General features: G+C 44.8%; 4 protein-coding genes and 1 long non-coding RNA gene across 10 annotated transcripts; 2 read left to right on the top strand and 3 right to left on the bottom strand.

Moving 5' to 3' along the window:
• Positions 1 to 1,100: 1,100 nt before the first annotated feature.
• On the bottom strand, positions 1,101 to 7,551 carry LOC140715066 (uncharacterized). The gene is made up of 3 exons (XR_012096051.1): positions 7,378 to 7,551; positions 1,405 to 1,470; positions 1,101 to 1,163 (listed from the first exon to the last, which is right to left on the bottom strand). It is a non-coding gene; the product is annotated as an uncharacterized lncRNA (long non-coding RNA).
• Positions 7,552 to 54,144: 46,593 nt separating this feature from the next.
• On the top strand, positions 54,145 to 60,208 carry sfr1 (SWI5-dependent homologous recombination repair protein 1). Of its 3 annotated transcripts, none has more exons than XM_073027084.1 (4): positions 54,145 to 54,264; positions 57,069 to 57,187; positions 58,162 to 58,605; positions 59,899 to 60,208. In XM_073027084.1, the coding sequence occupies exons 2-4, from the start codon at positions 57,086 to 57,088 to the stop codon at positions 60,085 to 60,087; spliced, it is 735 nt and encodes a 244-aa protein (XP_072883185.1). In that variant the 5' UTR covers positions 54,145 to 54,264; positions 57,069 to 57,085; the 3' UTR covers positions 60,088 to 60,208. The 3 variants fall into 3 exon arrangements, with proteins under 3 accessions (XP_072883185.1, XP_072883187.1, XP_072883186.1); XM_073027086.1 differs by lacking the exon at positions 54,145 to 54,264 and adding an exon at positions 54,265 to 54,284; XM_073027085.1 differs by lacking the exon at positions 54,145 to 54,264 and adding an exon at positions 54,323 to 54,632.
• A 4,253-nt stretch (positions 60,209 to 64,461) lies between these two features.
• cfap43 (cilia and flagella associated protein 43) lies at positions 64,462 to 184,504 on the bottom strand. Of its 2 annotated transcripts, XM_073027081.1 has the most exons (38): positions 184,054 to 184,504; positions 180,056 to 180,309; positions 176,560 to 176,656; positions 173,207 to 173,374; positions 161,224 to 161,374; positions 151,054 to 151,216; positions 149,314 to 149,426; positions 147,186 to 147,317; positions 145,876 to 145,992; positions 138,754 to 138,834; positions 137,962 to 138,110; positions 136,160 to 136,263; positions 134,228 to 134,380; positions 133,438 to 133,604; positions 132,265 to 132,417; positions 128,305 to 128,435; positions 122,525 to 122,654; positions 115,455 to 115,598; positions 112,999 to 113,076; positions 108,549 to 108,674; positions 107,785 to 107,889; positions 106,959 to 107,075; positions 105,049 to 105,252; positions 102,877 to 103,083; positions 101,203 to 101,292; positions 97,842 to 97,922; positions 94,745 to 94,870; positions 93,707 to 93,826; positions 92,912 to 93,019; positions 92,054 to 92,140; positions 91,585 to 91,673; positions 90,672 to 90,870; positions 84,510 to 84,622; positions 80,015 to 80,174; positions 77,966 to 78,130; positions 77,614 to 77,694; positions 67,247 to 67,400; positions 64,462 to 64,767 (listed from the first exon to the last, which is right to left on the bottom strand). In XM_073027081.1, exons 1-38 carry the CDS (start codon positions 184,080 to 184,082, stop codon positions 64,589 to 64,591), a joined length of 5,025 nt encoding a protein of 1,674 aa, XP_072883182.1. In that variant the 5' UTR covers positions 184,083 to 184,504; the 3' UTR covers positions 64,462 to 64,588. The 2 variants fall into 2 exon arrangements, with proteins under 2 accessions (XP_072883182.1, XP_072883183.1); XM_073027082.1 differs by lacking the exon at positions 132,265 to 132,417.
• A 7,973-nt stretch (positions 184,505 to 192,477) lies between these two features.
• LOC140715215 (glutathione S-transferase omega-1-like) lies at positions 192,478 to 205,806 on the top strand. Its single transcript, XM_073027080.1, has 6 exons — positions 192,478 to 192,709; positions 195,622 to 195,730; positions 197,241 to 197,463; positions 197,579 to 197,680; positions 203,171 to 203,277; positions 205,304 to 205,806. Exons 1-6 carry the CDS (start codon positions 192,559 to 192,561, stop codon positions 205,455 to 205,457), a joined length of 846 nt encoding a protein of 281 aa, XP_072883181.1. The 5' UTR covers positions 192,478 to 192,558; the 3' UTR covers positions 205,458 to 205,806.
• Positions 205,807 to 209,881: 4,075 nt separating this feature from the next.
• Positions 209,882 to 223,081, bottom strand: LOC140715214 (inositol 1,4,5-trisphosphate receptor-interacting protein). Of its 3 annotated transcripts, XM_073027077.1 has the most exons (3): positions 222,531 to 222,599; positions 215,569 to 215,845; positions 209,882 to 212,209 (listed from the first exon to the last, which is right to left on the bottom strand). In XM_073027077.1, the coding sequence occupies exons 2-3, from the start codon at positions 215,587 to 215,589 to the stop codon at positions 210,626 to 210,628; spliced, it is 1,605 nt and encodes a 534-aa protein (XP_072883178.1). In that variant the 5' UTR covers positions 215,590 to 215,845; positions 222,531 to 222,599; the 3' UTR covers positions 209,882 to 210,625. The 3 variants fall into 3 exon arrangements, with proteins under 3 accessions (XP_072883178.1, XP_072883179.1, XP_072883180.1); XM_073027078.1 differs by lacking the exon at positions 215,569 to 215,845 and having other exon boundaries at positions 222,531 to 223,081; XM_073027079.1 differs by lacking the exons at positions 215,569 to 215,845; positions 222,531 to 222,599 and adding an exon at positions 221,402 to 221,725.
• Positions 223,082 to 255,072: the final 31,991 nt, after the last annotated feature.

The following is a 255,072-nucleotide window of genomic DNA, read 5'->3' as shown; positions in this document are numbered from 1 at the left end:
GGGCTGTGGGTTGAGAGAGACAGGAGCCGAGCTCGGTCAGTGGGTCCCGGGGAGGGGACCACCGAAGTGTACAGTTAACAACGGTTAGAGGTCTGGATTGTCCGGGTGAACACTGTTGTTGGCTTGTCACGTTGGCAGAGTTAGTACCCGACAGGGACCATGATCTGAGAAATGCAGTGACCAGAGACTGCACGTGCTGGAAGCTGGAACAACAAATAATCTACCGGACAAACTCAATGGGTCAATCTGTGGGGGAAGGAACTGTTGACATTTCAGGCTGAAAGCTTGCATGAGGACTGAGAGCGGAGAGGGGAGATGGGTGGTGTAGAGAAGAGGGGAGTGTGAGAAAGGTCTGGTGGATTGAAGAGGGGCGTTAAAGGGGAGCAGGGGTGGAGATGGCCAGTGTAGAATGGGGAAGGGGAGTGTGAGAAAGGTCTGGTGGATTGAAGAGGGGCATTAAGTGCCTGTAGGGAAAGGGAGCAGGGGTGGAGATGGCCAGTGTAGAGTGGGGAAGGGGAGTGTGAGAAAGGTCTGGTGGGTTGAAAAGGAGGTTTAGGGTCTGGTGGGGGGGGGTGTGGAGAAGGAAGCTAGAGGCAGGATTAAATGACGGATGGAGACAGACAGAGAGGGTAGGTAAAAGAGAAACATTAAACAGATGGAGCAGCTGATGGAGGGGTGGATGAAGATGAGAGACAGCTGCTGGAGTGTGATGAGCAGGGACATCAGGGTGAAATACTCCGGTCTAAGAAATAACCAGGTACCACCTAACAAACATGACAACCAGGTTACTCAACAAAACGCCAGTCCTGAAGCAGCTCCCAGGCTGGTCATCCATGTCCCTCCAGGGGATAGAATTCCAGATATACTGACTGAAGAAACTTCTCCTCAATTCAGTCTTGAAGTGGACCACCCCAGTTCCCAGATTAGCCCCCCGCTCCATGGGAGTACATCCCCCTGAAGAACTGCAAGAGCATTGTGAATTCAATGTGATTCTCGGCCCTCACCATCTCCAGGGAACATGCCTTGGACATCCTTTCCATTGCCTCCTCTCAGCACACCTTTCCCCTCACTGACCCACCTTCCTGGCCAGCATCACTCACCATTGTCCGAGAAGCCCCCTCGATCTGCCTTCCTGCTCCTGATGTGCTCGCTTTCAAAGATTCCTGTGGACAGATAGAGGAAGGGTGGAGTTAAGCAGATAAAACAGCCTGGTGTCCATCCCCTGTGTCCAGATCCCGCGTCTCCACCTATGACCAATCTCTGTGCCCTCTGAGCCAGCCACAACGAGTGCTGCGGTTTACGACCACACCCAGGGCCGTTACGTGACATAGCTCATTACTCCTTTAGTTTGCTCCCTCCCACGAGGTTCCCTCCACACCGCCAGGAACACACTGGACAACCTACCAGAGTCTAAGTGGTCACCGTGGGTCAGTTTGTGGTAACTTCCAATAACCTCCATCTCATTATCAGCTGCGGAGAGAGGGAGAGAGAGGTCCATTATACACGGAGGTATTACCATGTCACCCAGAGCTGGGAGACGCACTGAGGGTGTTACTGAGGACACTAGTGATCGGAAGTGATGGAGGGGGTAAGGCTGAAGGGAGGGTCCAGGTTTTAACTGAGGGGCGTGGAGAGGGTGAACAGCAGGGAAAGGGTTATCCCGACTATCAACCAGAGACAGGCAGGAGACGAGCAAGTGTTTCCTTCCTCAGAGAGCTGGGGTCTGAAACTCGCTGCCTGATTGAGCGGGACGGGCCACATTTACACTGGCCCAGGACATAGCTCTGAGAGTGGCCAAGTCCATCAGGGTTCACTTTTAGCTGCAATTATGAGGGTAATATCTCAATACCCTGTCCCATTGATGGACAGTTAAACATATGAGGGATGATTGATAAGTTTGTGGCCTAAGGTAGAAGGAGTCAATTTTAGAAAACCTAGTGCACTTATTTTTCAACATAGTCCCCTCCTACATTTACACACTTGGTCCAGCGGTCGTGGAGCATACGGATCTTGGACCTCCAGAAAGTGTCCACAGCAGGGGTGATTGATAAATTTGTGGCCTAAGGTAGGAAGGAGATGAGTTATACAGCTCTCGTTACATGCACGTGCAGGTCAACTCTTTGAGTGATTATGCAGAAAGTTTGAAGTTAACTCATCGGGGTGATTGATAAGTTTGTGGCCTAGGGTAGAAGGAGATGAGTTATTAACTTCAAACTTCCTGCATAATCACTCAAAGAGTTGAACTGCACGTGCATGTAACGAGAGCTGTATAACTCATCTCCTTCTACCTCAGGCCAGGAAAATCAATCACCCTGCTGTGGACACTCTCTGGAGGTCCAAGATCTGTATGCTCCACGACCGCTGGACTAAGTGTGTAAATGTAGGAGGGGACTATGTTGAAAAATAAATGTGCCAGGTTTTCTAAAATGACTCCTTCTAGCTTAGGCCATGATCTTCTCAATCACCCCTCGTATATGCACTCAGAACTCTCGGGAGTTCCCCACTTCTCTCACAGCACAACGTTCCCTCAGTAACGCCCCTCCTACTGTGCAGCACTCCCTCAGTACTTCCCTTCAAACAGTTCAGTGCCTTCTCAGTACCATCTCCCTTCCCCAGCTGTGTGACAGCCCTCAGTATTATGGTGGATTGACCTCGTCTGCCACTGGGTTTGAACCTATGGTTATTCAACCTCGAGGGGAATGAGGCCAATGTGAGTTCTCAGCTGATGTGTGGAACTCACCAGTTAGGTGCCTGGGGGAACATGTGGAGGGTTGGACTCCTCACAGACCCATCACCGGAATCAAACAAGACCCCCTCCTGGGAATTTTTCAGGGTGCTGGATCCCAGCGCTCACTGCGTGCACCCGATACTCCCAGTGGGATCATCAGTTGATCCCAGCAGGACGTCAAGACCCTGGGCACGTTGATTGTCCTGAAGAGGTTTAACCCTGGTCCCTGACTGCTATCCTACTACTGTGATTGCTTGGAAAGCTTTAGTCTAAGCTTTTTACACAAAGTCTTGTAATCTGAGCCCCTCCCAGATTTTGTAAACAGATCAGAGAGTTAGAAAGCTCCTGGGCTCGACCTCCATCAGAACAATTTGGTGGTTAAACCAAGGTTCAATCGACTCACATTGCAGACAGATGAATCAGCCTTGGCACAGGCTCTGGGGAGTTAACGCTGACTGAAGTGGGGAGGAGATGTTTCAGCAGGACCTGTCGGCACCTGAGAGGGAGCGAGGGAAGGGCTGGGTGAGTGAGCAGGGAAGAGGGAGGGAGCTGATGAGAGGGATGGGGTGAAGGAGGGAGGTGTTGGGGGAAGCAGGGATTGAGGGAGGAGTAAGGAGAGTGGGGGTGTTTATGGATTAGAGAAGGGATTGTGGTGGGGTGGGGTGAATCTCAGATTGAAACCTATCAGATACTGAAAGGCCTGGATGGTTGAACAGAGAGAAGATGTTTCCATCACTGGCAAGAGTCCAGGATTCAAAACCAGAGACTCAGAATAAAGAGAACTGAGGAGAAGAGGAGTTACTTTATTCAGCAGATGGTGAATCTATGAAATGTTACCATCATTGAGTGTTACAGGAAGGTGGGAGAATGGGATTGAAATGAAATCAGCCACAATTATATGGTGGAGCAGATTCCATGGCAGACTGGCCTAATTTGATCCTTTATCTTATGGTCTTACAGAATGGGGAGTTGAGTGAACGTAGTGGAGAGCGAGAGTGAAAGACAGAGGGAGAGGTACGGAGACATTTATATCTGGTTCTCTGTCTCCTGTGCATAACTCTCAGTCTCTTTATCTTCACTCCTACACACATTCTCTCACTTTCTCTCCACTCTTACTCTCTTCCCAGTAACATTCTCTCCAGTCTTTTGCACTCTCCCGCACTGGGTTTTCTCTCCTACTCTCAGTTCCTCTCTCCCCTCTCACTTTCTCTTTACTCCCTCTCGTTCTTTCCTCACACACTTCCTCTCCACTCCGTTCTGTTCTAGAGTACAAGTCTTACTCCTGTTATGCAGAGTTCTGGAATAGAGCGTCCAGAATCCATGCCTCAGCAAGAGTGTACAGCATGGGAGGAATGCAGCAAAGGGTCACTAGAAAGAATCCATGAGACATAGGTGCAGAATTAGGCCATTCGGCCCATCTATTCTGCTCCACCATTCCATCATGACAGATTTATTATCCCTCTCAAACCCATTCTCCTGCCTTCTCATCTAACCTTTGACACCCTTACTAATCAAGAACCTATTAACATCCACTTTAAATATACCCAATGAGTTGGCCTCTACAGCAGTTCATGGCAATGAATTCTGCAGTTTCACCACCCTCGGCTAAAGAAATTCCTCCTCATCTTTGTTCTAAAGAGATGTCCCTCTATTTTGAGGCTGTGTTCTCTGGTCCTACACTCTCCCACGAATGGAAACATCCTTTCCACACCCACTCTATCTATGCCTTTCAATATTCAATAGGCTTCAATGAGATTACCCACCTCCCCCATTCTTCAAAATTCCATTCAAAAAGTCCAGGCCCAGAGCCATCAAACGCTCCTCAAACACACTCCTTCCCGGAATCATTCTAGCGAATTTCCTCTGGACCTTCTCCAATGCCAGCACATCTTTTCTTAGAAAAGGGGTCCAAAACCGTTCAAGTGTGGTTTTACTAATACCCCAGAATGGGAAGTTTTCTTAGCAGTAGGAGCAGGCCATTCAGCCCTTCTTGCCTATTCCACATATGGTTGATCTTCAGTACTAACCCTTTATCATCTAAGAATGCAGAGATCCTTGTTTTGAATAGAGTCGGCGGTTCACCACTCTCTGATTGAGGAATTTCTTCTCAGATTAAAAGGTTAACAACATTATGAGCCTAAGGGCCAGTACTGCGCTTTACTGTTCTATGTCCTATCTCCATTCTGAATGGTCAGTCACTTTGAGATGACAGACCCCCGGCCAGGAACGGTATCAACTGCACATTCCCTTTAACACGCTCTCCTCTCCCCTTAAACCTGTGTCCTCTGGTTTTCAATACCCCTATCACAGGGACTGAGGCACTGGAGACTGGCAGGGTGATTGGCAAGAGGCTGTCTCCCTGGGCTGGGTTACAAGAGGCACAGGCTCCAGACAAGGAGTCCAACACTTGGATTAAAGATTCAGAAGCTGGTTATTCAGCCCGACCAGTCTGTGCTGGCACTTGTGCTCTACCTCAGTGTTTCCTCGCCTGGACGCCTCTGCCCCTCCGTGCTCTTGCTGCTCCTGGGGAGTGGAGTTTCTCTTCAATCCCCTGTTCAGCACCTTACAAACCTCCGTCACCATTCAGCCATTGCCCTTGTGCACACCCTTTCCTGAACACCAGCACCTTGATGTTCCCGGTCAATCATCTCTGTACCCTCTCTGGAGCTGGCCAGACCTCTACACAGGGTGGTCTTCCCAGTGTGGTCCAGCCAAGGTTGATAGGGGTCCAGCTTCTCCACTTCTCTATCCCAGTGCCTACAGCCTTGCTAACCTATCTGGCCATTTTGAGTTTGTTCTGGTTGCCCCATTACAGGAAGGATATGGAGGCTTTGAAGAAGTTTGTTAGGGTGCTGCCTGGATTAGAGGGTAGGAGCTATGAGGAGAAGCTGGACAAACTGAGGCCAATGTCTGTGGAGTGTCTACGGCTGATAAAAGTATGTAGAATTATGAGAGGCATAGTTAGGGTAACCTCAGTCAGAATCTGTTACCCAGAGCAGAGATATCAAATACCAGAGGACATGCATTAAAGGTGAGAACGGGTAAGTTTAAGGGAGATGTGTGGAGCAAAGTTTTTCAAGAGTACAGTAGTGGGTGCCTGGAGCAGGTTGCCAGGGAAGTGGTGGAGGTAGATACGTATGGCAGAGGCTGTCAGGGACATGCAAGTGCAGGAAATGGAGGGTGTATAGGTCATGCAGAGGAAGAAGAGATTTAGTTAAATTCGGCATTGTGTCTGGTGGAGACATGGTTGGCTGAAGGGATTGTTCCATGCTCCTGATTCCTTACTTTCCCACAAAGTTGTACTGTCTGTGTGAAGCTTCATTACCCCCACTCCCCCGACTCAGGGCTGACGAGGGTTTGGTGTAACCTCATTAGACTTCAGGGTCTGTCGGTGTCATCCCACAGTGTGAGCGAATGCTCGGTATAATCTCAGAGTGCAGGGGCATTGGATGAAATCCCTTCAGTGGAGAGACACTCAGTGTAAACTCCTCGGAGTTCTGTGGCGCTCGGTATAAACTTTGCAAAGCTGATGGACACTATGAGTGGAGCTCACGGGTGAGGGGGAAGGGAGGCTTGGAGTAATCTCAAAGCAGAGTGTCCCACAGAGTGGGTGGGGAGGTTGTTGGTTTCACTGAGGACCGCTCCACAATAATTTACTGTACCCTGTAGCCCCCCTCTGTACTAATGAGCCGTCTAACCTCACCCACTCTACCCCCTGTCCAGAAACTTCGAAACTGGTCTGGAGAAGTTTCTTGGGGAGGGTAGTATGTGGAGACTTAGAAGCATCTCAAAAACCCATTAATAGTGGTGATAGGATGTGATGGAGTTAGGTGAGGGCACAGGTTTAGGGTGAGGGTTGGGGGGTATTTAAGTTGATCTTAGAGGTAATCTTCACACACTAGAAGTGATGGGTGTGTGGAAGGGGATGTTGGAGGAAGTGGTTGAGGCAGGTATAATGAGACATGGTCAGCTCACTCCTTTCCCATCATACTCCCCCATCCAACCCATTCACCACCCCCATCACAACCCCCCCCAAACTTCCCAACACAGACCATGATCTACAAAAGACACTGCCAGTGGAGGAACTCAACAGGTCAGGCAGCATCTATGGAGACGCGTCGGAAAGGTCGGCTGTCCATCTCCCTCCAAGGATGCTGCCTGACCCGCTGAGTTCCCTCTGCAGACCGTGCGTTGCTCCGGGTTCCAGCGTCTGCTGTCTCCCGTCTCTCGGGTTCCATTGGATGGTTACACTCTGCCGCGCGTTAACTGGGGCGTTCCCTGGCGGATAAACACTCCGATTGGCAACATGCCTGCTGGGGCGAGTGGGGTACGTGATGGAGTGTGTGGAATGGGATGGGGTAGAATTGGTTGGGAAGAGGCTGCTTGAGGTGGGCAGGGTGGAATGGATGGAACGAGATGATGGGTGAGGGGGAATGGGATGGTTATTGTGGGATGGGGAACGGGTTCGCACCTTAGGACGGGGAAGATAGGAAGGGTTGGATATTGTAGAGTCCCAGGGTTGAACAGACTGGGTGGGATCTCGGGTGGATATTTGGGATAGGGTGGGACCCTAGGGTGGATGGATTGGAAGACGGTGGGGACCTGGGTGGGAGAACGGTCCTTCTCCCGACCCCGGCCGCAGCTCCTACCTGGCGCCGTTCCGCCTCGATTCGGGTGTGCTGTTGACTGCCGCTCGCTTCCTTACTGGAGCCGGGAGAAAGTGTGCAAAGTGTACACCACTGTGTCGGAATGTTTCTCCTTCTCTCTCTCTCTCCCTCTGCCTCTCCGCAGTCTCACTCCCAGTCTTGGGAGGGAGGCTCCTTTGTGGAAGCGAAGTGCCGACTCGAAGGGAGTGTCACAGACCGCACCCATACCTACAAAGTTCGCCTCGGGGCCAGGATTTCACCCACTCCATTTCCAGCGCCCTGGAACCGCTCCATAACGGACCGCGGCCGCCCGACTGCCAGGATCTAGCAAACAAATTACCCCTGCTTGCTGCATATGTCCCTCAACAGCTGGCCCGACTACGGCGCTCCCTCAATACTGCCCCCCCGCCCATGCGGCGCTCCCTCAATACTGCCCCTTCGCCCATGCGGCGCTCCCTCAATACTGCCCCCCGCCCATGCGGCGCTCCCTCAATACTGCCCCTCCGCCCATGCGGCGCTCCCTCAATACTGCCCCCCGCCCATGCGGCGCTCCCTCAATACTGCCCCCCGCCCATGCGGCGCTTCCTCAGCTATTTTCCACGGCAGTGGCTCTCCTTCGGTTTCATAGAACGTTACAGCTCAGAAACAGGCCATTCGGCTCATCTAGTCCGTGCCGAAATATTACTCTGTCTAGCCCATTGACCTGCATCTAGACCACATCCCTCCAGGCCCCTTCACCCATGTACCTATCCAAATCTCTCTTAAAACCTTGAAATCAAAGCCGCATCCGTCATTTCCTCTGGCAGCTCCTTCCACACGCTCACCACCCTCTGAGTGAAGAAATACCCCCTCACGTTCCCCTTAAACATTTCACCTTTCACCCTTAACCCATGACCTTTAGCTCTAGTCTCACCCAACCTCAGCTTGCTATACCCCTGATAATTTTGAATACCTCTATCAAATCTCCCTTCACTCTCTTGCGCTCCTGGGAATAAAGTTCTAACATAGCTGCTCCCTATATCCGAAGTCTTCAAGTCCAGGAAACATCCTTGTAGAATTTCTCTGCATTCCTTCAATCTTATTGACACCTTTCCTGCAGATAGGTGACCAGAACTGCACATGATACTCAAAATTAAGTCTCACTAACACTTTGGGCATTTTCAATATAACATCCCAACTCTTGTACTGAATACTCTGGTCAAAAGCTATATTTACGACCCTATCCACCTGTGATGCCACTTTCAAGGAATTATGGACCTGTATTCCCAGATCCCTTTGCTCTACTGAACTCCTCGTCCTACCACTCATCATATAAGTCATACACTGGTTTGTTCTCTCAAAGTACAACACCTCGTACTTGTCTGTATTAGAATCTACCTGTCACTTTCAGCTCTTTTCCCCAGCTGGTCCTAATCCTGTTGCAAGCTTTGATGACCTTCCCCGCTGTCCACTACCACTATGCCCCTAATCTTAGTGTCACCCACACTGGATGGTCTTTTGGCACAGTGTTTCTTTATTACTATCCCTCTGACAGTGTGTTTCTCCTTCAATGTTGACCACAGTAGTGCTCGCTCAGTACCAAACTACCAACAGAGCAGTTCTCCTTCACTGCTGTCCCTCCAACAAGGTAGCACTCTCTCAGCATGAGAGATCTCATCAGTGGTGGATGTGTTGTTCTCACTGAGTGGGTCTGCAGAATGGGATCGTGTTCTAGGGGACCCACCTACAAAGATCTGAAGCTGACTCCCCTCCCTGAGCTGGACCACTCATGCCCATTTCACTTTGTCCTTACCACCCACCCTACTCACCCCTTCCCTCCTGCCCACAGGCAACTGTTTTCACTCTTTTGGCTGAACTCTGGGATCTCCCTCTGGCTGTGAGCTCCCTCAAGGGAATCGTGGGAATGAGCAGAAACGGGTACAGATGGTGAGGAAGGTACGTGGGTCCATCTAGGTGACAGAGACCCCCACAAACAACTCTGATCCACTGAACACATGCTGTCTCTCCACTGACCCCATTGGGTGTTGCTCCCATTGAGGAAAGTCCTTGGGCTCCAGTTCCCAGTGACCCTCAACTTCTGACTCAGGCTGGTCAATCTATCTACTGTATATCCACACTATTCCCAAAACTGACCACAGGCTTCAGTATGTCCACACTGGCCATGAACCCCAAATATATCCACACTGGCCATTGAGTCCAGTATATCCACACTGTCCATGGACTCCAATATGTCCACACTGGCCATGAACCCCAAATATATCCACACTGGCCATGGACTCCAATATGTCCACACTGGCCATGAACCCCAAATATATCCACACTGGCCATGGACTCCAATATGTCCACACTGGCAATGAACCCCAAATATATCCACACTGGCCATGAACCCCAAATATCCACACTGGCCATGGACTCCAATATATCTACACTGGCCATGAAGCCTAGTATGTCCACTCTGGCCATGGACCCCAAATATATCCACACTGGCCATTGAGTCCAGTATATCTACACTGGCCATGGACCCTAGTATGTCCACTCTGGCCATGGAGTCCAGTATATCTACACTGGCCATGGAGTCCAATATGTCCGTGCCTACAAGCTGGGATTCCACTACACTTTTCACTCCGTGTCTGTAAGTCAGGAATGTGATGGGACACTCCACCAACCCTCCAGCTTGACATTGCCCAGGACAAAACAGCTATTTGTTAGACCACACACACACCTTCTACACCACAACACCCCACCACTGGTTCACAGTGTACTTCATCTGAAAATGTATGTCAGTAATTCACCTACATTACTCAATAGATTCTCCTAAGATGCACCACAAGAAGGACAAGTCTACAGGCAACAACCAGCCACAGGTTCCACTCCCCGATACAGTACACTCTGACTTGGAAACACATAATCTCTGTACCTCCCTCTGCAAATGGATCCTCGACTTCCTAACAGGAAGGTCACAACCTGTGTGGATTGAAAATAACATCGCCATCTCACTGACCATCAACACTGGCACAACAGGGATGTGTGCTCAGCCCACTGCTCTACTCTGTCTACACCCACAATTGTGTGGCTAGGCACAGCTCAAATGCCATCTGTAATCTTGCTGATGATACAACCATTGTTGGCAGAATTTTAGATGGTGATGAAAGGGCACACAGGAGTGAGATATACCAATTAGTTGAGTGGTGTCACAGCAACAACCTTGCATTCAATGTCAGCAAGACCAAAGAGCTGATTGTGAACTTCAGGAAGGGTAAGATGAGGGAACACAAACCAATCCTCATCAAGGGATCAGAAGTGAAGAGAGTGAGCAATTTCAAGTTCCTGGGTATTAATATCTCTGAGGATCTAACCTGGACGCAACATGAGCTATAAAGAAGGCAGGACAGCAGCTATATTTCATTCAGAGTTGAGGAGAATTGGTTTGTCAATTAAAACACTCAAAAACTTCTACAAAAGTATTGTGGACAGCATTTTGACTGGCTGCATCACTGTCTATCATGGGGGCTGCTACGGCACAAGATCAAAGTAAGATATTAATCAGCTCCATTATGGGTTCTGGCCTCCATAGTATCCAAGACATCTCTAAGGAGTGGTGCCTTAGGAAGGCTGTGTCCATGATTAAGGACTCCCACCACCCAGGACATGCCCTCTTTTCATTGTTATCATTGGGAAGGACGTACAGAAGGCTGAAGGCACACACTCAGCTATTCAGGAACAGCTTCTTCCCCTCTGCCATCTGATTCCTAAATAGACATTGAACCCATGAACACTACCTCACCACTTTGTTTTACTACTTATTTTAACTTAACTATTTAATAGACAGATATATGCTTGCTGTAATTCAGCTTCTTTATATTTATTTATTGAGTATTTCATTGTACTGCTACTGTGAAGTTAACAAATTTCAAGACGTATGCCAGTGATATTAAACCTGATTCTGATTATTCTCTCATTGTCATTTTGCCATAGACTGTGGAGTTCCCTCTCCATCAGTTTAGTGAGATTAACAGACATACTGATTGCATCAGCTTCTGTGTGGACACTGTAATACCATCAAGGACTGGTTGCTGCTTCCTTAACAACAAACCATGGGTCACCAGTGATTAAAGGCTCTTCCCAACCACAAAGAGAGCCTTTAGATCAGGAGACAGGGAGGAATTGAAACATGTTCAGAAGGACCTAAAGGAGAAGATCAAGGTGGCTAAAGAGGAATACAGGAGAGAGCTGGAAAACAAGCTTGGGCAGAGTAGCACACGAGAGGTGTGGAGAGGCATGAAGAACATCACTGGCTTCAATCAGCCTTGGAATGCAGCCGTGAATGGGTTAATGAGTTAAACCAGTTCTTCAATAGGTTTGACAATTGGCCCTCTTGTTCACACACCCCTCAGCATAACAGTCAGGTGCTGAGGCACCTAATTATTCCTCAGCACCAATGCCTCCTCTCCTCCTTCCTCCCCCCCTCCAGTTCAACACATAGATGAACGCAGGCTACCACTGTCTACATCCTCTTCTTGCCCTGCATCTACTATCCACACCTCCACATACCAACTGCTATTGTCCTAATCTTCACCTCCCCCGGCCACCACCTTTCACCAACTCCCCAGTCATCATGGACTCACCCTCACTACTGAGCAGGTGAGAAAGGCTCTGGGGAAACTCAGACATGGTGAAGCATTGGGACCAGACGATGTGAACCCCAGGGTCCTGAAGGAATGTTCTGAGCAGCTGTGTAGAGTTCTCCAGCGCATTTTCAATCTGAGTCTCAGCCTGGAGAGGGTCCCGACCGCGTGGGAAACATCACGTGTGGTCCCAATACCCCAAGAAGGACCATTCAAAAGTCTTGAATGATTACTGTCCAGTGGCCCTAACCTCACACATCATGAAGGTCCTGGCTCATCTCCAATCCCTGGACAGAGGAGCCCTCGATCCCCTGCAGTTTGCCTACCAGGAGCACACAGAGCCTACTTCCATTTGGATAAACAGTGCAGCACTATGAGGATTGTGTTTTTTGATTTCTCAAGTACCTACAATACCATAGAGCCCTCATTGCTGGAAGAAAAGCTCCGTTCAGTGCAGGTTGGTACTTCCATTGTACCCTGGATAATGGACTACCTGACTGGCAGACCACAGTTTGTGCAGCTTCAGAGCTGTGTGTTATGGCTATCAGCAGCACTGGGGCCCCATGGGGTATTGTATTGGCTCCCTGTTTACCCTGTATACCTTGGACTTTAGTTACAACAGTGAGTCACATCATTTGCAGTAGTCTCTGATAACTCAGCAATAGTTGACTGTATAAAGGGAGGACAGGAGGATGAATACAGGTTGTCTTGGTGGAGGACTTTGTGAATCATCTGCAGCTCAGTGTTAGTATAACTAAGGAGATGGTGATGGACTTTAGGAAGACTAAGCCTACACTGCTCCCTGTTACTGTTGATGGTGAGGAAGTGGATGTGGTGACAAGTACCTTGGGGGGGTGGGGGGGCACCTGGACGACAGACTTGAGTGGAGCACCAACACAGAGGTGGTGTACAAGAAGGGCCAGAGTTGCTTCTACTTCCCAAGGAGACTGAGGTCCTTTGGAGTATGCAGGCCTCTCCCTCACATGTTTCACCAGTCTGTTGTTACCAGTACAATCTTCTATGCCGTGGTGTGCTGGGGCAATGGCATCAACACAGGTGAAGCCAAACAGGCTCAATAAACGGATTAGAAAGGCTGGCTCTGTTACAGGAGTCAAACTAGACAAGCTGGGGACTGTGGTAGAACAAAGGACCCTATGGAAAACCCTGGCAATTCAGGACAATGTTTCTCACCCTCTACATGCCACCTTGGCTGAACAGAGGAGCACTTTCAATAATAGACTAAGACAACTGTTCTGCTTCAAACATTGCAATATGAGGTCATTGTTACCCTTGGCCATTAGGCTCTATAATGAGTCAACCTATAGCTGGGGAAGTGTTGACTTCCCCTCCTGTTAGACTGTTTGTGGTAACTTACTTTTCATTCTTTCTACTTCCCTTCTAATATTTATATCTGTGCACTTGTAATGCTACTGTGACACTGTAATTTCTTCTGGGATCAATATCTTTCTATCTGTTTAAGTGCACCTCCACCCTCCTACTGCAGAAGTTGAAGAAGGAGTCTCACCAGCATTTTCCTGAGGGGCAGGTAGGGATGGGCAATAGATACCGGCTTTGCTGGCATCGCCCCCATTTGTGAGGGAGGGAGAAGGGCCATGGGAAGTGTTGTTAGGGATGGAAGATGCAGGATCAGGAGGAGGACCTGTCCCTTTGGAGAACATGGCTGATCTTGGCCTCAGCACCACCTTACCTCAACAGCCTTGTCATTTCACTGTCTGCCTTGAATGAATCCCTCGCCTGTGCTCACTGGGGTCACCTCTTCCAACTTCCTGATAATAATCAGATAGAATGGAAGCTGCGGCATTGGGTTTGACAAGAGAGCATGCAGAGGGCTCAAACCCATCCTCTGAGTAACAATTCTGGGTGTAATCTCAGCCTGATTGACAGGGTCTGTGGAGCCTGGCTGAATTCAGACAAGAGCGAGCAAAACCAAACACATATTTCCAGCCGGAGTCTGCTGGGGAGAGCTAACAGAGGGTCTTGGATTAATCCATGACAAAGGGGGACTAGTGCCGAGAAACGTCATTCAGCAATACTCCACAAGTGCACATGTTGTTACATCTTCACCACAGCAAATGGTCCAAGGTTTGGCATGGTCCGTCAGTGGAGTTGCTGGGTTAAGAAAGGCAGGGTCCTGCTCGTGATGTTTAAGAGCAGGAGAGATGGGTGGAGAGGTTGTGAGAGGGATTCCCAGAGGCCAGACGCAGCAGCAAAAGGCAGGGCCAGTGGGTGATGTTCTGTTACTTGTTCACTTTTCAGGACTTGGGCATCACCAACAAGACTAGAATCTGTTAAGTCAGAATCAGACATTCATACAACTGAGAAACAGGGCCTTCAGCCCAACTCCTCCATGTCAACCAAGGTGCCCACCCAAGCTAATCTCGTCTGTCAGAGTTTGGTCCACATCCCTCTGGTCCATTCCAATCCCGTACCTGTCCAGGTGTCTGTTAAAGGCTGTTAATGTGCCTGTCTCAACCACTTCCTTTGGCAGCTCTTTCCACATACCCACCACTCTCCGTCTGAAGAAATTCAGGTCTCATTTAAATCTCTCCTACTGCCCCCCCCCCCCCATTGTCTTAAACCTGTGCCCTTAACTCAAAGATTCAAAGTACATTTATTACCAAATTATCTATGCAGTATACTCTGAGATTTCTCTTCCCCACAGCCACAAAACAAAGAAAACCATTCAAATAAAAACATCAAACCCCAAACCTCTCTCACACAAAAAAAATCAGATCACACAAATGCAACAAAAAAGAAAAAAGAATGAAAAACACAGAATATAAAACACAAAACCAAAAGTCCAGGCATGTTCAGTTCATTAACTGCAGGCTGCCCTGATCAAAACCTCCCAAAAGAGCAACAGGAAAAGGGAGAGACCAGAAACCAGAGCCACGTCATAACGTGAACTGCAAAGTTCAATCCACAAACTGTGTCGATTAAATCCTGCTTAAGACCCAGAATCCGGCACCATCTCTGATAGCATCAAGGGGTAAAGAGACCATTGAATGCAGGGACCTTCCTCCGGCAGCACTGAGCAAGAGGCTAGTAGGTGGCACCACCCTCTCACCTCCTGCACTTGCCTTGATGATTTAAACCCTCCCCAGCAAGGAATGATGGTGGGCTCACACTCTGTCTCCAGGCTTCTTGGCCTTGAGGCCACACGCTTCACTTGAAGCCTCCTGGAGCCCTCTTGGAGACAGCAGAGCGCCAGATCACTCAATCGGCCCAAGAGCACACTGCCGAAACGTAGATCACCGGCTCCAACAGTAGCAGAACCACATTTGAAAGGAAAAGAAGACTTAAAAGTAGAGAAAGGAGTAGTTTTGTGAACTGCCTGGAGGATGTCACTCTGGTCGCGTTGTTTGCTGGTGTCAGATTCCCTTTCCCTTGGAAGAATATTCAGAGCATTCAACATACCTAAGCCCCGCATGATTTTATACAACTACATAGGGTCAGCTCTCAGCCACCCACACTTCAGGGAATAAAGACCTAACCTACCCTAAATCAGGCCCTCAAGTCCCAGGAATGTTCTCATAAGTCCTTGCACTCTTTCCAGCTTAGTGACGTCTTTCCTGCCCAAAACTGAACACAATACTCCAGGTGTGGCCTCATCAAAATCTTGTACAACTGCTCTAACATCCCAAATCCTGTACTAAATTGTCCATTCTGGCTGTCTTTTGAACTGATGGCAGGTTGGGCCTTTTGGAGTCAAGCACGTTGGGGTTGTGGAGTCACGTGCATTCTGGCCCAGGTTATACCTGCAGATTTCCTCTCCTGAAGGACTATATGGAACCAGATAGAATTTTAACCACCATCCTGGGGGATTTTTGGCTATCATTGTAAATTTTATTTTGAAATACAGCACGTAACAGGCCCTGCAAACTGTGCCTGCCAGCAGCCCACTGATTTAAGCCTACTTTAATCACAAGACAAAGGAGCAGAAGTAGGCCATTCGGCCCATCAAGTCTGCTCCGCCACTCCACCATGAGTTAAACTATTCTCCCATCTAGTTCCAATTTCTGGCTTTTTCCCTATATCCCTTGATACCCTGATTAATGAGAGACCTATCAATCTCCTCCTTAAACACCCTCAATGATCAGGCCTCCACAGCTGTATGTGGCAATGAATTCCATAAATTCACGACCCTCTGGCTAAAAAAATTTCTCCTCATCTCTGTTTTAAATGGATAGCCTCTAATTCTAAGACTGTGGCCTCTTGTCCTGGACTCACCCACCAAGTGAAACAGCCTTTCCACATCTACTCTGTTCAACCCTTTCAACATACAAAATGTTTCTGAGATACCCTCTCATTCTTCTATACTCTAATGAATTACAGTCCAAGAGCCGACAAACGCTCCTCATATGTTAGCCCCTGCATTCCAGGAATCATCCTCGTAAATCTTCTCTAAACTCTCTCCAACATCAGTACATCCCTTCTAAGATAGGGGGCCCAAAACTGCACACAGTATTTCAAATGGGGTCTCACCAGTGCCCCATAGAGCCTCATCAATACCTCCTTACTCTTATACACTATTCCTCTTGAAATGAATGCCAACATAGCATTCGTTTTCCTTACTGCCGATCCAACCTGGTGGTTAACCTTTAGAGTATCCTGCACGAGGAACCCCAAGTCCCTTTGCACTTCCGATTTTTAAATTTTCTCCCCATCTAAATAATAATCTGCCCAATTATTTCTTCTTCCAAAATGTACAACCGTACATTTCTCAACATTGTATCTCATCTGCCATTTCTTTGCCCACTCTCCTAAACTGACCAAGTTTCTCTGCAACCTTTCCGTTTCTTCAACACTTCCTGCTCCTCCACCTACCTTGGTGTCATCCACAAACTTAGCCACAAAACCATTTAATCCATAATCTAAATCATCGATATACAGTGTAAAAAGAAGCGGCCCCAACACCGACCCCTGCGGAACACCACTAGTAACCGGCAACCAACCAGAATAGGATCCCTGTATTCCCGCCCTTTGCTTTTTGCCTAACAGCCAATGCTCCACCTATTCCAATATCTTTCCTGTAATTCCATGGGCCCTCATCTTATTAAGCAACCTCTTATGCGGCACCTTATCGAAGGCCTTTTGAAAATCCAAATAAGCAACATCCACAGTCTCTCCCTTGTCAATTTTATTTGAGATTACCTTAAAAAATTCCAATAAGTTGGTGAGGCAGGATCTTCCCTTCATGAAACCATGCTGGCTTGGGCCTATCTTGTCATGCACCTCGAGGTATTTCATAACCTTGTCCTTGAGGATCGACTCCAAGAACTTTCCAACTACCGATGTCAGACTAATAGGTCTGTAATTTTCTTTTTGCTGCCTCCCCCCTTTCTTAAACAACGGAACTACATTTGCAACCTTCCAGTCCTCCAGAACCATGCCAGAGTCTATTGATTCCTGGAAGATCATTTCCAATGCCTCCACAATCTCCAAAGCTACCTCCTTAAGAACCCATGGGTACACCTCATCCGGTCTGGGAGACTTATCTATCCTTAGTCCATCTAGCTTTGATTAGGGAGCTTAAGGTAAAGGTACCTTAAGAAAGCAGTGATCAAAATATGACAGAATTCATCCTGCTGTTTCAGAGGGAGAACATAAAGTCATATGTATCAGTATTACAGTGGAGTAAAGTGAACTACAGAGGTATGAGAGAGAAGCTGTCCAAAGTTAATTGGAATGGGATACTAGCAGGGATGATGCCAAAAATGTGATGGCTCTAGTTTCTGGGGAAAAATTGGAAGATGCAGAGATACACCCCAAAGAGGAAGAAGAGTTCCAAAAGGAGGATGAGGCAACAGTGGCTTACAAGGGAAGTTAAAGGTAGCATAAAAGGAAAAGAGAGGGCATATAATATAGCAAAAGAAATTGTGGAAAGTTAGAGGATTGAGAAGCTTTTAAAAGCCAACAGAAGGTAACTAAAAAGCCTTAAGGAGAGAAAAGATGAAATATGAAGATAAGCTAGCCAATAATATAAAAAAGGATACCAAAAGTATTTTTCAGATCGATGAAGAGAGCTAAGTGAGACTGCATATTGGACCGCTGGAAAATTACACTGGAGAGGTAGTAATGCGGGACAAAGAAATGGCAGATGAATTTAATAAGTATTTTGTGTAAGTCTTGTTGTGGAAAGACCAGTTCTATGCCAGAAATTCAATAGCATCACGATGCAGAAGTGACTGTAATTGCTATTGCTAAGGAGAAGGTGCTTGAGAACCTGAAAGGTCTGAAGGTAGATAAGTCACCTGGATCAGAAGACCTTTGACAAGGTGACGCACATGAGGCTGCTTAACAAGCCACGAGTCCATGGTATTACAGGAAAGATTCTAGCATGGATAAAGCAGTGGTTGATTGGCAGGAGGCAAAAAGTGGGAATAAAGGGAGCCTTTTCTGACTGGTTGCCAGTGACTAGTGGTGTTCCGCAGGGGTCTGTGTTGGGACTGAGTATTTTTATGTTAAATGTCAATGATTTGGATGATAGAATTGATGGCTTTGTTGCAAAGTTTGCAGACGACATGAAGATAGGTGGACGGGAAGGTAGTTTTGAGGAAGTAGAGAGGCTACAGAAGGACTTAGACAGATTAGGAGAATGGGAAAAGAAGTGGCAGATGGAATACAGTGTCAGGAAGTGTATGGCCATGCACTTTGGCAGAAAAATGAAAGGGTTAACTATTTTCTGAATGTAGAGAAAATACAAAAAGCTGAGACGCAAAGGGACTTGGGAGTCCATGTGTAGGATTCCCTAAAGGTTAATCTGCAGGTTGAATCTGTGGTGAGTAATGTTAGCACTCATTTCAAGAGTACTAGAGTATAAAAGCAAGGATGTAATTTTGAGACTTTATAAAGCTCTGGTGAGGTCTCACTTGGAGTATTGCTTCTTTTTGAGTATTGTGAGCAGAATTGGGCCCCTTATCTTAGAAAGGATGTGCTGAAACTGGAGAGGGTTCAAAGAAGGTTCACAAAAATGTTTCCAGGATATGAAGAGCATTTGATGGCTCTGGGCCTGTATTCACTGGAATTCAGAAGAATGAGGGGTGAACACAATGAAACCTATCGAATGATGGAAGGCTTTGACAGAGTGGATGTAGAGAGGATGATTCCTATGGTGGGAAAGTCTAAGACCAGAGGACACAGCCTCAGATTAGAGGGGTGTCCTTTTAGAATGGAGATGAGAAGGATTTTCTTTGGTCAGAAAGTGGTGAATCTGTGGAATTCTTTGCCACAGGCAGCTGTGGAGGCCAAGTCTTTATGTATATTTAAGGTAGAGATCGATAGATTCTTGATTGGTCAGAGCATGAAGAGATACGGGGAAAAGGAAGGAGATTGGGGCTGAGAGAAAAATTGGATCAGCCATGATGAAATGGCAGAGCAGACTTGATGAGCCAAATGACCTTATTCTGCTCCTATATCTGATGGTCTTATGGAATACCATACACCACCTGAGCCCTGTGGGACTGTGCAGCGAGCTGTAGAGTGCTGGGCTCCAAGGTTTCTAGAACAACTGTTTTTATTAATTGTTGTCTTCACTAGAGTCATTAACCCCTTGTGCTTTCTGTTTAATCTTGGCAAATTTATTTTGACTGGCATGGGTTTTCAGTGTACTAGGATTATTTAAAGCGGACTCCTGATTAGCACTTATCGTGGGGTCCTTGTTTTGAGCATGATTTGTTTTGTGGTGTCACTTGGCTGAGCCGTCGATGTTCTATTGGAATTCCTATGTATAAGCTCTTGTTCCCGTCTCTACATAGGAGTCTAACATTCCTCCACATCTCCCAGGGTTCTTTAACAGGTAGCTAAAGAGATTGGGGAGGCACAGTACTGTACTTGTTAATGTGGAGTGAAAAGCGAGTTTTACATCTGGCAAGAGGAAACTACTTTGGAAATGGTGAGGGTGGAGTGCGACGAGAGGTGTGTGGGACAGGTGGCACAAAAGGAGAGTCGGGTGGGGGAGGCACGGGTGCAGGCACACCCAGCCCTGAGACACCAGGCAAAGTCATTTGATTCAAAACAATTAGTTTATAGTTGCAACTGTGTAATACAAAGGAATAAATAAATAAATAATAATAATAAAAAAAATAAGCAATAAATATCAAGAACATGAGATGAACAATTCTTGAAAGTGAGTCCGTAGGCTGTGGGGACAGCTCAGTGCTGGGGTGAGTGAAGTTATCCCCTTTGGTTCAAGAGCCAGATGATTGAGAGGTAATAACTGTTCCTAAACATGGTGATGTGAGTCCTGTGGTTCCTGTATCTTTTTCCTGAAGGCAGCAGTGGGAAGATAGCATGAGATGGGTGGTGATGGACGCTGCTTTCCTGCGACAACACTCTGTGTAGATGTGCTCAATGGTGGGGAGTGCTTTACTCATTATGGACTGGGTCACATCCACTACTTTTTGTATGATTTTCCATTCAAGTGCTTTAGAGTTTCCATACCAGGCTGCAATGCAGCCAGGCAATACGCTTTTCACCACACATCTATAGAAGTTTGTCACAAACTTCTAAGGAAATAGAGACTCTTCTGTGATTTCTTCATGATTGCACTTGCGTGTTGGGCCAGGACAAGTCCTCTGAAATGATGACACTGAGGAATTTAAAGTTGCTTACTCTCTTCACATCCGATCCCCCAATGAGGACTGGCTTATGGACCTCCAGTTTCCTCCTCCTGAAGTAAATAACAGCTCTTTGCTCTTGCTGACATCGAGTTAGAGGTTTTTGTTGTGGCACCACTCAGCTGGATTTTCAATCTCCCTCCTATAGGCTGATTTGTCACCACATTTGATTTTGCCAGTGGCAGTGGTATCATCAGCAAACTTAAATACGGCATTAGAGCTGTACTTAGCCTCACAGTCATAAGTGTAAAGTGAGTAGAGCAAAAAACACAGCCTTGTGGTGCACCTATGCTGGTGGAATTGTGAAAGAGATGTTATTGCCAATCCGAACTGACTGGGATCTACAAGTGGGGAAATTGAGGGTTCAATTGCACAAGGAGGTATTGAGGACAAGGTCTTGAAGCTTATTAATAAGCTTTGAGGGGGTGATGGTATTGAATGCCGAGTTGCAGTTAATAAAAAGCAAACTGACGTGTGCATTGTTGCTGCCCAGATGTTGCATGAAGAGCCAATTAAATGGCATTTGCTGTGGGCCTTTTGTGCTGGTAGGCAAATTGGAGCAGATCCAAGTTGATTCTCGGGCAGAAGTTAATATGTTTCATCACCAACCTCTCCAAACACTTCATCACTGTGGATGTAAGTGCTACTGGACAATAGTCATTGAGACATTCTTCTTAGGCACTGACATAATTGAAGTGTGCTTGAAGCAGGTGGGTTCCTCGGACTGTCAAAGCTAAAGGTTAAAGATATCAGTGAACACTCCAGCCAGTTGATCAGCACAGGTCTTTAGTACTTGGCCAAATATCCCATTTGGGCTGGATGATTTCTGTGGGTTCACCCTCCTGAATGACACTCTCCTGTCAGTCTCAGAGACTAAAATCACAGGGTCTTTGGGGCTGTGGGAGTTTGTGATGGTTTCTCCATGTTTTGATGGTCAAAGTGAGCATTGAAGGCATTGAGCTCAGCGGGAAGTGAAGCCCTGTAGTCACCTATGTCCCTTGATTTCACTTTGTAAGCGATGATAGCATTCAAGATGTGCCACAGCTGTCAAGCATCCTTGATTGATTTGTTTGTGAGATGGCTTTCCAGAGATCATACCTAGACTGCCTGTAACTCTCTTGGTTGCTAGACTTGAATGTCTCTGATCTGGCCCTCAGCAGATTGCAGAAAAGACCATAAGATATAGGAGCAGAATTAGGCCATTTTGCCCATCAAGGCTGTTCCCTCTTGGCACCAGTTTCCTGCCTTCTCCCTGTACCATTTATGCCCTGACTAATCAAGAATCTATCAACCTCTGCCTTAAATATACCCAATGACTTGGCTTCTACAGCTGCCTGAGGCAATAAATTCCACAGTCTCACCACTCTTTGGCTAAAGAAATTCTTACTCATATCCATTCTAAATGTATGTCCATCTATTCTGAAGTGGTGCCCCAGTCCTAGACTCCCCACCATAGGAAACATCCTCTCCACATGCACTCTATCAAGGCTTTTCAACATTTCATAGATTTCAATGAGATTCCACCCCTCATTCTTCTGAATTCCAGTGAGTAAAGGCCCAGAGGCAACAATCATATGGTAACCCTTTCATTCCCATAATCATTCTCTAGAACCTCCTTTGAACTCTCTCCAATGTCAGCACATCTTTTCTTAGATAAGGGGTCTAAAATTGCTTACAATACACCAAGTGAAGCCTCACCAGTCTCTTATAAAATCTTACCATTTCATCCTTGCTTTTATACTCTAGTGCTCTTGAAATGAATATTAACACTGCCTTTGTCTTCCTCACCACTGATTCAACCTGTAAGTTAACCTTTAGGACCCAAGTCACTGTGCACATTGAACTTTTGAATTTTCTCTCTGTTTAGAAAATAGTCTGTGCTTTTAGTTCTTCTACCAAACTGTATGACCATACACTTCCTGACACAGTATTCCATCTGCCACTTCTTTGCCTATTCTCCCAACTGTCTAAGTCCTTCTGCAGACTACCTGTTTCCTCAACACTACCTGCCCCTCCACCTACCTTGATATCATCCACAAACTTGGCTACAAAGCCATCAATTCTATCATCCAAATTTTTGAAATATAACGTATAAAGAATTGGTTCCCACACAGATCCCTATGGAACACCGCTAGTTACTGGCAGCCAACCAGAAAAGGCTCCCTTTGTTCCCACTCTTTGCCATTCAGCCAGTCCTCTATCCATGCTAGCATCTTTCCTGTAATATGATGGGCTCTTAACTTGTTCAGCAGCCTCATGTTTGGCACCTTGTCAAAGGCCTTCAGAAAATCCAAGTACACAACATCCACAGATTCTCCTTTGTCTATCCTTCTTGTTATTTCTTCAAAGAATTCCAATAGATTTGTCAGTCAAGATCTTCCCTTAAGTAAACCATGCTTATTTTGGCCTATTTAATCATGTGCCTCCAATTACCCCAAAGCCACATGCATAACAATATACTCCAACATCTGCCCAATTACCGAGATCAGACGAACTGGCTTATAATTTTCTTTCTTCTACCTCTTTCCCTTCATGAAGAGTGGAGAGACATTTGCAATTATCCTAGTCCTCTGGAAACCTGCCAGAATCTGTGATTCTTGAAGGATCACTACTAATGCTTCCATAACTTCTTCATCTAAATCATTCAGACCCATGGCTGTTGACCATCTGGTCCAGGTGATTTATCAACCTTCAGAACTTTAAGTTTCCTAAGCTCCTTTTCCCTAGTAATGGCAACTTCACTTTCTCTGCCCCCTGACACTCTCGAACTTCTGGCATTCTGCAGGTGTCTTCCACAGTGAATACTGATGCAAAATACTTATTCAGTTTATCTGCTATTTCCTTGTCTCCCATTACTACCCCCTCCAGCACAATTTTCCAGGAGTCTGTTATCTACTCTCACCTCTCTTTTACTCTTTATATATCTGAAGAAGCTTTTGATATCCTCTTTAGTGCTATTGGCTAGCTCAGCTTCATATTCCATCTTCTCCACTTTTATGCCTTTTTAAATTGCCTTCTGTTGGTTTTTAAATTTCCCAATTGTCTAATTTCCCATCAATTTTTGCTATATTATATACTCTCTCTTTGGATTTTACGTTGGTTTTGACTTCCCTTGTCAGCCATAGTTGATTCATCTTGCCTTTAGAATACTTTTCTGGGGAAAATGAAAAAAAAAGATAGCAGAAAATACAAGTCATAGAATTAGGAATCCAAGAACAAAAATGTTAAAAAATAAGCTAAGTGAAATTCAAGAAGCTTTTGAAGTGTTTTAGAAAACTCTGTATTCCAAAGTTCCAGGGGGAAGCATAACCCAAATTGACACCTTCCTGAATTCTCTAGAGTTACCCACTTTAAGCGAAGAACAAAATAGAACGATGACTGCTAACACAACTGAAGTTGAACTAAAAGCTGCAATTAGTAGGCTTAAATTAAGCAAGTCACCAGGATCAGATGGGTATACGGCAGAGTGGTACAAAGAATTTAAAAATGAGTTAATTCCTGTATTACTCCCCACATTGAACTGGGCTCTAAAAAAGGCACAAATGCCACCCAGGTGAAAGGAAGCGATAACCTCAGCTATACCGAAAGAAGGCAAGGATAAATTGAAATGTTGGTCATTTAGACCAATATCCGTTCTTAATGTAGATTATAGATTATTTACCTACATTATGGCCAAATGATTAAAAGAGTTTCTACCCAGACTGATACATAACAATCAGACAGGTTTTATACAACAACATCAAATACAAGACAATATACGAAGGACACTTCACATTATGGATCATATACAAAAAAAATCGAAGCAATAGTGATAAGTGTGGACACTGAAAAGGCATTTGATTTGGTTAATTGGAATTTTCTTTACAAAGTTTTACATAGATTTGGTTTCCATGACACAACTATTAAAACTATACAGGCACAATATGACAACCCTACTGCTAGGATTAAAATCAATGGATATTTATCAAATAGTCTTACCCTAGAAAGGGGCACGAGACAGGGTTATGCATGGTCACCGCTACTCTTCGCATTATATCAGGAACCATTAGCTCAATACATCAGACAAAATGAAGATATCAGCGGGATTACTATTAAAGGGACTGAGTGTAAATTGGCTTGTTACGTGGATGACATTTTGATCTATCTAGGGCAATCAACATATTCTTTATCTAAATTGATGCAATCCTTTGAACAATATGGTCAATTATCAGGATACAAGATCAACATAGATAAAACCCAATAACTTTCATATAACTATAGCCCACCAAGAGAAATTGAAAGTAGATATCTCTGGGTATGGCAAACAAAGTTTTTCAAATATTTGGGCATCATTATGCCAAAAGATTTGGCAAAATTATCAGAATGTAATTATCAGCCTGTATTTAAAAAAATTAGGAAGATATAACAAGATGAAACCTAATTCCTTTTTTTAGACTCAGTTCAAGGACTGAATCTATTAAAATGAATATACTGCCCAGATTATTATATCTCTTTCTGACCCTACCAATAGAGACTAATCAAAATCAATTCAATGAATGGAACAAAATGTTATCAAGATATATTTGGCAAGGCAAAAGGCCTTGAGTTCATCTCAAAACCTGGCAATTAGCCAAGGAAAAGGGGGGATGGGGCCTCTTAGAGATTATTATTTTGCAGCACAGTTGAGAGCTGTGATATGTTGGTGTAACCCATCATATGATGCTCAATGGAAAACCATTGAGGAGCGGGTACTTCCCATCCCCATACAAGCAATTTTGGCTGATAACAACCTACAAAGGTACATAAATACTATTAATCACCCATAATCACCATTATCATATTTTCTAGGAATGCCCCATTATCAAAGACTATTGGAGTGGGATACACAATGTCCTACAAGACATCTTTAAATGTGAAATACCCTTAGAAAGTAAGACCATGTATTTTGGGTGTATACCTCAAGAATGGCTGAAAAGAGATAAATATTTAATGAATATACTGTTGGTGGCTGATAAAAAGTCTCTTTACTAGGAAATGGTTATCACAGGAGAGCCCAACCTTAAATGCATGGATGAAAATTACAATGGACATTTACAAAATGGAGAAGATAACAGCATCTGTTAATCATAAGTTGGAACAATTTGATTCATATTGGGAAAAATGGTTTAACTACATAACACCTCATAGGCCTGATTTTATTCTCACAAATCAATGAATATGTTATAAAAAAAAGATCACTCCCTACTTGTACATAGTTTTCTCCTTTCGCTTGTTCTTTCTTTCCTCTTTTCTATAAGTGTATACCTCAGATAAATATTAAGTGGAGATTTGTGGCATATATGACTATATGATATATATATATATATACACACACACAATATCTGAAATACATCTCATGGAAATGTTTGTCTGATGATGAACTTCAATAAAAAATAAATTACAAAAAAAAATGAATACTTCTCTGGGATGTATCTATCCTGTGACTTTTGAATTGCTCCCAGAAATTCCAACCATTGCTGCTCTGCCTTCATCCCTGCTAATGTCTTCTTTTAAACAACTTTGGCCAGCTCATCTCTCAGGCCTCTGTAATTCCCTTACTCCACTGTTATATTGATACATCTGACTTTAGCTTCTCCCTCTCAAATTGAAATGAATTCTATCATATTGAGATCATTGCTTCCTAACGGTTCCTTTACCTTAAGCTCTCTAATCAATTCCAGTTCATTTCAGAACACCCAATTCAGAATAGTTGATCCCCTTAGCAGACTCAACCATGAGCTGCTCTAAAAAGCCATCTGGTAGGCATCTACAAATTACTCCTCTAGGGATCCAACACCAACCTGATTTTCCCAATCTACCTGCATAGTGAAATCCCATATTACTATCATAACATTGCCCTTTTGACGTACCTTTTTTATCTGGCACTTTTTGCAAGCCTGTATATAACTCCCATCAGGGTTCTTTTACCCTTGCAGTTACTTAGCTCTACCCACCAGGATTCTACATCTTCTATCCTATAAACCAAATCCCAAGGATATAGTTTATTTTTACTAACAGAGCCACCCTAGCCTCTCTGCCTACCTGTCTGTACTTTTGACATAATGTGTATACTTGGATGTTAGGCACCTAACCATAATTTTCTTTCAGCCATGATTCAGTGATGTCCACAACAACAATACATGCTAATCTGTAACTGTGCTATAAGTTCATCTACCGTATTCCATATGCTGTGTTCATTCAAATATATCACCTTCAGTCCTGTATTCATCATCCTTTTCGATTTTGTCCCATTTACATTGCAACTCATTCTGCTTACTGCAATTTTGCTCTATCGTCAGCCTTTCCTTGCTAGCAATCTCACTACACACTGCCTCTGTTAGTAAATCATTTGCTCCATCCAGTTCCTATTCCCCTGCCAAATTAGTTTAATTTCTTCTGAACAGTTCTTGCAGACCTGCCCGCAAGGATGTTGGATCCCCCTCGGGTTCAGATGTAACCATCTCTTTTATTCAGGTTGGACCTTCCCCAGTGATCCAGAAATCTGAGCCCCTGCCCCCTGTACTGGTTCCTTAGTCATGAATTTATCTGCTAAATGCTCCTGGACGTACCTTCACTGGCACGTGGCAGAGGCAGCAATTCAGAGATTATAGCTTTCCACCTCGCTCCCCAGAATCTCTCATGGTTCATCCAGGGTTTCTGAATGAATTTGTCAGGATACACTTGTCTCGTTTTCTGAAGTCCGTGACAACCCTGGTGTGTTCATTCAGAAACACAGATGAATCTTTGCCCAGCCTACCAACTCAAAGCAATCCTGTAGCCACTCCTCTGCCTTCTAATCTCTGGAGCCTCCACCTAAATGCACGTAGGAGAAGGACAGCCAGGTGATCTGATTTCCTGAAGTGCGGTCTGGGCATTCCTCATCTTAGTATAGCAGTGGATTAGTGTGTTGGGAGGTAGGTTGTGGGGTAAAGAGTCCATCTTATCATACTAGGGAAGTATTTATTGTAATAGTCTTAAAACAGTTGGGTAGACGCTATCCTTGAACCTGGTGATCTGTGCTTTCTGGCTTTTGTAACCTCTGCCTGATTGGCGAGAGAACGTCCGGGGTGGGTGGGGTGTTTGATGATGCAATTGCTTTACTGAGGCAGCAGGAAGTATAGACAGAGTCCATGGAGGGGAGGCTGGTTCCTGTGATGTGCTGTGTCCACAGGCTGGATTCTCTGGACTCGGACTTGAACCCACAGTGCTGTGACTGAGGTTGTGCGCTGTGGGACTGACTCAGGATTCTGACCAGAGGATATAATTACCCGTTCCCTCTTCACTTAACACTTCACTTCAATCATTCTTTTACAAAATCCAAAACAACCAGAGTAAATCTGCGTAACCTTTTAATCTTTGCTGCAGGTTCCACTACAGGATCAATATCTCCTTCAGGGTGAGGTGTAGGAAACTGGATGCTGCCCCCTTCCCACACCGAGGTGAGTCCAGGTTTCTCCGAAACCTGAGACGCTCACCCCAATGTCCTACCAATCAGAAAACACCCACAAGTCCTTAAATTCTACCTCTCACATGTCTGTCTGCACACCGAGTCCACTGACTGTGCAACACTGCCCCTCCAACACAGCAGCACCCTGTTAGAATCAGAATCAGATTTATTATCACTGACGTGTGTTGCGAAGTTTGTTTTATGACAGCAGTACAGAGCAATACATAAAGTATTTTATAAATTACAAAAGGAATACTGTATATTAAAAATAAATAAATAAGTATTGCAATTAGAGAGCAAAATAGTGAGGTGGTGTTCATGGGTCATGGATTATTCAAAAATCTGATGGCAGAGGGGAAGAAACTGTTCCTATATCATTGAATGTGTCTTCAGGCTCCTGTACCTCCTCCCTGATGGAAGTAATGAGACAATGGCATGTTCTGGGTAGTGATGGTCCTTAACGATGGATTCTGATTTCTTGAGGCATCACCTTTTGGAGATGTCCTCGGGGAACATAGAACATAGAAATTTACAGCATATTACAGGCCCTTCGGCCCACAATGTTGTGCTGACCACGTAACCTACTCTAGAGTCTGCCTAGAATTTCCCTAGCGCATTGCCCTCTATTTGTCTAAGCTCCATGTACCTATCTAAGAGGCCCTTAAAAGACCCTATTGTACCCGCAGTGGTGAGGATAGTGCCCATGAAGGAGATGACTGACTTTACAACCCTCTGCAGGTTTCTTCTGATCCTCCACACCAGATGATGTAGCAACCAGTCAGAATGCTCTCCACACCAGATGATGTAGCAACCAGTCAGAATGCTCTCCACAGTACATCTGTAGAGATCAGCCGGATTCTTTGGTGACATAGCTGATCTCCTCCTAATGATATATAGCCTCTGGCATGTCTTTTTCGTCTTTACACTAATATGTTGGGCGTAGGATAGATTTTCAGAGATGTTGACACCCAGGAACTTGAAACTGCTCACCCTTACCACTGCTGATCCCTTGATGAGAGCAGTTATGCATGCTCCTGACACATCTTTCCTGAAGTCCCCAAATCAACTATTGGTCTTAATGGCGTTGAGTGCGAGGTTGTTGTTGCAACACTACTCAACCAGCCAACTTATCTTGTGCCTCCTCATCACCAGCTGAAATTTTACCCACAACAGTGGCATCATCATTGAATTTATAGCTGGCATTTGAGCTGTGCCTAACTGCACACTCACGAGCATAAACGTGCAACCTTGAGGTGCGCCAGCGGAGATTGTTAGCAAGGAGATGTTATTTTGGATCCACACTGTTCCTGTCAGTACTGCCCCTCCACTAATGAAACACCTGTCTGGTACAATTGTGTTTTTGGTCAGTGTACTGTGGTCAGACTCTCAAGGTTGTACAGCAGAGTAACAGGCCATTCGGCCCACCAAATCCATACTGAGCCTTTTGCCATCTGCACTAATCCCATTTGCCCACAAAAAGCCAATATCTTTCTCCACTGACCACCATTGCCCCATGTGTTTTGAGCCTGTGTGCACCATGGCTGGAAACGTCAGAGTGAAGTTTCCAGAATTAATCAGGCTTTCCCAATTTACTCTAGAAGTGCATTATTGTCACATCTGCAGTTGTCAGGGCTGCTCCGCACAGTTCGGGCTTAGATCCTGGCACTGGGCTCCGGGTGTGTCCCACCGCTTTCTATCAGGTGAATCACCATCCTGATTCACCGCCCCACAAGCTGCTCAGTAGACAGGGGTAAACATGTCAGGAGAGAACACTCATCTTCCGCAGCTGTTCCCTCAGTTGTTACCACACACATAAACAATGCGGACAAAAATGTAGATGGGCTGATCAGTAGTTTTGCAGATGACACAACGTTGGTGGAGTTGTAGATAGCGAGGAAGGTCATCGGTTAGATGCAGAGCAGTTGGGTGAACGGACAAATGGCAGCTGGCGTTTAATCTGGACAAGTGTGAGGTGTTGCACTTTGGGAGGTCAAAAATGCAGAAGCCACGGTATACGGTAAATGGCAGGACCCTTAGGAGCATTGATGTACAGAGGGACCTTGGAGAGGAAATCCATAGCTTCCTGAGAGTGGCAACAAGCCAAGGAGAAGCAGTGCATTGTGGGGTAGCAGTGACATGACTTAGCTTGCGGCGTGTGGCCTGGACATGATTCAGTTGCGTGAGTTTAGAACCAACCATCTCATCTGCTAGAGAATTTATTGGGTGGTATGGTAGCATAGCAGTTAGAATAATGATATTACAGAGCCAGCAACCCAGGTTCAATTCTGCCACTCTCTGTGAGGGGGCTGTATGTCTCCCTGTGACTGAGCAGGTTTCCTCTGGGTGCTCTGGTTTCCTCCCACTTTCCAAAACTGTATGGGTTAGTTAACAGGGGTGTCAAACTCATTTTAGGTCACGGGCCGGATTGAGCAAAATGCAGCTTCATGCGGGCCGGATCAGTCGGACGCGTGCGAACGCAGCTTTCGTTGCCTCCGTTTTTTCAGCCTGCTCTCATGTGTCTCAGTCTCTGCTATAACTACAAAGTGTTTCACTTTACAAATTCTGTTTCTTATGAAGAAGACTGCCGAATAAACACTAAAAACCCTGAAAACCTGGTACCTGAAAAAACTCAGCATTAGCCATATCATATGCCATAGGTGCTTCGATTACTGGGGCCAGCTTTAATAGTAATTAGATATTATCTCGCGGGCCAAAGATAATTCCACCGCGGGCCAGATTTGGCCCGTGGGCCTTGAGTTTGACATATATGGGTTAGTAGGTTAATTGGCCACAGTGGTGTAATTGGGCAGTGTGGGCTCATTGGGCTGGAAGGGCCTGTTACTGTGCTGCCTCTCCAAGTAAATAAAAATTAAAGTAGTAAACAGGGTGGAAATGCAGGTGTACAGCATTGCTGTCTTCGTTAGTCAGGCCACTGAGAACTGGAATTGGTTTATTATTGTCACAGCCACCAAGGGACAGTGAAAAGCTTGTCTTGGCTCACTGATCATCCTGATCAAATCATTACACTGTGCATTGAGGTAGCACAATGCAAAATACAATGTACAGCTACAGTGGAAGTGCAAAGCGGGGAGAGGATAATATTCAAGATCTTAACAAGGTAGATTGTGAGCTCAAGAGTCCATCTAATTGTATTAGGGAACCATAGGAGTCTTATAACAATTGGATAGCATCATGGTGTGCACTTACAGACGGCTGAACCCAGGCACGGGGCATCGACAAACTCCCATGTTGAGATAGAAACAAGAGTTTATTCATTGGAACTTCAATGGCTTGACCGAGTGACACTGCAAGACGAATCAACCTCAAAACACACAACATACAAGGACCCCACCGTAAGAGCTAATTGAGAGTCCGCTTTAAAAATCACAGAAAGTGGAAAATCTGTGCCAGTCACAATTAACCTGACACAATTAAACAGAAAGTACAAGGGCTTAATGACTCCAGTAAAGACAACGATTAGTAAATGCAGATGCTTGAGAAGCCTAGAAGTCCACTGCTCTATGGAACGCTGCAAAGGCCCGCAGTGTCGATGACAGGGTAGAAGCTGTTTTTGAGCCTGGTGGTACATGCTTTCAGGCTTTTGTATCTTCTGTCTGCTGGGAGAAGGGAGAAGAGAGAATCTCCGGGGTGATTATGCTGGCTGCTTTGTTGAGGCAGCGAGTGGACAGAGGCCCTGGAGGGAAGGCTGGCTTTGTGATGAGCTGAGCTGTGTATAGAAGTTGAGAAATCGTGTTACAATTGGTTAGGTCAGATTGGGAGTATTGTGTGTGGTTCTGGTCACCACACTTTAGGAAGGATGTGGAGGCTTTGGAGAGAGTGCTGAGAAGGCTCACCAGGCTGTTGCCTAGAATATATTACCCACAAGGAGACTTTGGACAAACTTGGACTGTTTTCTCCGGACCGCTGGATGCTGAGGGGCGATCAGACAGAAATATATAAAATTATGAGAGGCATTGTTAGAGTAGTGAATCAGCGAAGTGACGTATTTGTGGAATTCATTGCCAAAGGTGGCTGTGGAGACCAAGTCTTTGGGTAAGTTTAAAGCAGAGGTTAATAGATTCCTGATTAGTCAGAGCGTCAAAGGTTATGGGGAGCAGGGAGGAGAATGAGGTTGAAAGGGATAATAAATTAGTCATGATAGATTAGCGGAGCAGATTCAATGGGCTGAACAGTTTAATTTTGCCCCCATGCCTTATGATTTTATGGTAGATTTCCAAGGGTAGACATGTTGGGGTGATGTGGAGGTGAGGGTTGACATTGTTTGGGTGAGATGTAGCCCGGGGGCTCCACTTGCTCCCTTGGGAAGAGGTAGACAGATCTCTATAGATGAGGGATCTACAAAAGATATACAAGTGCCAATAAGCACCTTCCATTATGGTCACAACCAAATGGAGACCACCTGGTAAATTTAAACCATTGCAACAAGCCGCCTCCTCCAGGATTACAGATCAGTGAGTGATAGTGTTGGGAACCTGGTCACTAAGTCGAGGTGATGCCAATCCCTTGATCAGCTGGGACACCTGCAGTGGGTTGGCCTGAGAGGAGTAACTCTGACTGAATGCAGACAGTCTCAGCCCACATATATCCTGGAGAGGAGCGCTACCTCTAGCAGACTCCAGTCAGCCCACCAAGACTGTCCTTTCCTTCTGTAAGTACACACTCTCTCTCTCTCTCTCTCTCTCTCTCGCTGACATCTCTCTCAGTTCCTTGTTCAGGAAGCTCCTCGGACGGAATTTGCTTTCTGCACCCTGCCTGGCCTCACAATTCATGTCTCAACAACTCTTTGTCCAAATCTAATTCTCCAAGCCTCTCCCTTCCTCTTTCTGAACATAACAACTCGATCCTACCTAGCTGCTGACTCATCCGGTTACAGACGTTTGTAAATCTATTTATCTTCTGAAAGTCTCAAATTTTAAATTTCTCTGTTCTAATAAAAAGCTCCCAGATTCTGTAGTCAACAAAAGACCTGATTTCTGGCAACAACCCTGTAAACTTTTCCCCTCCCTATAGTGTGGATCTGGAAACCAAACATGACATTTTAATTATTTTTACAGGTTTGGTATTTACTTTATCTCAGTGACCAGGTACAGCTATCAGGAACGTTTATGCTTTATTCAGAACCCTCCTGTATATTTAAAGATTTTACTTCTGGCTTTGGGCTCATGGCCCTGGTAGTAAGGAAGACAAATGCAATGGTAGAATTCATTTCAAAAAGACAAGAATATACAAAAAAAAGATGTAACATTGAAGCTTTATAGGGTATTGGTCAGAGTGCATTTGGAGTATTATGAACTGTTTTGGGCTCCATACCTAAGAAAAGATGTGCTGGCATTGGAGAGGGTCCAGAGGAAGTTCATGAGAATGATTCCGGGAATGAACGGGTTAACATATGAGAAGCACTTGATAGCTTTGGGCCTGTACTTGTTAGAGTTTACAAGAATGAAGAGGGAGCTCATTGACTCCAATCAAACAGTGAAGGGCCGAGATCAAGTCGACGTGGGGAAAATGTGCTCTATTGTCGGGGAGTCTAGGGCCTCAGAATAGAAAGATGTAGTCAATGTTCCCTCTAATTTTCAGTAGTCAGTGTGCGCAAAAAAATCTTATGTTGTGCAAATTTTTTTCCTGTGACAAACGTATGTGCGCACTGAATGCACACATGGCACAGTTTATGTAGGTTTTCAAAATATTTGACAAAAAACTGCACAGAATAACAACAAAGTCACTCAGTTATTTTTTCTCTCTCATGTCTTTGGCATTTACCCATTCTTTGTAAACTCTACGTAGACTATTAGAACTTCCATCCAATTGATAGCTTTTGATTCTCATTAACGTATCCAAACGACATTCACCTAAATGGTTTCTCAGCTTGTTTTTGAGTCACACAGACACAAAATGCTGGTGGAACACAGCAGGCCAGGCAGCATCTATAGGGAGAAGCACTGTCGACGTTTCGGGCCGAGACCCTTCGTCAGGACTAACTGAAAAGAAAGATAGTAAGAGATTTGAAAGAAGGAGGGGGAGGGGGAAATGCGAAATGATAGGAGAAGACCGGAGGGGGTGGGGTGAAACTGAGAGCCGGAAAGGTGATTGGCGAAAGGGATACAGAGCTGGAGAAGGGCAAGGATCATGGGACGGGAGGACTAGGGAGAAAGAAAGGGGGAGGGGAGCACCAGAGGGAGATGGAGAATGGGCAGAGTGATGGGCAGAGAGAGAGAGAGAGAAAAAAGAGGAGGGGGAGAAAACTAAATATATCAGGGATGGTGTAAGAAGGGGAGGAGGGGCATTAACGGAAGTTAGAGATGTCAATGTTCGTGCCATCAGGTTGGAGGCTACCCAGCCGGTATATAAGGTGTTGATCCTCCATCCTGAGTGTGGCTTCATCTTGACAGTAGAGGAGGTCATGGATAGACATATCAGAATGGGAATGGGACGTGGAATTAAAATGTGTGGCCACTGGGAGATCCTGCTTTCTCTGGCGGACTGAGTGTAGGTGTTCAGCGAAACAGTCTCCCAGTCTGCGTCGGGTCTCACCAATATATAAAAGGCCGCACCGGGAGCACTGGACACAGTATACCACACCAGCCGACTCACAGGTGAAGTGTCGCCTCACCCTGAAGGACTGTCTGGGAGGAAGTGTAAGGGCAGGTGTAGCACTTGTTCCACTTACAAGGGTAAGTGCCAGGAGGGAGATCGGTGGGAAGGGATGGGGGGAACGAATGGACAAGGCAGTCGTGTAGGGAGTGATCCCCGCGGAAAGCAGAAAGTGGGGGGGAGGGAAAGATGTGCTTGGTAGTGGGATCCCGTTGGAAGTGGAGGTACCTTGTCTCAGCTTCACCCCACCCCCTCTGGTCTTCTCCTATCATTCCCCACTTTCAAATCTCTTACTATCTTCCTTTTCAGTTAGTCCTGACGAAGGGTCTCAGCCCAAAACTTCAACAGTGCTTCTCCCTATAGATGCTGCCTGACCTGCTGTGTTCCACCAGAATTTTGTGTGTGTTGCTTGAATTTCCAGCATCTGCAGATTTCTGCAGTGTTTGTTTTTGAGTTGATTCATTAGGCTAACACCTCGCTCACAGTCTGCACTAGACACAAGAAAGGTTCCCCCAATGCCCATCAAATGTGCAAGGTCGCAAAACTGTTCATTTTGAAGTACAAATGCCTCCATTTGAGCAAAGTTTGAAATCAGTTTGGATTTAATTTTTTCTTGCACGGAAAATTTGAAATCATTAAATTAACTATTACAGTATTTTCAGCTAGAAAACATGATATTTTAGACATAAGGCATTAACTTGTTATCGCCAAATGTGAAGTTTACGATATGAGCACTGTCCGCCAAAGATGGCTACCGCCGTGATGCAGCTGTACAAACTGGAACAGGAAAGGTGAGGTGACGTAATTTAGTGACGTGCATTGTGGTATTGAAAAACCGACTAACTAGTTAACAGAAACATTTAGCTAAAAGATTATTTTCAATAAGTATAATTATTAATTACTAAATTATTTTAGGTAACTAACCTTTTCTGTGCACATTAATTTCCTTTGTGCGCTGGTTAAGAAACATATGTGCACGCACAGCTTAGCGGGAACATAGGATGTAGTGTAGAACAGAGGTGAGGAGGAATTGCTTTAGGCAGAGGGGGTGATTCTGCGGAATTCATTGCCACAGATGGCTGTGGAGACCAAGTCACTGAGTATATTTAAAGTGGAGCTTCATAGGTTCTTGCTTAGTTAGGATGTCAAAGGTTATAGAGAGAAGGCAGTAGAATAGGGTTGAAGAGGGAAAATAAATCTGGCATGATGGAATGGTGAAGAAGACTTGATGGGCCAAATGGCCTAATTCTCCTCCCGTGTTTTAATGCTCTAAAGTTTTACAGTGTGACTGTACACTATCATGACCTGACATTGCATGGCCTGTCGGATCTGTGGTCAAACCTGCCTCCTGTCTGCGAACGTCTCCACAGGATTTAGAGAACTTTTCAACAGGAGATCCACAGGGTGCTGGTGAGACTACAGGAGAACCAAGTTCAGGTCTACCATCATGGGCATACACACCCGGGTATAAGAGCCTTGAGAATTAGTTACTTGCAGTAGCAGCGCGCTACATCACAAACGTGACAAACATCAGTTAACATTATAGAGTTGACGTGGATAAGCTTTTTCCATTGAGAGTAGGGGAGATTCAAACAAGAGGACATGAGTTGAGAGTTAGGGGGCAAAAGTTTAAGGATAACATGAGGGTGAATTTTTTTACTCAGAGAGTGGTAGCTGTGTGGAACGAACTTCCAGTAGAAGTGGTAGAGGCAGGTTCAGTATTGTCATTTAAAGTAAAATTGGATAGGTATATGGACAGGAAAGGAATGGAGGGTTATGGGCTGAGTGCAGGTCGGTGGGACTAGGTGAGAGTAAGCGTTCGGCAAGGACTAGAAGGGCCGAGACAGCCTGTGTCAGTGCTGTAATTGTTACATGGTTACATGGTTAACATAAAGTTAAATTAACCAAAATTACACATAACTTACACAACAAAAGTAAATGATACTAGTGTACATTGAGAAAAAGGAAAAGAAATGTAATCCTGAGGCAGATTTGCAGTTTTCTGGTTGGTCCAAGAACCTGGTGGCATGACATTTGGTTTCCAGCTCCTGCCTGTGGGGAGGGGAGGGGAGGGGAGTCGGGGAATGAGAGGGTGATGGAGGAGTTAAAAGGGTGTTGCCAGAAATCAGATCTTTTGTTGACTATAGAATCTGGAGCCCTTTAATAGGACAAAGAAGTTTAAAATTAAATCTGAGAGAGGCTTTCAGAAGAAATAATAGGTTAAAAAAACACCTGTAAGAAGAAGCTGTTGTTGTAGGTCTTCAGGCTCCTGTCTGATGGCAGCATTGAGAAGAGGGTATGACCCGGGTGGTGGGGGTCCCTGATGACAGATGTCACTTGCAATTCTGGACTCCTTCAATGAATGGTATTTGTATTGCAGGCAATGCAGAGAAGAGGCACCCGTTCTAATTCCCGGTGCGACTGGTTGGGCCAGTGCTCCCTGCAGATCAGGAGGATGAGGGGCGATCTTGTTGACATTCAGACAGGACTGACAGGGAAACTATTCAAAGTGTTACAGAGCTGTGCATGGCGCGGTAGCGTAGCCATTAGCATGGGGCGGCATGAGAGCGGAGTGGTTAGCACGGCACTTTACAGTACAAGCGATCCGAGGTTCAATCCCTGCTGTTGTCTGCAAGGAGTTTGTATCTTCTCCCCGTGACCTCCTGGGTTTCCTCCAGGTGCTCTGGTTTCCTCCCACATTCCAAAGATGTATGGGATAGAGTTAGTAAGTTGTGGGCATGCTATGTTGGCGCTGGAAGCATGGTGACGCTTGTAGTCTGGCCCCAGCACATCCTTGGACTGTGTTAATCGTTGATGCAATCGATGCATTTCACTGCTTGTCTGACGCGTTGGTGCACATGTGACAAATAAAACTAATCTCTAATAGAAGTAGGTAATCTCAGCACACAGAAACAGGCCTTTCAGCCCACCACATGCATGTTGACCCCGTTATGCCCATTCACACTATTTGCTACAAGCCACCACATTGGTGGCTGGACCCAGTAACCCCATTTGACCGTATCCTTCAGTGCCTTGCTTACTTGTAGTCCAAATACTTCTTAAACATTCCCCAGCAGCATTGTCCAGATACCTCTATGTAAAAATGTACCCCTCAGATCCCCTCCCACCTTAGACCCCTGGCTTCTTGCTTTTGACAGGAAGAAGATTCTGTCTGTTAAGGGGTAACCAGAACAAGGAGCCACTGTTTCAGGTTAACAGGTCAGCCATTTAACATGGAGATGAGGAGGAATTTCTTACAGGGTTGCGAACTTCTGAAATTCTCTCCATGGTAGGCTGAGGAAGGAGAGAGGAGAGATTCAAAGGTGCTTTGGTCTACAGTCTGTGGAAGTGGAGCTGAAGGCAAGACCTGCTCTCACTGAAGGAGGAGCAGGCTCTCAGGATCCTGCCTGTTCTTGTATTCAACACCTGGCGAGGTAAAGGAAATGTTTAAGCTGCATATTTCTGCCTCAACCTATCAAACAGTGTTTGTGTTGCGGGGGCGGGGGGGGGGGTGGAGGAGAGGCTTTCATTATCTGAGGACTATGCATTGCTACTGGCATGCCTCTGGATACACAATGAATCAGGTCTTCCCGCAGCGCTAGGTGAAACAATAGCTGCTTTCTCTCTCATCTACGTGAGAATGTCAGCAGACTGGTAACTACAGACAGGTAACACACACTGTTCTGACAAAGGAGATGTACCAGGTCGCAGAGCAATAGTTCAAGTTTATCGCCATGGGCACACACACCCAGAGAGAGTAAGTGGCATGAAAACTAGCTTTCAGCAGCAACAGCACAGTACGTTACCAATATAAATTTACATTAACGTAAATTAACTTAATGACAACATAAAATAAAGAGAACAACACCAGTGCTGTTGGGAGAGAGAAAAAAGAAATGTAACCCGAGAAAATAACAATGTCCTAGAAGTCCGAAACCCTTATACCAGCAAATTTCTTGAGAAAGAGCAACAGGTTACGCGGTCACTTAGACGAGGGGATCAGAGTAAAGAATGCAAGGGATTCTTCCGCCAGTCAGTGAGGATGAGATTAACAGGCGATGAAGAAGGGCAAAGTTGTGACAGAGAGAGGCGTAACATGCAAAGGGGAAGCATTTCTATAGCAGCCATGAATATCCAGGGCACTGCCAGGGATGAAGCAGTTTGAAATATTGCATAAATCTAAGAGTGGTAATGGTGGGAGGCTGGGAACCCACAGGCAAACAGCACAGGGTAAAACAAGATTCATCAGAGCTTTCAAAGGGCATAGAGATTGCTGGCATTATGGTTAGTGAGAAAAGTTGCCTAAGCTTACAGTAGGACATTGGCCAGGTGATAGATTGATCCCAACGTGCAAGGTATGTATTTTGGCAAGTCAAAAAGGCGTAGGACATGTTCAGTCGCTAAGGAATGTTAGTGACACAGGAACATTGGGGTTCAAGTCCATCATTCCTCTGAAACTGGCACACAGATGGATAGGGATGTGAAGAAGGCATGTGGCATGCTTGCCTTCATAAGTCAGGGTATAGAATATAAAACTTGGAAAGTTATGTTGCAACTTTACAAACATATTGCTTAGATTGCACTGTGTGCAATTTTGGTTGCTGACTTTAAGAAGGATATGATTATCCTGGGGAGACTAACATCCCCAGAATGTTGTCTGGAGAAGAGGACATCAGTAATGAGAAGAGAATGAATAATCTGGGTTTGCTTTTCCAGAGCGAAGAAGGCTGAAGACTGACCTGATAGACTATGAGAGGCATAGATAGGGTGCACAGAATTTTTTTTTCTCATGGTAGGAGTATGAAAAAGTGAGAGGAAAGAGGCTTAAAGGGGATTTGAGGGATATTTTTTGGTTTAGAACTAGAACTTGTTGGTAGAGGAGGAGGTGGGATTAGATACACTCAGTGACCACTTTATTAGGTACACCTGCTCATTAATGTAACTATCTAATCAGCCAATCATGTGGTCACAACTCAATGTATAAAAGCATGCAAACATGGTCAAGAGCTTCAGTTGTTGTTCAGACAAATATTGGAATGGGGAAAAGATGTGATCTAAGTGACTTTGACCATGGAATGATTTTTGGTGCCAGATGGGGTGGTTTGAGTATCTCAGAAACTGCTGGCCTCCTCGATTTTCACACACACCGTCTCCAGAGTTTACAGAGAATAGTGCAAAAAACAAAAAAACATCTAGTGAGCAGCAGTTCTGTGGGTGAAGCTGCCTTGTTAATGAGAGAGGTCAGAGGAGAATGGCCAGACAGGATCAAGCTGACAGGAAGGTGACAGTAACTCAGATAACCACGCGTTTCAACAGTGGAGTGCAGAAGAGCATCTTTAAACGCATAACACTTCAAACCTTGTTCTTTCGAGATAGAGCAGGGATGTTTATTTCGAGATAGAGCAGGGAACAGACCCTTCTGGCCCAATGAGCCGCACTGCCCAACAAAACACTGACTTAACGCCACCCTAATCACAGGACAATTTACAGTGACTAATTAACCTACTAATCGGTACATCCTGGGACTGTGGGAGTAAACCAGAGCACCTAGAGGAAACCCACATGCTCACAGGAAGGATGTAGAAACTTCTTAGGAGGATGTTAGAATTGAACTCCAAACTTCAGAATGGTCAAAGTCTAATAGCATGCTAACTACTTTGCTACTGTGGCACCCTAATGTTTGGAAGACGTTTAGACAGATACTTCAATAGGATACAATCCCCATGTGAGCAAAGGAAGTTAGTGCAGATGGGCAGGAAGGCTGGTGTAAATGTGTTATGATGAAGTCTCCACTTCAGTGCTGCACCAGCCTAAGACCATTTTAATTAAGGAACATTTAAATGTGGTCAATTTTAGGGATCTGGAGTAATCAAAAGCTGTCTCATTGATGGTTATTAAGTTTTTGAGATGGGGAAGGGAGTTGGGGGGGGGTTCAGATTTAAGTATTGGGATGGGGGATGTGGAGGAGTAAGAGGTCAGGCTGGAGTCCAGGCCACCACTCCACGTTCAAGGTCCAGTGACGTTGATTGATCATGAGGGGCATCTGTAGTCCAGGCCTCCGCTCCGCTTTCGAAGGCCAGCGACGTGGATGAAGGATATCCACGAATGTTGGTGAGTCCCGAGATCAGTAAGCAGGAGGCAGGAGGGCAGTGAGTTGGCAAGCTGGCTGCTTGGGCCAGGAGTTTGGTGTCCCGTCATCGGATAGTCTGGGGGTTGGTACCGAAAATGGAGCAAGCAGCTGAAAGCAGGAGACCACCCTGTGGAACTTCTGCACAAGGGGATTGTGTGTGGGACTGGTTTAGGTAGGGCAGTGACCAGCAGGGAGAGTGGGAGGAGATTACTATCTGGATGATTATCAGTGACTGAAAGAGTCCCACAGGCAGAGGAGCCGGGGCCTTGGCTATTGACCATCTGCGTTCTTGAGCTGTGTGAAGAATTCACGGTTGCTGACTCAGAGATGGGTGGGTTAACAGGCTGAACGAGCACACAAAGAGCTTTGCCCAGGGACATGAAATAGATTGTGTGAGCTGCAGCAAGGGCAGTTGTAGCCCTTGAGCAAAATTAGAGAACAGGCAAAAACGCAAGTTGGGACATTCACTCAAAACATTCATGGTAAAGCCAGCTGACGGCAGGTAAGTGCAAGTCTGAGTGGATGGGAGAGGAATGAAACAGCCGCGCCCTCCTGAACAAAGCCCGTGACCAATGAAGGGCGGGGGTGCCCTCACAGACAGCATCAGCAGATGGATAGAACAACAGTAGCATTCCACAATCCCACCCCAGGCCCGAGAAGGAAGCTGAGCAGGGGCAGTGGTGGGTAGCAATGGATATCATAGTGTGCATGCCAGGAGCAATCTGGTCTGGTAGATTATTAAAAATAAACCATATATACGTTTCCCTTTTGGGCACATAAATCTAACATGGAATGTACATAAAAATTCAGAGCAGGAGTATTTACTTGGCACATTTAACTAGTCAATCGCTCTGTAAGAACCATCTGTCTTGGCTGTAATCTGCCTATTCGACATATCAGTAAATAGCTTTTGATCTGTTTCCAAAGGTCTTATATCTATCCTTCAAAGAAGGAGAACAGTCCTGTACACAGTACTCTGGCAGAGCCCTGTATTCCTGAACCATCACCTCCATCTCTGTTTTCATTCCTTTCCACAGATGCTGCCTGACCTGCTGCTTTCCCCCAGTATTTTCTGTGTATTGCTTTGGATCCATTTCCCCGCACAATAAATAATAACAGGAACAGAATCAGGTTTATCGTCACTGACTTATGTCATGAAAGTTGTTGTTTTGCGGCTGCAGTACAGTGCAAGGCATAAAATATACCGTCAGTTACAACAAAAAGACTAATAGTGCAAATAATCAAATGGGTCGTTCAGAAATCAAATGTCAGAGGGGAAGAAGCTGTTCCTTAAGCACTGAGTGTGGGACCTCAGGCCCCTATACCTTCTTCCCGATGGTGGCAATGAGGAGAAGCTATGTCCTGGGTGCCGAGGATGATAGATGATGGATGACGCCTGTCTGAGGTGCCACCGTTTGAAAATGTCCTTGGAGGTGCAAAGGCTAGTTCCCATGATGGAGCTGGCTGAGCCCTTGAATGAAGCACTAGACTCCCAGATCGCTCAGTATCCCTGAGCTCATCTGTCTCATATCATTTACATAAAATGCTCCTCTCCTTTCTCTGGAGAACTTCACACATTATCCAGATCTGAATTATTTTGTAATTTACAGTAATTTATAGTCCTTACACTGTAGTGTTACTGCAATTTCACATCACATGTGAATGATAAATCTGATTCTGATCTATATCCCCTCTTATGTCCTCTTCAGAATCTTTCCTATCATTGCGTCATCAGCAATTGCCACAGATTGCTGCAGGTGCAGTTTTACAGGTGAAACTCAGGCTCCACCTGCACATCCAGGTGGGATGTCTCCGGGTCATTATTTCACAAAGACCCACAAGGACTACCCCTCACCCAGCATCTAAAATCAGATCATCTGGACAGTTCATGGAAATTTGCAGTGCTTTTGATATTAGAACATAGAACATTACAGGCCCTTTGTTGTGCTGGCCATTTAACCTACTCTAAGATCAATCTAACCCTTTGCTCTCTAATAGCCCTTCATTTTTCCATCATCCATGTGCCTAGCTACGAGTTTCGTAAGTGCCCTTAATGTATCTGCCTCTATCACTAGCTCTGGTGGGCATTTCATCCAACCACCACTGTCTGTGTGAAAGAAAACCCTATAATTTCCACCATTCATTCAGCCATTTCTACCCCGGGAAAACTTTCTGGCTGTCCACTCTATCGGTTCCTCTTCTCATCTTGAACACCTCTATCAAGGTACCTCTCTTCCTCCACTCCAAAGAGAAAAATCCCTAAGCCTGCTCACCTATCATCATAAGATCTGCTCTCTAATCTAAGGAGCATTCTGATAAATTTACTCTAAAACTTCCACATACTTCCTCTAATGAGGCAATCAGAACTGAACATGATATTCCTGTTGTGGTCTAAGCAGATGTTTATAGAGCTACAATGTTACCTTGCAGCTCTTGAACTCAATCCACTGCCCCCCCTCCACCCTCTGACTAATGAAGGGCAATATGCCATACAACTTTTTAACAAAGCTATCAACTTGCGTGACAACTTTGAGGGATCTATGGACGTGTGCCCCAAAATCCCTCTGTTCCTCCACATTGCGAAGAATCCTGCTATGAGCCCTGTTTTCTACCTTCAAATTCGACCTTCCAAAATGAATCACTTCTCATTTTCCTGGGTTGATATTGTAACACGTGACTTCACGTCAGATATATTTCTCGGTTGACAGCTTTTTTTGGATGCCCTGGGGATACATAAATCTATTAGGGTGTAGTGCCTAGAAATTCTCACAGTTCTTAATATGTAACTTGGCACTGGCACAGATCGAGGACTCGAGGACTAGTTGACTGACAGAAAGACAGGAATATCAGAATCAGATCTATTTATTGCTGCAGCAGTCCCTGATTTATCCTAGCCTAATCATGGGCCAATTTACAATAACCAATTAGTCTACCAAGCAGTACGTCTTTGGACTGTTGTGCTAACCACTACACTACCATGCCACCCACTGGCATATGACATGAGATTTGTGGTTTTGTGGCAGCAGTTCAGTGTAGTGCGTGAAATTGCTGCAAGGTACAGAAAATAAATAAATCGTGCCTAAGACAGATAATGGTGGCGCGTGGCCAAGCGGTTAAGGCATTGGACTAACGATCTGAAGGTCGTGAGTTCAAGCCCCAGCTTGTTGTGTCCTTGAGCAAGGCACTTAACCACACACTTAACCAGTCCACCCAGCTGAAAATGGGTACCGGCAAAATGCTGGGGGTTAACCTCCAGCGTCCTATCTGGGGGAATGTCTCGGACTCTCAGCCGCTTCACGCCATGGAAACCAGCATAAGCACCAGCCTGATGAGCCTGTAAGGCTCGGGACAGACTTTAACTTAACTAAGACAGATAATGAGGTAATTGTTGGGATGGGATGTTGGTGCCACAGAGATCAATACTGGGGAATGAGCTGTTCATATACCAGTGATAGGTAAAGGGACCAAGTATAATATATCCCATCTTGTTTTGGCACAAACTTTTGTTGTGTCTTCCCTTGCACATTGGCTGTTTGTCAGTCTTTGTGTGCAGTTTTTCATTGATTTCTTTGTTCTACTGTCAATGCCTGCAAGAAAATGAATCTCAAGGTAGTATATAGTGACAAGTACAGTATGTGTTTTGAATTTACTTTGAACTTTGAAACATTGGTGTCAATATTGGAATAGGTTTATTACTGTCACGTGTCCTGAGATACAGAGAAAAGCTGGTCTTGCGTCCTATTCATACAGATCAGATCATTACTCAGTGCGTTGAGGTAGAACAACAGAGTGCAGAATGAAGTGTGACAGCTACAGAGAAGGTGCAGTGCAGGTAACCAGTAAGGTGCAAGGTCATAACACAGTAGATTGTGAAGAAGAGAGTCCACCTTATGTCATCTCAGGTTCAGATTTAGATTTATTTATCACATGTGCATCAAAACATACAGTGAAATGTGTCACTTGCATTATCAACAGACACACCCAAGGATGTGCTGGGGGCAGCCCACAAGTGTTGCCACACATTCCAGTGCCACCATGGTATGTACACAACACTCAGCAGGACAAAACAGAACATGCCAAACCACAAGGGAGCCTCCGAGCAGGAAGGTTTGCTGGTGCTGCACAGGAGTGGACTAAGCCAGAGCTGCAGGGGGCTGGGAAACAGCGTGCCAGAACAGATAGTGGAGTGGTCGTGGAGAAAAATGTTGTTAAGCCTACATACAAAGTCAGGAATCAAAAGGTCGAATATGGTGGGACTAATGTTCTGAGCTGCATACATTGCAAGGAGTATTGTAGGGAAGGTGGAGGAGCTTAGGGCATGGTTCAGCATATGCAATTATGATATCATAACCATTAATGAGACTTCGTCGCAGGAGGGGCAGAACCAGCAGCTCAATGTTCTAGAGTATTTTTAATGTGATAGGGCAGGGGGGTGTAAAGGGGAAAGGTGGCATTACTAGTCGGGGAAAATGTCACAGCAGTGCTCGATCAGGGCAGAATGGAAAGCTCGTCCAGTGAGGCTTAGTGGGTAGAACTGAGGAATAAGGAAGCTATGACCACATTAATAGGATTATATTATAGACCACCCAACAGTCTGTGGGATTTGGAGGGGCAAATCTGTAGAGATCACAGACTGTTGCAAGAAACATGATAGTAGGTGATTTTAATTTTCCACATTTTGACTGGGACTCCCATACTGTAAAAGGAGCAGATGGAATATAGAGTTTGCCAAATGTGTTCAGGAAAGTTTCCTTAATCAGTACATAGATATCCCAACTAAAGAGAGTGCAACACTATATCTCCTATTAGGGAATGAGACAGGGCAGATGACAGAAATTTGTGTAGGGGAACATTTTGAACCTAGTGATTATAATGCTATTAGTTTCAAGGTAATTATGGAAGAGGACAGATCTGTCCTCAGGTTGAGATTCTAAGTTGGAGAAAGGCCAATGTTGATGGTATCAGAAATGATCTGGCAAGTGTGGACTGGACCAGGCCGTTTTCTGGCAAAGGGTACTTGGTAAGTGGCAGGCCCTCAAATGGGAAAATTTGAGAGTAAAAAGCTTGTACGTGCCTGTCAGAATAAAAGGTAAGATTAACAGATTTAGGGAACCTGAGTTTTCAAGAGATCTCAAGACCCTAGTTAAGAAAAAGGAGGTTCATATCAGGTGTAGGCAGGCAAGAACAATTGAGGTACTTGAGGAGTGAAAGAAATGCAAAAGAACACTTAAGAAGGAAATCAGGAGGGTTAAAAGAAGAAGCGAGGTTACTCTAACAGATAAGATGAAGGAGAATCTTAAGGGCTTCTATAGGTATATTAAGACCAAATGGTTAGCAAGGGATAAAATTGGTCCTCTGGAAGATCTAAGAGGTAATCTATGCGTGGAGCTGAAAGAAATGACATACTTACTTACTGTCCATTACGGTGCTGGTGTTTAGGGTAGCAATGAAGGATCTTCATCTCTGGTGGTGTTCAGGGCTTCCTTCACCATGTCAGTAGATTCTTCTCGGTTTTCACTACTGTCAGTCATGCAAGTCCCAGGTGGAGACTCAGGAATACCATCGTGCTCAGATGTAGGATTTTTCATTGCTATTTCCGTAACAATTTTGTTTTACCAGTCAGAGATGTTAGCCCTGAGCTGAACCCCTGAACCTGGAGGACCAGTGGACCATTCTGAGTTTGGCCCCTATCCTTGGGCTCCTATCAAGAGCCAAAGCCTTAAGCCCTGGCTCTAGCCAACATAGCTCTCTGGGTCTTTGAAGCACTGAATCCTCCAAACCATGACAATGCTGTGGTCCTCTTGGAGGGTAAGAGATGAGAGAGATCTTAAATGGAATTTTTGCAAATGTATTTACTCAGGAGATGGACACAGAATCTGTCAAAGTGAGGCAATGCAGCACCATGGTTATGGATCCTTACAGAGAACAAGATATTTGCTGTCTTGAGGCCAATAAGGTGGATAAATCCTCAGGTCCTGATAATCTGTTCCCTTGGACCCTGGAGAGGCTAGAGCGGAAATTGGAGGGCCATAGCAAAGAAATTTAAAATGTCCTTAGGTACTGTTGAGGGGCTGGAGGATAGCTAATGTTGTTCTGTTATTTAAGAAAGGCTCGAAAAATAAACCAGGAAATTGTAGGCCAGTGACCCTATAAAAGATAGGATATAAAGTATTTGGATAGACAGGGACTGATTAGGGCTAGTCAACATGGTTTTGTGTGCAATAAGCCATGTCTAACCAATCTTTTTGAGGAAGTTACCAGGAAGGTTAATGAAGGCAAGGTAGTGGATATTGTCACTTAGCAAGGCATTTGACAAGGTCTCGCATGGGAGGTTGGTCAAACAGGTTCAGTTGTTTGGCATTCAAGATGAGGGAGTAAATTGGTTGGCATTGCAGAACAGGCCAGGTAGTGGTTGTAGATGGTTGCTTCTCAGACTGGGAGCCTGAGCCTAGTGGTATGCCACAGGGTTGGGGCTAGGTCCATTGTTGTTTGTCATATATGTCAATGATCTGGATGATAATGTGGTCAACTGGATCAGCATATTTGTGGATGACACCAAGATAGGGGGTGTAGTGGACTTACGAGGAAGACTATCAAAGCTTGCAGTGGGATCTGGACCGGCTGGAAAAATGGGCTGAAAAATGGCAGATGGATTTTAAAGCAGACAATATGAGGAGGACCAACCAGGGCAGGTTATACACGGTGAACGGTATGGCATTGAGGAGTGCAGTTGAACAGAGGGATCTGAGCTTACAGATCTGTAATTCCTTGAAAGTGGAGTCACAGGTACATAGGGTCATAAAGAAAGCTTTTAGTGTACTTGCCTTCATAAATCAATGCATGGAGTACAGGAATTGGGATGTTACGTTGCAATTGTCTAAGATGCTGGAGAAGCCTAATTTGGAGTATTGTGTCTAGTTTTGGTCACCTACCTACAGGAAAGATATAAATAAGATTGAAAGAGTGCTGAGAAAATTTATAAGGATGTTGCTGGGACCTGAGTGACAGGGAAAGGTTGAAGAGATTAGGACTTTTTTCCCTAGAACATAGAAGATTAAGGGAAGATTTGATAGAGGTATACTAAATTATGAAGCGTATATCCAAGCAGGCTTTTCCACTGAGAAAGAGAGACTACAACTAGAGGTCATGGGTTAAGGTTGAAAGACAAAATGTTTAAAAGGAATCTGAGGGGGAACGTCTTCACAGAGGGTGGTGCGAACATGGAACGAGCTACCAGTGCAAGTGGGGTTGATTTCAACAGTTAAGAGAAAGTTGGACAGGTACATGGATGGGAGGAATATGGAGGGTTATGGTCTGGGTGTAGGTTAACGGGACTAGGCAGATTAATGGCTCAGCATACACTAGATTTGCCCAAGGACCTGTTTCTCTGTGTTGTAGAGTTCTATAACTCTAGAGCAAAACTACAACAGTGAAACAAGCCCTGTTGCTCCCTCCCACCTTCTCACCCACTCATGCACAGTCCTCTAACCCCAGTATAAGCTGTTTTATTCAGCTTCCAGTGGACTCATGGATTCACAGACACTGGGTCCCGTCTTCACCAGTGGACTCAGAGGGCTCTGGCCATTGTGCTTCAACTTCTGGACTTCTGATCGACCTTCAGACTTCAATCCAGGCTTTATAGTCTGAATTATATTTAGGATACAGACAGACTTCAGGGAGTAGTCAGGCTAAGTGAATAGGCATAGAATTGGCAGATTGAAGATAATATGGAAAAAATATGAAGTTATCCAATACGGTGGAAAAGGTAGGAAAGGTAAATACTAATTGAAAGGTGTTGGTATTCAGAGAGATCAAAACATCCTTGTACAGGAGTCACTGAAGGTTAACATGCAGGCACAAGTGAATAGGGAGACAAATGCTATGTTAGCTTTTGTTGTAGGAGGATTGGAGTGTGGAGCAATGGCATCTTACCCCATTCAACACAGCTCCGGGAAGAGTATGTGTGGTAAGATGAAATCTTAACCGCACAATGTAGCTCACTATGACCTTTACACACTATTGTCTGCCTGCATTGAACTTTTCTTTGTAACCGCACCACTTTATTCTGTTCTCTGTTATTGTTTTCCCTTATTCTGCCTCATTACACTGATGAAATGAAATGATCTGTATGGATGGCATGCGAAACAAAGTTTTTCACTATTCCTCAATTTACCAATATAAAGAGAAAGAGAGAGAGAAAATGAGGAGAAAGAGGTAGACAATTAACAGAATGGGTAGGAGGGAGGGAGAGGAAGAAATGCAGAGACAGACAGTGACCAGAGGTGATGGTGAAGGGGAAGGGTGGTGGGAGAGAATGAGAGAAGCAGAGTGTAATAGAGAGACAGACAGACAGAGGGAGAAAGTGAAAGAAATGGAGACAGAGAGCGAGAGATGCAGGACACGAGGAGCTTGTGTCTGTGTCACTGTGAGGGTAAATGGAGAGAAGGTGAGGTTGTCAGGGGCAAGACCAGTTCCAGTGAACAGAGAGCTCTGCTTGGCTCAAACCCACTTCTCGTCTTGTGGATAAATCGGAGTAATTTGCAGCAAGTGGCAACAGGCTAAGACACACACACAAACATTTTCATAACTCCTCGGGCACAGCATTGAGCTTAAAGAGCAAGTGTAAGCAATCCTCATTGCCTTCAGCAATACATCAGTGTCAGCTCCCCAGGTTCTGCATATTGTGCCCAATTCAAGGTGAGGCTGCTGGCAACAGCTCTACCTCGGCAGAGCAAAGTTCACTTACACAGCACTTCTTCACTAAACCTTGGTAGCGGAAAGTTCAACATCACACGCAGGAGCAGCAGGTCACCATTCAGGTCAGCAAAGGAGGCCATTCATCCCATCAATCCTACACTGCCAAAACAGGGAAAAGCATTGAGAACAGAGAGTGTGTACTGGTCCCTGGTCTCAGCTCATTAGAAAGGACTCTGTACCGGTCTGAGGTCCAACTGTCCCCAGAATCCTTTGGGCAGGATCCACTAGTGTTTAAGTCCTCCAGTCCAAGATGCCTGCACTGAATATGATGGAAAATTAAACTAAATTCCTTCTGCCTGTGCATGGTCAATGTCCATAAGATAAAGATTAGCTTTATTTGTCATATGTACATTGAAATATCAAAACATACAGTGAACATAGAACAGTACAGCACAGGAACAGGCCATTCATCCCAGAATGTTGCGCTGAGCCAGCTAAAAAATTAATCAAGAAATCCCCAAACATTAATCCATCCTACCTGCACAATGTCCATATCCCTCCATCTTCCTCCCATTCAATTGCCTATCTAAACGTCTCTTCAATATATTTGCTTCTACCACCCTTACCAGGGAGTACAACACAGGTATTCACCACTCTGAGTAAAAAACTTACCCCTCACAGCCCCTTTGAACCTGCCCCTTCTCACCTTCAATGCATGCCCTCTGGTATTAGTCATTTCAACCTTGGGAAACAGATACTCTATCTGTGCCTCTCAGAATCTTGTAAACCTCCATCAGCTCTCCCCTCAGCCTCTGCTGCTTCAGAGAAAACAACCCAAGTTTATCCAGACAGCTAAATTATTATTGTGTATATTATTATTCCGTACTTTATTATTGGTTAAGTCTGCACACTGCTAAGTTTGCTTTTAAATGTTGCTGCTGTAACAAAAGGATTTCCCACTCGGGATCAATAAAGTACTTATTATTATTATGATAGCACATGCTGTCTGGACCAGGCAACATCCTGGTAGACCTCTTCAGCACCCTCTTCAAAACCTCAACATCCTTCCTATCATGGGGTGACCAGAAATGTATACAATACTCCAGAGGTGGCCTAACCAGGGTTTTATAAAGTTGCAACCTAACCTCTAGACTTTTTGAACTCAATGCCTCAACTAATAAAAGCAAGCATAAGCCTTCTGAACCCCCATTTGATCTGTGAAAAACTTGTCCCTCACATCTCACATTCTGGTCACCGAATTATAGGAAAGATATCAATAAATTAGAGAGAGTGCAGAGACGATTTACTAGGATGTTACCTGGGTTTCAGCACTTAAGTTACAGAGAAAGGTTGAACAAGTTAGGTCTCTATTCATTGGAGCGTAGAAGGTTGAGGGGGGATTTGATCAAGGTATTTAAAATTTTGAGAGGGATAGATAGAGTTGACGTGAATAGGCTGTTTCCATTGAGAGTAGGGGAGATTCAAACGAGAGGACATGATTTGAGAGTTAGGGGGCAAAAGTTTAAGGGAAACACGAGGGGGTATTTCTTTACTCAGAGAGTGATAGCTGTGTGGAATGAGCTTCCTGTAGAAGTAGTAGAGGCCAGTTCAGTTGTGTCATTTAAGGTAAAATTGGATAGGTATATGGACAGGAAAGGAGTGGAGGGTTATGGGCTGAGTGCGGGTAGGTGGGACTAGGTGAGATTAAGAGTTCGGCACGGACTAGGAGGGCCGGAATGGCCTGTTTCCGTGCTGTGATTGTTATATGGTTATATGGTTATATCTCCTTTGGATTTTCTCCTGTTCACCACAAAAGAAGCCACTGAGACTATAAGCTGTAAGGATTCCTTGAGAGCGAGCCTGTAGGTCGTACAATCGGTTCAGAGTTGTGGTCACTGCTCCACTTGCTTCATACTTATGACGGCGAGGCTAAGTATGCTTTCAATACCGTATTTAAGGTTGCTGATGACAGTGCTGTTGTTGGCTGAATCAAAGGTGGTGATGAATCAGTATATAGGAGGGAGATTGAAAACCTGGTTGAAAGGTGCCACAACAGCAACCTGTCACTCAACTTCAGTAAAACTAAAGATTTGATTATTGACTACTGGAGAAGAAACTGAAAGTCCATGAGCCAGTCCTCTTCAGGGGATCAAAGGTGGAGCAGGTCAGTAATTTTAAATTACTTGGCGTTATCATATCAGAATTTCTGTCCTGGGACCATCACGTAAGTGCCATTATAGAGAAGGCATGGCAACACCTCCTTCTTAAAGTTTTGCCTAGTTCTGGCATGTCATTTAAAATTTTGACAAACCATTTATAGATGCATATTGGAGAGTATCCTGTCAGGCTGCATCATTGTCTGGTATGGAAACAGTAAAGCCCCAAAGTGGAAAACCTACAAAAAGTGATGGACAAGGCCCAGTCCATTGCAGGAAAAGCCCCCCCCCCCCCCCCACCATTGAACACATCCATAAGGAGTGCTGTCACAAGAAAGCAGCATCTATCATCAAGGATTTCCAACATGCAGGCCATCCTCTCTCCTCAATGCTGTTATCATGAAGGAGGTACAGGAGCCTCAGCTTCCACACCACCAAGTTCAGTAACAATTATTACCTCTCAAATCATCAAGCTTCTGAACCAGAGTGGATAACTTAACTTACCTCAACTCTGAAATGATTCCACAATGTGTAGGCTCACTATCAAGGACTCTACAACTCATATTGTCAGTATTATTAATTAATTTATTTAGTTATTATCAGCTTTTGTTTTGTTTTGCAGATTGTCTTCTGCATTTTGGTTGCTTGCCCGTCTTTGCTTGTTAGTATCACCTGCATGTCATGAAATTTGTTAATTTAGCAGCAGCAGTTCAACGCAATGCTTGATAAACACAGAAAAGACAAATAAATGAATTGCAGTAAGTATATATATTTATATTAAAATAGTTAAATTAAAAATAGTGCAAAAACAGAAATTTTAAAAAAGTGAGGTAGTGTTCATGGGTTCAATATCCATTAAGAAATCAAATGGCAGAAGAGAAGAAGCTGTTTCTGAATTGCTGAGTGTGTGCCTTCAGGTTTCTGTACCTCCTTCCTGATGGTAACTATGGGAAGAGGGCATGTCCTAGGTGGTGGGGGTTCTTAATAATGAACACCACCTTTTGGAGGTACTGCTCCTTGAAGATGTCTTGGATACTACGGAAACTAGCACCCATAATGGAGCTGACTAATTTTACAACTTTTCTGTAGCTTCTTTTGATCCCCTCCCCACCCCCAATACCTGACGGGGTGATGTAGCCAGTCAGAATGCTATCACGGTACATATGTAGATGTTTTCAAGTGTTTTAGATGACAAACCAAATCTCCTTAAATTCTTAATGAAATATAGCCGCTGTCTTGCCTTCTCTATAGTTAAGTTGGGACCAGGTTAGATTCTCAGATATTGACACAGAGGAACTTGAAATTGTTCACTCTCTCTACCACTGATCCCTCTATGAGGATTGGTTCGTGCACCCTTGTCTTACACTTTCTGAAGTCCACAATCAGCTCTTTGGTCTTACTGACGTTGACAGCAAGATCGTTGCTGCGACACCACTCAACTAGCTTTTGTACGCCCTCTCGTCTCCATCTGAAATTCTGTCAACAATGGTTATATTATCAACAAATTTATAGATGGCATTTGAGTTATGTCTAGCCATACAATCATGGTACAGAGAGTGTAGAGCAGCGGGCTAAGCACACATTCCTGAAGTGTCCCGGTGTTGATGCCAGTGAGGAGGAGATGTAATTACCAATTCGCACAGATTGAGGTCTTCTAGTTAGGAAGCTGTGGATCTATTTGCAGAGGGAGGTACAGAGGCCTAGGTTTTGTAGCTTTTCGATCAGGACTGTAGGTTCAGAGTGTTAAACACTGAGCTATAGTCAATGAACTACACTGGTGTTTGTATTGCCCAGGTGATCTAAGGCCACATGAAGAGCCATTGGTCTGCTGCAGACCTGTTGTGTTGATGGGCAAATTGCAGTGCATGCAGTTTCTCCCTGAGACAGGCTTTGATTATAGCCATGGTCAACCTCTCAAAGTATTTCATCACCGTAGATGTGAGTGCTACTGGATAATAGTCGTCAAGGCAGCTCACACTGCTCTTCTTGGGCACTGGTATAATTGTTGCCGTTTTGAAACAGGAGGGAACTTCAGATCATAGTAGTGTCTTGTGTGTGGCTTTTCATTTACTCCATTTTATTTCTTTGTTTTATTGTGAACACCTGCGAAAAAAAATCTCAGGCTAGTCTTTGATAGTAAGTTTAATTTGAAGTTTGAACTGTGCTGCTACCATCAGACAGGAGAGCCACAACTGTTGTATTCAGCCAATATCGTCGGCGAGTAGAGGACGATGAATCGTGAATCGCTGAGGGGCAGCACAGAGGGAGCTCTGCCCCGCAGGCCGGCGGTACTGAGGTGCAACGCACTCCCACAGCTGTAAAACTGGGCACGAACACCCTCTTCGCACTCCCTGTTCCGCTTCGTACGCCATATTATCCTACAAACAGTAGTGAACCGCAGATCTCTCGTGTCGTTAGTTAACGACTGATCCGTGTGAAGTCCGAAGCCGGCGGCCGGCACTGTGGAACTGACACGCCCAGAGAAACCAAGACTACAAATCCCAGAGAGCTCAGCGAGGGACTGGCGCAGGCGCAGTCGCTGGTGTCGCTGAGCGGGAGACGGAGGGTACGAATGCAGGAGCCGTGGTAACGGGTGTCCGCTTCCCCCTCGCGGTGGCTCCTCAGGGTGGGGGTCCGGTCCTGGCCGTTCGCCCATTCCTCCCTCTCTCTTTCAAGGCCATTCCACTCCCTTCCCTCACTTACTGGTCGTCGGCGACCACCGGCCCTATCCCCGGAGCTCCCATATACCACTTGGGGCTCCTGCTGAAACTCTGCTCCTCCGAGGACTCCGGCCCCGTCACCCCGGGGTTCTCGCAGTGCTCTCCGGGCTCTGTCCGCCTTCCCCTCCGGTCTTGAGACTCTTTGAAATCGGTACGGTTAGGCTTTGAGACCGTCCTCGGAGTTCCCTCCCCGGCAGAGAGAGTGCATGCTGCGGTATGAAGCAAAAACTAAACTCTTGGGGCACCTCGGGGCCGAACAGCCTCGAGGGGAGGGGAATGGGGACATTACGGAGGAGTGAAATGGGTGGTTGAGGGAGGGGCTGTCAAGTGATAGATGGAGATGGGTGTTGGAGGGAGACAGGTGGGGGGGGGGGTCTGATGGGTAGTTGGAGACGGGTGGGGGTACAGACGGAAAGATGGAGCCGGGTGTGGGGGCGACGGGCAGATGGAGATAGGTGGGGGGGGGGGCTGATCTGGCCATGGATGCATCTCCACCTACCTGTCTTTTCCCCAATACTCTAAATTCTCCTTCTATGCAAAAATCTATCCAACCTTGTCTTAAATATATTTACTGAGGTAGTCACCACTGCCTCATTGGGCAGAGATAAACACTGATTCACCACTCTGGGAAAAGCAGTTCCTCCTCATTTCCATCCTGAATCTACTCCCCTGAATCTTGAGGCTATGTCCCCTAGTTCTAGTCTCACCCACCAGAGGAAACAACTTTCCTGCCTCCATCTTATCTGTTTCATATTTTTTTTCTATAAGATCTCTCATTCTTCTGAATTCCAGCATTACAGTCCCAGGTGACTTAATCTCTCCTCATAGTCTAACCCTCTCATCTTCAGAATCATTCTGGTGAACCTCCTCTGCACTGCCTCCAAAGCCAGTATATCCTTCCTCAGGTAAGGAAACCAGAACTGATACTCCAGGTGCAGCATAACCTCCTTACTCTTAAGTTCAGTTCCTCGAGCAGTGAAGGCCAACATTCCATTTGCTTTCTTGATAGCCTGCTGCACCTGCAAACCAACCTTTTTGTGATTCATGCACAAGCATTCCCAAGTCCCTCTGCACAGCAGCATGCTGCAATTTTTTTTACCACTTAATGTACTCTTTCATTTTTCCTTCCAAAGTGGATGACCTCACATTTACCAATGTATTCCATCTGCCAGACCCTTGCCCACTCACAACCTATGTATATCCCTCTGTAGACTCTTTGTATCTTCTACATAATTTGCTTTTACACTCAATTTAGTATCATCAGCAAACTTAGATACACTGCACTCGGTCCCCTCTCCCAGATCATTAATGTATATCGTGAACAGTTGTGAGCCCAGCACCGACCCCTGCGACACACCACTCACCACTGATTGCCAACCTGAGTAATGCTCATGTATCCCAACTCTCTGCTTTCTATTAGTTAGCCAATCCTCTATCCATGCTAATACATCACCCCCAACTCTATGTAAACTTATGTATGTCTTTTATGTGGCACCTTATTGAACACCTTCTGGAAATCCAACTAAGTAACGTCCATCTGTTCCCTTCTATCCACTGTGCTCATTATATCCTCAAAGAACTCCAGTAAGTTTGTCAAACAGGACCTGCCTTTGTTGAATCCATGTTGCATCTGCCTGATGGATCCATTTCTTTCCAGATGCCTCGCTATTTCTTCTTTAACGATAGCTTCAAGCATTTTCCAAACTACAGATGTTAATCTAACTGGCCTATAGCTTCCCGCCTTTTGCCTACATCCTTTTTTGAACAGTGGCGTGACATTTGCCATCTTCCAATCTACTGGGACCTGCCCTGAGTCCAGAGAATTTTAGTAAATCATCACCAAAGCCTACTATAACTTGTGCCATTTCTTTCAATGCCCTGGGATGCATTCCATCAGGACCAAAGACTTCTCTATCTTCAGGCCTACAAGTTTGCTCAGTACTACCTCTTTAGTGATAGCTATTACGTTGAAGTCCTCACCTCCCATCTCATCCATAACATCTCTCTGGCATGTTAGGTGCATCCTCTGCTGTGAAGACGGACACAAAATAGTCATTCAATGCCTTGGTCATTCATCTATAGTACCCTTTTTATTGCATTCAGACAAAAGATGTGCAGGTACACTGAAAACATTGGTGGAATTCATCATTGATGTCAGGTTTACTGAGAGGTAGATACTGAGTTATGGAATGTGGATTACACTTTTTTTGTGGTTTTTACTGTCAGAGCACAGTATTGTACAGAGGGGCCAGTTGGGTAAAAGACATTTGATTTGTGGTTATCAGGTCTGAGGTCCTCGCAGTACAGACTGTAAATCTGATGAACTGAGTGAATCAGTTGTAATTTGGAAGTAGCTTTTCAGAGTAGCTAATTCTGCACTCTGAAACCTACTATCTGATGTTGGATCTGAAGTGAAGATATGTGAATTATTTGGTTTACTATTAGTTTAGTCCTATTACTGCAAAGCAGGTGAATTTTCTGAGCCCTCCTCTAAGGTAAGGGAGGAGTATGTGCTCTGTGCTTACATACTGGGTAGTACCTGACCTAGCAGAGGTCAGTGTTTCAGCCTCCATCATAACAACCCCATCACTGTATGGATTGTACTCTATTGTGGAGGACTGCTATGTGAACCTGTGTTGTTATATTGTAGAGAAACAGAGTGCAAGAATGGAGAATGTAACATTTGGTTCCCCGTGTGAGTCCTTGTCTGCGGACCAATTGAGCACAAGTGTTCAAACTCCAGTTCATTCCAACACAGTGGTGAAAACGGTGAGTGTCAAACACTGAAATCTCTGCAAATAAGCAGCTCCCTTCTGCAGTTCTGACACTACTCCTTGCACAAGGAATGAATGTACACAGTTCTGACACACTACTCCTTGCACAAGTTTCTGCCCAGTGCTCTTCTCACTCTTGGGTGGAGCCAGCATTGTGAGATAGTATCCATTTTCCTGCTCCTGTATATTGATCCTTGCATTAACATTCCTGAAAAGGGAAAATTTGAATAGGAATTTGCAAACCCCACTGTTGTAAAATCTTGTGGATTTCATGAACTTGATGTCCCATAGCACTTTTCAGCCAGTTTAGGTGGTTTGAAATTTGGACACCATTGGAAACGGTAGCCTATTTGCATAGTGAAGTCCCGCAAAAGCAGCATGACGATAACCAAATGATCCATGGATAATCTGATGAGCAAACTGCAGGTCTGAAACAAAACTGGAAGATGTTGGACGCACTAAACACAGCACAAGTGAAAAGAGAAACATTGTGTTTCAGGTCTAAGACCCTTCACCAGATGAACGGTCAACTGTGTTTCTCTCTCCACTGGTGCAGTCTGTTGGGCACATCGTGTTGGACACAAGACCTTGCTCTAAAATGATTCTATTGGATCGTTTATGATAGGGTCAGCATCTCATCTGAAGTATGGCATCTCTATGCTTCTATGACAGCGCGGCCCTCTTTTGGAACTGTCTGCCAGAACTGTTGCTCTGAATGTACTTATGTAATAGCACTTCCCCCAACAGCATCCTCAAACAGTACAGAATTCCCTCAGTGCTGCAGTGGAGTGGAGTTTACATTCAGGTTTCAGTAGTGGGACTGTAACCTCACTTGGAGCTGAGAGACCACTAATGCATAACTGATTTTATGAAGGATGGGGACCAGTCTGAAAGTAATTAATAGCAGAGGTGCAATGTAAAATTAATTACAAACACAATACTGTTAATTTTAATGTCTCCCTCTGTTAGCCAATGAGTACTAGTCTCCGGGAGCGGCTGAAGAAAACACGGCGTTCCTTTAATTCTCCCTTCATTGTGCCAAAGCGATTAAAAGTTGACTGTGATGGCGAGGGTAAGGACAGTTCAGAGACTGGTATGGACCTGGGTATCAGACAGATTGGTGAAACTTCTGCTGCTGGGAGTGTTGTGTGCATGAAGACAGAAAGCCCTTGCAAAAAGGCACTGGATGGATGGCATAAAGTGGATGCAGAAGGGAAAGGGTTGCATTCTGGACCCTCCCGAACAACCTTGCGAAATGCCTGGACTCCAGCCAAGTCACCAAGACGTTATCCCGGGACTGTGAGCGTCGAACATCAGGCACTACTTGAGGAAAGGAATCGACTGCAAGGGGAAGTGCAAAGGAAAGAAGAGATTCTTCGCAGGTTGAAAATGGTTCAGGTGTATAGGGCAAAGGTAGGTAATCGACCCAGAAGATTGATTACTGTTGACTTTTACCATGCTCTTCCTCTCCCCTCCCCTCCCCCACCTGTTGGAAACCCACCAGTTCTATTAATGTTTTGTTAGACTGAGCTTTATTAAAATCAGGGCACAATTTCATGTGGCCCCACCCCAACTACACCAAATGTTACTGGAATGGTCCCCTGATTATAGCAAAGCAAAGACATGCCAAGCTGCAGCATGAGAGCATTGGCAAATTTAAAAATAAAGACAGAGCCACATTAAGTCCTAAACATGATCAAAACTTTGGCCAATGTCTTAGAGATTATGTTTTAATAAGTGTCAAAGAAGGAGATCTACAGAGGGAATTCCAAAGCACTGGAGGCAAAGCTGCCAGTGATGAGTTGATTAATTCTGGGATGAAGAAGGCTGTTAATGGGAACATTATACAGATCTCAAAAGATTGGGATATATTTGGGCAGGATGAGAGCTTTAACCGGGCCATTGTGGGTGAGTACAGGGTTTACTGATGAGTCAGATTTGTTGTGAGTTAGATCACTTGGAGTACCTCAGGTTTACAGAGTCAAGAAGGGAAAGCAACTAGGAGTAAATTTGGGTTGTAAAGATGGGCATAAATGAAGGCATAATAAGGGATTTGAAATTTAGCCTAGGATCCAATATGATGCCGAGGTTTTGACAATCTGGTACAACATCAGATACCTACTGTGAGAGGTTGGAGTATGTGGTTTGTAACATGAACGGAAGGCAGTAGTCATTCCGATGTTTTGGAGTAAATTACTGCTCATTCATTCCCGGATGTCATATTTGCTATGGAAATGTAGAGCTTTAAAACTGAAACTGTTTGTGGATGATGCAAAGAGTAAGCAGGAGGAGGTAAAGAATGGATCCTGGGGAGTCCAGAGGTGTGGAATGGATTAAAAAGATGACAAGTGATTTTCTGGTCACCACTAAGGATGGAAGGCATTAGGTGGGGTCCTGTGGAGAGTCATGTGTGACCGGCTGCGTCTTTGGGTTGAGGAAGATGAAGTGATTGTTGACGGTAACATTGGATGTAATTTGACCAACACTAAATACTATCCATTGTACCTGAATATCCTTCATTGTAGACTTGAACAATGGTGTTTCTTTCATCAATCTCACTAGATTGCTTTTACATTTTCTGGCTTCAATGTATATTCAGATGTGTACTTTGTGGATAATTATCAATTACTGATATTTTGCACCTTAGGCAGGAACATCGTACTTTTCTCATAAATATACCAACATTGTGATTCTTGTTTCTTGAAGAATAATTTGACAGAACTGGGGTCGCTGATAGAGAAATGGAGGAAGAGCAGCCAAAATTTGCTTTACGAACTTCAAATGGCCCTTGCTACTGATAGCAAGCCCACTCTCACTCAACTCATAGACAGCTTGGCTGTGGAAGATAGACTGCTGCATTACAACAGGATTGAGGAGGACTTCATAGATACATGAGGATCAGCAGCCTTGTCACGACAACACCCAGAGCTGCGATGTAAGCCTTTAGTGACCCTGTGAACTCAACAGTTTTTTGCCACTACAAGACATGCCTTATTATAAAGCCTGCTCCACTGGGTTCTAAGTTTGTCCTGTTTTTATTTTCTAAAGTAAATTGTGCTTTCTGTTTTGAGAAAAATGCAGTGCTGTGTGTCGTGGACTCTTTTCTAGCCATTATTGATACATTGTCCAGATGAAACCTTACTTACGGTAGATTGGCACTTGCCCTGTCCTGCGGTGGTCCAAGATCACTTGAACAGGTATTTATATGGTGCAGTGTTTCTCAGCAATGACCCGTGGAGATCTTACAGCAGAGAATAACAATGCAACATTATACATTTCATAGGCGACTTTAATGGCTGAGGAGTAGACAGGGCACCCATGCAGAGGCAAAGAATGGGAAGTCAGCATGATGATTAAGGCTTCTCTCAAGGGGGTGGAATTGGGGAAGATCACTGGATATAATGTAAATCCATGAGCTCAGTGAGACCATAACCTTCTGCAGGAATTTTTGTTACAGGTCACTGTTAAACTCAATAAAATATGACCAAGTGCGATCCACCTAACAGCTTACTGCTGGTCATGAAATGGAACCTCCACTTTTATTGAAAACCTTTATTAGGATGAATAATGGGAATTAACTTTGAAACAAAAGCCTTAATTTACGGTAAATAAAAGGCACTCTGAAGGTGTAATGCAGGAGTTGGCTCTGATGGATTGGGAAACATTAAAGGGTTGATGATGTATTGGCAGTGGTTAGCTTTTAAAGACAGCATGCATGGAGTTCTTCATTCTTGTGAATGCAAAAATAAAATGAGGTGGCTTACAAAAGAAATTATGGATAAAATTAGATCAAGGAGAGAAAATATAAAACGACAAGTCAAAGTAGGTAGCTTGACATGGGAGAGTTTGAAAGGATAAAGGCATTGACAGGTAGGGGTAAAATCAAGTGAGCTTGTAGGGCATATAAGAACTGATGGTAAATACTTGTATAATTATGCAAAAGGAAAAAATTGATGAAAGAAATGTTGGTTCTTCACAGTCAGACATGGGGCAAATTATAACAAGGAACAGAAATGGCAGAGCAATTACCATAGATTTTAGTTCTGTCTGCACAGAGAGGAGGAGGTGGAAAAGCTTTAGGCCTGGTGCCAGGCAAATAACCTCTTCCTTAACATCAACAAGATAAAGGAAATGGTTATCAGTTTCAGGAGAACTTACACCCTGCTTTAACTGCGGCACAGCAGAGGAAACTGCAAGCAGTTTCAAACTCCTGGGAATGCACATCTCACACAACCTCTCATGGTCCCAGAATACATCCTACACAGTCAGGAAGGCTCACCAATGCCTCTATTTTCTGAGGAGGCAGAAGATAGCTGGACTGCGCACATCCAAACGCGTTATTCTATAGATGTGCAGTAGAGAGCATCCTAACAAATTGCATTGCTGTTTGAAATGGAAACTGCACTGCGACAGACAGGAGGGCTCTACAGCGGTAGTCAAAACTGCCCAATGCATCATCTGCACCAGCCTACCTGTTATCCAGGACACGTATACAGAAATGCGTCAGTAACATCATGAAGAATCTCACTCACCCTATTCATGGGCTATTTGTCCCACTCCCATCTGGTGGAGGCTACGTAGATCCACGACAGGTCCACCAGACTCAAAAACGGTTACTTTCCCCAAGCAGTAAGGCTGATTAACACCTCCACCCACTAACTCACCCCTCCATGCCCCCATACCACTACTTTATTAATTCCTGTCAGTCACCTTATGTACAAATACTCCTGTGCCTACTATTACTTAGAGGACATAAAATCAATCTATGTATATAAGTTATGTATTTTCATTATGTTTTACTTGTGCTGCATTGGATTGGGAGGAACAATTATTTCATTCTGCTGTACACTTATGCACTACAAATGACATTAAACAATCTTGAATCAAGAGGACACGAATATCATAGAACAGGACAGACTTCAGCCCATGATATTGTGCTAACCTTTTAACCTGCACTAAGATCAATCTAACCTGTCCCTCCTACATAGCCCTCCATTTTTCTATTATCCATGTACCCATTGAAGAAATTCTTAAATGTATTTAATGTACCTGCATCTACCCCCATTCCTGGCAGGGCATCCCCCACACCCACTATTCTTCATGTAAAAACTTACCTTAGACTTCCCACCAATCAACTAAAAAGTCTGCTCCTTTCTGCTGGTCATTTTAGCCTGGGGGGGGGGGGGGGGGGGAGAACAAATGTCTACCTGACCTCTGTCATCAAGTATCCTACCAGAAACATTGGGGAACACAAGATGTAGTAACGCAGAGACTGAATGAAATAGATATTTAGTAGGGAAATGGAGTTGGAAAAATTAATGGAATTGAGAGCTAATAAATCCCCAAACACTGATAATCCACCTCCTAGAATACTCAGAGGTGGCCACAAGATTTATTGCTGATGCTTTACCAAAATTCTGTAGCCTCTGGAACAGTTGCAGTGGACTGGAGGATAATTAATGTGATCCCTACTACGTTTTTTGAGAAAAAGAAAAAACGGTGTTAACAGCCAGTTGGCTCGACATTGGTGGTGGAGAAAATTGCTGGAGTTGTAATATCAAACATGTGGATAGCAAGACAGGTTCAAACTAAATCAACGTGGATAATTGAAAAGCAAATCACACCTGACCAATCAATTAGAAACTGATGGTAAAGATGCCATTAGCACTGCAGATGCGAGAGAACTGGATAGAAGTTAGCATGCAAAATTAAAACACATACAGTATTAGTGGTAAAGTACTGACACAGATGGAATAAATGTTGACAGACAGCAAAGACCAGGAAAATGGGTATCTTTTTCCAAGTTCCAGGCATTTGCCATAAGGAGTAGTACTTTGGTCCCAGCTATTCACAAAATACATTAGTGATTTAGATGAGAAAATCAAATGTAATTATTTCCAGGTTTGTAATGCTGCAAAGCTGGATGGGTGTGAGCGGAGAGGAGAATGCAAAGAGGCTCCGGAATGATCGGGAGACTGAGGGACCAGGCATAATGTATGAACGTGCAATATAATGTGGATGAATGTGAAAATATCCACCTGTCTGGTAGAGATGTTATCTGAATGATGATAGATTGGTATTGAGTATTTTATGGTATTGCGAAGGAAGGAAGTGCCTGCCAGGTGAAGATGGTTACCAGACTAATTTCAGGGATAGCAGAACTGACATATAAAGAGAAATTGGATCAATTAGGGTCATATTCATTAGACTTTGGAAAAATGTTATCAGGACTGGATAGATTTGATGTAAAATTCCTGATGGTGGAGGTAGTCCAGAACCAGGGGTCAGTCTAAGCCTGAGGGGTATACTATGTAGGACTAGGATGAGAGTGGTGAACTAGTGAAATTCTCCGTCATGGAACACAGTTGAAACCAAATCATGGAATGTATTTGAGAAGGTGAATAGGACTTCAAGTGCTATAGGGACCAAGAGATGTGGGGGAGAGCTGAGTCAAGGGATTGAATTGGGATGATCAGTCATAATCACAGTGACACAGCAACCTCAAAGAGATGGTCTACTTTTATTCCAACAAGAATGAGCTTTTAGTTAGTCACAGAAGGATGAATTGCTTTGGAGTTTTATTTCTCAAAGGAATATATGTACATTTGTTGAGAATTTTAAAATATTTCTTTAAATGCTTGCTATTATTTATTTTGTGACAGATCTTTTACTCTTAATTCCTCAATCAACCTTGGACAATTCTCCCTCATATCCAGGTGTTAAGTTCCAGATTAGATTTCTAAATGGATCTTGAACACTATCTCACTTCTTTATTTCCTATTTTTGAACTATTTGTTTAGTTTAACTATTTTATATGTATTTACTTTAATTCAATTTTATTTTTCTTTCTATTATCATGTATTGCACTGTGCTGCTGCTGCAAAGATAACAAATTTCACGACGTATGCCAGTGATATTAAACCTGATACAGTTTCTGATTGTGTTCCTCTCAAGCTGAATACACATCATGATTAAACATGTAGTTCGTGTTTTAACACTGCCCTGCCTCATGCCAAGCTGGCAGTGTTTTCACCACAGGAGCTGTATACAGCTGCTTAGAACAGTAACATGGATGCTGGTAATCTGAAGTAAAAACACAAAATGCTGGAAACATCAATGCCTGAGAGAGAGAAACCAGGCTTTAACATTTCTTCTCCCTAATACATAAACAACTGCCTGAGCTAATAGAAATGTTTACTATGGGTGTGTTAACTCAAAATTCCTCAGATGACACAACAGGTGGAGTGCATCATACACAACTGTACAAACTGAGAAAAACAAACATCTTTATTTTTTTATCAAAACAATTTTAAATAGAACAACTGTCTGAATTATCTAGAGGTGTATTAATTTTCTGATAAAGCCAAACATTATTTTGCAGATCAGAAGCAGAAGTTTAATTGTAGATTTGTTCTTGTTTCTCTGTCAGCACTGGGAAGGTTCTCATGCGTTGTTTCTCTAGCTCGTTCCTCAGGACAGTAATGTCTTCAGCTTGGGCCCTGGTCAGTTCTATCAGCCTCCTGTGCTGCATCAGTTCCGTGAAACGACCAAGGGCATCTTCAGGTTTGACCATAGCTAACAGAGAGGGAAGAATCAATCACTATTTGCATGTGCCCTGTGGATAAATGTGTTTACTGCTTGGGTAACACAACTCTGTCTCTGTCTGATCATATGTAGATGCCTACCAAAATCAGGGACAGGCCAGGAGAAGCCTGTGACCTTCAGTGCCAAGTTTGACTCCAGGACAGGACTGATAATTGCTGATACCTTAATTGCAATCTTCCAAATTTCCCTTAATTTGGGATCCTTTTCCTTAGATCAGAAGGTTAACACTGGGTAGTTACAAACCAGCCAGCCATGTCATTAGGAAATATCGGAATCTATAATTAGTCATGGTGACAAAATATTTGAATGTTTTCAGTCATGAGTCATGCTTATTAAATCTTATTTCACATCTCAGATGGCAACATTTGTAAATATTTCTTGTATGGAAATGCAGAAGGTGTTTATGTTCCTCCGAAGGGATTATTAGGTAAAGTTGAAGTGTACAGCAGATTACTAGCCTGTTTTGGAATTTGGTTAAATATTAGGAAATACAGGCTGTAAGTACCAATCTGCCAGCTGAGTTTTACTGTCCCTTGGGGATTTGAACTGAGGCTACAACTATTTACCATTCTAGAGCAAAGTAAACAAATTTACCAATGTTGTTAAAATGTACAGAGACAGAATGAACATAAAAATTTTTGTGATTGTAATGGAGGCAAAATTATCAATGTTCATTGCAAGATCATCTCAAGTCACAGCAGGGTTCTGTTCCTTAGAACTGTTTATTACCCTAACAGTCCATGGGTCAAAAATATGAATGTGAGCCGTGTTGCCAAATGGCAGATCCCTGCAGCAAAACAGCAAATCCATCCTGCTGGTCTCCCAAACACTCCTCCATACATACAGGAATATCTAATAATCAGAATCTAGAACTAAGAGGCTGTTCATAGGTTAAGGAGTTATTTCTCTACAACAGTTAACATGAGAAACTTCATCACTGCAAAAATCTTTGGACCTGTCTGTCCTGGAGAGCTGAGAATTGAATATATGTTACACTAAGGGTGTAAAAGGATATGGAAATTGGGTGAGAAAGTAGATGACGTAGAGGTTCAGCCGTTAAGTTAAGGAAGAACACAGCAAGTTGAAGGCACCAAATATTCAACTCCAAGCGATACCCCGTGGGGGGCAGGGGATTGTGTTTCAAGAAAATGAGCTGAAATGCAGTTTTTCATAATATGAATTTGCATCATCTGCTCCAGTCAAGGAATGTAAGTTGGAAAAAATGTGCATTTATTTAATTTTTCTCCCCCAAAAATCCATGAGGGTGAACTTTACTGTGTTTCTTGAATGTTTGGGAAGTGATTTGTTAAACTTAATTTCCATAACCCAAATGGCTGTAAATGTAATCGTTTGTTGGCACTCTATTTCTCTTGTCCTATTTTGATCAAATGTTCAGTTTCCTTAGAACTAAAGTCTGAGAGCAATGGAGTAATGAAAAAAACCAACATTAGTATAAAGGCAAAAACTCCTGACACAAGGATTTGGAAGTTTTTCTTTGAAGTCAGCTCAAATGGCCATTGTTTTACCACTGACCACCAACTGTGGTAAGTGGATTTTAATAAGGCAACACAGGTAAGATTGTCCACTTTGAATTGAAGAAGAATAGCTAAGTGCATTTTCTTTTATTCCCCCCCTCCTCAGTCTCAGCAACTGTCCAATTACAGCCTACAGCACAGTAACAGCCCCTGGTATATGCCGACCAACTCACCCCCCACTGTATGAAACTTCCTACTGTTTTATTTCTGCCCTGTCTACACTTCTCTGTCACTACTTTTCTGCCTCTTTTTGATTATTGTGGTGAATATTGGTTATTTTAGCTGCGCATGTGATGTTCTATTTCTGGATAATGTGGTAAGATGTTTTCCCTTTCTACTCTAGCCATGTCAGGTCCACTCTCTCCTCACATGTACAAAGCTGGAGTTTAGGAGAATGAGGGGGGATCCCATTGAAACATATCAAATACTGAAAAGCCTAGGTAGAATCAATGTAGAGAGGATGTTTCCTATAATGGGTGAGACTAGGACGAGAGGGCACAGCCCCAGAAGATGGGCATCCATTTAGAACAGACATGAGGAGGAATTTCTTTCATCAGAGAATGGTGAATCACTGGAATTCATTGCCACAGATGGCAGTGGAGACCAAGCCATTGAGTATATTTAAAGCATAAGTTGATAAATTCTTGACTAGTCAGGGCATCAAAGGTTATAAGGAGAATGCGGTTGAGAGGATGATAAATCAGCCATGATAGGGATAGTGAAAAGGACTCAATGGGCTGAATAGCCTAATTCTGTTCCCACGTCTTATGGTATAAGTTTCTGTTTAGAGTATTTCTGTGATCTCTCTGAGGCCAAGTGTGCGTTCTGCCTGTGCAGGATCAGTGGATGTTTGTGCAGGCCTACGGTGATTCAGAAGGGGTGGATCTGCTGCAGCAACACCTGTTTCTACTCACTGGTCATTTCCTGGACATGTTGCCTCTCGCTGACAGAAATTTGCTGTTCTTTCAACAGCTGATCCATCACCTTCATATCCTGCTTTAGCTGTGAAATTTGCTTCTTCAGTTTTCTGATGTCATCTTCTTTCTGGAGAATAACTTTGCCATGAAACTGCAGAAAATAACATAGACAAACTCTGATAATCCCTAAGGAAACGAGGTATCCAGTTGAGTGTGTTTATTTCTTTGGAAATAACTTCAGAGCCACACAGCATGAAATGGATTGTGCCAACCATCAAGTGTCCTATATCATTAACATCATTTTTATTCTCCCCTCCTTCACATCAGATTCTACTACTCACTTACATACTCGGGACAATTTAGAGCAACTAGTTAACCAGCCAACCCAACATTCTAAGGATGTGGGATGAGACCAGAAACCCTGGTAAAACCCTTTGGTCACAGGGAGAACTTACAAACACCATGCATAGGTTACTGGAACACAAAACAAAACAGCATAGGGACTAGCCCTTTGGCCCACAATGTTTGTGCCAAACACAATGCCAAATTGAATTGAGGAGAGACTGGATAGGCTGTTTTTTTAAAATTCCCCTGGCGTATAGGAGACTGAGGGTAACCTTGAGGTATAATGTCATGAGGCGCATAGATAAGATGAATGATTACAGTCATTTGGTACAGTCATACAGTTTGGTAGAATAATCCAAAACTAGAGGGTTTAGATTTAAAATGAGAATGGAAAGATAAAAAAGAGACCTAAGAAACAACATTTTCATAGAGAGGATAGTGGGTTTATGGAATGAGCTGCTAAATTGGTAGAGGTGGGTACAACTACAATATTTAAAAGACATTTTGACTGGTATATGGATAGGAAGGGCTTAAAAGGGATATGGGGCAAATGCAGATAAATGGGACTGGCTCAGGTAGATAAATTGGTTGTATGACACTATTTATCAACTGCTTTTGGCAAGTTCCAAAAGATACTGGTATTGAAAATACCAGTATCTGAGTATTGAAAATATTTAGCTTTAGGTTTCTATTAGTATCATGCTGCTTTGAGGTAAACTTTTGATTTACTTTGGACAAATATGGAATTGTTTCAACTAGAGTCTTTGAAAGAACCAAACTGAATTGCAATGTTCTCTGGGAGTTTCTCTCAAAATTTGCCATTGAACCCTGTTCAAGAGTGGCATGAGGCAGAACTGAGTGTCGTTGCTATTACTAAGGCAAAAGTGCTTGAAATATCTGGAAGTAGATAAGTCATCTGCACCAGATGGAATACACCCAGGGTTCTGAATGAGGTAGCCAAAGAGATCCTGGAGGCATTAGTAATGTTCTTTCAAGAATCATTAGATTCTGGAATGGTCCCAGAGGACTGGAAAATTGCAAATGTCACCCCACTCTTTAAGGGAGGAAGGCAGAAAAAAAATTATAGGCCAATATAAACTCCAATATATTACCTTAGTGGTTGGTAATATATTGGAGTCCATGATTAAGAATGAGGTTTTGGGATACTAGGAGGCACATGGTAAAAAAGGCCAAAGTCAGCATGGTTTCTTTAAGGGACAAATTCCAGATGCATGTTGCCTTCCAGGTGCCAGGGTCTGGGACATCTCAGATCACTTCCTCAGCATTCTTAAGTGGGAGGATGAGCAGCCAGAGGTTGTGGTCCAGGGGGGTACCAATGACATAGGAAGAGTGATGAGGTTCTGCAAAGTGAGTTCAGCAAGTCAGGTGCTAACTTAAAGGACAGGATCTCCAGGATTGTGATCTCAGGACTGCTACCCGTGCCAAATGCTAGTGAAACCAGAAATAAGAAGATCATCCATACAGTTTAACATGTGGTTATGGAGTTGGTGTAGGAGGAAGGACATCAGAGTTTTGGATCATTGGGCTCTCTTCCAGGTAAGGTAGTACCTGTACAGAAGCGACAGTTTGCACCTGAAGTGAAGGAAGAATAATATCCTAGCAGGAAGGTTTGCTAGTGTTGCATGGGTGGGGGGGGGGGGGGTAGACTTAAATTAGAATTGCAAGGGAATGGGAATGAAAGTGCCAGAACAGATAGTGGAAAGGTTGTGGAGATGTTGTCAAGGCAAAAACAAAGTCACGAATAAGAAGGTTAATCATGATGCAACTATTGTTCTGAGCAGCATATATTTCAATGCAAGAAATATTGTAGGAAAGGCAGATGAGCTTAGGACATGGAAATATGATATTGTTGCCATTAGTGAGACTTGGTTGCAAGAGGGGCAAGATTGGCAGCTCAATATTCCGGGGTTCCATTGTTTTAGACGAAACAGAGTGGGAGGGATTAAAGGGGGAGGGGTGATGTTACTCGTCAGGTAAAATGTCACGGCAGTGCTCAGTCAGGACAGACTGGAGAACTTGCCTAATGAGGATTTGGGTGGATCTGAGGAAGAAAAAAGGTATGACCACATTAATAGGGTCATATTATGGACCCCCCAACAGTCAAAGGGATTTCTGAAGAGAAATCACAAGTTGTTGCAAGAAACATAAGATTGTTAGAAACATAGAAAACCTACAGCACAATACAGGCCTTTTGGCCCACAAAGCTGTGCTGAACATGTCCTTACCTTAGAACTACCTAGGGTTACCCATAGCCCTCTATTTTTCTAAGCTCCATGTATCCATCCAGGAGTCTCTTAAAAGACCCTATCACTTCCACCTCCACCACTGCCGCCAGCAGCCCATTCCATGCACTCACCAATCTCTGAGTAAAAAAACTTACCCCTGACATCTCCTCTGTACCTGCTTCCTAGCACCTTAAAACTATGCCCCCTCGTGCTAGCTATTTCGCCCTGGGCAAAAACCTCTGACTATCCATATGATCAATGCCTCTCATTATCTTGTACACCTCTGTCAGGTCACCGCTCATCCTCCGTTGCTCCAAGTTCACTCAGCTTATTCTCATAAGGCATGCTCCCCAATTCAGGCAACATCCTTATAAATCTCCTCTGCACCCTTTCTATGGTTTCCACGTCCTTCCTGTAGTGAGGCAACCAGAACTGAGCACAGTACTCCAAGTGGGGTCTGATCAGGGTCCTATATAGCTGCAACATTACCTCTTGGCTCTTAATCCCATGATTGATGTATGCCTTCTTCACCACAGAGTCAACCTGCGTAGAAGCTTTGAGTGTCTTATGGACTCACATCCCAAGGTCCCTCTGATTCTCCACACTGCCAAGAGTCTTGCCATTAATGCTGTGCCGAACATGTCCTTATCTTAGAACTACATATTATATTCATCATATTTCACCTAACGAAATGAACCACCTCACACTTATCCGGGTTGAACTCCATCTGCCACTTCTCAGCCCAGTTTTGCAACCTATCAATGTCCTACTGTAACCTCTGATAGCCGTACACACTATTCACAACACCCCCAACCTGTGTGTCATTAGTGAATTTACAAACCCATTCCTCTACTTCCTCATTCAGGTCATTTATAAAAATCACAAAGAGTAGAGGTCCCAAAACAGATCCCTGAAGCACACCATTGGTCACCGGCCTCCATGCAGAATATGACCCATCTACAACCACACTTTGCCTTCTGTGGGCAAGTCAGTTCTGGGTCCACATATCAATGTCCCCTTGGATCCCATGCCTCCTTACTTTCTCAATAAGCCTTGCATGGGGTACCTTATCAAATGCCTTGCTGAATCCATATACACTACATCTACGGCTCTACCTTTATCAGTGTGTTTAGTCACATCCTCAAGACATTCAATCAGACTCGTAAGGCACGACCTGCCTTTGACAAAGCCATGTTGACTATTCCTAATCATATTGTGCCTCTCCAAATGTTCATAAATCCTGGTTCTCAGGATCTTCTCCATCAATTTACCAACCACTGAAGTAAGACTCACTGGTCTGTAATTTCCTGAGCTATCCCTATTCCATTTTTCGAATAAGGAAACAACATCTGCAACCCTCCAGTCCTCTGGAACCTTTCCTGTTCCCTTTGATGATGTAAAGATCATCGCCAGAGGCTCAGCAATCTCCTCCCTCACTTCCCACAGTAGCCTGGGGTACATCCCGTCCGGTCCAGGTGACTTATCCAACTTGATGCTTTCCAAAAGCTCCAGCACCTTCTCTTCCTTAATATCTACATGCTTTTCAGTCTGCTGCAAGCCATCCCTACAATTGCCAAGACCCTTTTCCGTAGTGAATACTGAAGCAAAGTATTCATCAAGTACCTCTGCCATCTCCTCCAGTTCCAAACACACTTTTCCACTGACACACTTGATTGGTTCTATTCTCTCACGTCTTATCCTCTTGTTCTTCACATACTTGTAGAATGCCTTGGGGTTTTCCTTAATCCTGTCCCCCAAGGCCTTCTCATGGCTCCTTCTGGCCCTCCTAATTTAATTCTTAAACTCCTTCCTGCTAGCCTTATAATCTTCTAGATCTCTATCATTACCTAGTTTTTTGAACCTTTCGTAAGCTCTTCTTTTCTTCTTGAATAGATTTACAACAGTCTTTGTATACCACAGTTCCAGTACCATACCATCCTTTCCCTGTTTCATTGGAACATATCCACGCAAATATCCCCTAAACATTTGCCACATTTCTTCCATACGTTTCTCTGAGAACATCTGTTTCCAATTTATGCTTCCAAGTTCCTGCCTGACAGCTTCATATTTTCCCTTACTCCAATTAAGCATGTCCCTAACTTGTCTGTTCCTATCTCTCTCCAATGCTATGGCAAAGAAGATAGAATTGTGATTACTATCTCCAAAATGCTCTCCCACTGAGAGACCTGACACCTGACCAGGCTCATTTCCCCATACCAGAACAAGTACAGCCTCTTCTCTTGTAGGCATATCTACACATTGTGTCAGGAAACCTTCCTGAACACACCTAACAAACTCCATCCCATCTAAACCCCTCACTCTAGTGAGATGTCAATCAATATTTGGGAAATTAAAATTTCCCACCACAATAACCCTGTTATTATTACTCCTTTCCAGAATCTGTCCCTGTTACTATTGGGTGGTCTATAAAAAACACCCAAAGTTATTGACCTCTTCCTATTCCTAACTTCCACCCACAGAGACTCTGTAGACAACCCCTCCATGACTTCCTCCTTTTCTGCAGCTGTGACACTATCTCTGATCAACAGTGCCATGCCCCCACCTCTTTTGCCTCCCTCCCTGTCCTTTCTGAAGCATCTAAAGCCTGGCACTTGAAGTAGCCATTCCTGCCTCTGTACCATCCAAGTCTCTGTAATGGCCACAACATCATAGTTCCAAGTGCTGATCCAAGATCTAAGCTCATCCGATTTGTTCATAATACTCCTCGCATTAAAATAGACACATCTCAAACCATCAGTGTGAGTGCGTCCCTTCTCTATCACCTGCCTATCCTCTCTTTCACACTGTCTCCAAGCTTTCTCTATTTGTGAGCCAAACTCCCTTTCCTCCGTCACTTCAGTTTAGATCCCACCCCAGAGCAATTCTACAAAGTAGTTTAAACTCTACCCAATAGCCTTCACAAACCTCCCCACCAGGATATTGGTCCCCCTCAGATTCAAATGCAACCTGTTCTTTTTGTACAGGTCACACCTGCCCCAGAAGAGGTCCCAATGATCCAGAAATCTGAATCACTGCCCCCTGCTCCAATCCCTCAGCCACGCATTTATCCTCCACCTCATTCTATTCTTATACTCACTGTCACATGGCACAGGCAGTAATCCCGAGATTACTACCTTTGCGGTCCTGCTTCTCAACTTCCTTGCTAACTCCCTGTAGTCTGCTTTCAGGACCTCCTCCTTTTTCCTACCTATGTCATTGGTACCAATATGTGCCACGACCTCTGGCTGTTCTCAGTTCAGTTCAGTTCAGTTTCAGTTTATTGTCATTTAGAAACCACAAATGCAATGCAGTTAAAAAATGAGACAACGTTCTTCAACTTCAAGATATCTTCCCACTTCAAGATATCATGGACATGATCAGAAACATCCCAGACCCTGGCACCTGGGAGGCAAACTACCATCTGCGTATCTTTCCTACGTCCACAGAATCGCCTGTCTGACCTCCTAAAAAGAGTCACCTATCACTGCTGCCATCCTCTTCCTTTCCCTACCCTTCTGGGCTAGACACCAGACTCTGTGCCAGAGGTGCGGCCACTGTTGCTTCCCCCAGGTAGGCCGTCTCCCCCAACAGTACTCAAACAGGAGTACTTATTGTTAAGGGGGGCAGCCACTGGGGTACTCGCTAGCATCTGCTTCTTGCCCTTTCCTCTCTTGACTGTTACCCACTTATCTGTCTCCCCAGGCCCCAGAGTGACTACCTGCCTATAGCTCCTCTCTATCACCTCCTCACTCTCCCTGACCAGACAAAGTTGATTTTAACTTTCCACATATGGATTGGGATCCCATACTGTAAAAGGCCTAGATAGGACAGGGTTTGTCAAATGTATTCAGGGAAATTTCCTTAATCAGTGTGCAGAAATCCCAACGATAGAGTGTGCAATACTTGATCTGCAATTAGTGATTGAGGCAGGGTAGGTGAAAGAAGTTTGTGTAAGGAGACATTTTGTATCTAGTGATGCTAATCCTACTAGTTTCAAAGTAAAATATGGAAAAATATATGTCTGGTCCACAGTTTGAGATTCTAAATTGGAGAAAAGCCAATTTTGATGGTGTCAGAAATTATTTGGCAAGTGTGGATTGGGACAGCCTGTTTTCTGGCAAAAGAGTACTTCATAAGTGGGAAGCCTACAAAAGTGAAATTTTTGTGAGTACAGAGCTTTTATATGCCTGTGAGAATAAAAGGGAAAGATAACAGATTTGGGGAACCTTAGTTTTCAAGAGATACTGAGGACCTAGTTAAGAAAAAAAAGATGCATAGCATATATAGGTAGGTAGGAACAAATGAGGTACTTACAGAGTATAAGAAATGCAAGAGAACTCTTAAGAAATAAAGCAGGAGGGCTAAAGGAAGACATGAGGTTGCCCAGCAGACAAGGTGAGGGAGAATCCTGAGGGATCTACACATATGTAAAGAACAAAAAGATTGCAGGAACAAAATTGGTCCTCTGTAAGATCAGAATGGTAATTATACATTGAGCTAACAGAGATGGGGGAGATCTTAATTTTTTTTTGCTTCTGTATTTACTCAATCAGACAGCATAGAAGTGAGGCAAAGCAGCAACAAGGTCAGATTACAGAGGAACTCAGCAGGGCAGGCAGCATCTATGGAAAAGAGTACAGTCAACATTTTGGGCTGAGACCCTTCGGCAGGAGTCAAGTTATTGGAAGTTATTCTAAGGGATTGGATATATGAGTATTTGGAAAGAGATAGGCTGATTAGGGATAGTCAGATAAGGATGGCTTTGTGCATGGTAGGTCGTGTCTAACCAATTGTATAGAGTTTTTCGAGGAAGGTACCAGGAAAGATGATGAAGACAAAGCAGTGAATGTCATCTACATGGACTTCAGCAAGGCATTTGTTTCATTTTCATTTTTTGAATCTTTTTATTGGTACATAATCTTCTACAGCTATAAAATGATACAAAACTTCAACAAATTAATATATATACAATTAATAAAGCTGAAGAAAATAAAAACTGATCGTAATATATAAAAATGAAAAAAAAATTATATGTAAGGAAAAGAAGAAAAAAAACCCCGTCTAACTGAGATAAAAAACCCACTGACTACAAAAAAAGGGGGGGGGGGAGAAAACCGATTAGGAATCAACCCCCGGAACAATACGTCTTACCATCATCTATATATATAAAGAAAAAGAATCATCAACCGCCAATTCATGTTTATATAGAATAAGATTGGAAGGAAACCATATAAAATAATTCAAATTAAATGATAATGTTTAGCAAAAGACCCCCATCTTCTCTCAAAATCGAATTGGGGATCAAAAGTTCTACTTCTAATTTTTTCCAAACTGAGACATAACATTACCTGAGAAAACTATTCAATTAATGTAGGGACAGAGGTATCTTTCCATTTTAATAAAATAGCCCTTCTTGCCAATAATGTAATAAATGCAATTACATGTTGATCTGAAGATGAAATACCCTGAATATGATGCGGAACTATTCCAAATAGAACAGTCAATCTGTTAGGTTGTAAATTAATTTTCAGAGCTTCAGAAATTGTAGAAAATAAAGATTTCCAAAATGATTTTAATGAAGAATATGACCAGGACTTATGTGACAAACTAGCTGCTTCAGTTTTACACCTATCGCAGTAGTTGTCTATACTAGGAAATATTTTAGATAGTCTCTCCTTTGTTAAATAATAATGGTGAACAATTTTAAACTGAATTAAACAGTGATTGGCACATATAGAAGAAGAATTTACATTTTTTAAAACTCACAATCAATCTTCATTAACAAAGGTCATATTAAGTTCTCTCTCCCAATCTTGTTTAATTTTTAGTGAGAGGTTCTCTGCATTTGACAAGATTTCATATAGGAGGTTGGTCAAGAAGGTTTAGTTGCTTGGCATTCAAGATGAGGCAGTAAACTGGATCAAACATTGGCTTTGTGGAAGAAGCCATAGAGTGGTAATAGATGGCTGCCTCTCTGACAGGAGGTTTGTGACTAGTGCAGTGCTGCAAGTATCGGTGCTGGGTCCCTTGTCGTTTGTCACTTACAAATGTTTGTATATCAATGATCTTGATTATAATGTGGTTAACTGGATCAGCAAACTGGACGCCAAATTGAAGGTGTGGTGGGCAGCAAGAACAACTGTCAGAGCTCACAGGGTGATCTAGACCAGCTGGAGACATGGACTGAAGATTAGCAGATGGAATTTGATGCATTCAAGTCCAAGGTGTTACACTTTGGTAGAACCAACCAGGGTAAGTCTTTCACAATGAGCTGTAGGACACTGAGGAGTGTGGTAGAGCAAAGGGATCTAGGGATACAGTTCCATAATTCATTGAAAGTGGTGGCAGAAGTAGATAGGTTTGTAGAGAAAATTTTGGCACATTGGCCTTTATAAAGTATTGAGTACAGAAGATGAGAAGTTACGTTGAAGTTGTATGAGATGTTGGTGAGGGCTAATTTGGGGTATTGTGCACAGTTTTGGTCACCTAGCTACAGGAAAGATGTAAATAAATTTGAAGTAGTACAAAGAAAATTTACAAAGATGTTGCAGGGACTGGATGACCTGAGATATTAGGAAAGATTGAATAGGTTAGGATTTTATTCCTTGGAATGTAGAAGATTGAGAGAAAATTTGATAGAGGTATACAAAATTATGAGTGGTATAGATACAATAAATGCAAACAGGCTTTTTCCACTGAGATTGGGTGGAACTAGAACCAGAGGTCATGGATTAAGGATGAAAGGTGAAAAGTTTAAGGGGAACATGAGGGGAAATTTCTTTATGCAGAGGACTGTGACAGAAGGCAGAGAATGGTGTTGAGAGGGATAAATAAGATATGATGGAATCGCTGAGTAGACCCGATGGTCTGAATGGCCTAATTCTTTTCCGATTTCTTATGGTCTGTTAGTTTATTTTAATGACCCTAGTTTTTGTCTCTCCCTCCTAGAGGTGAAATTTTTTCTAATTTGAGATTTGGGCATTTCTGGCAAGCCTAATTGCCCTGACTAGTTTACTGGGGCATTTTGGAATTGACCACATTGATGGGCCTGAAGATGGATAGACCAGACTAGGCAAGGATAGCAGATCTCTTCCGCTGTAAAACATTAGTGAATCTGATTGGTTTTCACACCAATCCACTAGTTTTGGGGCTCCTTATCATGAGTTAATAGTTTCTACTGAATTAACTTTCCATAGTTCTTTGCTGAGATCTGATCTCTGGATCAATAGTCCACATACTGGGTTTACTGGTAATGTAACATATCTGCCAGCCCACCATCATCCCTGCATCCGTGTCAGCATCTCTTAAATCTCAGGGTACTCTTTCTGGAATAGGCTCACCCTGTCCATCTGTACTTTGATGTGTCACTTTGATCAGCTTCTGTGAAAAGAGCTGAGGAGCTTTGCTTTTGAAGTTGTACAGCACACAATGGGCCCCTGGGATTGACCATTTGCCAATCCACACTAATCCCATTTTACCACATAAGGACTGTATCCTATGCCTTGCCTTTTTAAGTGTCTGTTTAAATGCCTCTTAAGCACAGTGATTGTATCTGATTTCACCAGCTCCTCTGGCAAAGTGTTTTAGATATAAACCATTGTTTTTTTTAGCCCCTCAGATCCCTTGTGTGATTGACGTTGTTCAGCAACTCCCCAATGCAGGAAGTTTTAGTATCGTTCCCTCTCCCTCACACCCCATTCTGAAAATTGCCTTGGGTGATCTCTACCTGAGAGGCTGTCAGCAGATTTAATATAAAGGTACCATTTCATTTACCTTCTCCTGTCCTTTCGCTGATCGTTCCATTATCATTAGGTGTTGATTTACTTGAGTCTCATAATTATCCTCTCTCAGGTACTAGGAGACAGTAAGGTAGATGATGTTAGATAGATGAGCCATTTGTTGAACATTCACATAACCCACAGTAGACATAACATCAGTGACTCAACAATGTTGAAAGCCGAATACATTTGTCCTAGAGCCTGGTACCTCAGATTTCAACATCAGATCTAAGCATTCTAGTCCCAGTTAGCTGAGTTTTCCAATATCCACATCTTCACATCCCATGTTCCCCATCAGATGAAGGACCCACTTCCCAAGGTCTTCTCAATACTGAATCACACATTACCATTTGTGCCTGTTTGGTGATCCTGAACTTGAGGATGTTGCGGATCTTGTTGTGCAAATCATCCACCTGCATCAGCATTTTCTTGTACTCCCACTCCAGCTGGGCAATTCCTTTCTTGAAGTCCTTGCATTCCACCATAATCACCACTTTCTTTTCTCCTAGCAGCTGGACACCAACAAACATCGGTCACAATTGAATTCCAAGCACATAGCCCATTTGCTCATCTCTCCCCCTACCCTCTTTGCTGGGTAGAGATTGTGTTTCTGGCTTCCTGTTCCTCTGTTTGAATTGGTCCGCACCTAACTATTGTCACCTTATGTCACTTTGGTTCTTTTGCCAAGCCAGTGTCTGTAATAATTAACACCTCTGTCAATGGGAACAATTTCCCTTCATTTACTGAAAACAACTGCAGGTGCTAGGAATATGAAATATAAACTGAAAATGTTGGAAACACTTGTCTGGTCAGGCAGCATCTGTGCAGAGGGAAACATGGTTAACATTTCGGACCAATGACCTACAGTTAGATGCTACCTGACCTGTTCTGTATTTTGAAAAATTTTGTGTCTTCATATGTGATTATACTTACCCAATGGAATCCCCTAGTAATCTCCTGTGTTCTGCAGAGGACAGCCCTAGATTCTACAGTTTATGTACATAACCAAGGTCCAGCATCCTTACATTTAGTTCATCTGTTCTTTACTCTTTTCCAGGATCGAGCACAAAACTGCAATCATGGCCAAAACAACGTTTATAATGATTCATCATAACATCCTTCCATGGACATTGATCTTGGTGATGAACCTATTATTTATCAAGTTTTCACTCATTGACCCTATTACTTCAAAAAAGAAATCTTATCAAGTTAGCTGCATACAATGTAGGTTTAGTAAATTTAAGCCGGTATTCTTTAATTAATCTCACTTGTCAAAGTGGCTGTTAATTTATACTTGATTATTATTTCTATTGCCAAAGTTAATCAGGTGGGACTGTAGTTGCCAGGGTTATCCCTGAATACTTACTCAAGGTGCATCATTTGCAATTCTCCAGCCCTGGCACCACCTACAGACATCTGCAAGATTAAAGCCAATGTCTCTGCAGATTTCACTTTTCCTTCCTCGGCAGGCTAGGATGCATCTTTCCACAGTGAACCTTTCATTTGTGGTGTTGGAAATCTAAACACCGGAAACAAGTGAAAGCATCCAACAATGCTGCCAGACCTGCTCAGCGTTTCCTCTTTATATTTCCTGCACATGGTTTTATTTAGTATTTTTGGAACGCTTGATCTTTACTTGATCAAAGAATTAAAAAGATTTGGTAGAAGAAAAAGAAACTTTCCTTGGGTGAGGAAGTCCAGAGCAAAGGGGACACTTCCTGGAAACTGTCCAGCTGTTGAGACATGGCATCCTGACACAAAGGGCACTGGAAAAAGTGGGGCAGCTAAAAATCAAATAAATTGCAGACACTGGAAATCTATAATAAAGCCAGATAATGTTGGAGCTACTCAGCAGACTGACTACTGAGTATAAACAGGGACCTCTTGGGGCTGAGGATCAATCCAATAATTTCAAATCATAACTGATTTATGGAAAGATTATAAGAACGGAACTGGGTTGGGGTCAGTGAGTGAAGCTTGGAAAAGATCAGCTTGATCTGAAAGAGACTCCAGAAACTGCAGGTGCTGGAACCTGGAGCAACAAACAGTCTGCTGGAGAAACTCAATGGTCAAGCAGCATCTGTGGAGGGGGAAAAGAATTGGTGATGTTTTGGGAATAATTTGACAGGTGGAACAAGGAGAGGGAGCTCTAACGGAAGCCTCAAAAGCATCTCCAGTTGATCAGTCAGGGATAGGGATGCTGTTCATGGCTCTACTAATGGACAACCAGCAGGAGGCAGTGGAGAGCAGCTTTACAACCTCACCCTGCCACCCTGCTCCCTGACTGCATTGGCTACTCAGATAGTATGCATTCTAGGGTTCTGTTTAAATCTTCTCTCTTCTATCTTCTGTCTCTCTAACAGGGTGGACACCCTGCTGTGGGTCTGTGGGCTTACCTGAATAGTGTTGTTCAGGTCCTCCACAACGCTCTTGTTCAGGAGGAGGGAGCTCGAGTAGTCCAAGATGAAGTCATCACCTAGCACCTCCACCTGTCCTTGCTTCAATACCAGTTGTATCATCAGATTCAGCTGGAACTGTGACTTGATCTGACGCAGACTGCTTAGAGAGAGGTGTGGACAGGAGAGAGACAGAGGTTTAACTGGTAACTAAGACCTCAATTCTTACCAACAGTTTCTACCCTATTAATATCCCTCAATACCTTAAGAAGCTTAATTTCCACCCCAACCTAAATTCCAGGAACACAAAGCCAGTTTCTGCACTGTTTGATTATCTGAGATTCTGGGCTATACAGTGGTGTGGTGCAGTGGCCTCTCTTCGATCCTGCAGCCCAAATTGGATCCAGATCTGGCATGACTTTATATTTCTCCATGTGACTGTGTTACTTTCCCCTGGGTGCTCTGGTTTTCTTCCAAATTCCAAAGAAGTGATGAAGGGTTATTTGACTGTTAAGTTAATGGCAAAAAGAATCAAAAGGGAATTGACCAGAATATATCAGAGGGAATAATTAGCAGGGAGGAAAAAGAAGAGGGGGAATGGGACTGATGGGTTGCTCTCCAGTTCAAAAGTTTGAAGTAACTTTATTATCAAAGTACATATTTGTCACTATATGCAATCCTGAGATTCATTTTCTTTTAGGAATTCACAGCAAGTATATGAAACACATTAGAATTAACGAAAGACTGCACCCAATGGGATGGATAAACAACCAAATTGCAAAAGACAACCATGCAAATACAAAAGAAAAAGTATAAATAAATAAATAAATAAATAAGCGATAAATATTGAGAACCACAAGATGAAGAGTGCTTCAAAGTGAGTCGATAGGCGTGGAAACTGTTCAGGGATGGAGGGAGTGAAGTTGTCTCCTCTGGTTCTGGAGCCTGATGGTTGAGGGGTAATAACTGTTTCTGAATGTGGTGATGTGGGTCATGTAACTCCTTCCTGATGGCAACAGTGAGAAGAGAGCATGGCCTGGATGGTTGGAGTCCTTGAGGATGGATGCTGCTTTCCTGTGACAGCACTCCATGTAGGTGCGCTCAGTGGTGGGGAGGGCTTTACCTATGATGAACTCGGCTGTATCCACTGCTTTTTGTAGGCCTGTCTTTTCAAGGCCATTGATGTTTCCATGCCAGGCCATGACACAACTAGTCAATATATTCTCCACCACAGATCTACAGAAGTTTGTCAAAGTTTTAGATGACATGCTGAATCTTTGCAAACTTCAAAGAAAGTAGAGGTACCACCATGCTTTTTTTGAAATTGCATTTACAAGCTGGACCAAGGACAGATCCTCTGAAATACTAATACTGAAGGATTTAAGGTTGCTGACCCTCTCCACCGCTAATGAGGATTGGCTCATGGACTTCTGGTTTCCTCCTCCTGAAGTCAATACTTAGCTTCCTGCTCTTGCAATGTTGTCATCAACAAACTGAAATATGGCATTGTGGCTATGCTTAGACTCACAGTCATGAGTATAAAGTGAGTAGAGCAGAGGCTAAGCACACAGCCTTATGGTCCATCTGTGCTGATGGTGATTGTGGAGGAAATATTGCTGCCAATCCGAACTGACTGGAATCTGCAAGTGAGGAAGTATTGAGGCCAAGGTATTGAAGCTTATTGATTAGTTTTGAGGGGATGATAGTATTGAATGTTGTGCTGTAGTCAATGAACAGCATCCTGATGTATGTACAGATATTCCATAGTTAAGTGAAGAGTCAATGAAATGGCATTTGTTATGGCAGGCAAATTGGAGTGGATCCAAGTCACTTCTCAGGCAGGAATTGATATGTTTCATCACCAACTTAAAGCTCTTCATCACAGCGGATTAAGTGCTACTGGATGACAGACATCGAGGCAGGTTACCACCCGTATAATTCAAGCCTACTTGAAGCAGGTGGGTACCTCAAACTGCCTAAGCGAGAGAGAACAGTTATCAGTGAACACTCCAGCCAATTGATCAACACAGGTCTTTAGTACTCGGCCAAGTATCCACCTGGGGCAAATGCTTTCTGCAGGCTTACCCTCCTGAAGATGCTCGCACTTCAGCCTCAGAGACTGAACTCACAGGTTCATCAGGGGCTATGAAAGTTCACGTAGGTGCCTCCTTTTCTTGACGGTCAAAGCAAGCATAAAAGGCATTATGTTCATCTGGGAACGAAACCTTGTTGCTATTTATGTCGCTGGGTTTCACTCTGTAGGAAGTGATAGCACACAAGCCCTGCCACTGCTGTTGAGCATTCTTTTGTGATTCAGGTTTGGTCCAGAATTCCTGCTTTGCATGTGAGGTGGCTTTCCAGAGATCATATTTGGATCTCTTGTACTTTACTTGGTCATAAAGTATCTATCTATCTATCTATCTATCAGATCTGAAAACCACTGATCTGGCCCTCAGCAGATTGTGGATCTCATGGTTCATCCAGGGCTTCTGGTTTGGAAGACCCTAAACAATTTTGTGGGGACATACTCATCTATGACTGTTTTTATGAAGTCCATGACAACCATGGAGTACTTGTTCAGAACCTCTGAGGAGCTCTTGAACATCTACCAACTCAAAGCAATCCCCATACTTGCTCCTCCACCTTCCACAACCACCTCTTCATTGTCCTCACTAGCAGAGCCTTGCCTCTTTAGCCTCTGCCTGTATGCAGGTAGGAGGAAGACAGCCAAGTAATCAGATTTCCTGCAATGCAGACTAGGAATGGAAGGGTAGGCATTCCTTAAGGTAGTATAGCAGTGGTTGAGTGTGTCGGGACCCTGGTGCTGTAGGTGATATATTGATGATAATTGGGCAGAGGTTTCTGCAAACAAGCCTCATTGAAGTCTGATTTGAAAGGCATCGGAGTAAGCTGTGTTTTGTTTGCTGACAGTTATCACTCAATACCTTGAGTGCCTCCTTAACGCCTGCCTTTTGCTGTATTTAAACTGAGGTCAGGATCATGGAGGAGAACTTTCTTGGTAAGTATAAATGTCAGCACTTAATCATTAGATGTTTCAGATGGGGGAAACGAGTGTGATAAGACTGTTTCATCTAAGCACCACAGACAGTTTATCATGAAACACAGAACCCCACCTTTTGCCTTCTCTGAATCAGCTGTCCAGTCCAATCTGTGCATCGAGAAGCCCTGAGGTCTGTTCACCGAACCCAGTTTGTATTCAGTCAACCATGTCTCCATGGAACACAGAATGCAACAATCTCTCATTTCCCTCCAATACAGCAGTCCTCAATTTTGTTCTCCAATGACTGCAATTTTGCTACCGAGATATTGGATAGAGGAAGTTTCAGACCCTGCTGTTTTAGTCAGGTTTGGAGTCCTCCATTCTTTCTTCTCTTATTGCCATAGTGATGTACTTTTGTCTACTTAAACATGTCATACTTGCATTTTTGAGAGTTAGATCTGCTGAGTCAGTCAGAAGATTGTGAAATTGCTAGTTTGTTAAGATGGTTCAAAAGTATGTTACTAAAAGGGAAATTACAGTCTAAGTTCTGTATGCTGTCCGCAAAGCATCACTGTTTTTCACCAGTGCCATCTTGCTCACCAGGCCTGACTGGCCTCCTGAGTTACAAGTAGAGTTGTTAATGAAATCGAGGAAGGTATTTGCCCAAAGGAGTACTGCCTGTATCTTGAACTATGCCATAAATCTCATTCCCTTGCACTTTCACTGATGAACAGAGGGAGCCAGAGTTTTAAGGCCATACTCTTTGAAAGTGGAAACACAGAGTAGTGAATAAGGCATACGTATAGAGTTCACTGAAGTTGGATGGTGGTGTAGTGGCATCAGCACCAGGCTTTGAGGCAAATAGTCCCAAGTTTGAATCCAGCCGGCTCCTTGCATGCTATCCATCCGTGCTACGTTGAGTTGCAGCTTAAAAAAAACACTTGGAGCACTGTATGCAGGTCTGACCACCACTCTACGGAAAAGATGTGATGGCTTTGAAAAGGGTGCAGAGGAGATTCACCAGTAAGCTCTCTCGATTAGAAGGCTTTTAGTTATGGGGAGAGATTGGATAGGTTGGGTCTGTTTTTCCAGTGCGTAGGAGGCGAAGGTGGAGGAATATAAAATGAGAGGCATGGATAGTGTAAATTGTCAGAATATCTTTTCCTCTGTGGTGGGGGTATCAAGAATAAGAGGGTTGGGTTTGATCTGAGGGGTAAGTGTTTACACAAAGAGAGTAGTTACTACCTGGAACCTGCTGACAGAAGAGATGATGAAATCAGATACAATTGATATGCTTGGCACTGATAGACACCGAATTGGCAAGGCATACGGTCCTAATGCAGGCATATGGGACTGGTGTGGATGTGGTGGGCTGAAGGGCCTGTTCTGTGCTGTATAACTATGGATAAGTTCTGATCATTGCCCTGCCCCCTTCCCACCACAGGCAGTGTTCACGATCACACCTCCCCTAGAACGGAGTGCAGTGACACTGACTTCTTGATGTCTTGTGTATAACTGCCGATCATCTGGTTGCAGTGCTCATCATCATCAATCCTCCTCTGCAAGAAGCTCTGCATCTCGGCCAGGGTCACCGCCTTCAGCTTCACCTGGGCAGGAAGCAGAGAGAACACCCATCAGCAGATAGACCAGCTTGACACAGAATATGAGGTAACCTGGCCTTGTGAAAGGGCAGCTCCTAATGCAGTGGCTTCAGTCTGGTCAGATCATGGAGTGCTGCCCGTCAGGGAGTGGTATCAGCAGGAGGGCAGGGTTACAGACAAGATTCCAAACCATCAATATCACGGAATAGCAGCCAAGGCCAACCCCACTGAGAATCTGATATACCTGGTGTGTGTCCTCCTTCTATTTACACTGACCTCATGGTCCTTAAGATCATTATCCAGGAAGAATTCAATCAACTATCAAGAATACAGACAGTTCCAGCTCATAAGTTATAGAATCATGGAGAAGTACAGCACAGAAACAGGCCCTTTGGCCCATCTAGTCCATGCCAAAACCATTTAGACTGCCTACTCCCACTGACAGGCACCAAGACCATAGCCCTCCATATCCCTATCCATGAACCTATCCAAACTTCTCTTAAATGTTGAAATCAAGCTCACATGCACCACTTGTGCTGGCAGCTCATTTCACACTCTCACAGCCCTCTGAGTGAAGAAGTTTCCCCTCATGTTTCCCCTAGACTTCTCACCTTTCACCCTTAAGCCATGAACTCTGGTTGTAGTCCCACCCAAACTCAGTGGAAAAAGCCTGCTTGCTTTTACCCTATAATATTGTATTATGAGGGGTAATATCTGTACCCCTCATAATATTATATCAAATCTCCTCTCAATCTTCTATGTTCTGAAGAATACAGTCCTAAACTATTCAGTCTTTCTTTATAACGCAGACCTGGCAACATCCTTGTAAATTTTCTCTGTACTCTTTCAACCTCGTTTACATCTTTCCTGGAGGAAGATGACCAAAACAGCACACTAGCAAACTCCAAATTAGGCCTTGCCAATATCTTGTACAACTTCAACATAACATTACATCTCCTCTAATCAATGCATATATTTATGAAAGCCAATGTGCCAAAAGCTTTTTTTACATCCCTATCTACCTGTGTTGCCACTTTCAATGAATTATAGACCTGTATTCCCAGATCCCTTCTCTTCCACACTTCTCAGTGCCCTTGTCAGGTCCTACCGAAGAGCAAAACCTTGCACTTGTCTGCATTAAATTCTATCTGCCATTTTTCAGCCGATACAGATCTCTCAGCAAGCCATGATAGTCTTCCTCCTGTCCGCTATACTCCCAATCTTGGTGTCACCAGCACGCTTGCTGATCCAGTTAACCACATTATTATCCAGATCATGATATAGATGACAAACAACAAAGGACCCAGCACTGATCCCATTGACACACCACTAGTCACAGGCCTCCAGGCAACCCTCTACTACCACTCTCTAGCTTCTCCCACGCAGCTAATATCCAATCTAATTTATTACCTTATCCTGAATGCCGAGCGACTGAACCTTCTTGACCGACCTCCCATGTGGACTTTGTCAAATGTCTTACTAAAGTCCATTTAAACAACATTCACTGCCTTGCCTTCATCCACTTTCCTGGCAACTTCCTCGAAAAACTCTATAACATTGGATTGACATGACCGACCGTGCACGAAGCCATGATGACTATCCTTAATCAGTCCATGTCTATCCAAATACTTATATCTCTAGTCCCTTAGAATACTTTGCAATAACTACCAACAACTGATGTCAGACTCACTGGCCTATAATTTCACGGTTTATGTCTTGAGCCTTTTTTAAACAGCAGAACAACATTGCTATCCTCCAATACTCTGGTACCTTTCCTGTCGCTAAGGATGATTTAAATATATCTGCTAGGGCCCCAGCAATTTCTGCACTTGCATCCCATAGGGTTCAAGGAAACACCTTGTCAGGCCCTGGGGATTTATCCACCCTGATTTGCTTCAGGGTAGTAAACACCTCCTCCTCTGTAATCTGTACAGGGTTCATGAAGTTGATGCCACTTTGCCTCGCTTTTATAGACTCTGCGTCTGTCTCCAGAGTAATACAGATGCAAAGAATTCATTTAAAATCTCTTCCATCTGTTTTGGCTCCACACATGGATTACCATTCCTGTGGAGGACCAGTATTGTCCCTTGCAACCCTTTTTCTCTTAACATATCTGCAGAATGCCTTAGAATTCTCCTTTACCTTGTCTGCTAGAGCAACTTCATGCCTTCTTTTAGCCCTCCTGATTTCTCTCTTAAGTGTTCTCTGTCATTTCTTATACATCGTAAGTACCTTATTTGTTTCTACTTACCTATACCAGCTATGCACCTCTTTGCTCTTAACCAGAGTCTCAATATTTCTTGAAAACCAAGCTTTCCTACACTTCAAACATGAGGAAATCTGCAGATGCTGGAAATTCAAACAACAACACATACAAAATGCTGGTAGAACACAGCAGGCTAGGCAGCATCTATAGGGAGAAGTGATGTCGACGTTTCGGGCCGAGACCCTTTCCTACACTTGTTATCTTTACTTTTTATTCTGACAGGCACATACAAACTTTGCACTCTCAAGATTCGCTTTTGAAGGTCTCCCATTTACCAAGTACACTTTTACCAGAAAACAGCCTGTCCCAACCTACACTTGCCAGATCATTTCTGATACCATCAAATTGGCCTTTCTCCAATTTAGAATCTCAACCTGTGGGCCCATCTCTTTGCATATTTACTCTGAAACTAACGGCACTGTGGTCACTGGATGCAAAGTGTTCCCCTACACAAACTTCTGTCACCTGCCCTGTCTCATTCTCTAATAGAAAAAGTATTGGATGGTCTCTCATTGGGACTTCTATGTACTGATGAAGGGAACTTTCCTGAACACATTTAACAAACTATTCCAACAAGTCCTTTTACAGTATGGGATTCCCAGTCAATATGTAGAAAGTTAAAATCACCTACTGTTATAAGCTTCAGGATACAAGGAGAGGGGAAGTGGGATTGATGGGATCGTTCTAAGGATCAGCAAAGATCTGATAGGCCTCCTGTGTCACAGTAAGGAAGGGAAATTTTTGACATCACCTTCAATTACCAAGTATGATATTATTTTTCTTCCTCCTTGTCCAGACATTCCTTCCTGTTGAGCCTATTAAGTCTTTCAGAAGTAATTACATCACCCTGTAATTTTTCACATTTAAAGTTTATGGAGCCTGATCTCATAACTGAGTCCCTTTGATGTGAATGTACAGGGTGCATCTGCAACAACACACTAAAGGTTTTCTGTAATGCAATTCTGGTTACAAACGAACCCATTAAAATGCTAGTGATATCCACTGTCCTCCTGGCTCGATGAGGAAGGCTGGGGGCAAGGGACGTTACCTGTCTGCGATGTGGACGGTGTGATGCTTTCACTCAGCTGTGAACTCCATGAGCTGCTGGCCTATACTAGTGCTGTTCCTGAGAGCAGATATCTGGCACAAGGGAGTTCCAGCCCCAGAAAAATCAGGTAAATCACTTGGGTAACAAATTAGAAAAACAAAGTATTGTTTTGAAAATTGAGGGACAACTGTGTTGCTGTTCAGAGAGAGTAAATCACTGAATGTTTACATGTAGGAACAGTAATTAGAAAGACAAATAGAACATTGGTCTTTATTGCAAGAGGAGTAGAGAAGTTCTGCTCCAGTTACACTCCAATAATCTGCTGTCCATCAGCACATGGTTCATTAGCTAATGTCTGCCATACTGTACTTCCTGCCACTGCCTGTAAGAAGTTTGCATGTTCTCCCTGTGGCAGCATGGGTTTACTTCGGGTGCTCTGGTTTCTTTCCACAATCCAAAGACGTACCTGTTGGTAGCTTAATTTGTCATTGTAAATTGACCCATAATTAGGCTAGGATTAAATTGGGGAAATGCTGAGTGGTGTGCTTCGAAGGAGTGTTTTGTAAAGTTGCAACATTACCTCCTACACTTGTATTTTATGCCCTCAAATAAGGAGGTAAGCATACCATATGCCTTCTTCATGAACCTAGCTAACCATAGAACAGTCAGACTCAGTCCTGATGAAGGATCTCGGCCCAAAACGTTGACTATTTATTCATTTCCATAGATGCTGCCTGATCCACTGAATTCCACCAGAATTTTGTGTGTGTTGCCATCTAAATTAATGTCTTCTGTCTACACAATGTTCATATTCTTCCATTTTCCTCATATTCATGCACCCATCTAAACATCTCATAAAAGTCTTTAAAGTATCTGGCTGTACCACCACCTGGCTGTGCATTCCAAGCGCCTACCACTCTCTGTGTAGAAGAGTTTCCCTCACACCTCCTTTGAAATTACCCCCTCTCACCTTAAATGCATGCCCTCTGGTATTAAGACACTTGACATTGTTGCTTTCATTTAACTAAGGTTCCTTGGTTCATCAATATTCCTTGGGGTGCTACCATTTACTGTTTATGTCCTACCCTTATTTTACCTCCAAATATGCGTTACATCTCACTTGCTGGGATTAAATCCTAATGCTGATACTCTGTCCAACTTTCCATCTAGTCTGTACCGGGCTGTGACTTCAGACAACCTTCCTTGTTATCCACTATACCACCAACTTCCATATGATCCACAAATATGGTAATTATATTCCCTGCATTCAATCCAAGTTGTTAATCTATATCACAGAAAGGGTTCCAGTACAAATCACTGTAGTGTACCATTGATCATTGACTTCCCATCAGAAGAGAATCATTTCACCATAAGCCTCTGCCTGCTAACACCAAACCAAGTTTGGATCTCACGTTACTTTACTCTCTGGACCAGCCAACCATGCAGGACCTTGTTGAGGGCATTGTGTACAGATCTGGTCTTCCTCCCTTGTTGCTACAGAGGGAATTCAGTAAGAATTAGAAGTCCCTGTTGTGGTAGTAGAGGCAGATACATTAGGGACTTTGAAGAGATGCTTTGATAGCACATGATGTGAAGAAAATGGAAGGATATGGACATTGTGTAGTCAGAAATTACACACACAAAATGCTGGTGGAACACAGCAGGCCAGGCAGCATCTATAAGGAGAAGCACTGTCAACGTTTTGGGCCGAGACCCTTTGTCAGGACTAACTGAAAGGAAAGATAGTAAGAGATTTGAAAGTAGTGGGGGGAGGGGGAAATGCAAAATGATAGGAGAAGACCGGAGGGGGTGGGATGAAGCTAAGAGCTGGAAAGGTGATTGGCGAAAGTGATACAGAGCTGGAGAAGGGAAAGGATCATGGGACGGGAGGCTTAGGGAGAAAGAAGGGGGGAGGGGGGAGCACCAGAGGGAGATGGAGAACAGGCAGTGATGGGCAGAGAGAGAGAAAAAAACAAACAACTAAATATTGTAAGGGATGGGGTAAGAAGGGGAGGAGGGGCATTAACAGAAGTTAGAGAAGTCAATGTCATACCATCAGGTTGGAGGCTACCCAGCCAATATAGGAGGTGTTCCTCCAACCTGAGTGTGGTTTCATCTTGACAGTTGAGGAGGCCATGGATAGACATATCACAATGGGAATGGGATGTGGAATTAAAATGTGTGGCTCTCGGCCCGAAACGTCGACAGTGCTTCTCCTTATAGATGCTGTCTGGCCTGCTGTGTTCCACCAGCATTTTGTATGTGTTGTTTGAATTTCCAGCATCTGCAGATTTGCTCGTGTAGTCAGAAATGTTTAGTTTAGTTGGCTATTTGATTATTAATTTGTTAATCTATATCATAATGTTATGCTGAATCAGTCCAAGTTCAGCACAACATTGTGAGTGAAAGGGCCTGTTCCTGTGCTGAACTGTTAGATTCAAAAGGGTTTACTCCTAGGATTGGGTTTGTTGTACATGACAGGTTATACAGAATGGCATTGTTTTCTAGTGTTCAGAAGAACAGGATGTGATTTTACAAAATGGATCTACTAAATGACAGGGTGGGTACAGTTAGCTTGCATCTGAAGCTGAGCTGTGTAGAACCAGGGCTCATGGTCTCGGAGTGAGGTGGTGTATCTTTGCAATGTTCTAGTCAGAGGTGGTGAGGTTCAGTCACTGAGACCCGGTTCCGCTTGCGGAGGGACATGAAGATGGTGCTAGGGGCAGTGGCCCACTTCTCACCTGCTGTTCGCTCTCCACCTTCATCCGTCTGACATCACAGAATCGCTTCCATACCAACGGGTCCAGGTGTTCAGGCTTGAAGCGAGCTGAATCCAAATCATCCATGGCAGCCAGCAGATGGGCATACCCTTCACTGGAAGACTCAGACTGGTCACCAAAAGGGTTGGCTGTCGCCACCTGGGTTCTCTTCATCTGCACCCTGCCCAGAACAGGTAAAACACACAATGGGTCCTCAGCCAACATATGCAAACAGGCGGCCCTATCCAGAGCCCAGTCTGACACACAGAATGGACTTGTACGTGTGGAGCCCATGACCACATCCATCTATCTATCTTTATCTCTCTCTCTTTCTCACACACACTCTCCCTCCCCCCCTCTCTCTCTCTCTCTCTCTCTCACACACACACACACACACACACACACACACACACACACACACACACACACACACACACACACACACACACACACACACACACACACACACCTCCCCCCCCCAGATGCCCCTTGCCCCATCTTCTCTCACACACACTCATATGCAAGGATGTTTGGGACCCACAAATGGGACATTGGACCCAGCAGCCTGCAGTGTGTTTGTGTGGGGTGTGTGAACACTTTGGAAGCACGGGCCCCATGGCTCATAAACTAGATGCACCAATGATTTCAATTCATGGGACACGTGTGTCAGTAAGGGAGGGTTGGGGAAGTTCCACTGTGACAGGCTTTACTGGAAATGGTATGGAAAGCATTCTCATCAGTTTTGCAGTGTGTCAATGTGGGGGTACAGTGTGACAGCATGGTGCTGTTTCAGTGATGTGGCAGACGTGCAGGCTGGTGTTTCCATGTACAGCAGTGGTTCAGAGATGTGGTAGCTGTGCATGCTGATGCCTTCCATGTGCTGGCATGCACTCACTTGGGTCTGCGCTTGTACAGTTTGTAGAGCTGGTCGACCATTGTAGCATTGACATCAAAAAACTCCTTCCTGAATCCACGATCCAGGAGCTGAACAAAAGCAGAAGGAGTACACTGTGTTAGAAGCTGAAGGAAGAGAGAGAGGGGATGGGATTGGAAGGCAGGGTTGAGACAGTTCAGCGTGCACAAGACCTACATTCTTGTAATCTGCACTGTGCCCTGGTGGGAGCCACTGTCCCTGGAGCTGGTGTTTCACTCAATGTGGGCTCACTTACTGAGGCAAGATTGGGACAGGGTTTGGCCCCACTCAATGCAGCTGGTCCTCAGTATTCCAGAACCAGAAGCTGGGCACCTTTCCATTCTAGTGCCATGTACCCATTCCCCAATCCTGGTCCCAGTTCTGCATTCTCATTCCCTGGTCCCAATACTGTGTACCCACTGACCATTTACTGCATATCCAAGCCACTTACCCTGTCCTCAGCCACCAGATCATCATAGGCCTCTCGGAATGTCTCCACCATCATTCTGGTCTCCTGCACAAGCCTTGACTTCACTCCCTGCCATTGAGAGAAGGGAACTGGTTTATTGGTGGGAAAAGGATTTGGCAATCCTCAATAATCCAGTCCCTCACACATTACTTGGTTATTGGGTGGAAACTGTCCCAGTGAGAGGTGACCTAGGCCACATGGGATGTCTATTGATGCTTTTCAGGGCCCAGGGAGAACCTCCAGGAGATAATGAACACATTTAGGAGAGTCACAAATCAGTTTAGAAAAAAGGAATTGGGTCTTGAGCATGTGACTGAAATGGGCTGGGAGTGGGATGAGTCAGATTAAATATGACCATCTACAGGGTTAGGCTGTTAGATATCACTATTTCACATTTAGAAATCTAACCCACAGGGAGGTCATCTGTTGCTCCAGTTAGGCCAATACCATATGTGAGGGGAATGAACACAACATGAGTGATAGGAAATGAGTGGTCAGGTTGAGTGATAGAGGACACGAAGGAGAGTGATGACTGGGCTTGTAACTGACTTGGTACACAGATGTTAGAAAACTGGAGGGCTATAGGAAGGAACTGCTAGATTGATCTTCAAATAGGTTATAAAATCAGCACATCATCATGGGCTGAAGAGCTTGTATTGTAATATGCTGTAATGTTCTATTTTTTAGGTAATGGCGGGGACAGGGCGTACACTGTAAGGGTGGGCAATGGAGAGTGATGTGTATTATGTTGGCCGGGCATGGAGTGAGCACGGTTGAGCACTGGAACACTGCTCTTGTGTCATTGGGACCTGTACTTATCTGAGTCTATTCCTGTCATACCATAGAGTCCTTCTGTTCCACCAGCAGGTACTGTAGTTGAGCATTGCGGTTCTGTATCTCCTCCTCGATTTGCAGCGAGAAGACCAGATTGCAGATCTTCAGCTCCTCCTGTAAGTGAAGTACCAGTTACTCACCAGCACACGCAACCCCTCCACACCTGTAAGGCCTGTCAGGCAGCCTGTCATCTCTGCTATACAGCTGCAACTCAGGAATCGGCCCCACAGGTACGTCCAGCTCTCTGAGGCCCATTCCACTCTATGTAGCTCTTGATCTCTCTATAAGAGCTGACCAGGAGAAACTGCTCCCTTTACACCACACCATCAGGGCAGGGTAGAACTCAATGGGTCAGGTAGAAAGCCCCATCCATTTTAAGACTTGACAGGGTAGATATGGAGCTGATGCACCCCCTTGATGGGGTTTGGAACCAAGAATCAGAATATCCAATCAAAGGTTTGGCCCTTCGGGACTGAATGAGGAATTTCTGCAGCCGGAGGGTGGTAAATCTGTGGAATTAGTATGCTCAGTGGTTGAGTACGTTCAAAAACGATATTGGCCAATTTTCAGATTTGTGGAATTGAGTGAAGATGATGCTAAAGTTGACGAACATCTGTGATCTCACTGAAAGGTGGAACAGCCACAATGCCATAGTTACTGTCTTTTATGTACATGTTTGTCAATTTGCCTTCACCTGGTACATGGTGGCCTGTCTGGGTGTGACACTGCTTGGCAGAAGTGCCTTGGATACAGAGCTGGGGAATCAGGTTGCCGAGAAGTGAAAGGATGAGAGGAAATTACCTGGTAGATGATCATTTCTGTTCTCACTTTCTTTTCAAACAGTTTATTAATAAGGTCATCAAAGGCATTTGTCGTTTCTGTGATGGAAGCCTGCAATTTCCTTAGTTCAGATTCCAGGGTCTGGAAAGTAACCAAGAAAATCAGCTCAGCCTCACAACACCAACATATATGGGTGTGCGCATGCGCGCACACACACGCACACATGTATGTTTCATATGTTATCCAGCCATACACTATTACATAAAAATATACACCTGTTTCCCAAACGCATGTGAAAACACACACGCGTGCACGTGCACACACACCCACCTCTGCAGTCATTTGTTCAGATCTAGATCCTAGTCTAATTGGAGTTCATGCATCTTCCCAAGGTGCTGAGTCCATCCCCTGAAATATCAGGGTAATGGCAGCTGGTCCAAGAGGCCGGATTTCAGTACAATTCCATAGCATTTGGAACAGCTGCCTCCATTCTCTTGGCCCCTTCATGGACCATGTCCTGTCCACCCAGAGCTACTCTACACTGGCTTCCTTTGCAATACCTCGACTTTAAACTCCCATCTATGCAGCATCAGAACTGACCTTTCATCACCAGCTTTTCATCTCCTGGGATAGAGTGATAGGGTCAGAGAATCCCTCATTCTGCTGCGCTCTAGGGATTAAAACCTAACCTAACCTATTTACCCTTACATGTAACTCAGGAGCTCAAGTCCTGGTATCATCCTTGTACATGTTCTCTGCACTCTTCCAATCTTATTGATATTTTTCCTGTGGGTAGTTGACTAGAACTGCACACAATTCTCCAAATTAAGCCTCTCCAATGTCTTATACAACTTCAACAACATAACATCCCATTCCCAATAGATATCTGACTAGGGCATTGTTTTGCCATTGAAGTTGAAAGGTGTTGTTAATGTAGCGCAGGGCGACATTCTGTGGTGAATTGGCTGTTTAAAGTACAGTTCTACCCTAACTGTTCTCCATGGCAGTGGAGTGGGCAGTCTTCTCTTTTGGACTCCCTCCCACCTGTACTTTGGTTACCTTCCTGTACTTGTCTTTCTCCTCTCTCAGAGCCCGCTCCTTGATGTTGTATTCTTTGGCCTGTTTGATTTGTTCTTCATTCCATTCATATTCTGGCAAGTTCACGAAGTATGGGACAGGAATTTCCTAAAAAATAAAAAGCATAAAAGATTACAAGCAACCAGCACCATGTCTTACTGGATCACAGTCTCCTGTTCCTCCTCCACAAGGTTTATTTTAATTTCCCTGCACTGCAGAGGTATCATATACATATTTGAAGACAGTGGTATTTCATAATAAGTGCTGGGAAATTTCTACAATGGTACTGTGGAAAGCATTCTGTCAGGTTACACCACCATCTGATATGGATGCTCCAATGCACAGGATCAGAAAATGCTTCAGAGGGTTGCATACTCAGCCAGCTCTGCCAACGGCTCTAACCTCCCCACCATCGAAAAGAATCTTCAATAGGTGATGTCTCAAAAATGTGACATCCATCATTAAAAACCCTCAGCACCCAGTATGTGCCATTGTCCTATTACTACCATCAGTGAGAAGGTTCAGGAGTCTGAAGACACACACCCAATATTTTACGAACAGCTTCTTCCCCTTCACTCAGAGATCTAAATGTACATTAAACCCATGAACACTAACTCATTATTTTTGACCAGAAGGTATAGGAGCAGAATTAGGCCATTTGGTTCATTGATTCTGCTCCAGCCTTTCACCATGGCTGATTAATTTCTCTCTCAGACCCAATCGCCTACCTTTTTCCCCATATCCCTTCATGCCCTGATTATCAAGAATCTATCAACCTCTGCCTTAAATATACCCAATGACTATCTCCCTGAACAGTTTCCTCAAAGTTCACAACTCTCTGCAGCTTATTTTGATCCGATGCAGTAGACCCACCATACCAGACAGTAATAAAGTCAGTTATAATGCTCTACATGGTACACCTGTAGAATTTTTTTGAATATTTCCTAATGAAATACAGTCGCTGTCGTGCCTTCTTTGTAGTTGCATCGAAACTTGAAGTTGCCCTCTCTTTCCACTCCTGCCCACACTATGAGGACTGGTGTGTGTTCCCCACCTTACCCTTTCTGAAGTCCACAATGAATTCTTTGGTCTTACTGATGCCGAGTGCAAAGTTGTTGCTGCAACACCACTCAACCAGCTGATATCTTGTTCCTATATGCCCTCTTGTCACCATCTGAAATTCTGCCAACAATAGTTGTATCAGGAGCAAATTTGGGGATGGCATATGAGCTGTTCCTAGCCACACAGTCATGGATGTGGAGAGAGTAGAGCAGTGGGCTAAGCACACATCCCTGAGGTGGGCCAGTGTTAATTGTCAGCAAGGTGGAGATGTTATTTCTGATCCACACAGATTGTGATCTTTCGGTAAGGAAATTGAGTATCCAGTGGCAGAGGGACATACAGAGGCCCAGGTTTTGGAGCTTTTTGTTCAGAACTGCAGGAATAATTGAATTAAACGCTGAGCTGTAGTTAATAAACAGCAACCTGACAGAGTTATTAGTATTGTCCAGATGATCTAAGGCTGCTTGAAGAGCCAATGAGATTGCATCTGCCGTGGACTTATTGTGGTGTTAGGCAAAGTGCAGTGGATCCAGGTCCTTGCTGAGTTATAACCAACCTCGCAAAGCACTTCATCACCGTAGAGGTGAGTGCTACTGGATGATAGTGATTAAAGCATGTCACTCTGCTCTTCTTGAGCACTGTATGATTGTTGCCCTTTTGAAGCAGGAAGGTACTTATAACTAGAAATGAGAGATTGAAAAAGTCTTTGAACACTCCTGTTAGTTGGTTGCCACAGGTTTTCAGAGCCTACACTACAGAGACATTATGCACAGTTACGACTTCCTGCCTCCCACACTACGGAGACATCACATACAGACCCGGTCTCCCTCCCTCCCACACTACAGAGATATCAGGTACAGACCCGGTCTCCCTCCCTCCCCACACTACAGAAATATCAGGTACAGACCCGGTCTCCCTCCCTCCCCACACTACAGAGATATCAGGTACAGACCTGGTCTCCCTCCCTCCCTCCCCACACTACAGAGATATCAGGTACAGACCCGGTCTCCCTCCCTCCCACACTACAGAGATATCAGGTACAGACCCGGTCTCCCTCCCTCCCTCCCACACTACAGAGATATCAGGTACAGACCCAGTCTCCCTTCCTCCCTCCCCACACTACAGAGATATCAGGTACAGTCCCGGTCTCTCTCCCTCCCTCCCTCCCCACACTACAGAGATATCAGGTACAGACCCGGTCTCCCTCCCTCCCTCCCACACTACAGAGGAAAAACCATCACAATGGCAGTAGTTTCCTATCGCTAGTTGATTGTGAATTTTGTTGGCAATGCCAGTGGTTACTATCATTGAATGGGGAGCTGACCATATGGCTATCTCCGGAGTCACATACAGGCCAGACTAAGCAAGCAGGCAGAATTCCCACCCAGAAGGACCTTGTCAGTCTTATGATTGAGACTAGAAATACGTTTGCATTTCATGAACTCAAACTGCAAATGATTTTTACCAGCTTGACTGTGGCCTTTATCAATGCACCTCTTTTGCAGTCCAATTTCATTTCTTCATTCACTCTCTTTGCTGCTATTAGAAGCCTGTGTTTCACTACCTTGTTACCTCTGCACTGGTCTGGATTGAGACCCTTTCTCACTAAAGTCATGTTTTTATCATTGGTAACTCTTGCCTTCCTTTTTCATTTGTCTATCCTTTCTAAATGTAAATTAGCTTGGAATATTTAATAACCAATTGCCATGCAACTATTTCTCTCTGACAATTGGATTAAATCCATTCGCTTGTATACATCGTTGGCTGTTTATGATCAGGTATTGTATCTTCAGCTTTAACTTTTATAGCATATCTCCTCAAATTTACTATGGTTTCACCATTACTGATGAATCCCTTTCCACATTGTCACTTTGATCAATGGCCTCGGTCTTTTCCTTTGAATCTATAATCTTTCCTCTGTCCTATAGACCATAACGATCTTTATGCCATAAGTTCTATCGTGGCTAGTTCCAGGTAACTGAGCACACAGGATGATAAAGCTGTTGATGTTTCGCACCAGTTTCAGAATGTCCGATTTCTTTGCCTCAAGGACTCCCCCCATCATATCGTTCAGAGCTCGCTCACGCCAGTCGCTAGCCTGGGAAAAGAGTGAAGGAGGATTAGAGTTAAAAAAGGTTACAATGGGAATCATACAGTCAAACAGGCAAGGATCTTCTTCCGATTGTCCAGCTGGAAACATGGGAGCTGACAGTACACCTGGGTTACAAGACTGAGATTAAGCCCACTGCACTGACACAGTCCTGATTAGAACTGTATACAGGCAGGCAACAAGAGGGATATCATGTGTCCAGATTCCTCAAAATTCTGAGCTGCACACACTCAGAACCATAAGCTGTTTAGCTTTATATGGACACTTTGCATTTCCAGTTTTCACTGGGAGTTCTCAGAGTGCCATTCACTCAGAGTGGACCACCAGAGTTACAGAATGCTACAGCACAGGAAAAGGCCATTTTCATTGTCATATCCCTACAATTAATTATAGACCAAGACACAGGTTTTTACTGGTGCAGAGCAGTCTGTGTGTGCACCAGTGTCAGCTCTTCTACACACTCTGGGTTTTCTGCAACACCTTGTCTACACCCAGTTCCAGCATTTCATTGTTGGCACCATACAATCCATACTCATTTGTTTCAATGTCAGGCAATGTGTGTTGTCTGCCCCTGTTCCTGTACCATATGGAGCAGGTAAAATGGAACCATTGATTCCTGTGTGTGATCTGTCTGTTTGATTCTTCTGTGCATGTTACTTATGTGTGAACTTCCGTACATCTAGAATAAATGACAGCTGAAAGAGATGGGTTCTGGTGTTTTATAGTGGGCAGTGATGGGGTTATAATATTTTACAGGGAGCAGTGATTGGGGTTATAATGTGTTACAGTGGTCAGTGATGGGGTTCTGATGTTTTACAGTGGTCAGTGATGGGGTTCTGATGTTTTACAGTGGGCAGTGATGGGGTTATAATGTTTTACAGTGGGCAGTGATGGGGTTATAATGTTTTACAGTGGGCAGTGATGGGGTTATAATGTGTTACAGTGGTCAGTGATGGGGTTCTGATGTTTTACAGTGGGCAGTGATGGTGTTTATAATGTTTTACAGTGGGCAGTGATGGGGTTTATAATGTTTTACAGTGGTCAGTGATGGGTTTATAATGTTTTACAGTGGGCAGTGATGGGTTTATAATGTTTTACAGTGGGCAGTGATGGGTTTATAATGTTTTACAGTGGGCAGCGATGGGTTTAGAATGTTTTACAGTGGGCATTGATGGGGTTATAATGTTTTACAGTGGGCAGTGATGGGGTTTATAATGTGTTACAGTGGTCAGTGATGGGGTTATAATGTTTTACAGTGGGCAGTGATGGGGTTTATAATGTTTTACAGTGGTCAGTGATGGGGTTTATAATGTTTTACAGTGGGCAGTGATGGGTTATAATGTTTTACAGTGGTCAGTGATGGGGTTTATAATGTTTTACAGTGGGCAGTGATGGGGTTTATAATGTTTTACAGTGGGCAGTGATGGGTTTATAATGTTTTACAGTGGGCAGTGATGGGGTTATAATGTTTTACAGTGGTCAGTGATAGGGTTCTGATATTTTACAGTGGGCAGTGATGGGTTTATAATGTTTTACAGTGGGCAGTGATGGGGTTATAATGTTTTACAGTGGGCAGTGATGGGGTTCTGATGTTTTACAGTGGGCAGTGATGGGGTTATAATGTGTTACAGTGGGCAGTGATGGGGTTCTGATGTGTTACAGTGGGCAGTGATGGGTTATAATGTTTTACAGTGGGCAGTGATGGGTTATAATGTTTTACAGTGGGCAGTGATGGGGTTATAATGTGTTACAGTGGGCAGTGATGGGGTTCTGATGTGTTACAGTGGGCAGTGATGGGTTATAATGTTTTACAGTGGGCAGTGATGGGTTATAATGTTTTACAGTGGGCAGTGATGGGTTATAATGTTTTACAGTGGGCAGTGATAGGGTTCTGATGTGTTACAGTGGGCAGTGATGGGTTTATAATGTTTTACAGTGGGCAGTGATGGGTTATAATGTTTTACAGTGGGCAGTGATAGGGTTCTGATATTTTACAGTGGGCAGTGATGGGTTTATAATGTTTTACAGTGGTCAGTGATGGGGTTTATAATGTTTTACAGTGGGCAGTGATGGGTTTATAATGTTTTACAGTGGTCAGTGATGGGGTTTATAATGTTTTACAGTGGGCAGTGATGGGGTTATAATGTTTTACAGTGGGCAGTGATGGGGTTCTGATGTGTTACAGTGGGCAGTGATGGGTTTATAATGTTTTACAGTGGGCAGTGATGGGTTATAATGTGTTACAGTGGGCAGTGATGGGGTTTATAATGTTTTACAGTGGTCAGTGATGGGTTATAATGTGTTACAGTGGTCAGTGATGGGTTATAATGTGTTACAGTGGTCAGTGATGGGTTATAATGTGTTACAGTGGTCAGTGATGGGTTTATAATGTTTTACAGTGGGCAGTGATGGGGTTATAATGTTTTACAGTGGGCAGTGATGAGGTTCTAGTGTTTTACAGTGGGCAGTGATGGGGTTATAATATTTTACAGGGAGCAGTGATGGGGTTATAATGTGTTACAGTGGGCAGTGATGGGGTTCTGATGTTTTACAGTGGGCAGTGATGGGTTATAATGTGTTACAGTGGTCAGTGATGGGTTTATAATGTTTTACAGTGGGCAGTGATGGGTTATAATGTGTTACAGTGGGCAGTGATAGGGTTCTGATATTTTACAGTGGGCAGTGATGGGGTTCTGATGTGTTACAGTGGGCAGTGATGGGTTTATAATGTGTTACAGTGGGCAGTGATGGGTTTATAATGTTTTACAGTGGGCAGTGATGGGTTATAATGTGTTACAGTGGTCAGTGATGGGTTTATAATGTTTTACAGTGGTCAGTGATGGGGTTCTGATATTTTACAGTGGGCAGTGATGGGGTTTATAATGTTTTACAGTGGGCAGTGATGGGGTTTATAATGTTTTACAGTGGTCAGTGATGGGTTACAATGTTTTACAGTGGGCAGTGATGGGGTTTATAATGTTTTACAGTGGTCAGTGATGGGTTATAATGTTTTACAGTGGGCAGTGATGGGTTTCTGATGTTATTTAGTGGAGAGTGATGGGTTATAATGTTTTACAGTGGGCAGTGATGGGTTTCTGATGTTATTTAGTGGAGAGTGATGGGGTTATAATGTTTTACAGTGGCCAGTGATGGGTTTTTAAATTTTACAATGGGTAGTGATGTGTTCTGTTGCTTTATGTAGACAGTGATGGATTTTAAGGGGTTTTCTGACTATGCGTTTGATCAGTGGAGCTCAGCAGCCAGGTACCTTTGCAGTCATTAATCGCAGCTGCTCTGCCCTGATCTCCTCTTCAAGCTTCAGCTTCTGTTCTGCTGTGAGGTACCTTTCAGCGGTGATCTGGCCAAAGAGATAAACATAAGGGAAAGCACGAAAACTGCAAGCACTGGAAATCCTAAAGTTAAAAAAAAAAGTAAATGGTGGAAACATTTAGCCTGTCAGGCAGCAGCCGTGGAGAGAGAAATAAAAGTTAATATTTCAGTACAATGACCCTTCATCTGAATGGTCTGATAGTACATTGAACTGAAATATTAATTGTTTTGGTGTTTACAGATCTGTTGAATATTTCTGGTATTTTTATGTATTAGATAAAAGATCATTGTTGCACCTGTCCCAATTCAAAATGAGCTGACTGATCTACAGTGCCACATCCTATCGTCCTAGAGGGTTACAGTGTTGGTTCACTGAAGCTGCAGGAGGAGCAGGACACCGTGTGCGGAGAGGCAGAAAGCCTACGGCACACACTATTCTCAGGGACAGAGGAGGAAGTGATGACTCTGGTCGGCATTAACTGAAACCACAGGAGATCTCTGCCTCAATTTTAGCTTGCACCTCAGATCTATAGCCCTTAATGCCAAAGTCAGAGTGAAGTTTATTGTCAAATACACAAGTACATGTAAACATAAAACAGGTGCAATGAAAATCCTACAGGCAGCAGTATTACAGGAACATAGCATCCATAAGTAAATCCCAGATGTTAAATCATCAAAAGACCCCCATTAACTGCCTTCTTTCCCAAGGAGATGTCCCAATTTCCTCTCCACCGCTAGTGAGGAATGTCCCCTCATATTGCCCCTGAGGTCCCTCGCTTCAAGCCAAGACTGTCGGAATTTGTGGCAGACATAGAAAGGCCAGTAGTCTCTCAGCCCACCAACTTGGCATGATTCTAATTTTATGTTCTGTCATACTGTTCTGGATTCTCTATCCTGGAAGAAGTAGTTTCTTTCCATATCAAGAATGTGCAGGGCAGAGGACAGTACTCATAGGAAGGATCTGTGTGTGAGTGGGAGGGGAAGAGCGCAGAGATAGTGCACAGGGCAGGGGCACTGCATGGGGCATGGGCAGTGCAGATGGGGTGCATAGGGCAGGTGCGCACCAGGGGTGATGCACAGGGTAGGAATGGTATGTCTAGTGGTCAGTGCGTACACTGAGGGGAGTTGTTAGGGAAAATCTCACTCTAGGGGAAGAGTTAGGCATTGTCTGGGAACGGGGTCAGTGTGCAGGGGAGGAGAGCAGTGTTTGCAAAGGGGTCAGTGTGCAGGGGAGGAGAGCAGTGTTTGCAAAGGGGTCAGTGTGCAGGGGAGGAGAGCAGTGTTTGCAAAGGGGTCAGTATGCAGGGGAGGAGAGCAGTGTTTGCAAAGGGGTCAGTGTGCAGGGGAGGAGAGCAGTGTTTGCAATGGGGTCAGTGTGCAGGGGAGGAGAGCAGTGTTTGCAAAGGGGTCAGTGTGCAGGGGAGGAGAGCAGTGTATGCAAAGGGGTCAGTGTGCAGGGGGAGAACAACCTTGGTGAAAGGTTAGTGATCATGGTTCTGGTGTTGTCTCAAGCAATAATGAACTCCCCACACCCACCCATCCTGTCCCATCCAGATTGTGCAGCATGGAGAGAGCTCAGACACGGCAGACAGTCTCACAGTCCTTGCATTACCTCTGAGTCCTGTACCACAAAATCTCGCTCTGGCTTCTCATCATTGCTCATTGCAGGCACCCAGATGTCCTCGTTCATATCTAGCTGCATCATTATCTCCCTGATACGGATGTTCCTATCGTTCACTCGGGAGATCTCGGTCTCTTTTTGCTTGTAGGTTGCGTCAAACTCCTTGTTGAACTGAGTCTTGATGTTGTAAATCACATCCTTGAATCACAGGAGGCAGTGATAAAATGTGGGAAGTGACCAGTAATTCAGCTTGGCAGAGGGTGAAGCTTGGACCAGTGACAGAAACATGGTGAGGGAGCCAGGGATTGGAGATCATATGTAATATCTTGGTTTAAGACCATGTGTTATTTTATTAATGCAGTTATTCTCTGGGGCATTTTATTTTCTGTCGATGCCCTCAAAAAGCAAATCTTTAAAAAGTGTTCTTTTAATTACATTATATAATCGTATTTCATTTTTCTGTTTAAAATAAAAATTCAGTTAAGTTAGGCACATCATAATTAGCCAATAGAATTTGTCTTGCTAACATTTTGGCCAATAAGCTGCCCTGGAGGAAGAAATGAATGACAACGGTAGCCATTCTAGAGGGAGCAAGGGAAGTGAAGGGGAGCCATTTTCTAGGGAAAGCTTGGGAAGAAAGAAGAAGAAAAGAGGAGAATGCAACTGGAAAACAAATATAGTGGAAGAACATGGTGAAATGCGCATTGAAGCAAATTTGGAAGGACAGGTACAGATGTCAGAAAATCCTCATGCAGGCTATGGGTTCACATAGAATATGCAGACAGCTCAGTTAGCAGCGAGCACACAATATTGGATAGAGGTTGATGCCTTTTGGATGTGGCATGGATATTTTTTTGCTGGGACTGGTTCTACAGTGTAGAACTGTTTCGGTACTATGAGTAAACAAAGTGAAGCAAATTGGATTGATTACATACATGATAGTGAGCTCCAATGATTACATGCACACTATAGACTAATATATATGATGCGCCCTTTACTTATTTTGTTTGTTATAGCTTGAAGCATTTTGTTAATTCAATTTAAATCTAAGTTTATACTGGTGTGAGCTGAATTATTGGTTCCTGGCAAACATAAATTTGTTTGACCAGTGGTCATACAGGTAATTATCTTGTTTTCCATTGGAAGAAACATTCAAACTTTTATATTTTGTGTTTACCCAAATCATATCCATCCTAGACCTGGTTATTTATGATGGCCTTTTCATCATTATTCCTATGCATTGTAGAGTTATGTTGTTGATAGTTAGTATTCACAGTAATAGCTAACTCATTATGAGCCTACGGTAAGAGAGTTACACAGAGAATATCACAGCTTTCCCCACAGTTGCTGTTAAGGTCCTTCGCTTCAGGCTAAACTTGCTAAAGGTATGCAGAGTACTGCCTGTGGCACTCATGTAAAGGAGCGTTGTATACTTCTAGATTAGTCTGGGTGTGAAATCCTTCTATTAGCTGACAATGGCGGTTCTTGGTGCCCACCCCACTGCCCATGGACCAGGAGGCATGTTGGGGTAGTTGAGAATTAAGACATTAAGAATTGATCACATTGCTGGTATCACACAGAGGCTAGAGGATCCAAGACTGCAATCTGCTGACAGTGCCTGAATGGGCCATTGCTTTGTCTTTATTGCTGACTCCATGGGACTTAATGACTGGATGCTGCAGTATTTTAGAGAGGCCAGGCACACAGGACATCTGCTGAACTGTGGGGGTTGGAAAGGGCTGGAGTTCAAGTGCACTTAGGTGCTGGTTCCTGCCTTACCCACCCTCAGTTCAATGTCTGACACACCCAGTAGACATGACTTGGCTTCAACTGACATCTGTGAGCTACAATTCCCCCTCATCTAAAGGGACACCTTCTATTCTGAGGCTGTGCCCTCCGGTCCTAGACTCTCCCACTATAGGAAACATTCTTTCTACATCTACTTGATCTCGGCCTATCAATACTCAGTAGATTCCCCCCCCCCCCCCCCCACCCAACCTTCTAAATTCTAGTGAGTACAAGTCCAGAGATGTCAAATGTTCCTCATATGTTAGCCCTTTCATTCCTGGGATCATTCTCATGGACATTCTTTGGACCCTCTCCAAGACCAGTACATCCTTTCTTAGATATGGTGCTGGGATATGTTCTCCTTGCTTTCCTTACCTGCAAGAAGATGATCTGATTAATCTTCTGATCCCTTGTGTGCAGATCTACCTGCTTGTATAGGTATGGGTTCACCACTCCGTACTGGGATGTCAGACTGCCTTTCAGCGCCACGCTCTCCTCCTCCTTTGAGTCTTCTTCCTCTGTTTCCTCTTCTTCCTTCTCCTCCTTCTTCAGCTGTGTCTCTACAATATCTTTTCGAGCCTTCAGGCAGAATGAGGATAAAGCCCCATCACTACAGGACCCTCAAGCTGTTAGCTATGTCATGCTGTTCCTGATTCTAAGCAACATAGACTCATCTCACACCACTGATAGGAAGGCAGTGTACAGCAGTGCCTGGACTGTTGACCCTCTGTCCGGAGACACGTGTGACCCTGCACCCGATTACCTGGTGAGTGCCGTGGTGTGTCGCTGCCATGACATGCAGTGACTTTGACTGTGTCCAGGATTGCAGCATTTTCCGAGTATCATTTACGAGACCCCACACAGAGAATGGTGTCTTTCCCTGACACTTCTTGTGCATTGCTCAATATCTTTTCCCTTTTGACTCACTCCACTGTTGACTGGTCTTCAACAGTTCCTTGTAGAAATGCATGTTTTAGCAACCTCCCCATTTTAAAATCCTAATTTTTTAATTTTAAACCCTTCTAAGGTTCCTTGTCTCATTTCCCTGATGAATAGAAGGGCATTTGTCCCATTAAGTCTATACTGGTTCTCAGTTATCCCATTCCCACAATCGTTTCCTTGTTGTTTATTCTTAGAGTCATACCCATTAACACCAATGCCCTATGTCCACACCACCCCCCATACCATCCCATATCACATACCCCCTTTAGGAATAATTAATAGTGGCTAATTAAGACCATAAGACAAGGCCTTTCTGTCCATCAAGTCTGCTCTGCCATTCCATCATAGCTGATTTATTTTTCCTTTCAACTTGATTCTCCTGCCTTCTCCCAACCTTTGAGCAAACAGACCTTGTTTAACTCAATCTTTCTTCATACAGCACACCTATCATCTCATGACCTGTCTGCTGAATCACTTTTACCCTGCTTCTATGCAGGAAACCCCTTTTTAAGGTAAGGAACTAAACTGTACACACTACTTCAGCTGAGGTGCAATATAATTAGGATTTTACCGGCTGGTCCAGGCACCAACCACTCTGTGTTTTTAAAAAAAAAATTGCCTTGCATATCTCCTTTAGACACTCCTCTTCTCACATTAAAATTGTTCTTTCTGGTGTCTGAGGTTTCCACCCTGGGAAAAAAGACTGCCTATACCCCTTCTATTTATGCCTCTTATAACAGATTGTAAACAGCTTGAATCCAGACACAGAACTCTACAATAGCCTACAGTTCATAGCCTACCAACCTCTTTATTCCCCTCTGACTGTCAACTATTTCTCAGTCCATGCCACACCTTGTTGATCAGCCTCTTGTGTGGAATGTTATCAAGTGTCCTCTGAAAGTCTAACTACATCCACTGATAACCCCATATCTACTCTATTCTACCAGTGACAACCTCAGGGAATTTCAATGGGTTATTCAAACACAATTTCACTCTCTCAAATCCATTTTGATGCTATTGTATCCTATTATTGTTTTCAAGATGTTCTGTTATTACATCCCTCATTATTTCCCCACCACTGACTTTAGACTGAGCTAGATATCTTATACCCAGGATGGACCATTAAGGTGGTTGATCTTTGAGGACATCCTGCACTTTTGCCTGAACTGCAATCCCACTATGTACAACCTAAATTAGGGAAATAATTACAGGGATTACAACATAATTTAAGGGAATTTGTCTGCACTCACTCTGACACAGTTCCATAGAACATAGAACACTACAGTGCAGTACTATTCTGCACCAGAGCACTGTCAGTGAGGGGATCCGTGGGAGAGAGGTACCTTCATATCCATCAATTCGATTGTCCTCTGCCATTCAATCTGTCTGAGGAGCTCTAGCTCCTCCTTGCTGCGCTCTCTCATTGGATAATTCCTCACAGATAATCCCGAATAAAAAGCCTGCAAAGTACAAGGTACATCAAGTCATTGTCTGCTCCCTTGTGTACACTGACTGCATCACACCCATCCAAAGAATGCCAATCCCCATCCTGTGTACACTGGCTCTCCATCATATCCCCCTACCTTTTGTACACAGGCTCTTTATCGTATCCCCCTGCTTTGTGTACACAGGATTTCTATCGTATCCCTCTGCCTTTTGTACACAGGCTCTCTAACATAGCCCTCTGCCTTGTGTACACTAACTCTCCATCATATGCCCCTGTGGGACACTAACCCTCCATCATATGCCCCTGTGGGACACTAACTCTGTGATGGCACCCTCTCTGCTCCATCCCAGGTCTTCACTGACACTTCCTTTAGTGTATTTGTTGTGCGTTGTTTCTCCATTGGGCACTCTTTCTCTGCATAGCCCCTTCAGCAGGCACACTCACCCTCCATCACACCTCCCTGGTACATTATGTTGCTCATCTGCAGGTACGGCAACTTTCCAAACACCCTCTATTGGGTACACTTCTACTGAGGCCTTGCCCTTTTGAGTGCTAATCTTCCATGAATTCCCCTGCCATAACATCTTTGCATCCCCTGCCCTGGGGACCAAGGGAGAGTTGCAGCCTTGCCCCATCTAACACCGACCTTGCAGCTGAAAAGACACACAGGCAACCCCACACCCAAACGCTCAGAACCTGCCATCGGAACTTTGTTCCATTACCTCCAGCGTCCGGCCCTTCACAGCCATCTTGTCCCAGCATTCTTCCTTAATCACCTCACACAGGTACCGGTTTGCCAGGTTCTTCATCTCAATGGACTCACGGACCTATTGATGAGTTAAACTCTGCACAGTGAGCAGTCCTTACACTGCAAATGCCTGGCTCGTGCTGGCACAGTCCACACAGATGCACAGTCCACACAGAAGCACTGCCCAAGACACATGGCCCATCAAAAAGCAACATGAGGTGATCAACAATAGGAGTTAGAAGAGCAATAGAATCAGGAAATGCTGGGCATCCTCATGTGCATCAGCCAGCATATGTAAAAGGAGGAACAGATTGTTTCAAATCTGAGACTTTCATTAGAGTGGGATAGTTGGAAATGATCAGGAGAATGAAAGATTGGAAAGATCAAGGTTAGCCTAGATTTCAGGAAGCTTTCTGCATGAACCAAACTTACACTGATTTTACTGGTAAAGATTTCTAATCAGTGACAGCATGCACTCAAGTAGCCCATTCCAAAGGCAGCTGGTGCTGTTCAAGATTCGAGTTTATTTGTCACATGTACATCGAAGCATGCAGAGAATTGCATTGTTTGTGTTAACAGGGAGCAGCCCAGAAGGATCACCACACATTCTGGTGCCAACATAGCAAGTCCACAATGTCCACATAGCAGAACATAAGCAACAAAACAACAACAGCAAAAACAAGCCTCGTTTCACTGTTACAGAGAAAGTACATGCGTCAGAACAGTCTTTGACGTCACCTTGGCCACTTTTTCCTCTCCCTCGGCATGCAGACGCTGTTGTTCCTTCAGATTGAGGTTAAACTCGTGCTGATCCATGCGCTCGTTCTCAGGTACTCTCTCATTTTCAATCATCATCAGGTGGATCTGGACAAAATCAGAAGGTGATGCAAACCATGCACAGCTTTGGTACAGTTTTTCCACCCAGCCAACTATCCTAAGCTTGTTCCTGATAGTGTCTAGTCACTCAATTTCAATGGTCAATAATTTGGAGAGAGCTCAGTCCTGATGTCTGAAAAGAATTACCTTGGATCCTGTTACAACATGGTTGTTCAAAGTAGAGTGTTAAAGTCATAGAGTAATTCAGTATAGAAGCAGGCTTTTCGGCAAAGGCACTTGTCCACTTGTCTTTCAAATGACGTTATTGTACCTGCCTTAACCACTTACTTCCTCTGAGAGTGTTCCATTATATACACTATCCTCCACATAAAGTATGCCTTTGGACTCCTTTTAAATCTTCCCTCTCTTATTAGAACTATTCCCTCTAACTCTTGATTCCACAACCCTCCGATAAAGACTGCACATTCACCCTATCTATGCCTTTTGTGCTACCTCTGTGTGGTTATTCCTCAGTCTCCTGCACTCCAAAAAATATAGACCTAGCCTGCCCACCTTATAACTCAGACCCTTCAGTCCAGGCGATGATCTCATAAATCTTTGCACTCTTTGATGTGAGACAGCATCAACTGGTGAGTCACAACGTGAAGACCGCTCGGCCCCTCATCTAGACCCTGATCAACAGCATACACTTCCCTGCCCTGTCTGATTCAGTTCATTGATTGGCTTATTCTCAGGTTCTGCTCCTTGGGTTAATTTCTTAGTTGAGAGGTGCTTATTCTGATTCTCATACTGCACAAGAATCCATTAGTTTCAGCCTTGATGACTGTAAATCTCCTGCTCTCTGAGGGGGAGAATTGCAAGCACCCTCTGAAAACAAATTCATCCTCGTGTCAAAAGCATTAGATATGATGCCACAGGATGAGCAAGAGCACACGGGGTTGTGGTTCAGGGCTCTACAAAGAACTAACAGAATTCAGTGAGGATAAAAGGGTCATGCTCACACTGACAGTTGGTAACCAGTGGAGTGCCACAAGGATCGGTGCTGGGGCCACAACTACTTACTCTCTGTATTAATTACAGAAGTCCCATGGCAACAAGTTCAAGAACAGCTACCTCCCTTCAACCATTCTGTTTGAGAACCGGCGGTAAAATCCTAATCATTACAGTTTAGCAATAGTATGACCATTTAAATCACTTTGTACTAAGATGAACGTTTTTGTCCTAATTGTGTTTTTTCCTATAAAATGTGTATATAATTATTGTTTATTGCTGCTTATGTGATGTTATGTGCCTGTGATGATGCTGTGTGTTTTTCATTGTACCTCTGCATACATGTACTTGCACACAGTATGACAATAAACTTGACTTTGAGTGGACTCTAGCTAAGTTTGTTGATGATACACAGACAGGTGGGTCAGCAGACTGTGAGAAGTTCAAAGAAATTGAAAGGTGCAGGTAGAGAGAGAGGGATTAGAGAGAGAAATTGAGGGTCCATGGACAGAAAGAGAGCATAGCCTTGATGGGCTGAATGATGGATAGTGAAAAGGTTTCTCCTTTTGGGGAATCTGGAACTAGGATCTGGAATTCAGAATCAGGAATTGCCACTTAGGACATGAGGAGCAATTTCTTCTCTCAGTGGATAGTGAATATTTGAAATCCTTTCTCTCAGAGGAAGATGTGGATGCCGAGACACTGAATATATTCTGGGTGGAGTGTGGCAGGTATTTGAGCTACAAGGTGTTATAGAGAGAGGCCAACCATGATCTCATGAAACTGGTGGAGCAAGCTCCAGGAGCCGTGTCCTTCTCTTGCTCCTGTTTCCATTCTTGCTACTATTTATTCTGAAAAATTTGGATGGTCTCACTGGATCACTGTTGAGTATGAACACATTCAGTACAAGATCCTGTACTGTGGAGGAAGGTACAGGGTTGTCACAGATTGGGTGGTGGAGGGGGAGTCATGGCAGATCTTATTGGATTAGACTTTTTAATTGTTATTTTTTGCAGCTTAGCAATTGATTATCTGCTTGTATATTATATTGTTACTTAGACACATATATCCATATAACAATTACAGCACGGAAACAGGCCATCTCGGCCCTTCTAGTCCATGCTGAATGCTTACTCTCACCTAATCCCACTGACCCGCACTCAGCCCATAACCCTCCATTCCTTTCCTGTCCATATACCTATCCGATTTTGCTTTAAATAACAATACCGAACCTGCCTCTACCACTTCTACTGGAAGCTCATTCCACACAGCTACCACTCTCTGAGTAAAGAAATTCCCCCTCATGTTACCCTTAAACTTTTGCCCCCAAAGTCTCAATTCATGTCCTCTTGTTTGAATCACCCCTACTCTCAATGGAGAAAGCCTATCCACGTCAACTCTATCTATCCCCCTCATAATTTTAAATACCTCTATCAAGTCCCCCCTCAACCTTCTGCGCTCCAAAGAATAAAGACCTAACTTGTTCAACCTTTCCCTGTAACTTAGGTGCTGAAACCCAGGTAACATTCTAGTAAATCTTCTCTGTACTCTCTCTATTTTGTTGACATCTTTCCTATAATTCGGTGACCAGAACTGTACACAATACTCCAAATTCGGCCTTACCAATGCCTTGTACAATTTTAACATCACATCCCAACTCCTATACTAATGCTCTGATTTAAAAAGGCCAGCATACCAAAAGCTTTCTTCACCACCCTATCCACATGAGATTCCACCTTCAGGGAACTATGCACCATTATTCCTAGATCACTCTGTTCTACTGCATTCTTCAATGCCCTACCATTTACCATGTATGTCCTATTTGGATTATTCCTACCAAAATGTAGCACCTCACACTTATCAGCATTAAGTTCCATCTGCCATCACTCAGCCCACTCTTCTAACTGGCCTAAATCTCTCTGCAAACTTTGAAAACCTACTTCATTATCCACAACGCCACCTATCTTAGTATCATCTGCATACTTACTAATCCAATTTACCACCCCATCATCCAGATCATTAATGTATATGACAAACAACATTGGACCCAGTACAAATCCCTGAGGCACACCACTAGTCACCGGCCTCCAACCTGACAAACAGTTATCCACCACTACTCTCTGGCATCTCCCATCCAGCCGCTGTTGAATCCATTTTACTACTTCAATATTAATACCTAACGATTGAACCTTCCTAACTAACCTTCCATGCGGAACCTTGACAAAGGCCTTACTGAAGTCCATATAGACAACATTCACTGCTTTACCTTCATCAACTTTCCTTGTAACCTCTTCGAAAAATTCAATAAGATTTGTCAAACATGACCTTCCATGCACAAATCCATGTTGACTGTTCCTAATCAGACCCTGTCTATCCAGATAATTATATATACCATCTCTAAGAATACTTTCCATTAATTTACCCACCACTGATGTCAAACTGACAGGCCTATAATTGCTAGGTTTACTCTTAGAACCCTTTTTAAACAATGGAACCACATGAGCAATACGCCAATCCTCTGGCACCATCCCCGTTTCTAATGACATTGAAATATTTCAGTCAGAGCCCCTGCTATTTCTACACTAACATGCTACATGTAACGATGTTTCCTAGTGTCCACCGTGTGTAAATGCAATTGTTCAATGTGCCCCCTACTGGTTACATTTGTATAATTCTGGAAACCTCAGTAGCTTTACAGGGCTTTCTGATTGTCTGCCTTTAATGTGCAAATCTAAACAGAATGTTTCTTATCTATGGATATACTGTAAAAAGAGCTAACCATGTAGCAGCAACATCTTTTTTTCTCTTTTGCCTCTCCCTCTCTTCACTTACTTTATCACTGCTCATTTTAGATTTTCCTTGTTCAATTAATGCTTAATAAAACAATCATGAAGCAACAGGTTTTGTGCTTCTTTCCCGACTTCTGAAAGAACCTTCGATTAAATACATCAGAATCCAAGCATGCCCTCCCCTAGGGGTTTCTAGCTGGCCACTTTTGTCCTGAACAGAAACAGTTGAGTGCAGTAAGATGTCCTAAGCTGACACAGGTGGCAATGGTATCCAGTGGTTTGTGGATGGATTCAGTTGAAGCCTGTGGTTGTGCAACATTGAAGTTCAAGAGGACCTGAGGAGCATGGGGAATGCAGGACTTTCGACGCTGAGAAGGGGATGGTGGCCAATGAACTACATGTCCTCCTCTGCCACATGGGCTAAGAGTCCTGAATGTGTGCAGTGGATAAGTTACCCTTGGTGTCCTCTAATCACTCTCACATCTGGAAGCCTCAGGACTTTGGGCAGGTGGGGCCACCTGGGGCAGGTTTCATGGCTATAACAAAGGGAGACGGATTGCCGGGGTGCTCACTGTTTGTCGAAGTTTTTGGATTCCTTCTCTGAGATGAGCTTTGATCTCTGCATTGTTGATGTTGTCTTTCTTGGTTGCCTGGGGAGACAGATAGTCACAGTCAGCTGCTCAACCTCCATCAACCACATAGCCCCACTTAGGGAAATTAACGCCTGAGGATTTTCTGCCCTCATTAACGACTAATACTTCAGAACTCGAGTGCAATTCTCTCAGGGCTAACTATGATCAAACCTCTGCGTAGTTTGAAAGAAAAATCTGGTCTCTATTCAGTTGAATGGGGAAATTACTGGAAGTTTATAAAACAATGTCACTTCAGGTTAATTCATTGAAGAAAGAAATCCAGCATTCTTTCAGCCCAGGATTGCCAATGCCCCCACCCCACCGTAGCACAACCATGCAATTATCTGAAGCCGTCAATTGACTGTGCCTTCTCTGGAGGGATGAATGTATTAGTATTCCTGCCCACCCCACCCATAAATTTTTGCTACTTCTGCCTCACCTCTCTCACAAATGCAATTCTATCAGGGGTAGCAAGTTTACGAAGAGTCATCTGACATCCGACAACTGAGCTGGGGATTAATGGCAGACTAGCAGGCATCACAGTAGAGGTGTCTGTTTAAGGGCATCTGCATCATGAGATGTTACCCTGGTTTCCTTCCCAACTAAGTGAGAGCTGAGACCTGAAATAGTGACTGTACATACAACCCACAGCAGAGATTAGATCTGCCATCACACCCTCCCCTCCACCCAGCTGATTCACCATTGTGTTCCTTGTGAACAGCTTGATACCTTCATGTCTGTAAGCTGCATTCCGCTTTTATAACATCTGCCCTCATCTCCTGCTAAGGCACTGCAGAGATTCTGGACAATACCTCCCCAGTAGAGAACAGACATGTTACATGCCTGTACCATGAATGGCAGGGGTATTCGACCTAAGAAGGAGTTGTGGCCCATTGCAGTCTTGTGCAGTACCTGCTTGCCTGCACATGGACATGTTCCCATAGGGGTGGAACATTGCTCAGACTTGACTGAACGCATACTACACCGAGATTCCTGCAGTACAAGACACCAGTGTGAATAGTCCAGGGTTTTGTCCCACTCACACTCTGTTGGAAACTTTGAACTGTCCCTCAATCACACAACATGGACCCATTTGATTGCATCCCTCTGAAGATCAGCACTATTACCTCATTTAACCTGCGCAGCAGCTATCCCTCTGTCACTCTCCTCACATATCCCTCAGTTACTCTCCTCACGTATCCCTCAGTCACTCTCCTCACATATCCCTCTCTCCTCACGTATCCCTCAGTCACTCTCCTCACGTATCCGTCACTCTCCTCACGTATCCCTCAGTCACTCTCCTCAGATGTCCCTCAGTCACTCTCCTCACGTATCCCTCAGTCACTCTCCTCACATATCCCTCACTCCTCACGTATCCCTCAGTCACTCTCCTCACGTATCCCTCAGTCACTCTCCTCAGATGTCCCTCAGTCACTCTCCTCACGTATCCCTCAGTCACTCTCCTCATGTATCCCTTAGTCACTCTCTTCAGATGTCCCTCAGTCACTCTCCTCAGATGTCCCTCAGTCACTCTCCTCACGTATCCCTCAGTCACTCTCCTCACGTATCCCTCAGTCACTCTCCTCAGATGTCCCTCACTCTCCTCACGTATCCCTCAGTCACTCTCCTCACGTGTCCCTCAGTCACTCTCCTCACGTATCCCTGTCACTCTCCTCACGTATCCCTCAGTCACTCTCCTCAGATGTCCCTCAGTCACTCTCCTCACGTATCCCTGTCACTCTCCTCACGTATCCCTCAGTCACTCTCCTCAGATGTCCCTCACTCTCCTCACGTATCCCTCAGTCACTCTCCTCACGTGTCCCTCAGTCACTCTCCTCACGTATCCCTGTCACTCTCCTCACGTATCCCTCAGTCACTCTCCTCAGATGTCCCTCAGTCACTCTCCTCACGTATCCCTCACTCTCCTCACGTATCCCTCAGTCACTCTCCTCACGTGTCCCTCAGTCACTCTCCTCACGTATCCCTGTCACTCTCCTCACGTATCCCTCAGTCATTCTCCTCAGATGTCCCTCAGTCACTCTCCTCACGTATCCCTCAGTCACTCTCCTCACATATCCCTCAGACACTCTCCTCAGATGTCCCTCAGTCACTCTCCTCATGTATCCCTTAGTCACTCTCTTCAGATGTCCCTCAGTCACTCTCCTCAGATGTCCCTCAGTCACTCTCCTCACGTATCCCTCAGTCACTCTCCTCAGATGTCCCTCAGTCACTCTCCTCACGTATCCCTCAGTCACTCTCCTCAGATGTCCCTCAGTCACTCTCCTCACGTATCCCTCAGTCACTCTCCTCACGTATCCCTCAGTCACTCTCCTCAGATGTCCCTCAGTCACTCTCCTCAGGTGTCCCTCAGTCACTCTTCTCTGCCAGGGACTCACTTCAGCTGCTTTCATTTCCAGCCACGTTTCTGTTTTCAATCTATCTGATGTTTCACCATCATCAGCAGAGCTGTGGGAGATGTTGGAGGCCGTATCCAATGTTGGGCTTTTGGACATGGGGTGAGGATGATCTTCTTTGATGTCCTGTAACTCCAATGAAAGGATGAAGTGTTAGAAATTACTTGGTCATTTCTAGTAACATAAGTGTGTCTATGTACAGGCCTATCCTTCATGTTCTCCCTGGTAAAACACTTCCCCTCAGCAATAAAGACCTTGGAAAATATGTATCTCAGCCTAAATTGATGGAGCAGAGGTGCTTGACAAAGAGGTTTATCAATAGACGAGCCCAACAGATTCCAGGTGAAGTGTTACCTCACCTGGAAGGACTGTTTGGGTCCCTGAATGGAGGTGAAGGAGGAGGTGAATGGGCAGGTATTGTTATGGCATGCATCCAACTGCTCCAGCTTCTGGGGTTTAAATGCTCTGACTCTCCAGAATATGGGTAGCAGGTGCGGCCCCTTTAAAGACTCAGGCCCACCTTGCTAATCAGCAGCCATGGTTTGGTGCCAGGATTTTAATATTTAAAGAGCACCTGAACTGAGGTTTAGTACTCAATCATCAGCTCTACTTTGGATTCTCATCTAGTTTCTTGTTTAGAACCCTGCCCTCATTTCATCTCTTGATTCTAGATTAGGATACTCCAGCACTTGGGTCCTTACCATCCTCGCCTCGGTCACAGTTTGAGCCTAACATGGACCCAGCAGAGTATTGGAGTCTTTTGTCAGAGGTGGCGAGCCACAGTGAGAAAATTTCTAGACAGAGCCTGGAGATACACGAACTAGGTCATCATGTACCAACTATTGCAAGGAGGAAGTCAGAGTTGCTCAGGTGAGGTTGTCAGTCACTCTGCAGAGTTAGTCCATCTTCCAACCCCAGAGAGGTTCGGTGCTGACCTGGGCTTCTTGCCGGGGACTCCTCACTCAGCATTTGCTGGTGTTTGAGTTCCAGCCATCCCAGTTCCCTACGGAGTGTGGAGAGGTGGCCTTCATGATCTCTCTCCTACCAGGAGAGCCCTGGCCTAGGAGGTCAGATATTTGCTCAGATTTGGAGGAATTCATGAACACTATGAAGAAGGTGTTCCATCATCCCATAGGAGCAAACAGAGCCTCAGACTATGTGATGAAGGAACATCAAGGTAGTCAGTCAGAAGCTGGTGAATGGAGTTTCGGACTTCCGCTGAGGAGTGTGGCTGGAACAGGGAGGCCTTAGCCACTCTATACCACCACGGATTCTGAGGTGAATTAAAGGATGTGTTTGTTTTGGGAGAACCAATTGAGAACTTGAGGGCACTGATTGATCAGTTCTTCTGGCATGATAAGCACCTGGCAGAGCGAAACTGGGTCTATCTCAAGAGGTTGAAGAGGGCTAGCCCAAGACCAGCCTCAATGCATTATAGTTCCACTTCCTGACCTTGGACAATGACCAGCCCATCTCCTGCACCGGACCTTTTTGAGCCTATGCTCAAACCTGTTGCCTTGACGTCGCACGTGATGAAGACCATGGAGCGGCTGATAATACAGAATCTGAGGCCACAAACCAGGCACGCCCAGGATCCTCTTCAGTTTGCGTATAAGGAGAAGGTGGGAGTGGAGGATGCTATCATGTATTTGCTGCACAAATCACTCTCTCACCTAGATGGGGCCAGTTGTGCTGTGAGGATTACATTCCTTGACTTCTCTAGTGCCTTTAACACCATCCAGCCCAAGATATTAAGGCACAAACTAACAGAGATGGGAGTAGACTCTCACATGGTGGATTGGATAGTGGACTACTTGACAGATAGACCTCAGTATGTGCGGTTGGGAGACTGTAGGTCTGACACGGTGGTCAGCAGCACAGGAGCACCGCAGGGAACCGTACTCTCTCCGGTCCTGTTCACCCTGTACACATCAGACTTCCAATATAACTCGGAGTCCTGCCATGTGCAGAAGTTCGCTGATGACACGGCCATAGTGGGGTATGTCAGGAATGGACAGGAGGAGGAGTATAGGAAACTGATACAGGACTTTGTGATATGGTGCAACTCAAACTACCTGCGTCTCAATATCACCAAGACCAAGGAGATGGTGGTGGACTTTAGGAGATCTAGGCCTCATATGGAGCCAGTGATCATTAATGGAGAATGTGTGGAGCAGGTTAAGACCTACAAGTATCTGGGAGTACAGTTAGACGAGAAGCTAGACTGGACTGCCAACACAGATGCCTTGTGCAGGAAGGCACAGAGTCGACTGTACTTCCTTAGAAGGTTGGCGTCATTCAATGTCTGTAGTGAGATGCTGAAGATGTTCTATAGGTCAGTTGTGGAGAGCGCCCTCTTCTTTGTGGTGGCGTGTTGGGGAGGAAGCATTAAGAGGAGGGACGCCTCACGTCTTAATAAGCTGGTAAGGAAGGCGGGCTCTGTCGTGGGCAAAGTACTGGAGAGTTTAACATCGGTAGCTGAGCGAAGGGCGCTGAGTAGGCTACGGTCAATTATGGAAAACTCTGAACATCCTCTACATAGCACCATCCAGAGACAGAGAAGCAGTTTCAGCGACAGGTTACTATCGATGCAATGCTCCTCAGACAGGATGAAGAGGTCAATACTCCCCAATGCCATTAGGCTTTACAATTCTACCGCCAGGACTTAAGAACTTTTTAAAAGCTATTATTAATGCTTTTTGAGATAGTGATTTAGATGCATATCATATTTTTTACTGAGTTAAGTATTGTATGTAATTAGTTTTGCTACAACAAGTGTATGGGACATTGGAAAAAAAGTTGAATTTCCCCATGGGGATGAATAAAGTATCTATCTATCTATCTATCTATCTATCTATCTATCTATCTATGCAGATCAGCTGCACATGATTCTTCTCCAATGAGAGGTCCCGGCATCAGAGTCAAGGCTGCAGCTACTGCTGTGGGGATTCAGGTCACCTGTAGCTGTCAGGAGAACTGCTGAGACTGTACAAGCATCAGGAAGATGGTGACAGTGGCAGCTAGCTCTCTCAACTGTACTGATCCTGGCGTCATGCTGAAGGCTGAGATCTCCTGGTGAAAGGTGAAAGTCTTTGTGGACACTGGGAAAGCTGGTGATTTCCTGGACTTGGGGACCACCCGTCAGTTCAACAGGAGTTGAGCCAGCTCATGCCCACAACTGCCCTGGATTATCATCCTCTTGGATCCCGGCAGATCCTGCAGTAGACATTGGTTTTGTGAATGAGGATAAGAGAACATGCGAAGGACATTTGTTTCCATACCATCAATTTTCTTCACATACCCCTGATGCTCGGGCACCCTTGGCTGTCCAAACATAACCCTTCCATGAACTGGAAGGAAGGAAGGAAGGAACTTGCATGGTCAAGTTGCAAGAGGGAATGTTTTCAGTTTGGTATTCCAACCCTCAGACGCTACCAAGGCCAGTAGCTGACAAGGAAGAAGACTTTTGCTTGGCGTATCTTGGAGCTTTCGGGAGACCCAGTCCTGCCTCCAAGGACAGACAAGCAGGCTCCAGTCAACAGGGCTGTACGAGTCCTGACCCTGTCTAGTCGGGAGAGCGCAGGAACTGGAGAGAGAGGGTCTCTAGTTCAGGAACAAGCCAAGAGGCCCACCAAGGATGTGCCCAAGCAGTCTGGAGCCCTAGCAGCCAAGCCTAGGGGAGCCAGTTAAGTTCCTAAACATAGTCCCTTGGAGCCTAGTCCCAAGAGTAGAAGGACCATTCATTGTGCCTCATTGCCATCATCTGAGGATAAGGATGAGGACTTGGACTCTGATTTGGTCTCTGTTTCAACAAAATACTCTAAAAGAACCTGTGAAAGAGACTCTGAGGTCTGCTGAATCATCCCTGTGACCTGAGGAGACTCAGGAGTTGTCTTTGGAGGGACAGTAGAGGTAGTTGCAACATCCAAGCCGATTGAAATCCCTTCCATCTACAAGGATTTGATAGAGGTCTTCAGCAAGGGAAATGCCTCAACTTTTCCACTGTACCGACCCTACGATTGTGGAATAGATCTACTGCCTGGTACTTGTCCCCCACAGGGGTCGATTATACACGCTCTCAGACCCGGAGAGAAGCACTATGCAAGAGTAAATAAAGGAGGCTCATCCCATGGGATTCATTTGGCCCTCCACCTTACCAGCCGGCGCAGGCTTCTAATTCATATAGGAAAAGGACGGGAGCCTGTGGTCGTGCATTGATTATAGAGGGCAGATTCTTATAATGGTGAAGAATCTTTACCCCATTCCACTCATGAATACTGCCTTTGATTCTCAAAGGACAAGAGTATTTTCAAAGTTAGACTTATGCAGTGCGTACAATCTGCAGAAAGTAGGGTGACAAGTGGAAGACTGCATTCAACACATTGACAGGGCACTATGAGTAGCTGGTTATCCCCTTCAGCTTTGCGAATGTGCCAGCAGTTTTCCAGGCTCTGGGATGCTCTCCATAAGTACAGCTTCATCTACTTGGATGCTACCTTAATTTTCTAGAAATCCATGGAGGAGCACGTTGCTCACATCAGAGATATCTTAAAGAGGCTTCTAGGTCATGGACTTTATGTCAAGCTGGAGAAATCTGAATTTCACGTAACCTCTGTTTCATTTTTGAGGCTTATCATCTCTAATGGCATTCTCAAGATGGGCCCTACTAAGAAGCAGGCAGTCAGAGATAGGCTACAACCATCCAATGTGAAACAAGTCCAATGATTCCTGGGATTTGCCAACTTTTACAGAACATTCATCAGGAACTTCAGCTTAGTGGTGACTCTGTTGACAACACTAAGAGATCCATGGGCCCATTTGTTTGGACTACCAAAGTGGATGCTGCTTTTGCAGAACTCAAAACAGTGGTTCACAACAGCTCCCATTTTGGTTTCACCTAACCCAGACTTCCCTTCATCGTGGCGGTGGATCTCAATGACACCTTCGGACAATAAACCACACCCGTGTCCTTCCTTCTCCAGGAGGCTATCCCCAACAGAGGTGAACTATGTCATCAGAAATTGAGAGCTGCTCACGGTCAAGTTGACTTTGGAGGAATGTCATCTCTGGCTTGAGGGGACCAAGAATCCTTTTATTGTATGGACAGACCACAAGAACCTAGCTTATATTCAGGGGGCCAAACATCTCAATTCCAGGCAGGCCAGGTGGTTTCTTCTCTTTTAACTGGTTCAATTTTGTTCTGACCTACCGACCGGGGTGAACTATCTCCATGTACTTTGTCACGGGTCTTCCGCCTTCCAAGGGGAAGACAGTCATCATGGTAATTGTAGATCGATTTACAAAGGCCAGCAAATACATTGTTTTGGAGAAAGTACCATCAGCAGCAGACATGATTGAGATTGTCCTGCGTCAAGTCTTCAGGATCCACAGATTTCTGGTAGACATGGTCAGAACAGGGTCCACAATTCGAGTCATGTTTTTGGTGTTATGATATGCACCCGACCGTGCCAGTTTCTGGGGTTTAGACACGCTGACTCTCCAGAATATGTATAGCTGGTGCAGCCACTTTAAGGACTCAGGCCCACATGCAAATTTGCGGCATGTTTTGGCATCAGGATTTTAATATTTAAAGGGTACCTGAATTGAGCTTTGGTGCCCAATCATCAGCTCTACTTTGGATTCTTACCTACTGCATAGTTTAGAACCCTGTCCTCATTTCAGTCTCGTAGCAAGTTTTGATTTTAGTCTTGGATAGTCCAGCACTTGGGTCCTAACCATCCTCACCTAGGCCTCTCATCACAGGCATAGCACTTCTCTCACTTGTAGGGATATGTGCCAGAAGGGAGATTAGTGGGGAGAGTGAATAATATAGACAAGTGAATAATGGAAATCAGAGAGTGGGAGAGTGTTTGGTGGTAAGATCGTATAGAAGATGGCAGAGGTTGTGGAGAAGATCCAAAGGCTCATGGGGTGATAGAAGAGGACAAGACGAACTCTGTCCATGTTAAGGTGGAGGGAAAAAGGAGTGAGCGTGGATGCCCAGGAAAGGGAGGAGATGCGGGTGAGGGCATCATCTACGATGGGGGAAGGGAAACCCAATTTTTTGAAGAAGGAGGATACCTCTGATGTCCTGGAAAGGAAAGCCTCATTCTGGAAACAGATGTAGTGGAGATGAAGGAACTGTGAAAAGGGAATAGCTTGGGACAGAGAGGGGAAAAGTATAGTCAAGTTAGCCCTAGGAATTGATAGGTTTATAAAAGATGTCAGTAGACATCTTGTCTCCAGAAATAGAGAGAGAGATTAAGAAAAGGGGGAGAGGTGTCTGAAATGGACCAAGTGAATTTAAGGGCAGGATGGAATATGGAGGCAACGTTGATGAAATTGACAAGCTCAGCATGGGTGCATGAAGCAGCACCAATGCAGTTTGGAGGAAGTAGAAAGAGATGAAGGAGAAATTGTTAAGGGTGAAGAGCAGATCTGCCAGACAGAAGAAGGTGATGGTGGAGGGAAACTGGTTGGTTGGGTCTTTTGCCGAGGAAGAAGAGAACTTTAAGGTCTTCTTGATGGGGGATATAAGTGTATAGGAACTGGACATCCATGGAGAAAATTAAGTGGTCAGGGCCAGGGAATTGAAAGTTGTTGAGTAGATCAAGAGCATGGGAAGTGTTGGTGGGAAGGGGCTAAACCAAGGGGGATAGAACATTAGAAGGCCTAGATAGACTGGAGGTGAAGAGGATGTTTCCAGTAGTAGGAGATTAGGAAAGTCTGGGGCCAAAGGAATTTCTTTAGCCAAAGGTTGGTGAATCTGTGGAATTCGTTGCCGCAGATGGCTGTGGAGGCCAAGTCACTGGGTATATTGAAAGCAGAACTTGATAGGTTCTTGATTAGTCAAGGTTTCAACAGTTATGGGGAGGAGGCAGGAGAATGGGGTTGAGAGGGAAAACTAAATAAGCTGTGATGGAATAGTGGAGCAAACTCAATGTGTCAAATGGCTTAATTCTGCTCCTGTGTCTTATGGTGCTGTGGAGAGTCATATATAAATGATAATACTGATTTTATTTTGCCTCATTGAAATCTAAATGATTCCTCACCAGATGCTGCATCTGTTCCATCAGGTTTAGGACTTTGTTCTCTACTTTGGAGGTCTGGTTCAGCAACGTAATTGTGGAGTCACTGTATTCCATCGCTGCCTTGATCTGCACTGCATTTGTCATGTCAAAGCTACAAAAATTAACCATCATTAGCAGAGCAGAGAAGAAGATAGCCAAACCCTAAACCAGAGGTCTGACTGATGGGAAAAGCCGAACAGCCCAGGGAATTCATTCTGAAAAAGAGAAAGCTGATGGGTGACATTGATGGAGATCCTTATACTGTTTGTCTCAACTACCTATTGGATCTGCCTGTTAACCAGGTGTAACTTGTGCACTACAACATGTGATCCCTTTCACTGTCATTCATCTGTAGCGTCACGCTGTTTAGGCAATAATCTTCAGATTAACTGCCAGCATAGCAGGGAGTGGCACGGTAGCATGGTCGTTGGGTTACAATACAATTACAGAGCTAGTGATCATTAATCGAAGTTCAATTCCTGCTGCTATCTGTTGTCCCCATGACCGCACAAGTTTTCTCCCACATTCCAAAGACATATGGTTAAGGGTAAATGAGTTATGGGCATGCTATGTTGGCAATGGAAGTGTGGTGACACTTGCAGGCTGCCTTGGCACATTTTAGGACTGTGATGGTCATTGACGCAAATGACGTATTTCACTGTTTGTTTCGATATATGTGTGATAAATAAAGCTAATCTTTATCTTTCTTACTGAAGTGCATAACCTTCTACTTCCTCACTCCTTTTGAAAGGTTTTTGCCCAGTCATTCAGTCTATCTATACGCTGTGACAGAAACATAGTGGTTTCATCACAACATGTCCTTCCACTGACATTCATATCATCAATACACCTACAAATCTTACATCAGTTACCAACCTCCAGGTCAACATCATCTGAGGGACAAAAACCTATCTCCGAGCCATCCTTGAAAGTTCCATCCTTGAAAGAACCCTATTTATTCCAATTCTGTTTTATACTTTACAAAATAATTTCAATCTATGCTAACATACTTCCTCCAATAAATTGGGCTAAGACCCTGCTCTTATGTAACATTTTACTGAATACGATGGGTGACTGATAACTTTGTGGCCTAAGGTAGAAGGAGACAATTTTAGAAAATCTAGCACATTTATTTTTCCTACATTTACACACTTAGTCCAGCAGTCGTGGAGCATACGGATCCTTTCTTTATAGAAGTCGGTGTCTTGGACTTCCAGAAGTGGTCCACAGCATGGGGTGATTGATAAGTTCATGGCCCACAGTGGAAGGAGATGAGTTATTAACTTCAAACTTTCTGCATTTTCACTCAAAGAGTTGACCTGCATACGCATGTAACGAGAGCTGTATAACTCATCTCCTTCTACCTTAGGCCACAAACTTATCAATCACCCCTGCTGTGGACCACTTCTACAAAGAAGGGATCCGTATACTGAAGGGATGTGGTATATTTAGATTTTCAAAAGGCTTTTGACAAGGTCCCACACAGGAGACCAGTGTGCAAACTTAAAGCACACGGTATTGGGGGTATGGTATTGATGTGGATAGAGAATTGGTTGGCAGACAGGAAGCAAAGAGTGGGAGTAAACGGGACCTTTTCAGAATGGCAGGCAGTGACTAGTGGGGTGCCGCAAGGCTCAGTGCTGGGACCTCAGTTGTTTACAATATATATTAATGATTTAGACGAGGGAATTAAATGCAGCATCTCCAAGTTTGCAGATGACATGAAGCTGGGTGGCGGTGTTAGCTGTGAGGAGGATGCTAAGAGGATGTAGGGTGACTTGGATAGGTTAGGTGAGTGGGCAGATTCATGGCAGATGTAATTTAATGTGGATAAATGTGAGGTTATCCACTTTGGTTGCAAGAACAGGAAAACAGATTATTATCTGAATTGTGGCCAATTAGGAAAAGGGGAGGTGCAACGAGACCTAGGTGTCATTGTATACCAGTCATTGAAGGTGGGCATGCAGGTACAGCAGGCGGTGAAAAAGGCAAATGATATGTTGACATTCATAGCAAAAGGATTTGAGTACAGGAGCAGGGAGGTTCTACGGCAGTTGTGCAAGGCCTTGGTGAGACCGCACCTAGAGTATTGTGTGCAGTTTTGGTCCCCTAATTTGAGGAAAGACATTCTTGCCATAGAGGGAGTACAAAGAAGGTTCATCAGATTGATTCCTGGGATGGCAGGACTTTCATATGAAGAAAGACTGGATCGACTAGGCTTATACTCACTGGAATTTAGAAGATTGAGGGGGGATCTGATTGAAACGTATAAAATTCTAAAGGGATTGTACAGGCTAGATGCAGGAAGATTGTTTCCGATGATGGGGAAGTCCAGAACAAGGGGTCACAGTGTAAGGATAAAGGGAAAGCCTTTTAGGGCCGAGATGAGGAAAAACTTCTTCACACAGAGAGTGGTAAATCTGTGGAATTCTCTGCCACAGGAAACAGTGGAGGCCAGTTCATTGGCTATATTTAAGAGGAAGTTAGATATGGCCCTTGTGGCTAAAGGGATCAGGGGGTATGGAGAGAAAGCAGGTACAGGGTTCTGAGTTGGATGATCAGCCATGATCATACTGAATGGCGGTGCAGGCTCAAAGGGCCGAATGGCCTACTCCTGCACCTATTTTCTATGTTTCTATGTATGTTCCAAGACCGCTGGACTAAGTGTGTACATGTAGGAAGGGACTATGTTGAAAAATAAATGTGCTAGGTTTTCTAAAATTGACTCCTTCTACCTTAAGTCAAGAACTTATCAATCACCCCTCGTACCTTTTGGAAATCTAAATCTACAGTTCCCCTCTATCAACTCTCACGGTCACATTCTCAAACACAAGCAAATTTGTCACACATGACTTGTCTTTCATAAAAATTTTGTTGATTAAGTTTGATTATATTCAACTTTGCAAACTGATTAGCTGTTTCCTCAGTCCTGCTGAAAGGTTTCGCTCGAAACGTTGACTGTACTTTTTCCTATAGATGCTGCTTAGCCTGCTTGGGTCCAGCATCTGCAGATTTTCCCTTGTTTGTAGCTGTTTCCTCTGGTTATTAACAACAGCAGTTAAACTAACTGGCTTGTAGTTTCTCACCTTTTATCTTCCTTTCTCTTTGAACAAGGATGCCATATTAACTGTTTCTAATTTTATGGTGCCTTCCAGAATTTAGTGAGGTTTGAAAATTTTCAAAGTTAAAAATAAATTTATGTATTACCATATACTATCCTGAGATTCATTTTGTTGTGGGCACTCACAGTAGATACAAAGAAACACAATAGAATCATTGAAATCACGCACACAATAATGATGGACAAACAACCAATGTGCAAAAGGCAACAAACTGTGCAAAAACAAAGGAACAGAAAATAATAATAATGAAAAAAGTGATAAATATCAAAAACACAAGTTATAGAGTCCTTAAGAGTGGGCCCGTAGATGGTGGAACAGTTCAGTGTTGGGGTGAATGAAGTTATTCACTCTGGTTCAAGAGAAATTTCAACCAATGATACCATTACCTCTGCAGCCACTTCATTTGAATCCTTCAGGTGTAGGTCATCGGGTCCTGGCAATGTGTCTGCCATTAGCTCTACGTGTTTCTCTGACACATTATTTCTTGTAATAGGGATTTTTACAAGTTCTTCCATGTTACTTGAAATTAATCCATCTCTTATCTTGGGCATATTTGCTATCTCTTCCATGGTAAAGAGATGCAAAACTACTGATTTGATGTACCTTCCATGTCCTTGTTTTCTGTAATTAGGGTTAGGGTGTTCTGTCATTAACTTACCAGCGTTGTTCTCGAGATGTTCCACACTCGAGACATTCATCCCATCCTATGAGTTATTAGTCTATTGTTACTGAAACCCCAAAACCACCACTAGTTGCTGCCACGCTGTATGCTCGACTTTTCAATTTAACATTATCCTTGACCTCCTTCGTTAACCAAACTGTGTCTCTTTCTCGTGCAATCCTTTATCTGGGATAAATACCTGATGAGAATTATGAACCAGTTGCTGAAGTAGAACACTGCTCATCTAACCCTGTCCACATAACCTTGTTCATCTAACCCTGTCCACATAACCTTGTTCATCTAACCCCGTTAACCTATTAGCTTCGTTTTCAAGTCCACTTTAGATAACTCTACCTTCATACAATTGCGCTTATTTTGCCATTGAACCTGTGTTGTTCACCTTCAAATGCTGCCTCTGGAATATGATAGATAATATTGTGGTCACTAGGGGATCTTTACTCACAAGCTCTTTTATTAACAATTCCTCATTACTCATGAGCAAATCTAAACCATTCTGTTACGATAGGCTCTGCAATTATTGCTCCGAGGAACAGTCCATAATGCACGTCACACATTCTTGCTCTTCAATGCCTTTGCCAGCTTGGTTCCGAGGGCTAAAATCCCCCATGACAATTGCATTTCCCTTCTAACATGTCCAGACATTTACCCATTTACGCACTGCCCTGTTGAGAAGTCACATTTTGGGTCCTGTAGACCATTCTTTCCCTTGTCTTCTTTCCCCTGCTGTTTATTATTTCAACAAAAATTGAGAGTACACCACTATTCTCTGCCTCTACATCATGACTCAGCTCTGCTCTTGTACCTAAACGTTAGAGATTCTGCCGATGCTGGAAATCCAGAGTAACACAACAAAGTGCTGGACGAACCCAGCAGGTCAAGCAGCATCTATGTAAAGGAATAAAGATTCAATGTTTCGAGCCGAGGCCCTTCATCAGAAACCGTTATCAGGAACCAAGAATATTGAGTACAGGTCACCCTGCAACCACATCTCAGTATCAGCCATCTGACTCTGCTAACTCATTTATCTACTGCAGATGGTAAGTGCATTCAATTAGACAATTAAACTTTGAATTTTTTTACAGCTTACCAACTCTGGATGTGCATTGAGCTGCATACTTCTGATTACATTTTCTGTTCCAGCTTTTCACACGTCGCTTATCAATTTCCTTTTGATAGAGATGTGCCCCCTCCTGTTTAGTTTAAACTAAAGGAAGTAACTATCAGAATTGCAGAGGATAGCTGTGAACAAAGAAAGGCCTGTAACTCTAACCCACCTCATCATAGCAAGATTCTATTGAAAAAACTTGATCTTTTGGCAAATGCCTGAGAGATGAGAGTTAATTAGGTAGTAGGTGAAAGCCATATGTGATGGAATATCTCCTCTTGCCTGAATGAAACTACACTATCCAAGACAAAATAGGGCCACCATCCACCATCCTAAATATTCATACCACTCCCTCATTCCCTTCATAGCACACTCTATCATACATTCCAGATGCTCTAACAGCACTTGCTAGACCTGAAATCTCCAGGAGTATCAGGAATACAGGAAAAGTTCATGTCCTGCAGATTCCCCTGAACCCTGACACTCCCTCCCCTTTGTGGTTGCACCATGGGAGCATGATCTCTAGAAGAATTACTATAGTGGGGGGTGGGGAATAAATGCTGACCAACAATCAGATTGCAAATAGGTAATTGAAAATATTGACAGTGTCAAATGTGAGACAGTGAGGAAATGCTCCTTAATACAAGTAGGAATGGAAATCTCTAAACAGATCTTGAAGCTGGCCACCCATTGTAAATTCTAAACCAAGAATGATGCATTTTTTCTTGGGAAAAGGTATTAAGTGGAACCAAGATAAGTGGATGGAGCTTTCCAGATCAGCCATGACCTAATAGATGGAAGAGGCTGGAAGGGATGATTGGCCTTTCCCTAATTCCTATGTCAAGTAACTTACCTTGCTGTAAAGCAAATCAGGGTGCCATCATGGATGCCAGTGGTTAGAACTGTTTGACGATCCAATGAAAACATAATCGACTTCAGTCCTTCTGAATGGTAGGAGTGACACTGTGTTGTGAAGTATATCTCCTGGGGAGGAGAAACATTTGGTAGTCATGTGCAAACAGTTAAAATCCCTGAACCAGCTGTACCTGCAACAATACTGTGCCACCTTGTTTTGGGGCTGAGTGAAGAGATGTTGGTGAGAACGTTTCATGGCAATTAGGTAGCCAGACAAAAGCAACATTCTGAAACAGCAGTTAATGTAATGTTTTTACAAGGCCAGTGATCGGAGTTCAATTCTGTAAGGAGTTTGTACTTTCTCCCATGACCACATGGATTTCTTCTGTGTGCTCCAGTTCCTTTCCACATTTCAAAGACATATGGGTTAGGGTAAGTTATGGGCATGCTATGTTAGTGCCAGAAGTATGGAGATACTTGCTGGGTTCCCCCCATCCCCCATTCATTACACCTTTGGACTGAATTGGTTGTTGATGCTTAACAATGTATTTCACTGTATGCTTCAATGTTTTGGTGTATATGTTAAAAATAGAGTTAATCTCTAAATCTAACATTTTTAGATGATGTGAAGTTACAGAAGAAGACGAGATGCTGAAAGCAGGAAGTAGCTGGGGAACTTGGGGTTTGATTATGGGCTGATATGACACATCACCAGTCTAATGGAGCAACAGTTAGAGGAGATGACTATTGACTTAGGAGAAGGTGTCAACAACCTTCAGCCTGTTTCCCATTAGTCGGTGTAATTACCCACAGTTAAGCTCAGGGATGGCAAGGGCCAAGTTCAGAAGGAGACATGTGTTTTGGAGGGAGCCTGGTGATGGGTGGTGACAATTAATTGGATGGAAAGGAGATTAACTCCAAGGGAATTATGACATGCAAGGTAATGCAGAAGGTCGACCTTGAGGACCTGAGTTATAGGGAAAGGTTACATAGGTTAGGACTTCATTCCTTGGAGTGTGGGAAAATGAGGGGAGATTTGATAGAGATATACAAAATTATGAGGTGTATAGATGATAGATAGATAGATAGATAGATACTTTATTCATCCCCATGGGGAAATTCAACTTTTTTTCCAATGTCCCATACACTTGTTGTAGCAAAACTAATTACATACAATACTTAACTCAGTAAAAAATATGATATGCATCTAAATCACTATCTCAAAAAGCATTAATAATAGCTTTTAAAAAGTTCTTAAGTCCTGGCGGTAGAATTGTAAAGCCTAATGGCATTGGGGAGTATTGACCTCTTCATCCTGTCTGAGGAGCATTGTATCGATAGTAACCTGTCGCTGAAACTGCTTCTCTGTCTCTGGATGGTGCTATGTAGAGGATGTTCAGAGTTATCCATAATTGACCGTAGCCTACTCAGCGCCCTTCGCTCAGCTACCAATGTTAAACTCTCCAGTACTTTGCCCACGACAGAGCCCGCCTTCCTTACCAGCTTATTAAGACGTGAGGCGTCCCTCTTCTTAATGCTTCCTCCCCAACATGCCACCACAAAGAAGAGGGCGCTCTCCACAACTGACCTATAGAACATCTTCAGCATCTCACTACAGACATTGAATGACGCCAACCTTCTTAGGAAGTACAGTCGACTCTGTGCCTTCCTGCACAAGGTATCTGTGTTAGCAATGCAAGATGGGGTCAATGCAAGCATTTTTTCCACTGAGGTTGGGTGAAACTAAATCTAAAGGTCATAGGTTAAGAGAGAAAGGTAAAATGTTTAAGGGGAACCTGAGGAGGAACTTCTTCACTCTGAGGGCGGTGGAAGTGGGTTTTATTACAATATTTAAGAGAAGTTTGGATAAGTACATGGATGCCAAGGATATGAAGGGCTATTGGTTCAGGGGCAGGTTGACAGGACTAGGCAGAATAACAATTTGGCATGAACTAGATGGGCTGAAGGGTTGTTTTTTTGTGCTGTAATGCTCTATGAATCTATGACTCTAGGATAAGGATCAGCAGTGGAGCAGGCTTAGGGAACCGAGCAGTCTATGGATCTGTCCTTGCATTCTCATGGATTCAGCTGCCTGCTCAGTATTTTTGCCAACACACATTCCCTACTCTGTGACTTAACTGGTCCGGGAAGAGGAGCCAGAAGCTGTTGACGAAGTGCTTATCACCAGGATGGTAGGAATGGGGCAACAGATAACTTGGGCAAGGTGGGAGGGTGCACTGAAGCAGAACATCTGGTCCAACATCTGGCAGGCTGAAGCCCAGTGTATCAAGTTCATGATGCAAGCTGTGTACAATGTCCTGCCTAGTCCAGTGAACCTCTTTTGCTTGGTGCAAAAGTTTGGCACAAACATGTCCTCTCTGCCCAAAAATCTTGGGAGAAGGATGCCACCGCTAGCACCATGACCTGGTGTTGAAGGCAGTGGCAGAAAGTATCTCTACGGCCATTAACAACAGTACGCATCTCCACCAACCCAGAGAGTCCACAGCCTTTGTCAAAACTAGAGACCAACCACAACCTCAGCCCAGATCACCAGCAGACTTGCTTGCTCCAGTATCTGACTACTGATCCTGGCAAGCAATTAAAGTTTCCTGACTTTATCGAGGCTTGACATGCACACTCATTCAGAAACATGGTAGAACTGACAGTGCCTTGGGAAGAATGGATTGAGGAGGCCTTTGAGCAGAAGAAAGCCAAATACCAGGGGCTGGTAGAGCCATGCCAGAGATAGGGGTGGAGGGCAAGATGTGAGCCTACAGAGGTGGGATGTAGAGGTTTTTCTGGCTGCTCACTCTGCAGAACCTGTTGTTTACTTGGCATTATGGGGACTGCAAAGGAAAGAGTCATCAGGACTGTCCCAGAGGCTGCCAAGTGAGGCGCCATATGGCTATGGATCAAGAGGTGTGATCCGTGGACCTATGTTGCTGGGACACAAGCCAGGGCCTGATCAACCCGGCTGGATTGACTGGGCAATGGTGTCTGATTTTGAAAGTCGCAAAACACCTGATGACCCCAGGTTACGTCACTGATAATGTTTCCCAGCACATACTACAATGTATCTCAATAGCAATTGGACTTGAACCAACATAAAAATCTGGAAATCTCCTCCTACCCTCTCATATCTCTCTCCTGCGAGTTGTGTACAGAGCCCACAGTACAGCTCCTAGTATCTGAGCCTGTCTGCATTTATACACCACGAAACTCCTGTTGCTAATTACTCTGTTCCTGGCTTGCCCCTTTGCCCACTATTTTTCTGCCTCTGTAAGGACAATGGATCTAGCTTAATGTGACATTCATTGCGGTATTTTAGAAATCCTTTTCTTCACTTTTTATTCCATCTGGTGGTGCCCAGACAGGGCATAGAGACCTCTATGCCACTATCAGCTCAAAACAGATACGTGAACACATTCAAGTGGACTTGGGAGACAGAATTACGAGAGGTTGTGTAGACTAGGACTTTATTTTCTGCAAGTAAGAGACTGAGGGGTGACCTGACAAAGGTACAGTATATAAGAAATGAGGGGCATAGACAGAGTGAAACCACAGAGTCTTTTCCCAGGGCAGGGATGCTGAAACCAAGGGTTCAAAATCAGAGGAGTGAGATTTATAAGGAAACACCATGGGCAGCTTCCTCACACAAAGGGTGGTGTGTATTTGGATTGGGCTACCAGAAATAGTGGTTGTTGGACACATAAGTAACATTTAAAGGCCATCTAGAAAAATACACAAATAGGGGAGGTTTAGAGGGCTATGGGCCAAACAGGGTCAGATGGGTCTAGCTTACTGGGTGAATTGGACCGAAGTGCCTACTTCTGGGCTGCAAGACTCCATGACTCTAAAAATAAGCAAAATGCTACTGTATTTTGTGTTCTGCCTCAGACCACAGACAGCAATAAGGTGTATAACAGAATCCAAGCACGTGCTCTCTAGTGCTGCTTACCATGTTTTTAGCATATCGTAATTGAATGAATCCATCTCTGGCCACAGAAGCCAAATATTGCTGATCTGGAGAGAGGTAGAGGAATCCTGGCCCCAGCTCATGGCCCGGAACTTTGACCTGAAGATTCAGGCTAAAGGTTCCCTCATTCTCACCCTGAGCAGTGGAAGCAGACAAATGAAATGTACTGTTATTGAGGGGAGCAGATGGATTGGGGGTCAGTGGAGTAGACAGAAACTGAGGATGAGATGGAGAGAATGAATGAGCCAGTTGAAAACCATGTCAGATTTGGCAGAGCAGCTAAATGAGAGGATAAATGTGGGAGGGGAGGGATGGAAAGAGAAAGAAAGAGAGGGAGAGAGGTAAAACATGTGCTAGAGAATGGCATTGGGTCACGTATGGGAATAGTGAGAGAGGGAAATGAGGGTGAGGGTGAAACAGCAGACAGTGGGAAGATGAGTGCGAGGGTAAGAAAGGAGAGGGAGCATTGTTACTGAACCATGACCAGTGAAGTGGCACAGCATGATGGCAAGTGGGGAGGGTCTGTGAGGGCAATAGTGTGGAGGCAAATGGGAGAGTGAGATGATGCAAAGTGAGTAACTACAGGGAAAAAGGAGGGCAAGATGACAAATATGAGAGAGGGAGGGTAACAGGGCAATTGCAAGGCAGGATGAGCATCTGAGGTAACATTGGAGAAAAGGGAGGGAGTATAGTAGGAAGGGAGGGAGCAACCTACAAAGCAGGAACTAGTAGCAGTGACTGGGAGTGTGAATACAAGAGAAATATGAAAGAAATGAGAAAAAGGACCAGGACCAGTCAGTCTGTCTGTGAAGGTCAGAGTGAGGATGAGTGTTCATGTAAGTATGAGTATGAGGATTGGTATGGGTGTGAAGATGAGTGTGGGTGTGAAAGTCAGTGTGCGAATGAGTATAGGTGTGAACGTGAGTGTGAGGATGAGTGTGAAGGTCAGAGTAAGGATGAGTGTAGGTGTGAATGTGAGTGCAAGGATGCATGTGTGTGAATGTGAGTGTGAAGATGAGTGTGGGTGTGAAGTTGAGTGTGAGAATGAGTGTGGATGTGAATGTGAGCGTGAGGATGAGTGTGAGTGTGAAGGTTAGTGTGAGAATAGTGGATGTGCAGTCAGTTTGAGAATGAGAAGAGTTCCTTCTAGGGCACCTTAACAATCTTGTATTTGTGAATGCTCCGGGTCACACTGGAGTATCCGTACACATACTGCTCAGAGTCATGTACCACAGACGTCAACGGCACCTCTGTCTGACTGTACCATTTCCCAATAGCAGCATCAGTCATCATTCCATGGTTGTTGATAGATGTAGGGGAAGCTGAGGAACAGATTAACAAGGTGGATCGGTCAGCACGAGAGCAGCAACATCAAAAGGCCCAATGCATGAGCGTTTACATATTTATCTCTTCAGCTGTATATGCACACTCGCACACAGCCCAGTCCCTGTGCACACACCAGTCACCAGATAAATCATAACCAGTGAGCAAACACCAAGTTGGCTGGGCTCCAATCAACGGGTAAGGTTGGTGCATCAGTTAAATCGCTAGAGTAACACCTGGACTAACAATCCTGCCTCTGCCCACAAGGGGGACAAGAGCGTTAGGTATCGGGGAACCACCATCTGCAGACTTCTTTTGCATACCATCCTAATGTGGAAATACATGACTGGTCCTTTCTACCTGTGGAAACCCTTCTTCAATTGCACCTTCACTAGAAGGAATGTTTAAGAAGTGTGTTATCACCACTTGCGCAAGGGAAGTCAGGAATATTGCCAGATGACTAACAAATAAATAAATTACTCTGAATCCAGTGTTGTTGCTGGACTTTGGGGCAGACTGTGCTGATTAGCCCAGGGCTCAGACTACACTGAAACAATTTGGAAGCTGCAAAAGAATCATCACCTAATCTTCAGCAGAGCCAGAACACGGGGTTTCTCCCTACCTGCAGTAGCCTCTCCAAGCAGATGGAACTTAGTGAGCTGCGTCCCTCCATGAACTCTGTCCTCTCCTGACTGACAAAATAGTGTCAGACATTCCATGCTCTTCGTCAGCTTGTTGAATGCAAGAGACAGTCCCAGAATCTCACCTCTTATCTCTGTTTAGAGATTAAAAAGAAGCAAGAAGTGAGCACAGACACAAAACATGAAGCACAGCTCACTCAAGATCTAGACCACAGTGACAGCAAAAGGTCTACAGTTTCACTGCAGGAAATGTTTTAGAACAGGTTACTGCTTAGTCTGTACCCAGCCCATAACATCTATTTCATGGGAGTGTTTAACAGGACAGTATATAGGAGTCTTAATTAGTACCTGGCCAATGCCATTCTGCAAACTGATGGGGTGCCACAACCACTTACAATCTTTATTAATTATCTCGATGAAGGGACTGTGTGCTGATGATGCAAAGAAGGGTTAATGAAGGGATTATGTGCTGATGTGTGGAAGGGTTAATGAAGGGACTGTGTGCTGATGATGCAAGGAAGGGTTAATGAAGGGATTATGTGCTGATGTGTGGAAGGGTTAATGAAGGGACGGGCTGATGATGCAAGGAAGGGTTAATGAAGGGATTATGTGCTGATGTGTAGAAGGGTTAATGAAGGGACTGTGTGTTGATGCAAGGAAGGGTTAATGAAGGGATTATGTGCTGATGCATGTAAGGGTTAATGAAGGGACTTGGGCTGATGATGCAAGGAAGGGTTAATGAAGGGACTGTGTGTTGATGATGCAAGGAAGGGTTAATGAAGGGACAGGCTGATGATGCAAGGAAGGGTTAATGAAGGGATTATGTGCTGATGTGTGGAAGGGTTAATGAAGGGACTGGGGGATGATGAGGGGAAGGGTAGCAAGGCTTGAGGAGAACACTAAAAAGTTGGAAAAGGATTGGCTGCCTGCTTTTTTGTTACTAGGGGATCGCTCTGCTGCTGGAGAGGAGGTATTGCCTTTTTATCACTGGGGGATCACTGTGCTGTGGAGAACGGCAACTGCCTTTTTATCACAAAGGGTTTACTCTGCTACCAGGGAGGGGAGACTGCCTTTTGATGGCTGAGGGATTGTTCACTGCAAGAGAGGGAAAGTCCTGCCGCTGGGCCAGGAGAGTGTTGTCTGGGTTTTCTGTGTTTTCGATGTGGACATTTTGTTCAGTCTTGTGGCCTTTTGTGTTCTGTGTTTTTCACCCGATGTTTTTCGTATTTTTTTTGTGCGAGGTGGTGGGGGATATTGAGTGTCGATGTGCCTGTTCTGTTTTTGTTCTTTTTTTTGTGCAGGGTGGAGGGATTTGGTGGCTGATGATCGTGCTGCCATTCTTTTCTTTCTTGGTTTTGTGGCTCTCTGGAGAATTTCAGAGTTGTATACTTTGATAATAAATGAACCTTTGAACCAGTTTTGGGAGTAAGCATATCAAAGCTGAATATTATTGTGATAATCTAAGCTTATTACATCCTGTGTCAGAAGGGCTTGAGTGTCCCCATTACAGAACCAGAGCAAGTTAGGATGAATTAAAGAAGAAAATGGAAACTTGGCCATTTTTGCAAATGGGATCTAAGAGTTTCTTAAATGTTCCTAATGAATCAGCCTGTACAATCCACAGCAGTGCTTTCAGAACTGCTGAGGTAATCAGTAAATATATTTCAGGGTTGAGATAGGTAGCTTTTTGGACTATAGTGAAAGGAAAGGTTATAGCAAATGGGCAGGGTAATAGACCAAAGCCAAAGATTAAATCCGAAGAAAGCATGATGGGATACAATGCAATCCCAGCTCCTCTTCTTTACATTACATCCAATGGTGGGGTGGGGGGGGGGGGGGGGTAGAGGGAGAAATAATGGTCAGTCTGGAGCCTGCAGTTTAATTGTGAAATAGACAATTTACTCAATAGTTACCTGTGTATCCAAATATTTTAAATGATTTGGAGGGTTTGGCATTCATGACGAATATCAATCCATCGGTGCATCCAGCCACAAGGATCTGTCCCTCCTGGTCATATCTGAAAGATCAGCAGAGGATGGGAGGTTTCACAATGGCGGAGTAATATCCAGCAGATCCATTGTACACTAGGCGAATGATACCCCAATGACCTATGGTACACTACAGAGAAATATCACTACAAATTCATTATACATTTGGGGAACAATATCCCTAGAAACCTACTGCACATTAAGGGAGCTATATCACAGTAGAGTGAGTATATACAATGATGATATCTCTGAAGATCATCTTGGTGAGCACATATTAGACAATCTAACCTGGACCCACAACACCTCCTCATTAGTCAAGAGGGAACAGCAGCACCGACATTTCAATCTCCTCGGTATATTAACTGCTTTAATATACATTCACTGGTCGCTTCATTAGATACACCTGTATACCTGCTCGTCAACATAAATACCTAATCAATCAATCATGTGGCAGCAACTCAATGTATAAAAACATGCAGACATAGTGAAGAGGTTCAGTTGTTGTTCAGACCAAATAGTGAAATGGGGAAGAAATGTGATCTAAGTGACTTTGACCGTGGAATGATTGTTGGTGGCAGATGGGGTGTTTTGAGTATCTCAGAAACTATTGATCTCCTGGGATTCTCACACACAACAGTCTCTAGAGTTTACAGAGGATAGCGCAAGAAACAAGGAACGTCCAATGAGCGGTAGTTCTGTGGGTGAGGACATTTTGTTAATGGGGGGGGGCCCAAAGGAGAATGGTCAGACTAGTTCAAACTGACAGGAAGGTGACAGTATCTCAAATAACCATGTGTTACAGCAGTGGTGTGCAGAAGACAACCTCTGAACGTACAACATATCCAACGTTGATGTGGATGGACTACAGGAGCAGAAGACCACAAACATACAGTACACATTCAGTGGCCACTTTATTAGGCATAGGAAGTACATAACAAAGTGGCCACCAAGTGTATATTATCGTGAACTAATAATGCCTCACTTCTCAAATTCATGCCATGGGGTGACTTTTGCTGCTCCATGTTTTAATTTTTCATATATAACTGTTGCAAGATTTGGCAAAACAAATCTAACATAATATGTACCAACACTAGAAATTATCTAAAGTCTGCAATGTTTCAGGTTTGCAAGCACCACATGTACTGGTGAATTCTGATATCAGGTCATTGATGTGAAACTTTAACTCTCTTTCTTCCTATACAGATTCTGCCTGGGCTGCTACGTGTTTCCACATTTTCAGACTTACATCAGTTTTACTGAGACTGGCTGTAATCCATCGGCACCTACTTTAGCCCTAAATGAACTGCTCTGAGTTTTGAATAGAGGTATTTGGAGAAATCTCTTCTCCAGCTCCGTTACCACACCCAACTGGTGTGCACAAAGAGCTGATGTACCACATCTACTTACTACAAAATGCTGGATGAACTCAGCAGGTCAGGTGGCATTTATGAAGGGAATAAACAGTCAATATTTTGGGCTGAGTCCTTTCATCAGAACTGGAAAGGAAGGGGGTAGAAGCAGGAATAAGAAAGTTGGGGGGGTGGGAAGGAGTATGTTTGCAGATGACAGGTGATACCAGGTGAGGCTGACTAGGGGAGGGAAGGTGAAGTAAGAAACTGAGAGGTGATAAGTGGAAAATAAAGGTTGAGTTCCTCCAGGATTTTGTGTGTATTGCTCGGGATTTCCAATGTCTGCAGAATCTTGAGTATTTATAATTTACTACTTACTGCAGAACCTGTATTGGCTTCCCATGGAGATAGACTTGGTAGACAACATGAGGCCTCTCCACTGTCACCAGGTTTGCATAATAGATGTGACCAGTTTCAGTGCCCAGAGCAACATGACTTGAGGATGGGCAACATGCCATGGCACTGATCTGAAAATGGGAACAAGGAAATACTATAACGTTTCATCCACCAAAGCATCATCTAATAGAACATAGGATAGTACAGCATGGGAACACACTCTTCAGCCCAGGATGCCTATGTCTATCAAGATGCCAAATAAAAGTATTCCCATTTGCACATACATGCATTAGAAGAGTTAGGGGTCAGTGCAATTCCAGAGTCAGGGCCCGAAGGTCAAACCTGTGATCAGCATCCTGGGGTGAAACCCAAAGTTGGACGTGGATATCTGCAAGACTGAGAATATGGGGATAAGGACCGGAGGCCCAGCGAGAGCCTATCCTGGGGTTGTGAATACTGAGTGGCCCTTTTTGCTGAGCCTCTGCTTTCCTACACACATCCTGTCATACTCACCACATGACCAGGCAATCAGATGGTAAATCAGAAGGTGATGCATATCAACAGAGCAACTCCTTCAGCCACAGCATACCCATTTCCATATGTGTCTGTTCGAATATCTTTTAAAACTAGTTGTACGCACCTCTACCATTTGGCCCATCGTGCTTATGCCAGCTCCATGAAAGAGCTCCTCTATTAATCCCACTCCTTGCCCTTTAACCATAGCCCAGTCACATATTGGAAGATAAGCAACAGATTAGGTTTAGCATCATATACCATTTCTGAAAGGACAAGGGTGCTGATGTTATTTCCATCCACGAGTGACCACACCTGCATGGTGCCCAACTTCCGTGCTGACTACAACGAAACAGAGGACACATTAACAAATTCAAACATAGACACAGTCTCTAGGGTAATAAAATCACTGCTTCTGCAACATTTTCACTCAACTTCTCCTCAGTTCTCAACTACCCTGCAAATATTTTGATGAGGTACCATTTTCTTGGAGGGTGTTTGCCATGGGAATCATTTCTGAGAACGATTTACATACTAAGAGACTGGATTTCAGTTCAGTGGTGGAGTGGCAGCTTACTATAGTTATGGCTGTGAAATCTGCCTGATGAACTTGCACAGGGTTAACAGGTTAATCAATCCTGTTCAAAATGAGCTGTGAGGGAGCACTGACTTTCAGGCATTCCCTTAATGAAATTTAAAACAAGGACTCAGCGGATCAAGTAGCAGTTGTAATGGCAAAAAAAAATACATATTCTACCTGCACAGATGCTGCTTGACCTGCTAATTTCACAAAGGAAATACCTGAAACCGTTATTTTTTTGATCCTGTTTCCAGCACCTGTCGTCCCTGAGGACCACACCTGCAATAGGTGCATCCAGCTGCAGCTCCGATCAGACCGAGATAGGGAATTGGAGCAGGAGCTGGATGAACTACAGATCATTCGGGAGACGGAGGCAGAGATAGATAAAAGTTATCGGGAGGTAGTCACATGGAAAAGACAGGAGGTAGGCAAATGGGTGACAGTCAAGAGAGGCAGGGGGAGCAGACAGAGAGAGAAGAGCACCCCTGTGGCTGTTCCCATCAAAAATAAGTATACCATTTTGGATACTGTTGGTGGGGATGACCTACCAGGAACAAGCTGCAGTGGTCCTGTCTCTGGCACTGAGGTTGGACCCTCGACTAGGAAGGGGAGGAGGAAAGAGAAGAGAGCGGTATTGATAGGGGATTCTAGAGTCAGGGAGGTGGATAGGAGATTTTGTGGGGAAGATCAGGAGTCTCGGATGGCATGTTGCTTCCCTGGTGCCGGGGTCCGAGACATCTCAGATAGGGTGCAGGTTATTCTCAAGCAGGAGGGCAAGAATCCAGATGTTGTGGTCCATGTAGGGACCAATGACGTGGGTAGGATGAGTGAGGGGGTCCTGCATAGGGAGTTCAGGGAGTTAGGTGCGAAGCTGAAGAGCAGGACCTCCAGGGTAACAATCTCAGGATTGCCACCTGTGCCACGTGCGAGTGAGGCAAGGAACAGAAAGATTATAAAGATTAATACGTGGCTGAGAGGATGGTGCAGGAGGGAGGGCTTCAGGTTTTTAGATAATTGGGCCTTCTTCCAGGGAAGGTGGGATCTGTTCCGAAGGGACTGTTTACACCTAAAGTGGAGCGGTACTAACATTCTTGCAGGGAAGTTTGCTAGTGCTTCTTGGGGGGGGGTTTTAAACTAAATTTGCAGGGGGTGGGAATCCAGAATGTGAGAGAGGATAGCGAGAGGAAGAATAAAGGACAGGTGGGGACTACACGGTTCTGGAATATTAAGTGTGTAGTAGAGAAAGGTGAGGCGGAACAAGTGATAAAGAGGACACATGTACAGAGGGATGGTCTGATGGAACATGGGGTTAAATGTGTTGAAAGAATAAGTAAATTTAGTAAGGACAACAAAATTCTAGGGGCGTATAGCCCGATGGGAGTTCAGGGAGCTGGGTTAAGCACAATAGGCAGCGATTCAAACAGAGAGAGGAGAAATGGGCTAAAAATTCTATATCTGAATGCACGAAGTGTCAGAAATAAGGCGGATGAGCTTGAAGCTCAGGTGCGAATGGGTAACTATGATGTTGATGGGATAATGGAGACATGGCTGCAGGGAGATCAGACCTGGGAAATGAATGTACAAGGGTATACGTGCTATCGTAGGGACAGAAATGTGAGCAGAGGGGGTGGGGTGGCCCTGTTGGTGAGGAATGAGATTCAGTCCTTTGCAAGGGGGGACATGGGGTCAGGAGAAGTAGAGTCTGTGTGGATAGAACTGAGGAACAGTAAGGGCAAAAGGACCCAAATGGGTGTTGTCTACAGGCCACCAAACAGTAGCATGGATATTGGGTGCAAGTTGAATAGGGAGTTAACATTGGCATGTGGCAAAGGTAATGTCGCAGTAGTTATGGGGGATTTCAACATGCAGGTGAACTGGGAGAATTAGGTTGGTGCTGGACCACAGGATAGGGAGTTTGTAGAGTGCCTAAGGGATGCATTCTTGGAACAACTTGTACGAGAGCCGACCAGGGACAAGACTATTCTGGATTTAGTGTTATGTAATGAACAGGATTTGAGAAGCGATCTTGAAGTAAAGGAGCCATTAGGAGGTAGTGATCATAATATGATAAGTTTTTATATGCAATTTGAGAAGGATAAGGGCAGCTCGGAGGTGTCAGTGTTGCAGTTGAACAGGGGAATCTATGGAGCCATGAGGGAGGAGCTGGCCAAAGTTGACTGGACGGATAGCCTAGTAGAAAAGACAGTGGAACAGCAATGGCAGGTATTCTTGGGAATAATGCACAAGGTGCAAAATCAGTTCATTCCCCAGAGAAGGAAGGATTCAAAGGGGGGAAAGGGGCCACAGTGGTTGACAAAGGAAGTCAGAGATTGCATAGCATTAAAAAAAAGGAAGTATGACAGAGCTAAGGTAAGTGGGAGGACAGATGATTGGGAAGTTTTTAAGGAACAACAGAACTTAACTAAAAAGGCAATACGAGGAGAAAAAATGAGGTATGAACGCAAGCTAGCCAGGAATATAAAGGAAGATAGCAAAAGCTTTTTTAGGTATGTGAAGAGAAAGAAGATAGTTAAGAACAATGTTGGGCCCTTGAAGAATGAATTGGGTGAAATTGTTATGGGAAACAGAGAAATGGCAGAAGAATTTAATGAGTACTTTAGATCTGTTTTCACTAAGGAAAACACAAGCAATCTCCCAGATGTAAGGATGGGCCAAGGACATAGGGTAACAGAGGAAATGAAACAGATTGACATTAGGAAGGAAATGGTGATGAGTAGACTGATGGGACTGAAGCCTGACAAATCCCCAGGTCCAGATGGTCTGCATCCTAGGGTACTAAAGAAGGTGGCCCTGGAAATTGCGGATGCATTGGTAATCATTTTCCAATGTTCCTTAGATTCAGGATCAGTTCCTGAGGAGTGGAGAATGGCTAATGTTATCCCACTTTTTAAGAAAGGAGGGAGGGAGAAAACAGAGAACTATCGACCTGTCAGCCTGACATCGGTGGTGGGGAAGATGCTAGAGTCCATTATTAAGGATGAAATAGTGGCATATCTAGATAGCAGTGATAGGATTGGGCCGAGCCAGCATGGATTTACCAACGGTAAATCATGCTTGACTAATCTGTTGGAGTTTTTCGAGGATGTAACCAGGAAGTTAGACGGGGGAGATCCAGTGGATGTAGTGTACCTCGATTTTCAGAAGGCATTTGATAAGGTCCCACATAGGAGATTGGTGGGTAAAATTAAAGCTCAGGGCATCGGGGGGAAGACATTGACATGGATAGAAAACTGGTTGGCAGATAGAAAGCAAAGGGTAGCGGAGAATGGGTGTTTCTCGGAATGGCAGGTGGTGACTAGTGGGGTGCCACAGGGCTCGGTATTGAGACCACAGCTGTTTAGGATTTACGTCAACGATTTAGATGAAGGCATTGAGAATATCATCAGCAAATTTGCTGATGATACTAAGCTGGGTGGCAGTGTGACATATGATGAGGATGTTAGGAGAATTCAGGGTGACTTGGATAGGCTGGGTGAGTGGGCAGATACTTGGCAGATGATATTTAATGTGAATAAGTGTGAGGTTATCCACTTTGGGAGTAAGAACAGGAAGGCAGATTATTATTTGAACGGTGTAGAGTTAGGTAAGGGAGAAATACAAAGAGATCTTGGAGTCCTTGTTCATCAGTCACTGAAGATGAATGAGCAAGTGCAGCAGGCAGTGAAGAAGGCTAATGGAATGTTGGCCTTTATTACAAAGGGAATTGAGAACAAGAGCAAGGAAATCCTCTTGCATTTGTACAGAGCCCTGGTGAGACCACACCTGGAGTATTGTGTACAGTTTTGGTCTCCAGGGTTAAGGAAGGACATCCTGGCTGTAGAGGAAGTGCAGCGTAGATTCACGAGGTTAATTCCTGGGATGTCCGGACTGTCTTACGCAGAGAGGTTAGAGAGACTGGGCTTGTACATGCTGGAATTAAGGAGATTGAGAGGGGATCTGATTGCAACATATAAGATTATTAAGGGATTGGACAAGATAGAGGCAGGAAATATGTTCCAGATGCTGGGAGAGTCCAGTACCAGAGGGCATGGTTTGAGAATAAGGGGTAGGTCATTTAGGACAGAGTTAAGGAAAAACTTCTTCTCCCAGAGAGTTGTGGGGGTCTGGAATGCACTGCCTCGGAAGGTAGTGGAGGCCAATTCTCTGGATGCTTTCAAGAAGGAGCTAGATAGTTATCTTATGGATAGGGGAATCAAGGGATATGGGGACAAGGCAGGAACCGGGTATTGATAGTAGATGATCAGCCATGATCTCAGAATGGCGGTGCAGGCTCGAAGGGCCGAATGGTCTACTTCTGCACCTATTGTCTATTTGTCTTCTATGTTAATTTAAGTTTATTGATGTGTTCATGTGATGTACTTAGATGAACAAAGTTATTTCAGAATCAGGTTTAATATCACTGGCATACGTTGTTAAATTTGTTGTTTTGTGGCAGCAGTACATAGCAACAAAAACTATGAATTACAATAAGATGTAAGTATAAAAAATAAATATGGTTTGTAAAAAGAGAGGGGGGAAATTTACTGAGGAAGTGTTCATGGGTTTAGTATCCATTCAAAAATCTGATGGTAGAGGGGGAGAAGCTGTTCCTGAAATGTTGAGTGTGTCTTCAGGGTCCTGTATCTCCACCTTGATGGTAGCAATGAGAAGAGGACAGGTCCTGGGTGACGGGGTTCCTTAATCATGAATGCCACCTTTTTGAGGCAATGCCCTTTGAAAATATCCTGGCTGCTGGGGAGGTTAGTACCCATGGTGGAGCTGGCTGAGTTTGCAACTTCTTGCAGCTTTTGCCAATCCTCCCTAAGAGACAGTTAGAATGCTCTCCACGGCACATCTGTAGAAATTTGAAAGTATCTTTGGTGACATACCAATTCTCCTCAAGCTCCTAATGAAATATAGCCACTGTCGTGCCTCCTTTGTAACTACATCAATATGTTGGGCCTAGGATAGATCCTCAGAAACGCTCAGCCTTTCCACTTCTGATGCCTTGATGAAGACTGGTGTGTGTTCCCTCATCCTACCCTTCCTGAAGCTCACAATCAATTCCTTGGTCTGACTGATATTGAGTGCTGCTATACCAGCTAATCTATCTTCCTCCTGCATGTCCCCTCATCATCATCTGAAATTCCGCCAACAATAGTTGTGTCATCAGCAAGTTTAGAGATGGCATCTGAGCTGTGCCACTCCACACAGTTGTGGGTGTGGAGAAAGTGGAGCAGTGGGCTAAGCATGCATCCTTGAGGTGCACCTGTGTTGACTGTCAGTGAGGAAGAGATGTTATTTCCGATCCTCACAGACTGTGGTCTTCTGGTAAGGAAGTCAAGGATCCACTTGCAGAGGAAGATTTAGTGACCCAGGTTTGGAGCTTTGTTATTAGAACTGAGGGGTATGATAGTGTTGAACACTGAGCATGACGTAGGGTAAGTATTACTTTTGTCCAGGTGATCCAAGGCCGAGTGGAGTGTTAGTAAGATTGTCATCTGCTGTAGAACTATTGTGGTGATAAGCAAATTATAGCAGGTCCACATCCTTGCTTAGGCAGGAATTGATTCTAGCAAAGGCCATCCTCTCAAATCTGAGCACTCACAGTCAGCTGTACAAGGCATGACCTATCAGAAGCTAAGTGTGGAGAAGTTACAGTTGCCCAAAGTTCTGGGTAAGTGGAGAGGTGGACTTCAATACCTTGAGCTCACTGGAGCAGGCTACAGAAACACCCCCACAGATTGATGTATTATGTTTGCCATTATGCACTACTGGTGTCAGAGAGCAGGAAGTGGCATCCATCAATAAGGATCGTGATGATGCCCTCTTTTTTTTTGTTACCACCATTAGGGATGAAATACAGGAGCTTGAAGATCCACACTCAATGATTCCTGGTAAAAATGTGATGAAAGGCCAATCTGTCCCCAGTCTTACAAGATGTGTAGTGAGGTGAATGGTTTTAATGGGAACTGACAGTACAACAGACACTAGTCTGCTATCACCACTAGTACTGTCTGTCTTGGGGGTTGGTGGGGGGGAGTAATAATAATTTTATTCCTTCCTCTTTCTCCAACTCCATTTTTCACTATTATTGAGAAGCTTTTGGTGATTTCTACCATGAAAACAAATACAATGTAAGTACATTCAAACTTCCCGCCCATTTCCCACTCCTATTCTCACCCTTAGCTATTTTCTTGCTTTTTATATTCTGTAAAAGCACTTAATGTTTTTGCATTTCTTGTTAGTGTATTCTGTAACCTATTTCCTTGTTTAAGTAATCTTTGGGTGTTTCTAAAGTTTTCCCAATCTTCTGCGCTTCGACTGATGTCGAGTACCGTCGCTTGTAATTTGATGCCATTTTTAATTTTGCTAGTTAGCTACAGAGTCTTTTCCTAGGAATTATAAAACGTTTTCTTAAATATCTGCCACTGTTCATTTACTAACAATTAGCTGTAATGATGTTGGTAGGGAGATAAATATTGACCAGGAACCAGAGCAAATTTAAAATTGATTGTGAGATATTTGGAGACCAGTCAGGAAGGTAGGTGGGGCCTCGGTTTAAATATTTCTCTGAAAGAAAATATTTTGACAATGCAGTACTCCCTCAGTCACACTGTCAGTGTGGATCAAGTACTTTAGTCTCTGGAATAGGTTTGCACTACAACCAAGTGACTTGAAGATAACAGTGCTTTGCAATGAACAGGGGTGGACAGTGCCCAGGGAAAATATTCTTGCCCAGGACCAACAGCCAAAAATAACTGATATACTTAGAGAACCAAAAGCACTAATCTTTCTCTTACCACACAGTATTCCATTCCGCTCCCCAGAAATGCTGCTGATACAAAGTCCCCATTGTATACATTCAGGACCGTGCTCACATCAGTTTGCTCAGATGGGCTATAAAGGTATGCTGAACCCTGAGGGAAAAATAATGAACAATTCTCTCATCTCAGTTTACACAGTTACCCCAGGATCATTATCCCAACACTGTACAATCGATAAACTCCCCATCTGCAGCTGACAAACTGTTTGTGTTCCCTCAGTGAGGTAAAATGACTTGAAACACTTCCCAGGAGTCAATTAAAATAAATAGAGGTATTAAGGCTGGCGACCAAGGAACAGTCAAAGAAACACTATGTAAGTTCCTCCACATAAAATGCTGGAGGAGCTCAGCAGGTGAGGCAGCATCTTGGGAAGGAATGAAGAGTTGATATTTCGAGCTGAGACCCTTCATCAGGACTGTAAAAGAAATTTTTAGGGGGAGAACTGCAGTGATTAGGGCCTAGTCAACATATTTATTTACTTAGCGATACAGCACAATGCGGCCCAATGAGCCTTTGCCTTGTGACCAGTTAAACTACAACCTTGTATGTCCTTGGAACATGGAAGGAGGATACCAGAGAACCCAGAGGAAACCCACGCAGTCGTGGGGAGAATGTACAAACTCCTTATAGACAGCAGTGAGAATTGAATCCTGATTGCCAGCGCTGCAATAGCATTGCGCTAACCGCTACACCACTGTTCCACTTGGGGATGGAGGTACTGGATGAGGTTACTTCATTTATTTTTAATTTTGAAATACAATGCAAAACAGGCCCTTCTGGCCCAATAAGCTGCACCGTCCAGCAACCGACCTTTTTAATACTAACCTAATCACAGGACAATTGACAATGACCAGTTAATCTACCAAATGGTACATCTTTGGACTGCAGGAGGAAACTGGAGCATCCAGAGGAAATTAAAGTGGTTCACAGGGAGAACATACAAACTCCCTAAAGACAGCCCCAATACTGAACTCTGAACTTTGTAACACCCCAAGCTGTAGTATCATTGTGTTAGCTGCTAAGCTACTGTGGTGTGTTTTATGAAAGAAAGGGAAGGAGTGAAGGAATCGTGGAGTGACTTCATAGGGGGAAGACGAGTGGAATTTAAACTGGAGTCACCCTTTTGCATGAGTGAGTAGATTGACGTGGAAAGCTGGGAAGTTAGTGTTCTCCAGCCGAACAGGATGGAAGTAATAAAGGGTTCTGGCTGTAGCTCAGCAATAACTGATGGTGCTTGAGCTCAGACCGCATGTGACAGGAGAAACCAGAAGATAGCTGCCACCCACCTCCTCTGTAGCAATGAGCAGGGATTTGTAGTCCGCTGAAAAGGTGATATTTCTGATTGGTGTATTCGTAGACCAGCATTCTTCAACCTCCAGAGTTTGGGATTTGACTTTGATACAGTAGAGTTTTCCATCCTGAAAAATGCATCACATTTAGTTATAAGCACAGGAGATACTGCAGATGCTGAAAATCTGAGCAGCACACACAAGATGCTGGAGGAACTCAGCAGGTCAGGCAGTATCTATGGAGGGGAATGGACAGTCAATGTTTTGGGCCGAGACCCTTCTACAAGGCTGGAAAGTAAGGGTGCAGAAACCAGAATATGATGGGGGGGGGGGGGAGAGTACAAGCTGGCAGGTGACAGGTGAGACCAGGTGAGGGAGAAGGTGGGTGGGTAGGGTGGGTGGTTGGGAGGTGATAAATGGAAGAGCTAACTGGCAGAAGAAGAAAAGAATCTAATGGATCATGAAAGAAATGGAAGGAGGAGGGACACCAGAGGGAAGTAATAAACGAGCGAGGAGAAGAGAGAGGAACCAGAATGGGGAATGGACAAAGAGAGAAGGGGAGGGGGATGAAATTACTGGAAGTTAGAGAAATCGATGTTCATATTTAGTTATTAACACAGACACACAGAGGACTGATGTTAACATCAACATATTGAGAGTGGGGAACAGATAAAAGCAAGGGGAAGGGATCAGGGGTATGTGGTCTGATACCAAGTGAGAGATCCTGAAGTATCCATCCCAAATTCGCCCTTAACCTGACCCACTAACACACCGGATTTCTTTATCAGCCCGAATATAATGCATGCAACATGTACAGTAGGGCTGGCAGTGCCAAGAGGCAGCTAGTCCTGTTGAAACAAGATGCTGAAGGCAGCGTTAACTGACTCAAGAAATAGAAGCAAGAATCAGTCATGTAGCCCCTTGGGCTTGTATACCGTTCAGTATGCTCGTAGCTGAACTTTTACCTATGCACCAGGCTTCTGTGTCAATCCCATATTCCTTGATTCCCCTAATTATGTTGGACATATTGGGGAATATCTCCCTGATTTATAAACTTTACGATACAGATATGATTTCCTGCCCTTTCCATTGACATGATGTGGCTGGTGAGGGACAGGGAGATTATTGCCCGTCATCCCTCTCATGTTCTGAAGTACAAAAGCACAGGTTAACATATGTAAAGTGGGGCTCACACAGTCACCCTCAAAGTCTGGAGTTGACCTGCAGAGTTTTCTAACTTAGAATTAGTGAGGGGTGGGACATGTTAATAGACAGTAGGGAGAAAGAGATTAATGTAAAATTAGTGTAAATGGATGTCGATGGTCAGCATGGACTTGATGGCCAAAAGGACTATTCCATCCTGCATCTTTCTGACTATAACTTAATTCCAAACTTTTTTCCAACCTTTACTGTGACCTCTCACTACAAGTTCCGTGTGAACACAGGTGTCCTGTTGAAACAAACAAGTTCCAGGAAAACTCAGATACTCAGATAAAGCCAAAAATTCCTCATGACTCATCGGCTAATAAAAGACTAAAACAGAGAACCTACCTCTCCTCTGAGGTTTCGTTTCCCTATAGACCATATAGACATTCGAGTTGGGCAGTTCTGAGTTCGTTCCCTGATAACTTTTGATTATTTAGCCCAGTACCCAATTCTAAACCTATTCTCGCTCACTGATGTGTTCTCAGAGTCTATCAAACACACATTCAGGCAAACTGATACTGTCAGTGCTGCTCACATTCACATCTACATTCTCAGTCTCACAGTATAACAGCAAAGCACTTTTAATCTGGCAATAGTTCCTGATGTTTTACCTATGTTGGAATTGGGGACTAATCAGGGATAATCCAAGCATTAACTAGGTTATCAGAAGTCAAATTCTTCAGGGAGTTTTGGAACATGATTTAGGAACAACTAATCATATACATTACTTCTTGGGATACATGATCATGTTCAAGCCTAATTATTCTTGCCCTGTAAAGTCCAACTATCTTCCTGAAGTGTTCCCCTCCTATCTGTTACTTCTGACTACCCCAGTACTTCCAACCCCACTGGTGCTGAGATACCATTGGTACAGGAGCAGTGGCCCTAGGGCAAGTGGTTGTCACCATCTGAAACGTACCTTTCCTGCTGTAAACAATCCCCTAGTGTTAAGTGCCAAGGTATTCACGGAGTGTGGCTGCAACTTAGAATATGTGGTCAGCTTGATTGTTGACACCAACTTTTCCATCCTATCTAAATGAGGGAGAGAACAAAAGGTTTCTTCATTAGACAGGGTAGGAAAATTTGTGCTATATAGGATTGCTTTTATATTCACATTTATTGTGTTTTAAAATGCTTATTGATCCAGAGTAACAATCAGTTTGTTCTCCTTTACACTTGTGTTCTGAAAAATGACAATAAACAATCATGAACCTTGAAAACAACACAGTGTAGAAAAAGCAATGCAGGAAAACGGGGTGCACCTGGATTACAGGTGAGACATTGAATGGAGGTTTGATATATCAATGTAAGAGCTGGCAGTATTTATTGAAGAATTTCTCCTGATGTTCTGGTCAATATTTTGCTCTTAATCAACCTCTCCTTTTTGCAAGATCCCCACAAAATGAAGCATAGTCAACTACTAAACATACTGCTTTATGCCTCAAGTTAGTGGGCACCTTAAAAATATCTCCCTCACTCTGCTTTGAATCCAAAGCTATTTGCTCAGAGATAGATAAGGATCACTAGCTGCTCCCCAAAATTCTTGTGTTAGCTTCAGTATTGTGTTTTCCCAGATTACTTTCTCATGCCAGGAAGCTTGTGTGACTAGTTAAGTAAAAAATCCAAAAAAAGCACCTTACAACTTAGTGTTTGTGTGAATTCTAAATATACTCAGATTCAATCTGGAGGGGAGTTTTAGGGATTTATACGCATTTAAAACTCATGGTCTAATTAAGGTCACTCAGTAAGGCTTTGTGTGGGTAGGTTACATCTTACTAACTTGGTTTGTACTCACTGGAGTTTAGAGGAATGAGGGGAGAATCTTATTGAAAACTAAGGAAAATTGAAAGGCCTAGATTGAATGGATGTGGAGAGTATGTTCACTACAGTGGGGGAGTCTAGGATCAGAGGGCACAGCCTCACAATAGATGTATATCCCATTAGAACAGAGATAAGGAGGAATTTCTTCAGCCAGAGAGTGGATTGCCACAGACAGCTATAGAGACCAAGTCATTTGGGTATATTTAAAGCAGAGTTTGATAGGTTCTAGATTAGTAAGGATGTCAAAGGTTATAGGGAGAAGGAGAATGAGGGATGATAAATCAGCCGTGACAGAATGGCAGAGCAAATTCAATGGGCTAAATAGCCTAATTCTGCTCCTGTGTCTTATGGTCTAAGTTTTGTTTTCACAGAGAATGGCAAGTGCCTGGAATGTACTGCCAAGCATGGTGAAAGCTGATATAGAGGCATTGAAGAGGCTCTTGATATGATGCATGAATATTGCAGAGAATGGAAGGATATATGCATTGTGTGGGCACAGGGATTAGGTGCCATTATCTTAGTTAGGAGCAACACCGTGGGCTGAAGGGCCTGTTCCTGAGCTGTACCATTGTGTTTTATTTTCTAGGGAGGATGGAGTGAGTGCAGGGTTACATATTAAGAGCTTAATGTAAAAGTAAGAGTTTAAGTTTCAGAGCTAGCACAGTAATACTGATAACTAAAGACAGATAGGTAAAAGGAGTATGTATGCTTAGAGACAGAGATAACAGTGCAATCAAATAAATATTCTTTAAACATTAAGCCCCAGACCAGGTTAGATTTTATGGATAGGATGAGCATAATGTTCATTTCCAAAAAATAATTAGGCATATTATCTTACCATCGGACGACTGTTCAAAGGATGGAATTCCCAGTAAAACAGCTTTATGCATTTCGGGGTCCACCTGTAAAAGATGCCCCTTTTCACAGCCGACATATAAATTGGAGGTTGGAGTCCAGCAAATAGACACGGGTTGGACCACTGCCTTCTGGAGTTCTTGTGGCTTGAAATGAGAGAGGAAATTAAAAATGAAAGCATCCCTGGTTACCATCAGCCATTACACAGCTCCTTTCTGGCTTCCTCTGGGCACTCAGAAATATGATAGATTACTGTACCCTGATTGATGGTATTATGTTGAAGGCTAATAATAGACCTTGGCTTCATTCTGGAGAGGATTGGGGACATACTCAGGATTTAGGTTAGAAATGGGATTAGGAGGTGTTTGGGATTGGGGACAGGATTGGGTTAGGAACTGGGTTTAGTGATCTTCAGAGGAGCTGAGTCTGGACTGGCCACCACAGCACAAATAATGGGAACTCCTAACTTCCTGCACTGTGCACCCTGCAAAATCCCACTATTCATAACCCATTTATCCCTACCTTTTTATTTCTATTATTTAACCCATCTTCAACCCACACAAATATTTAATATCCAATAACTCATTTGTTTTGTAACCTCTATATGACATCTTACATACCAAATACAGCAGATGTTATGGTTCCCTCTTATCTGTTCTGCTAAATGCAACTTCAAAAAAAACAGAAAAAATGTCAAACATAATTTCTGTTACAATTCCATATTTAATTTTCCCAATTTATTTATTATTTTATAATGGCTCTGTTACCAATTCCTTAATAAATGATGCTCCTCCTTTTCCTACTACTAACTAGTCTATAGTTCCTGTGTTTTCTCTCTAATATTGAATAGCGACGATGCAATTTTCCAGTCTGTGGGATCCATTGGAGATCCTACAGAACTTTCCAGAATTCTAACTGGTCCATTGACTATCTCCAAAGGTAAACCTTTCAAAACCGTATGAAGTAGGCCACCGGGTCTACTGGTTTCATCACCGTTCTTCTGTACTATTTCTTTTCATGTTCTTACAACAATTTTCACAACAAGCAAGCCAGTGATAACTAATCTGATTCTCTGATTCTGATTCTTTACTAATAGTGATTTCTGTCAGCTTCTCAGTCAGTCCAGATCTGTAAATTTCTATTATTTCTAGAGGATTTTCCATATTTTCTTCCAAAGACACAATACTGTATGTCATACAAAATGCTGGAGGAATTCAGTACAGTCGATGTTTCGGGCCAAAACCCTTTGACAGGACTGGAGAAAAAAAGCTGAGGAGCAGATTTAACAGGTGGGAGGAGAGGACTGTGAAACACCATGTGACAGGTGAAACCTTGGACAGGGAAGGATGAAGTAAAGAGCTTAGAAGCTGATAGGTGAAAGAGACAGAAGGTCATGGAAGAAAGAAAAAGAAGGGAGGAGCACCAGAAGGATGATGGGGGGGCAAGGAGATTAGGTGAGGATGGGAAATGGTGAAGGGGGGGGGTCATTGCCAGAAGTTTGAGAAATGGATGTTCATCTCGTTCTCTCAGTTCCTCTGTCTCTGCTGCATCTGCTCTCAGGATGAGGCTTTTCATTCTAGAATGAAGGAGATGTCCTTTTCCAAAGAACGGGACTCCCCTTCCTCTACCATCAATGCTGCCCTCAACCATTTCATGCTCTCTTCCATTTCATGCATGTCTGCTCTTTCCTATCCTCCCACCACCCTACCAGGGATTAGGGTTCCTCTTGTCCTCACCTACCACCCCACCAATCTCCATGTCCAGCACATAATTCTCCAAAATTTTGCCACCTCCAAGCACATCTTTCCCTGCCCCACCCCCCACTTTCTGCTTTCCACAAGGATTGCTCCCTACATGACTCCCTTGTCCATTTGTCCCTCCCCACTGATCTCCCTCCAGGCACTTATCCTTGTAAGAGGAACAAGTGCTACACCTGCCCTTACACCTCCTCCCTTACTATTATTTGGGCCCTAAACAGTTCTTCCAGGTGAGGCGACACTTCACCTACGAGTCTGTTGGGGGTCATTTACTGTGTTCGGTGCTCCCAGTGCAGCCTCCTGTACATCGGTGAGACCTGATGAAGATTGGAAGACCGTTTCGCCGAGCATCTATGCTTCGTCCACCGGAATCAATGGGATCTCCCAGTGGCCACCCATTTTAGTTCCACTTCCCATTCCCATTCCGATATGTCCATCTGTGGCCTCCTCCATTGTTGGGATAAGGCCACACGTAGGTTGGAGGAACAACACATTCTATTCCATTTGGGTAGCCTCCAACCTGATGGCATGAACATTGATTTCTCAAATTTCCTGTAATGTCCCCCCTTCACCATTTCCCATCCCCTTTTCCCTCCCTCACTTTAGCTCTTTGCTGTCCAACACCTCCCTCCGGTACTCCTCCCCCTTTTACTTTCTTCCATGGCATTCTGTCTCCTTCACCTATCAATTTCTAAGCTCTTTACTTCATTCTTCCCCCCTCCAGGTTTCACCTATCACCTGGTGTTTCACTCCCCCCTCCCCACACCTTGAAAATCTACTCCTCAGCTTTTTACCTCTAGTCCTGCCAAAGGGTTTCAGCTCAAAATGTCAACTGTTTACTCTTTTCCGTAGATGCTGCCTGGCCTACTGAGTTCCTCCAGCATTTTGTGTGTGTTGCTCAGATTTCCAAAATCTGCAGATTTTCTCCTGTTTATCCACAATACTATACATGCTCAATTTCTCTAGCAACATGCACAAAATGCTGGAGGAATGCAGCAGGTCAGACAGCATCTATGGAGAGGAATAAACAGTTGACATTTCGAGCCAAGATGATTCATCAGGACTTAATTTCTCTACTGGTTCCTTGTTATCCAATATGGAGTACCATGGTAACATAGCAGTTAGCCATAAGACTATAAGATATAGGAGCAAAATTAGTCCATTTGGCCCATTGTTTGCTCTGCCATTTCATCATGGCTGATCCAATTTTCCTCTCAGCTCCAATCTCCTGACTTCTCCCAGTATCCCTTCATGTCCTGATCAGTCAAGAATCTATGAACTTCTGCCTTAAATATATGTAAAGACTTGGCTTCCACAGCTGCCTGTGGCAAAGAATTCCACAGATTCACCACTCGCTGTCTAAAGAAATTCCTTCTTATTTCCGTTCTAAAAGGATGCCCCTCTATTCTGAGGCTGTGTCCTCTGCTCTTAGGTTCTCATCAGCTTCCAAGACAGAGACACAGGGTCACTGGGTGCAGCAGGGATCTTCACAGCTGTAGTTATTTTCTCCCTTTCAAAGTGGACATAGCTCATCTGATAGTGAAGCATCACTGCCATCATGCAGTATATCAAGTGCTTGATTATAGTCAGCATGCTGGTGGTATGTAAACTGTGGTCAAGAATATGGAGGAGAAATCCCTAGTTAAATAGAATGGTCAGATTTGGTTGTTAGGTGTACAAGGTTGGGGGAACACATGTTTGACAAAACCTCCACATCGGAGCACCACCGAGAATTTACCATGAAGCACACACCTCCCCTTTTTATCTTTTCCAAATAAGCAGTTTGGTCCATATGGGATATCGAGAAGCCTTCTAGTTTGATCACTGTATCTGGCTTACTGAAAAAAAGCCAAGTCTTGCTTAGACATAGAATAAAACAGTCCCTCATTTCCCTCTGATACCGTAATCTTGCCCTGAGATCTTCAATGTTGTTCTCCAGTGACTGCACACTTGCTAACAAAATGCTGGGTAGAGAGAACCTCATCCCACTGTGTTACAGTCTGGCTTGGTGTCAACCCCTTCTTACCCACTTCTGGCCATGGTGATGAACTTTCATCCGCTTAAAGATGCATACGTAATCTATTTCCAGGGGAACTGAAGACTTGAGGGCATAGATTTAAGGTGATAAGGGAAAGATTTAAAGGGGACCTGAGGGCGGGCAACTTCATGCAGAAGGTGATGCATATATAAAACAAGCTGCCAGAGGAAGTATTTGAGGTAAGTACAATACTGTAATGACATTTGGATAAGTATATATTTTTAAAATGTTTAGACTGTTTAAAAAGGATATGGGCCAAATGGGACTAACTTGGGTGGGCAACTGGTTGGCATGAACTAACTGAGCCAAAGGACACAGGTAGGGAAGGCTTTTGAACACTTGTTCTTAAAAGTCAGGGCATTCAGTACAGGGACTGGCCTGTCAAGTTACAAATGTACAAGTTTTTCATGAGACCATATAGAGTGTTGTGTGCAGTTCTGGTTCCCAGCTATAGGAAGAATGCAATTCAACTTGAAGAGATGCAGAAAACATTCATGAGAATGTTACTAAGACTGAAAATCCTCAATTACCAGAAGAGGCTGAATAGGCTCAGAGTCATTTCCCTTGAGTATAGGAGGGTGAGATTTTAAACATTCAGGAAATCATGAGGGACATAGATAAGTTTGATGGATAGCCTTTTTCTCAGGGTTGGGGAACTGAAAATGAGAAGTCATGGCTTGACAGTAAGAGTAAAGATTTAAAAGGAATGAGGGGCAACTTTATCCATGCAGTGGGTGTTGCTATGTGGAACAAGCTGCCAGAGGAAGTCATGGAGTTGGGTCCAGTAACTATATTTAAGACATTTGGACAGGTACATGGATAGAAAAGCCTAGATGGATCTGGGCCAAGCACAATGGGTCTCTTTGAGATAGACATCTAGTGGCATATGTTGTGAAGGTTGTTAACAGTAGTACAATACAATACATGATAATACGGGAGAAAACTGAACTTCTGTAAATATATATGTATATCAAATATTTAAATTAAATAAGTAATGCAAAATCAGAAATAAAAATGTAGTGAGGTAGTGTCCATGGGTTCAATGTCCATTGAGAAATCAGAGGGAAAGAAGCTGTTCCTGAATCACTGAGTGTGTGCCTTTAGGCTTCTGTACCTCCTTCCAGATGGTAACAATGAGAAGAGGGCATGTCCTGGGGGAGGTTGAGTTCAACATTTTGTTAGATTTTTTTGAGATAGAATTTTTTTATTTATTTGCTGATTAATATTTAAACTATCTTTAGTGTACTTAAACAGAAAATCAGCCAAGGACAGAACCAGTCACCTTCCTTTCACCTCTTTGTTTTCTTTTGATCTTTTCATTTTTTATTACAGGATGTTGTCTAGTAAAGAATGAAAATGGATAAACTCTGTAATTGATGGGCACAGCAGCACTTCAGCAGATAGACCATAGAGCAGTACAGCCTCCAGCCCACATTGTCTCTCCTGACCATGATGCCAATCCAAACAAATCTGTCTGCACATAATTCATATCCCTCCATTCTCTGCCTGTACAAGTGCCTGTTTAAATAGCTCTAAACATTGCTATTGCATCTGTTTCCACAACATACCTAGCACCGTGTTCCAGGGGCCTACCACTTTCTTTTTTATGAAACATTTGCCCCAAATCTTTTTTAAACTTTTACCCCTCTCTTCTTAAAACTCTGCCCTCTAGTATTTGATATGACCACCCTAGGGAAAATGAGCCAATGGCTATCCACCCTAGCTATGCCTCTCACAGAGTCAAAGTCTCATAGAAACTTAAAAAACCACAGGAGAGAATCAGGCCCTTTAGCCCATCAAGTTCATGCTGAACTATTTATCTGCCTGGTACCATCGACCCACACCTGGATGATAACCCTCCATACCCCTCCCCCATCCATATACTTATACAGATTTGTTTTAAATGTTGAAATCGAACCCACATTCACCATATCCACTGGCAACTCATTTCACAGTCTCACCAACCTCTGACTGAGGAAATTCCCCCTCATGTTCCCCTTAAACATTTCACTTTTCACCCTTCACACAAGACCTCTGGTTCTAGCTTCACCCACCCTCAGTGGTAAAAACCACCTTGCATTTACCTTATCTATCCCCTCATCATTTTGTAAACTTGGATCAAGTCTCCCTTCGTTCTTCTATGCTCTATGGAATAAATTCCTAACCTATTCAACATTTCCCCTTACCTCAGGTCCTCAAGTCCTGGCAACATCTTTGTAAATTTTTTCTACACTCTTTGAATCTTATTGGCATCTCTATGTTGGTAATTGACCAAAACCGCATGCAAGACTCCAAATTAGGCCTTACCAACATCATATACAACTTCTCCTGTACAAACTTTATCACAAGAAATTCTGCAGATGCTGGAGCAACCCAAACTGTAAAAAGCAAGATTTCCCATTGGCCAACCATTTCAATTCCAATCCCTATTCCCATTCCAACATGTCAGTCCAAGCGATCCTCTTCCGCCATGATAAGATCACTCTCGGCAACACCTCATATTCCATCTAGCTACCCTCCAACCTAATGGCATGCATATCAATTTCTCCAGCTTCCAGTGATTTATAACACCTCCCCTTCTTCATTTCCCCACTCTAGCCCCTTTCATACCTCACCTGTCCATCACTTCCCCCGATGACTGATGAGCGGCTGATAATACAGAATCTGAGGCCACAAACCAGGCACGCCCAGGATCCTCTTCAGTTTGCGTATAAGGAGAAGGTGGGAGTGGAGGATGCTATCACGTATTTGCTGCACAAATCACTCTCTCACCTAGATGGGGTCAGTTGTGCTGTGAGGATTACATTCCTTGACTTCTCTAGTGCCTTTAACACCATCCAGCCCAAGATCTTAAGGCACAAACTAACGGAGATGGGAGTAGACTCTCACATGGTGGATTGGATAGTGGACTACTTGACAGATAGACCTCAGTATGTGCGGTTGGGAGACTGTAGGTCTGACACGGTGGTCAGCAGCACAGGAGCGCCGCAGGGAACCGTACTCTCTCCGGTCCTGTTCACCCTGTACACATCAGACTTCCAATATAACTCGGAGTCCTGCCATGTGCAGAAGTTCGCTGATGACACGGCCATAGTGGGGTGTGTCAGGAATGGACAGGAGGAGGAGTATAGGAAACTGATACAGGACTTTGTGATATGGTGCAACTCAAACTACCTGCGTCTCAATATCACCAAGACCAAGGAGATGGTGGTGGACTTTAGGAGATCTAGGCCTCATATGGAGCCAGTGATCATTAATGGAGAATGTGTGGAGCAGGTTAAGACCTACAAGTATCTGGGAGTACAGTTAGACGAGAAGCTAGACTGGACTGCCAACACAGATGCCTTGTGCAGGAAGGCACAGAGTCGAACGTACTTCCTTAGAAGGTTGGCGTCATTCAATGTCTGTAGTGAGATGCTGAAGATGTTCTATAGGTCAGTTGTGGAGAGCACCCTCTTCTTTGTGGTGGCATGTTGGGGAGGAAGCATTAAGAAGAGGGATGCCTCACGTCTTAATAAGCTGGTAAGGAAGGCGGGCTCTGTCGTGGGCAAAGTACTGGAGAGTTTAACATCGGTAGCTGAGCGAAGGGCGCTGAGTAGGCTACGGTCAATTATGGAAAACTCTGAACATCCTCTACATAGCACCATCCAGAGACAGAGAAGCAGTTTCAGCGACAGGTTACTATCGATGCAATGCTCCTCAGACAGGATGAAGAGGTCAATACTCCCCAATGCCATTAGGCTTTACAATTCAACCGCCAGGACTTAAGAACTTTTTAAAAGCTATTATTAATGCTTTTTGAGATAGTGATTTAGATGCATATCATATTTTTTACTGAGTTAAGTATTGTATGTAATTAGTTTTGATGCAACAAGTGTATGGGACATTGGAAAACAAGTTGAATTTCCCCATGGGGATGAATAAAGTATCTATCTATCTATCTATCTATCTATCTATCTATCTCCACACTTCATTCCTCTTCGGCACCCACCTGGCTTCACCTATCACTTCCATGTTTGTATCACTATCTGTGGCAAGGAATTCCACAGATTCACCATTCCCTGGATAAGAAATTCCTCCACATCTCAGTTCTAAAAGGACAACCCTCCATTCTGATGCTGTGTTCTCTGGTCCTAAACCCTCTCACCATAGCAAATATCCACTCTATCGACATCCTTCAACATTTGATAGGTAGGTAGCGTAACACTATTAGAGCTAAAGGTGTTGAAACTTAGAGTTTAATTCCGGCACTGTTTGTAAGGAGTTTTTACATTCTTCACAAGACCATGTGGATTTCCACAAGATGCTCTGGTTTTCTTCCACTGGCCAAATATGTACCAGTTAGTAGGTTAAGTTGTCCAGTAATTAGGCTAATTAGGGTGGAGTAAAGTCAAGATGGCACGAAACAGCGACTTCTTTGCTTGCGTGTTTGGAAACAGCTCTATTTCCACCTTTGATATCTCTTTTTTTCCTTTTCGAGGTTCTTTTGAAGACCCTGACCTGGAGTTACACTCTGATTTCAGTTCTTTGCAGGAATAGGACCCACCCTCGGGGCCTCACGACCGGCTGCTTTTTGATATCCCAAGGACACGGCCTGGAATACTAACATGCCTTCAGGGTACCGGATTTTTGTGGCTCTGGAGATGGGCTGATTCAAAGCATTGCAGGAGAACACTGAACATTGGGACCAGTGGTGTGGCTGCATCCTGTGTGTCCAGAGCCCTGAGCTCTCTGAGTGCAGATGTCAGAAAAAGCGATGCAACAGACCTTTAACATCATAAGTCAGCGAGTTGTTTGTTATGTCTCCCCTCTATCTGTGAAATGGGGACACTTCTTTTTCCCTTATTAGGGAGAGAGAGAGAGAGCCTGTGGAATGTCCAATTACTGGGTGAACAAATAGTCTTTGGGGTGCTGCAAATCTGTGTCCTTATTGATGCTTTGCTGCACACTTGAGTGCTCGGTGGAGGATGCTGATGTTTTTTTTGCTGGTGGGGGAGCAGAGGGAGGTCACTGTTTTGCTGCTGCTTGTGTGTGGGAGGGAGAGCTGGGGGGATTTGGGGTTCTAACATTTAATTGTCATTCATTCTTTGGGGCACTCCCCTGTTTTCGTGATTGTTTGAGAGGAAAAGGTATTTCATGATGTGTATTGTAAACACTTCTCTGACATTAAGTGTACCCATTGAACCTATTGAATAGGTGGATTGCTGGGGGGCCAGAAGGACCTGTTCCATGCTGTATCTCTAAATAAAATAAAAACATATTATTTCCTCATTCAGTCTATAAAGGGCATGCACACATTGACCTTATGTGATCTTTTCCATTTACACATAACCATAGAAGTTTTTAGCCTGATTTGATGTTTCTCATTACTCTCAGCTTCGTTCCTTGGATACTTTATCCTTATCTAAACTTTGTTTTCTTCTCTGCTAGGTCTGAATGCTCTCATTTTACCAATCTGATTATTCTTTGTGACAACATGAAAAACTTTTCTTATCCTTACATTCACTTGTTAGCCACAGTTGAGCTTCATTTCCGTTTTGACAGTTCTTCTAAAACCTCTTGGGTTATTTAGTTCTGGTGTTAGCCACCAGCTTGAATTATTCACAGACTGGATCCTTCAACGTTACTCAGCAAGTTTTGATTTCCGTGTCTCATGTGCATTAAGTGAGGAGTCATAGCTGCAGCACCAGACTTCTTCAAGCCTGTTAGAGGCGGGGTAGAGACTCCAGCAACTGCCCTAGACATCCATTAACTACAGAGTGAAAATTAGCTGAGCAGAGACCCTGGCAGAAATCGAACCTTTGAAAAGATCTTGTGAGCAATATGGTACTGTAGCGGCTATGGCAATGCTATTACAGCTCGGGGAATTTTAGAGTATGGAGTTCAATTCCAGTGTCGTCTTTAAGAACCATGTGTGTTTCCTCTGGGTGCTCTGGTTTCCTCCCACAGTCCAAAGATATACCGGTTAGTTGGTTAAATGGTCATTGTAAACTGTCCCATGATAAGGCTAGTGTTAAATAGGTGTGTTGCTGGGTTGGGCTGACAGGGCCTGTTCCACGTCGTATCTCCAAATAAATAAATAAATCGAAATAAACTTTTTGAGAAGGAATGAGAGGATGCATTGATTAAAATTAAGCAGTCATTTGGGCATCTTTAAAGTAGAGGTTGATAGGTTCTTGATTAGTAAGGATGTCAAAGGTTATGGGGAGAAGGCAGGAGAATGGGATTCAAAGGGATAACAAATCAGCTGTGATGCAATGGCAGAGCAGACTCAATGGGCCAAATGTCCTAATTCTGCTCCTGCATCCTTTGGTCAAATTGTGCTCTGACGCTCGAACAAACACCCAACTCAACTTACCACAAATGTCTTGGCCATGTCTCCCACAAGTCCAGCCTCTGTTGATATTAACATCTTAGGACCATAATAAGTTAAGGCACTGCAGTCTGGACTGATGCTGAAGTCCTCAGAAAATGTCGTTGATCCATCTTCTGCAGGAAGCTTTATATTTCTGAAGTTTTAAATGAAAATGCTTTATTAACATTTTTCAGTTAGAGCAACACTGTGTAAAAATTGTGAAATCCCTTACATATTGACAACTACATTAAAATACTCAAATAATTGTTTGACAAGGGAATTACCGCAGTAAGGAAAAAGGTAATTCAGCCCATCAAGTCCATACTGGTTCTCTACAACAATAAACCAACTAGTCTGAATCACCAAAGTTTTTCTCTTTGGTCCTGAAATGTTTTCTTACTTTTAGATATAAATCCAGGGCCCTTGTAAACACTACAATTAAATCTGCCTCTGCTTTTACCCCAGCAGTTCATTCAAGACCAGGAAGGAATAAAAAAAAATCCTCATGTTAGTTTTAGTTCATTCTATGCCCCTCCAAATTTGGAACCTCCACCAGTACGAACAATTTATCTCCATTTTCCATCTACAGTACATCCATCAGGATTCTAATACGTACCTCTTACAACCTTCTCTATTCAAAGAAGAATCCCAGCATCTCCACTCTATCAACATAAAAGAAGGCGCTCGGCTCTAGAATCATTGTACAGTAGTAGTCCTTCTGAAACTTTTCATCTTTCCTAAAGAGCAGCAGCCACAACTGCATACAGTATTCCAAAAGTGTCCAAATCAAAGTTTTATAATAAGAACTCATTGTGACTTCCTCACTCTTATTACCTAGGTTCCTATTTATAAAGCCCACAATTCCATATGCATTTAACCAAAGTTCAAAGTAAATTTATTATCACAGTACATATATGCCACCGTGTACAACCCTGAGATTCATTCTCTTGTAGGCATACTGAATAAATCCATAACAGAATAAGAACCATAACAGAATCACCTGAAGACCGCAAAAGACAACTAATAGTGCAAATGCAAAAAGAAAGAAGTAAAAATAAATAAATAGGCAATAAATTTCAAGAATGTGAGATGAGAGTCCTTGAAAATTAGTCCATGGGTTGTGGGAACATTTCAATGATGAGGCAAATGAAGCTGAGTGAAGTTATTCCCTTTGGTTCAAGAGCCTAATGGTTGAGGGGTAGTAACTGTTCCTGAACCTGGTAGTGTGAGTCCTGAGGCTCCTGTACTTTCTTCCTGATGGCAGCAGTGAGAAGAGATCATGTCCTGGGAGGTGGGGGTTCCTGATGATGGATGTTGCTTTAGAGTGACAGTGTTTAATGTAGATGTGCTCAATGGATGGACTGGGCCATATTCACTACTGTTGTAGGATTTTCCATTCAAGGGCATTGGTGTTTCTATACCAGCCTGTGATGCAGCCAGTCAACATACTCTCCACTACGCATCTATAGAAGTTTGGCAAAGTTTTAGATGTCATGCCAAATCTATGCAAAATCCCAAGGAAATAGAGGCAGTGCTACCTTTTCTTCGTAATTGCACTTAAGTGTCGGGCCCAGAACAGATCCTCCAAATTAATAACATCAAGGAATTTAAAATTGCTGCCCCTCTCGACGTCTGATGAGAATTGGTTCATGGACCTCTGGTTTCCTCCTCCTGAAGTCAATAATCAGCTCCTTGGTCTTGCTGACATTGTGTAAGAGGTTGTTGATATGGCACCACTCAGCCAGAACTTCAATCTTTTTCCTATATGCTAATTCATCACAACCTTTGATTTAGCCTATGTCAGTGGTGTTGTCAACAAACTTGAATATAGCATTGGAGCTTAGATACATAGTCATAAGTAGAAACGATTAGAGCAGGGGGTGAAGCACACAACTTTGTGGAGCACATGTGCTGATGGAGATCGTGCAGGAGACATTGTTGTTAGTCCAACTGACTGGGATCTGCAAGTGAGGAAATTGAGGATCCAATTGCACAATGAGGTATTGAGGGCAAGGTCTTTAAGCTTATTAATTAGTTTTGAGAGGGTGATGGTATTGAATGATGAGCTGTGGTCAATAAAGAGCATCCTGTTGTGTGCATTTTTGCTGCCTATATGTTCCAGGGTTGAGTGAAGGGCCAATGAGATGGTATCTGCTGTGGACCTGTTGCTCTGGTAGGCAGATTGGAGTGGATCAAAGTCGTTTCTCAGGCAGGAGTTGATATATTTCATCACCAACCTCCCAAAACACTTCATCACTATGGATGTAAGTGCTACTGGACAATAGACATTGAGGCAGGTTACCATGTTCTTCATAGGCACTGGTATAATTCAAGCCTGTTTGAAGCAACTGGGTACTTTAAACTGCCAAAGCAAGAGGTTAAATATTTCAGTGAACACTCCAGCCAGTTGATCAGCACAGTTCTTTAGTACTTAGCCAGGTACCCTATCTTTTTGTGGGGTCACATCAGCCTCAGACACTGAAATAACAGGATCAGGGGTCTGTGAGTTCATGATGGTTCCTCCATGTTTTTACAGTCAAACTACTTACTCTACCTGCACTTTAAATGGTCTGAGGTCTCTTCATTTCAGTACTCCTTTCAAAATTGTATCTTCAAGTTTGTTGTCACTTCTCATAATTCTTACCAAAACATAATACTGCACATCTCTCAGCATAAACTTCATTCCACTCACCCACTCCATCACTTGTCCACACCAGTTTATTACTATCCTTGTCATTCACTATACCTTCAAGTTTTGTGTCATCTGAAAATTTGGAAATTGCTCACCATAGACCTAAGTCCCAGTCAGTACTATATATTAAGCTAATCAGTGGGCCTGCTACTGACATCAGGAAAACTCCAGTGTACACGTTCCCCACCTAGCCTGAAGACAAAATTTCCACCACTATAATATCTCCTGTCAGCAAACCAAGTTTCGGTAAGGTTCCAAGACCCTTCAATCTTGAAGATAACCTTATCAAACTACTTTTGGAAGTCCATACATTACTGCTATTACAGCTAGTGGAGTTCCAGAGTTCAGACTTCAGTTCCAATACCAGCTGTAAGGAGTTTGTACATTTTTCCTGAGAACTACATGGGTTTTCTCCGGTTTCCTCCTACAGTCCTAAGATGTACCGGTTAGTAAGTTAATTGGTCATTGTAAATCGTCCTGTGATTAAACTAGTGTAAAAAGAGGTGAGTTACTGGGTGATGCTGCTCATTGGGCTGGAAAGGCCTGTACCTCTGTATCTCTCACTAAATAAATAAAATTTCATAAGCCACAATTCCCCCACTGGTTTTGTATGTTAACTTATTGAAACACTGTCTTCAACAGGCCTATGCTGGCTTTCTCTAATACATCCACACTTGTTCAAGTAACTGCTAATTCTGTCTCTAATCATTGTTCCTAAAAGATCCCCCAGCATTTGCACCTTAAGGATGCATGCTTATCCGATTACTCTAATCTCTCTACACCTACAAATGTATGGCTAAGCACAACTCAAATGGCATCTATAAATTTCCCAACAATACAACTATTGTTGGCAGAATTTCAGGCGGTGATGAGAAAGCATACAGGAGCAAGATAGATCAGCTGGTTGAGTGGTGTCACAGCAACAACCTTGCACTCAGCGTCAGTAAGACAAAGGAATTGATTGTGGATTTCAGGAAGGTGAAGTTGAAGGAACATACATCAGTCCTCATCGAAGGATCAGCAGTGGAAAGGGTGAGCAGTTTCAAGTTCCTGTGTGTTAACAGCTCTGGAGATCTATCCTGGGGCAAACATATTAATGCGATTATAAAAAATACACAATAGCAGCTATATTTCATTAGAAGTTTGAGGAGACTTGATATGTCACCAATGAAACTCACAAGTACCGTGGAGTATTCCAGAGTATTCCAGAGTATTCCAACTGGGTGTATCGCTATCGGTTGGAGGGGCCACTGCACCGGATCGGAAGTTCAAAAGGTGATGCCTCAAAAAGGTGGCCTCCATCACCCAGTTTCCCCTTCACCCAGGACACGCCCTCTGCTCATTGCTACCATCAAGGAGGAGTCACGGGACCTTGAAGTCACATATTCAATGTTTCAGGTACAGCTTCTTTCCTTCCACCATCAGACTTCTGAATGGACAGTGAACCTATGAACACCACCTCACTATTTTTTCCTCTTTTTGCACTACTTACTTATATATACATATACAGTAATGTATAGTTTTTATTATGTATTGCAATGTAATGTTGCCGCCAAACAAGAAATTTCACAACATATGCCTGTAACGTTAAACCTGATTCAGATTCTAATTCTGCCATTAACCTGACTGGTCAATAGTTTCTGGATTTATTCCTTCACCCTTTTTGAAGCAAAGATGAAACATTTGCAGTTTTGCTATCCTCAGCCATTGCCCTTGAATTTGTAGATTTTTGGAAAATTTGCTACTATTGTTTTGTTGCTGTCCCATTGTTGTGTTGCTTTGCTGAACATTTTGGACGTACTATGCTGGTCCTGAAATGCACGATGATACTTGTAGGTTGTCCTCATCACATTCTTAGGTTGCTTTGGTTGTTATGTGATAAATAAATCTGAATCTGATTCTCTTTAATCCTAAATAGTGTCTATTCTGGTAATTTCTCCCCTTCGACTTCTCTCTCTTTCCATTCCCCATTCTGGCTCCCCTCTTACTCCTTCTGCCCAAAACTTCCCTCTAGTGACTCTCCTCCTTCCATTTCTCCCATGGTCCCCTCTCCTCTCCTATCAGATTCTTTCTTCTTCAGTCCTTTACCTCTTTGACCTATCACATCCCAGCTTCTTACTTCATTCCCCCCACCTCACCCACCCACCTACCTACCCCCTCAGCTGGTCTCACCTATCGCCTACCAACTTGTACTCCTCCCCTCCCTCCAACTCTTACTCTGGCTTCTTCCTCTTCTGTCCTGATGAAGGAACTCAGCCTGAAATGTCAACTGTTTATTCCTTTCCACAGACGCTGCCTGAGCTGCTGAGCTTTTCCAGCACTTTGTGTGAGTTAGTCAGGATTTCCAGCATTGCCAGAATCTCCTGTGTTTGTTATTTTATTGTACTGTTACATGGATCACTTCGTGAATCACCACTGAAATATACAACAGAGAGGTGGCCATTTGGACCATTGCTCCCACCACCAGATTACTGAAAACCTAAACGACTGTACACAAATTCTCTCATAAAACATTTAAAAGTTTTTCAAGAGAAAATAGTTGTTGAAATGCAAATATCTCCAGGAGTTACAGAATAGAGGTGGTGGCTAGTTAATTCAAAAGACAACTGGTCTTCAAAATAAAACACAAACAATCTGCTCAAGGAACTCTGTGTGTCGAGCAGCACCTGTGGCAGGAAAGGAATTGTTGACTTTTTGCGCCAAAACCCTGCATTAGGATAACAATCTGATTTACCACCCTCCTGGGGTAAATCAGGTGTATAACCTGTAGCAGTCAGACTCAGGGGCGGGTCTGTGGGTGGGATGTAGTTAGTATCAGGTTACACAAATGGTCTCAGTTCAACACTTACCCAGAGCAGATCAGGGACTATGAGGGGCCCCTAGGCTGGTTTATGTAGGGGTACAGAACAATATGCCCCTTGCTGGTTGATCTTTGTCCCTTTCTCTGTGGTAATTGCTGACGTTTGATAGTGTAACCAGGTGGCAACATGTCTATTGCCCATTTCACATTCCTTCCCATTTCCTCACAGTCATCCACCTGACGCATTGTACAAAGATGTAAGCAATTGTTAGTTTTGTTTTTATATTCTCCTTTGTGCTTGTTTGTCACCTGATTACATACTTAGAATTGTCCAACGGGCATCTTTGTCTAAGGAACAAAAGATGCTGGAGCCACGAACAATATGCTGGAAGAACTCAGCACGTCAAGCAACATCTGGGGGGTGGGGGCGGGAATGAATTGTTGATGTTTTAGGTCAAAATCTTGTATCAGGACTTGGAATGCAGAGGGATGATAGACAGGATAAAGGGGAGATGAGATTGGTGATTGGTGGACCGGAGTGTGGTGGTGGTGGGGTAGGGCAGGTGGTGTATAGGATGACAGACAGATGCAGAAGGAAGGGGAAGGAGAGGAGTGGAGTGGGGAGACAGAGGATGGTGGGCGATAGATAGGGCACACAAAGAAGAAAGAAAGATGGAGCCATAAAAAGGAGGGGAGTATGTAGGAGGAGACAGAGGCTGGAGGGAGATAAGGACGAACAAGAAGTGCTGGAATCTGATGTATGGAAAGTGATATGGGAACTGAAGGGCAGAGGGAACTGAAACCAGTGGGTGAAATGCTCGTGTGGGAAAGCAATGAACCTGGGGGAGGGGGCTGGATAAAAATGGGTGGTGATGACAGGGGATAAGAAAGAAGACAAAAATAGGACAAAATGAGTATCAAAGGAGGATGTGGGAACACAAGAGATGATGGTTACCTGAAATTCAATGTTCAAATTTTGTGTTCAAGCACATATTTCACCCACCAGCTCCTCCCCCCCACACTCCTTCTGCCCACTCCACTCTTAGTCCTAATGCAGGATTTTGATCTGAAATGTCAACAGTTCCTTCCCCACTACAAATGCAGTTTGACTTGCTGAATTCCTCCAGCAGATTGTACGTTGCTCCTTAATCTAGTTCCTCTTTGGCAATAAGAATAAAAAATACAGGAAATACTCAGCAGAGAGAAGGAAGCTGGTTAATGTTTCAGATCAATGCTTAATCCTGTTCCTCTTTAGCTTGTTTTTTTATTCTCTGACCGTCAAGTTTCTATGGTTCTTTCTATAGCTTCTTCATGCTTAGTGCTCTTGGAACCTTATGCACAAAAATTTATGGATGTACCCAGGAATAATCCAACGTGGTTGACTAGTCACAGAGGGCTTGACCTATAAGAAGAGGTTGGCCATGCTGGATCTTTATTCCCTGGAGCACAGGAGAATGAGGGGTGGCCTCTTAGAGGTTTATAAAATCATGAGGGCTATGGATAAGGTGAACGGACATCATCTTTTTCCCTGGGGTTGGAGAGTCCAAAGCCAAAGGGCATGAATACAAGATTCGAGGAGAGGAATTTAACAAAAACGTGAGAGGGTAGTGTTTGGAATGATCTGCCAGAGTAAGTATCTAGGATGGTACAACTGCAGAATTTAAGAGGCATTAGGATATTTACATGGAAGGAGGGGAAGGGCTTGAGCTATTGTCTGAACACAGGCAACACGGACTTGCAGGGAGGATGGTGTGGCCAGCATGGGCCAATTGGGTTGAAAGGTCTCTGTCTGTGCTATATTACTCTGACTTTGAACCAGACACTGTGCTCCAGTGAGTTACACACTCTTCCTCTTGTCAATACCAAAACTTAGGCAGTATAGGGCATAAGAGGTTGACTGATTTCTTCTGTGCTTTAACTTTCTGTGAGTGAGTGGCTCCTGTTTCTAATTCAAACTATCACAGAGGCTGTTCTATGCACCTCTGCATCCATTCTCGGCCTTCCTTTCCCCTGAACTGATGAGAAAAAAATTGCCTCATGACTCTCTTATGGGCAATCCCTTATTTTAATAACAGTAACCCAAGATCTCGATTCTCCTACAAGAAGCAACTTCTCTCCACATCCACCTGTCAGGTACTGAAGGAGCCCCTCTACTGTGTCAGAGAGGTAGTATGGAGAGAACACTGCATCGTTACAGGAAGCATATTGGAAAAATGCTGCACCATTTGATGAGCAGAGCACTTTTCCCAATGCCCTAACCAATATGTATTACTTAGCCAATGCTGGTGACAAATCATCACTTCACTGTTCGTGCTATGTGCCCTCTGACTGCTTCTTCTTATACATGACAACATTGATTATACTTCAAAAACTCACATCAGAACATAGATCTGTGCAACACAGGAATGGGCCCTTCAGCCCACCATGTTGTACTGAACCAATTAAATTAGTAATCAAATGCCCAGCTAAACCATTCCCTTCTGCCTACTCTACGTCCCTATCCTTCCATTTCCCACTCATCCATGAGCCTAAATTAGAGTGTCCACCATCATTCAGGTAGCACATTCCAGTCACCCACCAAGTTCAAAGTATAATTTATTATCAGAGTATAATCATGTCTGCTCATACAACCCTGAGATTGTTTTTCCTGAGCAATACTCAGCAATCTATAGAACGGTAACTGTAAACAGGATCAACGAACAACAAACTGTGCAAAGGCAAATATAAATAAATAGCAATAAATAATGAGTATGAAATAACACGATAAAGAATCATTAAAGTGAGACCATTGGTTGTAGGAACAACAGAAATAGAATGGGTGCCGTTATCCTCTTTTGTTCAAGAGCCTGATTGTTGGGGAGTAGTAACTGTTATTGAACCTGGTGGTGTGAGTCCTGAGGCACTTGTACCTTCTACCTGATGGCAGCAGTGAGAAAAGAGCCTGGCCTGGATGGTGAGGATCTTTATTGATGGATGCTGCTTTTCTGCGGCAATGTTTCATGTAGCTGTGCTCAGTAGTTGGGAGGGATTCACCCATGATGTACTGGGCTGACCTTTTATAGGATTTTCCACTCAAAGGCACTGGTGTCCCCATAACAGGCTATAACACAGCCAGTCAATACACTTTCCAGCACACATCTATATATGTTTTTCAGAGTTTTTTCGAAGAGATGCGGAATCTCTGCAGACTCCTAAGGAAGAAGAGGTGCTGTTGTGCTCTCTTTGCAATTATATTTATGTGATTTGTCCAGGAGAGGTCCTCTAAGATAGTGACACCAAGAATTAAAATTGTTGACCCTCTCCACCTAGGATCCTTTGATGCGTACTGACTCATGGACCTCTGGTTTCCCTCTCCTGAAGTCTACAATTAGTTCCTTGGTCTTGCTAACATTGAGTAAGTGGTTGTTGTTATGACACCACTCAGCCAAATTTTCAAACTCCCTTCTGTATGATGATTCATCCCCACCTTTGATACAGCCCACAACAGTGGTGTCATCGGCAAACTTGTATATGGTGTAGGAGTTCTACTTATCCACACAGTCATAGGTGTAAAGCAAGTAGAGCAGAGCAGCCTTATGGTGCACTTGTGCTGATGGAGACTGTGGAGGAGATGATTTGCTAATCCAAACTGACTGGGGTCTGCAAGTCTGGAAATCCAGGATCCTATTGCACAAGGAGGTATTGAAGCCCGAGTCTTGTAGTTTACTGATTAGTTTTGAGAAGATGATGGTATTAAATGCAGAGCTGTAATCGATAAAGAGCCTCTCACTCACAGAAAGTTAAAGCACAGAAGGAACCACACTCTCTGTACAAAAAGCTTGCCCTGCACATCTCCTTCGAACCTTCTCCTTTCAGCTTAAATGCATGCCCTCTGGTATTAGGTATTTGAAAACTGGGGAAAAGATATCAGCTGTCTACTCTATCTATGCCACTCATAAGCTTATCAGATTTCCCCTCAGCCTCTGCCACTTTAGAGAACAAGGCAAGTTTATCCAAACTCACCTGCAGCACATGCCCTCTAATCCAGGCAATATCCTACTGAATCCCCTCTGCACCCTCTCCAAAACCTTGACATTCTTCCTAAAAATGGGATGACCAGAACTACAAACCCCATTTCCAGAAAAGTTGGGATATTTTCCAAAGTGCAATAAAAACAAAAATCTGTGATATGTTAATTCACGTGAACCTTTATTTAACTGACAAAAGCACAAAGAAAAGATTTTCAATAGTTTTACTGACCAACTTAACTGTATTTTGTAAATATACACAAAGTTAGAATTTGATGGCTGCAACACACTCATCAAAAGTTGGGACAGAGTTAAAATAAGATTGAAAAGTGCACAGAATATTCAAGTAACACCGGTTTGGAAGACTCCACTTTAAGCAGGCTAATTGGTAGCAGGTGAGGTATCATGACTGGGTATAAAAGTAGCGTCCATCAAAGGCTCAGTCTTTGCAAGCAAGGATGGGTCGTGGCTCACCCCTTTGTGCCAAAATTCGTGAGAGAATTGTTAGTCAGTTCAAAAGGAACATTTCCCAACACAAGATTGCAGAGAATTTAGGTCTTTCAACATCTACAGTACATAATATTGTGAAAAGATTCAGAGAATTCAGAGACATCTCAGTGCGTAAAGGGCAAGGTCAGAAACCACTGTTGAATGCGCGTGATCTTCGAGCCCTCAGGCGGCTCTGCCTAAGAAACCATCATGCTACTGTGACAATTATAGCCACCTGGGCTCAGGAGTACTTCGGAAAACCATTGTCACTTAACACAGTCCGTCGTTGCATCCAGAAATGCAACTTGAAACTGTATTACGCAAAGAGGAAGCCATACATCAACTCTATGCAGAAACGCTGGCGAGTTCTCTGGGCCCGAGCTCATCTCAGATGGATTGAAAGACTGTGGAACCATGTGCTGTGATCAGATGAGTCCACATTTCAGCTAGTTTTCGGAAAAAACAGGCGTCAAGTTCTCCGTGCCAAAGATGAAAATGACCATCCTGATTGTTATCAGCGAAAGGTGCAAAAGCCAGCATCTGTGATGGTATGGGGGTGCATCAGTGCCCACGGCATGGGTGAGTTGCATGTATGTGAAGGTACCATTGACTGAGGCGCATATTAGGATTTTAGAGAGACATATGTTGCCATCAAGGCAACATCTCTTCCCGGGTCGTCCATGCTTATTTCAGCAGGACAATGCCAGACTACATTCTGCACGGGTTACAACGCGTGGCTTTGTAGACATAGAGTGCATGTGCTTGACTGGCCTGCTGCCAGTCCAGATCTACCTCCTATTGAAAATGTATGGCACATCATGAAGAGGAGAATCAGACAACGGAGACCACGGACTGTTGAGCAGCTGAAGTCTTATATCAAGCAAGAATGGACAAAATTTCCAATTGCAAATCTACTACAATTAGTATCCTCAGTTCCAAAATGATTAAAAAGTGTTATTAAAAGGAAAGGTGATGTAACACAATGGTAAACATGCCTCTGTCCCAACTTTTGTTGAGTGTGTTGCAGCCATCAAATTCTAAATTTGTGTTTATTTACAAAATACAATTAAGTTGGTCAGTAAAACTATTGAAAATCTTTTCTTTGTACTTTTGTCAGTTAAATAAAGGTTCACGTGAATTAACATATCACAGATTTTTGTTTTTATTGCATTTTGGAAAATATCCCAACTTTTCTGGAAATGGGGTTTGTAAATGCAACACTTCAGATGCAGCCTAAATGAAGTTTTATAAGCTACATTGTCTGTAAATCACTTTAGGATGCTCTTAGTTTGTAGAAAGAACCATGGAATGCTAGTTTTTCTTAATCATCTGTGAAGTGTATAATTAAAATGGATCTACATAGATGTCCAAGTGCAAAATACACAAGATATTGGAGGAACTCAGAAGGTCAGGTAGTATCTATGCAGGAAAGTAAACAGTCGACTTTTGGGCTAAGACCCTTCATCGGGACTGAAAAGGAAGAGGACATTAGCCAGAATAAGAAGGTGGGGGTGAGGGGGAGTACAACCCGGCAGGTGATAGGTGAGATTAGGTGAGGGTCAGTGGGTGAGGAGGGATGAAGAAAGAAGGCGGGAGGTGATAGGCATTAGAGGTCAAGGGCTGAAGAAGGATCTGATAGGAGAGAACAGTGGACATGAGAAAAAGGGGCAGAGAGGCATCAGAGGGAAGTGATGGGCAGGTGAGAAGAAGAGGGTGACCAGATTTGGGAATGGAAAAAGAAAAAACGAGGGAGAGGGCTGAGACTTCTTTACCTTTCCTTTTCGGCCCTGATGAAGGATCTTAGGCTGAAATGCCAATTACTTATTGCACACCAATACTTCTTGACCTGCTACGTTCCTCAAGCATTCTGTGTGTGTTGCTCAAGATTTCCAGCATCAGCAGTATCTATTATGTTTCAGATGTTGAGATGCTCCTGGTTAAAAAGTTCTTGTGACAAATGATTAACTTAGCCATCTCTCCTCAGTCTGTAGCACTTACACTTGTTTTAAGATGTGAAGGTCATTGCATCGTTCAATGTTCCACAGCAGCAGGCAGTTGCTGCTGGCCAGGCACAGCTGCAGCTGGTTCATGGGATTAAAGCACAGGATATCAGCCTTCATCCGCATCACCGACTCGCTGCAGAGACGACTGCCGGTTCTCCAGTTCCTCCAGACAGTTGAGAACAATAAAAGATTAACTGAGTATGTCAACAGTACTTGCACCATAGACTCATAGAGTCATAGAACACTGCAGCACAGAAACAGTCCTTTGGCCCATCTAATATGTGTCAAACTATTAATCTGCCTTGTGCCATCGATCCGAACCTGGCCCAAAGCCCTCCATACCCCTCCAATCCATGTACCTATTCAAGTTTCTCTTAAATGTTCAAATTGAACCCACATCCCCTGACAGCTCATTCCACACTCTCACCACCCTCTGGGTGAATATGTTGCCCATCATGTTCCCCTTAAACATTTCACCTTTCACTTTTAACCCATGACCTCTAGTTCTAGTCTCATCCAACCTCAGTGGAAAAAGCCTGCTTGCATTTACCCTACTGATAGCTCTCATAATTTTGTATATGTATATCAAATCTCTCTTTATTCTCCTGCAGTCTAGGAAATAAAATCATAATCTATTCAACCTTTCAAAATTCAAAATAAATTTATTATCAAAGTACATATATGTCACTGTATGCAACCCTGATATTCGTTTTCTTGCAGGCATACACAGTAAATCTAAGAAACACAATGAAAGACCACACCCAACAGATGGATAAACAACCCATGTGCAAAAGGCAACAAACAGTGCAAATACAATAATAATAATAAATAAGTAATAAATATTGAGAACATGAGATGTAGGGTCCTTGAAAGCAACTCCCTCTAACCCAGCTCCTCAAGTTCTAGCAACATCCTTGTAAATTTTCACTGTGCTCTTTCAATCTTATTGATTTCTTTCCGATACATAGGTGACCAGATCTGCACACAATTCTCCAAATTAGGCCTCACCAATGTCTTATACAACTTCAACATAACATCCTAACTCCTGTACTCAATACTTTCACTTATGAAGGCTAATGTGGCAAAAGTTCTCTTTATGACCCTATCTGCCTTTGACGAACTACGGATCTGTATCCCCAGATTCCTCTGCACTCCTTAGTGCCCTACTGCTCATCAGTCTTCTTTTTAGAGATGAAGCAGAGTGACGGGCCCTTCCGGCCCAATGAGCCTGCGCCGCCCAATTACACCCATGTGACCAATTAACCTACTAACCTCTTTTGGATGTGGAAACCAGAGCATCTGGAGGAAACCCACCCAGTCATGAGAAGAACATACAAACTCCTTACAGACAGTGGTGAGAATTGAATTGCTGACATTGTAATAACTGCTACTACCATGCTACCATGCCACTCTCAGTTCTTTCAGCACAAAGCAAACTGATGGAGGTGCTGTCACTTCAGTTTTAAACTTTAGACCCTGCACCTTGCACAGCCAATTCATTCCATGAAGCTCGTCTTTGAGCCTCTGATTTTGGAAATGAAAATTCAAATCCGAAACAAATGTATTAGGGGGCAAAGGGTACTCAGATCCTTGAATCTTCTTTGCCAATCAATTAAAAAACTTCTATCTTGTCTTCATCTTAAAGAGATGGTTCTTTATTTTTAAACAATGATCCTAACCTCTGGATTCTCCAGTGAAAATAAACATCCACTCAGTCATGACCCCTCAGGATGACATATGTTTCAATTGTCCCCTCTCACTCTTCTAATTCCAGTGGATGACCTTTTTAAGTAAAGTCACAGAGTACTAATGGAATAGTGCACCAGCGGTACAACATGCACATAAAGTAAACAATATCACACTGTATTCTGTTTAGTATGGAATATTATAAATGTGATTAGATCATTTAACAAGATTTCTATCAACAAACTACCACTGATTTACTATGGAATATTTAGCTCTGAAGGAATTATCAACTGATGTTGAAATAATGTTGAAAGATGTTTGGAGTATTGTGTGCATTCTGATCACCTACCTACAGGAAAGATATCAGTAAGTTTGAAAGAGCACAGAGAAAATTTACAAGAATGCTCCCAGGACTTTTGAGGACTTGAATTATAGGGAAAGGTTAAATAGTTAGGAGTTTATTCTCTGGAGCATAGGAAAATAAGGGGGGATTTGATAAAACCTTTCAAAATTATGGTGGACTTTAGATAGAGGTATACAAAATTAAGGGGGTGAAACTAGAACTAGAGGTCGTGGGTTAAGGGTGAAAAGTAAAATGTTTAAGGAGAACCTGATGGGGAACTTCTTCATTCAGAGGGTGGTATGAGTGTGGAACGAGCTACCAGCAGATAAGGTGGATCTGGGTTCAATTTCAACATTGAAATAATTGAAATAAGAGATATTTGGATAAGTTCATGGATGGGAGAATTATGGAGGGTTATGGTCCAGGTACAGGTTGATGGGACTAGGCAGAATAACAGTGGTCTAAATGGGCCTAAGGGCCTGTTTCTGTGCTATAGTGCCCTATGACTGTAAACTTTTATTACAAAGTCTCTGGGCAGAAACAGTACCAGAGAACTACAGAGTAAAGCTTCGTCTATATGGTTCTATCACAGAGTTCCTAGGCAGAACCAGCATGGGAAAGATTGAGAAAAGTGCCTTCTACACTGACCCATAACACACTTCCAGGTAGGGACATGCTGAAGAGAGCTGGTCTTTGCACATCAATAGTAATGATCGTTCTACAGACGTGCGGTGAGAGCATTCTAACATGCTGCATCTTTATGTAGTATGGAAACTGCACTGCTGCAGACAGGTTCTACAATGGGTGGTTAAAACTGTCCAGTACATCACCAGTACCAGCCTACCTGCTGTCAAGGACATATATACAGAAAAGTGCCCGAAATTATCCAGCAATATCATGAAAGATCTCACCCACCCTGCTTATGGACTGTTTGCCTCACTCCCCTCAGGGAAGAGGGTACGCAGCAACTATGCCAGGACCACTTGAGTGAAAGAAAAGAGCCTTCTACACAGCCCATCACATGCTTCCAGGTAAGGACAGTTTTTCATCACAACACACCCTGGGCAGGTACATCCTACAACTGTGCAAATGTGTAGAATAATAAACAGGTCCTTCAACCCATTGGTCATTCATGGTGATTATACTCAATCCTTCTCCCAGTCCGCAAACATTGCCTCCGATTTCCTTCTCATGTGTGCATTTATTTAGGTTTCCCTTAGACATGTCTATGCTGATTTCCTCAACTGCTACCCACTATAGGAGTGATTCCACATACCCGTACCACTATAAAGCAGAAATACTTTTCCATAAAAACCTACCAGATGGTTAAAAGGAAGTCAGGGATTGAGGAGAAACTGGCAAAGTAGGAACCCGAATAGCAGAAATCCAGCAGTGTGTACTCAAGCTCTGCTCCATCTGAAAAACACAATCAGACAAGACTAAACATTACTGACACCAGGAACAGTATATTCCCAGAAAACGTAGGGCCCCTTCACAATAATATCCAACTGCACATGAGAACCAACAAATTCTCTGTGGTAGAATAGACCGAGACTCACAAAGGTCTTTCTCAAGGAGTACAATAAGCCAGTAGAGCTGCAGATCCTGGGGACAAGTGGAATCCTTGGATTGATTGGACTCAGGGTGAAGGGGTGGGAGTGGTGCAGAGAGCATTGGGTCAGGTGAGGCATGCGGAAAATCTGAGGGTATGAGGCCCCTATATGACACTTAGAGTATATTTATTCAACACTCCAAAGCAGGAATAACAATCTCCTTGTCTGTTTGTACCTGGGCTGGCCAAGACAGCCATTCAAATATCTACAAAGATCATCACTGCTCTTTTACATGGTGACATTCGTGCCCAGGTGTCTCAGGAAAGGGTGAACGCAATAACCACTGGAGGGACCTTCTGTAGGTGGTGGGCATGAGACATGACGATAGAGGTGTACAAGATGATAAAAGACATTGATAGAATGGACAACTAGCACTTTTTTCCCAAGGTGGAAATGGCTAATACAAGAGAATATAATTTTTAAATGATTGGGGAAAAGTATAGGTGGGATGTTAGAGGTAGTATTTTTTGACACAGAGAGTGGTAAGTGCATGGAATGCACTGCCAGGTGTGATGGTAGAGGTAGACCACTAGGGACATTTTAGAGCCACATACATGTATGAAAGAGAAATGAAGGGCTATGTGGGAGGGAAAGGTTAAATTGATCTTGAAGTAGTTTAAAAGGTTGGAAAAATGAAGGGCTTGAACTATTCCATGTTCTAGAATAGAATAGACTAGGCATCCGTTAGTCTCCTGAGACAGTGGATTTGCGCCTTGGAAGGTTTTCCAGGGCACAGGCCTGGGCAGGGTTGTATGGGAGACCGGCAGTTGCCCAAGCTGCAAGCCTTCCCCTCTCCACGCCACCGATGTCATCCAAGGGAAGGGCACTAGGACCCATGCAGCTTGGCACTGGTGTCATCGCAGAGCAATGTGTGGTTAAATGCCTTGCTCAGGGACACAAACACGCTGCCTCAGCTGAGGCTCGAACCAGTGACCTTCAGGTTACTAGTCCGATGCCTTATCTCCTAGGCCACACACCAACACGATGTTCTATGTCCTTGACAAGGAAGAGACCATTTTAATTTGTCATTTTACTTTTAATAATATTATTTCTGAAACAAAAATATTTTTAAAAAGACAGAAAAGGAAACCTGGGTATAAAATACTGAAAAGGATTCAAAGTTCAAGATTATTTTATGTCATTTCCTGTACACAGTGCAATGGAGAACAAAATAATTGTTACTCAGATCTGATTCAGCAAAAAACGATAAAGAACACAATAATAATAAATCAATTAATATAAATACATAAGATGACTTATATACAGAGATTGATTGTATGTCCATAAAGTGACATAGGTACACGAATGTCTGTACATAAGGTGACTGACAGGAAATAATAAAGTAGTGGTAGTTGGGGGTGTGGAGGGGTGGATTAGTGGGTGGAGCTTACTGCTTGGGGAAAGTAACTGTTTTTGAGTCTAGTGGCCCTGGTGTGGGTGCTATGTAGCCTCTTTCATGATGGGAGTGGGACAAACAGTCCATGAGCAGAGTAGGTGAGGTCCATCATGATGTTACTGGCCCTTTTCCAGCATCTTTCTGTATATATGTCCTTGATAGTGGGTAGACTGGTGCCAGTGATGTTTTGGGCAGTTTGGACTACCTGCTGCAAAGCCTTCCTGTCCATTACCGTGCAGTTTCCGTACCAAGGAGTGATGCGGGTCATTAGGATGTTCTCTACTGAGTCTCTGTAGAAGGACATGAGTATGGATGTACCTGTACATAGTCCAGCCTCCTCAGAAAGTAGAAGCACTGGTCAGCTTTCCTGACTGTGTAGGATATGTTCTGGGGCCATGAGATGTGCACTCCCAGGAATTTCAAACTACTTTCAGGTTCCACTGCTGTGCTGTCGATGTTAAGTGAGGGGGAAGGGATAGAAGTTTGTTAGGGAGTCGATCACCCAGTTGCACAGTGGTGGTGTACTTAGACCAAAGAGAAGGAGTTTATTAACCAAGGTCTGTGGAACAATAGTATTGAATGCTGAACTGAAATCCAGAAACAGCATTCTGGCATAAGTATCCTTGCTTTTTAAGTGTGCCAGGGCCAGCTGCATTACAAATGCTATGGCATCTGCCATAGGGCAGTTCTGCCGGTAAACATGTTGGTGGGTATCCAATGCGGCATGAATGGAGTTTTGATATGTGCCCATCTCAGCCATTCAAAGCACTACATGATGATTGGTATTATGATTGTGGTGATTTGAAGCATGTGGAGACAGCAGCCTAGATGAGTGAAATGTTGAAGATGTCTATGGAGATGGCAGTGAGCTGATGTGCACATTCCCTAAGTACCCGGCCTGGAATGTTGTCTGGTATGGCCGTCTTACAGGGATTGAGTCTCTGCAGAATCCTTCTCACATCTGCTCTTGTTGCAGACAGTGGCTGCTCACCTGGAGGGGGTGGGGGTGGTAGCTTTCATGGCCGGCATTGTGTTGCATGCCCTGAAGCGTTGGTAAAAGCTGTTCAGGGAGGGAGGGAGGGAGGGAGGTGTCACTGGTACAGTCAATGCATTACATAGTCAGTAACGCCCATGATGCCCTGCCACATATACCAGGGATCATTGTTGGATACGTGTTCATGAATATTTTTGTGGATAGGCAGTCTTTGTCCTGTTGGTGCCTAAGGTGGCTGCTCTGGCTGCTGTTCTGTCACCAGATTTAAAGGCAGTGTCCTGGGCTTTTAGTAAGGTTTTTAGATTAGATGCTTGTTAAAGGCTTTCTCAGAACCCTGTAAAACACTCCTAGACAGGAGTGAATTCCAGGATGGAGAATGCTGAACAACGACAGGGATAAAAACAAAACAGTTTAGCAGAACATAAACACAAAACATTCTACAGATGCTGGAAATCTTCAGCAACACACTCAGAATGCGCAGGAACTCAAGAAGTCAGGCAGCATCTATGAAGTGGAATAAGGAGTTGATATTTTTGGCCTAGATCTTTCGTCAGGACTGGAAAGGAAGGGTGGGGGGGTAAAGCCTGAATAAGAATAATAAGGTGGGGGGGGTTGGTGGATAGAGTATGAGGGAGAACTGTGAGTGTCCTGTGACAAAACAAGTAAAGAACGTTTACTGGTTTTCATTTGCCCTTATTAGAATTGTAATGATAAATATTAAAAAGCAGCTGATACTGGATACTCATTTGAAGAAATTCCTCTGCAGCCTGCATTGTGAGAATAACTACCACCCATTCTCCAACAGCACACACCAGCGAGGACAGCAGTCTTGGTCAGTTCGGGGAAGCTGTACAGGTAGATGGATGGCTTTAACTTCTGCTCTGCAAAGGCTACGATCTCACTGTTGCTGTTGGTAGTGAAGGCCCCGATGCTCCCAGTCTCACACTTCAGCACCGTCTCCTCCTTTGTTTCCACGTTTATGAAAATAATGAAGTTTCCACAGGGGTAGCATATTGTGTTGTTGTTGACAAACAGCACGCGCTGCGATGTGTAACCTTTCACCCATCTGAAAAAGATAAACAGTAAAGGTGATTGCAGCTGCCCTGTCTCACTAAATTCCCCTGGTGTCTAACGCTCTGCCCACCCACACCTAAAACACCCTCAACGTGGTTAACAAAATGTAACACTGGGTCACATCAAGATAAAAGGCCAAATGCTTGGTCTGAGAGGAAGGTATTAAAAAGTGTCTTAAAGGAGGAGAGACAGAAAGAAGTGGGGACGATTAAGGAGTCATCTCCTTGGTGGAACAATCACTTCCCTGGAGGTAAAAGCTCAAGAAGGTTACAGAGGTAGGGAAGGGTATAGAGCTTGGAGGGGTTACAGAGATAAGAAGTATACAAATTGCAGGGGCTACAGATGTAGGAAGGGGTGTAGTTGCTGGAGGATTACAGTGATAGGGAGGGTGTGAGGGTGGAGGTAGGGTGTTACAGAGATAAGAAAGGGTGCAGAAGGTTTCATAACTAGTGATGGGTAGAGCCCAGAGGGAATTACAAAGATTTTGATGTTTAAATTATCCAACTAGAATCCAGAGATTTATTAATCTAGAGCTAGGAGTTCAAAACCCACTACAGTATCTAGGGAATGTAAAGTCAAGAAATTAAATAAATCTGAACAACAACACACACAAAATGCTGGTAGAACACAGCAGGCTAGGCAGCATCTATAGGGAGAAGCGCTGTTGACGTTTCGGGCCGAGACCCTTCGTCAGGACTAACCAAAAGGAAAGATAGTAAGAGATTTGAAAGTAGTGGGGGGAGGGGGAAATGCAAACTGATAGGAGAAGACCGGAGGGGGTGGGATGAAGCAAAGAGCTGGAAAGGTGATTGGCGAAAGTGATACAGAGCTGGAGAAGGGAAAGGATCATGGGACGGGAGGCCTCAGGAGAAAGAAAGGAGCGGGGGGGGGGGGGGGAGCACCAGAGGGAGATGGAGAACAGGCAAACAACTAAATATGTCAGGGATGGGGTAAGAAGGGGAGGAGGGGCATTAACGGAAGTTAGAGAAGTCAATGTTCATGCCATCAGGTTGGAGGCTACCCAGCCGGTATATAAGGTGTTGTTCCTCCAACCTGAGTTTGGATTCATTTTGACAATAGAGGAGGCCATGGATAGACATATCAGAATGGGAATGGGACGTGGAATTAAAATGTGTGGCCACTGGGAGATCCTGCTTTTTCTGGCGGACCGAGCGTAGGTGTTCCACAAAACGGTCTCCCAGTCTGCGTCGGGTCTCGCCAATATATAAAAGGCCACACCGGAAGCACTGGGCGCAGTATACCACACCAGCCGACTCACAGGTGAAGTGTCACCTCACCTGGAAGGACTGTCTGGGGCCCTGAATGGTGGTGAGCGAGGAAGTGTAAGGGCAGGTGTAGCACTTGTTCCGTTTACAAGGATAAGTGCCAGGAGGGAGATCGGTGGGAAGGGATGGGGGGGGACGAGTGGACAAGGGAGTCACGTAGGGAGCGATCCCTGCGAAAAGCAGAAAGGGGGGGGGGAGGGAAAAATGTGTTTGGTAGTGGGATCCCGTTGGAAGTGGCGGAAGTTACGGAGAAACTTTGCCTGTTCTCCATCTCCCTCTGGTGCTACACCTGCCCTTACACTTCCTCCCTCACCACCATTCAGGGCCCCAGACAGTCCTTCCAGGTGAGGCGACACTTCACCTGTGAGTCGGCTGGTGTGGTATACTGCGCCCAGTGCTCCCGGTGTGGCCTTTTATATATTGGCGAGACCCGACGCAGACTGGGAGACCGTTTTGTGGAACACCTACGCTCGGTCCGCCAGAAAAAGCAGGATCTCCCAGTGGCCACACATTTTAATTCCACGTCCCATTCCCATTCTGATATGTCTATCCATGGCCTCCTCTATTGTCAAAATGAATCCAAACTCAGGTTGGAGGAACAACACCTTATATACCGGCTGGGTAGCCTCCAACCTGATGGCATGAACATTGACTTCTCTAACTTCTGTTAATGCCCCTCCTCCCCTTCTTACCCCATCCCTGACATATTTAGTTGTTTGCCTGTTCTCCATCTCCCTCTGGTGCTCCCCCCCCCCCCCGCTCCTTTCTTTCTCCTGAGGCCTCCCGTCCCATGATCCTTTCCCTTCTCCAGCTCTGTATCACTTTCGCCAATCACCTTTCCAGCTCTTTGCTTCATCCCACCCCCTCCGGTCTTCTCCTATCAGTTTGCATTTTCCCCCTCCCCCCACTACTTTCAAATCTCTTACTATCTTTCCTTTCGGTTAGTCCTGACGAAGGGTCTTGGCCCAAAACGTCGACAGCGCTTCTCCCTATAGATGCTGCCTAGCCTGCTGTGTTCTACCAGCATTTTGTGTGTGTTGTTGTTTGAATTTCCAGCATCTGCAGATTTCCTCGTGTTTGCTAAATAAATCTGAAACTGTTTTCTTAAACTAGCCACTAAAGCCCATTAATAGTGCCATTCAGCAAAGAAAATCCTCCAACCTTTGCTCATCTGGTATACGTATGATTCTAGAAACTGCTGAAAATCTCAGAAAATAACCCAAACGGCTGCCTGCTTCAGAGCCCAAATAGGGATCCACAAAGAGGAAAAGAAGATGGTCTGGCACTGTTACAACAAAATGACCTCAGTACATATTAGATGGGATTCTGGCCTGATAAATCATCACTTGGAACTCGAATCAGTTTGAGTCTAGCTAAGGAGCAGCTAGAGGCAGATCACATTGTTGTGAGTTCTTCATGGGCCTCCCAAAAGTAATGCAAGGCATTGTACAAATGAGAAAATTAAAGGGGCATGTATCAGAAGCAATTATCAAAGAAGATTTTAAAACACATATAAACTGGGCAAGTTGAGTTATGAGACAATGTCGAGAAAGAATTTCTCGGGGGGTGTGTTTTGGGGTTCTAACATTTAACTGTCATTCATTCTTTGGGGCACTCCTCTGTTTTCGTGGATGTTTGCGAAGAAAAAGAATTTCAGGATGTATATTGTAAACATTTCTCTGACATTAAATGTATCTATTGGATTGTGTACAAGCTGAATATCTAGATCAGTTTCTTGAGTAAGTGTCTGGAGAACAGGTTGTCTTCAGTCTAGAAAAGTGCAACGTCAAAGAGCAAATAAATAAGATTTTTTTTGTACAGGCTCTCTCAGAAAGCATGGCCACAGTATGATGTAATTTTATATGAGTTTTAAAGTGATATAGATCAATTTGAAACCAGGATTTTCATTCTCAACAAACAAACCATTGAAGGTTTGACGGACAATTTGCTGCCTTTCTGGATATTAAAGGATTGCAGGTACTTGAAGTCAATGCCAAGAAATGGAGGTAAGATCAGCCATGACCTTGTTAAATTCTGGATGAAGGGCTGAGATGGGCTACTTCTACAGTTTCCATGTTTCTAAGAGCTAAACTCAAGGTGACATCCACATCCCATGAATGGATGTAAAGAAATTCAGCACCACAAGAAGTTGTGAAATATGTCACTGGCAACAGCAATTGGTTAGGATGCAGAAATGACCAATCAGGTGTTGTGTTGGAAGCAGGTTCAACCATAGAGTTCAAGAGATCTAAAAATATTTTGCAGTGTATAAAAAGAAGAGAAAAGGGACAACACAGCTAACTGGATATTTCTAGATAAGGAGTCAATACAGAATAATTGTGTTGAACTATATGAGCTAGATTTCTCATCTACATCCTCATTTTGCAGAAATTCTTCCTCAGCCCATGCAGACTGTAAACACAAGAAGCCCATGAAGCTGAGGGTCTCACCTGAGCGACAGGACCTCTGGGTTCTCCATCGTCTGCTTTCACACCTGACAAGGTTGTTCATAGACTGGCCACAACAGAAGGTGAGGGACGGAGACAGTCCCGAGTGGATGATCACAGCTGCCTCAGCCCGAATCCACCACCACCCTCAGCTTTCTCACTTCCCTCAGTTCACAACCCTTACTCTCACCTCACTCTCCGTCCCTTCTCTCTCTCTCACTCCGTCCTCTCCTCTTTCCCTCACCCTCACTCTCCTCAAACCCACTCGCTATTATTTCTCTACTCTCTCTTCCCCTTTCACCTGTACTCCGCTCTCGTCACCCTCCTCACCCTTCATCCATACTCCTGCCTCCTTTCCTCCCTGTCGCCCTCTCTCTTATTCACATGCCCTCCATCTCCTCTCTTCTGCTTCGCTTCCCCAAACAACAAAAGCACCAGCTTCACTCCGAGACCGAGCACCAAGCTGTCGCCAGGAGACAACAATCTTTCATCCGATTGGCCAGTTCTACGAGCATTCCCATCTATCCTTTGTTTTTATTGATCGAAGGGGAACAGCACCATGGCAACGCGTTTAGGGGCGCGGACTGGAAAGGAAGACCGAACTGTGAGGCGGGGGTAGGCAGCGGCAGCCGAACACAGGTCCCGGTTGCTCGCCACTCTAGGCTCCGGGCAGCGGGAGGCCTAGCGCTCTTTGCCGTGACGAGTTTGCACATCGGTGCGCGGGAGAGTGGCGGAGGACGGATGTGTCACAGCAAAATCGTTTCTTGTACAGTACTAAACAGTTCACCTTTCTGTTAAGCGATCAACAACGACCAAAGAGGTTGGGGCGCTGGGCTGGAGCCTGGGGGGGGGGGGGGGGGGGGGGGGGGATTGCATTAGTTGGAACCGAGAGCAGTGCCCTGAGGATTTGTGGCTGAGTGGATCAGAGGTAGGCAGCTGGGGAGAAATGAAGGGAGAAATAAAGTGAATGAGTGGATAGTGAGGGGACGGACGAATGAAAACCGAGACAAAGAGAGTAAACGAATGAGAAGTGTTAGTGAAGAGCACTCTGAAAGTGAGGAAGATGAACAAGTTCAGAGAGAAGGTGTTGTCATGATTAGGTTTAGTGAGAAGGCTCAAGGAAACATGAAGAAAATTAACCCGTTTGTGCTAACAACAACACTGGCAAATAAGATAAGGGAAATAGTATTTGCAAAAGTCCTTAATGATGGCAACCTATTGGTAAGATGTGCGAATGAGGAACAGCTTGAGAAAGTACTCAAATTAAGAGAGAAAGGAAAATGTAAGGTGGAATACACAGAGAGGGTGGGAGCACGAAATGGTGGTGGATGTAAAGGAGTGATCACGGGGGTACCAATGAGTATAAATATGGAGGAGTTAAAGAGGAATATCAAAGGAGGAAAAGTAATGCATGTTCAAAGACTGAAAACAACAAAGGAGGGAATGAAAAAGGAAAGTGAAACAGTATTGATTGAATTTGAAGAGTGCCAGGGAAGGTGTTCCTGGGTTTCATGAGTTACCCAGTAAGAGTGTATGTGCCAAAGCCATTGAGGTGCTGTAATTGTCAAAGGTTTGGACACATAGCTAAAAACTGTAATAGGTAGAGGAGATGTGCTAGATGTGGGGATGATCGTGAATATGGAAAGTGCGGAACAGGGGTGCAACCAAAATGCTGTAATTGTGGAGGAGCTCATAATGTGGCATATAGTGGGTGTGAGGTTATGAGACGGGAGAATAAAATTCAGGAAATAAGAGAGAAAAGAAAGATCACTTATGCAGAAGCTGTAAGAATGTCAATAATGAACAGGGAGCAAGAGATGCAACAAAGAACAAATGACAGGATTTATGTAGACAAAAAAGCTCTAGTAACATTCACTGCAGGAGTGATTAATAGTATGGCTGAGGTAAAGTCAAAAAGTGAAAAAACTCAGCTGGTTTCAAAGCAGCAATGAACCATTTAGGGTTAGGGCTGTCATGGGAAGAAGTGAGGGAGAACCTCACTAATCAGTCCAGCCAGGAAGTGTCATGGGTTGGTTAATACTAGTTATGGTAATTCTTTTGCAATGGAATGCAAGGAGCTTACTGGCCAATAGCCAGGAATTCAAGCAGTTTATTAAAGAAATGCTTGTAAAACCGGATGTAGAGTGTATTCAGGAGACTTGGTTGAAGCCAACTTTAGACTTTGTGGTATATGGATATACAATGATAAGGAAAGATAGAAATCTAGGGGGAGGAGGGGTTTGTGCTATATTATTCAAGCAAGGTATACCATATAGGGTACTGGAAAAGGGAGATGATCAGGAATACATAGTGGTGGAAGTGTGGGAGAGAGGGGAGGAAGTGGTTATAATTAAATACTATAATCCATGTAAAAGATTGGATTTGGATAGCCTTCTAAGGATACAAGGGCTTCATCCCACCCCCTCTGGTCTTCTCCTATCATTTTGCATTTCCCTCTCCCCCCACTACTTTCAAATCTCTTAGTATCTCTCCTTTCAGTTAGTCCTGACGAAGGGTCTCGGCCCGAAACGTCGACAGTGCTTCTTCTTATAGATGCTGCCTGGCCTGCTGTGTTCCACCAGCATTTTGTGTGTGTTGTTTGAATTTCCAGCATCTGCAGATTTCCTCGTGTTTGAACATCAAATATATGCAAGATAATGGAAAGGATGATAACAAAGGTTATTGTATGAGCTTGAGAAGAGGGGAATGCTGGCAAGTTATCAGAGTGGTTTTAGGAAGGGAAGGAATTCCATGGACTCAGCGATAAGGTTAGAGACTGAAATAAGAAAGGCCCAGGCAAATAAAGAGTCAGTAGTTGCAATGTTTTTTGACATTGAAAAAGCCTATGACATGATGTGGAAGGAAGGATTGTTAATTAAACTGCACAAGATGGGGGTTGGTGGGAGAGTTTTTAATTGGATAAAAGATTTTTTTGTTTGGTAGGAAAATTCAAGTTCAGATTGGGTCAAAATGATCAAATCAGTACAGAGTGGAAAATGGCACAACTCAAGGTAGTGTGATTAGCCCCTTACTTTTCATCATTATGGTCAATGATGTCTTCACAAAGGTACCAGTGGATGTAGGTAGGTCACTGTTTGCGGATGATGGGGCCTTGTGGAAAAGAGGCAGGAACATGGAGCATATAATCAGGAACCTACAAGGAGCAATTGATGAAGTGGTGGAGTGGGGTTATGATTGGGGATGTAGATTTTCAGTAGAAAAAACTCAAACTTTATGTTTCACCAGGAAAAGAATTGAGGTGGGGAAGAAGTTAAGGATGTATGTAATAGAATTAGAAAGGGTTGGATCATTTAATTTTCTGGGAGTTATATTTGATTCACAGTTGACATGGGCAGACCATATCAGGAAAGTTGAGGAGAAATGTAAAAAAGTAATAAATGTGATGAGATATTTGATTGGTAGGGAGTGGGGAGCAAGTTGTTCAGCATTGAAGAGAATGTATGTGGCTTTAGTAAGATCTGTGTTGGATTATGGAAGTGTAGCATATGGATCAGCAGCTAGGTCTCGTATAAGGAAACTGGATGTGATTCAGGCTCAGGCTTTGAGAATGTGCAGTGGGGCTTTAAAAACATCACCAGTATAAGCCCTACAGGTAGAATTGGGAGTAATGCCTTTGGAACTAAGAAGGAAGAAATTGATGGCAAACTACTGGGCTAATTTGCAGGGACACAATGATTCCCACCCCGCAAAAGGAGTGTTGCAGGAGTGCTGGGAGATCGGGAGGTTTCAGAGGGATAACTTTAGTTGGGTAGGGAATGATATTGCTAAAGGATGTGGAGTGTTTGATCTAAGGATAAGTCCTTCAGTGGTTTATCCGGTTGTAGCTCCATGGAAGATCGTACGGCCTGACGTAGACTGGCATTTGTTAGAGGTAAAAAGGAAAGGAAAACATAAAACTGATTTGGTAAGTGCATTTAACTTTTATGTGATGGAAAAGTATAGTGATTATACTCAGGTCTATACAGATGGTGCTAAGGAACCTGAGACAGGAGTGACAGGGTTTGGGGTGGCTATACCAGCAAAAGCAATTGCAATCAGCAGAAGAACATCTGATAAGTTAGCGGTGTATACAGTGGAGATGATGGCAGTGTTGGTTGTGTTGCAATGGGTGGAGAAAGCTAGAGAAGTCAAAGTGTTGATATGCTCAGATTCATCTTCAGTACTAGCAAGTTTAAGGTCTTCTCACTCAAACAGCCGGTAAGATGTACTTTATGAAGTCCTTCAGTCAGTCACAAGAGTTACAAATCAGGGAGGTCAGGTACAATTTCTATGGGTTCCAGCTCATGTAAGGGTGAAGGGGAATGAGAGGGTGGATGAGTTGGCAAAGACAATATAGAAATGCACATTAGTATTAGTAAAGCAGAAGCTAAGTGCATAATCTGGGAAAAAATCATCCGAATGTAGCAAGAAAGATGGGATAGAGAGGGGAAAGGGAGTCATTTATATCAAATACAAAAGAGTGTTACAGCTATTAGGGTAGGCAGTGGATACAGAAGAGGGGAAACTGTGGACTAGGTTAAGGCTGGGGCCCTGTGCACTAAACAAAACATTGAAAATGATAGGAAAACACCAGACAGGATTGTGTGAGGAGTGTCAGGAAGAGGAGTCAGTAGAACATGTAATTCTGAGTTGCAGGAAGTATGGGATACAGAGAGAGATGATGAGAATTAATCTAAGGGAATTGGGGGTGCAGGAATTCACATTAAAAGAGTTACTGGGCATGGGTGAGAGAGCACAGGTCAGGGTGCTTTTAGCTTTCTTAAGGGATACAGGGTTTTTTTAATAGGATACAATGGATAAGCAGGAAAAGGGTACTAGGATGGCCAAAGAAGGAAGGATAAAGTGTAGATTAGGGTATGTGTGCGTGTGTGAATAGGTGAAGGGATTTAGAATGTAAGTCTGTCTTCTGATCCACACTCCGGAGCAGAAGGTGGCAGTAATGCACCATTAAGCTGGGTGCCAACCGCCGTAAAACAAGAAGAAGAAGAAGAGGAGGAGGAGGCGGGGGTAGGGAGAGCGGGGAGATGAAAAGGAGAGAAATGTAAATGGAGGGCAATCATTCGTTCATTATGTGCCATGTCGTGTTGACGTGGGCGATCATAGTCTTTCCGTGACCATAATTGTTCCTGAGGTGGTTTGCCATTGCCACCTTCTGAACAGTCTCTTTACCGAACAGGCGTCCCCAGCCATTATCAATACTCTTCAGAGATTGTCTGCCTGGCGTCAGTGGTCGCCTAACTAGGACGTGATATGCACTACTCATACGGCCATCTCCCAAGACTGCTCCATGGCTTTACGTGACCCTGATCTGGAGGCTAAGCAGATGCTACTCCTTGCCTAAGGGTGACATGCAGACTAGTGGAAGGAAGAAGCGCCTTACATCTCCTTTGGTAGAGATGTATCTCCACCACGCCAATTGGAGGAAAATAGAAGAGAGAAAAAAAAAGAAACAAAATGAGGGAGAAATAAGGACAGGGCAATAAAGAGAAAAACAGAAATATAAGTAAAAAGAAATAATGTAGTTGTAGTTATGTAAGGGTATTCATATAGATTAGTGTGATTCATTGAAATGGAATGAGAACATGGTGGTTGAGATATATTGAGTGAATGTGGATGGAAGAGCAATGTGAAAATTCAAATCAGAGATTGGTAGAGCTCATGGATAAATATTAGGGAAGAGGCAGTGAAGGAAAAAAGTCACAAAATGGTGCTTGGACAAGGGGGCTTTAATTATACGGAGAGACTGGGTCTGTTTTCCCTGGAGCAGAGGGGGCTGAGAGTGACATGATGTAGATTTATAAAATGCTGAGAGCAATAAATGGGATAAATATACATTTCCTTGGTAAGAGAACCAAAACCAGAAGGCATAGGTTTAAGGTGTGAGAAACGAGGTTTAAAGATGGAGTTCAGATGGATTTCAATTGGGGAAAATGTGCAGTTATTCACTTTGGAAGATCAAACTTCAGTGTAGGGTTAGTGGCAGGATTCTTAACCGTGTGGGGGAACAAAGGGATCTTGGGGTTCACAAGCATACATTCAAACCCATGGGAACACTTTCACCAGGAGAACTGCAATATTTCATGAAAGTGGCTCACTCTCAACTTCTCCAGGACAATTAGAAATGGACAATGAGACCATAAGACAAAGGAGCAGAATCTGGTCATTTGCCCCATCGAGTCTGCTCCACAATTCCATTAAGCTGATTTATTATCCCTCTCAACCCCATTCTCCTGCCTTCTCCCTGTGACCAATCAGGAACCTATCAAGCTCTGCTTTAAATATACTCAGTGCCTTTCACTCCTGGAATCATTCTCAAGAATCTGCTTTGGACCCTCTCCAATGTGAGCACATGCTTTCTTAGATAAGGGGCCCAAAACTGCTCACAGTACTCCAAGTGTGGTTTGACCAATGCCTTATAAAGCCTCAGCTTCACATCCTTGCTCTTATATTCTAGACCTCTAGAAAAGAATGCTAACATTGCATTTGCCTTCCTTATCTCCAGTTGGGTGGCAGAGTAGTGATACATCTCTACCAAAGGAGGTATAAGGTGCTCCTTCCCTCCGGTAGCCTGCAAGTCACCTTTGGGCAAGGTGTAGCACTTGCTTCTTCCCTCCCCCACCCCCGTCACAATCATGTGTAGCCATGGCAGGTGGTGTTTGGTCATATGAGCAACTGGTGCATATCACAAGTCCTGGTTATGCCAGGCTGACAACCTCTGAAAGAATATTGATAATGACTAGGGTCACCTGTCTTGTAAAGACACTGCCTAGAAAGAGGAAATGGTAAACCACTTCTGTAGAAAAATTAGCCAAGAACAATCATGGTCATGGGACCATGATCGCTGAATTCATACGACTTGGTGGTGATGACTTCCAACTCAACCTGCACATTGATCTTTAGAGGATCCCTGCACAAGGTCTCCAAAGTCCCTTTGCTCCTCTGATTTTTGAATTTTCTCCCCAATTAGAAAATAGCCTATGCCTTTATTCCTTCCACCTAAGTGCATAACCATACACTTCCCTACACTACATTCTATCTGCCACTTCTTTACCCTTTCTCCCAACCTAAGTCCTTCTGCAGACTCCCTCCTTCTTCAACACTACCTGCCCCTGCATCTACCTTCATATTGTCTGCAAATTTGGCCACAAAGTTGTCAATTGCATCATCCAAATCATTTACATCTAATGTGAATAGAAACACTCCCAAAACTGACCACTGCAGAACACCACTAGCCACCGGCCCTCTTTATTCCCACTTTATTCTCACTCTTTGCCTTCTGCCATTTGCCAATCATCTATCCATGCTAGTATCTGTCTTGTAACACCATGGACTCCTATCTTGTTAAGCAGCCTTATGTACAGCACCATGCCAAAGTCCTTTTGAATATACAAGTAAACAACATCCACCGAATCTCCTTTGTCTATCCTGCCTGTTATTTCCTGAAAGAATTCCAACTCACGTTTGTCAGGCAAGATTTTCCCTTTAGGAAACCATATTGACTTTGGCCTAATTTATCATGTGCTTCCAAGTACCCTGAAACCTCATCCTTAATAATGAACTCCAATGTCTTCCCAGCCACTGAGATCAGACTAATTGGCCTATAATTTCCTTTCTTCTGCCTCCCTCCCTTCTTGAAGAGTGAAGTGACATTTGTAATGTTCGAGTCCTCCGGAACCATTCCAGAACTGAGCAATTCTTGAAAGGTCATTACTAATGCTCTTCAGCTACATCTTTCAGTAAAGCAAAAGTAAAAGAAAATTTATTGTCAAAGTACACATATGTCACCATGAACAACACTGAGATTAATTTTCTTGTAGATTACCAGGCCAGACATGACTATACTGGAAATATCCTCGGAAAGAAAATTTTAAAAAAATGCATATGCTAGAAATGTACAATAAAACCTCAAAAAAGTTAGAAAAACTTTAAATTTCAGTCCATGTCTGAGGGGAAGAAGAGTCAATGACTCTTCCACAGAGCCTTCTGCTAACACTGATTCTGTTTCTCATTGTCAGCATTTTCTATGTTTGTTTTGGTTTTATACTTTGGATAGAATTTGTAGATTTATTATTAGATTTGTTTATTACTGGTACATATACAGTGGAAAAACTTGTCTTGCATTTGGTTCATACAGGTAGAGAGAAAGTGCAGCGCACGTAGATTCTGAGATCAAAGTTCATTTTATGGTAGTAGGTAACTATTAAATAGTCTTGTAATGAGGTAGATGTCTGCCTTTTGAACTCTCTTCCCCACTCCCGTGGGTGTGACACCTCTGACATCGACCACTCACAGTGCGCCTGTCCCCTCCCTCCCTCCGCCCCTGACTACGTTGGTCCATTCCAGCGCCTGGAACTTCCCCTCGCGCCTGTACAGGGCGGCGATGGGCGGAACGGCCGTCAGTTTGCCACATTGCTGGGTATATTTCACAATTTTTCTGGCCTTGCCTGTCCGGGCGCAGCTCCGGAGAGAGGCTGCAGGGCGGAGTTGATGGAACAGTCCACATTCCTGACTGTGGGATTGGCTCGGTCTGCAGCTAGAGCTCTCTGCTCTCGCCCTCTGTCTCTCCCTCCCTCCCTCCCTCCTCAGTCCTCCGAACTGATAGCAGCCTGCAGCATGTCCGCGAAAGCGCTGGCCAAAGGTGAGTGTCTCGGTGCTTGACCCGTGCGTCTATCTATCTCAAAACCCCGTCGCAGCTTTAGAATTGAGATTTAAGATAAAATTAGCTTTATTTGTCACATGTACAGATAAAAATGCAGTGGAATCAGTCCCAGGATGTAATACATGTAATGAGCGCATCTGCCTGTCTCCCTCACGCACCTTTTCGACGGCTGCGCGGACCAACCAGCACTTTACGCAGGACACTTTACCCAGCCTGAAAACTGCACGGCACCTCTTTTTTTTGTAATAGGCATACTATGAATAGACTGAAAATTGAAAAATCACATACTTTTGATTTTATTTACTAATTGAATGGTATAATAAAACATAGTACAACAAAAATAAATCTTACACGTTTAGTAAACTTTTTTTCCTCTGTCTTTATTACGAATCCATTGTCTATAAGCACAGTCCAGATTAATTTCGCATCCGGATGAAAGATACGTCTTAATCCTCATTGGATCATCCAAATGTTCCACTTCTAGTCTGTTTCAGGATTTACAATTGATTGAATTCGTAAGATTGAATCCACGTTCGGAGTTAGATAGATGATAGAGATAGATAGATAGATACTTTATTCATCCCCATGGGGAAATTCAACTTTTTTTCCAATGTCCCATACACTTGTTGTAGCAAAACTAATTACATACAATACTTAACTCAGTAAAAAATATGATATGCATCTAAATCACTATCTCAAAAAGCATTAATAATAGCTTTTAAAAAGTTCTTAAGTCCTGGCGGTAGAATTGTAAAGCCTAATGGCATTGGGGAGTATTGACCTCTTCATCCTGTCTGAGGAGCATTGCATCGATAGTAACCTGTCGCTGAAACTGCTTCTCTGTCTCTGGATGGTGCTATGTAGAGGATGTTCAGAGTTATCCATAATTGACCGTAGCCTACTCAGCGCCCTTCGCTCAGCTACCGATGTTAAACTCTCCAGTACTTTGCCCACGACAGAGCCCGCCTTCCTTACCAGCTTATTAAGACATGAGGCGTCCCTCTTCTTAATGCTTCCTCCCCAACACGCCACCACAAAGAAGAGGGCGCTCTCCACAACTGACCTATAGAACATCTTCAGCATCTCACTACAGACATTGAATGACGCCAACCTTCTTAGGAAGTACAGTCGACTCTGTGCCTTCCTGCACAAGGCATCTGTGTTGGCAGTTAGCACTGGAAGATAGAAATGTTCCAAAGAATCAACAAGAATTGACAATTCTTCAAATTCTGCATTTCAAAGACATTCACATATTAGTGAATGTCTTAATTGAACCAATCTTAACTTTCTCAGAAATGACAAATTTGAGTGTGGAACAAGCTGCCAGCGGAGGATGTTGATGCAGCTTTAATTTCAACATTTAGGGGCAATTAGGATTGGTACATGGTTGGGAGGGCTATGGAACAGGTGCAGGCCAATCACGTTTTGCCAATCGTGTGATTGTTTGTCCAATGCCTTCTAAAAGTCCAAAGTAAGTAACAATAAGCACCGTATGCACATCTGCCACTGCCCCCACCCCTCCCATTTCATCAAAGGACTTTGTTGTTCTACACTTTTAGGATGAGCATCCTTTAACAAATCAGCTCTCGAGCTACCAACACTGGCTCTGCAATCCAGTGCGGACCAAAAACGTTGACTGGTCATTTCCCTCCAGCATTGTGTGTGTGGTGCTCCCCTACACACTGCACGGGTTTGCCCTGGGTGCTCCGAGGCTGCTGTACATCAACGGTCAGCTTTATTCACCATATACATTCACATGGATTAGGAATTTGCTGTGGTGTGTTGGTCAGGGTGTGTCATGCAACAAAATCAACATTCAGCAGGTATAAGGAATTAGATAGAACACATAAGATGTGCATAAATACATGTTATGTATTTACAATGTAAACAGCAATTTAAAATGTGGTTTGAAGTGTAGTATAGTGAATAGATAGAAGGGGATGGGGGGATGCTAACTAGAATGATTGATCAGATTCTTCCTAGAGGGAAGAAACTTTTAAAATGGCATTCATATTTTTAAAAATAGCCTGATAGCACTTTCTGGGGAGGAGCTTTTGGAAAAGGCAGTTTTGCTGGGTGGGTGTGTCTGTAATTTACTTCTGGTATGATGGGAGGGGACTCTCAATCAGTCTACCTCATTCTGCACCTTATTGTCTACCCTGCCCTGCACTTTCTCTGTGAGTGTGACACTTTATGCTGCATTCTGTTATTGTTTCCCTGTGTACTCACTCAATGCATTGATGTAATGAACTGATCTGTATGGAAAGCATGCTAAATAAGTTTTTCACTGTACATCAGACAATAATAAACCACGTTATTGGTTTACTAAGCACAGCCAACTGGGCAGCCGATGAGTATTTGTGTGAGAGAATACGTTGCGAAGATGAGGAGTAAAAGGAGAGGGGCGATGGGACTGGAGGGATTTCTCTGCAGGGAGACAGTATCGATCTCGATTATGACTAGAACTAGAGGTCATAGAATTAGGGTGACAGGTGAAATATTTATGGGGGATCTTCTTCACTCAGGCTGGTGAGAGTGTAGAATGAGCTGCCAGCGGAAATGGCGGATACAAGTTCAATGGTGACATTTAAGAGAAGGTTGGATAGGTATATGGATGGGCGGCGTATGGCAGGTCAATGGGACTAGGCAGAATTACAGTTCAGCATGGACTAGATGGGCCAAAGGGCCTATTACTGTGTGGTAGTGCTGTATAACCATGTCCTGATGGGCCGATAGTCCTCTGTATCATAGGCAAGTTATTCCAATGCTCTGAAGATCCCACCCCCCCCCCCCCCCCCCAGCTTCCACTTGTTTGCACTCTAACCCTGGATATTTAAATGCCATCACTGTCTGTGTTCTCATGACACTGACTATTTACCTCCCCATCGCAGGGTCCCCTGCTCCTGGCCCTGTGCCTGAGGGAATGATTCGTCTCTACAGCATGAAGTACTGCCCTTTCGCACAACGCACTCGCCTGGTGCTGGAGGCCAAGGGAATCAAGTAAGTGGAAGGTGCCTCACTGCCATGCCTGAACCCCTGTGGGAGGACCCAGCCAGGATGTGGCGAGGAGGACTCGGGGTGGGGGGGGGGGGGGGGGGGCGTGGCCTGAATCACATGGACAGATTCGGATTTATTTATCACATGTACATCAATCCGTACTGTGAAATGCGTCATTTTTGTTAACATCCAATACTATTCCTGTGCTGCCACACATTCCAGTGACATGCTCACAGTACGTTCAGCCAAACAACACAAGTAGCAAAAACAAACCTCTGACTACCCCAGAATTCACCGATCACAGGACTTTGACCTTCAGGCCTTGACCCCAGGACTCGTTAATCATGGGACTTTGACCTTTGGGCCATGACCCCAGGATTCACCAATCACAGGACTTTGACCTTCAGGCCTTGACTCTGGGATTCGTCAATCATGGGACTTTGACCTTTGGGCCATGACCCCAGGATTCACCGATCACAGGACTTTGACCTTCAGGCTTTGACCCCGGGACTCGTTAATCATGGGACTTTGACCTTTGGGCCATGACCCCAGGATTCACTGATCACAGGACTTTGACCTTCAGGCTTTGACCCCGGGACTCGTTAATCATGGGACTTTGACCTTTGGGCCATGACCCCAGGACTTTGACCCTCAGGCCTCAACTTCAAGATAAAAACTCATTGCACCCAGCACCTTTGGCATAAAGGCTTGACGGCCACTTTAATGCTGAGGGGTTGGCATGGCCCTGCCTAGGGTGGAAAACTGGGTATGATCTGAACTGTTCTCATTCCTGATTTGCTGCTTTGCCTGAAAATCAAATGAGCAGCAGGGTTATGCGGTGGTCACTGTCACACTTTACAGCGCTAGTGATCAAAAGATCGGGGATCAATTCCCACCACAGTCTGTAAGGAGCCTGTACGTTTTCCTCGTGACCACGTGGGTTTCCTCTGGGTGCTCTGGTTTCCTCCCACATTCCAAAGGTCCACAGGTTAGGGTTTGTAGGTTGTGAGCATGCTCTGTTGGCAGCGAAAGCATGGTGACACTCGCGGGCTGCCCCCAGCACATCTTTGCGTTAACAAGCAACGATGTGGTTCACTGTGATAAATAAAGCTAATCTCATCAATCAAAGTAGATCCTCTTGAATCTAATGCCTTCCTTACACTTCTTTTGTTAGCCATAGTTTTCCTTCACATTTTTACATCAGGGAACAATGCACAATTATTGAAGCTGATTGATGGCATTGGCACTGTGTTATTTTTCTGCTTTTTTTCTTGTGCAGATGTTAGCATCTGAAATGATGCAGATAATAGCAGGGAATGTGCGGGAACACCTCAACGGTTTCGGCAGTATCTGTGGAGAGACTCTCAGTCAGGTGGCCTGTGATCAGCACTGACTTGCTGAGTATTTCTGGCATTGTCTGTTTTTGAGTTAGATTTCTGGTGTCTGCAGCATTTTGCATGTGCATCATTTGATGGGATCCAACCTCTCAGCCGTTTTCCCTGTTTTCTTCAAGGTACGAAACCATCAATATCAATCTGATAAGCAAGCCGGACTGGTTCTTCGAGAAGAACCCCTTCGGCCTGGTGCCAGTGTTGGAGACCTGTGCGAATCAGCTGATCTACGAGTCTCCAATCACCTGTGTGTTTCTGGATGAGTGTTACCCCGGGAGACAGATGCTGCCCGCAGATCCTTATGTGAAGGCCAAACAGAGCATGCTGTTGGAACACTTCCGTACGGTACTGCAAGGGGAGGCGCATTTATAGATGGCGGGTGGGGCGAGAGAGAGGGGTGGACATCTTCTGCGGCACTGGTTATTAACACATTAATATTTCTCTCAAACTCTGTGACCAGTTTCCAAGTTGCGTCTACAAGATCGCTGCGGCTAAGAGAAAATCCGAAGATACGTCCACGCTGGAGGAAGAATTGCAGGCTCACCTCAGCCGGTTAGAACAGGTAAAGATGATTACACAACACACAACAATGTGGGAAGTGGGATATTCATTACGAGAAAAAGTATTAGGCACTGAGAGGCAGGGGATCCTGCCACCCTAATCTCTTCATCAGTGCCAGATTTCCACAGTACCATCCCCTTTTCTTTCTACAAAATTACTGAAGTTTATTCACACAAAATACAAACATCGTATTTACAAGACAGTGGACAAATTCAAGTTAAAATGTGATTATTACTGTCTATAAAACAGTGAATCCCCTGGGAGGCCCACCATTCATGGAAATCCCCCACTGTACCCATGGTGACTACATACGCCCTCTCCAAGGACACCAGGCATGTACATATCCCCGGAAAAGGGGCAGGCAGTTGCCCTGGGAAAGCCCTCGACTGTCCGCTGCCTGAATTCATGAAGGCCCAGGAGCAAGCCCACCAGCAAATCCTCCAAGCGACCTGCCCCTTCGGTAATGGATGTGGGAGCTCGGGGCTGAAGTGTAATCAGAACCTGAGGGGCCATCCCTTCAGATATTCAAATAGATGCTGCAACCTCTCACAGTCCAGAAATGCATGGTTCACTGACTCCTCCCAGTCACAGAATGGACAAGTGGACAGGGTGTCTGTGAACCTGCTTAAAAACCTGTGCATGGTACTGCCCTATGCAGCACCTTCCATTCCCCTGTTCACAGTGGACAGGGAAAGGACCCCTGCCTAAAGAGATTTCCTCTGGGGACCTTCCTCCATCACCGGATGGTAAAATAGAACCGCCCTGGTGAGTCTGGTTGGCAGACGAAGGCAAGGAAGTGAAGGGTGTGCGGGAGCAGCCTGCACGAGAACTGCTGTGGTATGTCACAGAGAGGCAAGGTGGGCATTGTCGCAATGCGGCTCACGTTATGTGAGACCCTCCCCCTGAGATGTATCTCGGGCCTTGGGTCTGCTGAGCTGGTGTTAGCACAGCTGGGACCCCTCCATGCTCCCGAGCCTCCTCGATGCCCACCATCATGGGATGGGGACCAATCCCCCTCATGGCCAGAGTACCGTTCCTCGCTGGCGTTGGCCACCCTGCATGCAGCAGCTCTCGATAAACTGGAGCAACTCCAGCAAAGCGGTGTGACTGATGCTTGCCACTGGAAGCCACGTGCCCTCCTGCAGGCAGCGACACCGGCGGAGAATGTGTGTTGCCAGCGCAGGCTGTCGTGGAGGGTCGTCGGTGTGCGAGAATCTGCACAATCCTGAGCTGGAGAGCCAGCAGCTGGGTGAGCACGCGCACCAGCGACTGACTGCCCTACTCAATTGGAAGACCCAGGACTGCAGCCTCCAGTTGCCCCTGAAGAAGTCCACCAGCCTCCTCTGGGTCCTGGAGGCAAAAGCAGTGGGCAAGACCAAAGTGACCAGCTAGTACCAGGTCGTGGAGGCCAACAACTGAATTATTCCTAGTGCACGAAGTAATCCTGACCAGTGTCCCAGGCAGCCAGAGACTGTTATCTCTGAGTCTCACCAGTTCACCAGCCAGGCCTCCTCAGTGGAGCTCAGGTAGAGGAGGTGCCAAAGGTCCCAACCCCTCCAGCGGGCAGTCCACCTGCCACTGACTCACCAAGCACACTTTTCCCAGTTGACCCTTACAGAGGAGTCTGCCGAGATTGTCTGGGAGTCTTGCATCCTCTGCAACTCAACGGGGTCAGTGACTGTGAAGAGGACGACATCGGCGCCAGTTATAAGGATGACCTCCTTATAAAGTTGTAAAACCAAACCCATCAGTCTCTTACAGAGGAAGCACGGGAATGGCTCTGTGCAGACAGAGTATAGCTGGCCTGACATGAGGCACCCCTGACACAACCCCCTCCCAAAACACAAGGACGCTATCAAGGTCCCATTGACTTCAACAAGGCACTCCCCAGCAGCATACAACAAAATGTGGCCCAAGCCCAAACGCGTGCACAGTCCCAAAAAGTACTTGTTGTCCACCCTGTCAAACACCGTCTCCTGGTCAAGGGAGAGAAAGGCGACTGACAGACCACTCTCACAGGATAGGTGAATCAGACCTCGGACAAAGTGGATATTGTCCTGGATGGGCCGTGTAGGACTGATTAGGGTGGACCACTTGAGCCAGCATGGAGCCCAGGCGACTGGCCATCGCATGGTCAAAGATCTAATATTTGGCAATGAGGACAGATACTGGGCGCCAATGCTTTAGACAATGGAGGTACCCCTTTTCTGGCAGCAGGGCTACAACTGCTCTGTATCTAGAGAGGAGCATCTCGCCCGTTTGCCAGGCTTACCCAATACCCTGGTATAATCAACCCCCAGGATGTCCCTGAAGGCCTGGAGGAATTCTACCGTCAGCCCATCAGGCCCCTGACACTTGCCTCTCCATAGCTGGTTGAGGGCTCCAAACATAGCAGAGCACTCAGGGCTAATCCTTGGTAAATCCTCCCATGTGTCCTGTGTGCATCCGCACCAGACAGGTCTGGCAAGAATAGAACCTCATTAAGTATTATGTATTGCATTGAACTGCTGCTGCTAAGTTAACAAATTTCACAACACATGCTGGTGATAATAAACTTGATTCTGATTCCATCAGCAGGAACACCCTCCATGCCTTTAATCCCCTGCTCAAGGCCAAAAACTCATTTCTCACAGACTGCAGGCAGAAAATAGTCTTCTCTTTCTATTCTGCAGATGCAACAACACATTCACATTCCCAACAGTCTCAACCATGACTTTTAAAGTGCCGCTCCCTACCGACTGGTTTGTACAGCACATTGCACAGCGTTTTTCAAAGTCAATCATTTGAAAGGGTGATCCTCTTCGCAAGATTTAACTCCAGAACTCACTGTCTCTGCATATGACTTTGATGCAATATCTTCACCATAATGGTCACTATGTGGTCCGAATTCGACATCACTGCTGGGAATAGACAATCATACAATCAGCAGAACACCAGCAAACAGTCTTTCAAAAAGAACAGTTCAGAGAGAAGAGGGAAAATAGAAGTTATCTGTGGATAGGCAGAGATGTCCATGTGGTAGAGGGGAAAAAATCCTCATTTTTGTCTCCGAGAGCTGCCTACTCTTGCTCTGGCTGCACTGACGTCTAAAGCCCTTGTCAACCAGTCGCCCTGGGCTAAACACTCCAAAGGGGAGGGGTTCCCACTGTTACCAAATGTAATAAATCATCCCCGCTCAGAACAAAGTTTAAGACTCAAACTTTGGCAGCCCACCGGCTGCAGCCACTGCTCAGCACTCGAGAGACACGGACCGACAACTTCACAAAGCAGAGTCCTTCCAGGAAGAGAAACTGCTCCAGTCCACTGTCAAGATGACACTCCACAGTCCCAGAACCTTCTGGCGGTCTCTAAACTTGTTCTTTTAGGATCTTGCTGCAATTTTCCAACCTCAGGAAAGGGAGCTCGTATAGTGTGATCCTCCCTCAGTGCCACCCCTCGAGCCCACATTAATTTTAAGTCTAGTTTCCAATCTCAGTTCCCAAAGGAACTTCCAGACTGAGTAAGGCCATCTGAAGAGTGGGCTTAATTCTGGGAGAAGGTGGGGGGCATTGATCCCAGGGTCTGCAGTGGCTGTGGAAGGGAGTCAATATTAGAAAATTGAACAAAGTGCAGGAACAGGCCTTTTGGCCCAGGTGTTCTGGGCCAACCATGATGCATGTTTAGAATAATCTCCTCTCCCTGCACATGGTGTGTATCTCTCAATGAATTGCCAGCTTATTTGTCTGTCCAAATGCTTCAAATATTACATATGTGCTTCCAATACAACCCTGACAGCATGGTCCGGGTATCTACTGCTCTCCAAGTAAAAAAACAAACTTCTCACTAATCTCCTTTAAATATTCCTCTCTCACCTCTGGTATTTGCCACTTTCACTTGATAAAAAAACACTTTATCTACCCTATCTGCACCTCTCCAGTTTTATATACTTCCATCAGGCTGCCCTCAGCCTCTGACGCTCCAGAGAAAACCGTTCAACTTCTGGTAGTTGATACTCCCTAAACCACGTAACAACCTGGTGAATCTCTCTGTGTGTGACCGTCTCTCGCTGCTCCCAAGGGAAGGCCCCAGCATTTGAAACAGTCTCTTTTCTCTCCCTCAATGTTGTCGGAGGCTGGTACTGGCTGCGGTTTATTGATTGGACTGTAGTTCACTCGGACGCTTTCAGTTTTTTGCCCCTGTGCAGTCTTGATGAAGGATCTCGGCCCGAAATGTCGACTGTGCTCTTTTCCATAGATGCTGCCTGGCCTGCTGAGTTCCTCCAGCATTTTGATGTGTGTTGCTTGGATTTCCAGCTTCTGCTGATTTTCTTTTATGTTTTTTATATTCTGTGTTTGCGCCCGTTCTTTCCTATTGCTGTTTGCACAGTTTGTTTGTAGTTTTGCACATGTGGGGTGAGGTTTGATGTTCTTACTGCCGTTTGCAGTTTTTTTTTGTTGTTCGAGGTGGGGTTGATGCTTTTCTTTTGAACAACTTCCACGGTTCTCTTTATTTCATGGTTGTCTGGAGAAGAAGAATCTCAGAGTTGTATACTGCATACATACTTTGATAAAAATAAATGCACCTTAAACTTTGAATCCAAGCTTCCACAACTTCCTGTATTGCGGTGACCGGAACTGCATGCGGCACTGTCAAAGTTTTATACAGTTGCAATACAGCTTCCTGTTTTTGACACTCAGCATCCTGGTCAATGAAAACAAGCATGTCATACATAGTCTTTCAGAGAGCACCCCAAGATCCATTGCTACATCACTGCTGCTAAGGGTCCAATCATTTGTTGTACTTGCTTGTGGCAGTTAGCATAACACTTCATGGCGTTGGTGATCTGGGTTCAATTCCTGCCGCGGTCTATAAGGGGTTTCTACATCCTCCCTGTGACTGTGTAGGTTTCTTCCTGGTGCTCTGGTTTCTTTCTAGGTTAGGGTTAGTAAATTGTGGGCACGCTATGTTGGTGCCTGAAGCATGGCAACACTTGCAAGCTCCCCACAGCACACTCTCTGATGGGGAGAAAGCAGGAAAATGGGGTTGAGAGGGATAACAAATCATGATGGAATGGCAGAACAGACTCAATGGGCAAAATGGCCTGATTCTGCTCCGCTGTCTTATGGACTGTTGGTCATTGATGCAAGTGACACATTTGACTGTTATGTTTCGATGTACGTGTGACAAATAAAGTAATCTATATAAACTCCCAAAGTGTACCACGCAGCACTTGGCTGGATTAAACTCCATCTGCCGTTTCGGGTTGGGTCCCTTCAACGACTGTCCATTTCCAGCCGGTCTGCATCCTGTTGAATCCTTCGTTACTGTTCCCAGCCCGTGACTCTCCCTTGCTGGAAGGATGAATTGTCAGGAGCCAGGGGTTTGGAGCGTTGGGGTGTGTGAAAGCTCCATTCTTCTCCTGCTCCTTGTGTGTGCAGTCCTCAGTACCTGCTCGGGTGTTGCTCATGTGTATGCTGTCCCTTATACCCCACTGATCTCTGGATCTTTACAGCATTTGGCTGAGTCGAAGACCCTGTTCTTTGGAGGTGACCAAGTGACCATGGTTGACTACATGCTGTGGCCCTGGTTCGAACGACTGGAAGCCTGCTCCTTGAGCGAGTGAGTATCTAGGGTCATAGAAAATGTACAATGCCCAAAGAGGCCATTTGGCCCATCATCTGTACCAGCTGAGAAGGATGTGCTGGAATCGGGGGAGAAAAACTATCTGTGACTGTACCCATAAAAGGGCTGGTTATGGTAAAAATCCAGAGAGTCCATTCAGGAGAGGAATTGGCCTATATGTAACTCCAGAACCATTGATGTGGTTGGTTCTTACCCACCTTCTGAAATGCCCCAACAAGTTGCTAGCCACAGGTTAGTTGGGACAGATGGTAAATGCTGCATTTCACTTCATGTTTTGAGGTTTCACTGTATGTTTCAATGTCTTGATAAACAATCATTGGCCACTTTATTAGGTAGGCCTACGTATTTATGCAAATATCTAATCAGCCAATCATGTGGAAGCAACTCAAAAGCATGCAGAGTTTAGAAGTTCTGTTGTTCAGACCAATCACCAGAATGGGGAAGAAATGTGATCTAAGTGACTTTGACCATAGAGGATTATTGACGCCAGACAGGATGCTTTGAGTGTCTCAGGAAGCCATTGATCCCCTGGGAATTTCACACACAAATCTCTAGAGTTTACAGAGAATAGTGTAAAAAAGCAGAAAAATAACATACAGCAGTTCTGTGGGGGGAAAATGCCTTGTTAATGAGAGAGTTCAGAGGAGACTAATTTAAGCTGATAGGAAGGTGACAGTAAATCAAATAACCACACGTTTCAACGGTGATGTGCAGGAACATCTCTGAATGCACAACATGTCGAACCTTGAAGTGGATGGGTTACAGGAGCAGAAGACCACGAACGTACACTCAGTGGCCACTTTATTAGGTGCAGGAGCATGATAGCTTAATGGTTAGCACAACGCTTTACAGTACCAGCGACCTGGGTTCAGTTCCCGCCGCTGTCTGTAGGGAGTTTTAACATTCTCCCCGTGACCGTGTGGGTTTCCCCCAGGTGCTCCGGTTTCCTCCCACAGTCCAAAGACCTACTGGTTGGTAGGTGAGTTGGTCTTTGTTAATTGTCTTGTGAGTAGGCTAGGATTAAGTCGGGGGATTGCTGGACACACTCCACGTTGTATCGTAATAAATAAAGAAACTGGTCATTGATATACATATGACAAATACAGCCAGGCTAATCTAAATGCCAGTCTTGCTGCTGTGTTATTAATTATTTGAGACACAGCACAGAATAGGCCCTTCCAGCCTCTCCACCTGCAATCCCCTGATAGTCACCTATACTGTAAAACATTGTGCTAATCATGTGGGAATGATCACAGGAGAAATTCTAACTCACTGATTGGTAACTGAGACACAAGCAATGCCCTCCCTATTGGCTGTCAGATGACAGAGAGAAAACCGTTCCTCTGTCGATGGGCAGAGTCCCTTCGCCAACCATCGTTTTCCCACCACAGATGCTGCCTGACCGCTGAGTTTCTTTGTGCTTTGCTTTGGATTCCATCACAAAAGTCTGCAGATGCTAGAAACCCAAACCAACACACAGGAAATGGTGGAGGAGCTCAACAGGTCCATGGAAATGCATAAACAGTCTTGCACTTTGGGTCAAATCTGTTCTTCAAGACTGGAAAGGAAAGGGAAAGATGCCAGATTAAAGAGGTTGGGGGGGGGGGGAAAGGAGGCAGCTAGCTTGAAAGTGATAGGTGAAGCCAGGTGGGTAGAAAAGATTTAAGAGCTGGAGAGGAAGGAATCTGCTAGGGGAGGAGAGTGGACCATAGGAGAAAGAGGAGGAGGGGACCCAGAGGGAGGTGATAGGTAGGTGAGAAGAGGCAAGGGACTGGAGTGGGGAATAGAAGAAGAGGGGAGGGATTTAATTTAAACCAGGAGGAGAAATCGTTATTAGTTTCATCCGGCTGGAGGCTACCCAGGCAGACTATAAGGTATTGCTCCCCCACCCGAGTGTGGCCTCATCTAGTGATTCCTTCACCTGAAGCCTCTGGTGAGCTGCCCAAGTTCTGGTCCGGTATTAGTTATGGACTCTCATTGAATCTCTCTTCCTGTTGGACAGGTTCCTGGATCGCACCCCAGCACTCAGGAGCTGGATGCAGGCCATGATGAAAGATCCTGCCGTCAAGGCAACGGCCATTGACACTGCAGCCCACAGAGGCTTCTACAATCTGTACAGTCAGCGGAGCCTGGAGGCTTGTGATTACACATCCTGAGCCCGGACTGCTGGACCCGCACACAGTTGTGGGTCGCTGTTCTTCCAATCATGCTGCTTTAGCTTCTCCTCACTGGGATTGTATCGTCTGTCGTCACACTGTTGGGATGTACTTCTGCAACTACTGACTGGGTTGTGTTGATGAGCTCTGGTGTCTGGTTGGTGGTGGAATTGTTAAGGCAAATTTGTGTAAAGGATAATTGAATTTCAGCTCATTAAGTTTAAAAAGAGTTCTCTGTCCAACAGGCTGTTAAATGGGTATATTTTAATTTCTGAAGGATTTATTTTGCCTCTGTAATACTGGTCCTGAACATTATTTGATAAACATATGGTCTATATATATATACTCAGCACGTCCCTCAGTGGATTTAATCTACTTTCCTTCCTGTTGGTGTTTGAAAATAACTGCGTGCTGCTTCTGTCACTGCAAAATAATGTTTATTTCTGTCTCTTCATGTAACAACACCTCTGTCCTCCACTGGACCAATACACTGGGAACACAATGGCTGATTGATTTTCTGTAAGGCCAATGTTAACTGTGCTCACTCCCATCCCCGAAACTAATGAGAGTCAAGTCCACCCATGATCCTGATAAACTCTTTATACCATAATAATCTTTCATTGAACTGGTTAAGTCCATTAATGGGAGCCTTTAATTAGACTCAAAGGATCTCACTACACAGACCTATAGACCCTGCGTCAGCTCTTTGAAAGAACACTCCAATTTGTCCAATTCCTGTCTATTTTCCCCACAATACCTTGTAAATTATTCCTTCTGAGAAATATTGAGCCAAACCTCTTTTGAAAGTTCCACAGATCTACTCCCACCAATGTCCTCTTGGCCAATTCAACTAAAAATGTTACTGGTCTTCTACAAATTATCCAATGTCCCCTGTAGTGTCACGTCAGTAGAAACAAACTCTTCATAATTTTAAGCACCTCTTATTAATTCCTTCTGAACCTTCCCTTTAGCACGGAAAAGGAGCCCAGCCCTACTCTTATTCCCTCCTTGAATGAAGCCCTTAGTTTTGGCATACTCCAGTAAATCTTTGATACGTCTTCCCTTCCACCTCAACATCATTCCCAAAGTGTAGTGCCAGAACCTAGCTGAGGTAAAAACTATCTTCCATTTTCTCTACAACCCCTTGCTTGCCCTCCAGTCCCCTTCCAAGACTTGTGAGACCCAAAATTTACTAGCTTCAGGGAGTTCTGCAATCACTGTAATGGCTGGGAATTAAAATTCAGAGTCCATGAAATAATTTGGATTAATGGGCTGAAACTGGCTGTACTGTTTATCCACCCCTGGTGAGACCCATCTGTAACACTATACACACCAGGGGCTGGACACTAAATAGATCAGAGATCTGTGTGGCGGCATTCAGATGGTTAGACTCTACAGCAGTGAAGTTAAATTCTTCTGGGCTGCTGCACCTCCTTATCCATCCCTAGATGGGAGTGCTTTCACCTCAGGCACTGAGGCTCAGCCTGTGACAGTCAGAGGAGGGAATTGTGTCCTCACCTCAACAGAGCCACCCACACTCTACATATTGATAAAAAGCAAGTGGAGCGTCTCAAAAAGGCTTGGGTATTACCTCTAGCCAGAACTATAGGAAGGATGTAGAAGCTTTGGAGAGAGTGTAGAGAAGATTGAAGATTGACGTGCTGCCTGCTTTAGAGAGCACGTCTTATCAGGGTAGGCTGAACGAGCTGTTTGGAGCGGCGAAGATGAGAGGTGATGTGACAGAGGTGTACAAGATGTTCAGAGGCATAGATGGTGCGGATAGCAGAGGGTGGAAATGGTTAAATCAAAGGGGCATAATTTTAAGGTGATTGGAGGCAAGTATGGGAGGAGTGTCTAAGGCAGATCTCTTTTAAAAACAGGGAATGGCGGGTGCATGGACTACACTGCCTGGAGAGGTGCTAGGGGCATTTAAGAAACTCTTAGATAGGCACATGGATGTAAGAAAAATCAATGGCTGTTTTGGATGGAAGGGTTAGTGATCCAAACCATTTTGTGGGCCAAAGGGCCTGTATTGTTCTATGTTCCAGTATGGTGAGCATTACAAACTGTTAGTATGTCCGTTATCCACACAGCTTCAAACATGGACCCTGGTATTCGGGCTGCCTTCATCCCAGGTTGTCCTGGGAAAGGACCTTTAAACAGAGAGAGATTGGGTAATGTTCATACTCAAGAGGGCTAGGTGAACGTCCTTGTACACAGGTACACGAAAACAAATGTGCAGCTTCATTAGGAAGGTAAATCACTTGATGCACAAGATAACTCAATATAATTTAATTGGGCCTTGGTGAGGCCTGTATTCTCCAGTTTAGTAAAATTGTGTAGGCCTCCGTTAGTCTCGATAGACCATGGATTTGCACCTTGGAAAGTTTCCAGGGCGCAAGCCTGGGCAGGGTTTTTTTTTATGGAAGACCGGCAGTTGCCCAAGCTGCAAGTCTCCCCTCTCCATGCCACTGATGTTGTCCAAGGGAAGGGCATTAGGACCCATACATACAGCTTGGCATCGGTGTCATCGCAGAGCAATGTGTGGTTAAGTGCCTTGCTCAAAGACACACAAGCAGCCTCAGCCAAGGCTTGAACTAGCAACCTTCAGATAACTAGACGAATGCTTTAACCACTAGGAAAATAAAAGATCTATTAAAACTTAACACATCTTAAAGTATTTGACAGTGGCTGCTCCCCAGCTGAGGATTTTAGGACCATGGAGGAAATTCTCAAAATAAAAGGCAGGTTGCTAAGGACTGAAAAGGATCGACTAGAGGGCAGGGCTTTAGGGAAAGTTTAAAGGAGGCAAGTGTTTTTTTAATTACATAGAGAGTGGTAGGTGCCAGTTAGGTGCTACCAGAGTTTAGGGTGAAAGCAGATGTGATAGGAACATTTAAGAGGCATTTAAACAGCCTGTAAACAGGCAGTGATTAGAGGGATATGGACCACAAGGTGCTGGAAATCTGAGGCAACAAACACAAAACACTGGAGGTCAGTAAGCAACTATGGAGGGGAATAAATAGCCAATGTTGTGGGCAGAGACCCTTCCTCAGGACTGGAAAGGAAGGGGGTAGAAAGCAGAAAGAAACGGAGGACAGGCTGGCAAATGATAGATGAGAGGGAAGTTCGGTGGGTGGGGGAGGGGAATGAAGTAAGCTGGGAGGTGATTGGTGGAAAAGGTTAAAGGACTGACAAGAAGGAATCTGTTAGGAGAGGAAGCTGACAATGGGAGAAAGGGAAGGAGGAGAGGTGTTGAAAGGAGATGATGGGCAGATAAGGAGAAGCCAAGGGGTAAAAGGGAAGCTAGAATGGAGAATACGAAAAAGGGAGAAGGGGGGGGGGGGTGGGGAGAAACTATCAAAAGTTTCAGAAATCAATGTTCGTGCGATCAGGTTGGAGGCTACCCAGCCAGAACATGACGTGTTGCTCCTTCAAGGAAGCGGAGGAGAGCATGGACAGGCACATCACATTTCCACACTTACTTTCTTTGAGACCGTGCCTTCCGGATCTCGATGTCTCAGCCAGGAAAAGCATCCTCCCCACATTTACTGTCAGTGTTGGTTGTTCCAGTGAGATCCCCAACCATTCTTCTAAAAAAAATGCGGAGTCCAAGGCTACACATTCGCTCCTAGTGTAACATCTATTATCCAAGGGAGTAGGTGAATATTCACTCAAATAAATCTTTTGTACAAATGCACGGGGGTTAGAATAACACTATAACAGCACTTGCAACAGGGGTTCAATTCCTGCCACTGCCTCTGAGGAGTCTGTACACTCTCCCAGTGGCCGTGTGGACTTCCCTCCCACAGATGTATGGATTGGGAGGTTAACTGGTCATATTGGTGTAATTGGGTGGTGTGGGCTCGTTGGGCTGGAAGGGTCTGTTACTAGACTTGGCCACCAGCATCTCACCCTCCCTCCCACCCACTCCCCATTTCCCTCCATGCCCTGACCAATCAAGAATCCAACAATCTCTACCTCAAGTGCACCCAATGACCTGGCCCCCAGAGCCGCAGCGTGGGCAACGAATTCCACAGACCCACCATCCTCCGGCCAGAGAAATCTCTCCTCATCTGCGTCCCGAAAAGGATGCCCCTCCATGCAACACCCCCACCCCGCCAATCCCAGAACTCCCACCGTAGGACACATCCTCTCCATCAAGGCCTTCCAATGTTCAATAGATTTCAGTGAACTCCAGTGAGGACAGAGGCGGAGAGTCATCAAGCACCCTCTCCCTCATCCCAGAATCATTCTCATGAAACCAACCCCCCTCCAACAAACCCTCCCTAATAGCAGCACATTCCCTCCTAGACAAGGGGCCCCAAACCACCCACAACACTTCAAGTGAGACCCCACGTTACATCCCTGCTTCTGTATTGTGCTTATCTTTAAATTTTAAAAATACACAAAGTACAGAAATACAGAGTGCTCCATGTGTAGTCTTTATTCTTGTACTTAAAATGTTTTGTAATAATTACCAATACTTGCCTTTCTTGATCATTAGATTGGTTTTTAGTGAGGTGTATACAAAGCCAAAAAACAATTAACTTCCCCAGTTAAACAGTCCTTTGCCTTCCAGTTATGGTCACCACGAGCTGTCCATCATCCTTACTGTTGCCCACTCAGTCACTGTCCATTGCCACTTCTCACCCCATCAAAATCCCTCTATTGCCTCTCACGTTTCTATTGAACCCTGCATCATGAACATTGAATCTGTTCCAGTAGTGCCTTTAATTCTCACTGAATAATAAAGTGTGTGTTTACTGCAAAATATATTCCGTTTCAACAACTGGATCTGTAGTAGCTGCAAATCCCGCCAGGGCTGGCCTCCCTCAGGAAAAGGGAATGCTCGGTCAGCGGCTGCACCGAAGAGCAGTGGGCACGGAGTGGTGGCAATGACCCTTGGCCAATGCCAACTTTGGCACCCCTGTCGTGCAGGGCAAAGCGGGCTGGAGAATGGCGATGCCCGAGGAGGAGGCAGCCTTGGCTGGGCCAGTAGTGTCTTCACCCACTGGAAGTCTGGGGGGGTTTAGTTGCCGAGTTCATCTGCCGCAGAGGTGGACAGGTGCCTGGACACGAGGGCGAGAGGCCAGCATCTCGGGGCCTGATGCCACTCTGACTTACCCAGGCAGAGGCCTCGAGGTAGCCGTGCACCATCCCACCGCCTAGCTGGAAGCGTGGCTGGTCTGTGTCTCGGGCGGGCCGTACTCCCGCACCAGCACCGTGGCGTTGCGCTGCATCTCGGCCAGCATGTGCCTGGCCCGGGCCAGCAGCTGCCTCCGCGCCGCCAGGCCAGCCAGCAGGTTGGGCTGCTGGGCCGAGCGGAGGCCGGCCGGGATGTTGAGCTGGGGCAGGGCGGAGCCACTGCCCAGGATGAAGTGCTGGAGGCGGCCGTGGCGCAGCGCCAGCTGCAGCAGCTCCAGCAGGTCCCGGAGCCGAGCTGGCAGGCAGGAGCGGTGCCAGGCGGCGGGGGGCAAGCGGGCCAGCAGGTGGAGCAGCGCAGTCTTCAGGTGGTAGCGGCGCAGGCCGCCCGGTCCGCTCAGCCGGATCTGCTTCTGGTGCAGGAAGGCAGCGATCTGCAGGCAGGCCAGGTGGCAGGGGCTTAGCGGCAGCCGCTTGCCCACCCAGTTCAGGAACCGCTTCTCGTAGACGGCCGTGCTGAGCTCCCAGACGGTTCCATGGTCAGGCCTGCGGCCTGGCTGCGCCTCGGGTGAGTCCCAGGCCGGTGTCAGGTACATGTCGGAGCCTTCGTACTGCACCACGGGGCAGAGGTGGAACAGCACGACCTTGCCGGAGCGGAAGCGGATCCGCAGGGAGCCGGGGCGTTCCAGATCCTGGAATCCCAGCTCAAAGTCATACTTGTGCGAGATCCTGGCCCAAGCCTTGGTGAGGGCGGCCTGGAACCACCGCATCACCGGGCCCCGGGACAGATAGGGGGCAGTAGGGGCCCACAGCAGCTCGTGGCTGGCAGCCGGGTCCTGCTCTCCGTGCACCAGGCACAGCATGTCGCGGGCCAGCTGGGTGTCGCCACAGCGACAGGCGCCGGGCTCCGGGCCCAACACGCGAACGGCGCCATGAGTCAGGAACTCGGGCCCTGCCGCCGGCATCAACTCGGCCTGGAAACGGTAGGGCTCAGGCGGGCTGAAGGGCACCAGCAGGTCACAGGCCAGCGGCCTGTCCAGACGCCAGTTCTCGTAGAGGCTCCCGACGCCGACACACTCCTGCAGCTCCATGTCAAGCTCGCGGTCGCACACACTCCGCACGGCCTCCAGCAGGTCGTCGGCAAAGCCTTCCACCATCTCCCTGGTCCGCGACACCTCGTCCGCCGGCAGCCGCACGCTCTGCTCGTAGAAGCAGGCCAGAGCCTGAAGGTCAGGCAGCGAGGCTAGCGGTGGCAGCTCCCCGCTCTCCGGGCCCGCCTCCCCGCCCACCAGCAGCCGCAGGGCACGCGGGCAGCCGACCAGCCCGCAGCCCCACAGTGCCAGCAGGAGGAGGAGAACACCGGCGAGGGGGTAGGCTCCCCACGGCCCCCAGCTGTCGCCGTCCTCGGCCTGCGGCTCCTCAGCCGTCACCACCACCGGTGCCGCCTCATCCAGCTCCCGCTCCAGCCGCAGTTTCTGAGCCTGCAGCTCTGCCTCCCGCTCCTCCATTCGGCCGAGGGCTTCCCGCTGCGCGGGCGGCGGCTCGCTCAAGATGGCGCTCACCAGCAGCCACACGGTGATAATCGGGGCCGGCATGGCAGCCCAGACCTGTGGAGAGAGGGAGAAGCAGGTGAGGCTTGGTTTCCAGAGGCGAGGGGCAAGCCTAGAGAATGTGAGGGACTAGGCAAGGCCGGGTGTCTGGTGTAACTGGGTGATATTTTTGGGATATAGGCCTCTGTGCAGACCAAGTTGATCAGGACATGGGTCAAGATCCAGATGGGGGATAGTTTGAGGGAGCTGGGCATTTTCTCTTTGGAACAAGGAAGGATGAGGCAACTTGACAAGATGATAAGAGATATAGACTGAGTGGACAGAGACTTTTCCCCCCCAGAGTGGGAGCGGCTAATACAAAAAGAGAGCATAATTTTAAGCAACACACACAAAATGCTGGTGGAACACAGCAGGCCAGGCAGCATCTACAGGGAGAAGTACCGTCGACGTTTCGGGCCAAGACCCTTCGTCAGGACTCCGGAAGGGTCCTGACGAAGGGTCTCAGCCTGAAACGTCGACAGTGCTTCTTCCTATAGATACTGCCTGGCCTGCTGCGTTCCACCAGTATTTTGTGTGTGTTGCTTGAATTTCCAGCATCTGCAGACTTCCTCGTGTTTGCATAATTTTAAGCTGACTGGAGGCAAGTACGGTGGTGTGGCGGATGGGGAGGAAATGTCCGAGGTGAACTTTATGACAAGCGCAAGTTCAGGAGGGACCACGAGTCCTCCTTAAGTCACCCCTCAGGATCGAGGATCTCTTATTTTCATTCTGGTGGTATTGGCCCGTACTGACTATGCAGGCTGATGTGGGAACCACAGATTCATTCACAGACTCACGGGACTGTAGTTGTGCTCCTTGGGCAGTTTGGTCAGGAACTCTACTGTGCCCCTGATGCATAGCCGATGCTCTCAATACCAGTCCGAATTCCCTTTCTCCCGCGATCCGTAAATATCCACAAATATAACACCTGCCTCACAGTTCCAGCGACCCAATTTTACTCCTGTGTGCAAACCCCACACAGACACTCTCCCTGTAACTGTGTGAGTTTGGTACTCAATATCCCTCCCACATCCCCAGGGCAGCGGGTTAATTGCTGTGGTAAATTGTCCCCGGTGTGCAGCTGAGAGGTGGAATTTGGGAAGGTTAATGAGAATGCAGGGAGAATAGAAAATGCGATGGTTGTAGGATTGGTGTAAATAAATAAGGCATAGCATCATCTTCATCTTTGGAGCTTCCCAAACATAGTGTGTTAGTTGTATAAAGACAATGTCTGGGCAAGGATAGCCTGGGGCAGTTGTCGTCATGTGAAACCACTGGAATCCCCTCTGCTTACTACAGAGGAGATAGGCTGGTGAGGGGGTGGGGGGGGGGGGTGGTGGCAGGGATGAACACAACACTGTGTAGCGTACAGATGAATGAGGACTCGATAGTGAGACTTTTCGAGGAAGTTCTTCCTAAAACATAGTGCTCCCAAAACACAGTGAAGGATGCCAGAGACAGGAATAACGGAAGGATGTGGAACGCACCCAAAAATGAGGGACAATTGCTTTACTAACTTCAAAATATCATCGGCTGTCCGCTTGAAGTTTTGACGGACTTTTAACACCTCTACTGCAAATAGTGATTGATCTTTTGAGTAAGGGATTCAAATATTTACAATTTACCAAATGGTCAATATCTGTGCAAAAATGGCAGACTTCTGTCCTGGCTTCAGAACAGAGTGGGTGACCGGGGCCATGCGTTCTCCTTGCGCAGAAGCAAAATTAAAATGTATTTCAGTCGTAAGACTGCCCGTGTTCTGGGCCTAGTTATTTTATTATCGACAATGATAATAGATTGTCAAGGGATAGAAATGTAAGCTAATTACTAGAAGCCTCAGTAAGGAATCCAGGTGAAATTTCTTTGCTGAGTGTTCGGAGTATTTTAACACAATGTGTATCTGAACAGGAAAAGCAAAGATGCATTTAGCAGAGTTGGCAAACTCATGAGGGAAAAGGATAGGGTGGGAGGAGGCTTAGGTGAAAATTTTGATTCTGATATTACAGATACATGACATAGAAACACGTTTCGATAAATAAGGGGGAAATCTCTTTGAAACCTATCAAATATCGAAAGGTCTAGATAGAGTGGACCCTAGAGCAGGGAATCGAACCAGAGCGCACAGCCTCTGAATACAAGGACGTCCCTTTAGAACAGAGATGAGGAGGAATTTCTTTAGCCTGCGGGTGGTGAATCTGTGGAATTCATTGCCACAGATGGATGTGGGGGGCCAAATCATTGGGTATATTTAATGTGGAGGTTAATAAGTCCTTGATTAAAGGGCGTCAAAGGTTATGGGGCGAGAGCAGGGGGAATGATTTTGAGAGGGAAAGTAATTAAGCCATGATCGAATGCCAGAGCAGACTTGAGGGGCTGAATGGCCTAATTTTCTCCTATACCTTCTGTTTTTATGGTGTCCATGGGCAGCACAGATAGTGGACTAAAGGACCCATTTGTATATTTCATCTCTCTATCACTAGGAACACCCTTGGACAGGGGGATTGGTCAACAGACCCATCACTGTATCTAGGACGTGAGTGGGAGATGGGGCTTTGATAGAGATTGGTCTCCTGTCTGTACGTTACCCTGCGTGGACCATCTCTGTCCACCAAGTTTGCGTATGAGCAGAGATAAGCTGTTTGCACAATTCAGATACCACAGCACAGGGTGAAACTTTGGGTGGTAGTATAGAAAGGTATTTTAAAGGCAGCGTGGTTATAGCCTGGAACTCTCTGCCAGAGGGTAGGTGGGAAGGGAGTCAGAAAGGGCCTTTGAAAGGGAAAAGAGAGGGGATGGGTGGGATGGGACAGGACAGGACACTCTACTGTTCTGTGTGGTGGGGGGGGGGGGGGTGGATGAGCTGTTGTTCCCTCTGGTACCGCATAAAATAGTGTGTGTGAACAACCAGAACTGGAGGAGTTTGTGCAGTTCATGCTGCATGGGCTACAGGCATGGGAGTGTTTCCGAGATGTGGTCACTGCTGTAATGTACAGCAAGTTCCCACGAGTAAAACATAGAACAGAATATAGAAATCTACAGCACATTACAGGCCTTTCGGCCCACAATATTGTGCCAACCATGTAACCTACTCAAGAAACTGCCTCGAATTTCCCTACCACATAGCCCTCTATTTTTCTAAACTCTGCGTACCTATCCAAGAGTCTCTTAAAAGACCCTATTGTATCTGCCTCCACCACTGCCACTGGCAGTGCATTCCACACACCCACCACTCTCTGGGTGAAAAACTTACCTCTGATATCCCCCTTGTAACTACTTCCAGGCACCTTAAAACTATGCCCCCTCATGTTAGCCATTTCAGCCCCGGGAAAAAGCCTCTGGCTATCCATATGACCAATGCGTCTCATTGTCTTATACACCTCTATCAGGTCACCTCTCATCCTCCGTCACTCCAAGGAGAAAAGGCTGAGTTATTCTCATAAGGCACGCTCTCCAATCCAGGCAACACACTCGTAAATCTCCTCTGCACTCTCCCTAAAATGTCCCGGGATGATTTGTTCCACTGTAGTGTTGAGTGATGGGTGCTTGTGATGCAGACCGCAACTCTCATTTCTCTTGCTCTGAGTGATGTCTTGGACAATTTTACATTCCCTGAGGGGGTAGGCCCTGCCTTGGTCGTCTGAACAAGGGCAGCAGCTATTGGGGTGCAAAAGTGGAAACATCAGCCCTTTGCAAGATCTGCCCTCGAGTAACTGTGCCTTCAACAATTAATGAGTAGTACAGCACAGAAGCAGGCCCTTCAGCCCATCTGGTCCATGATGACCAATGCACCCTCTCAGATAGTCCTAGTTGTCCACATTCGACTCATGACCCTCCAAGCCCCTCCCCTCCATGCACCCACCCAAATACCTCTTAAATGTCAAAGCTGCACTCAAGGCAGATACAATTTGTCAGGTCACCCGTCAGCCTCCTTAGCTCCAGGGAAAACAATGATCTAATCTCAAAGGCATTCACCTCTCAGACAACATTCTGGTGAATCCTCTCTGCACCCTCTCCGGTGCAATCTCTCAGCTAGAATTGGAAAGGGACGCAGATGGTGACTGATCTTGTGAGTAGGAAATTCAAATATTTACAACTTACCAAATGATCAATATCTGTATTAAAATGGCATCTTTCTATCCTGTGGACGACAGGGGCCATGCTGTTCCCTTTGGGCACTAGTCAAATATGTTTTAATCATAAGAGTGTGTGTATTCTGGGCCTAGTGATAGAAGTCAGAATGGTGTGTGACTGAGAGTAAGCACACAGGAGCTTGTAGCTCCATCCTCCTGCTGCCTTGATGGTAGCAGTTATGGTTTCAAAAGATGCTGAGGATGTTCTACGAGGCTGTGGTGGCCAGTGCTATCATGTTTGCTGTTGTGTGCTGGGGCAGCAGGCTGAGGGTAGCAGACACCAACAGAATCAACAAACTCATTCGTTAAGGCCAGTGATGTTGTGGGGGTGGAACTGGACTCTCTGACGGTGGTGTCTGAAAAGAGGATGCTGTCCAAGTTGCATGCCATCTTGGACAATGTCTCCCATCCACTCCATAATGTACTGGTTAGACACAAGAGTACATTCAGCCAGAGACTCATTCCACCGAGATGTAACACTGAGCGTCATAGGAAGTCATTCCTACCTGTGGCCATCAAACTTTATAACTCCTCCCTCAGAGTGTCAGACACCCTGAGCCAATAGGCTGGTCCTGGACTTATTTCCACTTGGCATAATTTACCTATTATTATTTAATTATTTATGGTTTTATATTGCTATATTTCTACACTATTCTTGGTTGGTGCGACTGTAACGAAACCCAGTTTCCCTCGGGATCAATAAAGTATGTCTGTCTGTCTGTCTGTCTATTGAATCTTGGCAAGTGAAGTGTGCGTTGCAGTCAGGGTGTACGTGATGGAAGGGTGGTGAATGGAATGCCAGTCAATCAGCTGCCTTAGTTTGGTGAAGAGAAAGCTGCGAGAAGATCTAATAGATGTATATAAAACAATGAGAGACTTGAACAAGGTGGATTTTGGGTGGCGATTCCCTTTGATGGGCAGTTCAGTGCTTGAGTATAGATGTAAAAAGGGAAGAGAATTAAAGGTGCCATCAGGAAAATCATTTTGATATCAAGAATGCACCATCTTCAGGTGTAGTGGAGGCAGATTCCATCGTGGCCTTTCAAAAGCTGTTCTGAGGGAATTCTTCTGCCACTACTCAGTCATGGTGAGGGGAGGGGGCAAAGAGGGGAAATTTGCTTCTAGTTCTAGGTAAAGGCAGTGTTACACCAGGAAACATTTAAAGAATACAGGGAGTGGACAGTGTGGGGTGTAGCTGTCAGGCAGGTTCCACGGCAGGGTGCAAACACAGCATTGTGAAAAAGGGTAGAGTGCTTTCCTGACTAATAAATTCTCAGGCTTCCAGCCAGGTACAGATACCAATCTTAACCAACATTTTGATGACACACTCTGTCATCTTCATCAGGGATGATGCCTGGGGGGGGGTGGGGGGGGGGTGATGGGACTAGCTGTTTTCTTCTTACAGAGAACTGGTGTGAACTTGATGGGCCAAATGGCCTGCTTCCTGCTGTAGTCACCCTTGGCTCCAACATCAACTCATTATCCTGCCTGTCAAGCCCTCAAGAATCTGAGACTTCATTCGATCACCTCCCATTCTTCAGTACACAAGAATGTAAGAAATAGGAGCAGGCCATATAACCATATAACAATTACAGCACGGAAACAGCCCATCTCAGCCCTTCTAGTCCGTGCCAAGCGCTTACTCTCACCTAGTCCCACTGACCTGCACTCAGCCCATAACCCTCCATTCCTTTCCTGTCCATATACCTATCCATTTTTTTAAAAAAAATGACAATATCAAACCTGCCTCTACCACTTCTACTGGAAGCTCGTTCCACACAGCTACCACTCTCTGAGTAAAGAAATTCCCCCTCATGTTACCCTTAAACTTTTGCCCCCTAAGTCTCAACTCATGTCCTCTTGTATGAATCTCCCCTACTCTCAATGGAAAAAACCTATCCACGTCAACTCTATCTATCCCCCTCATAATTTTAAATACCTCTATCAAGTCCCCCCCTCAACCTTCGACACTCCAAAGAATAAAGACCTAACTTGTTTAACCTTTCTCTGTAACTTAGGTGCTGAAACCCAGGTAACATTCTAGTAAATCTCCTCTGTACTCTTTCTAATTTGTTGACATCTTTCCTATAATTCAGTGACCAGAACTGTACACGATACTCCAAATTTGGCCTCACCAATGCCTTGTACAATTTTAACATTACATCCCAACTCCTATACTCAATGCTCTGATTTATAAAGGTTTCTTCACCACCCTATCCAGATGAGATTCCACCTTCGGGAGCTATGCACCATTATTCCTAGATCACTCTGTTCTACTGCATTCCTCAATGCCCTACCATTTACCATGTATGTCCTATTTTGATTAGTCTTATCAAAATGTCACACCTCACACTTATCAGCAAATTTGCCACAACAAGCCATCTGGCTTGTTGAGTCTGTTCCGCCATTCAATGAGTTCATGACTCATCTCCACCTACCTGCCTTTTTCCCCCATATCCCTTAATTCCCCTACTATGCAAAAATCTGCCCAACCTTGTCATAAATATATTTACTGAGGTAGCCTCCACTGCAGTATCAGCTGCAGTTCCCCAGTTCAATAAGATGGACTCTTGACCCCACAGTCATATTTGGTCTCTTATCTAAGAAAGGATGTTCTGGCATTGGAGAGGGTCCAGAGGAGGCACACAAGAGCAATCCTGGGAATGAAAGGGTTAAAATATGAGGCACATTTGACGGCTCCCAGCCTGCACCTGCTGGAGTTTCAAATAACGGGGTGGGAAAAAGCTCACTGAAACCTATAGAATACTGAAAGGCCCAAACAAAATGAATATGAAGAGGAGGTTTCCTATAGTGGGGGAGTCTAGGTCCAGAGGGCACAGATAAAGAGAGTATCTTTAGCCAGAGAATGGTAAATCTGTGAAATTCATTACCACAGACGGCTATGGGGCGAAGTTAATGGGTACATTTAAAATGGAGGTTGATAGGTTCTTGATAAGTCAGGGCACCAAAGGTTACAGGGAGATGGCAGGTGACTGAGGTTGAAAGGGATAAAGCAGCCCTAGAATGGCAGAGCAGACTCAATGGGCTGAATGGCCCAAGTCATAGAAAGGTACACAGGCCCTTCAGATCATCTAGTCTGTGCTGAACCATTTTCACGACCTGCTTGGGTCTAGCCCTCCATACCCTTACCTTCCATGTACCTATTCAAACTTACGTCAAACATTGAAATCGAGCTTGCATACACCACCTGCGCTGGCAGCTCGTTCCACACTCTCACAACCTTCTGAGTGAATTTTTACCCCATGTTCCCCTTAAACTTTTCACCTTTCACACTAGTTGACCTATGACCTCTACATGACCTCTAGTTGTAGTCCCACACAAACTCAGTTGAAAAAGTCTGCTTGCACTTACCCTATCTATAACCCTCAATTGTATATACCTCTATCAATTCTTCCCTCAATCATCCACATTCCAAGGAATGAGGTCCTAATCTATTCATTCTCTCCTATAACTCAGGTCCTTCAGAACCAGCAACATCCTTGTAAATTTTCTCTGGACTCTTTCAACATTATTTACATCTTTCCTGTTGGCAGGTGACCAAAACTGCACAATACTCCAAACTAGGCCCCACCAATGTCTTAAACTTCAAGATAATGTCTCAGTACTTTGATTTATGAAAGCCAATGTGCCAAAAGCTTTCTTTATGACACTGTCTAAATGTGGCACCCCTTTCAATGAATTGTATTCCCAGATCCCTTTGTTCTACAGCACTCCTCAGTGGCTGACGGTTCACTGTGTACGACCTTGCACTGGTTTGTCCTACTGAGGTGCAACACCTCATACTTGTCTGCATTATATTCCATCTGCCATTTTTCAGCTTAATTTTTCCTCTGGTCCAGTTCCCACTGCAAGCTCTGATACTCTTCCTTACTGTCCTCTGCACCTCCAGTCCTGGTGTCATCTGCAAATTTGCTGATCTAGTTAACCATAGATCATTGAAGACAAACAACAATGGACCCAGCACCGATCCCTACAGCACTCCACTAGTCACAGGCCTCCGGCCAGAAAGTTAATCATCTACTACGACTCTCTGGCTTCTCCCTCAAAGCCAACATCTAATTTACTTCCTCACCTAAGTGACTGAACCTTCTTGACCAACCTGCCACATGGGAACTTGTCAAAGACCTTGTTAAAGTCCGTGTAGACATCATCCACTGCCCTGCCTTCATCAACTTTCTTCGTAACTTCCTTGAAAAACTGTACGATTGGATGGACATGACCTACCATGCTGACTATCCCCTAATCAGTCCATGTCTGTCCAAATACTCACTCATTGGCTCGCTTAGAATAACTTTCCCACTATTGATATCAGGCTCACCCACCTAGAATTTCCTGGTTTATTGTTAAAGCCTTTCTTAAGCAGCAGGGCAACATTAGCTATCCTCCAATCCTCTGGTACCTCCCCTGTCGCTAAGGATGATTTAAATATCTCTGCTAGGCCCCGGCAATTTCTGCACTTTCCTTCCACAGGGTCCAAGGGAACATCTTGTTAGGTCTTAGATTTATCCATCCTAATTTGCCCAGGACCTCCTCCTCTGTAATCTGTACAGTGTCCAGGACCTCACTGCTCTTTTGCCTCACTTCTATAAACACTGTGTCCATCGCTTGAGTAAATACAGATGCAAAAAAAAACCCACTTAAGGTCTCCCCTCTCTTTTGGCTCCACAAGTAGATTACCATTCAGATCTTCCACAGGGCCAATTTTGCCCCTTGCAATCCTTTTGCTTGTAACATGTCCGTATGACTTAACTCATATGTCTTAAGGTCTTATTATGGTCTGCACTTTCTCTACAATTGTATTCTGTTATTGTTGTACCTTTGTACTACAGTGCAACATTGTGCAAGAGCTTTTCACTGTACTTTGCCTTATGTAATAATAAACAAATTCTAATTCCAGCCTTATCTTCCCACCCCCATTCCCCTGCCCAAGGCAGCCCCTTAGCCCCAGGAATCGGCAGCATGAACATTCTGACTCCAGCACTGATCTAGGTGTGATCCCATCTGCACCTGGTACAGCTGCAGCCAAGCCCCCCGGCAACACAGACTGACATTGTTGTACCTTTCTGTGCCCTGGAGCGCATGGAGCCGCAACCTTGCTGTTTATTTAGCGCGTGTCTGCTTTTCCACGAGGCTGAGTTGCTAGCTCCACGATCAACCCAGCCAGATTCGAACCGGGGACTAGTCGCTTCGGTGCGGATTCCACTACACAGCCCGCCAGTTACCGTTGTACCTGTCCCCAGGTCCTGTCGAACAGCTGGGTCTCACGGTTCCCCACAGTGTGACTAACATCCTGCACCTTCCCACTGCTGTGGGGACAACACACAATCGCCCCTCCACCTCGTCACTGCTCACAGTGCCCACCCCCAGGTGAGAGGAGAGTTGGCTCACAGCCCACAGAGAGCAAGGCAGAAACCATGGAGGAACTCGGTGGGTCAGGCAGCATCTATGGAGGGAGAAGATCAGGACACAGTCCGACTTGAGACTCTCCATCAGGACCGGAATGAACGAGCCAGTACTAAAAGGTGGGTGGAGTGGGCGGCAATCGCTGGCCGATGTTCGGAGGATCCAGCTGAGAGGGGTTATGATGGGCGGGCGAGGTGGGAGGGTAAAGAGTGGAAATTATGCAGGAAGACTGCTGGGGGTGACAAAGGGCTGCGGAAGTGGAGGGGACAGACCAGCAAAGACGTGTGGTTGGCTGAGCACATGGTCGGGGAACAGAGAGCAGAGGGTAGAAGCGGTCAGGGAGGGTTTCACTACTCCCGCCTCCTCCAGCGTGGGAGAGACTCGGCAGCAGGTCCCGGGTCTGCACACACGACATGTAGTTGGTGAAGTCCAACAAAGTTTATTTTCGGACAACAGAAGTAGAAATAGATACCAAATCGCGGGGGAAAAGAGATGATCCCACATTTACACGGCTCCTTGAGCATGGCAGGACATCGCCAGACATTTTAACTTGCAAATTGAAGGACACAATCCACGCAGACGCGCCCTCGGCCCCAACCCCCGGTCCCTCTCCCTCTCCCACTGGCGCCCTGTTCCAGTCGCTGCTTAGACACAACTCCGCCAAGATCCCCTCCTGATATCCGGAGTTCCCGAGACTCCGAAAGGGGGTGGAGGGGTCTCTCTCGGTGGCCCGGGGGCTACAGGGGACGGAGTCCAGCCTGGGACTGACTTGCAAATTCACTCACCTTGGTCGGGCTGCCGGACGTCCCGGCGCTCTGCTCCGGGGGAACTGGCTGACGCCACCAGGCAGACAGTTCCTTTCTCTGCCTCGGCTCTTACTCATTTCCTGTCGTTCCATATAAGCCGAGGAGTCTCGGCGGCGAACCACACCACTGCTTAAAGATACAGAGCGGGGGCTGATTAGAGTTCACTCAGCCCATCGCGCCGGTGCTGGTCCACGAAGGGCTGCCCAGTTCTTCAAGGGCTGTGGATGGGTTGTTCCAGAACTGCAAGCCTTGGGTGAACTAACACCAGGCATCATCCTAACCCTCTCACCCGTTGCTTTAACTCTGTATCCCGTCCCAGGGTAAAATCTGTTAAGGGAAGCGTTCCCTTCCTAATTAATCTCGATAGACAATCTGTAATGTTATGTTATATAGAAGAGAACAACTTGCCTCTTCTATTCCAAGTTAAAGACACATTTTCCACTTTTCTCTGCTCTGGGTGAATCTCCTCTGCAGTACATCACCGCTCGCCAGACCTGCGCACACCCAGCAGTGCCAGAGTAACCTCCCTGCTCTGATATTCGGTGCCTCCACGGAGGGGCAGGTCCCGTGTAACAGCCTCCGAAAAGTTTCATGGGTTCTGTGTACATTTTAAACCTTATTTACCTTTAATTACTTTCAAGGCCTCTGTTTACCGACACACCTTAACCCTCTAATCCCTTCTCTTGATGCAATATCACTCGTCACTTCTCTGGTCAACTGGCCAAGCCCTCCGTATCCACCAGCACTACATACCCCTCGCTCCCTCCACCCCCCCCCCCCCCCGCCCACGTTAACCTGTTTAACTGAAGAAACTCCCCCAATGTATCTCCACTGTAGTTTTGTCCTCACCCTATCTGAGATCTTCCCTCCCGAACCTTCCTGCAACTTAAAACTAACTTGTTTTCTTTCTTTCCCAGCTCTTACACCAGAGGGCACAATTTTAAGGAGATTGGAGCGAAGTATAGGGGGATGTCAGAGGTAGGGAGTGTGTGGAACGCACTGCCGGGGGGGGGGGGGGGGGGGGGGTGTAGAGGCAGATACATTAGGGACATTTAAGAGCCTCTTAGATAGGCACATGGATGGTAGAAAAATGGAGGGCTAGGTTGGAGAGGGAAGGGGTAGATTGATCTTAGAGGCTGTACGGTAGCGTAGTGGTTAGCACAACGATTTACAGTGCAGGCGACCTAGGTTCAATTCCCGCCACTGCCTGTAAGGAGTTTGTACGTTCTCCCCATGTCCGCATGGGTTTCCCCCGGATGCTCCAGTTTCTTCCCACAGTCCAAAGGCGTACCAGTTAGCAGGTTAATCGGTCATTGTAAATTGCCCTGTGACTAGGCTGGGGTTAAAAGAGGGGATTGTTGGGTGGTGTAGCTCAAAGGGCTGGAAGGGCCTATTCTACACTGCATTTCAATCAATCAACCAATAAACAGAGTGGAAAAAAAGGAGTGGCCAACATGATAGGCCAAAAGGCCTGTACTGCTCTATGTTCTATTTAACAAAGTGCTCCAGACATGAATGTGTTTCTGTCTCCACAGATGTTGCCTGACCTACTGAGTGTTTCTGGGATTTCCTTTTCACTGTCAACCGCACAGACAATCCCTTCACAGCCTCAAAAAGGAATGGTGAGGGAGAGGGAATGAAACTGCAAAGATACTAGCATGGATAGAAAATCGGCTGATGGACAAGAGGCAGAGAGAGGGAGTAAAGGGGCATTCTCTGGTTGGCTGCTGGTCACTCGAGGTGCTCTGCAGGGGTTAGTGTGGGACCCCTTCTTCTCATGTTCTTTGTCGATCATTTGGATGATGGAATTCATGTGTTTGCAGCCAAGTTTGCAAATGATATCAAGGTGGGTAGAGGAGCAGATAGTATTGAGGTAGCGGGTAGGCAAATTAGGAGAAAGGGTAAAAAAGGGGCAAATGAAATATAGTGTTGAAAAGTGTATGGTCATGCACTTTGGTAGAAGGAATAAAAGTGTAGACTATATTCTAAATGGGGAGAAAATTCAGAAAATTAGAGTGTAAAGGGTCTTGGGAGTCCTCAAGCAGGATTATTTAAAGGTTAACTTGCAGGAATGCAAATACAATGTTTGCATTCATTTTGAGAGAACCACAATATAAAAGCAAGGAAGTGATGCTGAGGCTTTATAAGGCACTGGTTAGACCTCATGGAGTATTGTGAGCAGTTCTGGGCCTTTTACGTATAAAAGAGATGTGCTGGCATTGAAGAGGGTGCAGAGTTTGGGAATGAAAGGGCTCGTTTAATGGCTCTGGGCTTGTACTCACTGGAGTTTAGACAAATGAGGGAAATCTCATTGAAACCTATCAAATATTGAATGGTCTAGATTAAATTTGGAGAGGATATTTGCTATCACGGGAGAATCTAGGACCAGATGGCAGAACCCCCAACTTAGAACTGGGATAAGGAATTTTTTCTTTAGCCAGTGGGTGTTGGATCTGCAGAATTCATTGCCACAGGTAGCTGTGGAAGTCAGTTCATTAGGTACTGCATATTTAAGGTGATAGGTTCTTGCAGTATCAGTAGTGAGGACCAAGAAGATATGGACAAGGGAGATGCAGGAGCACTTACAGGACTGTTTTAACACTTTATTTTCTCTTATTATTATTGATATATTGCTTAGCTTTGTTAATCAGTTATTTGCCAATTTAATTATTTATTGTATATAATGACTCAATGTATCTTTTTTTGTTAATCTTCAATAATAATTAATAAAAAGATTTTAAAGTGAAAATGAAAGGACTGCTTTGAGTCAGTGGACTGGACAGTATTCAGGGATTTATGCTCAAGTCTGATTGAATACGCCACAGTCGTCACTGACTTCATTAAAACCTGCGTGGATGAGTGTGTGCCTATGGGAACATACTGTGCATTCCCAAACCAAAAACCATGGATGAACCAGGAGGTTTGTCGCCTACTGAGGAATAGATCTGGGGCATTCAAGTCTGGCAGTCCAGGTCTGTACAGAAGAATCAGGTACAACTTGTGGAGGGCTATTTCAAGAGCTAAGGAACAATTCCAATGATGTTGGAGGCAAAATTGGATGCATATCAACTCTGGCATTACTTCCTACAAAGCGAAACCTAACACAATGAAAGATGGTGATGCTTCATTCCCGGATGATCTTTATGTTATGACGACAACTGCATTGGTGCTGCTTTCTGCACCCATGCTGAGCTTGTTGACTTAATCAACTTTGCCTCCAACTTCCACCCTGCCCTCAAATTTATCTGGTCCATTTCCAAAACTATCTCTACCTTCTCAATTTCTCTGTCTCTATCTCTGGAGACAGTCTATCTACAGATATCTTTTCTAAACTCTCACAGCTATCTTGACTGTAAAAATGCCATCCCCTTCTCTCAGTACCTCCATCTCCGCTGGCATCTGTTCTCAGGATGAGGCATTTCATTTGAGAACTACTGAGATGCCCCTTTTCAAATAAAGGGGCTTCCCTTCCTCCACAATCAAACACGGCCCTCAAACACATCTCTTCTATTTTGCATACAGCTGCCCTCACCCCATCCTCCCGCTGCCATACTAGGGATAGGGTTCCTCTTCTCCTCACCCACTACCCTACTAACCTCCATGTTTAGCACATGATTCACTGTACCCTCTGCCATTTGCAACAGAATTCTCACAACCAAGCACATCTCCCCCCCTTACCACTTCCCGCAGGGATTGCTCCCTACGTGACTCCCTTATCCACTCTTCCCTCCCCACTGATCTCCCCACGTGCAAGCGGAACAAGTTCCACACTTGCCCATGCACCTCCTCCCTCATTACCATTCAGGGCCCCAAACAGTCATTCCAGGTGAGGTGACATTTCACCTGTGAGTCTGCTGGAGTCATCCACTGTATCCAGTGCCTCCTGTATATCAGTGAGGCATGATTTGGATTGGGGGACTGCTCTGTCTGCTAGGAAAAGTGGGATCTCCCAGTGGCCACCCATTTCAATTCCACTTCCCATTCCCATTCTGACATGTCAGTCCACCGCCTCTTCTACTGCCAAAATGAGGCCACACTCAGGTTGGAGGAGCAAAACCTTATATTCTGTCTGGGTAGCCTCCAACCTCATGGCAGGAACATCAATATCTCAAACTTCCAGTAATTGCACCCCCCCCTCCACCTTTCCCCATTCCTGTTTGCCTCTCTCACCTTATCTGCTTACCTGTCCATCACCTCCCTCTGTGCTCCTCCCCCTTCCCTTTCTCACTTGGTTTTCTGTCCTCGCCTATCAGATCACAGCCAAAGCAAACAAAATGCTGGGTATCCTGCGAAGAAACTTCCACTTGTAGTAAATCCGTCAAGGTCACGGCATACAAGACACTCGTCCATCCAAAGCTTGAGTATTGCGCGGCCATATGGGATCCCCATCGAGCTAACAGTAAGAAGTCCATCGAAAAAAAATCCAACGCTGTGCTGAACGATGACAGCAGGAAATCCAGTGTCACCAACATGCTCTCTAACCTTCAACGGGAACCACTTGAAAGCCGACGTACTAAACTAATCACAACACACACAAAATGCTGGTGGAACACAGCAGGCCAGGCAGCATCTACAGGGAGAAGCACTGTCGACGTTTCGGGCCGAGACCCTTCGTCAGATGCTGCCTGGCCTGTTGTGTTCTACCAGCATTTTGTGTGTGTTGTTGTTTGAATTTCCAGCATCTGCAGATTTCCTCGTGTTGGTACTAAACTAATCTCCATTTTCAAAGAAGTTCACAACATCACTCCATCAAACATCCAAATTCGTCACAGGGTCTGTTCGACTCGACAGAAAACTGGACCTTACGTACTGGAAACCCCTTCACTCAGCAAGATTTGCTACCAGTACTCCCTCTACCCAAGATCAACAAGAGAGTGGAATCTTCTGCCGCCAGACCTGCGCAGTATTTCTGACGTTAATATTTTTAAAGATAGACTCAATCAAATCAGTTTAGGGTATCTTGTCAAAACAGCTCACTTTACAATTCAAGTCTCACGCCGTTCACACCGACTCCACGTTGTAACAGCCGCCTGGCAGTGCTTGCGCAGTCCCAAGCAGAAGCAGAAGATTCCCCCTTCTCTTTCACCCATCAGCTTCCCAGTTCTTTACCTCACCCACTCCCTATCTCCCAGTTTCAACTACCACCTGCCATCTTGTACTTCTTCCTCCCCTCCCCACACCTTCTTACTCTGACTTCTCCTCTTCCTTTCCAGTCCTGACGAAGGGTTTTAGTCGAAAACATCAACTGTTTATTCTTTTCCATAGATGCCGCCTGGCCTGCTGGGTTCCTGTAATATTTTGTGTGTGTTGCTTTGGATTTCCAGCATCTGCGGACTTTCTTGTGTTAGTATCAATGCCCGTGAATCAATAATGGATGGTTTATATTATGCCCTCCTCTCTGGGCCTTGTGTCCCTCTGATCCTCAGGAGTGGCGTACTAAAACTGGCATTTCGAGTGAATATTCCTGACTCCCTTGGGACCTGGTCTCCAGTGAGGGGGTGTGTGTGTGTGTGTGTGTGTGTGTGTGTGTGTGTGTGTGTGTGTGTGTGTGTGTGTGTGTGTGTGTGTGTGTGTGTGTGTGTGTGTGTGTGTGTGTGTGTGTGTGTGTGTGTGTGTGTGTGTGTGTGTGTGAGAGAGATCTGCCCCTCAACAAAGGTAAGTATGAGACCCTTCCCCCACTGAAGGTCAGTGTGTGTGGGACCTACTCCCCAGTGAGCCAGTGAGAGTGTGGGTGTTTGTGTGTGTGGTGGAGAGAGACCAGCCCTCCCCCCAATGAAGGTGTGTGTGCATGGGACCTGCTCCCCAGTGAGGGTCATTATGTGTGTGTGACTCGTCTCCAGTGAGTGTCAGTGTGTCTGTGGGTCCTGTACCCCAGAGTGAGGGTCAGTGTGAATGGGACCCGTGCCCCAGTGGGTGGCAGTGTGTGTGGGAGACCATCCCCCAGTGAGAGTCAGTAATTCCAGGGGACACATGCCCCAGTGAGTCTCAGTGTGTCTGTGGGACCCATGCCCCAGTGAGGGTCAGTGTGTCTGTGGGACCCGTGCCCCAGTGGGGGTCAGTGTGTGTGGGAGACCATCCCCCAGTGAGAGTCAGTAATTCCATGGGACACATGCCCCAGTGAGGGTCAGTGTGTCTGTGGGACCCATACCCCAGAGAGTGTCAGTGTGTCTGTGGACCCCGTGCCCCAGTGAGTGTCAGTGTGTCTGTGGGACCCCGTGCCCCAGTGAGGGTCAGTGTGTCTGTGGGACACGTACCCCAGTGATGGTCAGTGTGTCTGTGGGACCCATGCCCCAGTGAGAGTCAGTGTGTCTGTGGGACCCGTACCCCAGTTAGTGTCAGTGTGTCTGTGGGACACGTACCCCAGTGAGGGTCAGTGTGTCTGTGGGACCCGTACCCCAGTGAGTGTCAGTGTGTCTGTGGGACCCGTACCCCAGTGAGAGTCAGTATGTCTATGGGACCCGTACCCCAGTTAGTGTCAGTGTGTCTGTGGGACACGTACCCCAGTGAGGGTCAGTGTGTCTGTGGGACCCGTACCCCAGTGAGAGTCAGTAATTCCATGGGACCCGTACCCCAGTGAGGGTCAGTGTGTCTGTGGGACCCGTACCCCAGTGGGGGTCAGTGTGTCTGTGGGACCCGTACCCCAGTGAGGGTCAGTATGTCTATGGGACACGTACTCCAGTGAGTGTCAGTGTGTCTGTGGGACCCGTACCCCAGTGAGGGTCAGTATGTCTATGGGACACGTACTCCAGTGAGTGTCAGTGTGTCTGTGGGACCCGTACCCCAGTGAGGGTCAATGTGTCTGTGGGAACCGTACCCCAGTGAGAGTCAGTATGTCTATGGGACCCGTACCCCAGTGAGTGTCAGTGTGTCTGTGTGACCCGTACCCCAGTGAGAGTCAGTGTGTCTGTGGGACACGTACTCCAGTGAGTGTCAGTGTGTCTGTGGGACCCGTACCCCAGTGAGAGTCAGTATGTCTATGGGACACGTACTCCGGTGAGTGTCAGTGTGTCTGTGGGACCCGTACCCCAGTGAGTGTCAGTGTGTCTGTGGGACACGTACCCCAGTGAGTGTCAGTGTGTCTGTGGGACATGTACTCCGGTGAGTGTCAGTGTGTCTGTGGGACCCGTACCCCAGTGAGTGTCAGTGTGTCTGTGGGACCCGTACCCCAGTGAGGGTCAGTGTGTCTGTGGGACCCGTACCCCAGTGGGGGTCAGTGTGTCTGTGGGACACGTACCCCAGTGAGGGTCAGTGTGTCTGTGGGACCCGTACCCCAGTGAGAGTCAGTAATTCCATGGGACCCGTACCCCAGTGAGGGTCAGTGTGTCTGTGGGACCCGTACCCCAGTGAGGGTCAGTGTGTCTGTGGGACACGTACCCCAGTGAGGGTCAGTGTGTCTGTGGGACCCGTACCCAAGTGAGAGTCAGTGTGTCTGTGGGACCCGTACCCCAGTGAGAGTCAGTAATTCCATGGGACCCATACCCCAGTGAGGGTCAGTGTGTCTGTGGGACCCATGCCCCAGTGAGAGTCAGTGTGTCTGTGTGACCCGTACTCCAGTGAGGGTCAGTGTGTCTGTGGGACCCGTACCCCAGTGAGAGTCAGTAATTCCATGGGACCCGTACCCCAGTGAGAGACAGTGTGTCTGTGGGACCCGTACCCCAGTGAGTGTCAGTGTGTCTGTGGGACACGTACCCCAGTGAGTGTCAGTGTGTCTGTGGGACCCGTACCCCAGTGAGGGTCAGTGTGTCTGTGGGACCCATGCCCCAGTGAGGGTCAGTGTGTCTGTTGGACCCGTACCCCGGTGAGGGTCAGTGTGTCTGTGGGACCAGTGCCCCAGTGAGGGTCAGTGTGTCTGTGGGACCCGTACCCCAGTGGGGGTCAGTGTGTCTGTGGGACACGTACCCCAGTGAGAGTCAGTAATTCCATGGGACCCGTACCCCAGTGAGGGTCAGTGTGTCTGTGGGACCCGTACCCCAGTGAGAGTCAGTAATTCCATGGGACCCGTACCCCAGTGAGGGTCAGTGTGTCTGTGGGACACGTACCCCAGTGAGGGTCAGTGTGTCTGTGGGACCCGTACCCAAGTGAGAGTCAGTGTGTCTGTGGGACCCGTACCCCAGTGAGAGTCAGTAATTCCATGGGACCCGTACCCCAGTGAGGGTCAGTGTGTCTGTGGGACACGTACTCCAGTGAGTGTCAGTGTGTCTGTGGGACCCGTACCCCAGTGAGGGTCAGTGTGTCTGTGGGACCCATGCCCCAGTGAGGGTCAGTGTGTCTGTGGGACCCGTACCCCAGTGAGAGTCAGTAATTCCATGGGACCCGTACCCCAGTGAGGGTCAGTGTGTCTGTGGGACCCATGCCCCAGTGAGGGTCAGTGTGTCTGTTGCACCAGTGCCCCAGTGAGGGTCAGTGTGAGTGGCACCCGTGCCCTGGTGAGGATCAGTGTGTCTGTGGGACCCGTACCCCAGTGAGGGTCAGTGTGAGTGGCACCCGTGCCCTGGTGTGTGTCAGGCCGTTTACCGCAGTGAGATTGGAGTGTTGTGCAGATGAGCCTGCTTGTTATGGGTTAATTACTTGTTCCGCATGGTATTGAAAATGTTGGGAAACTCTGTTTTGACATTTTGTTCTCTGATGACTTTTTCCAGCTCCTCCCACTTCCCAGCTTAGGGTTTGTGCAATCCCACGATGATCATGGGATTGGTCTGTTGTGCTGCTCACTCTATGTGCTCTGTATAATTGTATATGAGCAGTCCCTCTGCTCTCTTTGGCCCCCAGGTTCTCAATATAGCAAAGAAAGCCCAGCAGTGTCTCTACTGTCTGCAAAGGCTGAGGAAAGTCCACCTCCCACTGTGGTGAACTACATATACCTGTCTGGTCACGCCCCCCCCCCCCCACCCCGCTGACTGCTCCTGTGGCTCCTCCCACGGACCCCGGTATAAAGGCGATTGGAGACACAGCCCCGGCCTCAGTCTCCAGAATGTTGTGTGGTGGTCAATTGCTGCTTGTTCTTTCTTCCACCCAATAAAAGCCGATATCTCGCCTCACGTCTCCGAGAGTTATTGATGGTGCATCACCCACCCCCCCATCCTCATCACATTCTACAGGGGTTGTATTGAGAGCATCCTGAGCAGCTGCATCACTGCCTGGTTCGGAAATTGCACAATCTCGGATCGCAAGACACTGCAGCGGATAGTGAGGTCAGCTGAGAAGATCATCGGGGTCTCTCTTCCCACCATCACGGACATTTACACTACACACTGCATCCGCAAAGCAAATAGCATTATGTCCATACATGGCCTCCTCTACTGCCATGATGAGGCCAAACTCAGGTTGGAGGAGCAACACCTCATACACCGTCTGGGTAGTCTCCAGCCCCTTGGTATGAACATCGAATTCTCCAACTTCCGGTAATTCCCTCCCTCTCCCTTCCCCCATCCCACTTTCTCTCTGCCTCCTCTTCCAGCTGCCTATCACCTCTCTCATGACTCTGCCTTCTTCTACTACCCATAGTGCTTTCCCCTTACATTCCTTCTTCACCTCTCCAGCCTATCTCCTCCCTGCTTCCCCTCCACCACCCCTTGATCTTTCCTCTGATTGGTTTTTCACCCTCTCCCCACCTTCTTTATAGGGCCCCTGCCCCCTCCTTCTTCAGTCCTGACAAAGGGTCTCGGCCCGAAACGTTGACTGCTCATTTCAACGGATGCTGCCTGACCTGCTGAGTTCATCCAGCTTGTTTGTACGTGTTGATTTGACCACAGCATCTGCAGTGTACTTTGTGTTTATCATTATGAAGGACCCCACGCACCCCTCATACAAATTCTTCTCCCTCCTGCCGTCTGGGAAAAGGCACCGAAGCATTCAGGCTCTCACGACCAGACTATGTAACAGTTTCTTCCCCCAAGCTATCAGACTCCTCAGAGTCAGCGCCTGGACGGACACCTTACTTCCCTATTGTCCTGTTTATTATTCATTGTAATGCCCACACTGTTTTGTGCACTTTATGCAGTCCTGGGTAGGTCTGTAGTCTAGTGTAGTTGTTTTTTTTTCTCTCTCTGTGTTGTTTTTTACGTAGTTCAGTCTAGTTTTTGTACTGTGTCATGTAACACCATGGTCCTGAAAAGCGTCGTCTCATTTTTACTATGTACTGTACCAGCAGTTATGGTCGAAATGACAATAAAAGTGCATTGACTTGACTTGAAATGCTCCTTCTCCAGACCGGGTGGTCATGAATCAGAGATTTCCCGGAGTTGCATTTCTTTATGAAGCCTTTCAGTATGTTGTGGAATCATAGAGCATCACAGAACAGTACCAGGCCCTTCAGCCCATCTACACCATGCTGAAATGTCAATCTACATAGTCCCATTTAGCCACACTCAGACCATAACTTTCCGCACCCCTCCCTCCATATACTTATCCAAACTTCCCTTAAATGTTGCAACTGAACTTCCGTTGGCAGGTCATTTCACACTTGCACCATTGTCTGAGTGAAGAAGTTCCCCTCAGGTTCCCGCTAACTACTTCTTTCCTTTAACTCCTAACCTATGGAGGAATGTTGTCTCACTTTTTAACTGCATTGCACTTGTGGTTTCTAAATGACAATAAACCGAGATTCAATTCAATTCAATTCAATGTCTAGTTCCAGTTTCACCCAACAGCCTGCTTGCAGTTACTCTATCTATACCCCTCATAATTTTGCATACCTCTGTCAAACCTCTCACCATTCTCCCAGGCTCCGGGGAACAGAACTCTAAGCTATTCAATCATTTTCCTACAACTCAAGTCCCAGCAACATCTTGTAAATTCTCTCTGTACTCTTTCAGTCTTATCGATAGACAGGTGAGCAGAAATGCTTCCAACACTCCAAGTTAGCCCTCACCAATGTCTTAAACAACTTCAGCATAACATCCTAACTCCTGCATTAAATACTTCGATTTATGAAGACCTATGTGCCAAAAACCCTCTTTACGATCCTGTCCACCTGTGATGCTGCTTTCAAGGAACAAGAGATCTGTATTTCCAGATCCTTCTGTTCTACCGCATTCCTCAGTGCCATCTCATTCACTGTGTAATTCCTACCCTGGTCGGTGCTACCGAAGTGCAACACACCAAACTTGTCAGCACTAAATTCCATTGTCTATTTCTCCGCCTATTATTCCAGCTGGTCTAGGTACTGCTGAAAGCTTTAACAGTCTCCCTCGCTGTCCACTACACCCCCAATCTTGGTGTCATCTGTAAATTTGTTGATCCAGTTAACCATATTATCATCCAAATCATTGATATAGACGACAAACAAGAATGGACCCAAAAGTCACAGGCCTCCAGTCAGTTTGATTAATAGGACTGGATGTTACAATCCCTAAAGTTTCTGCTCTGCCCTTGACTTGCATGGAAGTAGTTCTTAAAGATGACCACTAGATGATGTTACTACCATTACGACACATCTTCAGTGGTGTACCTCGACATCACTGGGTGTTTCGGCCTTTTATCACAAGACACCCTCAGCCGAGGCAGGCCCACCACAGGCTGATCAGACCTGGGTGTGTGTCACATGGTGAGTCTCTAGATGGTCACTTGGCAGCCCAGACAGCATCCCTTCTTTTCAGCCACAGCCAGTGACTGCTCATTTCAGCGGCATTAGCAAGTGCTTTGATTGACAATAATAGACAATAGACAATAGGTGCAGAAGTAGACCATTCGGCCCTTTGAGCCTGCACCGCCATTCTGAGATCATGGCTGATCATCTACTATCAATACCCGGTTCCTGCCTTGTCCCCATATCCCTTGATTCCCCTATCCATAAGATACCTATCTAGCTCCTTCTTGAAAGCATCCAGAGAATTGGCCTCCACTGCCTTCCGAGGCAGTGCATTCCAGACCCCCACAACTCTCTGGGAGAAGAAGTTTTTCCTTAACTCTGTCCTAAATGACCTACCCCTTATTCTCAAACCATGCCCTTTGGTACTGGACTCTCCCAGCATCTGGAACATATTTCCTGTCTCTATCTTGTCCAATCCCTTAATAATCTTATATGTTGCAATCAGATCCCCTCTCAATCTCCTTAATTCCAGCGTGTACAAGCCCAGTCTCTCTAACCTCTCTGCGTAAGACAGTCCAGACATCCCAGAAATTAACCTCGTGAATCTACGCTGCACTTCCTCTACAGCCAGGATGTCCTTCCTTAACCCTGGAGACCAAAACTGTACACAATACTCCAGGTGCGGTCTCACCAGGGCTCTGTACAAATGCAAGAGGATTTCCTTGCTCTTGTACTCAATTCCCTTTGTAATAAAGGCCAACATTCCATTAGCCTTCTTCACTGCCTGCTGCACTTGCTCATTCACCTTCAGTGACTGATGAACAAGGACTCCTAGATCTCTTTGTATTTCTCCCTTACCTAACTCTACACCGTTCAGATAATAATCTGCCTTCCTGTTCTTACTCCCAAAGTGGATAACCTCACACTTATTCACATTAAACGCCATCTGCCAAGTATCTGCCCACTCACCCAGCCTATCCAAGTCACCCTGAATTCTCCTAACATCCTCATCACATGTCACCCTGCCACCCAGCTTAGTATCATCAGCAAATTTGCTGATGTTATTCTCAATGCCTTCATCCAAATTGTTGACGTAAATTGTAAACAGCTGTGGTCCCAATACCGAGCCCTGTGGCACCCCACTAGTCACCACCTGCCATTCCGAGAAACACCCATTCACCGCTACCCTTTGCTTTCTATCTGCCAACCAGTTTTCTATCCATGTCAATGTCTTCCCCCCGATGCCCTGAGCTTTGATTTTACCCACTAATCTCCTATGTGGGACCTTATCAAATGCCTTCTGAAAATCGAGGTACACTACATCCACTGGATCTCCCTTGTCTAACTTCCTGGTTACATCCTCGAAAAACTCCAACAGATTAGTCAAGCATGATTTACCCTTGGTAAATCCATGCTGGCTCGGCCCAATCCTATCAGTGCTATCTAGATATGCCACTATTTCATCCTTAATAATGGACTCGAGCATCTTCCCCACCACCGATGTCAGGCTGACAGGTCGATAGTTCTCTGTTTTCTCCCTCCCTCCTTTCTTAAAAATTGGGATAACATTAGCCATTCTCCAATCCTCAGGAACTGATCCTGAATCTAAGGAACATTGGAAAATGATTACCAATGCATCCGCAATTTCCAGGGCCACCTCCTTTAGTACCCTAGGATGCAGACCATCTGGACCTGGGGATTTGTCAGCCTTCAGTCCCATCAGACTACTCATCACCGTTTCCTTCCTAATGTCAATCTGTTTCATTTCCTCTGTTACCCTATGTCCTTGGCCCATCCATACATCTGGGAAATTGCTTGTGTTTTCCTTAGTGAAAACAGATCTAAAGTACTCATTAAATTCTTCTGCCATTTCTCTGTTGCCCATAACAATTTCACCCAATTCATTCTTCAAGGGCCCAACATTGTTCTTAACTATCTTCTTTCTCGTCACATACCTAAAAAAGCTTTTGCTATCTTCCTTTATATTCCTGGCTAGCTTGCGTTCGTACCTCATTTTTTCTCCCCATATTGCCTTTTTAGTTAAGTTCTGTTGTTCCTTAAAAACTTCCCAATCATCTGTCCTCCCATTCACCTTAGCTCTGTCATACTTCCTTTTTTTTAATGCTATGCAATCTCTGACTTCCTTTGTCAACCACTGTGGCCCCTTTCCCCCCTTTGAATCATTCCTTCACTGGGGGATGAACTGATTTTGCACCTTGTGCATTATTCCCAAGAATACCTGCCATTGCTGTTCCACTGTCTTTTCTGCTAGGCTATCTGTCCAGTCAACTTTGGCCAGCTCCTCCCTCATGGCTCCATAGATTCCCCTGTTCAACTGCAACACTGACACCTCCGAGCTTCCCTTATCCTTCTCAAATTGCATATAAAAACTTATCATATTATGATCACTACCTCCTAATGGCTCCTTTACTTCAAGATCGCTTATCAAACCCTGTTCATTACATAACACTAAATCCAGAATAGTCTTGTCCCTGGTCGACTCTCGTACAAGCTGTTCCAAGAATGCATCCCGTAGGCACTCTACAAACTCCCTATCCTGTGGTCCAGCACCAACCTGATTCTCCCAGTTCACCTGCATGTTGAAATCCCCCATAACGACTGCGACATTACCGTTGCCACATGCCAATGTTAACTCCCTATTCAACTTGCACCCAATATCCATGCTACTGTTTGGTGGCCTGTAGACAACACCCATTTGGGTCCTTTTGCCCTTACTGTTCCTCAGTTCTATCCACACAGACTCTACTTCTCCTGACCCTATGTCCCCACTTGCAAAGGACTGAATCTCATTCCTCACCAACAGGGCCACCCCACCCCCTCTGCCCACATTTCTGTCCCTACGATAGCATGTATACCCTTGTACATTCATTTCCCAGGTCTGATCTCCCTGCAGCCATGTCTCCATTATCCCAACAACATTATAGTTACCCATTCGCACCTGAGCTTCAAGCTCATCTGCCTTATTTCTGACACTTCGTGCATTCAGATATAGAACTTTTAGCCCATTTCTCCTCTCTCTGTTTGAATCGCTGCCTATTGTGCTTAACCCAGCTCCCCGAACTCCCATCGGGTTATACGCCCCTAGAATTTTGTTGTCCTTCCTAAATTTACTTATTCTTTCAACACATTTAACTTCATGTTCCGTCAGACCATCCCTCTGTACATGTGTCCTCCTTATCACTTGTTCCGCCTCACCTTTCTCGACTACACACTTAATATTCCGGAACCGTGTAGTCCCCACCTGTCCTTTATTCTTCCTCTCGCTATCCTCTCTCACATTCTGGATCCCCGCCCCCTGCAAATTTAGTTTAAACCCCCCCCCCCCCCAAGAAGCACTATCAAACTTCCCTGCAAGAATGTTAGTACCGCTCCAGTTTAGGTGTAAATAGTCCCTTCAGAACAGATCCCACCTTCCCTGGAACAAAGCCCAATTATCTAAAAACCTGAAGCCCTCCCTCCTGCACCATCCTCTCAGCCACATATTAATCTTTATAATCTTGCCTTCCTATGAGCCTGCCCTCTGACTCCTACTTCCCTCAGCAGCCTTATGGTGGAACTGGCTACAAAGCCCCTGCACCCCACCTCAACTGGGCGCACTTTTATGTTCCAGCCTCACTCCTCTGCTTCTACTGCAAGGTTGGCATGTCGCAGCCTTTTTCGTTCGTAAGCCTCATCCACAGCGTCCTCCCAGGGGATCGTCAGCTCAATGATAAAGACAGGAGTTGGACCAAAGGACCAGGTCAGGCCGCAGGTTGGTTGTTGCAATTTCAGATGGGAAGGTAAGTTTCTGGCCTAAATCGGCACGCATTTCCCAGTCCCTGGCTGCACGCAGTGGGCTTGAGGTGTGAGGCAAGGGGTTAGCCCATGGTTTCCCTCCTTCCCAGATGAAAGATGGTAGTTGTGGGACCGTTGTCTGGGCATTGAGAGGCCTGGCATTGGTGGTTACTCTCTTACGCTAAAGTTCAGCTGCCAAACACCTCAGCACTTGGTTGTGTCGCCAGGTGTATCTGCCTTGTATTAGGCTGGTCTTGCAACTAACCAAGATGTGCATGAGGGATGCCAGAACTGTGCACAGAGGACAGGCGGGATCCTCTCCCAGCCAGAGAGACAACCATCAACTACAACTCTCTGGCTTCTCACACTAAGCCAATTTAAATCCAATTTACTACCTCATCCTGAATACTAAGTGACTGAATCTTCTGATCAGCTTCCCATGTGAGACTTTGTCAGAGCCCTTGCTAAAGTCTATGTAGACAGCATCCTCTGCATCTCCTTCATCGAGTTTCCTGCTAACTTCTTAAAAAAAACTCTATAAGATGGGTTAGACATTACCTACCATGCACAAAGCCATGCTGACTATCCCTCATCAATCCAAGTCTGTCCAAACACTCACGTATCTGCTCCCTTCCAGTTATTTACCCTCTACTGACCTCAAGCTCTCCAGCCTACATTTTCCGAGTTTATCCTCAATAGCTATCCACCAGTCCTCAGGCACCTCACACTAGGCTGAGGTTATCTGCCAGGGCCCATGCATTTTCTGCACAAGCTTCCCACAAAAACCAAGAAGACATCTTATCAAGCCCTGGGGATTTATCCACACTAATTTGTCTCAAGACAGCAAGCATCTCTTCTTCTGTGTTCCAAATATGGTCCTTGACCTCACTACTCTTTTGCCTCAATCCTATAGACTCTGTATCCATCTCCTGAGTAAGTATAGATGCAAAAAAAAGAATCTATTTGAGATCTCTCCCTTCTCTTTCAGCTCCATGCATAGATGACCACCCTGATCTTCAAATGGATGAATTTTGTCCCTTGAAAGCCTTTTCTCTTAATCTATCTGTAGAAGCCCTTGGGATTCTCCTTCACCTTGTCTGCCACAGCAACCTCATGTCTCCCTCTAACCCTCCTGGTTTCCTTTTTAGGTGTTTTCTTGCATTAGTTATTGAGCGCCTCATTTGTTTCCGGCTGCTCATACCTGCTATGAATTTCCTCTTTCTTCTTAATCAGAGCTTCAATACCCATAGACTCTTTCCCTTTGCCCAATAATCTCTTCCCATGAAGTGCTTGTGGTGGACACCTGGTATTGTAGGCATAGCAGTGAGGAGACGATCGAAGGTAACTAAGGTCTCAGTGTCGGAGAGGACACTGACATCAGAACATGCGTTCTACCATATTTTGCAGACATGACCTTGTGGTATCTCCCCAGGGTAGAGATGTTGCTGTGGTTATTCCACACCTCTGAAGCATGGAGACTGATGGTGGACCACGAGTTCTGTGCCATATCAGAGATCCTGACCCTTATCCTACACCAACCAAAGACTGTGATGATGTATCAAAGGTGGTGCTGGCCTGCCTTCACTGTAGGAATGTCCCATGTGGAATTTGGTCCACATTTCCCAGCTTCTCACCATGAACTTAGTTAGTTTATTGGGTTATTATTCTCTCATGTACTAAGACACAGTGAAAAACACTGAGGAAGAACAAAGGAAAATGAAACCAGAATTCAGAAGAAAGAAACAAGCAGTGTGCAGCGTAGGCAAACAAGAAGGTGCAGAGCCACAAGGAGTAGACTGTTAGGTCAAGCTTCCATCTTATACTAGAGAACCATTCACTAGTCGTAACAACAGAGTAGAAGCTGTCCTTGAGCCGGGCGGGACGTGCTTTCAGGCTTTTATACCTTCTGCCCAATGGGAGAGGGGAGAAGGGGGAATGTCTAGGGTGGGTGGGGTCTTTGATTGTGCTTGTTGCTTTACTGAGGCAGCGAGAAGCATAGACAGAGTCCGTGGAGAGGAAGCTAGTTTACAGGAGTCCACAACTCTCTGCAGTGTCTTGCAGTCGTACAGCAGAAATACAGGCCCTTCAGCCCAACTGGTCCGTGCTGACCACAGCATCCTCCCTGCTAGTCCTAGTATTTGCATTCAGCTCATAATGCTCCAAAGCTCTCCCCTCCATCTACCTGTCCAAATGGCTCTTTAGTGTCGCAGTTGTACCCCCCTCAACCACTTCCTCTGGCAGCTCATTCCAGGTACTCACCGCCCTTTATGTAAAGAAATTACCTCTCAGGTCTTTTAAATCTCTCCCCTCTTACTTTATATCAGTGCCCCCTAGTTTTGGACTCCCCAACCCTGGGGAGAAGACTATAGCTGTCCACCTTATCCATGCCCCTGATGAATGAGGTCACCCCTCATTCTCCTACACTCAGAGGAGTGTGGCCAACCTCGCTCTACAACTCAGTCCAGACAGCATCCTCTTCTCCACCCTCTCCAGACTGACAATATTCCTAAAGTTAGTTCCCTGACTGATGAAGGCCAGCATGCTAAACGTCTTCCTTCAGTGAACTGTGCACCCCCACTTCCAGATGCCCCCGTCAGTGCCCCTGCTATTCACTGTACTGGCCTTCCCCTGGCATCACTGTCCAAAAATACATCACCTCACACTTATCTAAGGTGAAACCATTTGCATTCTCCCCAATTGGACATAATCTTTTTGCAATTCATTGTAACCTGCTTCACTATCAATAAGGCCTCCTACTTTAGTATCATCAGCAAACCCGCATTCACATCCAAATTGTTCACATAGGTGAGTAGCAGATGTCCCAACACTGACCCTGGGAAACCCAACAAGTCATAGGTCTCCAGTTAGAGGATCAATAGTAATCAATTGGCTTACAGTCATGGAGCCAGTTCAGACTCCCCCGTCTCTAGCTCCCCCGAATCCTATGTGAACTAAACTTCCAGATCAGCCTGTCATGCAGGACCTTGTCAAAGGCCTTACTAAAGTCCATATCAACTACATGCACTGCCCCCCTTGGCTGCCTCTTCAAAAAATTCACCACAGAATGGTCAGAGCAGCTGCCACTGCAGCCGAGGCATCTAGGATCAATCGATCAAAACTGAGGAGGGTCAAAGGGGCCAGATACTGGTGTGTGTGTGTGTGTGTGGGGGGCGGGGGACGGGATGGAGTGTGTGCTTGCTGTATGGGGAGGGAAACATGGGAGTGTGGGCTGGGATTGGAGCAGGTTGCAGGACGAGTGAAGCTGCGGAGAGAGAGAGATGCTGAAGGTGTTGGCCAGCCTCACCGGCTGGTTCGATGCAGGTCCTCACGGAGAGGTGCAGAACTGCTGCTTAGGATCACGGTTTTTATTTTGTTGAGAGATACGGCATGGTAACAGGTCCCTCCGGCGTAACAAGCCCACACCACACAATACCTACTAATCTGCACATCTTTGGAATGCAGGGTGAAGCCAGGGCACCTGGAGGATACAGGAAATGTCACTATTAACCTTCTGTGTGGGACCTTATATGGTGCTTTGAGATATTGCTGACACTCGTCAACCCGCCTCCACGTCCCTTCTAGCTCTATGCCAGGAATGCACCTCTCTTCAGTAAACCACAGCAACTCTGTTTCATTCAACATTCAAGTCTGTTCATTTTCATTCTTCAGTGCACAAATGTAAAGCAGAATGAAATTTCTATTACTCCAGATTTGATGCAGCATAAAAATACCTTCCTTTAATATCCCCCTTGAACTTTCCACCCCTTACCTTAAATCCATGTCCTCTTGAATCGAGCAGTGGTGCCCTGGTGAAGAGGCGCTGGCTGTCCACTCTATCTATTCCTCTTACTATCTTGTATACCTCTATCATGTCTGCTCTCATCCTCCTTCTCTCCAGAGAGTAAAGCCCTAGCTCCCTTAATCTCTGATCATAATGCATACTCTCTAAACCAGGCAGCATCCTGGTAAATCTCCTCTGTACCCTTTCCAATGCTTCCACATCCTTCCTATAGTGAGGTGACCAGAACTGGACACAATACTTCAAGTGTGGCCTAAACCAGAGTTTTATACAGCTGCATCATTCCCTCGTGCTGCTTAAACTCTATCCCTCAACTTATGAAAGCTAACACTCCATAAGCTTTCTTAACTACCCTATCTACCTGTGAAGCAACTTTCAGGGTCTGTGGACATGTACCCCCGATCCCTCTGCTCCTCCAGACTACCAAGTATCCTGCCATTTACTTTGTACTCTGCCTTGGAGTTTGTCCTTCCAAAGTGTACCACCTCACACTTCTCCGGTTGAACTCCATCTGCCACTTGTCAGCCCACTTCTGCATCCTATCAATGTCTCTCTGCAATCATCAATAATCCTCTACACTATCCACAACACCACCAACCTTTGTGTCATCTGCAAACTTACCAACCCACCCTTCTAACCCCACATCCAGGTCATTAATAAAAATCACGAAAAATAGAGGCCCAGAACAGATCCTTGTGGGACATCACTAGTCACAACCCTCCAATCCGAATGTACTCGCTCCACCATGACCCTCTGCTTTCTGCAGGCAAACCAATTCTGAATCCACCTGGCCAAACTTCCCTGGATCCCATGCCTTCTGACTTTCTGAATAAGCCTGCCATGTGGAACCTTGTCAAATGCCTTACTAAAATCCATGTAGATCACATCTACTGCACTACCCTCATCTATATTCCTGGTCACCTCCTCAAAGAACTCTATCAGGCTTGTTAGACATGATCTGCCCTTCACAAAGCCATGCTGACTGTCCCTGATCAGACCATGATTCTCTGAATGCCCATAGACCCTATCTCTAATCATCTTTTCCAACAGCTTTCCTATCACAGATGTAAGGCTCACTGGTCTATAATTACCCAGACTATCCCTACTACTTTTTTTGAACAAGGGGACAACATTCGCCTCCCTTCAATCCTCCAGTACCACTCCCGTGGACAATGAGGACATGAAGATTCTAGCCAGAGGCTCAGCAATCTCTTCCCTCGTCTCGTGGAGCAGCCAGGGGAATATTCCATCAGGCCCCAGGGACTTATCCATCCTAATGAATTTTAACAACTCCAACACCTCCTCTCCCTTAATATCAACATGCTCCAGAACATCAACCTCACTCATATTGTCCTCACCGTCATCAAGTTCCCTCTCAGTGGTGAATACCGAAGAGAAGTATTCATTGAGGACCTCATTCACTTCCACAGCCTCCAGACACATCTTCCCACCTTTATCTCGAATCGGTCCTACCTTCACTCCTGTCATCCTTTTGTTCTTCATATAATTGAAGAATGCCTTGGGGTTTTCCTTCACCCTACTCGCCAAGGCCTTCTCATGCCCCCTTCTTGATCTCCTAAGCCCCTTCTTAAGCTCCTTTCTTGCTACCCTATATTCCTCAATAGACCCATCTGATCCTCGCTTCCTAAACCTTGTGTATGCTGCCTTCTTCTACCTGACTTGATTTTCCACCTCAGTGATTCGGACAGACTCCTCAGGAAACATCAGAGTCCATCGAATCCCTGACTCATGGTGTCTGAAGGCCATTCTGTGCTGACCACTGTGATGGATTTCTAGTCCAAATAATTTTTCAGGAAGAATTTTTACGCAATGGATAGGCTGTGAGGCAGTGTTCGGCTGACTGTGACTGTGTATGTTAGAGTGGGTAGGTTGGAGAGTGGGCAAGCGGCTTGCTTTGCTGTTGTCTTGTTTTGTTGTGCGAGGGAGAGAGATTGATTGATTTTTTTCAGGAAGTAGATCTGTGTAATTTCCAAATGTGTGAGCAACTGCTTCAGATCTTGAGACATCGAGACAGCCGAGAGTCTGGCAGCAGATGTCACAACGCAATTGAGCTGACATGTTACCTTCAAGTCACACCCAGCACTTGCACAGCTTCTCTCTCACTCTGATTTTTAAATGTCTATTGAACCCCACATCTGCGGGGTGAAAGCCCCCGGCCCATCCCAGATGTGTGGAATGTTAGGGGAGACGGCCCTTGTCACACTCAGTAATAGTGAACAGTCTGTCACACTCAATAACAGTGTGCTAGTATGTCACAATCAGTGATAGTGTGCTGGGCTGTCACACTTTGTAATGGTGTGCTGGTGTTGTTATCTCGGATGCAGTGGCCTGAAAGGCAATAGGCCAGATACAAAGCACTCAGTCCGACTTGCACTATCCACAACACCCCCAACCTTTGTGTCATCAGCAAACTTACTAACCCATCACTCCACTTCCTCATCCAGGTCATTTATAAAAATCACGAAGAGTAAGGGTCCCAGAATTGATCACTGAGGGACCCCACTGGTGACCAACCTCCATGCAGAATATGACCCGTCTACAATCACTCTTTGCCTTCTGTGGGCAAGCTAGTTCTGGATCCAAAAAGCAATGTCTCCTTGGATCCCATGCCTCCTTACTTTCTCAATAAGCCTTGCATGGGGTACCTTATCAAATGCCTTGCTGAAATCCATATACACTACATCTACTGCTCTTCCTTCATCAATGTGTTTAGTCACATCCTCAAAAAATTCAGTCAGGCTCATAAGGCGCGACCTGCCTTTTACAAAGCCATGCTGACTACTCCTAATCATATGATACCTCTCCAAATGTTCATAAATCCTGCCTCTCAGTATCTTCTCCATCAAATACCAACCACTGATGTAAGACTCACTGGTCTATAATTTCCTGGGCTATCTCTACTCCCTTTCTTGAATATGGGAACAACATCCGCAACCCTCCAATCCTCTGGAACCTCTCTCGTCCCCATTCATGATGCAAAGATAATTGCTGAGGCTCAGAAATCTCCTCCCTTGCCTCCCACAGTAGCCTGGGGTACATTTTGTCCAGTCCCAGCAACTTATCCAACTTGATGCTTTCCAAAAGCTCCAGCTCATCCTCTTTCTTAATATCTACATGCTCAAGCTTTTCAGTCCACTGCACGTCATCACCACAATCAATAAGATCCTTTTCCATAGTGAATACTAAAGTAAAGTATTCATTAAGTACCTTTGCTATTTCCTCCAGTTCCATACACACTTTCTCACTGTCACACTTGATAGGTCCTATTCTTTCATGTCTTATCCTCTTGCTCTTCACACACTTGTAGAATGCCTTGGGGTTTTCCTTAATTCTGCCTGCCAAGGCCTCATGGCCCCTTCTGGCTCTCCTAATTTCCTTCTTAAGCTCCTTCCTAGTAGCCTTATAATCTTCTAGATCTCTAACATTACCTAGCTCTCTGAACCTTTTGTAAGCTTTTCTTTTCTTCTTGACTAGATTTATTACAGCCTTTGTTCACAATGGTTCCTGTACCCTACCATAACTTCCCTGCCTTATTGGAACATACCTATACAGAGCTCTACACAAATATCCCCTGAATATTTGCCACATTTCTTCCGTACTTTTCCCTGAGAACATCTGTTTCCAATTTAAGCCTCCAATTTCCTGCCTGATAGCCTCATAATTCCCATTACTCCAATTAAACGCTTTTCTAACTTGTATGTTCCTATCTCTCTCCAATGCTATTGTAAAGGAGATAGAGTTGTGATCACTATCTCCAAAATGCTCTCCCTCTGAGAGATCTGACACCTGACCAGGTTAATTTCCCAATACCAAATCAAGTACAGCCTCTCTTCTTGTAGGCTTATCTACGTACTGTGTCAAGAAACCTTCCTGAACACACCTAACAAACTCCACCCCATCCTAACCCCTTGCTCTAGAGAGATGCCAATCGAAATTTGGGAAATTAAAATCTCCCATCACGACAACTGTTATTATTACACCTATCCAGGATCTGTTTCCCTATCTGCTCCTCAATATCCCTGTTACTATTAGATGGCCTATAAAAAACACCCAGTAAAATTATTGACCCTTTCCTGTTCCTAACCTCCACCCACAGAGACTCCGTAGACAATCCCTCCATGGCGTCCACATTTTCTACAGCCGTGACACTCTCTGATGAACAGTGCCATGCCCCCACCTCTTTTGCCTCCCTCCCTGTCCTTTCTGAAACATCTCAAACCTGGCACGAAGTAACTAATCCTGTCCCTGAGCCAGCCAAGTCTCTGTAATGGCCACCACATCATATCTCCAAGTACTGATCCACGCTCTAAGCTCATCCACTTTGTTCACAACACTCCTTACATTAAAATAGACACAACTCAAGCCTTTGGTGTGAGCACATCCCTTCTCTATCACCTGCCTATCCTCCCTCACACACTGTCTCCAAGCTTTCTCTATTTGTGAGCTAACCTCCTCTTCCCCAGTCTCTTCAGTTCGGTTCCCACCGCCCAACAATTCTAGCTTAAACTCTCCCCAGTAGCCTTAGCAAACCTCCCCGCCAGGATATTGGTCCCCCTGGGATTCAAGTGCAACCCGTCCTTTTTGTACAGGTCACAACTGCCTCAAAAGAGGTCCCAGTTGTCCAGAAATCTGAATCCCTGCCCCTGCTCCAATCCCTCAGCTACACATTTATCCTCCACCTCATCCTATTCCTATTCTCACTGTTGCGTAGCACAGGCAGTAATCCCGAGATTACTACATTTGTGGTCCTGCTTCTCAACTTCCTTCCTAACTCCCTGTAGTCTGCTTTCAGGACCTCCTCCCTTTTCCTACCTATGTCGTTGGTACCAATATGTACCACGACCTCTGGCTGTTCTCCCTCTCACCACAGGATATCTTGGACGCGATCCGAAACATCCCGGACCCTGGCACCTGGGGGGCAAAACTGCCATCCGAGTTTCTTTCGTGCATCCACAGAATCACCTGTCTGACCTCCTAACTATAGAGTTCCCTATCACTACTGCCTTCCTCTTCCCTTCCCCACCCTTCTGAGCCACAGGGCCAGACTCTGTGCCAGAGGCACGACCACTGCCGCTTCCCCCAGGTGGGCTGTCCTCCCCCCCCCAACAGTACTCAAACAGGAGTACTTATTATCAGGGGATACAGCCACAGGGGTACTCTCTAGTACCTGACTCTTTCCCTTCCCCCTCCTGACTGTGACCCACTTGTCTGTCTCCTGTGGCCCTGGTGTGACCACCTGCCTATAACTCCTCTCTATCACCTCCTCACTCTCCCTGACTAGGCGGAGGTCATCGAGCTGCATTTCTAGTTCCCTAACTTGGTCCCTCAGGAGCTGCAGCTCGACACACTTGGTGCAGATATGGCCATCCGGGAGGCTGGGAGACTCCAGGACCCCCCACATCTGACACCGAGCACAGAAAACTGGCCTCACACACATACTACCTACCTCACCTCATCCCACTACCGCCTAAGCCCGTTGAGCCAAAGCCCTACCACTCTGCTGCCCGCTCCGACGCTACCCGCTGGATATGGCTGCCCTCTTTTTAAACCTTTTGCGCTCTACTGGTTGACGTCACGCGCCTGCGCAGTCTCGCCTCTCTTTAACCCGAGTAGTAAAAACTGCCTTCACTCTGAAAAATCAGCAGTTCACTCACAGCCTTCTTGCTTTCCATGTTTTATTGTTTTACCACGTTGGTTCACAGTGGATTTAATTTGGCTTTTTAACACCCATCAAAAGAAAAAAGACTCTTTCATGTCAAAGTGAAAACAGATCTCTACAAAGTGATCTAACTTAATTACAAATACAAAACATGAAATAATTGATTGCATAAATATTCACCCCTTTAATATGACACACCAAATCATCACTGGTGCAGCCAATTGGTTTTAGAAGTCACATAATGTGTTAAATGGAGATCACCATGGTGTTTCAACCCCATTCACCTGTCTTCTCCCTGTAACATTTAGCATCCTTACTACGCAAGAACCTATTAACCTCTGCTTTAAATATACTCAATGATTCCACAGTTGATGACAATTGATTCCACAGATTCACTACTCAGGGCAAAGAAATTCCTCCTCATCTCTGCTCTGAAGATGGACACCCTTCTATTCCGGGGCTGTGTCCCCTGGTCCTAGACTCCCCACTATAGGGAACATCCTCTCCACATCCACTCTATCTAGAGCTTCAAATATTCAATTTCAGTGAGATCTCCCTTCCTCCCCCCCCCCATTCTGCTAAACACCAGTGAGTACAGGCCCAGAACCATCAAAGGCTTCTCTTACGTTAACCCTTACATTCTCAAGATCATTCTCGTAAACCTCGCCAAGGCCAGCACATCTTTTCTGAGGTAAGGTGAAACTGCTTCTGTCCAAATGAGCAATTCAGAAGATGCAGGATATAAACATCCCTAAAAAGGGAGAAGTTTTCTAAAGGCAGGGTGACACAACTGTGGCTAACAACAGAAGCCAAACCCAACATAAAAGCCAAGGAGAGGGCATATAATAGAGCAAAAATTAGTGGGACGTTAGAGGATTGGAAAGCTTTTAAAAACTAACAGAAGGCAACTAAAAAGTCATAAAGAAGGAAAAGATGGAATGTTGCTAAGCTAGCCAGTAATATTAAAGAGACACCAGAAGTTGTTCAGATGCATAAAATGTAAAAGAGAGCTGAGAGCCGATATCAGACCACTGGAAAATGATGTTGGAGAGGTAATAATGGGGGACAAAGAAATGGCAGGCAAACTGAATACGTATTTTGCATTAGTCTTCACCGTGGAAAATTCTAGAAGTATGCCATAAGTTTGAGAGTGTCATGGGACTGAAGTGTGTGAAGTTGCCATTACTAGGGAGGAGTTTTGGGAAACTAAAAGTTCTGAAGGCAGATAAGTCTCCTGGACTGGATGGTATACACTCCAGGGTTCTGAAGAGACTGGAGGCATTAGTAAAATGATCTTTCAAGAATCAGTTGATTTTGGCATGGTTCTGGAGGAATGGAAAATTGCAAATGCCACTCCACTGTTCAAGAAGGGAGAGAGGCAGAAGGAAGGAACTCAAAGTCCAGTTACTCTGACCTCAGTATGGTCCTTTAAATATTGTTATGGAACCTGCCTCAGCCATTCCCGTTGGCAGCTTGTTCCACGTGCCCAGCCTGGCAGAGTGTACAAGGTGCCCCTCAGGCTATAAGACTATAAGACCATTTGGCCTATCGAGTCTGCTCCGCCATCATGGCTGATCAAATTATCCTCTCAGCCCAAATTTCCTGCCTTCTCCCTGTATCCCTTCATGCCCTGACCAATCTACCAACCCCTGTTTTAAATATACAGAAAGATTTGGCCGTGGCAAAGAATTTCTGAGATTCACCACTCCCTGGCTAAAGAAATTCCTCATCTTCTCTGTTCTAAAAGGATTCCCCTCTATTCTGCAGCCGTGTGCTGTGGTCTTAGACTCTCCCATCATAGGAAACATCCTCTCCACATCCACTCTATCAAGGCCTTTCACATTCAAGAGGTTTCACCGAGGTCACCCCTCATTCTTCCGAATTCCAATGAATACAGTCCCAGAGCCATCAAACACTCTTCATATGACCAAACCGTTCAAACCTGGAATAATTTTCGTGAACCTCCTTTGAGCCCTCTCCAGTTTCAGCACCTCCTCACAATACTCCAAGTGAGGCCTCACCAGTGCTTTATAAAACCTCAACATTACATCCTTGCTTTTACATTCTAGTCCTCTCGAAATGAATGCTAACATTGCATTTGCCTTCCTCACCACAGACTCAACCTGCAAATTAATCTTTAGAATCCCTTTGCACTGCAGATTTTTGTATTTTCTCTACATTTAGAAAAGTGTCAACCTTTCATTTCTTCTACCAAAGTGCATGACCGTACACTTCCCAACATTTTATTCCATCTACCACTTTATTGTCCATTCTCCTAATCTCTATGCCCTTCTGTAGCCTCCCTCCTTCCTCACAACTACCTGCCCCTCCACCTGTCTTCATATCATCTGCAAATTTTGCAACAAAGCCATCAATTCCATCATCTCAATCATTGACATATAATGTGAAAAGAATCTGACCCAACACAGGCCCCTGTGGAGCACCACTAGTCACCAGCAGCCAACCAGAAAAGGCTCTCTTTATTACTCTTTGCCTCCTGCCAATCAGCTACTGCTTTATCCATGCTGGAATCTTTCCTGTAATACCATGAGCTCATAGATTGTTAAGCAGCCTCATGTGGAGCACCTTGTCAAAGACCTTCTGAAAATCCAAGTACACAACTTCAACCATTTCTCCTTTGTTTGTCCTGCTTGTTATTTCATCAAAGTATTCCAACAGATTTGTCAGCCAAGATTTTCCCTTGAAACCATGCTGAATACGGCCTATTTTATCATGTGCCTCCAAGTACCTTGAGACCTCATCCTTAATAATTGACTCCAACATCTTCCCAATCACTGAGGTCAGACTAACTGGCCTATAGTTTCCTTTCTTCTGCCTCTCTCCCTTCTTGAAGAGTGGAGTGACATTGGTAATTTTCCAGTCTTCCGGAACCATTCCAGAATCTAGTGATTCTTGATAGATCATTACTTACGTCTCCGCAATCTCTGCAGCCACCTCTTTCAGAACCCTGGTGTAAACCATCTGGTCCAGGTGTCTTATCTACTTTCGCACCTTTCAGTTTCCCAAGAACCTACTCTCTAGTTATGGTAACTTCACACACTTCATGGCCCCTGACTTCTAGAACTTCCACCATACTGCTAGTGTTTTCCCACTGTGAAGACTGATGCAAAATACTTATTCAGTTCATCGGCCATTTCATTGTCCCCCATTACTACCTCTCCAGCATGGTTTTACAGTGATGTAATATCCATTCTTGTTTCACTTTTATGTTTTATACTTTATGAATCTGAAGAAACTTTTGGTATCTTCTTTAATATTACTTTTGTAATCTGTCGTTACCTTCTTAATGGCTTTTTAGTTGCCTTCTGTTGGTTTTTAAAAACTTCCCAATCCTCTAACTTCCCACTAATTTTTCTCTACTATATGACCCCCCCCCCCCACTTTAGCTTTTATGTTGGGCTTTGATTTCTCTTGTTAGCCTCGGTTGTGGCATCATTCCTTTAGAATACTTCTTCCTCTTTGGGATGTACAATTTATATCCCCTGCCTTCCAAATTGCTTCCAGAAATTCCAGCCATTACTGCTCTACCGTCATCCCTGCCAGTGTTCTTTTCCAATCAATTGTAGCCAATTCCACTCTCGTGCCTCTGTAATTCCCTTTACTCCACTGTCATACGGGTACATCTGACTTTAGCTTCTCCTTCTCAAATTTCAGGGTGAATCTGAAGGGTTCTTTTACCGTAAGCTCTCTAATCAGTTCTGGTTCATTGCACAACGCCCATTCCAGAACAGCTGAACCTCATGTGGGCTCAACCACAAGCTGTTCTAAACAGCCATCTCATAGGCATTCTAGAAAAACCCCTCCTGGAATCCAGCTCCAACCTGATTTTCCCAATTTACCTGAATATTGAAATCCCCCCATGACCATTATAACATTGGCTTTTTGGCATTCATTTCTATCTCCCATTGTAATAAGGCCACATCCTTATTACTCTTTGGGGGTCTGCATGCAACTCCCATCAGGGTATTTTTACTCTTGCCATTCCTTAGCTCTATTCACAATGATTCAACACCTTCTGACGCTATTTCACATCTCTCTACTGATTTGATTTCATTTTTTACAAACAGAGCAAACCAACCCCTCTGCTCTCCTGCCTATTCTTTCAAAACAATGTGTATCCTTTGACATTAAGTTCCCAGCTTGAACCTTCTTTCAGTTCTTTAAATGATCTTTAAATCTTTCCCTTCTCTCTTTAAACCCATGCCCTCCAGTTTTGGAAATAGTTTTGTGTGCATTCACCCTATCTATGATTTTATGATCATTTTACACATCTCTATGAGATTGCCTCTCATTCTTTTATGCTCAAAGATATGAAGTCCTAGCCTGTCCAACTCTCTTCTCGAGTCTTGTCAGCATCGCTATAAATCTCGGCCACATCCTTTCCAATTTAATTAGAAGTTCATCACCACTAAGCACCAGAAGGGATAGGTTGTTGTCACCATGCAAGTTCTCACATATCTTTGGTTGGAGAAGAAAATGTCAGAGTTCATCTTTCATTATTAGAACACAGAAATGTACAGCACAGTGCAGGTATTTTAGCCCACCTTGTTATGTCGACCTTTTAACCAACTCTAAGATCATTGTAAGTTTCTCTCTTATGTAGTCCTCCATTTTCCTATCATCTATATGCCTATCTAAGAGTTTCTTAAAAGACCCTAATGTATCTGCTTCTACCTCTGTCTGTCAGAGATCATCTAGCATTTGTGAGGAATTTATACTGTTTGGAGTTTTTATTTCTTAAAACCAAGACAAATGACAGCAGGAACTTAGATTCATACCAGCATGGGCTGAGGAACGCACCAGCAGAAGGACTGAGGTGCATTAACAACTCATTTCTCTCTCTGCTGTGATCTACTGGTAAGCATAGTGAGTTACTGAAGCACAGTAACATGCTACTGATTAGAGTTCTGGTCATTATACCAGAGCAGAATTTCAGAGTGGTTGTGGGAATGTTGTGGGTAGATCTCTGGAATGACCCTGGCACTATGCTGAGTGTGGGGTTAGAGTGTATGGAGGCTGGTGTTTCACTACAATCTGAGTCACTCTTCCACTATTATTCTGTGGCTTCCTCAGTCTTGGCATGTGTTAAGCACAAGGCACGGTAATTCCAGACCACGTCAAACTGCTCTAAATGTAGGCGGGCCAATGAGTCATCACTACCAGCATTACTGTGGAGCTTCTGCCCTTTGGCTGACAGCTTGGATGTTTCTGAGAGCTAATGGAGTTCACATCTCGTTTCCTCCTCAGTATCAGGAAATCTGAGAATTTCCACAGTGTCAGCAATTTCACTCGAAAGTCACTTGGATTACATTTATCCCCCATTAGAAACAGAAACTTAAAATCATAGAAATCTACAGCACATTACAAGCTCCATGTACATAGCTAAGAGTCTCTTAAAAGACCCAGTTGTACTTGCCTCTACCACCTTTGCTGGCAGTGCATTCCATACACCCACCATTCTCTGTGTGAAAAACTTACCTCTGACTTCTCCTTGTATCTACTTCCAAGTACCTTGAAACGATACCCCGTCACATTAGCCATTTCAGCTCGGGGAAAAACCTGCTGGCTATCCACACAATCAATACCTTTTGTCATCGTTTACACCTCTATCAGGTCACCTCTCATCCTCCGTCACTCCAAGAAGAAAAAGCCAAGTTCACTCAACCTATTCTCGCAAGGCATGCTCTCCAATCCAGGCAACATCCTTGTAAATCTCCTCTGCACTCTCTATAGTATCCACATCCTTCCTTTAATGAGGTGAACAGCACTGAACATGGTACTCCAAGTGGGGTCTAACAAACGTCTTAACACATGAACATACCTACAAACTCCACTCCATCTAAACCCCTGCTCCAAGGAGATGCCAGTCAGTACTAGGAAAGTTAAAATCACCCATCACAACAACCCTGTTATTACTGCACTGGTCCAGTATCCGCCTCCCTATCTGCTCCTCTAAGTCTCTGTTACTATTGGGGGGGGGGGGTCGCTAACAAAACTAGAGTTATTGCCCCCTTCCTGTTTCTGACTTCCCACTCACAATGACTGAGTAGACAAACCCTCCACTACTTCCTCTTTTTTTGCAGCCATGATTAGCAGTGCCATTCCCCCACCTCTTTTGCCTCCCTCCTTGATCTTTTTGAAACATCTAAATCACGGCACACTCATCAGCCATTCCTGCCCCTGAGTCATCCAAGTCTCTGTAATGGCCACAACATCATAGTTCCATGTATCGATCCTCGCTCTAAGTTCATCCACCTTGCTTATGACACTCCTTGCATTAAAATAGACACATCTCAAACCACCTGGCTTCTTTGCTCTGTTATCTGTCTATCCTTCTTCATAAACTCCCTACAAGCTCTCACTACTCGTGCGCCAAACACCCCATCCTCTTCCTCTTTGCTTTGATTCCCACCCTCCCCAAAAGCATTAAGCAAACCTCCCTCCCAGGGTATCGGCTCCCTTCCGGTTCAGGTGCAACCCGTCCCTAGAAAAGGTTCCAATGATCCAAGAACATGAAACCCTGTCCCCTGCACCATCTCCTCAGCCACTCTTCATCATCCTGTTCTGACCTTCCCCAGCTTGTGGCACTGGGAGTAACCTGGAGATTACCACCTTGGAGGTCCTGCTCTTCAGCCTCCTTCCTAACTCCCTAAACTTACTGCACAGGACCTCTACCCCTCTCATGCCTACGTCATTGATACCAACATGTACCACGACCTCCAGTTGCTCACCACCCCCCCCCCCACCCAAGAATACTCTGCAACCGCTCAGAGACATCCTGAACCCCAGCACCTGGGAGGCAAAATACTATCCTGGTGTCTCTTTTGCTGCCTCAGAATCTCTTATCTGTCCCCCTAACTACTGAGTCCCCTATTGCTCCATCTGACTTCACCCTTCCCTTCTGAGGCTCAGCACCAGCTGCTGCTGCTTTGCCCAGATAGGTCATCCCCCTCAGAGGTATCCAAAGGGGTTTTCCTGTTGCTGAGAGGAATGGCCACGGGGGGACCCTGTACTGACTCCCTTCTCCCTTTACCTCTCCCAGTGTTCACCCATCCACTCCCTGAATTCTGCACTCTGGCTGTAACCACCTGCTCAAAAGTCTTATCTATCAATTGCTCTGCCTCTCGGATGATCCTTTGTTTGTACAACTCCAGCTCCAGCTCCTTAATGTGATCTTCCATGTGCTGGGGTCGGCTGCACTTCAGTGAGACCATCACGCCCCATGGATTCCCACATCCTACAGGAGGAGCATTCCACTGCCATATCTGCCTGCACTGTACAAGAGACGACCGCGACCAAATCTTCTAACCTGTTCCTTTGGCCTCAGCCTCTGACGCTCCTGCTCTCACCCCTGCCATCCCGCTTGACCCTGCTGTACTTCTATTTAATTCGCAGTGCTCTACTCTTGCCGCTGATTGGACCCCTGCAATATCCAAACACCTGCAAAGCTCTCCTTCTACGCCAGCTTCGCCAGTCTGTGCGTAACCTCTCGATGCTGACAGGACCTCAGGAATGTCTGAATGCCCGTGAAGCTCTCAGTTTTTACTAGCTTTGCTGATCTGAATAACACATAAACCTCTTGACCATGTCTGCATACTTCTATACATTAAGTTGTTGCCACATGATCGGCTGATTAGATATTTGCATTAACAAGAAGGTGTACAGGGTACCTCATAAAGTGGCTACTGAGTATGAG

This window comes from Hemitrygon akajei, chromosome 23 (genome assembly GCF_048418815.1).
Source record: "Hemitrygon akajei chromosome 23, sHemAka1.3, whole genome shotgun sequence".
NCBI lineage: Eukaryota > Metazoa > Chordata > Chondrichthyes > Myliobatiformes > Dasyatidae > Hemitrygon > Hemitrygon akajei.
This window is presented reverse-complemented; position numbering and strand designations above follow the sequence as displayed.

What these genes read in the sequence shown, in the direction of transcription:
- sfr1 (XM_073027084.1), top strand. Translation starts at nt 57,086, where the DNA reads ATGGAGAATGTAACATTTGGTTCCCCGTGTGAGTCCTTGTCTGCGGAC. An exon ending in CCAACACAGTGGTGAAAACG is followed by an intron (nt 57,188 to 58,161) that starts GTGAGTGTCAAA and finishes TCCCTCTGTTAG; the next exon opens with CCAATGAGTACTAGTCTCCG. An exon ending in TTCAGGTGTATAGGGCAAAG is followed by an intron (nt 58,606 to 59,898) that starts GTAGGTAATCGA and finishes TGTTTCTTGAAG; the next exon opens with AATAATTTGACAGAACTGGG.
- cfap43 (XM_073027081.1), bottom strand. Translation starts at nt 184,082, where the DNA reads ATGGAGAACCCAGAGGTCCTGTCGCTCAG. An exon ending in TACGATATGCTAAAAACATG is followed by an intron (nt 128,436 to 132,264) that starts GTAAGCAGCACT and finishes TCTCCTCCCCAG; the next exon opens with GAGATATACTTCACAACACA. An exon ending in TCCAAAAACTTCGACAAACA is followed by an intron (nt 108,675 to 112,998) that starts GTGAGCACCCCG and finishes GATTTTGTCCAG; the next exon opens with ATCCACCTGATGATGATTGA.
- LOC140715214 (XM_073027077.1), bottom strand. Translation starts at nt 215,589, where the DNA reads ATGAGAGGTGACCTGATAGAG. An exon ending in TGAGAGGTGACCTGATAGAG is followed by an intron (nt 212,210 to 215,568) that starts GTGTATAAGACA and finishes CTCTCTCCACAG; the next exon opens with GTCTGGGCTGCCATGCCGGC.
- LOC140715215 (XM_073027080.1), top strand. Translation starts at nt 192,559, where the DNA reads ATGGAACAGTCCACATTCCTGACTGTGGGATTGGCTCGGTCTGCAGCT. An exon ending in TGTTGGAACACTTCCGTACG is followed by an intron (nt 197,464 to 197,578) that starts GTACTGCAAGGG and finishes CTCTGTGACCAG; the next exon opens with TTTCCAAGTTGCGTCTACAA. An exon ending in ACCTCAGCCGGTTAGAACAG is followed by an intron (nt 197,681 to 203,170) that starts GTAAAGATGATT and finishes GGATCTTTACAG; the next exon opens with CATTTGGCTGAGTCGAAGAC.